The sequence below is a fragment of the Ovis aries genome, chromosome 22 (assembly GCF_016772045.2).
Source record: "Ovis aries strain OAR_USU_Benz2616 breed Rambouillet chromosome 22, ARS-UI_Ramb_v3.0, whole genome shotgun sequence".
NCBI classification, from domain to species: domain Eukaryota; kingdom Metazoa; phylum Chordata; class Mammalia; order Artiodactyla; family Bovidae; genus Ovis; species Ovis aries.
The window spans coordinates 37,054,739-37,343,096 of record NC_056075.1 but is presented as its reverse complement, the minus strand read 5'-3'; the positions used below and the strand labels follow the sequence as shown (position 1 = coordinate 37,343,096).

The 288,358-nt window shown below is 44.6% G+C and overlaps 3 protein-coding genes and 2 long non-coding RNA genes across 8 annotated transcripts in view; 3 read left to right on the top strand and 2 right to left on the bottom strand.

Moving 5' to 3' along the window:
• The window catches only part of LOC121817669 (uncharacterized), a 108,937-nt gene extending 18,482 nt beyond the window's left edge, over positions 1-90,455 (top strand). Inside the window, exons 2-6 of one of the 3 annotated variants that reach the window (XR_006057719.2) lie at positions 32,581-34,438; positions 35,179-35,347; positions 36,913-37,042; positions 37,261-42,152; positions 52,755-90,455. This is a non-coding gene — a long non-coding RNA (uncharacterized LOC121817669). Of the gene's footprint in view, positions 1-32,580; positions 37,043-37,260; positions 42,153-52,754 lie in introns of all 3 variants that reach the window. The other 2 variants (XR_009598051.1, XR_009598052.1) reach the window with 2 other exon arrangements.
• Positions 7,643-27,705, top strand: LOC121817670 (uncharacterized). The gene is made up of 2 exons (XR_006057720.2): positions 7,643-10,897; positions 11,371-27,705. It is a non-coding gene; the product is annotated as an uncharacterized LOC121817670 (long non-coding RNA).
• A 30,245-nt stretch (positions 90,456-120,700) lies between the features above and the next one.
• On the top strand, positions 120,701-202,461 carry PDZD8 (PDZ domain containing 8). Of its 2 annotated transcripts, XM_012103001.5 has the most exons (5): positions 120,701-121,819; positions 148,126-148,251; positions 162,161-162,263; positions 190,231-190,393; positions 194,558-202,461. In XM_012103001.5, exons 1-5 carry the CDS (start codon positions 120,945-120,947, stop codon positions 196,750-196,752), a joined length of 3,462 nt encoding a protein of 1,153 aa, XP_011958391.3. In that variant the 5' UTR covers positions 120,701-120,944; the 3' UTR covers positions 196,753-202,461. The 2 variants fall into 2 exon arrangements, with proteins under 2 accessions (XP_011958391.3, XP_042094655.1); XM_042238721.2 differs by lacking the exon at positions 148,126-148,251.
• SLC18A2 (solute carrier family 18 member A2) lies at positions 200,352-241,650 on the bottom strand. The gene is made up of 16 exons (XM_027960375.2): positions 241,530-241,650; positions 240,934-241,069; positions 239,046-239,397; positions 229,880-229,938; positions 229,496-229,579; positions 229,119-229,211; positions 228,108-228,197; positions 227,955-227,998; positions 227,825-227,885; positions 224,134-224,229; positions 212,198-212,276; positions 211,948-211,999; positions 211,034-211,097; positions 208,798-208,917; positions 208,543-208,676; positions 200,352-202,750 (listed from the first exon to the last, which is right to left on the bottom strand). Exons 2-16 carry the CDS (start codon positions 241,052-241,054, stop codon positions 202,646-202,648), a joined length of 1,554 nt encoding a protein of 517 aa, XP_027816176.1. The 5' UTR covers positions 241,055-241,069; positions 241,530-241,650; the 3' UTR covers positions 200,352-202,645.
• Positions 241,651-266,569: 24,919 nt separating this feature from the next.
• KCNK18 (potassium two pore domain channel subfamily K member 18) lies at positions 266,570-277,553 on the bottom strand. The gene is made up of 3 exons (XM_042238857.2): positions 277,273-277,553; positions 275,941-276,069; positions 266,570-267,422 (listed from the first exon to the last, which is right to left on the bottom strand). Exons 1-3 carry the CDS (start codon positions 277,490-277,492, stop codon positions 266,614-266,616), a joined length of 1,158 nt encoding a protein of 385 aa, XP_042094791.1. The 5' UTR covers positions 277,493-277,553; the 3' UTR covers positions 266,570-266,613.
• Between the last annotated feature and the right edge of the window lie 10,805 nt (positions 277,554-288,358).

Below are 288,358 nucleotides of genomic sequence, written 5' to 3'. Positions count from 1 at the left end.
AAGCAGAGGAGTAATTTATTTGATGTACTTCAGTATGTTTCTAAACAGGTCTTAGATATTTCTTATGAATAAGTCATTGTATTTTCAGTTTTGTGGGAGATTTATGCTTTGTTTTCTTTTTGCTATGGTGAATGGAATAATTTTCATTTTATATTTTTAACCTGTTACTACTATTATATGAGAAAACTAGCTTGTGTCTGGGAATCCTTGCAAAGTCTCTTATTGTTTCTATTAAGTAATCAGCTGGGTCTCTTGGATTTTCCATTTAATAACGGCTTTATTTATTACCAAAATAAAGCATGTCTCTTGTAGAAAATGAAAACATACAAAAGGAAAGAAACAAGCAATATCTGTAAAATCTACCCTTCAGATGTAGTCATTCTTTACCTTGTGATGAATGCCCTTCAAAAAACTACATGTAATATGCACATATATATTTAAAATAGTATCATAATATATATAACATTATACATATATCTACTGATGTAAACAGACATATATACCTAAGAATTAAGTAGACATTTGTCTATAGAGTCTTACAAGTAGCATCATAATACGCATATTGTTTTCTAACCCACTTCTCCTACTTAATAAAATTTCACATTATAGTTCTAAACTATCATTCTAATGGCTCCATTAGGTGTATGAATTTATTTAAGCAGTCCCCTATCTTTGAACACTTAGAGTCCATTTTTTAATATTATAAATCTACAGTGAACGTCTTATGACATAAATCTTTGTGAATATTCATGATTATTTCTTTAACAGAAATTTCTAGAAATGGACTTTCTGTATCCAAAGGCATGCAGAAATCTAAGGTTTCTGTGATGAAGTGGACAAATTGCCCTCTAGAAAGCTTATTCTCCCGCCTCCACTTTTTCATACATATTTCTTCTTCATGTTTCCCTTTCATCAGTGAACATTATACCATATGGATTTCTTAAGTTCTTAAATGGACTTGTACCATTATTTTAATAGTAGCAGAGTATTCTGTCAGCCACCAACCCTCACTGGAACTTTTGCAGTTATTTCTGTTTTCTGGGATAACCCAAAATTCCTGACTTCCAGAAAGTTTCTGACCTCTAGCAGCTTTGTTCAATGATGGGGAGCCTCAGTTTAGGGTTCCAAATTCTCAAGTAGAAATAAAATGGTTAATTCAGCTTTGATCTTGTTTCCTCTGTGTAGCAGGAAGGTGGCCAGGATGCTCCTGAAATGTTAAGTATTCTAAGAGTTTGCTGCCTACAAGGAGCAGAAGATCCATTTATGGTTTACATAAAAACACCCCTTCACTGTCATTTTTTTTATCAGTAGGAAAAGGTGTCATATTTCTCCCCATCAGGTGTTTGTGTGGCAAGAAATGCCTAATTCAGAAACCCTTCCAGCAAGGGGGACACATTTTCTAAGCAGCAAATGACTACAAACACGTCTGCATTGACAAGTCACAACTTATATCCTTCTATGGTGTTTCTGCTCTTTTGAAAATGTTAATAAAAACTTAATGTGGAAAAAAAACAACTTTTTCCAAATATGTGTACCAATGAGCCTGAGGCAGCTCATACTTTCTTATAAAATAAAGTAGGTCACTCACATCAATCATGTTGTCTTAGCACATTTTTTCCAAATTAGGAATTCTCAATCCATCATACCATGTTATGGCATCCCTTTTCCAAACATTTCCTTTTAATATGCTCTTTAACATGATAAGCAAATCTAATAGAATACATTAGTGTCACTTTCCAGTGATGGAGTGTTTCCTCCTGTTTCGATCCATGAGTTCAGGGAAAGATTTTCACTGGTTCACTCTCTAACAGCAATTGCTTATTGAAAATATGACAATCCCCACAGAGTGGCCAAGGCCACACTGGGTGTTGGCCTTAGAAAGATCACAGGCTTCCCTCTCCTCACCTCGCCATGTGCCATAGATGTAGAAAACTCAAAAGATGTGTGTGTCCCAAAGCAAAACAGTAAATCCAGATTCTGTACGTGAGGAATGTTTAAATTTAGCCCATCGGTTCAGTAGAGTTGCACACGCACACATACTATCCCATATAGATCAAAAGCTTGTACTGGGCTTCATTTTAAAACCACATTGCTCGCAGAACATTTCCAAATCTCCTGAATCATGCAGAAAGGGAGGATCCTTGGCTTAATGTGTGTGAGATTCTCCAAAACCGGTTACCATCTTCTTGCAAGTGATTGGACCCCATGTGGGATGCACACTCTGTTTACAACCCACTTGAGATAAATACATTTGCATGTTTCTGTATTTGACAACATTTACCTAGCAAAAGCAGAGTCTTTGTTTCCACTTGTATCTCTGGTTCTCAGACTCATGTGCTCAGTGTTAGCACTTGACTTTCTTTGGAGATTTTTTATTTGGACAGAGTTTTGAAATAAAACATTTGTGAAAGATGGGAAGCGGAGAGAGTTGAGGGTGCCCAGGAATTTTGTTCCGGGCTTTTGGCCACCCAACAGGAAGACATCTGAATGGAAAAGGGAAAGTTCCCTTTGTTTTCTGGACCTCTCATTGGGACACATGGGGGTCTCGCAGACACTGGTTTCAATTGCCCATTCCATAAGTCACATGACTTCATCCTCCAGTCTTGGGAAAGAAGACTTGCCCAGAGCAGATGACTTGAGGCTGTGTGTGTTCAGGAAATGTCATTCAGTTCAGTTCAGTCACTCAGTCGTGTCCAGCTCTTTGCAACCCCATGAACTGCAGCACGCCAGGCCTCCCTGTCCATCACCAACTCCCAGAGTCCATCCAAATCCATGTCCATTGAGTCGGTGATGCCATCCAGCCATCTCATCCTCTGTCATCCCCTTCTCCTCCTGCCCCCAATCCCTCCCAACATCAGGGTCTTTCCAAACGAGTCAGCTCTTTGCATCAGGTGCCAAAGTATTGGAGTTTCAGCTTCAACATCAGTCCCACCAATGAACACTCAGGACTGATCTCCTTTAGGATGGACTGGTTGGGACTCCTTGCAGTCCAAGGGACTCTCAAGAGTCTTCTCCAAGACCACAGCTCAAAAGCATCAATTCTTCGGCGCTCAGCTTTCTTTATAGTCCAACTCTCACATCCATACATGACCACTGGAAAAACCATAGCCTTAACTAGATGGACTTTTATTGACAAAGTAATGTCTCTGCCTTTCAATATACTATTTAGGTTGGTCATAACTTTCCTTCCAAGGAATAAGCGTCTTTTAATTTCATGACATTAACTCATCACAAAAAGGACTTTGCTGGGGGCAGTGAAGGACACGAAAATGAAGCATAGCTCCTGCCCTTAAGGAGTTTGAAGTCAAGCTTGACATGAAGTAGAACATGACAAGGAAAAGCAAAAACATTCAGGGAGTTCAGAGAAGGCAGAGGTCACTGCCAGGTGAGGAGGGGTGTAAGAAAAGATGGAGAAGATGATCTTGGAACCAGGTCCAGCTGGTGAGCACGCTTTGGACCTACACAGAGGAAGGAGGAAGGGAATTCTAGGTTGAAAACACAGTGAGAGTCACAGGACAGGTGTGAGAAACCATGCAGGGAAGTGTGGAGGCATGACAGACAATTCAGGACCCGCGGAACACAGTTGGTGTAAAGAGAAGCACGATTGGGGAAGAGAGATTGACACAAGCGTGTGAGGAGTCGAGTGCCAGCGTAAGGAGTGAAGTCTCCAGGGAATGCTCCCCCTTCATGTCCCCAAAATTGTTCTCATCACATCACCACATTTGTCTGAAATAGGGAGAATATATGTATGTATATTGGAGAAGGCCCTGGCACCCCACTCCAGTTCTCTTGCTTAGAAAATCCCATGGATGGAGGAACCTGGTGGGCTGCAGTCCATGGGGTCGCTAAGAGTCGGACACAACTGAGCGACTTCACTTTCATGCACTGGAGAAGGAAATGGCAATCCACTCCAGTGTTCTTGCCTGGAGAATCCCAGGAACAGGGGAGCCTGGTGGGCTGCCGTCTATGGGGTCGCACAGAGTTGGAGACGACTGAAGTGACTTAGCAGCACCAGCATGTATATATATATATACATATATATATATTTTTTTTTAAATAAAAAAAGAACCAGGGAGAACATTAGGGTGACATTTGAACCCCCTCAGTCTTCTATCTCTTTACACTTCTCCTTCTATACATAAGAAAATGCCATGGCAAATTCAAGTGTTTCACATTGCTGAGCTTTGGAGCACCATCCTGGAAATTCCTGCTAGCCTCAAAACCATTGCTCACAGAGGTTTAAGATTCTCCCAAGTTTCAGTATTTTCTATGAACTGATTACATTTGGAGAAGCTGCCCCATCCATGGACCAAGAAGGGACTGTGCAATGCAAGGCTTGAGGTGCTTTGGGAAATCCATCAGTTTGTTCACCAAATCTTTATCAAGCGACTACCACGTTCCTTCCCATTGCTCTACATGCTGGGGACAAGGTGTGTAAACAAGAGAGATAGGGTCCCCGTCTTCATGGGCTTTACTTTCTGGTAGCACAGACAAAAAGTCATCAAGATCATTTCAGAGTTTCAAGAGAAACAAAGGAAAGACGCTAAGTTACATAATAAAGAGTGATGGAAGGCGAGAGAAGGACAACCACATCCGAGAAGGTGGTCAGGGAAGACTTGAAGGATGGAGGCCAAGAAGGAGCCAGCTAGATGAACCGTGGCCAGGGGAGAAACACGGTGAGCAGAGACAGGGCAAGTGCAAGAGCGTGGGGAGCTGGAAGAAGCTAGCAAGTGGGAGGGAGAGGGTGAGCAGATGGCGCTGGAGCCAGGCGGGAGCCCATTTTGGATTTGAGGTGCCATGGGAAGTTCCTGCAGGGTTTTTGGGGAGGGGCAACTGAGCTATGGAGGTTGGGGTCCCCACTTGAGAGGCGCCATTCACCACCATCTGCTGCGGCCTCGCCCTTGCTGACTTTCCCTACAAAGTCAAAATGAGTGCTCGGAGTGCATCAGCTTTTATTTTTACAGCAATCTTTGTACCCAAACCACCGTAGCATTTTTAATAACAAACTGGCAGGGAGTCAGACATCTGTACTTGAAAAAAACAGCCCAAGCCAAGTATTTCTAAATGTTTTATATTTACTTGTAACATTAGAATAACCATGAGGTTGCTTTTTGCATAATCGGAACCATTCTCATTAGGGTTCGACAGATCTCATCCTTCGTGGGTTTGGGTGGTGGTTTTCATTACGGCAGTGACATTGATCTGACGAGAGTGAATCTCTCCTTGAACGTTTGTGGATGAAAGGGGGAAGAAGTTGAGAGAAGCCAGGGCAGGCTAGGAAAATAAGAACTCTGTAAAGATAGCCATCAGCTTGGCACTGGAGTGCCATGAAAAGAGCCCAGCTCTCCAAGTTCAGCAAAAGTGTCCTAGAAGTTCAGCTGGGGGACCTTGAGTGAGTCACTTAACCTCCCTGAGCTTCTGCCTACTCAGCAAAATGAGGATGATAATAAAAACTACTTCATGGAGTTGCAGTGAGATCTAAATGAAATAACATCAGTAAAGAGACTTGGCACAAAGTTGCTTTCTGCTTGCCTACCTCCAAAATCTGTACTTAACATCCAAGATTGAGATACTACCCCTCATCCTTTTTTCTACAGTAGGTTTGCAAGAGTTATCAAACAAAAATACAGCATACCCAGTGAAATTTGAATTTTAGGTAAGCAACAAATAATTATTTAGCATAAATATGTCTCAGACCATACTTGGGATATACTTACACAAGGCATCCTGTATTTTATCAGGAAACCCTATTCTAAAGGTTTACTAATCCTAAGAAAGAGGGGTTTAAAAATTTTATATTTAATTGAAGAATAATTGCCTTACAATATTGGTTTGCTTTGTGCATACATCAACATGAAGTAGCCAAGGTATACATAGATGCCCTCCCTCTTGAACCTCCTTCCCATCTCGCACCCTTTTCCCTCTAGGTTGTTACAGAGCCCCAGTGTGAGTTCCCTGAGTCATACAGCAAATTTCCACTGGCTATGTAGTTTATATATGGTAGTGTATATGCGTTCTCACAATTCTCTCCATTCATCTCACCAGAAAGAGGGTTTTTGAGACCCAGTTGGGTCCTGGTATTCTACCTGGGCACCTGTGTCAGAGGCAGTTTGATATCCTTGTTAAGACTGTGTCTTTCTTACTCACTGAATTCCCAGTGCCCAGAACAGAACAGGGCATCTAGTAGGTGCTCAATAAAAATGTATTGCATAAGCAGCTAAGAGCCTGTAAGACCTTGTTATAAGTCCATCAGATGGGGAGGCATATATATTTTAAACATGCATCTCCTTTATTTGAGGTTCACATGAAGACAGACCCACTGACCACCGCAGCCCTCACTCCCACCCCCAGAATCAAGCTGGAATTGAAAAGCAGTGTGACTACCATGTGGGCAGTCAGATCTGTGCAGTTTATACCACAGACCCTGCCCTGAACTCCCCCCAATCCATCACTCCCCCAAAACAACAGGGGTTGCAAGAGTATTTTATGCCAACTCATTCCATACCTCATTAATTTTATTAAAGGAGACAAAACGTCCACATTCAGAGTCCGCTTATCTTTCTTCCCCTTCCATCTGGGAAGCAGGACACCTCTGGGGCTGGGACAGGGGAATGGCAGGGTCTGGTGCTGGGAGAAGCTGCTCCGCCAGTAGAAGGTAAAGAAGTCTGTTGTGGTCCCTTCTGAGCTTCCTAGGCCTGCCCATGTCTACATTTCTCCAGAAGTTGTGATTACAGAAGATTTCCCCAGGAATCCAGGCTGGGCTTGTAAAGAAGTGATCCCAACATCAAGAAAAGAACCCGGCCAGTAAATTCCTAGTTAGTTCATTTTCTAAGACTTCGGAATGTGTTTTGAATTTTCTCTAAATTAAGATAATCATAAAAGGTTAAGATATTTAAACAGAGCTCCACCTGATCCCAGGGCTTGATGTGTATGCTTAATTGGTTCCCGAACATATGGTTCAGAGCTTCTTATAAAAACAGGGTAATGACTGGCGGTATAGTTGGGTATTAGATTGAATGATGTTAAAGGGACATTCAGACCCATCTCAAAGGCCTTAACCTGCCCTTGATCTGTGCTGGAAGTTTTTGCTGACATCTGTTTCAAAGAGATATCAAAAAAAAACTTTCCATTGGCCCCCCCGATAAAACTAAAATGCACACGGAGATAGATATCAGGCATTAAAATACTTAGGATTCAACAGTGCCTGAGGAATGTGTGGGCCCAGATTATAACCTTTGGGGTGGAGGGGTAGGTGAGGAGGGTCGTTGCCTCCTACAAAGTCAGAAAAGGCGACTCTGAGAACGCAAGGCCTCGGCTCCGGCTCCACACGGAGAGGGAGCAGCTGGGTCACAAAGGTCCCCTGGGCCCTTTGTTCCTTCCGTGTGTTTCAGCCCCTGATAATAAATCGGGTGCTCCTATGTGGCAAACAAAATTTAGATCACCGGGAGTCACCTCCCTGGCTCCGAGATTTGACCCACGCTTCCCCCTCCCCCTCCCCTCCCCCCCCCCTCCCCTCCCCCTCCCCTCCCCCCCCCTCCTCCCCCTCCCCTCCTCCCCCCCCCTCCCCCCCCCTCCCCTCCCCCCCCCCCCCCCCCCTCCCCTCCCCCTCCCTTCCCCCTCCCCCTCTCCTTCCCACCTTCCCCACCCCCCTCCTGCCCTGCCACCGCAGCCAGGCAAGGCGCCCTCAGGAGGAGGAGTGAGGTATTGCACATACCTGCACTCCTGGGTACTGCTGTGCACGGAGCCCCATCCCCTAACCCAAGTCCCCCGCGAACGCGTGTGCTTGCTCATTAGAACACAGCTGTCCCTCGCCAACCTGCCACCCCATTTTTGCCCCTAAACCCTTCCTGTCTGGGCACCCTGGATCCATTCTGTTTGTGAAAATCTAGGCCATAAAACAGGCCCCCTGAAAGGATCAGACTCATCTCTTCCCCTTCCAGTGCATCTCATCTACCAAAATTCATTCATTCATGCATCCAGTCAGCTGTCCTTTCAACAAGTACTCCTCAAGCACCGATTGTGTGGGGGGTATGATCTGCCATGAGAAAACCAGAGCTGATTTTAGTCCAGCCTTCCAGGGGCTCACTGTCTAAGGAGGTGAAGCCGATATGGGAAGACAGGTACTATGGGGCCTCTCACGGTGTTTGAGAGCAAGTAAGCAACATGACTGGGTACCCAGTGACTCACTCAGCGGCAAAGAATCTGCCTGCCAACGTAGGAGATGCAGAGTTGCAGGAGATCCGGGTTTGATCCCTGGGTCGGGAAGATCCCCTGGAGTAGGAAATGGCCACCCACTCCAGTATTCTTGTCTGGGAAATCCCATGGACAGAGGAGCCTGGTGGGCTACAGTCCATGGGCTCTCAAAGAGTCAGACACAACTGAGTGACTAAAACAACAAAAAAAAACAAACAAAAGCAACAGAATATAAGAAACATGAGAGGGACTTCAGGGAAGACATGGTGTTTGCCCTGGGCCCTGAAGATGCGCCCACGTGGTCTATGGTAACTGAGGGTGACTAAGCACTCCAGGTGGAGGGAATGGCAAGAACAAAGGACGCCACTGTGGTCTAAAAACTTTGAGTTTTTAGAAACTGTGAGTCACTTTCAAGGTAGAGTCAGCACACCCACCCCCACTCTGACCTTCAAACATCCTTGTGAAGCTGATAAGGCAGGGATAATTATTTCCACATCACAGATAAGAAAACCAAAGTGCACTGAGGTTATATACATTCCCTAGGGTTGCACAGTTCAGATCCAGCGAAGCCTAGATTCCAACTCAGGCTTCAACTTCCCAGATCCACCTAAGGCTGGAAAGTTAAGAAGAGGTCAGTTTGCCAGGGGTCTTAAATGAAAAGCTGTGAAGTGTAGTGAAAGTCGCTCAGTTGTGTCTGACTCTTTGTGACCCCATGGACTATAATACAGTTCGTGGGATTCTCCAGGCCAGAATACTGGAGTGGGTGGCCATTTCCTTCTCCAGGGGATCTTCCTGACCCTGGGATAGAACTCACATCATTTGTGTGTCAGGCATTGGCAAATCTTATGAGGCAATTGCTTCCCAGGTGGTGCTAGTGGTAAAGAATCCACCTGCCGATACAGGAGACATAAGAGAGGCAGGTTCAATCCCTCGGTCAGGAAGATCCCCTGGAGGAGGAAATGGTAACCCACTCCAGTATTCTTGCTGGGAAAATCTGTCCTTGGGAGGGAAAATCCTATAGGAGCCTGGTGGGCTACAGTCCATGGGGTCTCAGAGAGTCGGACATGACTGAGCATGCAACGCATGCTTGAGATACTGAAGCAAATCTTATTACCTCCATTTTACAGATGAGCAAACTAAAGTCCACAGTGGTTAAGGCACATGGCCATGATTACCCGGGGAGTACATGGCTTATCCTGGAATGTGAACAGGTATTCCCACCTGGTGCCTGAACTCCTGATGACTACCTCTAACTACCCCTCTTAGGTCTTACATGCCACTCAGACAGCCAGGGGCGGGGTGGCTTCCATCACCCACCAAAGTGCATCTGCCTAGCTGCCCTTGGCTGGCAAACCTCTCCTCAATCTGACCCAAAGTTACCTTTTTCCTTTGTTACCTCCCCCTGGGTCCCTAGGGGTGCTGCTGCCACAGCCCAGCAGGCAGGAGGCCAGATCCAGGCTGTGATACAGAGAGAGAGAGAGTCCCTGTGAGCTGGAGTCCCAGCCTGGGGCGTCACAGCAGGAGACCTCGAAGCCCGGCCAAGCTCAGTGAGACTGTGATCAAAGCCGGCGGGGGGGGGTATGGCGGAGCAACGAGGAACAGAAGTGAGCAGGGGTGAGGCTGGTCCCCTATCATTCCTGTAGCTGCATCCCTGGCCTGGGGTTTCTGGAAGGACTGGGACACCCCATCCCTGGGTGCAAGGCCGAAGACCTCCCTCCTCACCCTATTCCCCTGCCGGGGCTGGGGGCTGACCAAGTGGAAGCTGTTGTTGTCTGTGGATAAATGAGAATTCAGTCTTCCAACTTGGACTTGGCGACCTCTCCTCCTTCAATCCCTGCTTGCTGGCAGCATCTCAGGATGCTGTACCCACATCCGTGCACTCTGGCATAGCTGCTTTCACTTTCCTACATGGCAGATGGATGTGGGTCCCTCCTGGGAAGAGCGTGTTACACTCTTCATGGCTCTAGGCACGGCACCATGTGCACTGCAGGACATCTAGAAATCCTGGAGACCTGCTTGATGGAGAGATATCCTTTGTGTGGCCCTAGGTCCATAAAAGCACTGGAGAGGGACATTTAATGAGAGTCAAACTGGCGCACAGTGTAGAAAGAGCACTGTCTGTCCAGGAAGCCCAGACTCAAGGTCTAATCGTGGCTTTGCCACCGGTGTCCCCACCAAGCCATGTCACATCAGTTTCCCAGTCTGTAACGCTAAAGAAAGGCTAGCTGACCTACAGTTTCCATAAAGCTTCCCTATCTTCTCCTACTGGCTCCCTCTTGGTCGTTGTTCCTTCTGGGTCAGCTCCTCCCAGAGGCCCTCCTGGACCACTCAGGCTATAGCAGATCCCTCTCTCCCCTGTGTGTTAGTCACAGTCGTGTCTGACTCTGCGATTCCACGGTCAGTAGCCCATCAGGCTCCTCTGTCCATGGGATTTCCCAGGCAAGAATATTGGAATGGGTTGCCATTCCCTTCTCCAGGGGATCTTCCTGACCCAGGGGTTGAACCCAGGCCTCCTGCATTGCAGGCACCAACCATGTCACTTTCTTTGCTGTTTCCATCTGACCTTTTCCTGTTTGGGTATTATTTTTGCACTTTTTTATTAACCCCTGAAGAGGTTGTAAGTTTCACAACAGGGAGCCTGTCTGATCTCACCTGTGCTGCTCCCTGTTCTGTCTCCAGAGTCCACGATAGAGCCTGGCACAGGGTAAGTGCTTAACTGATGTCTGTTGAATAAATGGATGAATGAACTGTGAGCTCTCTTCCATGTCATAAAATATTCTTCAAAACCATGTTTATAATGACTACAAAATAAAGTGTGGGTATATTAAAATATACTAAACCAATCTCCTATTGTAGGATATTTAATAACTACCATTTACTAAGTGCCTAAGCACAATCACTTTTGTAGCCCTATTTCCTGTCTCCTAACTATAAGCACATCAGACACAAGGGAACAAGGGTCTTCTCTTCTTAGGTTTCACTGTCTCCGGCCCCAAGCACGGCCTGGCACACAGGTGCTGTTCAAAAGTAATTATTATTACATAAAGTAAGGGCTTCTTCCTTCCCAAGAACACTTTCAATTATTTCATTCTTCTCTATAGTTCTACATTTTGAAAGTTGTTTACCCAGCAAATGCACTTATCATGTTCTAATTATGCTCTTACTTTAATATGTCAGTTTTAGCTGCAGTCCTGCCCTTCTGGCAGCTTCTGGCCACCACGAGAGAATCGGCATCACCACGTCCAGCTGATATCATTCCAGATCACTGCAAAGGAATGTGAAGTATCAATCAGCCCAAGTGATCTTTTCAGGAGCATCTTCACCATGCCGTGAGACTCTTAGAAATTGCAAAAGTGCTTAGGAGTCTACAGAAAACTCTCAGCCAACCCTGTGGCTCTGAGATCCCGGTCCTGTGCATCCTTACCCCTGCCAGGTTACCTGAAGAATGGCAGTCTTTATCTGTCTTCCGACTGCTGTAGCTCACTGCAGACCACCCACGGACCAGGCTCCGCACTGAGACCAATTAGGGCAGAAGAATAGTACAATTTCCAAGATGTTCACTTGGTTCTGGCCCCAGAAACACATGAAGTGGGGACACGAGCCTCTCTGTGACTGTGCAAAGCAAGTCCAGATGGCACGAGATGCCAAGAAATCCTGGGGTTACCCCTTGGGGTGCCCCCTCCAAGGGCAGGCACAGCCCAGGCCTGGTGCACTTCCGGATGGCTGTCTGAAACAGCCCAGAACCACCAGCCTGTAAAGAAAACACAGTGAATGCTGTTAGATCATGTCAACTTTAATGTGCTCCCATAGTATTAAAAACACATCTGCAAGGAAACTTTTGACTCTTCAAAGGCTCCCTACAGGCAAAAATTTCCCTTAAGCCTCATTCAGGAGGAAGAAAGAGGAAGACAGAAGAAGACCTCATGAAGTTAGAGAGAGAGATTGGGACAAATCTGAAGTCAACCAGAAAGATGGGGATGGAGGGACCAGGACCGGAGGCTCATTACTCACACCAGTTTCTGCCAGAGGATACAGGCGGGGACTGTGTGCCCAAGGAGACTGTCCAGAAGTTAAGAGCAGGACGGCTCCATACAGTTGGGCAGGTTGTGCACGGCAGCAGGGCACCCTCCCCTCCCCAGCAAGGTGGTGCCAATCACCTCTTAGATATGGTAGATTTATATATTTATTCCATTTCTCTGGACTGGGATAAAATGTCTAATAATCAATGTATTATAACACTTTTCCAACAGATAGAAGTAACATGTCTTGGGGAAGAAGCCCCTTTTTCTAATCTGCCCAGAGGTGCTCTGTGACTTGTGATAACCCTGAGGGAAGTTACTCTTATTTGGGAAGCCCTGGGCAGTGTTTGGATATTGGGGTATATGGCAGATTCCATGTTTGTCACACAGATGCCAAGATCAAGTTCATGTAATCAAAGGGAACATAAATCAGCAAGGAGAATATTTCTATACCCATCTGATTAACACAAGTTGAAATAATTGATAATATCCTCTGTAGTGAAGCTGCAGGAAAACACATACTTTCACGCACTGATGGTGAACATATAACTCATACAGACTCTTGAAGGGAGAATTTGGCAGTATTTATTACAAAGCATATATTCTTCCACTTAGTACTTTCTTTCCCTTCTAGTAATCCACCTTGGGGAAACTATCACATATGTGAACAGAGATACATGGTACAAAAATTATTGTTGTTAGTTAAGTCATGTCCAACTCTTTGGCCACCCCATGGACTATAGCCCACCAGGTTTCTCTGTCCATGGGATTTCCCAGGCAAGAATACTACAGTGGGTTGCCATTTCCTTCTCCAGAGGATCTTCCCGACCCAGGGATCGAACCTGCATGTCCTGCATTGGCAGGTGGGTTCTTTACCACTGAGCCACCAGGGAAGCCCCATATACAAAAGTACTCCTGTAATAATGAAAAATTAGGAATGAGTTTAACATCCAGAAATAAGGCAAGAAGGTATAAACTGGAGTAGTTGGTCCATGGAATAGGCAGGGGTGAAAAATCCTGGAATAGTGTTATCAGTTCTCATAAACTCCTATGAGTACAAACTAAAAGGAGAATTGTATTTCTCACTGGACTCATGTAAACATACAGGGAAAGGTCTGAATAGACACTCTTCAATCTGTTGACAGTGGTCGTGGCTAGGAAGAGAAGTCAACTTTTGCTGTATTTATTCAAATTTTCATAAATGAGCCTTCCTCCTTCCCCTAAAGAGTCGAGTGGTTTAGCTCATTGAACTCTGAGGTTGGACTGATTTGAATTCAAACCTTGGTCTTTGTTTTCTTAAGCATCTGACTGAGCAGTTAATGATGTAAGCATTAAATGAGAAAAATCCATATAATATGCTTAATGCAATACATAGCATATGAGACTGGCTCTATTAGCATTGCTTATATCTTGGAATCTCTTCTCTCTCCTTGCCCCCAACCCTTTCAGAGCCTGAGTAGACACTAATAAGTGTTTGATGAGTGAATAAGGTGGCTCATTCCAAGATTTTTTCTGAATATAAAGAAATATGAAGAGAATAGGCTTAGAGAGGCAGATCTTACCATTTTCACATTTCCTCCAACTCAAAGTGTTTTTCAGACTGTAGATTACACTCAATTGATGGGCTATAAGTCAATTTATGGAACAGCAACCGACATTTAAAAAATACAGAATAGAAAATATCAAAGTGTAAGTAAGAAGTACTATTACATCAACTTCATTTTGTGGATGTGTGTACTAGGTTGCAAGGTAAGATTAATCATGGTAAAAATTACATGGGGAAACCCTGCTTCAAGTGCAGCCTTATTCTATTACAGTCTGAGCATGTGGTTCCCAGCCTCTGCTGCCCAATTGTCTGCTAAACATCATGGGTCAAGGGGAAGCATCATCTGATAAAGCAGCCACGTGAACCTATTGGATGGACATCCAACAGTGTCCACACGACAGCATTCTCTCTTCCTGCCTCCCAGGATTCATCAGGATGATTCTGACACTCGGGAGAATAGGAATCCCCAGCCCCATATGGGTTTCCAAGGGCTGCTATAGCAAAGTACCACAGACTGGGTCAGACAGTAAAGAATCCGCCTGCAATGCGGGAGACCTGGGTTCGATCCCTGGGTTGGGACGATCCCCTGGAGAAGGGAAAGGCTACCCACTCCAGTATCATGGCCTGGAGAATTCCATGGACTGTACAGTCCATGGGGTCGCAAAGAGCCAGACACTACTGATTGACTTTCACGTTCACAAACTGGGTGACTTAAAACAAAATAAAAGTATTCTTTCACTATTTAGGAGGCTAGAATTCATCAAGATGTCATCAGAGTCGGTGTCTTCTGGAGCCTCCAAGGGAAAATCTTTTCCATGCCTCTCTCCAGCTACTGGTGATTGCTAGAAAGCCTTGGTTATTCCTTGGCTGTGGCAGTTATAACTCCCATTGCCACCTTCTTCGTCTTCACCTTGCGTTCTCAGCCCTCTGTTTCTATGTATTTCTGTTTCTAAACTTCCTTCTTCTTATAATGACACCAGTCACTTGACCGTTCATGCTGTTGTTCAGTTGCTATGTCATGTCCGACTCTTTGAGACCTCATGGACTGCGTGCAGCACACCCGGCTCCTCTGTCTTCCACCGTCTCTCAGACTTTGCTCAAATTCAGGTCCATTGAGTCAGTGATGGTGTCCAACTATCTCACTTGATTAGGTCCACCCTAATCCATTATGACCATCATCTTGATTATATCTCCAAAAGCTCTATTTCCAAGTAAGACCATATGCACAGCTTTTGGAGGACATGAACTTTTTGAGGGACACTGGAGAAGGCAATGGCACCCCACTCCAGTGCTCTTGCCTCGAAAATCCCATGGACAGAAGAGCCTGGTGGGCTGCGGTCCATGGGGTTGCATAGAGTCGGACATAACTGAGTGACTTCACTTTCACATTCTACTTTCATACATTGGAGAAGGAAATGGTAGCCCACTCCATTGTTCTTGCCTGGAGAATCCCAGGGATGGGGGAGCCTGGTGGGCTGCCGTCTCTGGGGTCGCACAGAGTCGGACACGACAGAAGCCACTTAGCAGCAGCAGTAGCAGCAGCAGCCGGTGCAATATCTCTAGCCCCAAAGAGAGAAAGGAACCACATGAATACTTCCTTCTGGAGGAGAATCAGGATGGAAGTGATAATGAAGTCCTTCTCTGGCCTCTGTGCTCTGAGCATCGGACTGGGGGCCTAGAACTCAAGACGCTTGGAATAGAAGGGACAAGTTCTACACCATGGAACCCATATCCACAGCTTTGGAACAGCTAGAAGGGTTTTCCTAGTTGGTAATAAGATTTGGGCCATTGAACTTCCCTGGTGATACAGTGGATAAGAATACACCTGCCAATGCAGACGACACAGATTCTATCCCTGGTCTGGGAAAATTCCACAAGCCATGAAGGCAACTAAGCCTGTGTGCCGAAACCACTGAGCCTGAGGGCTGGAACTCCCAAATTGCAGAGCCTGTGCTCCAAAACAAGAGAAGCCACCGCAGTGAGAAGCCTGTGCGCCACAGCAAAGAGGAGCCCCCGTTCACCGCGTGTAGAGAAAGTCAGTGTGCAGCAATGAAGACCCGGTGCAACCAAAAATAAAAAATAATTTTAAAAAACGTTTGTACCATCATCATTATCACTGACCATTATCAGTCTATGACCATTATCACAGACTGAAGGTTTTTTCTTGGGGGGCATTGAGATCACAGCCACCATCTTCTCATATTATAGTTGAAAAAAAACTGAAGTCCAGGGAAGCTAAATTTGTTTCCTTAAGTCACATGGTTGGTGAGTGGTCAAGTGAGGTCAAGAGCCCAGCACTGGACGCTGCCCAGTGCCCTTCATACATGGCCATTTGTCTTTTTTTTTTTTTTTTTCTCTGAATACTTAATTCTAAAAACAATGGTGGCACCTACAGGCGGCTTGCAGGAATGGAGGAGAATTTAGTTCTTTCACAGTGTTCAGCCTCCTCACAAAGGCATCTCAAATTTTTAGAAAATATGTTATTTGATAAAGATTGCTTCAACCTTATAAAAGTGTGAAAACAATGTATATCAGCATCTTTAGAAAATTCTGTGAATGTTTTTGTTGTTGAAACATTTTGCCTAAACTGATTCGGTCTGCTTGATGCAGTCTGTAACTCTTGCAGCTTTGGTCCATGACCCTTAGTCACCCCTTCCTTTCCAACCAGGCTGTCCCCCACAAACCCCTCCAATAGAATTCAAGAGTCTCATGGAAAAGTGACAAGACCCTTGCTGTCTCCTGAGTGTCTACTATGTGCGGCCTCCATGCTAAGTGCTGTACGTGAGTTATCTCATTTCTCCTTCGAACAGTCCTTTGAACAAGGAGGTTCTGTCTCTTCTAGTAGATGGGGAAACTGAGGTCAAACTTCAGCCAAAACAGGCATTTTTTTTAATAAAAATGTTTCTAGAAGGAACATACACTGTCCAGTGTCACAGGCCTCATCACCCCCTGTTATGGTTATTGCATTCATATAAAAATAATATAATATCTACAATATAATGCATACTAATATACTTTTATCTTATAAACATAAGATAATATTTTATTTTCTAAAAACATATTTATTGAGATAATTCATATATCATACCATTCACCCATTTAAAGCATGCAGTTCAATGGTCTTCAGTATATTCACAGTCAATTCTAGAACATTTCCATCACTCCATAAAGAAACCTTGTTTACCCTTTAGCCGTCACCTCCCTATCTTTCCACCCACCACCAGCCCTCCGTGTGCGTGTGCTCCGTCACTTCAGCTGTGTCCGCCTTTGCAACCCCATGGACTATACCCCGCCAGGCTCCTCTGATTATAGGATATCCAAGGCAAGAATACTGGAGCGGGTTGCCATTTCCTACTCCAGGAGATCTTCCCAACCCAGGGATTAAGCCCATGCCTCCTGCATCTCCTGTGTCTTTCTGCACGGATAGGTGAATTCTTTACTGTGCCACCTGGGAAGCCTCCCACTAGCCCTGAGTCATCATCAGTCTACTTTCTATCTCTGTAGGTTTACCTGTTCTAGACATTTCATGTAAATGGAATCATACCATAGGTGACTTTTTGTGTCTAGCTTCTCTGACTTAGTGTAGTATTTTCCAAGTTCATCTGCATTGTATCTATACTGCCTAGATCCATATATCTACACTGCATCTCTTTTTATAGGTGACTAATATTTCATTGTATGGATACACCACATCTGGTTTACCCATATATCAGTGGATGTAAATTTGGAAGATAATGCTTTCTTAATACTATATGCCAGTCCCTGTTCTAAGGGCTGTATCTCATTTAATCCTCACAACAACTTTTATCAGGTGTTATTATTACCTCTTTTTTACAGAGAAGGAAACTGAAGCACAGAGAGATTATCCAGCTTGCTCAAGATCACACAGCTAGAAACACTGGTTTGGCCCTTAAGTTTCTTTGTTATTCCCAGTGGCACATGACCCCTCTCTTTATTGGAGTCTTTAAGGACAACTCATACATACCTCAGCCCACTCATGTATCCTGACGTGGAATCCAAAATGGCGCACCAAGAGCCTCCCATCCTCATTACTTACCTCCCCACTCCCCACCCCTTCCTAACTACCCAAACTTGACTCTTTTTCCAAGCTGCTCAATCACCTTCACACTCAGGAACATTCCAGAAAACCACTTTCACAGTGCAGACAAACACCTTTATTCAACAATTGATGTTTGGTCAACAAACCTATTCAAGAGGTGTCATCTGAGCTCTGTAAAATCCTCATTATTTGGGGCCTCACTAACTCAATATTTGTGATCTTTTCATGACACTGCGCTGGAGTAGAGTATGATTTCATTAGTAAACGTTTCTTCACTATGAAGTACAAATTCATAGTGAAAAGATTGTAGAAATCATGTTTAAATAAAGTGTTTTCAAGCCTTCTCAAAAATCGCAGAAATCTTCCCCCCTCTCCCACAAGCAACCTAAAGCTGACATGCAAGTTACACAAAACTCTTATCCATTCTCTAAGTAAGTCCCCTAAAGATCTTCCAGGTAACCTTGCTAAACAAGGTAGTGACTGGAGTCATCTCGCATGGCTGCCTCCCTTCAAAATACGTGGTATTTCAGACTGATTCTCTGATTCTCCGAATCCATCCTGATCCTCAGCTCCACTTCTATGGAAAGGCTTGTTTTTGCCAATCAGACATTCAGATTCCCTCTCGGAATCAGGTAGTGATCCTCAGATTCCCTCTTGGGCCACACCAAGTGGAGAAAGATTTTAGTTCAGATCCTAAGAGGGAACCAGCAAGAAAGGACCCCGCGAGAGGCAGAAATTCTGAGCTTGAAGACCCCTCATTCTATTCATGAAACCATCATTTTTCCCAGAGAGAATTTCTGCCTGGCAGAAAAATCTGAGGACACGAGGGAGAGCCTGCAACCAGCTCAGACAAGTGCTCAATACCTTTGGCCTTCCACATCCTGGCTGTCTTTGATCTAGGCATTTCCTGTGGTCCAGCAAGTGAGAGGGAGGTGGGAAAGGCTGGTGTGGAGAGAGTCTGCAGACGCTCATGTCTCCAAAGTGAAACTTTCCACTTCATTCTAGAATCTTAAGCCCCAAATTATAAACTGGTTCAAGCTGTCCCAGTCTGTCCCAGTTTAGGGGTTCAGTTCAGCTCAATTCAGTCGCTCGGTCATGTCCAACTATTTGCAACCCCATGGACTGCAGGATGCTAGGCCTCCCTGTCCATCACCAACTCCAGAAACTTGCTCAAACTCATATCTATCCAGTCAGTGATGCCACCCAACCATCTCATCCTCTGTCATCCCCTTCTCCTCCTGCCTTCACTCTTTCCCAGCATCGGGATATTCTCCAATGAGTCAGGTCTTCACATCAGGTGGCCAAAGTAATAGAGTTTCAATTTCAGCATCAGCCCTTGCAATGAATATTCAGGACCAATTTTCTTTAGGATTTACTGCTTTGATCTTGCAGTCCAAGGGACTCTCAAAGTTGCACTGAGATTTCAGTCTTCTGCATGTTCCCAGGGGACACCTTTCATCCTATCTGCAGAGCAGCTTCAGTGCCATCCCATGCGGTGAGGGGCCCCGGGGGAGAGCAGTGTGTGTGTGCACGCTTAGTCGCTCAGTCAGGTCTAACTGTTTGCAATCCCATGGACTATAGCCTGCCAGGCTCCTCTGTCCATGGGGATTCTCAGAGACCTGGAGAAAGGCAGAGGCTTCTTCTGACCCACTGTACCTTGGCTTCCACTATACCACCAGCTCCACTGTGGTGGATGCAGAGAATACCAGACAGGGAAGCCAGACAATCACTAGGTTGAGGATTTTGAGGGTTAGCCAGAGAGAGAGAGAGCTGGGATCAATTAGCAATGTCTGCTGCGAGCTTGGGAAGGAGAGCATAGCCACCTTTCATGCCCTATATTTGCCACTCCTGACATAGATCCCCAAAATCCTCTTTGGCTCAGATCTTGTACGATTTTCTGAGTCTTCTTTTCTGTGCTGTTTTCTTTACCTTCTCTGAAGACCTATCTCAAAGTCTGTTCCCACCCATTGGGAATTGACAGTGGTCTGCAGACAATTGCTTATAGAGTTTGGGGCATGCCAGTTAGAGACCCAAGGCCAATTAGATACCATCAAGGCCAACTCTCCACCTTGAGACTAGAAATAAGCTCTAAAGAACATCTCACTCTGTCAACACTGAACTGAAATCCACAGGGCATGAAGCAGAGTCAAGGCAGATGACTGTGTTAAAGTTTATCTGCTATGAGACTGATGCTAGACATGGCCTCCATCTGCATGGCAGAGGCATGGAGAAAGTCAAATACACTCTGAAAAAATTGTAAAGAATTTCGAGCAGAGGCCTGCTGGCAATAGGGGAGTCTCCTTACCTGTAAAGCAGAAATGAAATAGTGCTTCCTTGGAGAGGGGTGGTTGAGACCGTGCAGTGAGGTAATGCATACAAAGGGCTCAGCACAGAGCCTGGCACAAGTGCTCAACGCCCAATAAACGTGATTCAGGGTCCATAGTATTATTTTTCTCTAGGGTCACCCTCTGGTGGCATTGGGCCTAAGGATATTAAATCTACTCTGAAACCGGCCCTCTCATCAGCAGGGCGGGAGCCTTCGATCTCACCACCAGGGCCCCCGCGTTGGCCAGTTCCAATAACACGATTAGTCATTTTTCATTCCTGAGATGTCTGCCCATGGGTGGGTGCATGTGTGCAAGTGTGAGTGCGAATGCGCCTCTCAGAGCAGGGGAAAATCCATATTCTCTCTCTTCTGACCGAATTAATCAAATAAATCTTCTGTAAGGAGCTGCTAAATGAATCACAGATGGCTCTGCCCTTTTACAGGTTGCAGAAAGCACCCGTTACAGTTCTTTTAATTTATCAGAGGAAAAAAGATGCCCTTGTGTGCCCCTTCCCGCTTGCAATAATAATCAGAACCAGTCTATTTTCCAAGGGTCCGAGACTCATTTTCAAAAAATGTGTATCAATAGATGTAACAGCGGGAAGATTATTTTGCCAAGTTCCAGCCTCCAGCACGGCAAAGGTGCCCTGGCTGGGGAGAGCGTTTATAAAACCACATTTAATAAAAGAGAGTGTTATATTAAGTATGTTTGCTAGTGTATTTAAGCATATGGTTTCCATATCAGGCGTAAAGATGGCAAACACATGCTCTACCTTCTTTCTAACCTTTCTTAGAGACGTCCGTTCTAGGGGGTGGTGGGATGGGAGGCTTTGGGGTGGATGTGACTGAGTGTGTGTTGTTTTGCTTTGCTTTTTACAACTCTGGCTCACATGGAAAAGCACTGAGGAATGTTCAAGAAAACATGGGAAGACTCTCTGCTACTTATGTAATTAACCCAAGAAACTTGCTTTTCTTACTTTCTTCAACTGTCCCAGCCTTCTCCCAGCTCTCTCTTGCTTCCTCCCAGGCGCTGGGGGCTGGCTGACTTTAAAGTGTGAATCAATTTCAGCTGCAAAGAACTTGAGCTCCTGGATTTTAAACATGAACCCCTTGGTAAAGCAAGGGCTCTGAAGATGGCTGCCTGACTTTGCGTCCCTGAGTTCCTGTTTACCAGTGAGGCATCCAACTCCAGGATTCATCTGTCTGTTAGTGTTGTTATTCACTCAGTCGTGTCTGATTCTTTGTGACCACATGTTCTGCAGAACGCCAGCCTTCCCTGTTCTTCTATCTCCTGGAGTTTGCTAAAACTCATGTCCATTGAAATGGTGATGCCATCCACCCATCTCAAACTCTGTCACCTCCTTCTCCACCTGCCCTCAATCTTTCCCAGCATCAGGGGCTTTTCCAGTGAGTCAGTTCTTCACATCAGGTGGCCAACTTATCGGAACTTCAGCTTCAGCATCTGTCCTTCCAATGACTATTCAGGGATGATTTCATTTACTGATATTCTGCTTTTTGGTGTTTGGCTTGGGTATTGAGGATTTGATGCTTTTCTTCAGATCAGAGGCAACAGGCTGTAGTCCTATAGCCCTAGGATCCCCAGAAAGGTAGCCAGGAAAACTCTCCCACAGCCCACTCCCCTAAAACAGTTTCAACAATCCTTCCATTCTGAGATAATCCCAGAAGCCAAAATGCCAAACTAGGAAGGGGACTGGCGGGGGGGTGGGGGGCGTCTGCAGTGAGGCCGCCATGCCCACCCCCCCACCAGCCCAAACAGATTTGCCGGAGCGAGTTATAAATCTACTGGTACCATTTCTTTTTCGTCACTTGCCTAATCCTGTGCCCTTCGTTTCATGTGCTGTAATTATTAACATCTGCTTTCTGCGCCTGGCCCGCATGGAGTTTGCGAAGGCAGTTTTCAGTCCAGAACAATGGTGACAGCTGTTTCATTTAGCCTAGGGCCAGCACTTCCTGTTCAGTCTACATCTGCCCTCCTGTGTCCAATTTCTGATTCGGGGTTTTCTGTTTTGTTTTCTGGGTTTTTTTCTTTTTTCCCTTCATCTGACCTTACTATATGTTTAAGAATTTCTAACTTAACACTCCAGCTAGTATTTCTAGCACATATGCTTATTAGATTGGCGACAGCCAAAAAGAGAGATAGGAGAAAGCCAGGACTGTCTTCTGCAGCTAACAAGGTGGAGGGCAGACAGAGGCACAAAGGAGGTCTGACCATGAATTTAGGGGACCAGACTCAAGGAAATTTCTGGGCCTTGAAGTTGAATTATAGGCTGACCTCTCTGGAAGCTAGGCACAGGAAAAGCGGCCTTAGCTCACCTGTCCCCTGGCCCAGTATCATCTCCATAGCTTATTTGGTAAGAGGTCACTCAAACATATCTCCGAGGGAACCATGTGTCTGGGTGGCCACCAACACACAAAGGCCCTTCTTCCTTGGGACTCAAGGAAGCTCGTCAGGTGAGGCAAGATTCAGAGGCTCCCAGTTCACTTTTTGCACTGAGGCTCCAGCAGTGCAATACAAACCCTTCCTAATTTGTACGGGGAGGTCCATTGGACGGGAAAGGACCATACGGCCGTCAGGCAGTGCTCGGTATTTATTGCCAAATAGGGCGAAACCCAGTCCCCACTTGGATAGGAACTGCAGGTGGTGCAAGTGTCCTGTGGGCGCACAAGGCTGAGCGTGCAGAATCACCCATCAAAGGCTCCGGATCTCCAGAGGCTGCCTCTGCCTCTCGCGGGATCTCTAGTGTGTGTCTGCACCTCTCGCGGGATCTCAGGGCATCAGGACTGGAGATCTCGCAAGAGCTGATGTCCACCTCACCCCGTTACAACTCTTGGCAGATGAACAAACTAAACGCCAGGGAGACGGGGTGCTTTCCTGCGGTTGTCGCTTGGTCGAGCTTGATGCTATTGGACAGAGAAGCAAAAGAAGGTAAATCTGTGCTGCTTCCAGGGGCTTGAGGCTTTTCCACCGTTTCTACATGAAACCTCTCTTTCAATCCCAGACCCTCTCCGCCCTTCTCCGTGGCTCACAGGAAAAGAGATCGGGACCCTGCTCCCAGGTAGGAACAGTAAGGTGAGCTGGAGAGACCCCAGCTTGGCTGTCAGTACCGAAAACCCAGTCCAGGACTGCTGCTGGCTGCCAGGGTCAAGTGCTGGACTTAGCACTTGAGAAAAGAGTTCATGCTGGCTGGACACCTGGGGGTCATGGAGGTTCTTAACCTGTGACCTAGGCCCCGTGCCCTTGCAGGAGCCAGCGAACAGAAGGCACAGCTCAGGTGTGAAAGAGATGCAGTTGAGAGGCCCCTTTTCCCCAAGAATCCCCGCCAGATATCAGGAGTGCAGAGTTAGGAAGGCCCTGGACCGCACCCCACCCCCACCCCACCCTGAGACCCAGCCCTCCCAACGCTTGGCTTGAGCCTGGAGCAGCCCAGAGGCCACTCCCAAACGATCATCAAGGGCTATCCCTAAAGTCTGGAATCAAAGGAGCTGATGGATGGTCCACAGGAGGCTGGGTCCTGTGGCCGGTCCACCCAGCTCTTCCAGGAATGCCAGCCCCGCCCCTTTCCCTGCCCCCACTCACCGTCTCCCAGCCTCGCCCTCCCCCTTCCCTTCTCTCTCTCACTCACTTCTTTTCTTCTTAAAGTTAATTGCAACTTTTTCTCAGCGCCCTGATCTGGATAAGCCACATCTCATTAGAAAAAGATTTAGCTGGAGCCAAAGCAGGCTGGAGAAGGAATCCCTAATCAACAGAGAAAAGATTCGGGTGTAATTGCTCTCTCCCGCCATCCTCCCCCTCCCTCCTCCAATCTTTCTCTGCTCATTAATCTGAAAAGAAAGTCACAGTTGAACGTCTTGGTGTTCAAGTACCTGCTGCTGTGGCAAACAAATCGAAGTACTTGGGGTTTTCTTTTGTGGGGGTGTCTGTATAGAGAGCTTTGGCTGTTCTGTGTAGGAGTAAAGCATTTTGCTCTTGGGGGTGTGTAAGAAGTACCTTGGCTGGGAGAGTAAAACTCTTTGGGGGTGTGTGTGTGTGAAGGGCTTGGTTGTGGGGAAAGTGTGAGTGGGTGTGTGAACCCTTTGGTTGTTGGAGTGTGTATGTATGTGAAGCTCTCTGGTATGAAGTGCTTTGATTATTGAGAGGGTGTGTGAAGCTCTTTGATTATGGAGAATGTGTGTGTGGCGGGGGCAAGCCCTTTGGTTGGATGGGGCAGTGAAAGCTCTCGGTGTTGTAAAGCATGCTGGTTGTTGGGTACCTGTGTTGTGGATGTGGGATATGGTTGTGGGGTGTGGGAGTTGTTGTTGGTCCATGGGGATGCAATGGAGGCCTTCAGTTGTTGGTGTGTGCTGGTGTATGCGTGTGGTGCTTTGATTGTTGGATGCATGTAAGTTCATTCACATGCCCTAGTAGCCCCTTTGATGGTTTCCTTTTGCCCCAACCAAATCCCAATGGATGCTTAAATGGTGACACATACAAGATGAATTTAGAAGCAAACCATCTCCCCACGTAGGGAGAGGAGGTGGGTCCCTACTCCCCTCAGAACCTCTGGAGAGCCCAGGCCCCTGTGTCTCAGCTACCTTACCTGCGGTCCCCACTCTGCCTCCGTCCAACTCTTTTGTGACCCCATGGACTGTAGCCTGCCAGGCTGCTCTGTCCATGAGATTTCCCAGGCAAGAATACTGGCGTGCGGTGCTAGTCCCTTCTCCAGGGGATCTTCTGGACCTAGGACTCAAACTTGCGTCTCCTGCTTGGCAGACAGATTCTTAAATGAAACAAATTATGGAAATTAATAATGATGTATGCCTGTCAAGTGCTTTGACGCTCCTGTTTCCTTTACATCGTTTCATGCGACTACTGGAAAAAATTTTAATTACAATGTGGCTTGCACTTGTGGCTCGTGTTATATTTGCATTATACAGCACTGGCCTAGAATATAACTTTCCCTTTCACGAATACTGGTATTCTCCCTTAACCAACGAGCAAACCAGCTCAGGTTAAGTGGCTCTGGCCAACGACACCAGCTGCAGAAGCTAGAATTCATGAGTGATCCTGGCTGGACAGTCTGCTACTTGGTGAAACTCCTGAAACAAGAGCTATATTGTTGTGACACAATCTTATGCAGAGTGTTTAGTGCAGCAGGACTGAAGCACATTTGGAGTCTGGGGGAAATTAAATAAAGCCTGTGACGGGGATGAAGAGGTTTTCCTGACACTAGCCAAGAATGTTAAGGTGTAGGGTAGTTCTCAGTGAGTAGTGCTTGGGCAGGCTTCCGGGATCCCTGCGTGAACTTGACTCAGTCCCTTCCCCACTCTGGTCCTCACTTCTTCCGTCTGAAGAGAAGGGGCTGGATTAAATGTTCTCTGAGGTCCATTGGGGTCTCTGGTGCCTCTCAGCATATTCCCATCCTCCCAGGGATTAAGAGTGAGTTTGTGAGCAACGTGCTGGGTCCTGGGGCAAATAACACGTCTCTTGTGTCACCTGTGAGATGTGGAGAACAGTGTGGACTTGGAAGTGATGCTCTAAGGATTAATGAGAAAATGCAGGTGATGCACGCAGCACATGCAGGGCACATAGGAAACATAAATGCTAGCTCTTGTTATCAGTATAGCAGTAAGCAGGTTGACCAGCTGGCTGGGATAGTTCTGGGTCAGCAGACTCAGATCCGCAAGCAGTATCTATCTTGGATCCTCCCCCTAAGCCGTCACATTCTGAGGCTGAATTTGATCCAGGGATCACCTTGAACTTGGCTTTTGAAGGGTTTGTTACCACTGCAATTCAATTCCCTGATTGCGTGGGTAACAGAAGCACCCAGGAAGAGCACAGATTGGCAGGGGTCCAGAGGACGCTGGAGGAGAGGGAGGGAGACTCAGGTTCTTGTAAGAGGGCATCTTCGGGAATGTTTGGAGGAAGGAAGGTTAGTTCTTAGTGTCGTTTCTGTCCTTTGGTGGTATAGCAGTCACATGTCACTTTTCCATCCTTTGGAGGACTGATGCAGATCCATGACCATAAGCTTTCTTCACTGCTTTTTTTTTCCCACCATGGGAGGACTCTGACTTCAGTTCTCAACAGCTGTTTTCATTTTTTCATCCCTGAATTGTGTGTAAACAACCTCCGATAGTAGATAAAGGCTTTATCAGCTCAGCAGCTCACCTCCTACATACAGCCTCTTTCTCATGAATACAAGTCTGTGTTAGGAGTAAGTTGGACTTGATTTTGTCTGCTGGTTGTTATCTTGGGCTTAATTGGGAGGAATCTTGCATTCAGTGTGTAGCTCCCAGCTGTCGCTAGCGTTCCTCGGCCGCCATCTGCTGGGTAATCCTGGCATGACATAGTCTCCTCGGCTGGCAGGCTAAGGAATGGAGTGTCTTGCATTCAATCAAAAAACAACGGACTTTAAGACTCTGTGGGAGAGGGAGAGGGTGGGATGATTTGGGAGAATGGCATTGAAACATGTATACTATCAGGTAAGAAACGAATAGCCAGTCTATGTTCGATACAGGATACAGGATGCTTGGGGCTGGTGCACGGGGATGATCCAGAGAGATGATATGGGGTGGGAGGGGGAAGGGGGGTTCAGGATTGGGAACTCATGTACACCCGTGGCTGATTCATGTCAATGTATGGCAAAACCAATACAGTACTGTAAAGCAAAATAAAGTAAAAATAAAAATTTTTAAATATATATATATATAGCAGGAACTGTGTACCAGGCATAGTTACAGACACTTGGGATTCATTAGTGAACAAACAGACAAATATCTCTTCTTTTTAGCCCTGAAAATATTCCACTATCTGGAATATTGGGTGGATTTTTGTTGTTCACCCACAAAGTCGTGTCTGGAATGTTATTTATTCACTTACCTACTGAAGTGTATCGTGGTTGTTTCCAAGTTTTAGCAGTCATGAATAAAACTGCTATAAATATTTCTGGGCAAGTCCTTCTGTGTACGTTGTCAGTGTTTTGGATTTGAGCCATTTCTATAGGTATGTAGTAACATCTCATTGTTTTAATTTGCATTTCTGAGGTGGTATATGATGTGGAACGTGGTCTCATAATTTTTTGCCATTTGTATATCTTCTTTGCTGAGATCTGTTCAGATCTTTTGCCAATTTTTAAATCAGATTGGTTGTTTTCTTATTGTTGAGTGTTAAGAGTTCTTTGTATATTTAAGATAATAGTCCTTTATCAAATGCATTTTTTGCAAATATTTTCTCCTCGTTCTCTTGACACTACCTTATCAAGCAGAAGCTTTTAATTTCAATGAAGTCAAGCTTATCAATTACTTCCTCATGGATGGTGCCTTTGGTATTGTATTTTAAAGTCATTGCCACATCCAAGGTCATCTGGATTTTCTCCTATGTTGATTTGCTCTTTTTCTAGTTTTATAGTATGAAAGTTTAAACGATTGATTTTTTATATTTCTTCTTTTCTAATGCATATATTCAGTGTTACAAATTTCCCTCTAAGCACTCTTTTCACTGCATCCCACAAATTTTGATAAATTGCATTTTCATTTCATTAAAATATATTTTTAAATTTCTCTTAAGATTTCTTATTTGACTCATGTGTTATTTACAAGTGTATTGTTTAACCTCCAAGTGTTTGGGGATTTTCCGGCTTTCTGTCTGTTGTTAATTTCTAGTTTAACTCCACTGTTGTCTGAAAGCTGATGTTGCATGATTTCCATTTCCTTTAAATTTGTTAAAGTGTGTTTTATGTCCCAGGATGTGGTCTATCTTGATAAATGCTCCATGGGAGCTTGAGAAAAATGTATATTCTGCTGTTGCTGAATGAACTTGCTTATAAATGTCAGTTATATGAGGTTGACCGAAGGTACTGTTGACTTCAACTATGTCCTTACTGATTTTCTCCCTGCTGGTTCTATTTTTGATAGACAGGTGTTAGAGTCTTCATTATATTATTGGATTCTTCTTTTTCTCCTTATAGTTCTGTTTTTGCTTCATGTATTTTGATGCTCTGTTATTAGGCACATACCCATTAAGAATTGTATATATTCTTAAAAAGTTGACGCTTTTATCATTGTGTAATGCTTGTCTTTATTCCTGATAACTTTCCTTGCTCTGAAGCCTAGTCTGTCTGAAATTAACATAGGTATTCCTCCTTTTCTTTAATTGATGTTAGCCCAGTATATTTTCCTCCATCCTTTTATGTTTAATCCATAAAAGAGAGTTTCTTGCAAACAACATATAGTTCAGTCCTCTTTTTAATCCATTATGACAATCTCTGTCTTTTAGCTTGATATTTAGATCATTGGCATGCAAAGAGATTATTGATACAATTGAATTAATATATACCACATATGTAGGGGTTCCCTTGTGGCTCAGTGGCAAAGAATCCACCTGCCAATGCAGGAGATGCATGATTCAGGTTCAATCCCTGGGTGAGGGAGATCCCTTGGAGAAGGATTCCAGTATTCTTGCTTAGAAAATCCTGTGGACAGAGGAGCTTGGTGGGCTATTGTCCATGGGATCGCACGAGTTGAACCTGGCTTAGTGACTGAACAACAATACCATATATGTTACTGTTTTCTATTTGTTGTCCTTGTCCTTTGTTTCTGTTTTTGTCTTCACAATTTTTCTGCCTTTGCGGCTTTAATTGAATATTTTATATAATTTCCCTTCTGCCTTTCTTAATGTACTTCATTTTAAAAAAAATCATTTTAATGGTTCCCCTTGAATTTGCAATATAGATTTACAACTACTTCACGTCCTCTACTTTCAAACACCTTTTCACAGGTAGTGCAAGTACCTTATAATAACAACAAAAATAACATATAATAACAAAAACAACAAGAAAAGTCTCTACTCTTCCCTCTCATTTCTTATATCATTAATATCATTCAATTTGCTTGTTTGTAAGCACACATGATATATGTGTATTAGATTATATATCCTTATATATAATGTAATACTGCTACTGCTGCTGCTAAGTCGCTTCAGTCGTGTCCGACTCTGTGTGACACCATGGACTGTAGCCCACCAGGCTCCCCCATCCATTGGATTTTCCAGGCAAGAGTACTGGAGTGGGGTGCCATTGCCTTCTCCAATATAATGTAATATGTTGTAGCTATTATTTTGGACAAACTACATTCATAAGATCCATTAAGAATAGCAAAAATAACTTTTTTATTTTACTTTCCCTTATTCCTTCTCCAGTGCTCGTCCTTTCTTCACATAGATCTGAGTTTCTGATCAATATAATTTTTCTTCTCTCTGAAGAATTTTTGACATTTCTTGACAGTCGGGTCTACTGGTAACAAATTCCCTCAATTTTTGTTTATCTGAGGAAGTTTTTCTTTCTCCCTCAGCTTTGAAGGATAATTCCTAGAGCATCGGATTCTAGACTGGTGGGTAACATTCTCTCAACACTTTAAAATACTCTGCTCTGTCCTCTTCCTTCTTGTTTTCTGAGGAGAAATTGGAATAATTCTTGTCTTTGCTTCTCTATAAATAAAGTGCCCCCCACTGCTTCTTTCAAGAATTTTTTTCTTTGTCTTTGATTTCTTGGAGTTTGAATGTGATGTCTACTGCGTGTAGTTTTTTTGTTTGTCTGTCTGTTTGGGCATTTACCCTGCTTGATGTTCTATGAGCTTCCTGTGGTTTGGTGTCTGTCATTAATTTGGAGAAATTCCTAGTCATTGTGACTTCAAATATTGTTCCTATTTCCTTCTCCTTTCCATCTCCTCTGGTATTGCCATCACATTTGTATTACACCTTTTCTAGTTGTCCCACAGCTCTTGGATATTCTATTGTACTTTTTCCAGCCTTACTCTTTGCTTTTCACTTTTAGAAGTTTCTGTTGAGATATTCTCAAATTCAGAGATTCTGTCCTCAGCCATGCCAAGCCTATTAATGAGCCTATCAAAGGTATTCTTCGTGACTGTTACAATGTTTTTGATCTCCAGCTTTTCTTTTTTACTCTTAGAATTTTCCCACTTGTACAACGCATCTTTCTTATGCATTGGTTTATTTTTATATTAAGTCCTTAGCGTATGAATGATAATTTTTAAAAATTCCTAGTCTGATCATTTAAACGTTCCTGACTCAGATTCTGATGCTTGTTCAATTTCTTCAAACTGTGTTTTTGGACTTTTAGTATGCCTTGTAACTTTTTTTTTTTTAAGCCAGGAATGATGTGCTAGGTAAAAGGAACTGCCTTAAAGAGGCACTGGAGAAGGCGATGGCATCCCACTCCAGTACTCTTGCCTGGAAAATCCCATGGACGGAAAAGCTTGGTAGGCTACAGCCCATGGGGTCTCGAAGAGTCGGACACGACTGAGCGACTTCACTTTCACTTTTCACTTTCATGCATTGGAGAAGGAAATGGCAACCCCCTCCAGTGTCCTTGCCTGGAGAATCCCAGGGACGGCAGAGCCTGGTGGGCTACCGTCTATGGGGTCGCACAGAGTCGGACACGACTGAAGCGACTTAGCAGCAGCAGCAATGCATTGGTAAGACATGCAGGGAGGGACTAAAGACATGCGTTCTTTAGTCCCATGGTTAGGTCTCAGACTTTTGGTGAGTCCATGCCCCTGGTCTGTGAACTTCACCAATGCATCTGTTTCTCTCCCTCAACTTTGGTGGGACAGGATGGCTAGAGAATGCTGAAGTTAGTATTTTCCTTCTGGAAGGCTAAAAAAGATGAAACTGAGTATTTCTCTCCACCTAGGTCAATTAGGCTCTGATAAAACCCTAGCAAATTCGTCTCTAGTAAATAGTTTTGCTTGAATACAGGCTTGTTAAGAACAGAGTTCTCCCACACATTTCAAAGTGGCTCCTTTTTCCAGCCCCTGCTGGAAGTACAAGGGGATTTTTCTCCATTATCCACTGATGGATCCTCTGAAGAGAAGACGCAAAAAATGTAGGGACCCCCATGTCTGTGAATTAAACTGGTGGAGAGTGTAATTCACAGACTTGTCCACACTGAGCTTCCAACTATTTGTCAATTACAATTCAGGTTTTCCTATCGCTGCACTGATTTCTGCAGAGGTTTCTGCTCTGTTAACTTGTGATTTTCTGCATCCTCCTGTTTATTTCTCCAATTTTTGGAGCAGAAATTTGCCTCATTTCGCTAATGAATATAAGAAGATTTGTTGATATTTCAGTTTATTCAGCTTTTTATTTATTTTGATGCAGTGGCTACTGCTAAGTTCTATAGATGGCAAACCAGAAACTAAAAGTCTCTTGGTTTTCTTTTCTTGTCCTTTTTTTGTCTGGTTTGGGTACAACAGGGTAATACTAGTTTCATCAAATGAGTTGGAAACTGTTCTCTCTTGTACGTTCTGGAAAAGATGATGTAAATTTTATGTTAATTATTTTAAGTGTTTGGAAGAATTCTCCAGCACAGAATTGAATATTTCTTTTTCAGAAGCTTTTAAAGTTACAAACTCAATTTCTTTAGCGGTTATAGGGCTATTCCAATTATTAATTTTATCTTGGTTGAGTTTTGGTAGTTTGTGGTGTTTGAGGAATTGATCCATTTCTTTTACGTTGTTGAATTTATGAAACATGAATTTGCTCAGTGTATTTGCTTATTACCTTTTTAGTGGCTGCAGGATTCATAGTGACGCTTGTCTCATTTCTGATATTGATCATCTATGTCTTCTTTATATCTATGTCAGTCTTGCCAGATGTTTATGAATTTTATTGATGTCTTTAAAGAACCAACTTGTTCTTTCATTGATTTTTCTCTATTGTTTTCCTTTTTAAATTTCAATGATTTCTGCTCCAACCTTTAATATTTCCTCCTGGTTACTTTGGGTCTAATTTTGCTCTTTTCCTAGATTCATGAAGTGAGAACATAGATTTTTGATTTGAAATGCTTCTTTTCTAAAGTGGTAAGCATTTCATGTTATATATTTCCCTTTCAGTCCCACTTTAGCTGCACCTCACATTTATTGATGTTGTATCTTAATTTTCATTTAAACTCTATGTAATTGTTTATTTCCTTTGTATTTCCTCTTTGCCTCATGGGTTATTTTGAAGTATGCTATTTAATTTCCAAATATTTGGTGATTTTTCCTGTTTTCTTTCTGCTCTTTAGATTTTAATAATTCTCTCCGGAAGAACAGACTTTTTCCATTTATCCTACCAGTCTATCATTAATGATGAGAACAGGACAATAGCTTGTGCTCAAAAAATGAATATGAATGAATGATCTAAATACGTAATTTAAAAATCAGTAAAGAGAAAGCTGAAAGTCAGAGAGGGGAGAGAGAGGCATCAGAAAATTTCAGTGATGATTACTGCTGCGTGGGGAAATATGGACGCCTTTTTCTGGTTTGTTTTCAGATTTTTCCAAATTCTCTGTGATGAGCATGTGCTACTTTTATAATCAGATAAAGGAATTATAGAAGTGGAAGCTACTCTTTCTGATGATTCTCACTCCCTCTGTGGCAGGTCAAACCAGACTCTAAATTGCTGAAAAAAACTGAAGATGAGAGGCAGGATGACAAAAAGACCCTGTAGAAGGTCCTGGATCTAAATTGACCCCAGCCCCCCAGGGAGACAGGTAAGGACCCTGCCAGCCATCCCAGGTTCCCAGGTGGCTCAGTGATAAAGAATCCACCTGCAATGCAGGAGATGCGGGTTCGCTCCCTGGATCAGGAAGATCCCCTGGAGAAGGGAATGGCAAACCCACTCCAGTATTCTTGCCTGGGAAATCCCATGGACAGAGGAGCATGGTGGGCTATATATAGTTCAAGGGATCCCAAGAGTCGGACACAACTTAGTGGTTAAACAACAAACAACAAGCCGTCCACTTCCATAACCTTCTGAGGCTGCTGCTACAGAAACTGTCATGACCATTTTGAGTCACAAGGGTCAATTTCACACTTCTTTTCTCACCCCACCCCCAAAGGTCCCTAGAGATATCTTATGAATTAATGTTCATCCCAAAAGATCTGGTTTGCCATTAGAAATGAAACATCTGTTCACTAAGTCCAGCCTTCAAAATTCCTTTGACAGTTTGTTTTGAGGAAGCAGTATTGGCTTTTGCTTCCAGGGTTCCTGGTGTGCAAAAGATTACAAAGAGTAAGAGGGAACAGAGAGGAGACACTGTCTTCTTGAATGTAATTGTCTTTTACACCTTTAGTCACAGCCTCCTTGTGTTTTTTGAAGGCAATTTCTTTGAGAAGCTGAGCAGACAAAACAATTTGATGGTAACCCCAGGGGCCCATGGTCGTCACCCACACAAGTCCTCAGGTGTGGACAGTTTCCGAAGATGAGTGAATATGCTTTCCTACTTAAGAAAACAATCCTGAGAACTTGGTTTAATTTTTCTTTTTTTCATTCAACAAAGACATTGCCTAGACCTGGAAACTTTTTTTCACCCTTTCCTAATTTTGAAGTGAAGTGACTTGCTATAAGGTCAGGAGTTACCTGGGGGTCCAGGATTGGGTAAGTATATAACCTGATGCCTGGGGATGGTAGAGGGTACCATTCCTGGAGGATGCTCCCTACACAGTGGGAGGGGAGTATGGCAGCAGCTACATTCTCCCTGGAGCTGAGCCAAAGAAGCATCAGAATCAGCAAGCATATCTGTATCAACTTGTCAGAGTCTTAAAGAATAGCCAAGGCCGTGAGAATCTAGAACATAATGGCATAATCTGATGGAGTTATGGGGGAGAACAAGAAACCACGCCCCAGTAACAGTTCATATCAAATAACACAAGCAATTCTGTGTTGAAATGAGCCAGAAATAGAATATTGTGATATAAACCAGTCTGTCCATTTAAAAAATCATTTGATTTCCGTAATTCCTGGGCACCTGATTTGACTTTTTTTTAATTTCTGATTTTGTTGCTATTGCTGACTTGACCGATTTGAACTGCATATGTCAAAAGGCATAGAGCTGTTTAGTCATTTGATTTTTATCGACACTTACTGTTCAGTTAAATTCAAAACATCAATTTTTCCTCCAGGACTGTCCAATGGAGACCACCCTTGCCCACTGTGGAGACTGTTCGCAAAACAGTTCAGGCTGTCTGCTTTCTGAGTGTGTAAGGGGTCTGCTTCCCCATGTGTAAACTTAGATGTGGTTATGAGTCTTGCTTTGGCCAATGAGATGTGTGCAAAAGTGACACTTTGGGCAGAAACCTCAGGCCAGTGTGTAATTCACTCCATCTTCCCTCTTCTGCTGTGGTTGTAGATGTGTCAAGATGAGGCCATTCAGTGGGACAAAGCAGTAGTTAGGGAGTCTGGGATGGACATGTACACACTGCTTATATTCAACATGGATGACCAATAAGGACTTACGGTACAGTACAAGGAACTCTGCTCAATGTTGTCTGGCAGCTTGGGTAGGAGGAGAATCTGGGGGAGAATGGATACCGTTTTATGTATGGCTGAGTCCCTTTGCTGTCCACCTGAAACTATCACATGGCTAATCAGCTATACTCCAATACAAAAGGCCAGTTAAAAAAAAGATGAAGCCCTTCTGGGTCCTAAAACAACTGTATCCTGCAGATCACCCCTTGCTGACCTGTAACGGACCGGTAGCGTGAGTGGGAAGCATTCACTGTGTAAAATTGCTAAGATCTGGTGGTTGTTACTGCAGTATAACCTAGTCCATCCTCGCTGATGTGCACATGCAGACATGCTCACACACACACACATTTACTGAGAACCTGTGCGTGCAAGAGAGGGGCCCAGGGCCATGGGTGAAGTGGGGGGGGGGCGGCAGGGGTGCAAGGTAAGATGCAGTTTCTGTCCCCAGTTTACAAGCGGGTTTGGCAGGTTAGATAACTAGACAGCATAGCATGATAATGACACGAGTGGGCAGTTCAAGGGCAAATGACGAGATATTCATGTGGCTGCAGCCTTAAGAAGGAATTCGTTGGTGGGGTCTAGGATGAATGTGAGAATGCCTGCTGTGCTGGTATCACGTCTTGGCCCCTCCACAGTCTCCCTCTGTCCTTCTCACCTTGCTCTCGGCCTGGCCACACTGAACTGACTGTACCACCTGCCTAAGTTCCTTCTGCTCTGGCTCCTGGTCAGGTTGAAACAACATGGGGCACAGGGTGAGTGCCCAGCAGAAGACCGGAAACAAGGAGGACAGTGAAGCTAAAATGGGTATTCCTCTGACTGCCTTCTCCCAGCTGTGCTCCAGCTGGCTGCACCCTGGGCTGAAATCTCAGGCTCCCTCGGTGACCCTCCCCACTTGACGGTATGCTTGCAGATTTCTATAACACTCTCTTCTCTCGCTCCTTCAGGCCCAAGTGTGGTAAGTCAGGGATTAGTCTCAGCATCCTCCACTGCCTCCCTTGGTTTTTCTGTACCCCACCCATATCTTTGTAGATGGCCTTTTTTTTAAAGGAGACTCTAAATTTTCCAACTTGAGCACTCCATCTGTCTCCTGATAAACCACCGAACTAGTTGTCTTGCTTGGGGGAGTCAACAGTAGAATAGAAATGATCGTGCTTTGTCTTTTTATAGGGTCAGTTGGTAAAAGAGGCAGGATGCTTTAAAATGATCAATCCTCCACTAAGAAATGAATTTTTAAACGACTTTGCTTCTCCCACCCAAACTGGAAGAGTCCACTCCAAAGTAGGAAAGGATTGCAGGCAAAGCACTGGCCTCTTTGCACCCAGGAGGAGTGAGTGGGCCCCACAGAGCCTCTGTCTCACAAAGCCCTTTGCAAACGCTGGGGCCACAGGACACGTCACCTCCAAGGAACTTTTCTGGTCCAAGGGAGAATTCCAACCACTGTTTTCAACTTGAGCCTGAGGACAGAAACACAATTTCTAGCTGCTCATGAAAAATTCCAGACTTTTCTTTTGGGCTCCCATATATAGCACAGACGGCTTCCCTGGTGGTTCAGACAGTAAAGAAACTGTCTGCAATGCAAGAGATGAGGGTTTGATACATCCCTGGGTCAGGAAGATCCCCTGGAGAAGGAAACAACCACCCACTCCAGTATTCTTGCCTGGAGAATCCCATGGGCATAGGAGCCTGGTGGGCTGCAGTCCATGTGGTCACAAAGAGCTGGACACAACTGAGCGACTGACACTGACTAACTGTGTAGCACAGGGCCGCTTGGGAAAGAGATACCACTGTTTTGCCATAACCCTACCCACTGGGAATTGTCCTTGTCCTGCCCTGGGGTTCCTGTGTCCGATTCACAGAATGTATTCATTTGCTGGTTGGTGGGTTGGTTTTCCACGTGAAAACTAAAGGAGCCTTACAAGAGTTGGGCTTGGGAGAGTTCTGGGTTCCGTTTTCTATTCCCCTGGCTCCTTCGCTGTCCCCAGCTCTAGAAGGAGCAGCCAGGAGGAGCCTGGTACCTGGAGCCCTGGCATTTCCCAAAGCAGCCAGAATGAGCAGGTGCTGGAGTGCAGGTGCTGGGGCTGTACCCGGGGCTGGGTCTGCTCAGGCATGCTAGGGAATAAAGTCAGAGGAAGTGCAGACAGCAGTTTGGGAGATTTAGGAGTTCTTGGGCTATCCTGGGTTTCACTGCGTTGTCGTTGACATGTGTTCTCCCCTGAGCAGGTTAAGGGGTGGGGAGAGTGCAGGGAGGGTGTTCCTGGGTGCTAGGTCTGCACAGCTGGGCAGATGTGGAAAGATGCGGAAGAGAAGAAGCGGGGATTGTCTGGGCATCTGAGCATCCCGTTTTCTCCTTAAGAGCCAGAGGGTGCATGCCATGGCCTGGGGTGGTAGCACAGAGGGGTGCTTAAAACTCACAGCAGTACCGCTTGCATTAACAGCTCCCTTGAATTAAAAACGCTTTTCCAGGAGACAAAGACTGATTGCATCCGCAAACAGCAGAGGTTTCTCATTACCATCGTGGGGAGAGGCAGGACTGTTGAGAAGAAGGAGCGTCTCAGGAAAGGAGCAGGGCGATCCTGTGGCCAGCAGGCACAGTGTGAGTGCACACCCCGGGGGCTTTGTCCGCTTGGTCAGATCCCGGGGGCACTTTCTGGGGTGGGGGAGAAACAGTGACTCTTACACCGCTGGCTTCTCTTCTGAAGGTGACTGGAACCGTGGCTTCCCTGTAGCAGTTTTCCTCGAGCATTGCTCTCGTGTTTTAATGCGCACACAGCCCCTGCAGATCTTGTTGAAATGCATGTTCTGATTCCGTAGGTCTGGCCTGCGCGTTTGCACTTCTAACAAGCTCCTAGCTGAGGGCGATTTGCTGGTCCATGGAACCGACTGAGAATAAGTAACGAGGCATGGGAGGATGTGCCTTGGCTCAGCACCGCTTCCACTTGCCTCTGGACGGCTCTAAAATGATAGTGAGTGTAGACGATCCAATTTGACAGCCTGGGAAGTTTGGTGAAATGACCCAAGCCTTGGCCTGGTGACTGAGGGACTGCACCAGGAGCTCCTGCAGACTCCCTGGCTCTCTCCCCTGAGTGAGCAATGTGCAAGAGCAGGTTGGGGTCAGCCGTCGCCAGGAAAAAAGAGACTGGTCACCAGGCACAAGTGTGTAGGGAGCGTACCTTCATGAATTTACCACATCCCTGGACCTTGTTGCCGTTGTTCAGTCCCTCAGTCATGCCCGACTCTGTGGCCCCATGAACTGCAGCCCACCAGGTTCCTCTGTTCTTGGGATTCCCCAGGCAAGAATATTGGAGAGGGCTACCATTTCCTCCTCCAGGGGATCTTCCCAACCCAAGGATCGAACCTGCGTCTCCTGTGCCTCCTGCATTGCCTGCTAACAGTGGCTCAGCAGTAAAGAATCCCTGGACTCATAGGCTTCCAAACTCCCCACTCCCCACTAACACACCCAATCATTTCTTCAACAAACACAATCATTTCATTTCTTCAACAAACACTGAGTGAGCATCTATTATCCCAGACCCAGCGCCCAGCACTGGGGGTTCAGATGAAGAAGCAGAATATGTTCTCATGAAGTTTACTGCACAGCCAGCCCCTGGGAAGGGATCTGTTTCTCAACGGCACATGACTGATGTATGAAAAATAAAACTGGGGCTTTATTGAGGCTTCCATGGTGGAGCTAGTGGTAAAGAACCCACTTGCCGATGTAAGAGACACCAGTTCCATCCCTGGGTAGGGAAGATCCCCTGGAGAAGGGCATGGCAACCCACTCCAGTATTCTTGCCTGGAGAATCCCATGGACAGAGGAGCCTGGTGGGCTGCAGTCCCTAAGGTCACAATGAGTCAGACATGACTGAAGCAATTTAGCATGCACACATGCTTATTTATTATAATATTTATAATTACGCTGATAATAGCTTATGTTTTTTTAAAAAGCAAATATATGGGATATATTTGCCCATGGTGCTAAACTCTTTACATGGATCATCTCATTCATCCTCACAACAGCCTATGTGGCAGGTACTATTATTAAGTTCACTTCAAAGATGAGGAAACTGAAGCTCAGAGAGGTTAGGAAACTTTCCAAAGGATACCAGTTAGTGAGGAGAGGAGCTGGGATTCATGCCTAGGCAGGCCAATGCCAGTCCAGGCTCTGAGCCTCTATACCCATGGGCTGAGTTGGCACTTCTGCTCATGGGCACATCCCCTCCCTGCAGGAAGGGTCCATGGGAAGTCCAGTGAAAGTCAGTGGCTGAGTGAGCTCAAAATCCAGTGAGTGGAGCATTGGCTAATAGGGATGATATTAACCATGGAGGCATTGCATTGTAAAACTTGATGCCTCTGATGTACCCATCTCCCTGAACGGACAGACCTTCGGCACAGACCACTCAAGTTCCTGGCCCAGGGGCCCTCTTTTTCCCTTGGGGAAAGGCAAGAACACACTACTTGGCTTTGCTAAGGCTTGCTGTCTCTTGCCTGGGTCTGCTTAGCTGTACACACACACACATACACACGCACTCACACATGATCATGCACAACCACAGGTTCATATACCCACACACATGCTCACACTCAGGGGCATCCACATACATACAACCCCACACAATAGCACACATACACACATACATTCATACTAACAACACACACGTGCTTCTGAGGACCACATTCTCCTTTGGGTGTGTTAATACTATGAATCTGGTAAAACAAAGTTCTTCGCCCCTCTCTGCTCTGAACAATTATATTTGTTTCATAGTTTAACTCTCAGAAGACTATCTTATTTATCTGAACCCAAGTTCCAATGGGGCCCCTCACTTGGTCCATGATTTCTTTCCACTTTTAAAGCCCCCATGTTATATGGCCCCTTCCCTTGACACCCAGGTATCAGATAAAAGAAGTCTAAAATGGTCTGGAGTATTATTGCTGGTTGTTTGTTTTAAAAATATACTCTCAATAGCTTCCTCAGTATCATCTTTCTAGATTCCATATATATATACGGTAATATACAATATATGCTTTTTCTTTCTGACTTACTTCACTCTGTATAATAGGCTCTAGGTTCATTCACCTCATTAGAACAGACTCAGACGTGTCCCTTTTAATAGCTGAGTAATATTCCTTTGTATATATGTACCACAACTTCTTTCTCCTTTCATCTGTTGTTGGACATCTTGGTTGCTTCCATGTCTTGAAAGTAAAAGTGAAAGTCACTCAGTCATGTCCAACTCTTTGCGACCCCATAGACTATACAGTCCATGGAATTCTCCAGGCCAGAATACTGGAGTGGGTAGCCCTTCCCTTCTCCAGGGAATCTTCCCAACCTAGGGATTGAACCCAGGTCTCCCACAATGCAGGTAGATTCTTTACCAGCTAAACCACTAGGGAAGCCCAAGAATACTGGGGTGGGTAGACTATTCCTTCTCCAGTGGATCTTCCTGACCCAGAAATTGAACCAGGGTCTCCTGCATTGCAGGCAGATTCTTTACCAGCTGAGCTACCAGGAAAGACTTTCTACGTCCTAGCTATTGTAAATAGCACTACTGTGAACAGTGGGGTATGTAGGTCTTTTTCAGTTATGGTTTTCTCAGGGTATATGACCAGTAGTGGGATTGTTGGGTCATATGGTAGTTTTATTCCTAGTTTTTAAAGTAATCTCCATACACCAATGGAGATGCAGACATAAGAGAACCAACTTGCAGGCATAGGAGGGGAAGGAGAGGGTGGGACAAATGGAGAGAGTAACAAGCAAACATATACATTACCATACGTAAAATAGATCGCCAGTGGGAATTTGCTGTGTGACTCATGGAGCTCAACCCAGTGCTCTGTGACATCCTAGGGGGGTGGGAGGTGGGAGGGAGGTTCGGGAGGGAGGGGACATATGTATACCTATGGCTGATTCCTGTTGATGTGTGGCAGAAACCAACACAATATTGTAAAGCAATTATATATACTTCAATTAAAAACACATAATTCTTTTAAAACATTTTAAATGCACTCTCAGTGGGAGGTTGGACCCCTTTGCACTCAGTCTTCATTCATCTTGGGGGGCTGCTGCTTGGTTTTTATGAGAAGACTCTCTCCTAGTCTGCTTCCATTTAACCCTAGAGTGGCTGACCTCAGCTCTCCATCCCCATGTAAACCTGCCGTCCGCTGCCTGCTGGGCCCATGATGCTAGGAAGCCTTTTGCAGGCATTCCTCTCAGATTTTCAGTTTACCTCCTAACCCCCAGTCCTGATACCATCAGATAGGAGAGTTTCTGCTGTGCTCTGCTTGTTTTAAAAAATCACAAATGCTATACACCTGAAGTTAAGTCCTGACTTAGAAAGACAGAATGTGAACACCCAAGGAGGCCAGGCATGCCCTGACCACTGAGTTCCTCAGACACTCTGGGCTGTCGGAGTTCCAGAGAAGGGCGATTAGATGAGCTTGTGTGGGTGCAGAAGGCTCCCTGGAGAGGGTGAGATTCCTGACAGGCCATTATTATGAGTTAAACAATATCCCCCCAAATTCATATGTTAAAATTCTCCAAATGTCCACCATCTAATAATATAATCACTCTGCTAATCCAGGTCCATATAGTCAAAGCTATGGTTTTTCCAGTAGTCATGTATGGATGTGAGAGCTGGACCATGAAGAATTGATGCTTTCGAACTACACTGCTGGAGAAGACTCTTGAGAGTCCCTTGGACTGCCAGGAGATCAAACCAGTCAATCCTAAAGGAAATCAGTCCTGAAAATTCATTGGAAGGACTGATGCTGAACCTGAAGCTCCAATACTTTGGCCACCAGATGGGAAAAGGTGACTCATTGGAAAAGATCCTGATGCTGGGAAAGACTGAGGGCAAGAGGAGAAGGGGACAACAGAGGATGAGATGGTTGCATGGCATCACCAACTCAATGGACATGAGTTTGAGCAGACTCCGGAAGTTGGTAAAGGACAGAAAAGCCTGGTGTGCTGCAGTCCATGGAGTGGCAAGGAGTTGGACACGACTTAGCAGCTGAACAACAACAAATCAGCAGTTAACAGGGTGCTTCCAGGGGTCTTGCAGGCTTTGCTTCATTTGTAATCCTCCCCTCCCCTCATGCCGGAGGTCCTATTATTTCCATTTTACAGACAAGGACCCTGCAGCTCTGAAGGATAAATGTGGCCACAGTCTGAATAATTGCCACTCAGTGTCCAAAGCACTCCCACTGGAGTCCGCCACTCTGCCTTGGGAGCTCAGGACTGACTTTTCAAGGTAGCACAGGCAGCGGCAAGGGCAGAACAGTATCTGCGCTGCTTCTTGAAGGACTCAGAGAATCCACAGCAGGCACAACAGAAGGGAAAGGAACTCCTGGAGCGGGATCACATACGCAGAAGCACCTGGGTGTAAATGAGTACAGTTAGGGACATACACAGAGAAGGCAATGGCACCCCACTTCAGTACTCTTGCCTGGAAAATCCCATGGACAGGGGAACCTGGTAGGCTGCAGTCCATGGGTCGCAAAGAGTCGGGCACGACTGAGTGACTTCACTTTCACTTTTCACTTTCATGCATTGGCGAAGGAAATGGCAACCCACTCCAGTATTCTTGCCTGGAGAATCCCAGGGACGCAGGAGGGGCTGCCGTCTATGGGGTCGCACAGAGTCGGACACGACTGAAGCAACTTAGCAGCAGCAGCAGGGGCATACATCCTTGGCTTCATTCTGGAAGGTAAGAGGACTTCAGGGTAGTGATGGCAGATGTAGCTAGAGGTGGGGGCAAGATTATAAAGAACTTTGAGTGGCAACCTATAAAAGGGTAACTTCTGGAAGCAGTAGGGAGCCATTGAAGGTTGTTAAGTGGCAAGAGAGAGAGCATCTGAAAGATCACAGGGCAGTAGAGGCAGTAGAAATGAGCCACGTTGTCAGTGCCCTGGAGGATGGAGGAGAAGAGCCGGGGTGGGAGGAGCTCAGAAGGTTCCTGGAGGCAGGGGTTTCTGGTGGATGGAACGATCCATCTAGATCCAGTGTCCCAGTGAAGGCAGCATGCTGAGAAGGAAAAGCCGTTTGTCTCATTAAGCCATGAACAGAGAATATCACACCTGGAGCATTTTAGACTCAGCCTAGATTTCCCCCATAGCCACCTCAGCACAGGAACTAAAAAAGAAACAGCTAAGAAAGTGTCAAGTTTATTAAAACAGCTGAGTTCCTGTCTCTCTCCAGCTCTTTAGCTCCAACTTTCCCACTATTTTTAGATGTTCCAGAAATCTCTACCCAGACACTCCCCACACCCCCCTGAAGACTGAACACATTTTCTGCCTCATCAGCCATGGCCAACCCCACTCAGCCTCCTGTCCACCCCCAAGGCCCAGTTTCCAGTGGGAGTCTGGGGAACTCCAAGAGCCACAGTCCCCTCTTCTCCCTGAGTCCAGATTCCACAGAGAACCACCCGGAACATGGTGGTAGTCTCTTCTTAAAGAAAAGAAAGTCTAAATTCATTCTTTGGTTGGGTTTTTCACCATGACTAGTTTTCATTAGCTTTTCAAGTGGAAAATACACCCCCTCCAAGTGGAAAGTTGCCACTTGTGTGCAGAGAGTCATTGTTCATTTAATATTTTTTATACTGAATGGCCCAAGCCCTGGTCTGCTGGAGCTCGGGCCAGGACCCTGAAGGAGGGTGCTTTACAAACCTTCCTGTTAGGCACTGTTTGAAGAGCCAGTGGCCGCTTGCCTCTTGTTAAATCTTAAAGACTGAAGAAACCCAGGGGACTTGAACAGTCAGCTCTCCACTGCCCAGCCCCATTTGCAGAGCCTGGACCCCCTTTTCAGCCTTTTCTTTCCAGTCCAAGTCCTGGTTCACCTGATGAAGAAGCTTCCCAAAGCCACGTCTGCCTCCTCGCCTTCCTCACACTGGAGCTGGTAAGGGGTAGAGCAAAGAGAAAACTAAATCAGGAAAGAAATCCAGCCGATAAAACCCCAAGTCCTACTGCTTTGTGAAACCAGAGAAGGCTACATGGCACAGCTCTCCCCCTAAGGGGCCAACTCTGGAAGAGCTGAGACCAAGAGGGGTCTGTGCTCCCAGGACAGCCCCAGGGCATTAAGCGGCAGGTTAAGACATGTTAGATGAGGCAAGACAGGCAAGAGGTGGACACAGGAAGTAGAGACTGGGAAGGAAAGTGGGGAGACAGGAAATGCAGAGATAGATAGAGCTCAGGGTTTTCCAGGTGGCACAGTGGTAAAGAATCCACCTGCCAAAATGCAGGATATGTGAGAGACACAGGTTTGATCCTGATTGGAAGATCCTCCAGGGGAGGAAATGGCAACACACTTCAGTATACTTGCCTGGAGAATCCCATGGACAGAGGAGCCTGGCAGGCTACAGTCTGTGGGGCTGCAAAGAGTCAGACATGACTGAGCACCCACGTGTGTGCGCATGGGCGCATGCACACACACACACACACACACACACACACACACGCACAGAGGAAGTGGAGAGACAGGAAGAAGAGGGAAAGAGAAATGGCCAGTGGGGGCCCATGTTACTCGGGATTCCTTCGCCAGCTGGATTCTCCATGCAACAGGATGAGGAAAATTTAAGTCTCTACCAGGAAAATTCAAGCCTGGAGATAATTTAAGCTTTCCTGGGACTCTGCCAGCCATCTCCAGGGTTTTGTCAAATTTTCCACCTACTCTGTTTGCATAAGGAAACTCAGCTTCCATCTTAGAAACCCCGTCTTCAACACTGTTCTTTTTCAACTCTTGGTTATTCAAGAGAGTGTGGATGAAGATGCACAGGGTAAGGGGTTTAAAAGGACTGGCTGGAGCTATACCCTTCCTCCCCACCCCAACTCACCTACCCACATTCACACACTCTTGTGCAAAAGGCAATACTTGGGGGTGGCCCCTTAGAGAATCAAGTACTGTGCTGTCCTGCTTTGTGCCCCAGGGAAATATCAGGTATTCACAAAACCCCAGGACACCCCTCCACCTCACTGCTTGGAATGATAGCACGTGCTCAGAGTAATTCAGGATGTTTTCCTACTTCATTGTGCAAATATAGAACCAAATCACACAATATAAAAAGTATTAGATGGTTGTTCAGTCACTCAGTCATGTCCACCTCTGTGACTCCATGAACTGCAGCACCCAGGCTTCCCTATCCTTCACCATCTCCTGGAGTTGGCTCAAACTCATGTCCATTGAGTCCATGTTGCCATCCAACCATCTCATCCTCTGTCATCCCCTTCTCCTCCTGCCTCAATCATTCTCAGCATCAGGGTCTTTTCCAATGAGTCAGCTCTTCACATCAGGTGGCCAAAGTATTGGAGCTTCAGCCTCAGCATCAGTCCCTCCAATGAATATTCAGGATTGATTTCCTTTAGGATTGACTTGTTGGATCTCCTTGCAGTCCAAGGGACTCTCAAGAGTCTTCTCCAACACCACAATTCAAAAGCATCAATTCTTCAGCACTCAGCCTTCTTTATACTCCCAACTCTCACATCTATACATGACTACTGGAAAAATCATAACTTTGACTACACAGACCTTTGTCAGCAAAGTGATATCCCTGCTTTTTAATATGTGGTCTAGGTTTATCATAGCTTTTCTTCCAAGGAGTAAGGGTCCTTTAATTTAGTGGCTGCAGTCATTATCTTCAGTGATTTTGGAGCCCCCCAAAAATAAAGTCTCTCATTATTTCCATTGCTTCCCCATCTATTTGCCATGAAGTGATGGCACCAGATGCCATGATCTTCATTTTTTGAAAGTTGAGCTTTTTCACTCTCCTCTTTCATTTTCATCAAGAGGCTCTTTAGTTCTTTGCTTTCTGCCATAAGGGTGGTGTCATCTGCATATCTGAGGTTATTGATATTTCTTCCAGCAATCTTGATTCCAGGTTGTGCTTCTTTCAGTCTGGCATTTTGCATGATGTACTCTGCATATAAATTAAATAAGCAAGGTGACAATATACAGCCTTGACGTACTCCTTTCCCTATTTGGAACCAGTCTGTTGTTCCATGTCCAGTTCTGTTAACTTCTTGACCTGCACACAGATTTCTCAGGAGGCAGGTAAGCTGATCTGATATCCCCATCGCTTAAAGAATTTTTCACAGTTTGTTGTGATCTGCACAGTCAAAGGCTTTAGCATAATCAATGAAGCAGAAATAGATTTATATAGGTATATATATTTTTAAGTTCATGGTCTTTCCGTCTCTCATTTTAATCCTAAGTGTCTGAGGATTACTATTTTGATATGTACACTAATTTTTATTTAATGCTTATAAAAACACATTGACCTGCTGGTATTTTTCCCCAGATGAAATGGGAAAACATAGTATTCCTAAACTTGCTTTGTTAAAAAATATATATATATAGCAGTATATCCAAGTATTGTTCCAGCTCATGAGATGGATCTGGGTCATTCTTCTTTAACAGCTCTGTTTCATCTCTTTCTGAGGATGTACCACTGTCTTCTTAGTCCTTTCAGGCCATCGTAACAGAAATATCACAGTCCGTGTGGCTTGTAAACAACAGGAATTTCTTCCTCACAGTCTGGAGGCTGGGAGGTCCAGGATCAAGGTACTGGCAGGTCCAGTGACTGGTGAGGACCTGCCTCCTGTTTTAGGGGTGGCCTTCTCACTATGTCCTCATGTGGCAGAAGAAGGGAGGGAGCTCCATGGGGTCTCTTTTATAAGAGCACTAATCCCACTCATGAGGGCCCCACCATCATGACCAAGCACCCTCTGAAAGCCCCAGCTCCAGTTGCCATCATGTTGAGGGTTAGTTTTCAACACATGAATTTGAGGACACAAACATTCAGTCTACAGTAACCATGATTTTAGTAACCAGTCTTCTGTCGATGGACGTTCAAGTTGTTTCCAGGTTGGGTTTTGTTGTTGTTGGGGGGTTTTGTTTTTATTTTGTTATTATTATAAAGGATCCTCTAACAACTACGATGCATCTCTCCTGACATTCTGGGGTTTTTGATATTGTAGGGCAGAGTCCTGACTGCAGCGTCAGAGGAAGTATGTGTTTAGATTGTACTAGACACCGCCTGATCACTTCTTAAGAAGATCTTGCAGTTCTCACTCAGAATAATCTTCAACTCTAAAACCAGAGGGTGATAATTTCTCAAGGACAGCCTTTTTAAAAATGTCATGTCAATTTTAGGTAGAACGTGAAATTACTTTATAAACACCGAAGTGTTTATGGATCAGATACCAGCTGGTGCTGACTTGCTCCTTAAATTCTAAGTAATAATGCTTCCAATCTCCATTCTACAGATCTTCCCAGGTCAGTGCCCTGCCATGTTTTCTGAGAGAAGGGTGAGTAGTTGAAGTTTTAGGGACACCACTGATTCCACATTCTGAGCAACCCTGAAATTCTGTTAATGATCCCACACATGTTTTTTCCTGTGCCACGTTAATCCAGATGAAGCCCTTTTCTGTAATACACACACACCCCCTCTTACTGTGCGTGCAGACTACTGAAACCTTAGGGGAACTGAAAAGATTTATAGCTTAAGATGTTCTGTGTTCAGTCAGTCGGTCGTGTCTAACTCGTTGCCATCCCATGGACTATAGTCCACCAGGCTCCTCTGTTCTTGGAATTTTCCAGACAAGAATACTGAAGTGGGTTGCCATTTCCTTCTCCAGAGGATCTTCCCAACCCGGGAACTGAATCCATGTCTCTTGCATCTCCTGCATTGGCAGGGGGATTCTTTACCTCTAGCACCACTGGGAAGCCCACTTTAATGTACATATAACTTAAAATTCAGAGTTCAGTATGGCTGTTGCTAAAAATTCCCCCAAATATTTCTAAATTGGGGCTCTGATCTTTGGACTTTCATTTGATCTTTCGTTTTCTCTCCATATTTCTGTCCTCTCTCAGAAGAACAGTTGCCAAGAATAAATAAAATCCCTCCCTTTTCTTATACACTGAAATTTAATTCATTCCAGCCTCTGCCCCTAGATTTTTTGACAAGGAGACAGAAGGGTCTTTTGTATAATGGAGTTCACCCTCCTTAGGAAGGAATATGGGTTGTAAGTAACAAAAAGTTTTCTCTCCTTTCCACACCAAAAGGTTCATTGCTTTATTCCATTCTCCACGCCGAGCAGAGTGGCTGTTCAGTCACTCAGTCATGTCCGACTCTTTGTAACCCTATGGACTACAATTTTCCAGGCTTCCCTGTCCTTTACCATCTCCCAGAGCTTGCCCAAGTTCATGTCCATTGCATTGGTGATGCCATCCAACCATCTCATCTTCTGTTGCCCTCTTCTGCCTTCAATCTTTCCCAGCATCAAGGTCTTTTCCAGTGAGTCAGCTGTTTGCATCAGATGGCTGAAGTATTGGAGCTTCAGACTCAGTCCTTCCAAAGTGTTTTTAAAAAAATGTAAATCAGACTTCACAGCTCTGGTCCATTCCCACTGGCTTCCCAAAGCTGTTAGAATAGAATCCAAACCCCTTTCCTGGGCACAGACCCATGCCTTTTCCTGCATCTTTCTGCTGGGCACATAGCCATTTCTGCTCGCAGATCTTCAAACGTGCTTAGGTTCTGTTGTGTTCCCTGCCTCTCCTCTCCCTGCTCATAGTATACACAGGAACTCAGCCAGGGAGGACAAGCCCACCTCAGCCTCTTGCTCCCCTTCACCCCCCAACTACCCAGTCCTCACTGGGATTCACTGGATCTTCTCTCCTGGGTGTGTGAGAATTGGCTTGGGTTGGCCACACAGCTTTCCAGATCTTTTGTTCCATCACTGGACCTTGGCTTTCAAAACTGAAAAGCCAAAAATTGAATTCGTGTTCTCTTCATAGTGTTACGACAGCAATCCCTCTCTTGGGGTGATGGTCCCGTGGCCCCTGGGGAGGGGCACCAGAGGACAGGAGGAACCAGAAGCAACCAGTGACTGCATCAGCTCGCATTCTCTTGGCAAAGATACCCTAGCCAGACAGCCAGCTTGTTTCTGAATACCTTGATAAGCTCTTGAATGGAGGCACCCCAAGGGGCATGCTTGAGGGGCAGGGAATGGTCTCTGTCCTGCTAACCACCTGGCTTACCTCGAGAGGGGGTGAGTGCTGATGGTGGACCCAGGAGTGCTCGGAATAATGATGAAGTTTTGGGAGACTATACATTAAAAGAAAGAGGCAACATGAAGCAGGGAAGATAAACTTCTAGGAAAGATCAGAGATGCCAAGGGCATTTCTCTGGGGTTCTGCCGTCAAGATACCCAGCTGCATCCTTCCTAGCTGCCGCGATAGAGTCCTCACATCTCTCACTGTGTCCCCCACCGGTGAACTCCCCACCTGCTCACATTGACCTTTCAGTTCAGTTCAGCTATTTAGTCATGTCTGACTCTTTGCGACCCTATGGACTACAGCATACCAGGCTCCTCTGTCCATCACCAACTCCCAGAACTTGTTCAGACTCATGTCCATCGAGTCGGTGATGCCATCCAACTGTCTCATCCTCTGTCGTCCCCTTCTCTTCCTGCCTTCAATCTTTCCCAGCATCAGGGTCTTTTCCAAGGAGTCAGTTCTTTGCAACAGGTGGCCAAAGTATTGGAGTTTCAGCTTCAGCATCAGTCCTTTCAGTGAACATTCTGGACAGATTTCCTTCAGGATTGACTAGTTGGTTCTCCTTGCAGTCCAAGGACCTTTATGAAATGCAAATCTGACTGTCTCTTTCTGCCTAAAGCCTTCCATGGCTCCCCATTGCCTCCGAACAAAGCCCAAACTTTCCAAGTACCATGAGACCCATCATGACGTGGCTTCTCATCCTCTTTTCTCTCCGCTCCTCACCGTCCACTCCTCATTTGGCAAATTGAGGTGCTGCCCCCTCCTCACCTTCCAGTCCTCCCTGTACCAGACTCTCCTTCTCCCTGGGCCTTCACACAACCACAGACCTTCTTCAGAGCTCCCTGTCATTCCCCTCTAGGAGCTTTCTTCATCCTCACAACCACCCAGAGAGGAGGGTGGTTTATCCCGGTTTTAGAGAGGACGCGCCTAAGGCACAGAGCATTTAAGTCCTCATAGCTTTAAAAGCAGAGGAAGTGAGCGTGTTAGTCACTCATTTGTGTCTGACCCTTTGCGACCTCCTGGACTATAGCCCACCAGGCTCCTCTGCCCATGGAATTCTCCAGGCAAGGGTGCTGGAGTGGGTTGCCATACCCTTCCCCAGGAGATCCTCCCGACCCAGGGATTGAACCTGGGTCTCCTGCCTTGCAGGCAGATTCTTTACTATCTGAGCCACCAGGGAAGCCCTATGTTACATATATTTTACCACAATTAAAACAATTTTTAAAAATTACATAATAAAAATAGAGTTCATGGGGAAAATGGAGTTGGGACATAACACAGAAACTTGGTTGATTACACATTTAAAAAAATATGTCTGTACCGAACCAAACATTAGCACGGTTTTGTATGTGTTGAATGGTTAAAACATACATAAATATGACAATGAACATGGTACTTCCCCTTGAAGGAAAAAAAAAAAAACAGGAAAGATACAGAACAGAGATTCTCAAACTTTTTAGTCTCAAGACCCTTTTACACTCTTAAAGAATTTTGAAGAATCCCAAAGGGCTTATGCTGCTGTCGTTTGTATCTATTGATATTTTCCATACTCGAAATTAAAGCTGAGAAATATGCACCAAACAAGAACACAGAGGTGCACGGGCCATCAGGGTGATGACATCATCACACTCCACACAGCTTCCAGAAAACCCCACCGCACACTCATGAGAGAATGAAAGGGCAAAGGGCAAAGAACAGCCTAATATTCTCTGATGAGAATAGTTTTGACCTTTTGGGTCTCCTGAAAGGATCCAGAGGATGCTCGAACGTTCCCAGAACATAATTTCTCTTAAATTTGGTTTTGGCTGCCCTGGGTCTTTGATGCTGTGCTCAAGCTTTCTGGAGTTGCTGCTAGTCTTCGTTGTGGGGCACAGGTTTCTTACTGCAGTTGCTCATTGTGGGGCACAGGCTCTATGGCACCCGGGCATCAATAGTGGCAGCATGTAGGCTCAGTAATTGCACCTCCTGGACTCTAGAGCACCGGTTCAGTAGTTATGGCACAGGGGCTTATCCCACTGCACGTGGGATCGTCCTGGACCAGGGATCAAAACCCTGTCTCCTGCATCGGCAGGTGGATTCTTTACCACTGAGCCACCAGAGAAGCCCCCCAGAATATTCTGTCCTAGGACTAAGGCAGGGTCTCTAGAGGGGCTGTGGAGAGGATAGGAAAGGGGAGGCAAGAGTATCTGAACGGGAAATCGAGTACAGTTCAGAAAAGCCTCACTACGAGGAGCTCCATAAAGGCAGACAGATGCAGGGAGACCAGCAGGGAAAGCCAGCCGTGCCCACCTGACCTGGTACAGCAGCCCCTGCAGCTTGGCTAGTGGCCCAAGGCTGCCCACAGTCAACTGCTCCCCAAGAGTGTGCCTTCCGGCCCTTCCCTGGGGCCCCCAGCAGCGATGCTCTCCAGGTTATTCCTGATTTGATGCAGGAAGGTGCTGTTGTTTGCAAGTAGTTTTTCTGCCGGCCAAGCCCTGCCTTGTGATGCTCCTGCAGATCCTGCATGAGTGGCAGACAGTTTAATAAGGCTTATTGAAAAACAAAAACAAATCAGCTTATTCTCAGTGTGAAATGAGTCGTGCGCAGCCTTAATCCCCTGTGGTCACTCTGCGCTTTGCAGTTAGCCACCTGTCCTAGTCCCCGCAGACCTCCTCAGTGAAGGTTACGTCCCCTTTCCAATGACGTGGGGCAGAAATCCAGTAATGCATTCAGCACAGTGAAAACTTAATCCCAAATATCATTTTTACTCGTCTGAGGAAAGTTAACCTGCTGAAGATTCAATTCAACAAACACTGCCTCCAAATTGAGGTCATCCATTTCCTTAATTGTAACACTGCTGCTTCTGACACAAGGTTTGATCAACACCCAGGTCAGGGCTCTCGGATGGATTTTACTCATCACGTTTTCTGCTTCCCTCTGAGCAAGTGAAGCCAGGATGGAGTCAGGATGGGCAGTGTCTTCTTGCTGATGCCAAGCAGAGCTCCCCAAACACACGGGCATTTATGGAACAGGAGGGGTCACAGGCCTAGGGGTATCAAATGACATGCCCCTTTGGGAGGGCTAGGAGCCTCTTCAGCAGGGGGGCTCCTGGGCCACATGGGAGAAATGGGGAAGGGCTGTGGCACCTGGAAGGAAGGTCCCTGCACTACCAGAGCAGGGTGCTGTGGTTGTCAGGGTAATCCAGAAAATGAAACCAATAAGATGTGCATATACATAGAAAGGGGCGTCCCAGGTGGCTCAGTGGTAAGGAATCCACCTGCCAAAGCAGGTCTCTCAGGAGATGTGGGTTCAGTCCCAGGGTTGGGAAGATCCTCTGAAGAAGGAAATGGCAACCCACTCCAGTAATCTTACCTGTAAAATCCCAAGGACAGAGGAGCCTCACGGGCTACTGTCCAGGGGTTTGCACAGAGCTGGACATGACTGAGCAACAGCACACACAGATACATAGAAAGATTTATTCTACACAATTGGCTCACATGACATGGAGGCTGGCAAGTCCCAGGATCTGCAGGGTGAGTCGGCAAGCCGGAGACCGAGGAGAGCAAATGGTGTAGCTCCAGTCTGAGTCTGCAGGCTTGAGAAGCAGAAGAGCCAATGGTATAAGTCCCGTCCCAAGAGCTGGCGGGCTCAAGTGCCAGGAAGAACCAGTACTTCAGTTCCTCTCAGAAGGTAGGGAAAAGCCACCATCTCAGTCAGCAAGCAGTCAGACAAGAGGAATTCCATCTTACTCAGGAGACGGTCTGCCTTTTTGTTCTCTTCAGGCCTTCAACTGATTGGATGTGGCCTACCCGTATAAGAAGAGCAATCTGCTTTACTTAAGCCATTGATTTACATGTTAGCCTTATCCAGAAACAACCTCACAAAAAACACATAGAATAATGTATTACCAAATATCCGGGTGCCCTGGGGCCCAGGCAAGTTGACACTTGGAATTACTCAACGCAGATACCCACAGAAAAAGGGAGACAAATCAAGAGGAAAAGATGGTGCTCACTCAGAAGCAAGGGAGAGCAGAGAAACTGGCTGCCCCAGGCCCCAGGTCAGGCTGGTGGTTGTGCCAGGGCTGGGGGTTCCCCTTTTGTGAGTCCTTCCTGGTCCTGCAGCAGTGGGGAGCATGCCATAGAGGTAGGCTAGCTTTGAAAGGCCTGTGGGGCCTGGACCATTAGAAAGCCAGGCCTTTGGACAGTTATCTGGGGCCAAGGAGGACCTGGCCCCTTACATCTTAGACCAGGATGTCTCCCCTGTGATTACATTTCTGCAGGTTTATTGATTAAAGTTGAGTCTCCTACAACCAACAATGAAAGAAAAGGGCCTTCATCAAGGAAAAAAGGAGGGAAATAGAATTCAGAGAACTGGCCCAGGACCCTTGCAACACCTGGCAAGTACATCATCTCATTGAGCCATGAAGAAGGATGTGGTGGCCCTCCTATAATTAATCACAGTTCATTATGATGTCATAGTCAACATAACCAAGTGCTTATGATAAACGTGACTCTGAGCTTTATGGTCTTGACTCATTCAATCTGTTAATGGCATTAACTGGAACAACTCCAAAAGGTGGGAGGAAGAAAGTGAGGCCCATAGGCATGTGCTGACATGGGGTCACACAGCTGCTAAGAGGGGAGAGCTGGGACTTGAACCCACATAGTCCTTCCATAATTATCTACTCCACTACCCACCTCCTCACTTGAGTGGATTCTGCCATGTGGGGTCTCCCAGGTTTAGGTTATGACCTGGGCGCTGGAGAAACTGAACTGAGAATCAGCTGGGCACAGGCCCAACAGCACGGCTGAGTGGAGTGAAAAGCAAGCTTGCTGGGATGAAGGAAGACCAGACCAGCTTCCTACCTAGATCCCTCTGTCTCTTGTCTTTCTCTCATCATGGCCACAGGCAGCCTCTGGAAGAGCATTACCAGAAAATCAGGAAAGAAACAGCCCCCTGTTAAAGAGAAACCCAAAGGCCCCAGATGACATCACCTGTACTAAAGCCTCTGCCGACAGGCCTGACAACTATAGTTTTGCCCTTCCCCAGGAAGGTAATGGCACTAAGCCAGTCTGGAATTTCCTGGTCAGCACCAGTGAGATCATCTATCATGGGGCGATCTCCATTTCCCCCACCAAGGGATGAAGAGGTAACTTGCATGATAGACCTTCGTCTCCTGCCTCTGCCCCCAAGAAGGTGGCCTGGTCTGAGACCATACTATCTTGTCTTTTGCGGAAGAGCTTCTTTGCCTTACCCTCCTCCTGCCTATAAAAACCATCCATTTTGTGTAATTCCTCTGAGCATCCTCTACTCACTAGGTGGGATGCTGCTGCATTCTTGAATCATTGAATAAAACCAATTAGATCTTCAGTTTTACTCTTTTGAATATTTTATTTTTAACACACTCAAACAAGGCTACCCTGGAGGAGGGCATGGCAACCCACTTCAGTTTTCAGGCTTGGAGAATCCCCATGGATAGAGGAGCCTGGTGGGCTACAGTCCATAGGGTCACAAAGAGTCAGACATAACTGAAGTAACTGAGCATCCCCACACGCAAAGCAAAGCTAAGGGGGAGGTGGCAGCTCCACAGAGAGCAGTAGGGGTCCCCCCACCTACAGGGAGAGCTGACATTCTGGAAGAGCGAGACCAGCAGGCTGTTCCTGTCTGAGGGCCCATCAGCCTCCTGTGCCCCTTCCAGGCTCCCCCACTACATCTGTAAACCCCCTGCTGATAGCACCTCTGTCTCCTCTCAACACACAGCAGACGATCCACCATCCCAGCGGCCCCTGGGCTCCAAACAACCATAACAGTGCTTCCGAAGCCAGCCTCAGGCCTCTCCTTATCCCTGAGGAAAACAGCTAAGTCTGCCCTTCGAGTCCAGAACAAGCTCTGAATTTTAATTCTGGATTTAATTCCATGTGGGTTGAGCCAGGAGCCATTCGGAGACGGATTAGCAGCCCTGACACTGAGCCTCTCATCTTTGGGAAAAGCGACATAAATCAACACCCACTAAGCCCAGCCCTGTGGAGGTCTCCCTGTGACCCCCAAGAGTGCTTTTGGGAATGATCCCTCTGGGCCAGTTCACCATCTTTTTAGGATCACTCTGCCCAGCCCAGAGCAGGAGTCAGCAACATGACAGGAAGCTGACCAGAGGGGAAGGACACAGCAGAAATAAGAGGTGTAATGCCAATCCCACAGATTCCTGGGGTAGGGGGTTTCCTCCTCATAACCCCTGATGGACACCACACACACCAAAACTGGGAGGACAGAAGGGAGCCGGAGGAACTGGGGCTGGTATTAGTCAGAGTCCGCAGAGAGACAGCACTAATTGGAGATGTGCGTGTAGTCTAAAGGCCTGCAAATCAAGAGACACCTGATGGTGAATGTTCCAGTCTGAAAGCCAGCAGACTGAAGACCCAGGACGAGCTGATTCTTCAGTTCCTGTCCAAAAGCAGGGGAAGGCTGATATCTGTGCTCAACAGTCAGGCAGGAGGAGTTCTCTCTCACTTGCAGAAGAGTCAGTCTTTTCATTTTACCCAGGTCTTTGACTATTTAGATGAGGCCCACCCACTGTAGGAGGGTAATCTGCTTTCCAGCATCTGTGGATTCAGATGTTTATCTCACTCAAAACCACCCTCACAGACACACCTGAAATAATTAATGTTTGACCACATATCTGGGCAACCTGTTGCCCAGTCAAGTTGACACATAAAATTAACCATCACAGGGCTCAATGTAGAAAAAGAGAGGATACTTAGCATAGAAACAGTTAAGCGCTATGCAAGAGAAGTCACCTTTGACCCAGGAAAGGCCTGATTGTCTTTAAGGTTCCCCACTCTGAGGTCAGAGCAGGTACAAAGCCAAGTGGGATTGATTGACTGCAGGACTGAAGAGGGACCCTGAGGAGAATCCCTGGGAGGAGCCCAGAGTAAGGGAATATGCAAAATATGTCCCACCTGGTCCTTCCGTAAATCCAAAACAGACTCCTACCTTCTGTCTCTAACTTAAAATTATTTATGCTGGCATTTTATCTTACAAATAAATGTTGTAACACAAATCATTCATTCAGTCCCTCTAATAATTACCAGCTCATTTGTGAGTGATTCTTTCATTTGTTCTGGCTGCCACTAGCTGGGAGGTCCCTGTCTGAGGTCCCTGTCCCTCTGCCATGATTGACAGTGCCTGCATGCTCAGTGGCTCTATTGTATCCGACTCTTTTGTGACCCCATGGGCTGTAGCCAGCAAGCCTCCTCTGTCCATGGAATTTTTCAGGCAAGTATGCTGGAATGGGTTGCCATTTCCTACTCCAGGGAATCTTCCTGACCCAGGGTTCAAACCTGTGTCTCCTGCATTGGCGGATAGATTCTTTACCATTGAGCCGCTGGGGAAGTTCCCAATTCACTATCTAGACTGCATCAATGTCTTTTTTGTTTTGTTTTTCAGAGAAAACTTTTATTTAAATACATTGTAAATATAGTGTGAGGTTTCCCTGGTGGCTGCAATACAGGAGACCTGGGTTCGATCCCTGGGTCGGGGAGTTCCTCTGGAGAAGGGAATGGCTATTCAATCCAGGATTATTGCCTGGAGAATTTCATGGACAGAGCAGCCTGGTGGGCTACAGTCCATGGAAGTCGCAAAGAGCTGGGCACGACTGAGTGACTAACACACAAGCGTAGCCTGAGTAGATGGTATATGAAAGTTGAAAAATCTCCAGTGCTACCCAGACCTTCAGCCTCCATGTGTCCTTTACTTCCCCGACATGGGCAGGAGGAGTGGGCAATGTTCTGGATGCTGCCTCCACCCTGCCCTGGTGGACTTAAACAAACCTCAGAGTTGCCTAACTTCCCCTGACATATTCTTAGCTCTGCATTCACTTCCTGAATGTTTCTGAAATCTGTAGCTTATGCATCCCTCACGTTTCAAAGCCTTGAGTATAAAGTGCCTAAGAGAGAAGGAAAGACTGCATCAGATTCTTCCAGGGACGTCGCCATCGGGGTGATGGTCACGAGGTCCCTGGCACCTGGTGTCCTCTTACAGCCGGTGAAGCATGGCCTTGTGCCCACATGTCATGGCTAGGAACACACACACCTACCCCGTCGTCTGGAGGGGGAGAGCCTCTGCCACTGTGGCTGCCTGCCTTGCCACCTGCTCTCTTATGCACCAATGCTGGCTGCTCTGGGGCAGTGGGCTGGCACGGCACTTACCCTCACTGCCCCCATCCACTTGGTGCCATCAAGGGCTGCCAGCCTACTCTCCAGTGTCTAGCCACCTGGTAACCTCTAGGCTGCCAGGGCCAATATCTGCCAGGGACTACAATGATGCTTTGTAGTCTCATGAACTAGTACTTTTTAACCATCTGGTAGAGAAGGCAATGGCACCCCACTCCAGTACTCTTGCCTGGAAAACCGTAAGGACGGAGGAGCCTGGTAGGCTGCAGTCCATGGGGACGCTAGGAGTCGGACACGACTGAGCAGCTTCACTTTCACTTTTCACTTTCATGCATTGGAGAAGGAAATGGCAACCCACTCCAGTGTTCTTGCCTGGAGAATCCCAGGGACGGCGGAGCCTGGTGGGCTGCCATCTATGGGGTCGCACAGAGTTGGACACGACTGAAGCGACTTAGCAGCAGCAGCAGCATGAGAGGATTTCAGTATTTTAATCACCATGAGGAAATGACAGTGTGTCCTTAGCAAATCACAATCCTGAGTCAGAAGGACCTAGGGGCCATGAGGAAGAGGAGATGGGGATAGAGGGGCAACCAATGAGGAGGGGTTTCTCTATAGGCTAGACAGGAGCAGCTGAGGGAGGCAGCCCAGGAATCTAGTGTTAAGGCCCCCAGTGTCCCTGAGGAGATGGAGAATGAGCTGAAAAGAGAAGCTAGAAGTATGGGTCTGCTTTGAACATCTGAACTTTGTTCCCTTAACCACTCGATGGTAAAAACTAAGGGTGGAGTGCTGGGTAGATGTACCATGGACCATGGACCCACACCATGCCAGGCTCTGTGGAAGGCATGCCCCTAATAGTTTTCTTTACATTTTTCAAAGAAACTATCTCTTTAAAGAACATATTGCATATTGTCTCACATTTTACATGAGGATAGTGAAGCTTGGAGAGTCAACTATTTATCTATTCATTCACCCTACAAATGAACATACCAAATACTGTGCCTCGCACTAGGTAAGGACTGACCCAAACAGACATGGGCCCTGCCTTCATGGAGCTTACAGTCTGGTGAGGAAGACCCACATTAAAGAAATGAAGTGAAAATGGCTCAGTCGTGTCTGACTCTCTGCAACCCCATGGACTGTACTGTCCATGGAATTCTCCAGGCCAGAATCCTGGAGTGGGTAGCTTTTACCTTCTCCAGGAGATCTTCCCAACCCAGAAATTGAACCCAGGCCTCCCACATTGCAGGCAGATTCTTTACCAGCTGAGCCAGAAGGGAAGCCCACATTAAAGAAATGAGCCCACAAATAAATATATGATTATATGTCACTGTAAAGTATAGTTAAAAAAAGGCCAGAGGTACCATGAGAGTGAATGATGTGGGGACCTAATGCAAACAGACCACTCAAAGAGAACTTCCATCTGCAGGAGCCCTCCGTGACCCAGGCAGTGAGCTGCAGAACCAGGATTCTAACGCGCAGCCTTGTTCTTCCCAGTGGTTCCCCATCACTAAGCAAATGGGAAGAGAGGGGCTGATCAATCTCCCCTTTGATATCTACAAGTCTTGGACATATCGTTGGCTGCTGTGGCCTAAGTTTCTCACTTCTACCTTCCCTTCATCTATCTTACCTATCTCTCTTGATGTATGGGGTTGGGATAAGTCAGACGTGGGAAGCTAGTGATGGGACCACTTAAATAAATATTGACCAGTAGCAAGAAGCTTAGAGGCCCATTCCTGACTTTGCTGCTTACCAAGGATGAGACTCAGACACTTTGCTTTGCCCAGACTCTAAGGGGTCATGCAGTGATCATGGATACCTTTCACTAAGCACCTACCACATGTCAGAAGCTGAATAGCTGCTTTCAGTGAGCATTGTCCTCTGTGGTTGCCTGAATTATCAATGCTGATTCTTCATTCCTCCCTGCACTCATGCCCTTGCCTTGGGCCAATTGTGGGCAGACTGTGCTTCCTGATCCCTGTCACCAAGCTCAGCCACGTGACTTACTTTAGACAGTGGCATGTTAGTAGAAAAGATGCAAGCAAGGACTTGAAATGTGCTTGAGCAGTCTTTTTCTTGTGTCTCTGCTCTGGCTATGAGAAGAGATTCCCCTAGGCAGCTGTTGCCACCTCAGCCTGGGCCTGCAGTAAGATTCATGGAGGAGACTGGAGTTATCCAGACACACAGCTTGAGCCAGAGCTGCCCAGCCTAGCCCAGCTCCAGCAGCTGGTCCCAGCCAACCCTTGGAAACATTAGAAGTAAATATTTTGTTACTGGATGTCACTGAGATGTACTGGTTGATTGTTACGCAGCAATAGCTAGCTAGCTGACACAGTATTTAAACCTCACAACAACTCTATGAAGTTTTGTTTGCTATCATTTTCTAGATGGATAAACTAGAATTGAGGTTTATTCTTTGGCCTATGTTATAAAATTAGCATGTAGCAGAGTTGGGATTTAAAGCTAGGACTTTCTGGGGCTAAAGTCCTCCAAAAGGTTTGTATTGGTGCTGCTTCAATAAAACCTTTGCATTGATACTGATTCTGTGATAATCTGAATTTGGATGTGATGTACTGGACAACTGGCCCCTAGAGCCTGGAGCTGCTCAGTTGCACAAGTTTATTCTAGTCGTTTTATAGACTTATCAGTGATGCTATCCTAATTCATAAAAATTTAAGTGCCTGTTTAATAGCAGGTTTTGTGGTCCTGGGCTGTGGTATGCAGGAGACCCCGTTTCAATTCCTGGGTCAGGAAGATCCACTGGAGAAGGGATAGTCTGCCCACTCCAGTATTTTGGGGCTTCCTTGGTGGCTCAGCTGGTAAAGAATCCACCCACAATGAGGGAGACTTGGATTCGATCCCTGGGTTAGGAAGATCCCCTGGAGAAGGGAATGGCTACCCACTCCAGTATTCTAGCCTGGAGAATTCCAACGACTGTATGGTCCATGGGGTTGCAAAAGAGTCAGACACGACTGAGCAACTCTCACTTCACTTTGTGGTATTACAGCAGGTTTTGTGGTATTAAAATTCAGTAGAAAGCAGGAGCAATTTTTAGAATAAAACTTAAGTGTCTTGGAAAGGGAGAAAGAGAAATGAAGGAGATGGATTGTATTTAAGAAGATAAAAATCCCAGTGAGGGAAAGAAGGAAAAAGAGATGATTACTATTATTCATTTCAAGAGGCTGGAGTGGAGCTAACACTCCAACCAGGAGATCCATGGGAAGACGCTTGTGGTTATCATCAGGCAAGTGACAGTGGTAACTTGAGCGAGGGTGAAAGGGTTAAGTGAGCTCCTGGAGAATGAACACACATGATGTGGCAAGCGTCCTAAAGCCATGCTGTGAGGGACCTGGGCAAGTCAACCAACCTAAGGTCAATGGCATCCTCCAAGTTCCTCCTCCCCATCCAAACTTAAGAGCTACAGAGCCCAACTCTAGGTCAGGGCTGGTTTCCGGTTAACTGGGCACCTCATCTCTTCTTCAGCCTGGGTTGGGGTCCCCAGTTAGCTGGAGTCCCCAGCAGGACGCCACGTCCTTATAGCAGGAGGGCAGCTGTGTGACCTGGGCCAAGGTGCGTCCCCACTCCCCACTCTGCCTGGGCCTGTTCCAGTCTCACAGGGAGGGTAGATTGCAGACCTGGATCAAAGCTGAAAAGATGCTGGAGAAGCTTCCAGTTTTCATAGAGGCCAAGGTGGGGATGGGGAACAACGTGGAGGAATCCAGGCTTGAACTGCTTTGGATCAGAGACTGACCTTCTGTCTGCAGGGCATGAAATGAAAGCCAGGAAGGGGGTTGATTTATCTACCACAGGATGAACCAGACTTCTGCTCTTCACCCGGTCAGATTCAACTCACAAGGAAGGCCTCTGTCAGGGATCAGAAGCCTTTGTCAGGCAGTCTCTGGTGGTAGCTGACATCTGCTTCCTGCTCCCTTAAAACTCAGCAGTGGAAACTTGGGCAAATAAAGGACAACCATGTGGGTCACTGAAAAATACCAGGACCCCAGCCTCACTGCCTCCTGTATCCCTGGACTTGGTTCCAGAGGCCAGTTATGCCAAGGGTGGAGAAGCCTTTCCCTGCTTAAGCATCTGGGTCATGGCTTTGCTAAATGTTTGTTTCTGAGCAGGCTGACTTCCTTAGGCAGTGACTAAGCTTCAAAGTCATAAAACCCGGTACTAAACCTGTCAGTGAGGCTGTCAGCTGGGCCAGGATGCAGACAGTAGGTGTTGTTTGCAGCCAGGCAAGGCCCCATACTTCCAGTTCCTCCAAGTGCCCTAGGCAGTCCCTGTCTGACCTGCTCTGAAATCCACAGGCTCTCCAGGTCCTTTCTGATGGGCCAGGAGGTCCAGCTGACATCTACTTCAGATGCAGAGCAGGGCTGTGCCTGGGTAGAAAGATGAGCCAAGATCAGTGTGACTTAGATGACCTACACTGAGTCATTCTCTGAAACCCTTTCTGAATCTGTGGTCAGAGAATCCTGGGATGTGACAGAGGGGGCTGTCTCCCAAGGGGTTTCAACCCAGCTCATTGCAACACCATGCACTTCCTGTGGATGGTTTTCACACACAGGGGTCGTGAAACCCACAGTCTGGAGACTGACCTCAGCTCAGCTCAGCCACATGACTTGGGCAGGAGGCATCTTTGCTCTAAGCCTCAGTGTGTTTTCAGCCATAAAGTGGGAACTAAAGATACTAAAGATAGTATCACCTGTCCAGCCTGCTCCACAGGCATTTGGAAAAGCTCAAAAGGAATAATATACTCAGAGGATTTGAATAAGGGCAGAGTGCCCCATAACAATGAAGAATAACAAGTCTTGAGTTCAACCCAGCAGACCTTTACCAAGTGCCTTCTCTCTGCCAGACGATGTCTGGGCATCAGAGATCAGAGACGAGGGAGGCGGATACAATTCCTGACCCCATGGGCTTAGCACTCTGCTCTATGCTCAGGGGAGACAAAACTGTCTCCTGATGGTAGATTCCCAGGTGGTGCTAGTGGTAAAGAACTCTCCTGCCAATGCAGGAGACTTAAGAGATGCAGGTTCAATCCTTGGCTCAGAAAGATCCCCTGGAGAAGGAAATGGCAACCCACTCCAGTATTCTTGCCTGGAGAAATCCGTGGACAGAGGAGCCTTGTGGGCTACAGTCCATGGGGTCACAGAGTCGGACATGATTGAGCACACACACAATGGTAGCACTCATTTATTTTAGTAATAACAGCTCATTCACTGAGCACTTGCTGTGGCCCAGGCTTGAGTTAAATACCTCACGTACATGTAATCCTTGGACAACTAGGCAAGGAAAGCATGGCTATTTTCATTTTACAGATGAGGAAACTGAAGTTCAGTGGAGTGCAGTCATTTGCCCAAGGTCACTCAGCTAAGCAGCGATTTCAAAATCTCTCTTCCCAAATGTGCATTCTTCTCTCCTGGACTCAGCCACCATGCACTAGTTTCCTTTTGCAACCTTCAGCAACAGGACTAAAGAGCTTTGAGCTTTATTGTGTCAGTGTAGACAAGGATGTGGGTATAGAGTCTCTGTATCAATAGAGCACCAGTGTGGAATGGATGCTTCTGAGCTGTGGTGTTGGAGGAGACTCTTTTGAGTCCCTTGGACTGCAAGAGATCAAACCAGTCCATCCTAAAGGAAATCAGTCCTGAATATTCATTGGAAGGACTAAGGCTAAACCTGAAACTCCAACACTTTGGCCACCTGATGTGAAGAACTGACTCCTTGGAGAAGACCCTGATGCTGGGAAAGATTGAAGGCAGGAGGAGAAGGGGACGACAGAGGATGAGGTGATTGGATGGCATCACTGACTCGATGGACATGAGTTGAACAAGCTCTGGGAGTTGGTGATGGACAGGAAAACCTGGCACGCTGCAATCCAAATCTGAATCACAGAGAGTCAGACACAACTGAGTGACTGAACTGAACTGACCTGAACTGGAAGCATCTTGTCTGTCTTCCTATTTAGACTTGACCCATCTCCCAGCAGGTGAGCAGCCTCTCTGTGCAGTGGGCCCACAAGTAGCAGTCACAGCATGCCCGGGCCCAAACTTCTGCTTATTTAAAAGCAAGCAGACTGTCCCAAGCCAGGCCTCCTTTTCCTGCAGCAGAACCTTGGGCAAGCTCTCTCACTGACCTAGTGTTCTCTGTGACATGAGAGGATAGTGACACCTGCTTTGAGGTGCTTTCATGGAGGTGACAGAGAAGACGCCGCTACAAAGCCTGTGGATCCTGGAGAGCCTTCACCGCCGGCTCCTCCCCCACTCCTTCCTGCCCCCCGCCCCTCCATTTCCGGTCCCAGGCCCTGGAGGTAGACGCTGCCCTCAGCCTTCCGGGCAGGCCAGGCTCCAGCTCTGGAATCTTCTCCCACTTCTCAGAGGGCTCAGCCCAGCAGAGGTTGGCGGGTTCTTTTTCTTGTCAGGATGAGGGGATTGTGGTGACTGGCTCGGGCACTCAGGAAGGTGGGGAGCCTTTCCCACAACACAGGCTGTCTTAGATGTGGCTCCAAACAGACATCTGGGCCAAACACCCATTTTCAATCAGCAAGTGTGGGGTGGGCTCCAGCTGGTCTGAAGGCTCAGAGAACAGAGAGAGAAACCTGCCCCCAGGGGCTCCCCAAGGCCAGACGAGACACAGGCTCACGTCCATGCTATAAAGGGCTGCAAGTGTTTCCATGATGTCTTCGCGAGCTCTGGGGGCCCAACAGTGAGGCTGGGGATTCCTGCAGGGAGGAGAGAGATCAGGGCTGGCTTCCTGGATGGGCGCCCCCATCCTCGGAACTGAAGATGCATTCAGGGGGAGGCAGGTGGAAGGAGAAGTGAAAGCAGTGGTGTGGAGTTTACAGGTTCAAGGAGCTCCCAGGCCTACTCTTCAGGAGTAGCAGCCCTTCCCTACCACAGCAGCCTACAGTATCCATGGGCAGTACCTAAGCAGAAGACTGTGTGCAATCTCTCAGTCCTGGCCGACTCTGGGACTCCATGAACTGTAGCCCGCCAGGCTCCTCTGTCCATGGGACTCTCCAGGCAAGACTACTGGAGTGAGTTACCAGTACCTTCTCCAAGGGATCTTCCCAACCCAGGAATCGAACCCAAGTCTTCTAGGTCTCCTGCCCTGGCAAACGGATTCTTTACTCCTGCACCACCAAGACATCTGCCTGGTCTCCCTGGGGCTCCAGCCTTTAAACTTGCCTTTGCCAGCAGTCACAGGCTCACTCTGCTATTCAGCATAGCTAGCTCCGAAGGGTAGGATTAGATCAGAGGAGGGACCTTGGTGGATATTTCACTTTAACCACGTCTAGTTGAATTTGTTGTCATGCAAATATAGGATTTTAAATACATTTGGAGAGATCAGTCCTGGGTGTTCTTTGGAAGGAATGATGCTAAAGCTGAAACTCCAGTACTTTGGCCACCTCATTAGACATGTTGACTCATTGGAAAAGACTCTGATGCTGGGGGGGACTGGGGGCAGGAGGAAAAGGGGACGGCAAAGGATAAGATAGCTGGATGTCATCAGTGACTCGATGGACGTGAGTCTGAGTGAACTCCGGGAGATAGTGATGGACAGGGAGGCCTGGCGTGCTGCAATTCATGGGGTCACAAAGAGTTGGACACGACTGAGCGACTGAACTGGACTGAACTGAAAATAAAAGTGGGGATTGGTGGAGAGCAGAGGGATGAGGTAGGTGGATTGGAAAAGAGAACTTTCCATGGCTTGTTTGCAATGAGAGATTCTGGTTGACCTGTCCCAGAGGGCCTGGGCAGAATAGGGGAGAGAATGGTGCCAAGCTCTTGCTTTCTTCTTCCCTTCCTGCTCCCAAACACTGGGTTTGGTATCCACAGACTGAACCCACCCTTACCCTTTCAAATCTTGCTCACTCTGTCCATTAAGCTTGTTCAGAGACAGCACTTAGATTCTCACGCCAAAGCTGATCTGAACCCAGAGCTGGGGTGAAGCCTCAAATGGCCACCATTTGATTATTTTTCCATGTAGCTCATGGTCTTGCTTTGACACTATTTTTACCAATACATATAAAGAGATTTAATGTGTGATACTTAGATATACACCCAAAAGTTTAAAATTTAACATAAGTACCACCTGTATGCCCACCACCCAGGTTAAGAAACAAACTTTTTACCAATAGAATTGAAACTTATCACACTCTCTCCTCCCTCTCTTCAAAAAAATCTGAATTTGGGGTCCATCCTATATATCTATTGGGATTAAATTTGGCTACAAATCAGAGAAACCCCAAAACAGCTGCTTAAGCAGGATAGCAGTTTATTCACCCTTATAAAAAGAGAACTGGAGAAAAACAGTTTGAGGCTGCTATGGGAGCTGTATGATACTCAAGGACCGACTGTGCTGTGTGCCAACCTCCACAGCACAATTTCCACCTCCTGGACTGTGATAGCTGCAAAGATCCAGCCATTGCATCTACTTTCAAGCCAACAAGAAGGAGAAGGGAAGGAAAGGTGACTTCTTAAAACTGCTTACTATGATTATCACATATCCCATTGCCCAGAACTTGGTCACAAGGCAACACTCAGTTGCGAGAGAAGGTGGAAGATGTACAGTAGTTTCATTCCAGCTAGCCCTGTGCCCAGTTAAAAATCAGGAGTCTCCTTCTAAGGAGGAAGCAGAGAGTGAGACTGTGAGACACCCAGTGGTCTCTGCCACATCACATTCTTAAGCAGAATACCATTTTAGCACCTTGAAATATTTAAGATGCCCGTTTTTGTTTTTGTGTTTTTGGTAAAGAAAAGGCAAATATGAATAATAAAGCACAATGAGTTTTCACAAGTGGATCAAGATATAGAATGTTACGAAAAGCCCAGAAAGCCCCCATTAAAAAAGAACTCAATTAGAAAATAAAATGCCAGGTTAGGAGCTAGCTCTTTCTGTGTTGGCTCACGAGAATTTCGTTTGCATTACTCCTTGGTCTTACAGTGGAGTATTCCTACTTTCCCTTCTGGAAGTCTGCCTCCTGATGAACAAGCTGAAGTTGCACTTCCCTTAAGAGAAATCCTGATCCACAAGGGCTATGTCCATGGATTTGGTTCTAAGCTGCATTAGCTACAGAGAACTTTTATGTGCAACTATGACATGTCGGTGGATGTACTGAATGAAGATGCCACTTTTTAATTTAATTTATTTATGTTTGGCTGCTCTGGGTCTTCATTGCTGCACATGGGTTTTCTCTCGTGTTGTGGTAAGCGGGTGTTACTTTCTAGTTGTGGTGCGTGGGCTTCTCACTGAGTTGGCTGCTCTTTTGTGGGGCATGGGCCCGAGGGTATGCAGGCAACTTTAGTAATTGTGGCATGTGAGCTGGTAGTTTTTGGTGCCCGGGCCTAGTTGCTCTGAAGCATGTGGGAGCTTCCTGGACTGGGGATCAAACCCTTGTCCTCTGTACTGGCAGGCAGATTCTTAACCACTGGACCAACAAGGAAGCCCAAGATGCTGCTTTTGATGCCGTCCACACTCCTGGATCTCCCACTGCCTGGGGTATGTGATGTCACCTGGGATAATATTGTGATGATTAAAAGAGAAAAAAGTGTCCCAAGTGGTCTGTAAATATGAAACGACTTAAAGACATTGCCACAGGCTTGCTGTTGGTCCTTTTCCAATGGGATCTGAGCTGTGAGCCCTCTGCTTCGTGGAGCACAGCCTTCCTCTAGGTTTCTGGAACTCTCAGGCTGCCTACGTGCTCAACTTCCATGCTGCCTTCTTCCCTCCCTGCCTTTCATACTGTGCCAGCCCATAATAGACTTAGTTCTTTTAATCTTGCTTCATCAATCATTTCTGTAAGTCAAGTCCCTGAAAATGTTTCCCCTGAACTCCCTCCAAACCGTATCTAAAACACTTACCTTCTGGTAAATGCATCATAGCCAATTCAGTCTGCCACTGCGGTCGTCCTTAGAGAAAGAGAATGTGGAAACTGCAGAGGAGGAGAAAAGGCAGGCGCTGGCTCTCTGTGGACTGCTGTGTCTCTCTTTTGTCAAGATGCTGAAACAGCATTGAAAAGCCCTGCATGTAATCTACATTTTGGTCTTTACCATAGCAGTATAATCTGGTGGTTAAGGGTTTGGACTCTAGCTTGAGTGTCTGGGTTAATATCCTGGCTTCATCACTTGTTTGCTGTGGCCAAGTCACTTAACTTCTTGGAGCTCTGACTTTCTCAGCTATAAAATGGGAATGATGAGTGTTTACCTCACTGGGCAGTTATGAAAATTAAATGACATAATACATGCATGGTATTTAATAAGTGCTCCAGAGCTGTTAGCTGTTGATTTATCCTGTGGCCCACCCAATATCCAGTCTCTCCTTGTCATTATTAGCAGAATGCCGATTTTATGCTGGGTGCCAATACACCTTGGTTTTAAAAAATGATGATACTAAAGTTTCCTGGCTTCATTTGCACCCAGTACTCATGTGAGACTGTTCTTGCCAAGGTGACATCAGCTGGAATCTCCGGTAATGCACCTGGGGAAACTTTTTAAAAGGAGCAGACTGAATTGGCAAATGTTTGTCTGCCCTTCTTCCCTTTCACCTTTTTCTTATTTAGAATGTGAGTGTGATGTCTGGAGCTTCAGCAGCTATTTTCTAACCATGAGCCAACTTTGAGGATGGGAGCCATATGCTCAGAATAAAGGAATAGAAAAATAAAAGGAATCTGGAACTCTTCTCCCACATGATGCTAGGGAGCTACCATACTAGTCGTGGAGTGCCTGCCTTCAGACTTCTCATTACCGAATGAATGAACAACCCTCCCAATCTGCTTAAACTTTTACTTATCAGGTTCCTGTGGTGGCTCAGAAGATAAAGAAACTGCCTGCAATGCAAGAGACCTGGATTAGATCCCTGGGTTGGGAAGATCCCCTGGAGAAGGGAATGTTTACCCACTCCAGTATTCTTGCCTGGAGAAATTCACGGACAGAGGAACCTGGCAGATGACAGTCCATGAGGTCGCAAAGTGTCGGACATGACTGAGTGTCTAACACTTTATTACTAGCAACCATGCACAACTCCTAGATACTACAAACATTAGGCTTCTTCTGATGAGGAACAACTCCAATTAGAGCTGGGCAGGAGAGCATGAAGTGGTTTCCACACTGCATGCCACAGAAGCCGGGCAGTTCCGTGGATCCTGCTTCTCAGACTGGAGATTGGGAGTGGGGGCATAGGGGACCCCATTGCCTCTTCCTATCCCATCTTTTTTTCCAACTTTCATTTCAGTGTGCTGGAGGGGAAGAGGAGACCCACTTAGCTTTCATTTAAAGAACACATTTCAGGGCAAAAAAAGTAAAAGGTTTAGAAACCAATGTTCTTTTCCAACCCCCTCATTTTACACACGAGTGATCTGAGGCCCCAAAAGGGAGGTCACTTGCCCAGTCGAGCTCAGCCAGGCAGAGCCAAGAGGAGAACTCAGGTTTTCTGCTCTTTCCGGGTGCCCTGCCAAGTGCTGGAACTGCCACAAAAAAAAAAAACAAAACAAAACAAAACAAAAAAAAACCAAGCAGATCCAAAGAGTTTACAATGTCTGACGAAGCCCCAACCCTCTGAGCCCTGATCAGCTGCCGGCTTGGGACAATGGACAGACCTCTCCAGTTTGAACTAATGAGGGCTGGGAATGCCCTTTCAAAGATCTAGGCAGCCAGTGTGCCCTCCTGCTGAGAAAAATTTGGACCTGTTTCCTCTTCTAAGTAATTCATTAATTGTTTGTTTATTTATTTTTTTTAACACACACACTGGATGCAAAGGAGGTAAATGGATGGTGTGAAATCCTCAGGACATGGGGTTCTTTGTCCCCGTTCCTGTGGTTCTCCTTTTCAAAATGGTGGCTCAATCAATTCAAGATCAATGGCTGCTAAGTTGCAGCTGTAAACAGCGCCTCTTTCAAGGTCAATTAGAGAGCAGCCCAGTGTTCTACAGCAGGAGGTTGGCTGTGGGAGGAGCAGCCTGGAGGGCCTGGGAGCACGGAGACTGCTATACCTGGCTGGAGGCCATGTCCTTGCAGGGTTTCCCTATTCAGGCACACTTGATCTACTCAGTAGAAAATAAATGACCGCTTGGGTGGAACTGGTGGCTCAGTAGTCAAGAATCTGCCTGCCAAGCAGGAGATTTCGATTCCTGAGTTGGGAAGTTCCCCTGGAGAAGGAAATGGCAACCCCAGTACTCTTGCCTGGGAAATTCCATGGACAGAGGAGCCTGGTGGGCTGCAGTCCATGGGGTCACAACAGAGTCAGATACCACTTAGCAACTGAATGACAACACTGGGTGGTATAGTAACAATTCAGAATATCTCATTCTAGGACTTTAACTAGAAACTCTTTTCCTTCTCCCTCCAGGCCATCCAACCATCCATCTACCTAGCCAGTATGTAACGAGCACCTTCTCATGGTCTAGCACTGGTCCTGAAGAAGACAGGCAAGGTCCTCATTTGCAGCTTATTTTGTGGGCTACGGGGAGAGACTGAAAACCAGCACTTTAACAAGCAAACAAACAACAGAGCCTGTGGAAGCTGCCCAGAGGAGGCCACAGGGTGCCTCCTCTAGGGCAGCCAGGACAGTACAGCTCTCCCCCCTTTCCCCCGGAACCGGCAGTTCAGGCAACCCAAGTTTGATCCCTGGGTCAGGAATGTCCCCTGGAGAAGGGAATGGCGACCCACTCTAGTATTCCTGCCTGGAGAATCCTATGGACAAAGGAGTGGGCAGGCTACAGTCCATGAGGTCACAAGAGTCGAACATGACTTACCAAATAAACCACCACCATAACTGTCTTATAACTATCATATTATGCAGTCTTCAGTTCAGGCCAATTCAATTCAGTCGCGCAGTCTTGTCCAACTCTTTGTGACCCCATGAATCGCAGCACGCCAGGCCTCCATGTCCATCACCATCACCATCTCCCGGAGTTCACTCAAACTCACATCCATCAAGTCGGTGATGCCATCCAGCCATCTCATCCTCTGTCATCCCCTTCTCCTTCTGCCCCCAATTCCTCCCAGCATCAGAGTCTTTTCCAATGAGTCAACTCTTCGCATGAGGTGGCCAAAGTACTGGAGTTTCAGCTTTAGCATCATTCCTTCCAAAGAACACCCAGGGCTGATCTCCTTTAGAATGGTTGCATCTCCTTGCAGTCCAAGGGACTCTCAAGAGTCTTCTCCAATACCACAGTTCAAAAGCATCAGTTCTTTGGCACTCAGCTTTCTTCACAGTCCAACTCTCACATCCATACATGACCACTGGGAAAACCATAGCCTTGACTAGATGGACCTTTGTTGGCAAAGTAATGTCTCTGCTTTTGAATATGCTATTAGGTTGGTCATAACTTTCCTTCCAGGGAGTAAGCATCTTTTAATTTCATTGCTGCAGTCACCATCTGCAGTGATTTTGGAGCCCAGAAAAATAAAGTCAGCCACTGTTTGCACCGTTTCCCCACCTATCTGCCATGAAGTGATGGGACCAGATGCCATGATCTTAGTTTTCTGAATGTTGAGCTTTAAGATAACTTTTTCCACTCTCCGCTTTTACTTTAATCAAGAGGCTCTTTAGTGCTTCTTCACTTTCTGCCATAAGGGTGGTGTCATCTGCATATCTGAGGTTATTGATATTTCTCCCAGCAATCTTGATTCCAGCTTGTGCTTCCTCCAGCCCAGCATTTCTCATGATGTACTCTGTATATAAGTTAAATAAGCAGGGTGACAATGTACAACCTTGATGCACTCCTTTTCCTATTTGGAACCAGTCTGTTGTTCCATGTCCAGTTCTAACTGTTGCTTCCTGATCTGCATACAGATTTCTCAAGAGGCAGGTCAGGTGGTCTAGTATGCCCATCTCTTTCAGAATTTTCCACAGTTTATTGTGATCCACACATACAAAGGCCTTGGCATAGTCAATAAAGCAAAAATAAATGATTTTCTGAAACTCTCTTGCTTTTCTGATGATCCATTGGATGTTGGCAATTTGATCTCTGGTTCCTCTGCCTTTTTTAAAACCAGCTTGAACATCTGGAAGTTCATGGTTCACATATTGCTCAAGCCTGGCTTGCAGAATTTTAAGCATTACTTTACTACCATGTGAGATGAGTGCGATTGTGCAGTGGTTTGAGCATTCTTTGGCATTGCCTTTCTTTGGGATTGGAATGAAAACTGACCTTTTCCAGTCCTGTGGCCACTGCTGAGTTTTCCAAATTTGCTGGCATATTGAGTGCAGCACTTTCACAGCATCATCTTTCAGGATTTGAAATAGCTCAGCTGGAATTCCATCACCTCCACTGGCTTTGTTCATAGTGATGCTTTCTAAGGCCCACTTGACTTCACATTCCAGGATGTCTGGCTCTAGGTGAGTGATCACACCATCGTGATTATCTGGGTCGTGAAGATCTATTTTGTACAGTTCTTCTGTGTATTCTTGCCACCTCTTCTTAATATCTTTTGCTTCTGTTAGGTCCCTACCATTTCTGTCCTTTATAGAGCCCATCTTTGCATGAAATGTTCCCTTGGTATCTCTAATTTTCTTGAAGAGATCTCTAGTCTTTCCCATTCTATTGTTTTCCTCTATTTCTTTGCATTGATCACTGAGGAAGGCTTTCTTATCTCTCCTTGTGATTCTTCTCCTCCACCACCTCTGCCTCTTTCAGCAAGCCCTTAATTTACTAAAGCTCACTTTCCTAACCTATAAATCAGCAATAACACTATCTTACTCATGGAATTGTTATGAGGATTTTTTTTTAAGTGATGCTGAGCACATTTCTGGCATGGAGTAGAGGCTCCATGGATGGTGGCTGAATCTGCCTTGAGGCAGGGAGTCTCACTAAGAGTTCAGGAGGGTGGATTGAGGCACAGGCACTGAGGGTCTTCCCTAGGCGGGGAGCCTTGGGGATGAGAACAAGGGCTGGGAACGATGTTGAAATGCAAAGATAGATGGGCCTGCACCACTACCTAGGCAGGAGTGGGAACAGTGATTCAATGGGGCAAGAAACTGGGAGAAGCTTGGGAGACTTGCTGAGAGGTGCCATTGACAAGACTGGGGACCCCAGAGATGCTCAGTTTGGGGATGCCAGTGGACCACCAGGTAGGCCTCAGGAGACATCTGGATAACTGGGAGTTAGCCACATGGTGGTAGTCATGGCAACAGTGGCTGGCAGGCTCCTGAAGGAAACATCTGCTGTTTCTCACTGTCCAGCACATGCACACACACCTCTTCTAAGAGCTGCTCCCCCTTCATGCCCATTAGGGGCATCTGGCAGGACCGCTGAGCCCTGCCCCACAATATACGAGGATACCTAACACAATCCTAGCACACAACTCGCTTGGCCACGTGACTGCTCCAGTGATGAGGATATGACCCAACACAGGGTGCTCAGAGCCCTGCCTCGGGACTGTTAAGTTGCAGTTGGAGGAGAAGGGCTTGGTTTTTTAGTCCCAGAGTGAGAAGAAATTGAGGGCTGCCGGGTACCAGCCTCTGTGGTGTGTGAAAAAGCTAATTTTAAGGAGAGAATAAGCCAAGCAGAGTTGAAAAATAAAGAATTCTGACAGCAGCATGCTCCTGATTCCAGTTCACCCAAATCCACAAAGCTGCTGTGCTTCCTTGAGTTCTTTGAGCTACTCCAGGCATGTAAGCTTCTAAATTCCCTCTTTGTCCAACTTGGCTTAAGTTGGGTTTCTGTCACTTGCAACCCAGAGTTTCTTGGCAACCTCTCTTCTCAAAGGCAGAAAGATTACATAGCTGTGGCTTTTAACACTTTACTATTCATGGACCCATTTGAGAAGCAGATGAAAGCTACAGATGCACGCACAAAAATGTTATCTACAATCTAAGGTCCCAGCGTGGGGTGTTAGAACCTCTGGGATACAGGAAACAGCAGAGAACCTAGGCTGACCATTGGGGGCAGTTCTTTTCAGAAGGCCAGGGGAGAGACTAAGGCCAGAGGAGAAGCAAGGACGTAAGATGGAAGGAAAACCAGGAAGGGGCATCATGGTGGAAGCCAAGGATGGAGTGTTCCAAGAGGGAGGTTGCTACCAGTGACTGACTAAGGCCATGAAAGGCCATGAAATTTGGAAGCAACTGAGTGGATGGTGACTGCAGCCATGAAACTAAAAGACGCTTACTACTTGAAAGAAAAGTTATGACCAACCTAGATAGCATATTCAAAAGCAGAGACATTACTTTGCCAACAAAGGTCCATCTAGTCAAGGCTATGGTTTTTCCAGTGGTCATGTATGGATGTGAGAGTTGGACTGTGAAGAAAGCTGAGCACCAAAGAACTGATGCTTTTGAACTGTGGTGTTGGAGAAGACTCTTGAGAGTCCCTTGGACTGCAAGGAGATGCAACCAGTCCATTCTAAAGGAGATCAGTCCTGGGTGTTCTTTGGAAGGAATGATGCTAAAGCTGGAACTCCAGTACTCTGGCCACCTCATGCAAAGAGTTGACTCATTGGAAAAGACTCTGATGCTGGGAGGAATTGGGGGCAGGAGGAGAAGGGGACAACAGAGGATGAGATGGCTGGATGGCATCACTGACTCAATGGACGTGAGTCTGAGTGAACTCCAGGAGTTGGTGATGGACAGGGAGGCCTGGCGTGCTGCTATTCATGGGGTCACAAAGAGTCGGATACGACTGAGCAACTGAACTGAACTGAACTGAACCAAGTGGATGTTACAGGGATCTCAGCAAGTGAAGCATGGGGAAGGTTCATGGAAGCCAGGTTGGTAGATATGTAAGAATGAATGACACTTGGAAACACTATGAAGTGAAAGTCACTCAGTCGTGTCCGACTCTTTGCGACCCCATGGACTGTAGCCTGCCAGGCTCCTCTGTCCATGGAATTCTCCAGGCAAGAATACTGGAGTGGGTTATCATTCACTTCTCCAGGGGGTCTTCCAAACCAAGGAGTCGAACCAGGGTCTCCTGCAAGGCAGGTGGATTCTTTACCACCTGAGCTACCAGGGAATTTGGTGAAATGAGCCAGATACAAATGGCCACGTGTTCTATGATTACATTTATATGAACTGTCCAGGCTAGTATAGGTGGATCCGGAGACAGAAGTTTAGCAGTTGCCGGAGACTGAGGAAGGGAGGACTTGGGAGTGACTGCTGATGGGTATAGGGTTTCTTTTTAGGGCAATGATAATGTTCTAGAATTAGATAGTGCTGATGGCTTCACACTATAGTGAACACACTAAAACCACTGAATTATACACTTCAAAAGAGTGACTATTGTGGTGTGTGAATCATATCTGAGTTTTTTTTTTTTAAGGAGTGGGTAAAAAAGGATGGGAAACAGCAAGAGTAGACCCTCCTCCAAGGAGCTTAGCATGGAATCCAGGAGAGCTGGGTAGCACATGCACACAGGTAGCAGGACCAAAGAAATGGTTTTTCAGGATGAGAGATCCTGACTGCGGCGAGAAAGTGAGTACGGAAGGCAAAATATGACATGTGCATGCTCAGTCGCTAAGTCGTGTCCTACTCTTTGCGACCCCATGGACTGTAGCCCACCAGGCTCCTCTGTCCGTGGGATTTCCCAGGCAAGAATGCTGGAGTGGGTTGCCACTTCTTTCTCCAGGGGGGGATCATCCCTACTCAGGGATCAAACCTGTGTCTCCTGCATCTCCTGCATTAGCAGGCAGATTCTTTACCACTGAGCTACCCATTAAGCCCATGCAAAATAGGACACACACACACCCCCCACCAAATGTTCCTGACTTAATCCCTGGAACCTGGAAATATGTTACCTATCTTGACAAAGGGGAATTAGGCTTCAAATGGAATTAAAGTTGGTAGTCTGCTAACCTGAAAATTGAAAGATTATCCTGGATTATATGGATGGGACCAAAGTGGTCACAAGGATCCTTAAATGTAGAAGGAGGCAGAAAGAACAGTGAGTGATTCAATGGGAGAAAGACATAACCAGCTACTGCTGGCTTTGCAGGTGGACGAAGAGGGGGCCATGAGTCAAGGAACATGAGAAACTTCTAGAAGCCAGAAAAGATAAAGGAAATGGATTCTCCCCCAGACCGTCCAGAATGAAGAGCAGCCTGGCTGACACCTCGATTTTGGCCCAGTGAGACCTGTATAAGACATCTGACCTAAGAACTCTAAGATACATTCACACTGTTTAAGCTTTGGGTACTTTGTTGTTAATACATTAGCCACAGAAAACTAATACTGTAAGATATTCCAGTAACAGAGATGATTAAAGTCAAGTGGATGTGAGATGGTGGTGATATAGGAAGAATCGGCTGAGAGTCACCTGACATGTGAAACCCCAAGCTGCCACTAAACTGACAGAAAGAGAGAGAGAAAAATCAACCCTGGCCAACCTAAGAGAAAATACCAAATCCTTACTGAAAGTATTGTGCTAAGTCTCTCAGTCGTGTCTGACTCTGCAGCCCTGTGGATTGTAGCTGCCAGGCTCCTTTGTCCATGGTATTCCTCCGGGCAAGAATACTGGAGCGGGTTGCCATTTTTTTCCTCCAGGGGATCTTCCTGACCCAGGGATGAAAGCCTACCGCTAGCACCACCTGGGAAGCCATTCCTTAGAAAATTAAACAAGAAGCAAAAAAAAGAGGCAAGACCAAGTTAACAGAGAACACAGTCACGGTCATGCCACAAGAAAAGCTTGACTGAGACATCACTCTTGGCACCAGAGGACACTCCCGGTCACAGTCATTACACCAGCAACAGCGACTACCAGGCGGAACAGCCTCTGCCTCTTTGGGTCACTCGAGATTCCAGGTTCCAGGGGAGAGAGCCAGTGGCCAGCACAGTTAAGTGCTGCCCCCTAGTGGACAAGAACGAAGAGACGCCCTCTGCTGGGCTTGGCCTTCCTCAGGGACCTGGAAGCTCCGCCTCCCACCTTAACCCAGCCTGTGGGAGAATGTCTCCTAGTACCAAGAAGTTTCACACGCTGCTGCTGCTGCTAAGTCGCTTCAGTCGTGTCCGACTCTGTGCGACCCCATAGACGGCAGCCCGCTAGATCCCCTTAAAAAGGTCTAAGGTCCCTTGACTTCAGATAATTACCGTGGATGGGGGAATTCCTTGGCAGTCCAAGGGTTAGGACTTGGCACTTTGACTTGGCCTGCGTTCAATCCCTGGTTGGGGAACCAAGATCCCGGAAACGGTGCGAGGCAGTAAACATAGATCGAAATAAATGGATAGATAATTACTATGGAATGTTCCTGCTGGAAAAGACTTTTGAGATCTATAATGCAGCACTCCTCTTTGGGAAGCTCAGAGGGACTGGTCCCCAGCGGAGTTGGAACTAGAACACAACCTCCCAGCTCCCTTTCCAGTGGTTCTCTGCCCCCACTGCACTATCCTGCAGCCTGCAACTAGCCTGCTCCAGGGTAGCTCCAGAGAGGAGGCGGGTGTTGCCATGGCAACCAAAAATCACAGCTTTTCCAAGACTGGATGGATTTCTTGAACTGTCATACTTTTCTAAGCAGAGATGAGTAGTATTTCTATGTGATTTACTCCTTCTACCTTTGTTAACATAACTTGCAAGTGATTACATTAACAGTTCAGCAAAACATCCCTTTGCCTGGTTCTGTATATTCTTTCCGAGAATCTGATTGCCCCAGGGACGGACAGGTTACAGAGCACCACTCAAGGGCCTCTGGGCAACAGGGGGCCACAGTGCCTGGGGTGAGAGGACGAAGAGGAAGCAAGAGGGAACCTGGGCAGGCAGGGAGGGAGCTGGGACTTCTAGTGAATTCATTACTTTTCAGCAAGCTGGCCAGGCAGCACTGCATCTTGGCTGGACAGGGCAATTAAACAGCTTCCCAAGCTCCTAATGAGTTGCTTTCTTGAGATTTAAGCTGCCCTCGGAGTTTCCCAAGGGAATTTATTCTCAAAAGTGGCCTCCCCTGGATGCACCTGGTCCACTTCCACTGGGTTTGGCCAATTGGTTGGAAACCGGGAATTCTGGGTTCAGAGCCACAGCCTGTAATTTGCAAGGGGTGATCAGTTTGCACAGTTCAGCCCTAACTCCAGCACTCATAATCATGCCTGCCAAAGACTCTTCCCCTTGTGGGGGCAGCTCAGGGGTCTGCTTTCTCATAAACCTCTTCTAAGATGCCCATAGAGGGTCTACCATGCTTTGCACCTAGTTCACCAGGAGTTGGACACAGCCCCAAAGGCAGGATTTATGATTGACTTGGAACCAAAGCTCTGTCCTAGAGCAGAAGCTAAACCAACCAGACTCTCTCCTGGGGCACTGAGAGCTGCAGAAAATCGTTACTAAATATGAGCATGAGCAGTGGAACGATTTGCTGAGAGGAGGGGAATGATGTTGGAGGGAGAGGAGTCTTCCTGAGACATGGCTGCTTGAGGAGGTGGAGCATTTCAGTTTCTGTTGTAATCTGGAACAACCTGAGTGCATCTCTGATCCTGTGACCCAAAAGATCCTCTTTCACACAGTCACACACAGAGAACCAGGTGGACAATGGTCCACTTCCATCTGACTGACTCAAGCCAGAAGGACTCCGCCTTTGCCTCACACTAAGACATATGTGTGTCTAGTTGCTGAGTTGTGTCCAACTTTTTGTGACCCCAGGACTGTAGCCCACAAGGCTCCTCTGTCCATGGGGATTCTGCAGGCAAGAATATTGGAGTGGGTAGCCATTCCCTTCTTCAGGGGATCTTCCCAACCCAGGGATTGAACTCAGGTCTCTGGCATTTGCAGGCAGATTCTTTACCATCTGAGCCACCAGGGAAGCCCTGAGAAGACATATGGGACCTAGAAAAATCCAAGAACTGTCCTCAGTTCCTCACCTTAGTTTTACCATGAAACATGGGCAGGGTCAAAATAGCCTCCTTTGAACTAGAGTAATCTTGTACATGTTTGGTTTCACCAAATTATGATTTGTGTGTTCATGGGTCCATCTCTCCCAAGAGGCTGTGCTTATGGATTGAAACTGGGTCTTACTCATCTCTGGAAGCCTAGTGTCAATGTCCCAGTTACGTACTGCTACGTAACTATCCCAAAACTTACTCACTTAAAATAACACTCGTTTCACATCATGATTTTGTGAATCAGGAATTTATACAGGAGTCATCTTGGTGATTCTTCTGTTATACACAGTCTCCACTGGGGTGACTCAGTGACATTCAGCTGGCCGCTAGCTGGGCTGGAGAGTCCAAGACGGCTTCCCATATCACTGGTGCTGCAGTGGGATGGCTGGAAGATTGGGCTCAGCTGGGACCCTCTCTCTAGTCCCAGAAGTGTAATCAAAAGCAAACACTTCAAGAAGACATAGGCTGAAAGAGGCTCTGAAGACCTATCCTTAGAAGTCCCCGAATATCATTTCAGCTGCATCTTATTAGTCAAGCACATCAGTAAGAGCAGGCCAGATGCTGGAAGGAAATTTGATTCTATTTCTTGTTGAGGGACAGCATTCGTGAACTGGAAGGGAAGACATTGGTGGTCATCCTCCTTATACGTAATCTACCACAGCCTAGTACAGTAATTGCCAATAAATATTAATGGATAAATGAATTAATATGAAAACAGATTAGCCCTACTTAGTTCACACAGATGATGGAGTGGTTCAATGAATACAAAGCACATGAAAATGCTTTCCAAACCATCAAGTGCTACAAAGAAATAAAGGTTTGTCTTAGGAGAAAACTACGAAGCTTACTCTATTTACAAATGAGTGTTTGCAAGGTTCTCTCTGGGCTCTCCCTTCCCATGCAGAGATTCATGACAGACATCACTAATCAACCACAGCTCTTGTCCACTGATGCTGTACACAGTCTCAGAATCCTTCTCAACTCAACACTCCAGTCACCCAATACAAATTGGTCAAAGTTATCATGGGAGTTGAAACCTCTTTACTATCAATTTTCTTGCCTAAGTTCCTACTGCTAACCCACCCCCAAAGAGTCCAGGCCCTTAGTTTCTTAAAACATATACACAAACTGCTTCCTTTTTAAATAGAAAAACATAAAGTTTAAGTCCTGAAGAAGGTGAAGTAGCAGACACCATCACCTTCCAAAATTGGTTTTGTAATGGAAATTGAAACTGATTGATGGCAGTGAGCTCTGCCACTGTGAACTCTTTTAAAATAAATAACTGCATGTAAGAATAGTCATAAGACATTTCAAAACGGAGAGAATTTGTCTACCTTGACAAATTTTCCCACATGGAAACTGCGTTTCAAGGTGAGGCAAGGCAAACCTTGCGCATCTGGATGAATGCAAGCTGAGCTGCCTGACCACCATCTGCCTCCATGCTCGTCACCCACCCACTGATCCCCCTCACACCCACCCTGCTGGCTGTTCAGCCTTTCGGAAAATACATTTTGATGACTCAGCTAAAGTCATTGAGGAAAGATAGAAAAATCCACAAAACAGCCTCTGGTTCTAACATGGCTTTCTGCCGTGTGATTGTTGATCCTGCAAGGCCAGCAGCAGGTCATGCCTCCCATGGGGTGAGTGGTCCTGAAAACTGCTTCTCTTCCCTCCCCAGCCTCCAGTCCTGCCCTGCTCTCAAGCAAGAAAACAAAAGGCTGAAAATCACTGATAGAATTTGGGGAGGCCAACTAGACAGCTGTAGGTCACAGGATTTGGAATAAGGAGACGGATTCTGGTCTCTGGGAGGTTGGGCTCCCAATGGCTCAGCAGGTAAAGAATCCACCTGCAACAATGGGGACATGGGTTCCATCCCTGGGTCAGGAAGATCCTCTTGAGAAGGAAATGGCAACCCACTGTAGTATTCTTGCCAGGAATATCCTGGGACAGAAGAGCCTGGTGGGCTACGGACCATGGGATCACAAAAAGTCAGACCCGACTGAAGCAGCTGAGCACAGCACAGCTCACTTATTAATCGCAGGTCAGCTTACATCCCTGAGCCCATCTGCTCATCTGTGCAATGGGGGCTATACTAAGACTGGCCTCGAGGGAGCTGGACAGTTCAAAGGCAGTGACAGATGGGAGCCAGGAGCCCTTTCTACACAACTGGGCCAGGAGCCACCAGCAGGATATGGAACCACAAATCGAACAGTCAGCTTTCCATGTCAGCATCCCAGCTTTCCCAAATGTGGAAAATTGAGGTCTGTAAAGCTGCCCTCCCCTACAGAGAAGGAATCAGGCCAGCGACTGGGATGATGCTTCATGGAGCTACGTTCCATGTCATCTGCTTAGAAACAACCCAAGTAGAGGAGTCCTAGCTGACCCTGCTGGAACCACACCTCGAGCTTCTTTGTGAAGTGTTCCCAAGGAGTCCTCTAAAGTAGGCATGAGGTGTTATTGTTCTCGTGTTACAAATGAGGCAACAAGGCACAGAGAGGTTAAGGAGCTTACCCAAGTTTCCCCAGATGGTAGACTTGGGATTCAAACCTACAGAATCCAGCTCCAGTGGCTTTAACCTCTAGGCTACACTACCTCCCCCAGAAGATGAGGGTGACTGGAAAGAAGTTGGGACCCAGCAGCTCACTCAGAAAGGGTCTCTTTCCCTCCACTTCTTATACTTTGGGAGCAGACTTTTTATTCTTATACTGCAGGGAAAATAAATGAGCCAGAGTCCCAGCAAAAAACACAGTTGACATCAAGCATCCTGTAGAGTTAAAAAAAAAGCAGAAGGGATGATGTCATTTACCTAAATGTTTTAAAACATACAGAAAACATGATATTTTTTCTAGAGATTCAGACATACACAGCAGCACTGAGACATTCCCTAGAATGATAAACATCATCTGTAAGATTTACCTTGGGGGCAGGGGCATATTGGGTAGGGGTACCCAAAAGGCTCCAAATATATCTATAATTCTGCAAATCATTTTCAGTGATGGGAACATGAACATTCAGTAAATCCATATACCTTTCTGAATGTTTGAAATATTTCCTAATTTAAAAAATAACTTTCTGCCTTAGAATACTAACATCTCAATATTGACATCTGATTCATTTGTTGCCCCTTATGTTATATATCAGCTCCCATTTTTTTGTCAGCTGATGATCAGATTGCCTTGAGCATCTGCTAATAATAACATTAATAACAACAGTAACTAACACTTATTGAGAGCTTAGTATGTACCAATATGTGCTTCCCTGGTGGCTCAAACAGTAAAGAATCTGCCCGCAGTGCAGGAGACCTGAGTTCAATCCCTGCAGAACTTCTGGAGTCAGGAAGTTCTCCTGGAGAATGGAATAGCTGCCTCACTCCAGTATTCTTGCCTGGAGAATCCCATGGACAGAGGATCCAGGTGGGCTACAGTCCATGAGGTTGGCAAGATTCAAACACAACTGAGCAACTAACACACACACACACACACACGTACCAATTTTGTTAAACACTTTTTAAATATCAACTCAGTATTCCCAGCGACTTTGTAAGGTAGGAACTGTTATTAGCCCCATTTCATAGGTGAGGAAGCTCAGGCTTAAAGGAATTGGAACATGTCTATGGTTCCTCAGATAATACGCTACAGAGCTGAGATTTGAATCCATTACTGCCTGACTCCACAGCCCAATTTCGAACAAAACTCAGGTGCTAGGGGAGGGGAGAGGCAAGTAGGAAGAATGACGTGACCCCCAATTTCAAGGGGCTTCCGATCCACAGTGGACACCATGATGTCCTCATTTCCCTGAGTCACTGGAGGCGCTGCTAGCTGCGGCCCTCAGCTGAGCCCCTCTCCAGGACTTGCCCTGGGCTGAAGAGAGACAAGTGGCCCAAGGTCACGCCTTCTTCCGGGACCAGCTGCCTCCAATGACTCAATGAGGGGGTGGAAACGCCCAGTCTTTGCCCAGCTCTGAAAGCGCTCCCATGTTAGTGCTCCTGGAGGTTGGCTGAGACCAAGGTTGCAGGGCTGCAGTTCATCTTCTCCCTCTGCCCACTCCTGCACCTGTTACTCCCCCATGAGCCTGGGCATGAGAGCATCTCCAGTAAACTTCTCGTGTGCAAGAGCCTGCTTCCCAGGGAACTGGCCTGGGACCCCATCTGACAAGAGAAGAAAGGACACAGGGACAATTCCATACTACACTGAAAATATCCCAGGGAGAGGTCTAGAAGGGCATGAGGAACTACAGAGCCTTCCTGGAGGAAACGAAGATTCAGCTGAACTTTGAAAGATAGGGAGAATGAGAATATTTCTATTTGGCCATAGAAAGGAATGAAGTTCTGACACGCTACGATACCCAGAAACCTTGGGAACATTATGCTAAATGAAAGAAGCCAGTCACAAAAGACCACGTGTACCATTCCATTTATATGAAATGTCTGGAACAGGGCAATCTATTCAGAAAGGAAATAGACTATGGGTTGTCTAGGGCTGGTAGCCTGGGGCTGAGGGGACTGGGGAAGTGATGGCTAAAGCTTATCGGGTTCTTTTTAAGGTGATGAAAATGTTCTAAAATTAACTGTGAAACATTGCACATACCTGTGAATACACTAAAAACGATTTTATCTTACACTTTTGGTGGATTGTGTGGTATGTGAATTGTATCTCAATAAAACTGTTTTCTCTTTTTTTTTAAGAGGAGAATCTGGAGGAGAGTGGGAGAATTGCAGATGGGCAAAACCACAGGCAAATACATGGAGACTTACATGAATGTGTGTGGGTGTGTGTAGGTGTGATGAGAAATAGCAAAAAAACAAAGCTGGCAGGAGGCCGTGGCCAAATAAGGAAGGTCAGAAGTCCCTCCAGAGAGGAAGTTCGTTTTGGAAGGTCTGGGAGTAGTGAGATGAACATGATGCTACCTTCCCCTCCTTCTACATTTTGTGACTGCTTTGTAACATTTTTTTTTCTTCCATTTTATTCAGACTACACGTTGCCATAATTTTAATTTAAAGAATCTCATAGGTCTCCAAGTCTTCTGATTTCTCCATCTCAAAGGCAGCCACTAAGGAGATCAGCCCTGGGATTTCTTTGGAAGGAATGATGCTAAAGCTGAAACTCCAGTACTCTGGCCACCTCATGCGAAGAGTTGACTCATTGGAAAAGACTCTGATGCTGGGAGGGATTGGGGGCAGGAGGAAAAGGGGACAACAGAGGATGAGATGGCTGGATGGCATCACTGATTTGATGGACGTGAGTCTGAGTGAACTCCAGGAGTTGGTGATGGACAGGGAGGCCTGGCGTGCAGCAATTCATGGGGTCACAAAGAGTCGGACACGACTGAGCGACTGAACTGAACTGAACTGAACTGAAATTCTTTGCTTGGTGATATTTTTGCTACATCTGAAGTTGTACCATCCTGAGAAAGGAAATTAACCAGCCAACAGAGATGTCCTCAGCTTTGCTTGGAGTCTCAGTTGCTCTCTCTCCTGCTAGATCAGGTCCAGAACAGCTAAGCCAAACAGCTTAGAGGGGGAATCCAAGAACAGCAGCCTTCAGAGATGGGGCTGCAGAAACCCAACTGTTTAATTAAAATATGAAGTCACGGTACACTTAGCTTTTGATCAACGTGCCTCTCCTGTTCCATTTTAAATCCCAGTGCTGGTGGCTCTGCCCGGCTTGGGAAGAGGTTCTGCCATCTGGTGTAGGTCAGTACTGACATCCAGTGGTCGCAGAGAATTCTCTGCCTGAAGCTCTCCATCTCTGTCTTCCCAGAATCCAGTGGGTGCTCACCCAAGGAAAGGAGGAGCTATGGAAGCTGACAGCTACCAATACATGCTGTTAACTTGGCAAATGGTGTGATCTGTAGCCAGAGGCCAAGCAACTCAGTCCAAAGCCTTGCCAGTTTACAAGATGCCCAGGGGTTATCTGAATGATGACCCTAGTGTCATAGGGAGAAAATGGGGCCATCACCGGCAATGCAGTAAGACCATACAAAGTTAAAATGTTAAAGAGCCACAGGGCCTTGAAAAACACACTGGCTTTTAAGTTAGAAAGCTTGGTTCAAGGGACTTCCCTGGTGGTCCAGTGGCTAAGACTTTACACTCTCAATGCAGAGCACCTGGGTTCAATCCCTGGTCAGGGAATTAGATCCCACATGCCACAGCTAAGAGTTCAAATGCTGCAGCTAAAGATCCTGCAGGGCACAGGGAAGATCGAAGGTCCCACATGTCGCAGGTAAGACCCAGCACAGCCAAAGAAAAAAACCTTGGTTCAAGACCTGCTGCTCTGTGTCACCTTGAGCAAGCCCCTTAAACTCTCTGTGCTTCAGCTTCCTCACCTTCAAAGTGAGGCTGGTGCTACCTTCTTAGCCAGCTTCATAGTTCTGTGGTAAGTGTCATTTGAGAATGTTTGCAAAGCATTTTGTAAGCTGCGAAATGCTGTGCAGCTGGGGCTTCTAGGATGAAATGGTGATGGACAGAGTAGGGCAAACAGGAGCTGGTAAATACATGTTGAGAAGTGACTATGGAGGTTTGGACAAATGACAGATAACATTTCCAATTTCACTGAGGCTTTGGAGGCTCAGCCTTGGACCTCCAGGGTGACCTCATCAGAAAAGGGCATTCTACATTTTCCCCTGGACTCAAGTCTCTGAGAGTTGAGTAACTTCAGAGCCCAGCTAACTTCAAAAATCATATATCAAACAGATTTTTAAAAATAGAATCATAACCCAAAGGGAAAACACAAAGCACCATTTCTTCTAATGTCGAAGGGAGCTATTGTTAATGCTAATTGCGCTAGTAGACTACACCCTTGTACATTTCTTTTTTATTTTTTCTCTTGTTTTTCCATTTGTATTAGGACTAGGGTTTTGGCAAGGAAGACTAGTCTTGCAAAGTGGCTCTAAATGAAGTTATGAGATGACCAGAGATAGCGAAATGGGTTGTGCATAGGAGAGAAAATGTGGGGAGGTGACTTTGGAGACTCAAAGACCATTGTTCTGACTCTTTCAATGCCATCAGATTTCATAAATTACCAGAGCGGAATTTTTTAAAGCTTAGTCCAGTCTTTCTACTTGAGCTTAATTTAAAAGAACTATAAACCAATTATCCCCTGCTTCCTTGAGGTATCAGAGGGTGTCGAAGCCAAAGAAATAATTATGTTGCTGTGTGAGTCTATCTGTCAAGGAAAAAAATTCTATTCTTGCCCTGCACGTGCTGTGTGCTAAGTTGCTTCAGTTGCAACCTTATGGACTACAGCCCACCAGGCTCCTCTGTCCACGGAATTCTCCAAGCAAGGATACTGGAGTGGGTTGCCATGCCCTCCTCCAGGGGATCTTCCTGACCCAGAAATCAAACCCTGTCTCCTCCTGCTTTGCAGGTGGATTCTTTACCACTGAGCCACCCAGGAAGTCCATTCTATCCCTAGAAGGGTTGCTTTGTTCCGTTTTGTTTTTTACAGCTTATAGAATTATAGGAAGGGCTGGAAAAGTATAATTTCCAGTCACACAGCAGAATCAGGCCACAGGGAGCAGGTGCCTCTTCTGTTACCAGGAAACCACCTACTGAGCTGGGCTGACTGGAAGCCTCCCTCCCTTTTTTTTGGTGCCTGGCAAAATCTATTGCCGTGACTGTAGATCCAATTCATTGGGATGAGGCAGGTGCAGTTCCTTGAAAAGGGGGAGCAAAGCTGAGAAAGAGAATAAGGGATGCTGACAAGTCATGATAAAAATGTCCATGACACCTCACAGAGCAATTGTGCAGATAAACTGATAATGGGTACAGAGCTCCCACAACATGGCATTGTTTAAAGCCTCCTATGGGATGCTTCCTGTCGTTTGTAGGCAGAGCCACTGGCAAAGCTCAGAAGCCAAGTGGCTGGGTGACCAACCCAGGACTGAGATTCAGGCATGATTGGTTTGTAACTTGTGACCAAGGCTGAGTCATAAAACCTCACCAAGTTCAGTCCTATAAGAATTAAATGATGATATGTGCCTGCCATAATGTCTAAGGCTTTAGTACCTTCCTTCCAACAATTAGAATCATTATGGAAGAAGGATTTAGAAGCCCAATGGTGAAAGTCAGATTTCTAAAGATGTCAGCAGCTGGGCAAACTGAATGGGACCCAATTGTCTAAGGTGGAGGGAGGGGGAAACACTGATGCCAAATCAGCCTTAACCTGGAAAAGTTTTAAGTTACTATCATCCATAGCAAAGAAATGCCAAAGGAAGTGTGAGTTCAGATGGGCATTTTTTTCCTTACTCAAGCCATTGTTCAGTTAATACCCCCCCCCTTTTTTTTTTTTTAAGCTGAGTCTGATATCAGTTCTTTGGGTTGCAGAGACCAAAACTGGGTAGGCAGTGTGCACGGAGATTTCTTCAACTGTTTATCCACATCCTTCATTGGCCATAGGCCCATCACTGCATGCTGGGTGTACAACCTACCAAGACAGGTTTATTAGCATGGTGCCTCATGCCCCAGGTCTTCTAGGACTGGCCCCATTTCAAATAGCCTGCCCTGCTCTCTTCAGGAGCTCACTCACTCACTCTGCATCCCATTTTGCTTTCTTCATAGCACTTCTCTTTCTCCAAAGTGTCCCTGTGTGTTCATTTCTTGGTTGACTTATTTATTTTTCTGCTGCCCCCAGTAGGACATCAGCTGCATAAGAATAGCCCTCATCTCCCCAGCTCATTACAACATCACCAGCTCTCCAAACAGAACTGGCTCAGGGGGGTGACTCAGCAATATTTATTGAACGGTACTGAACTGAATCAAATGACTGAAGAATTGTCAGACCATGTGGTCTGTTTTTCTTTTCCCAAGAGATAGTCACAGCACTTGAATTTGGAACTTCAGTCCCATTTGGGCCTCCATTTTATAGATGAGGAAACATCCACAGAGGGTGAGTGGTTTGTTTGACATAAAGTGACAGAAAGGAACAGCAGCAGGGCTCCCAGTCCAGCGCTGCTTCTACCCTAGAAACACATGGATGGTTAGATGCAGCCTAGCAGATCAGAGCATCGATGAGGAGGTGCTGAGGTCAGAAGCAGTTAGGGAACACCAGAAGTTGTGCTTTGTTCATTTGTTTGGTTCTGAAAGCTCTCTCTGGGAGCCTAATGTAATTTCAATATAGATACTTCCAATTTACAGAACTCTCTTCTGACATCATCTCCTACAGATGCTATGATCTTTCTTAAGATCCAGATAGGGTTTTAAGGACAACCAGCTCTAAGCCTGTGAGTCAGGCTTTCTGTTTCTGTGAGTCAGGACACTTTGGGTTGCAAATACCAGAAATGCAACCAAAGTAGCTCAGACAAAAAGGTTTCTCATCCAACCACGGAAAGAGCTGCAGCAGGGCTACAGAAATGACTGAAACCAGGAACTCCAGCACCACCTTTCCTCTGCCTGTTGAGTTAATCTCATGCAGCCCGGTTTTCTCCATGAGCTGAGAACACGCTCACTCATCTATCTCACATCTCGATGCTCCCACCTCCAAAGAGTTCCAAATTTTTAATCTTTTTTCCACTTTTTAAAAACTTTTTATTCTGAATTGGGGTATAGCTGATTAACAATGTTGTGACAGTTTCAGGTGAACAGCGAAGAGGCTCAGCCATACATGTACATGTATCCATTCTCCCACAAACTCCCCTCCCATCCAGGCTGCTGCATAACACTGAGCAGAGTTCCCTGTGCTCTACAGTAGTCCTTGTTGGTTACCCATTTTAAATATAGTAGCGTGTGCATGTCCCTCCCAGGCTCCCTAACTCTCCCTTCCCCCATCCTCTCCCGGCCCCACCCCTGGAAACCGTAAGTTGGTTCTCTTAAGTTTGTGAGTCTCTTCCTGTTTTGTAAGTTCTTTTTTTTTAACTTTTTAAAAAAATTTTAATTGGCGGCTAATTACTTTACAATATTGTGGCGGTTTTTGCCATACATTCACATGAATCAGCCATGGGTGTATATGTGTTCCCCATCCTGACCCTCCCTCCCACCTCTCTCCCCATCCCATCCCTCAGGGTCGTCCCAGTACACCAGCCTTGAGCACCCTGTCTTATGTTCTAAATGGTTCCAAGTTTTTGAATTCCCAGGTAAGAACTCTGATCGGTCTAATCTGAGTCAGGTGCCAGCACTAAGCTAATCAATTGCTTGGTGTGGCATAGGATGAGACCGCTCAGCCCAGATTTGGTCCTATTTCTGTGAGTTTCCTTCAGGGTTGTGATCTACATATCCCCATCATGGGTATATACCACAGTTTGGTGCTTGACAATTTTGACTACCATGTTGCCTCTTCAGTTACTTCATAGCGCTAAATGGTTCGTGCCCTTCATAAGTTAAAACAAAACAAAACCCTCCAACTTGCTGCACTAAGCTTTAAGACACAAATGGGTTGACTGACTCTCAAGTCCCTGCCAGCTTCTACCCGTGAGTGGTTTCTGGATGACAGTTGCTCTATTGTCCAAATATTCTCCCCAAATGTGAACATCTCTCTGCTCTATCTCCTAGAACCAGAAAACCAGGTACCCAGGAAGAAAAGTTATGACCAACCTAGATAGCATATTCAAAAGCAGAGACATTACTTTGCCAACTAAGGTCCGTCTAGTCAAGGCTATGGTTTTCCCAGTAGTCGTGTATGGATATGAGAGTTGGACTGTGAAGAAGGCTGAGCGCCGAAGAATTGATGCTTTTGAACTGTGGTGTTAGAGAAGACTCTTGAGAGTCCCTTGGACTGCAAGGAGATCCAACCAGTCCATCCTAAAGGACATCAGCCCTGGGATTTCTTTGGAAGGAATGATGCTAAAGCTGAAACTCCAGTACTTTGGCCACCTCATGCGAAGAGTTGACTCATTGGAAAAGACTCTGATGCTGGGAGGGATTGGGGGCAGGAGGAGAAGGGGATGGCAGAGGATGAGATGGCTGGATGACATCACTGACTCGATGGACATGAGTCTGAATGAACTCCAGGAGTTTGTGATGGACAGGGAGGCCTGGTGTGCTTTGATTCATAGGGTTGCAAAGAGTCGGACATAACTGAGTGACTGAGCTGAGCTGAGCTGAGCTGAGAGAACCTAATGGGGCTGGAGAATAAGCCTGGTTGAAGAGGATGAACCTCTGTTGCACTGTGACCAGCAGGAAGAAACTCACGGCTTACAAGGGCAGAATTGGGCCGAAACCAGGTCTTCTAGCTCTCCGCCACCAGCCTGCCATCCCTGAGAGCCTGAAACCTCTGAGGCCTCACTGTCCTACAAGTGGACACTTGGGTGTGCCCTGCCCATGTCTCCCTGCAGAGATGTAGATGTCCCCCTCCTGGTGGAGCCTAGGGGCTCCTGAAGACACAGGTCTGTGTGGATATGACAGTCACACATCTAAAAGGCTCCAGCCCCACAATGGTGCTCTGCCCTTTGCCCTGTGACAAAGAGACAGTGAAAACCAAGGAAGCCAGCAGCACTTCCCATCCACAGGGATTAGCGCTCCTAGAAGTTACTGCTGAATCTTAAAATGAAAAGCAGTGCAAGCAACCTGATGCCTCTGATGGTGGCTCTCAGGCTCAGAAGACCTTCTGGATCTTAGAAGAAAACTGGGGGTCTGAGTCTGGTGCCTCTGTAGCAGGATTTCGGGGTTTGGAAATGGATCCAGTGCTTCTCACCCCTCTCACGTGCCTGCATTTTACAAAGTTGAGCCTGAGATGCCTCTCTTGGGTGTATTTCTTTGGGATGTGGCCCTGAACTTGGTTTAAGAAGTGGACAGCAGTTAACTGGGTGGCAATTACCTGCCATTTAGATGCAGACAAGATGTGGGGATACACGCAGGAGGAATAAGGCCTTCTAAGGACCAGGGAGGAGGTGATGCTGGAGCTAGGACTTCAATAGCCAAGTAGAGGCATGGAGAGAGAGCATGGAGAAGGTATAGAGCATGGGACATTCTGGAAGATTCTTGACTAGGATATAGGATGTGAGGTGAAGGGTAAGCTTATGATCATAAATGTTTTCTGACACATTTAAGCTGCACCTTCTAAGAACTGAACAAGCACAGACCACCTTCCAGGTGAGCTAACCATGACCAGAAAGAGGAGGGGACTTGTGAACCATACATGCCCAGCGCAGAGCACAGTTTGGGTTTCTCTGCCACCCCCAGCGGACAGTGGCCCACTCACTCACCGGCTTCCTTACCACAGGCAGCTGCTGGGAGAAGGAGAAAGATAAGAACAGGGAAGGGCAACATGCAGATGGTCCACTCAAGACCCGCCCAACCCAGGAGGTGACTGACAGCAGTATGCAGGCTGGCCATGATCCATCAGCCCCAAGTTAGAGCTGCTGGTGCCAGGTCAGTATTAGAAGGAGGGCGGTGTTGGCCCAGGAGACACCATGCTTTGCCAGCAAGGCTTGAAGTGCAGGGTTCAGGACCTCAGAAGGTTTATCACACCTGGACCAGAGGAAGCCCCTCCTTCATAGGCAGAGAGATTCCCTATGGAGGAAGAGTGATGGTTTGGTCAGAGTTGCCACCTGCCAATGCAAGAGACCCAGGAGACTCAGGTTCAGTCCCTGGGTTGGGAAGATCCCCTGGAGAAGGGACTGGCAACCCACTCTAGTATTCATGCCTGGAGAATCCCATGGACAGAGAAGCCTGGTGGGCTACAGTCCATCGAGTCTCAAAGAGTCGGACACTGGAGCAACTTCACGTGTATGCATGCAAGCACTCGGGCAGCCCAGAGAGTCACCTGGCTGCTTCCTCAGCTCCTAGGAGCCACAGGGGCCCCAAAAGAAGCAGGCACAAAATCAACAGGAGTTGGTTATAACAGCTGCGCCCTCCTGTCTGCTCTCTCTCCCTCCCCCTCCCTTTAGTAAGAGACAACTCTCCTGGTTGGTTTCTGGTTGCCTGTCATTGTTCCTGACTTGTCATCAGTCTCAAGGTGTGCTGGGATGCTTTATATTTACTTGGAGTTGCTTGCTTAGGCATGCTGAATCGGCAATCCTATTAGCGGAATTTTTCTTTTCATTGTGTTTGTGAAATGAAATAAAATAAACAGGCCCTGTCTCTAGGGAGCTCTGCCTGCCTCATTTCTCTGAACACTGTCAGGCTCTGGGGAGATCCTGTGAGGGCTTTCAATGCAGCCAAGGGTACACCTTTACCTTTGGTACTAAGAAGGCCTGGGAGGAAGGGTGGCTGGCTCCTCCAGCCAGGAAGAGAATTGTGGTGAAGAAGAGAGTCCTGACTGGCCACAGTGAAGGGGTTCTGCAACTGATCATGGCCCACGGCTGCGGTGCCGGACAGGGCAGGTAAGGTAGGGAGATGGGTCCTAGTCCCAGTTCTGCCCTTCCGACCTGGGAGCCTTGCATGCTAAGTCATTTCAGTCGTGTCTGACTCTTTGCAACCCTATGGACTGTAGCCTGCCAGGCTCCTCTGTCCTTGGAATTTTCCAAGCAAGAATACTGTAGTGGGTCACCATTTCCTTCTCCAGGGGATCTTCCCGACCCAGGGATCGAACCCATGTTTCTTACATCTCCTGCATTGGCAGGCAGATTCTTTACCACTAGCGCCACCTGGGAAGCCCTGGGAGCCTTAAGCATATAATTCAAGCTCTGAGTGTCACTTCATTCATTTGCAAAGTGGGGAGAACAAGTCCTGCCTCATAAAGATTAAATGAAATCTCCTACACGAAATGCCTTGGCACGATGCCTGGTGCAGACACATCTGGTGAATATTTCCATCCTTCCTTTTGGGGCATTGCATTCTATAGGGCTATACGTTAGAGAGTGCTTTCTGATGGTGCAGGGAGAGGAGGGGACATTTTGATGGGTCCTTTGGAGGGAATAATAAAGGTATGGGAAAGGCTTTGAGAACCTGAAATATACATATGATTAATGAGACAAGAGGGCAGTGAGCTCTCCTGAAAGCTCCAAGGAAGTGATTTATTGCCCAGAAGCAGCGGTGCTCCAGCACCACAAATTGGGGAGCACTTTTCTGGGTCACAGACCTTGACCATGCACTCACCATGCTCCACATGAATAGGGTTTGTGTCAGAGAATCCCAGGGATGGGGGAGCCTGGTGGGCTGCTGTCTATGGGGTCGCACAGAGTCGGACATGACTGAAGCGACTTAGCAGCAGCAGCAGCAGCAGCAGCAGAATTTAAAAGAAGTTCATTCCTAGCTGGCTTTTGGGGCTGCCTGCTCCATCACTGTGAGCACTGGCTCTGTGCAAAATGCAACCCTCTTGCTTCGTGCTGGAGAGAGACAGAGGGGAGGGACCTCCCCACTCAGTGAAAGGTTGAAAGTGAAAGTCGCTCAGTTGTGTTCAACTCTTTGAGAGGCCATGGCTATATAATCCATAGAATTCTCCAGGCCAGAATACTGAAGTGGGTAGCCTTTCCCTTCTCCAAAGGATCTTCCCAACTCAGGAATCAAACCCAGGTCTCCCCACATTGCAGGCGGATTCTTTACCAGCTGAGCCACAAGGGAAGTCCGAGAACACTGGAGGGGGTAGCCTATTCTTTCTCCAGTGGATCTTCCCGACCCAGGAATTGAACCAGGGTCTCCTGCATTGCAGGCGGATTCTTTACTAACTGAGTTATCAGGGAAACCCTCAGTGCAAGGTTAGGACACATTTTAAGCAATTTTCATAGAAAAAGAAAACCCTCCTGTAAACTCCCACTTGTAGGGAAATCTTGGTCCAGTATTGCAAAGGGATTTTACTTGATCAGTAAAAACTTCATGTTGAAAAAAGATTGTGAAAAAAAGCAGAGTACAAAGTTGTACTACATGCTGTATGATCCAAGCTATGTTGAAATGCATTAAAAAAATTTTTTAAAGATGAAAACACCTTCTTGTGTCTAGCCAGTGGATGATGATTTTTTTTTTGTCTTCTGCCTACTTTTCTTTTTTTTTAAGTCAGTTTTTAATTCATTACAATATTGCTTTTGTTTTATGTTTTGTTTTTTTGGCCAGGAAGTATGTGGGATCTTAGTTCCCCAACCAGGGATTGAACTTGAACCCCCTGCACTGTAAAGTGAAGTCTTAATCACTGGACCACCAGGGAAGTTCCCTTCCTACTTTTCTGTGTTTTACTAATTTTTCCATGAGCATGTTGTTGTTGTTGTTGTTGTTTTAAATTTTTTGGCTATGCCACGTGGCAGGTGGGATCTTAGTTCCTCAACGAGGGATCAACCCCTATCCCCTTGCAATGAAAGTGCAGAATCTTATCCGCTGGACTACCAGAGAAGACCCCAGCATGTAACTTTATAAAGATGATAAGGATGAGGGGAGAAAGGAAGAGGAGGAGGTGAGAAACCTTGAAAGGTCTCTCAAGCCTTTGTGTATTGCTGGTTTCCATTTAAAATTACACTTTCCCTCTCTGGATACCCAGAAGTCACTGGGGAGGTGGAGGCAGCATGGCAATAAGTCCATGGGCCTCAGGACGGAATTGACAGCTACGGGACCCAAGGCCACTTCCCAGCCCTGCCCAGTGCTGACAGCCTAGGGAATTACCTTAGTCGATAAAGAATCTGCCTGCAATACAGGAGACCTGGGTTTGGTCCCTGGGTTGGGAAGATCTCCTGGAGAAAGAAATGGCTACCCACTCCAGTATTCTTGCCTGGAGAATCCCATGGACAGAGGAACCTGGCAGGCTACAGTCTGTGGGGTCCCAAGAGTCGGACATGACTTAGCAACTAAACCATCACCATGTTGACTTACCTAGCATCTCACATGCTAGAGAAAGAAAAGGTCAATGAGGCCGGTTGTTCTCCAAAGGCCATCTTATACACAAGTGTTGTGTTAGTTGTTCAGTCATGCCTGACTCTGCAACCTCATGGACTATAGCCCACCAGGCTCCTCTGTCCATGGCTTTCCCAGGCAAGAATATTGGAGTGGGTTGCCATTTCCTTTTCCAGGGGATCTTCTCAACCCAGGGACTGAACCCGGATCTTCTGCCTTGCAGGCAAATTCTTTACTGTCTGAGCCTTGTACACAAGCTTAGTACATAAAACAGGTTACAAAGGAGCCAGAGAGCTATTTAAAAGGAAGAAAGGGAAGCAAGGAGGGAAGGAGGGAAAGATAGGGAGGCTCCACCCATCCCCACCTCCATCCCCTGGTCTATGAGGCCCCTCTTTTGATTTTTGTGGAAAGCAAAGAGAGCTTGAAAACCTTGTAAGATGGGCTTGGGTTCAACGGGCCCATCATGTGGAGAATAGAGACTTGAAGAAGATGGGAGAGGAGGGAGGAGTCTATTTCTAAGGAATTGAGAAATATGTTTTTTGCTGAAAATCCATTTCCAATCAAGCAGGTCCATCCAGCTCTGTTTTGCTGCTGCTGCTGCTGCTGCTAAGTTGCTTCAGTCGTGTCCGACTCTGTGTGACCCCATAAACAGCAGCCCAACAGGCTCCCTCGTCCCTGGGATTCTCCAGGCAAGAACACTGGAGTGGGTTACCATTTCCTTCTCCAATGCATGAGAGTGAAAAGTGAAAGTGAAGTCACTGTGACTCTTCAAGACCCCATGGATTGCAGCCTACCAGGCTCCTCCGTCCATGAGATTTTCCAGGCAAGAGTACTGGAGTGGGGTGCCATCGCCTTCTCCGAGCTCTGTTTTAGAAACAGGCAATAAAGATGTATTTACCAAACAATTCTGTCTCCTGGGAAAAGGGTAAGGTTTTATATGTGAATACATTTAAGTCTGAATTATCTACTTGCTTCATGAGCCCTACAATTTATGAGATTGAATAAAATCATGATTACTAGCAGTTCATCCAGGCTTACAACAAGTTGTTTCCAATAAGTTATGTGCTGGGCTTCCAGAGTGGGGAAAATATCCTTTTGGATTTCCTTCTACTAATACCTAATTGTCTCCTGCAAAACAGATTGCTGTGGGTGTTATTGATAGTTTCTTTTTTTTAATGAAAGGTGAGTTTGTGTATTATTGGAACTCATTTGCAAATATGATCTAAAATATCAGTATTAAAGGCAAGAAATGTATTTTTCTGCATTTGGACTGTCTCCGCACCTTTTTGAGGTCTAGATCCTGGTGAATGGGAAGCTCTGGGCAGCCTTCAAACACATCTGCCTTCTCAGTCTGTTCAGCCACTGGGGCGCTGAGTGTTTTCTTTCTTCTGTCTTTAAAGAGAGGCAGCCAGAGGCCACAGGCAACATTCTCAAAAGTGCTGGGGTGAGTGAGGGTATATGTGGGCGGATGCTCAAAGGGTCACTCTGAGTGCATTTCTGGTCTGTCATGTGCTATGTGCCAAGGGGACTCAGCTGAGAGGAATCACAAGAAAGGGTCTGCAGAGGGGCCAGCCTTGCATGTGCCCCAGAGAAGGCAAATACCTCCACAAGGACCCTTCATCGGGTTCACATCTGAGACTAGGGAGCCCTAAGTACAGGCTCTGGTGAACAACTGCCACCCCACCAGCTACTTCCAGGGTGACCTTGGGCAAGTTTTGCCTCCTCCCTGGGTCTGTGCTCTCACCTGTAAAATAGAGATAATCCCAGTAGCTTGTTGTGAAGACTTTTTACATAATTCCATCGGCATTATGATTATAGAAGAAAATGCCCATAACTTTTAGAGAGACACAAAATATACAGAAAGGAAACAGCATAAGATCAGGCGTTTTAAAAAATTGAGTAAAAATATAGTGGGGGATGATTCCACATACATCAAGCTCAAGAAAGGGCAGAATGAATTTATGATGATAAAAATGAGAATGAGAATTGAAATGAAAATGAAAGAAAAGCAATGAAAAATGAGAAATGGAAAAGAGCACCAGGACGCCTTCTGGAGTTGCTGGAAATATTTTATAATCTGATTTCACTGATAATTGCTTAGATGGCAAAACTCACCAACCTGCAAATGGTTCAGAAAGGTGATGACGATGACAATATGTGTATAAAGTATGATAAAGCTAATGTGGTAAAATTTTAACATGTAGGAAGTCACATTAAAGAGTATATGGGAATTCTTCATGTTATTTTTGTAACTTTCTACAATTATGAAATCGTTTCGAAGTAATAAAAGTTCAAATTAAAAAAAAACCACATACCTGTACATTAAATATATCTGAATCTCACTAAATATGAATTACATGTCAAAGAAAAATTTAAAAGGGGGATTAGGAAGTATACACAACAAGATCTTTAAATGTTGAGTCTGCGTGATAGGTGTATGGAGGTTCGTTGTACTAATCCTTTCTACTTTGGTATATGTTTGACTATTTTATTACATTAAAAAAATTAAAAACAGCCAAAATATCTGTCAAGCTCCTGGCCTTGTGCCTGGCAGAGGGAGGCTTCCACCTCTGAGAATGGCCACCCTGTATACTCTTGTAGGGTGATGGGGAATCACACATCTGCTGTTACTGGCATTGCCTGTGACCATGCTGGACAAACAATGCATCTGAAGCTGGTTTTCTCTGCTCTTCAGCTAAAGAAACAAACAACCAGACTATGTTGGGGATACATGGCCTTTCCTAACACCCACCAGGGTGAATCTCTTTGCCTGAGTGTCTTCCTCCTGCAGAAGCCACATTCACTCAGCTGCAGCCACAGCCAAGCCACAGGGAAGTCAGGGAGGACAAAGGCGGAGTCATGTAAACACCTTGTAAAACAAGCAGGAACCACTCAGGATCAAATTTCAGTTCTGCAAGGTAAACAGTTGCCTTGGTAGAGACAGAGGGAAAAAGTGAGGGCTGATGACCTTTAAAGTGAAGCAAGCACATCTCTTAAGGAAGTCTCAGTTTTATGAGGACAGGAGCACTGACCTAGGAGGATGGAGATTTGGGTACTTTTCCCATCCCCATCACAGATGATCTGTGTGACCTTGGATGAGTCACCTCCCTTTCCCTGGGCCTCTTTCTTCCACCTCTGAATGAGCATCTGGACCAAAGTCTTTGACTACAATCCAGCTTTGTGATTCTTTATTAAAACATAGACCCAGGACTCTAGGTCAAGGAATGAGCAGCAACCCACCCATGGAATCTACCAGAAGTCTTTGCACGTTTCCCAAACCCAGATGGGAGACAAGTGAGGATGCAAACAGGACAGAGATTGTGGGAAAGATACCTGGTATGGTTAAATCATCTGAATTTTCCAGAGAACCTGAAAACCTAGATGTTTATGTCTGATTTTCAAATGATAGTAATGATTTCAAATTTTTTTGTCAGTGCAGTGCTAGGCTACCAAAAATATCCATGAGCAGAATTGAGTCCCTTGCTGCTCAAGCGTGCTTTGGTGTGATGTCATAGCCTCCTGGCTGCAGGCTGGAGATAGGGTCTCTGATCTTATCAACATTAGGATTTGGTGTCTCCCTAGCTCTCAGAGATGATCACCTCAAAGTTGAAGACAAATTTTAATAACAAATATTTCAAACATTTTTTACCATAATCTACAGTAAAAAAAATCTATTTATGCTCCATCAGTGGTGACACACAATTGCACCGAAATATATAAAGCTGAGAGAAAAGATTAGCAAAATAAGAGTGACCCCCACACACACACTACAAGTCATGCCCTCTGATATTTTCTATTCTATTTTTATCCTACTTTATTTTTTTAAATGCTGGTGGCAACCCACTAAACTGATTTCAGGGTCATGTTAGAAAAACATGGCTTTAGAATTCAGTTAATTTTCATTTAATTCTCCCTGTCACCTTATGAGGTAGGAATTATTGTCATCCCCATTTTACAGGAGAAAAATGAATCTCAGGCTTCACACACCAGATCTGATTTTTTTTTAATTTTATTATTAAAAAAAAAAGAATGAGAGGAATTAGGAGACTCCAAAAGGCAAAGTCAGAGAAGAAGTCCCAGAGATTAAGTAATCAAGAAGGACCTCGGGGAAAGAGGGAACATATGTATGCCTATGGCTGATTCAGGATATATGGCAGAAACCAACATAATATTGTAAAGCAATGCAGTCTCTAATTAAAAGTAAATAAATTTTGAAAAATTTTTGAAAAGGGGGACCTTAGAGAAATAGAAAAATCAAGCAGAAAGAATAAGCTCTATGCTGCGGGGCATGCAACATAAAGGCTCCCCTTTGTCTACCCTGTGAAATCTGCCGTAAAATCTGCATGGCTCCTCACACCATGGGTGAGTGATTTCTACCAGGAAGAACCAGATTTGTCATCCAGGTGACCCCAGCGGACTCAAAGAGGATGAGGAAGTTGTTAATCCCTAAAGTCACATTCATGAACTTGAAACTCCCATTCTCCAGACTTGTAAGGAAGGGTAATTGGTGCGAGAAGGGGTAGGATTTCACATCCAGATCTATCTGACAATCAAGGCTGGCCTGGGAAACCTTGTCACTCACCTCTGCTACTTCCCAATTCATCATTAGTGAACTGACAAAAGCTCTGTATCTTCTCCATAGGCGATGATCAGAGAGGACAAGAGACAGAAGCCTAGCTTAGGGATGTCAGTGGGAGAGGTTTGGTGTTTTAAGACACTGATGAACTTTGCTCCTAATTGGACCAGTCAGCTAAGCCTGATAAAACTGCATCTAATCAAGCTTTGCAGCCATCTGGTCTGGAGCAGAGAGCCTGGCAGCTTTCTACACAGCCCGACACAGTCCAGCATGGCCTGGCCTGCACTTGTAGCATGTCTGGGCTGCATTCTAGGATGGCTGAGTCTATCCCCATCTCTCTGAGACTTTTCCTTGAGTCTTCCACTTCCAGACTCCGAAAGAGAACCAGTGGAGTTGTGTCTGTTTATATAACCCAGAGGCAACGATTTCAAGCATTTGCATTGGGTGACTTTCTGCTTTCTCTAAAGTGTTTGGTGCAAGCCCAGTTGTTGAGTAATGTTTAAAGGCAAGGAGTCCTAGATTAGCATCACAAAAGTCAATTAACAAGTCAATTTCTTCCCTTGGTTTGTATTTGTATATTATTAATGAACTACAAAGCCTGCCAGTGCAGTAAATTAGCCTAGGTAACTGGGGATCAGAGTACAAACATTTTTTTCCCTTAATGGCCCCAAACTTTTATCTCATACTGAGAAAACTATATGCAAGTACAGTTAGAGCTCCTTGTTCTGGCAGCTGCTGTGGAAGCACATTGGAGCAGCTCTGATAAATATTGATGTCTGTTTATCCAAATGCCACAGACCATGCTGGCAAGTCGCCACCCCCTCCCACCCTTGCATGGCCCTAACTGGCAGGACTCATTATGCAAGGAGGAGACATAGGAGCTTCAGCTGCCTTTGCTGAAGGACTTTGAGCCTTTGTTTTCTGAACATGCACGTACACACACACACTCACAAATTAGGGGAACTAGTTGTCCTGATCTACCAAGGTCAAGAATAAGACACACAAAACAACAAAAGAAGCCTATGTCCTATCTTTAATGGAAGGGCAGAAATATATTCTCTTATATAAAAAAAGAATGGTAATTGGAAGATTCTGCCTCACTGAAATAACTAGCTTAGGAATGTGTGAATCCTGCCCAAAAGTGGCACTTTGTTACAAAATCAATGCCTTTAAGAACTGAATTGTGCTGCATGTGTGTGTGTGTGTGTGTGTGTGTGTGTGTGTGTGTGTGCGTGCTCAGTCCCTCAGTCATGTCCAACTCTTTGAGATCCCATGGACTTTAGCCCTCCAGGCTCCTCTGTCCCTGGGATTCTCCAGGCACGAATACTGAAGTGGGTTGCCATGCCCTCCTCCAGGGATCTTTCTGACCCAGGGAACAAGCCCACATCTCTTGCATCTCTTGCACTGGCAGGGTTCTTTATCACTCCACCACCTGTACCAGAGCAGTAACAGGGAGATGTTAGTAACCACCCACTCGGTATGTCACAACTGAGCAACGACTCTGTACAACAGTGTGAGCCATATCCTTCATCCAGTCTCCTCTCATCTATTACTAAGCAACATGATTCAGCTTCAAAATGTTTGGTACTAAACAGAGTGTAAATTAATAAGGTCTGTGTATTCATTCGGAGAAGGCAATGGCACCCCACTTCAGTACTCTTGCCTGGAAAATCCCACGGACGGAGGAGCCTGGTAGGCTTCAGTCCATGGGGTCTCGAAGAGTCGGACACGACTGAGTGACTTCACTTTCACTTTTCACTTTCATGCATTGGAGAAGGAAATGGCAACCCGCTCCAGTGTTCTTGCCTGGAGAATCCCAGGGACGAGGGAGCCCGGTGGACTGCCGTCTACGGGGTTTTACACAGTCGGACACGACTGAAGCGACTTAGCAGCAGTAGTAGAAGTATTCATTCCTTTAATGAATATTTATTGAATGCTTATCATGTGACTGCCAGGTGCCAGGCACAGAACAAAAACTGAAAGACACAGTCCCTCAAAGAGCCCAGTAGCTAGCTAGGGAAGCAGACAGATAGGAAAACACTATAAAGTGGACCTCAAGAGAGGCGTAGCCCAGGCTCCTGGGACAGGTGGGGAGAGGGCCGTCAGGAATGGCCAGTGAAGGTCAACGTTCAGGGGAAAAGGTAGACGCTCCTACTAACGTCACCAGCATTGATTCCTTCTAGGGTGATAAACTGACTCCTCCAGGTAGCCTTCTCAGACAAGCACATCCTCAAATAGAAAAATCTCAAGGGGACATCTCCCCATGCCCTAGGAATCCCACCTCCCTTTGTTGTTGTCGTTCAGTTACTAAGTTGTATCCAAGTCTTTGCGACCCCACAAAATGCAGCATGCCTTTCCCTCACCATCTCCCGGAGTTTGCTCAAATTCATGTCCACTGAGTCAGTGATGCCATCTAACCATCTCATCCTCTGTCATCACCTTTTCCTCCTGCCCTCAATCTTTCCCAGCATCAGGGTCTTTTCCAATGAGCTGGCTTTTCACATCAGGTGGCCAAAGTATTGGAGCGTCAGCTTCAGCATCAGTCCTTCCAATGAATATTCAGGATTGATTTCCTTTAGAGACAAAATAAGACAAAACAATTCCTCATTTCAGAATAAATTTTCTTTCTGACAAAATCTGTTTTCTGTGTGCCTAAAGCACCTTTATTTATTTTTTTTAACCTTTTTATTTTGTATTGGGGTATAGCCAATTGAAACTACTGTGACAGTTTCAGGTGAACAGTGAAGGAACTCAGCCATACATGGACATGTATTCATTCTCCCTCAAACTCCCCTCCCATCCAGGCTTGCCTAGTCTTCTTTAGACTGAGCTCCTTGACACACTTTAGAGGATGTCGACCCTGAGGGAGCCCTGGGGGGTCAGGCCAGGGATGCCAGAGGCTCTAGTGAGAGTTACCTGGACTCAGAGGCCTGTTGGAAAGCCGCATGCAACCTCTTGTATCTGTGGATGTGCAGAAAAGCAGCACATGACTGCCTGATGTCTCATTCCTTCACACGTCAGTCGGTCTGTGTGTGTGTGAATGTCTCTACCTCTTATGACTTTCTACCTGGATGGTATAATGAGTATCCACATGCATTCCCTTTACCTGGAATACCCCTCATCTCCCCACCTCTATCAGCTTCATCTAGTTACACACCAACACACCTTCAGATCTCAGGGAAATGTGCCTTCTTCAGAGATGACTTCCCTGACTCCTCAGGCTAATTGCCCAAGTTATTCATACTCTCTGTGCCAAGCCCTCTCCTCCATGACCTTAGCTGTAGCTTGCAATGATGCATTCATCTGGGTCATTTTCTTTTATCTCTGCCTGCCTCTCCCAGGGTCACAGGCTCCATGTGGGAAGCACAGAGTCCAGCTTATTCCTCTCTGTAATCCCAGCTCTTACCTGGTGCAGGTTCAACCCCTATGTCAAGAAGATCCCCTGGAGAAGGAAATGCAAGCTCCTCCAATATTCTTGCCTGGAAAATCCCATGGACAGAGGAGCCTGGTGGGCTACAGTCCATGGGGTCGCAAAGAGTCGGACACAACTGAGCGACTGAGCATGCATACATGCACAATCCTAGCTCTATTTCTGTGCATATTATGCACTCAGAAAATTCTCCTTGGTTATTCAATGAATTTCAAGTAATGAGATTCTCTCCCAGAACTTGTTTCTCCTGTTCTGCCACACCACTGCTTGGCTTGGATTTCTGTTTGGTTTGAGGCTTTGTTTTGTGGATCAAAGGCATTATAGGCAAAGGCAAAGTCCTTCCACCTCCAAATATCTCCTGTGCCAGTTGGCCAAAAGGAGCCCTTCAAAGGAAGAATGCAAAAATAGTAAATAGGAATTTTAAAAAATTAAGATCTGAGTTCAAACAAGCCAAATATTTTGCCAAGAGTAGCATACACCGGTTGTTTCAGAAGGCTATCATAGACACAAATCAATAATGTTTTCCTTCCAGTAGATTAACTTCATGTTTAAAACAAGAATCTAATGGACAGCTCTGCTTTCTCCCCTCTATGTTATGGTGCAGTTATACCATAGCGAGGAGTTTGAGGACACAGAAGGTTAGAAAGCTAAGGACATTGTCTAAAGCAGGAAAGAAGACTTGGAAAGAAGGTCAGATTCTCCCTGACCTGTCAAGTGGGATAGAATTGTTTATGCACTTGAAATGTGATGTGCAGATAAGTCACGTTGAAGGTGACTGTGTTGGCTGCACATATAAAGAACCAGAGAAGGCCAGCCTGCTGACAGGGAGGATGACAAGAGGTCAAGTGTCCATGAACAAGACAGCCACCCCATTCCCACCTTCCTGAATCCTGATCTTTGTCCCTTATGAGGCCAGCCTGAACTTTCCATCCTTGGAATCCATGATACCCCTTGTGTCTCCTGAGAAAATGCCCGCTCCTCACATTTCTTGTTGCCAAAGTTACTTGGAGTGAGTAAGTGAGTGAGTGAAGTTGCTTAGTCGTGTCTGACTCTTTGTGACCCTGTGGACTGTAGCCTACCAGGCTCCTCCATCCATGGGATTCTCTAGGCAAGAATACTGGAGTGGGTTGCCATTTCCTTCTCCAGAGGATCTTCCCAACCCGGGGATCAAATCCAGGTCTCCGGCATTGTAGGCAGACGCTTCACCCTCTGAGCTTTGACTGTGTTTCTGTTCCTTATGTATTAGTTTCCTGTGACTGCTGTAACGAATTACCACAAACTGGGGGACTTAGAACAACAGAACTTGTTCTCTCACAGTTCTAGAGGTTAGCAGTCTGAAGCTAAGGTGTCAAGATGACCAGACCCCTTCAGGCGCCTCTAGGGGGAGAATCCTTTGCTTTTTCCAGTTTCTGCTGGCTCCTGGCATTCCTTGGCTTGTAGCCACATCACTCCAGTCTCTGCCTCCATTTTCACATGAACTTCTTTTCTGCCTCTCTCCCCATTTGTCACTTCTAAAGATGTTTGCCATTGGATTAAGAGCCCACTTGGTTAATTCATGATCATTTCATCTCAAGATCTTTAACTTAATTACATCTGCAAAGATCCCTTTCCAAATGAAATCACGTGTATAGTCACTGTGGGTTAGGACTTGGACATAGCTTTTTGAGGGTCGCCATTCAGCTCATTGTACCTTGCAACCCACTGAGCCCAGGGGTGAGTTGACCAAACATTCCTGATTAGGCTTGCAAAGTGTCAGTGACCAGTTGATGTACAGCCCACAACACAAACTGTTATAGATTCTAAAGAATGAATAAATGAAATAAAAGGCAATTTGTTTTTTTTTTTGGTAGGGGAAGTGCTTTTTGACCAGTTGTTCTTGAATATTCTGGGATGGAGTCAAGCCTTGGTCTGTCATATCTGAACTCACTGTCTTCTCTAGACCCTTCTGGATTTGTATTGATGATAATATAGTGTGGTGAATTGAGCACGTGCTAGGTATCAGACACTGTATTTGACTCTTTATGGGGCAACACCATGATCTTCTGAGGATGGTTTTCATATCCCCAGGAGTCACACTCAAATTGGTCTGGTGAAAAGTCAGCATTTTCATCACCAGGAAGACCTTTTGGAGATTTGGCACCTTTGAGGGCTGTGGATATTAGAGAAAAGAGAAGGACCTAGTGTGGGCAGCCCCTACTATGTGTCAGCTTCCCAGGTGGCACTAGCTAAAGAACCTGCCTGCCAATGTAGGAGACACAAGAGATGAGGGTTTGATCCTTGGGTCAGGAAGATCTCCTGGACGAGGGCATGACAACCCCACTCCAATATTCCCCACTCAAAATTCTCATGCCTGGAGAATCCCATGGACAAAAGAACCTAGTGGGCTAGAGTCCATAGGGTCGCAAAGAGTTGGACATGACTGAGGTGACCTAGCACACACACATTACCACATGTCAAGCACTGCCTTTGGGTCATCACAGTTATCTCCTTTGATCTTTATAGATCCTCCATGAGAGAGATGGTACAGAAATTCACAGGAGGCCAATCAGGCTAACCAGGTCTTTCCCTGGACATAACCTGCTGAAGTCAGTAGGACAAAGTCCCATGTGCTCCTGCTCATCAGTGCCCAGGAGTTATCAGCCCCTACAGATCTATTTCTACCAACCTAAGGAAACACAACACAGGTAGACACCAGAGTGGTAGTTGTAAACTGAAGATGAGAAAGCACTTCCTGAATTAGAATACTCTTCTCGCTGGAGAAGCTGCTAATATCACCTCTCAAGTTGTAGGCTTGGATGAGAAGTGAAGCAGCCTTCAAGGTCATGCCCCAAAGGGACGGCTTCTCCTGGTACATGTTTTGTCTTGGTAGTTTTCTACCCCAACCCCAGGGAAGAATTTATTTCCAAAAGCCTATTCTCATAGTTTCCCTCTTTCTCCTTATTGTCAGTGGAATTTTTCCCAACACATGGTGCAGATCAAGATCATCACTGACCTCCCCCTTTATTCCTACTCACTAGCTTTACCCACACAGTCACCTAAGTCAGCCACCAGGACGTCATCCTGAGCTCTCTCATGCCCAATCAGTCATCAAGTCCTGCTAGTGCTAAAGAACCTACCTGCCAGTGTAGGAGACATGGGAGATGAAGGTCGATCCCTGGTTCGGGAAGATCCCCTGGAGCAGGGAATAGCAACCCGCTCAAGTATTCTTGTCTGGAAAATCCCATGGACAAGATGAGCCTGGAGGGCTACAGTCCATGGGATCACAAAGAATCAGACACAGCTGAGTGACTAACGCTTTCACTTTTCACGTTTTTGCTTGCATATGACCTCTGAACATGAACGGTAGGGGAAGGGAATAATGCAAGGCCTTTTACAGTGGTTTTGTGGTTAAAATTAGTATGAACTCCCTTGCAGGATCTTTTGCAGAGTAGAGAGTAGTTTCAAAGTAGGAGTTTCCTAACCTTCACAATACATTGGGAACATGTGTCAGATTTGTTCATTAGACAACATGGAGTATTAAGTGTTGGAGTAGGAATTTTTCCTTGGTGAAAGACATTTTGGTTCCTTTTCTTTAAGAATGAGACCCCACCCAAACCTACCCCCAGAGACCTTTGAGGTCACTAAAGAACGTAGAAGAAGAAAGTCTGCCCAGCTAAGTGATTTTATGGAAAAAATCATACACTTGTCAGTCGAAGTCTTAATTACTCTCACTGTGATGGGAATAACCATAAAAAGTCATGTGGTCTAAACTGGACAGGATAGATGGTTTTGAATTGTCTTCAGTCCAAAGATATTTCGGTCTGAGCCAGGAAGTGAGACACTGAGGGTAAAAACATCTGAAACCCATGAGCACCTTCCACCTATTGATCAAAGGTATTAGAGGATGTAATGAGCCCAAGCGTGGTTTGAGGAAAGTAGCTTTAGCACAAATGAAAGCAGAATTTCCTGGGGCTGAATGAGCGTCTCGGTCAATTTCTATAGAGTTCCAAGAAAAGAGAAGTTTTGACAGTTTACCTGATCAATGCATTCTGGTCCTCAAATGGATTTCTTTTAAATATGTGTGTATAAAGCCTGATCAGGCTCTTAATAAACCATCTATTACTTGTCAATGAATCCAGTAACTGTCTAAGCTCCTGTTCAGTATGTATAAGAAACATGCCCACACATGTGACTTATAGTGTCAATAGTTGTACAATATCAGTGTGCTTATCTACCCACAGGAGTACGCATAAACCAAATGCATCCAAATCATTCATTCAACACACTTTGAATTCCTGGGCTGGAGTTACAAACACAGATAGAATGTAATCCCTGCCTTAAGAGGCTCAGTCATGTGGGAGTGACAGGTATGTCAGCAAATTAAAAGTCCCTGTGGAGTGACTGAGTCAAGGATAGAATTTTGTCCTGAGAAAAGGGAGGTCTGGAGGCAGGGGTGTCAGAAGGCTCGGAGAAGGAATTTCAAGAAAAAAGAGGGAAGCTGGCAGGAAGACAAGGGCACGCCATTATGAGAGAACTGCTTGTGCAAAGGCCCTGAGGTATAAAGTCTTAGTACTCAGGGGACTGCCGATGGTTAGGTATGATGAGTATTGAAACAGGGATGTACGATAAAGGTGAAGAAATATAGGGAGAGATCTGATCTTTTTCAAAATCAATATTTTTATTGATGTACAGTTGATTTACAATGTTATATTAATTTTTGCTGTACAGCAAAATGATTATTATATATATATATATATACATTCTTTTTTCATTTTCTTTTCCATCAAAATCACAGAATTTTGAATACAGCTTCCCTGTGCTATACAATAGAACCTTGTTGCTTATCCCCTATATATACATACATATACACATATCATCTGCTGCATCTGTTAATCCCAAATTCCCAGTCCATCCCTCTCCCACCCCACTTCCCTTTGGCAACCTCTAGTCTATTTTCAATGTCCCTGATTCTGTTTCATAGACAGATTCATTTGTGCCATATTTTAGATTTCACATATAAGTGATATCATATGGTTTTGCGTTTCTCTTTCTTCACCTCGCATGATGCATCCATGTTGCTGCCAATGGCATTATTTCATTCGTTTTTGTGGCTGAGTAGTAGTCCATTGTATATATGTAGCACACCTTCATTATCTATTACTAACCTCAATAGACATTTAGAGGTCTTTGGTATTGTGAATAGTGCTGCTATGAACATAGAACTGCATGTATCTTTTTGAATTACAGTTTTGTCTGGATATATGCCCAGGAGCAGGATTGCTGGATCATATGGTAATTCTATTTTTAATTTTCTGAGGAACCACCATACCGTTTTCCACAGTGGCTGCACCAACTTAAGTCCAAACAGTGTAGGAGGGTTCCCTTTTGTCCACACCAGGAGAGGTCAGATTTTTCACTCACTGCTTCAGATAGCATTGCAGACTCTACCATCTGAGCCACCAGGGAAGCCTCAGATAGCATTCTGTTCAGTTCAGTTCAGTTCAGTCTCTCAGTCGTGTCTGACTCTTTGCGACCCCATGAATTGCAGCACGCCAGGCCTCCCTGTCAGATAGCATTACTGAATACTTATTACTTACCAGGCAGGTACTTCTTGATACATCACTAAACAAGACAGATGCAGTTCCCGAGCTCATGGAGTTTATGTTCTGATGGGCTGAGACAGGATAAACAAGCTAATAAACTTAATTTCACATAGTGATGAGTGCTGTGAAGGCAATAATCAGGAGGCGAGACAGAGTAATGGGTTTGGAAAGCAGCTTAGAAAACATGGTCTGGGAAGGCTATTCTGAGATGAAGGCTGTTAAATGAGGCCAAAGATGAAAAGGCCAGAAATGAGGACTAAGGACCCTAGCCTTTCCCTTCTCCAGGGGATCTTCCTAACCCAGGGGTCGAACTGGGGTCTCCTGCATTGCAGGTGGATTCTTTACCGACTGAGCTATGAGGGAAGCCCCAGAAATGAGAACTAAGGACCCAAATGTGGAGGTTCTTATCGTTTAGGGGACAGAGAAAGGAAGAAGAGGCAGCAAAGGAAACCAAAAGAAATAATCAGAGATTAAAGACAGGAGTTGGGAGAGGACAGCGTAATGGAATCCAAGGGAAAAACAGACTACAAGGAGAAGAAAGGCCTTCACTCCATCCTTCTCCCTTCACTTAGTTTTTTTTAAAATAGATGGTTATCAGATTCCCAGGCAAAGACGGTGTATTAAGCGAAGCATCTGGTTTTCCTCCACTTAAAAATCTCACTTAAAACTATATTAAAGAAAAAATTTCTAATACCTAAATCCACAAGGAGAGAGAAAGTTGGCTAAGAGACAATATCAAAATTCTGAAAAGCAGATGCGTGTGTGTGCTAAGTCACTTCAGTCATGTCTGACTCTGCGACCATATGAATTGTAGCCCACCAGGCTCCTCTGTCCATGGGATTCTCCAGGCAAGAATGCAGGAGTGGGTTGCCAGTGGGTCCTCCAGGGGACCTTCCTGACCCGGAGATCAAACTGGCATCTTTTATGTCTCCTGCATTGGCAGGTGGGTTCTTTACCACTAGCACCACCTGGGAAGCCCAGAGAGCAGACAGAGGAGTGTTAATTGACTTGACAAACACAAGGAAGCCAAATTCTAAATTGGCAATGGGGAATGTGGAGAAAATTCAAAAGACTTAGGAAATGGTGGCACCACATACCTTTAGAAATGAAAGTAAAGGTGGGAGATTAAAATTAGTTAAAATTGGGAGGACTTAGTTGAAAGCTGTGTGAGAAATAATTCCCTCCTCCCACTCCACATCACTACTCCTCTCTCACCCTGGCAGAGACTGGGATTATAATATTTGGAGAGAGTAAAACACAGCTGAGGGCATGAGTGCTATAGTAAAATAACTTAAAATTTGCAAATGGATGCAGCTGATCTCTGAATTCCTCCTGATTTCTGCCCTTACACAGTTCCCAGAACCCTGACATTCTGGTCTGTATCTTTAAGCCAGGAGAATCAAAGAACATTCTCTAAGGAATCTAACTTGCCTGAGAGGAAATATCTAATGATACAGCATGAGCAATTACTCTAAGGGTGGCTGATTCAGATCATTCTACAGACAGTTCAAAATCTAGAAGCAGACTAACATACACAAAGTTCCTATCAGCTACCTGGCCCACCTCTCTTAAATATATGCAACAAGCAGGATCACCTGACTCCTGAGAAATAAACACTCACATTTATGGTCAACTGATTTTTGAAAAGGGCACAAGATAGTACAGTGGAGGAAAGGACAAAGTGTTTCCTACAGATGATTTGGGACAACTGGATATCTACATGAAAAAGAATGAAGCTGGACCCCTACCTCACACCATACACAAAAGTCTACTCAAGGTGGATTATGTACTACATACACGTAAGAGCTAAAACTATAATTCCTACAATAAAATATAGGGGCAAGTCTTCATGACCTTGGGTTAGGCAATGATTTCTTAAGTAATGATGCAAACTGCACAAGAAAACAGATAAATTTGACTTCATCCAAATTGAAAACTTTTATACGTCAATGGACACTATCAAGGAAAAGTGAAAGTGAAAGTTGCTCAGTCGTGTCCAACTCTTTGCAACCCCATGGACTGTATAGTCCATGGAATTCTCCAGGCCAGAATACTGGAGAGGGTAGCGTTCCCTTCTCCAGCTGATCTTCCCAACCCAGGGATTGAACCCAGGTTTCCCACATTGCAGGCAGATTCTTTACCAGCTGAGCCACAAGGGAAGCCCAAGAATATTGGATTGGATAGCCTGTCCCTTCTCCAGCAGATCTTCCCAACCCAGGAATTGAACCAGGGTCTCCTGCACTTCAGGCAGATTCTTTACCAACTGAGGTATGAGGGAAGCCCAATCATCAAGGAAATGAAAAGACAACTCACAGAATGGGAGAAAATATTTGCAAATCATATATCTGAGAAGGCGCTTATATCCAAAAATACAAAGAACTCTTGTAAATTAATAATAAAAGACAAGTACCCCAATTTAAAAATAGACAAAGGATTTGAAAAGATATTTCTCCAAAGAAGATCATCATTAGATGTGAGGGAAATGCACATCAAAACCATAAAGAGATCCTACCTCACACTCATTAGGATGGCTAAAATCAAGAAAACAAGCAATGGCAAGCAAGTGGAGAAATTAGAACCCATATGCACTGCTGGTGGAATGTTAAATGGTGCAACTGCTTTGAAAAACAGCCTAGTAGTTTCTCAAAAGGTTAAACATAGAGCTACCATAAAATCCAGCAACTGTAGTCATAAGTGTATATTCAAGAGAAATGGAAACATATGTCCACACAAGCATTTGTACACACTGTTTCATAGCAACATTATTTGTCATAGCCAAAAAAGCAGAGAAACCTAAATGTCTAACATCTGCTAAATGCATAAATAAATTGTATATTCATGCAAGGGAATATTATTTGGTCCTAAAAAAGAATAAAATACTCATAAATGCTATAGCATGGATGAATCTTAAAGGGATTATGCTGAGTGCAAGTTGTTGTTATTCAGTCACTGATTCACTCCCAACTCTTTGTGACTCCATGGACTGCAACATGCCAGGCTCCTCTGTCCTCCACTATCTCCCAGAGTTTGCGCAAATTCATGTCCATTGAGTCAGTGATGTTATCTAATCATCTCATCTTCTGCTGCCCTCTTCTCCTTTCACTTTCAATCTTTCCCAGCATCAGGGTCTTTTCCAATGAGTCAGCTCTTCACATCAGGTGGCCAAAGTGACAAAAAAATCACATATTGTGTCATTTCTTTTACATGACATATCCAGATTAAGCACACAGATAGAAGATGATTCGTGGTTGCCTGGGGTTGGAGTGAGAGGAAAAGAAGAGTGATTGTTAATGGGCATGAGGTTCCTTCTTCAGGTAACAAAAATGTTCTAAAATTAGATTACGGTGATGGCATCACAACTCTGAATATATTAAAACTAATCAACTGCACAGTTTAAAAGGATGAATCTTACGGTATGTGAAAAATATTTCAACAAAGCTATTAAAAATCTCACTAATCATAAAGATATCAACAAAATATAAAACGTAAAGATATGCCGATATCTTCCTAGTACTATAGTATGTTTCCCCAGCTTGTTACTCAAAACCCTCTTGGCACTTTTTCAACTTGTAATAACCTTGTAAAGCCGGTTGGTCTTCAAAAGATGAAGCAAGTCAAAGTTTTGTAATTAGAGGGAAGAAGTACTTCTAAGTTCAGAGGTCAGGTTTTTACTCAATAGGAAAGGGTAGGTCAGAAAATATTGTTTTACAGCATCTTAAAACTAACTTTTAACACATGCTTATTGACTGTTTGCATGATGTTAATAAGCTTTGTCTTTCTGAAGAATCTGAGGAGTTAGAAGAATAAAGATGCTTAGCTAGGGGTCCCATTGAATCTTTCTTCACTAATGTTGATTATTTGGTTCTCTGGATGTGAGATGGTAGGCAGCAAAGAGCCAGTATGTCAAGGTGGTCACCAGACACGTGAACCTGGATTCGTTTTCTTCCTTTGCCACTTAGTGGCTGTGTGACCTTCTGCATGTTGCTTAGCCGCTCTGTGCTTCCATTTCCTCTCTGTAAAATAGGAATTCTATCTCCATCCCATGAACAGAAGGAGCCTGGTGGACCCCAGTCCATGGGGTCGTAAAGACTCAGACATGACTGAAGCAACTCAGCACGCACGCGTCCTGATTCAGTTTTTATCTGAGGGCCTAGCCCATTGCAGTTACCTTTGTTTTTAAAAAGCTTTTAACAGGCACTTATGAGCACTATATCTTGGTTACTTTGTCCTGATTTTAAAAATAGTGTTGGCATTTTCTGCAGATCAGTATCTTATTCCTGTTTCATTAGTTCTGTTTTATTTTGATGTGTTTATTATTGAGTTACTTGTCCAAGCTCTTCCTTGAAACTCTGCTATCAACCAGGAAATAAAGAATTAAAGCATTTGATTGCTGTGTATTTTGTTACTGAACAGTGGTGGCTCTACTGCTGCTTAGCTAAAAAATAGAGTATAGAGGGGGTGGGGGGCAGTAAGGGGCAGTAAGGGCAGGCAGCACTATACAAATTTCCTTTTAAAGGTCCCAGGTGGCAGCATTCATAAAGAACTCGCCTGCCAATGCAGGAGATGCAAGAGACACAAGTTCGATCCCTGGATTGGAAGATCCCTTGGAGTAGGAAATGGCAACCCACTCTAGTACTCTTGCTTGGGAAATCCTATGGACAGAGGAGCCTGGCAGGCTATAGTCCACGGGTTCAAAATGAATTGGACATATAATGAACACATATACATTATGCATTCACTCCAGAAATTCTCTGGGAGTTGAGTAGGAATCTTTGTAACAATGCAAATATTTCTTGGCCATCAATAGCACATAAACAATAATAATAAAGTTCAGTTGTCCTTGATATTTTGCCAACTTTTAGCCACATAAAAACTAGAATGTGCAAATTTTTTTTAAAGCTTTGCCATTGTGAATCCATATTCATAATGCAGAAAGAGAAGACGAATCCTGTTTAACAGCCTGATTTATAATTTTCAAACATTTTCAGTATTCCTACTCTAGCCCTGAGTCCACATACTTTAAGACTGGGCCCCATTGCTTCAATCAGATAATCAGATTATTCTTTTCCTGAAGTTTAGCTAGTAATAACTTACTGACACTAAGCATGTGTCAGACTTCCTATTAAGCACTCTCCATATATTACCTTATTAAACCCTCTTAATAGTCTTGTGTCACCAGTAATTTTATTATCCTTGCTTTACAGAGAGGACTCTGAGGTTTGTAGAGTTTAAGTGACTTGCTCAAGGTCATATAACCTCTAAATCCTGGAGCTGGGATCTGACTCCAGGAGGCCAGAGTAACTCTGGGAAGGGGTAGTTAGGAGAGGTAACCTTGATGCACAGTGCCGTGGGCAGCTTGGACAGAGGAAGGTGATGTGGGAGGGTCAAGGTATAGGGAGAAAGGGCTGTAAGGACACGTTCCATTGGACTTTTCAGTCAGACCGGAGATTTGAGGTTCCCTCCAGGGAGCATCCCCAAGCACCAAGGACTAACAGATATCTGAACAGGTGGGCAGGAGTGCCAGTGTTGCCAGCTTTTCATATTCTCCTGACTTTAACATACACAGGGAAGAAGAATGTCCCATGTAACTGTGTTACTTTTAGATGCTCATTCTGAGGTCTGATTTCTTCTTTCCTTCCTTTCTCTCCCTCTCTCCCACTGTCTCCTCTGTCTCTGTCTCTCTCTTTCAGGAAATAGACACTGAGTTAACACCATGCACTAAGAGCTATGCCTGGTTCAGGATGAAACAGACAGAACCTCACCCCTATGTCCAGAGGAGAGACAGAGAGCAAGCTAACGAGAAAAGACTGAAAACCGCCATGATGATCCAAAATGTCACGAAGGAGAGGTAGGTGTTCTGGAAAAGCGGGAACTAGGGGGATCTGGCCCAGTCTCAGGGTGAAGTGAAAGTTGCTGTCGTGTCTGCTCAGGCCAGGAATACTGGAGTGGGAAGCCTTTCCCTTCTCCAGGGGACCTTCCCAACCCAGGGATCGAACCCAGGTCTCACGCATTGTGGGAGAGATTCTTTACCAGCTGAGCTACAAAGGAAGTAGGGACGAAGTCCCTGAGGCAGTGACATGTCAGCAATGACCTAGGTGGTAGTAGGGGTTAAACCATACAAAGGCTCGGGAGAATGTTTCAGGCTGGGAGCCCTTTAAGGAAAGAGCCCTGTGGATTGGAGCATGAAGATTCTGAGAGGAGGCTAGTGAGACTGGATTGTGAATACAGGGCAAAGTTCCAGATCTTCCAGACCAGGAAGTAGGCAAATTATGGGCCCCTGCTTAGTTTTGTAAATATAGCTTTCTTGGAATACAGCGACATTTGTTTATCTACCGCCTGTGGCTGTATTTGGCTACAATGGCAGAGTTGAGTGGTTACAATAGAGAACTCATGGCCCACAAAATCTAAAATATTTCCTTTCTGCTCCTTTACAGAAAAAGTTTGCAGACCCCTGATCCAGGGGGTGTTTCCAAATGAAACCAGTGCTGGGCAGACAAAAAAAATATCCAGTGACATAACTAGGCCTGCTATATCTATACTGGCCAGGCCAGTACCCACATGCTTTGTAGAGGAAGCCGCTTCTGCTCCTGTGGCCAGAGCGGAGTAGACCAGAGATCGGTCCCAGAGCAGCCTGCAACAACATCAGTTGAACAAAAGAGAGGCTGAACAACACTGAGATGACTCAGCACAAATGCGGGGTGAGGGGGCTTGGGGAGCTAACCAATCAGACCTTCTCTTTTGGAAATATGAGTGCCGAGTCAGCAAAATAAGGAGGGCTATTTGCACTCAGATTGTCAAGGCCAACATTACTTAGAAAAGAGTCTTGGTTTCTAAATATGTAGCTCACCCTACATCCCAGGGTGTAAACAGGAATCCACACAGTAAATACCTCCTTGACTGAAGGAAAACCACACTTGACTCTTCCTCCTAAGGAATTTGCCTGTCTTGATCACTATAGTCTGATGCCCTGGGAATATCTTCCTCTGCCTTTTCAAGAGAAAATGTTTCTGTTTTTGAGTTTTATTTATTTTATTAATTTGATTGCACTGGGTCTTAATTTGGGCACACAGGATATTTAGTTGCAACATGCGGCATCTAGCTCCCTGACCAGGGGTTGAACCCCAACCCCTCTGCATTGGGAGCTCAGAGGCTTAGACACTAGACTACCAGGGAAGTCCCTATCTTTGAATTTTAGACAGCAAGAAACGAGCTACTTTTCTGGCAAGGAATATGGTCAAAAGAAAGACTCCCTTATTGAAAGAGAATTTAAACACTTCAGTAGGTGGTTAGGAAAATGTAACCATGTTATGCCCAAGTCGCGAAATCTCCCAATGACCACCCGGGAGCCGATATCCGATGCAAAAGCAAGAAAGTTTTTATTACCAAGCTCAAGCTGGGGCTCCCACCGTTACTGACCCGGCAGCTAAGGAGAGGAGCCCCGAGTTTTGGGTTACACTGCTTATATAGGGAATATTCAGGTGAAAGGGTAACAAAGTGGGTGTTCAGGCTGAAGGACTACTGATTGGTTACCTCCCTCTTCCACTTTTAAGGGCTCTAACAATCATACTGGACACAATTGGATAATCCAGAATAATATCCCTCTCTTAAAGGAAGCTGAATAGCAACCTTAGTTCCATCTGCAACATTAATTCCTTTTTGTTGTATGACATAACTTATGGAAGGGTCCTGTTGATCATGGCATCCGGTCCCATCACTTCATGGGAAATAGATGGCCACAGGACTGGAAAAGGTCAGTTTTCATGCCAATCCCAAAGAAAGGCAATGCAAAAGAATGCTCAAACTACTGCACAATTGCACTCATCTCACATGGTAGTAAAATAATGCTTAAAATTCTCCAAGCCAGGCTTCAGCAATACATGATCCGTGAACTTCCAGATGTTCAAGCTGGTTTTAAAAAAAGCAGAGGAGCCGGAGATCAAATTGCCAACATCTGCTGGATCATTGAAAAAGCAAGAGAGTTCCAGAAAAACATCTATTTCTGCTTTATTGACTATGCCAAAGCCTTTGACTGTGGATCACAAGAAACTGTGGAAAATTCTGAAAGAGATGGGAATACCAGACGACCTGACCTGCCTCTTGAGAAACCTGTTTGCAGATCAGGAAGCAACAGTTAGAACTGGACATGGAACAACAGACTGGTTCCAAATAGGAAAAGGAGTACGTCAAGGCTGTACATTGTCACTCTGCTTATTTAACTTATATGCGGAGTACATCATGAGAAACACTGGGCTGGAGGAAGCACAAGCTGGAATCAAGATTGGCAGGAGAAATATCAATAACCTCAGATATGGGGATGACACCACCCTTATGGCAGAAAGTGAAGAAGAACTAAAGAGCTTCTTGATGAAAGTGAAAGAGGAGAGTGAAAAAGTTATCTTAAAGCTCAACATTCAGAAAACTAAGATCATGGCATCCGGTCCCATCACTTCATGGCAAATAGATGGGGAAACAGTGGAAACAGTGGCTGACTTTATTTTTCTGGGCTCCAAAATCACTGCAGATGGTGACTGCAGCAATGAAATGAAAAGACGCTTACTCCTTGGAAGGAAAGTTATGACCAACCTAGATAGCATATTGAAAAGCAGAGACATTACTTTGCCAACAAAGGTCCGTCTAGTCAAGGCTATGGTTTTTCCAGTAGTCAGGTATGGATGTGAGAGTTGGACTGTGAAGAAAGCTGAGTGCTGAAGTATTGATGCTTTTGAACCGTGGTGTTAGAGAAGACTCTTGAGATTCCCTTGTACTGCAAGGAGATCCAACCAGTCCATCCTAAAGGAGATCAGTCCTGGGTGTTCACTGGAAGGACTGATGCTGAAGCTGAAACTCCAATACTTTGGCCACCTGATGCAAAGAACTGATTCATCTGAAAAGACCCTGATGCTGGGAGGGATTGGGGGCAGGAGGAGAAGGGGACGACAGAGGATGAGATGGTTGGATGGCATCATCAACTCGACGGTCATGGGTTTGGGTGAACTCCAGGAGTTGGTGATGGACAGGGAGGCCTGGCATGCTGTGGTTGATGGGGTCCCAAAGAGACAGACACGACTGAGCGACTGAACTGACTGGCTGAAGGAGCGAATATAAAAACAAAAGAGGTGAATGTGCCCTGGGACCCCATTGTTGCACTGATTCCCAGCAGTAGATCTGGATCCGTCAGTAGATCTCAGGGGCTTACAAACTTCAAGCCTCTTGCAGTTGCAGCCTATCATTCTCCCCCACAGTTACCTTCCTCTGCTTTGCAGGGGAGTACAGCCAAGAGCAGTGTCTCTCCTCTCAGTCTAATGGGGCATTCTATTAACAGTGCTGCCTCTTCTCTAGCCTTTTCCTTCAAACAAGTGGTCTCAAAGTTTCAGAAAAATAGGGTAGCTCTCTCTCACCAAAAGTGGAGAGGATGACATGTGAATATATTCATTCATTTAATAAATATCAGTTGAGCACTTACTACATTCCAAGCTCTACATAACTGGGAAACACTGGTTTATAAGACACATTGTACAAGTGATGACAAAAAGACATGATGAACCTATATCAGGATTGAATCCCATGGGTTCGCAAAAGAGTTGAACACAACTTAGCAACTCAACAACAGAGACCTGAGAAATAGCTAGATAGCTTAAAGGATATATTTCTCTAAAGCAAAAGAGGTCCAGAGGTGGGACTGCAAGGTTGTATATAGGTTCAGTATCATTAGTGTTCTAAGATTCTTCTGTTTAATTATCTTCAATGCATTCTAAACTCTATGGTTTTCTCCATATCTTGTGATATTTGCATTATTTTATATCATTTTTATAAATGGTTAGTAGGTTACTCACAAAGTCTCCATATTCACATGCTTTGGCTTTCTCATCTTATTTGTTCCCTCACCAAGAGGAATTCAGAATTTAACAGCAGAAGTGGTTCATGCCTCTATCTGGCTGGTGAGAATGCTGGTCTTATTTGTATCCCATCTTCCAGTATTCAACTGCCTTTCCCCTTGAAATGGATACTTCCCAGGAAGGCTGGTGAGGCAGATACATTCCAATGACATCATTTGAAACTCATTAAAAGGTCAGCAGGCTGGCTAAGTACTTCTTCCTTCAAAAATATACTCAGAATCATAAATGTTGAGAGCTGGGGGTCAAAGGTTCTCAGACTTTTGAGTTTCTGTGAACTAGCATTAATATTTTTAAAAGGTTGCTGAATTGCTATTCTTCCAGAGAATGTCATTAAAAATAACAAGCTTCTAGGAACACAGTATCACCTCCCACAATGCACAGGACATCCCTCATAACAAAGAATTTTCCAGCTCCAAATGACAATAGCGCCCAGGTTCAGAAACCCTGGGCTAGCTGCCCTTAATGAAAGGCAAAAGAAGAGAAGCCCTCAACCTGGCAGACATCTGCATTGGCAGACACTGTTCAAATGTGGGAGTGGGTTGGCCAGATGGGCTATGATGAGGTCAGCTAGACAGGGGGTGGACTGGCTATCCCAGGCCTGGGCAGGGTGGAGGGACAGGGCCAACGCTTATGGACATCTAGATTTTAAAATGGGATAAGGCACATAAAATCTGTAACACTAAGCCTGACACATGGGCTTTCCTGATGGCTCAGCAGTAAAGAAACTGCCTGCAATGCAAGAGACACTGGTTCAATCCCTGGGTTGGGAAGATCCCCTGGAGAAGGAAATGGCAACCCATTCCATCATTCTTGCCTGGCAAGTCCCATAAACAGAGGAGCCTGGCAGGCTACAGTCTGTGGGGTAGCAACGATTAGAACATGACTGAGCATGAGCACGAATGAATGAACCTTAGGGGACAAACTCTGCTGGGCCCCTGATCAACCCTACATAATGGATTGAGAAGATTTGAGGTTCTCAGGGGTGATCTGAGGAGTAAGGATGAGGTAGGAGGGCAGAACAGGGAAGAGCCTACAAGATGGAGTCTGAAACCGAGACTCCCAGGAAAATCATCAACTTGTGTGTGGGGGAGGGAAGTGGGCGAAGAATATTTTAAGATGCATAATGCATTAACGCACAATTTGAAGTATCTCAGTATTGTGAAGATTACTCAATCTTCCACCTCGCCTCCAGCTTCTGTGATGTTTAATACAATGTGAACATGTTATTGGCTCAGTCCTGTCTGACTCTTTGTGACCCCATGGACTGTAGCTCACCAGGCACTTCTTGTCCATGAAACTTCCCAGGCAAGAATACTGCAGTGGGTTGACATTTCCTTCTCCAGGGAATCTTTCCTACCCAGGGATCGAACCCAGGTCCTCTGCATCGCAGGCAGATTCTTTACCCTCTGAGTCATCAGGGAAGCCTTACTACAATGGTGCAGGAGTATTACAAAGGTTTTTGGTGGATATTAAGGGTCTACATTTCCCACTGGGGTTGAAACAGTGTAGAACTGAGACAGCAGCCCAGAAGCAGAGGCAGGAGCCAGAGGTGATCACAGGAAAAGAGGCTGCTTGGAGCTCCCAGATATCCCTGCAGGGTTCTGGACTTCCACAGGATGTGGAATATGGTTTTGAGCCTAGTTCTCTCATCAGGATTACATTTTCATAGTAAAGGAGCCATTCTGGTCTCATACTTGGGCATGCTGCTGCTGCTGCTAAGTCACTTCAGTCGTGTCTGACTCTGTGGGACCCCATAGATGGCAGCTTACCAGGCTCCTCAGTCCCTGGGATTCTCCAGGCAAAAACACTGGAGTGTGTTGCCATTTCCTTCTCCAATGCATGAAAGTGAAAAGTGAAAGTGAAGTTGCTCAGCTGTGTTAGACTCTTAGCGACCCCATGGACTGCAGCCTACCAGGCTCCTCCGTCCATGGGATTTTCCAGGCAAGAATACTGGAGTCGGTCGCCATTGCCTTCTCCGACTTGGGCATGAGTAAGTAAGATGAGATCAGCTTGGTTCCAAAGTTCTATACCTGCTCCAGCTGGGTCAGAATTCTGTTTTCGTTCTAGACTTGCCCAGACTCAGGACAGTCACTGGCTTGGGGATCTTCCAGGACTAGAGAGGAGCCCTGCCCTGGCCCCTTAAGGCTATCCAGAACCAACGAGACTTTTAGGTATGGAGTATTCTGACCTTTAGTTCAGAAAACTAAGATCATGGCATCTGGTCCCATCACTTCATGGCAAAGAGATGGGGAAACAGTGGAAACAGTGACAGACTATTTTGGGGGGCTCCAAAATCACTGCAGATGGTGAATGCAGCCATGAAATTAAAAGATGCTTGCTCCATGGAAGAAAAGCATGACCAACCTAGATAGCTTAAAAAGCAGAGACATTACTTTGCTAACAAAGTCCATCTAGTCAAAGCTATGGTTTTTCCAGTAGTCATATACGGATGTGAGAGTTGGACTATAAAGAAAGCTGAGTGCCGAAGAATTGATGCCTTTGAACTGTGGTGTCGGAGAAGACTCTTGAGAGTCCCTTGGACTGCAAGGGGATCCAACCAGTCCATCCTAAAGGAAATCAGTCCTGAATATTCATTGGAAGGACTGATGCTGAAGCTGAAACTCCAATACTTTGGCCACCTGATGCAAAGAACTTGACTCATTTGAAAAGACCCTGATTCTGGCAAAGATTGAAGGCAGGAGGAGAAGGAGACAACAGAGGATGAGATGGTTGGATGGCATCACAGACTCGATGGACATGAGTTTGAGTAAACTCCGGGAGTTGGTGATGAACAGGGAGGCGTAGCATGCTGCAGTCCATAGGGTCCCAAAGAGTCCGACACGACTGAGCGACTGAACTGAACTGAACTGATCTGATCCGTGTGGGAGTAGGGGCAGATCTTTGTGTTGTCCCTGTGGTTGGAGCACAAAAGCATTTATGATGTAACCAGAGGGCAGGGGGAGTAACATTGTTGCTGGGCAACCTGGCTTCATTAACTCTATGGCTTTCCTCAAGGGGCTACCCTGTGCAAAATTTCCTAAAGTCTTTCCTCACCTCCCCCTCCCTCTTTCCCAACTCCCCCTTCCTGTGCCCCAGAGAACCAATCAGCCCCCTTCCAACTCTAGCCATCTTGTTGTCCTAGTGCAGAGTGGTGACCGAGGACTTAGGGTTTAGTTTTAGACAAACCAGGCTCCATTGTGTAACCCAGCAACTTCCTTTGCCTCTGTGCCAGCGTCTGCATTTGTAAAACGGATGCTGGCTAACTAAAACTGATGGCTAACTAAAACTGTCTCTTAAATGGACTAAATGTGGCAATACACTCAGGGGCTTAACGCACTCCAAGAGCTTGACGGTGACTATTCATCTTCCAATCATCTAGCAAGTTCATCTCACTCCTCATTCATTCCTTGTAGCGGTTCTTTTCTGTCCTTCTGGTTTAAATCTCAAATATCTATCTAGGTTAGTTCGCATCTGAAGCTTTTTTTTTTGGTTTGTCCCTCCTTCCCAGGGCCCACCCTCTGCGGACGCAGAGCGTGTTGGTCAGGCTGATGGTCGGTTACGGCAGTCTCCGAGGCAATGCAATCTTGTCCTCGGCTTGGAAAGTCTCCGAACCGCTAGCTCAGATCTTCTGCGGCGCGGCCCTGCATGGAAAGCCGCCAGCCCATTCTCAGGGGCGCGAGTGGAAGAATCACACTGCAGCAGAGGTAACAGACAGGGATCGAGGCCAATGAAGGGGGATGGGCGCATTAGAAGATAACGGGATGACCGGGATCAAGAACACGCCGCCACGCCCTCTCCGCCCGGCCTCTTCTCCTCCAGCCGGTGGCCCCAGTTATCCCCCTAGATCCGGACAGCGGCTTCCGAAGTGACAGCCACGTGGACTGCGGGGGACTAGAATGTTGCCGTGGGGGGCGGGGCTGGAAGGGCGCCTGAGAGGTGAAGAAGGACCCGCGTACGCATGCTCGGGCGCCGGCTGCCAGGCGACGCCGCCGGGAGCGAGTACGCTCCTGACGTCAGGCGCCGCTCGTCCAATGAGCGGCGGTCGGAGGGAGGCGCCGTTCCGCCCCCTCCCGCCTCCGCCGCCGCCTCCGCCGCCACCACGGCAGCCGCCTCCGGGAGTGTCTGAGGGGGCGCGGGGCCGCCGCAGGCTCGGGCGCCGCATCGCGCGGTCCGGAGCCGCCGGACGAGGCCCAGCGTGCCGCTTGCTCCGACCCCCGCCGCCCGATGTCCTCAAGATGGAGGCAGCGGGGAGGGCGGCGTGAAGAAAGCGGCGCTGTGGGCGCTGGGGCAAGGGCCCGGGCGTCCCGGGCGGAGGCGGCGGCGGCGGCGGCGGCGGGATGGGGCTGCTTCTCATGATCCTGGCGTCGGCCGTGCTGGGCTCCTTCCTCACGCTGCTCACCCAGTTCCTGCTGCTCTACCGCAAACAGCCCGAGCCGCCGCCGGACGAGGCCGCCCGCGCGGCCGACGGCTTCCGCTACATCAAGCCGGTGCCGGGCCTGCCCCTGAGAGAGTACCTTTATGGCGGCGGCGGCGGCGGGGCTGAGGAGCCCTCTGGCGGGCCCCCCGAGGGCGGCGCGACCCCTGCCCCCGAGACCCCCGTCCCGCCGACGCGGGAGACCTGCTACTTCCTCAACGCCATCATCCTGTTCTTGTTCCGGGAGCTGCGGGACACCGCACTGGCCCGCCGCTGGGTCACCAAGAAGATCAAGGTGGAGTTCGAGGAGCTGCTGCAGACCAAGACGGCTGGGCGCCTGCTGGAGGGACTGAGCCTGCGGGAGGTGTTCCTGGGCGAGACCGTGCCCTTCATCAAGACCATCCGGCTCCTCCGGCCCGTGGCGCCCTCGGCCACCGGGGAGCCCGACGGCCCCGAGGGGGAGGCGCTGCCCCCCGCCACCACCCCCGAGGAGCTGGCCTTCGAAGCGGAGGTGGAGTACAACGGGGGCTTCCACCTGGCCATCGACGTGGACTTGGTCTTCGGCAAGTCCGCTTACCTGTTCGTCAAGCTCTCACGGGTGGTGGGGAGGCTGCGCTTCGTCCTCACCCGCGTGCCCTTCACCCACTGGTTCTTCTCCTTCGTGGAGGACCCGCTGATCGACTTCGAGGTGCGCTCCCAGTTCGAAGGGCGGCCCCTGCCCCAGCTCACCTCCTTCATCGTCAACCAGCTCAAGAAGATCATCAAGCGCAAGCACACCCTTCCGAGTTACAAGATCAGGTGAGAGGAAGGTTGCGGGGGAAGGTCGCCCGGGCGCTAGGGCCCCCTGGCTGCTGGGACCCTGAGCCTGGCAGGGCACTGCCTCCGTCGTTGGGTGGGAAGGGCAAAGACTTATACAGCCCCTGCTTTCCAGGGCTCTTCCCCACCCTGGACGGGGCCCTCGATTAAGTGCCCACATTCTTTGCTTCCGAAGGGCATTAATAAGGAGCTGGAAGCCTTTCCGTGTGCTCTTGGTCATCCACGGTGCTGTCAGCGCGGGTCGAAGCAGCATATTGAAAATGGAAGGGAAGTCCCTCCTTCCCCGGACGGCTCTGGGACTGTTGAGAAACTATTTCTCTAGGTGGTTGCTGCATTGAGGGCAGCCTTGCAGCATCGCCTCGGCCACACTGAGAAATTGTTCGCGGATACCAAGTACAGGCATGAGGAGTGTGCTGGGAGCCCAGAGCTGTTGTATTTTGCAACCGCAGGCCAGTTTTGCCGTGGGTGCTTTGGCAACTTTCAAGGCAGAGGCAGCATCTATCGGAAAGGAATACTTTTCCACTGCAAATTGAAAACGAGTTGGGAGCCTATACATCTTGTACTTCTCTGTACCTTTTGTGTTAATGTCGTCTAGGGTAAATTCTGTAGCACAACCCCAGGCTGCCCCGTGACCTTTCAACTCTACTTGGCTGTAGGCTCCTCCCACAGTACCTGAAATTGCCCAACAGGTAGTATTTTAAGATGGGTAGTGATTTTAACTTTGTAAAACCTACCTATATTTGGCGGCTTGATTTTTGTGTAGTATACTATTTTGATTAATGTACAAGGGTTTGGGTTTTTATTTATTTTTAATATCGTAAAAGTGGAAGGGGAAAATAAGTTTTGTGGGGCTAGAGTCGGTGTTGAAGGGTCATATGTGGTCATTCTAAAACAGATAAATTTTTAATTTTACTTTAAGTGTTTAACCCTTTTGGATTTTGTTCTTTACCATAAAATTATGTCAGTCTGGTATTTGGCTTACCTAGTTCCCTTTAGTGGAAGTTACATGTTTCTAGATCACTAACTTGCTACCACAGTTTAAAACATCAATGACCCAGGTAATTCAGGAATGTTTTATGTTTGGGACAGAGTATTGACTTGTGTTATGTGGCAGGTTTACCTTAGTAATTGTGTTTGTTTAGGCTAATAGCACAGTGACAGCTTAAAACAGTCAGGTGGCAGAAATTTATAATGGAAAAGTTCCATAGATTTGCAGAAGATGGTGAACTGATCACTGTCTTGATTTCCTGTTCTGTGAAGTAGAACATATTTTATGAAGCCTGCTCTTTCAGCTCTGGAATATGTGACTAAATTCTCAATGAATTGCAGTGTTTAAGCAGTGAGGTGTTTATAGCAGTGTGTGGCTGAGAAAGTCATGAGAGAAAGTTGTTACAGATTTTGATATGTTTTCACAACTTCAGTTCTAATATTTTCTAAGTGGCTTTAAGATGCCAAAGACTTGACTAAGCTGTTACTAATATTTGGGGGTTATTTGCAGGATAGCCAGTGGTAACGGAGAAGGCAATGGCGCCCCACTCCAGTACTCTTGCCTGAAAACCCCATGGATGGAGGAGCCTGGTAGGCTGCAGTCCATGGGGCAGCTGAGCGACTTCACTTTCACGAATTGGAAAAGGAAATGGCAACCCACTCCAGTGTTCTTGCCTGGAGAATCCCAGGGATGGCGGAGTCTGGTGTGCTGCCGTCTATGGGACACGACTGAAGTGACTTAGCAGTGGCAATGAGATTACATGTGATTTGAGTTGTTTGGTTGTTTGTTTTCAATGTTGACTTGAAATTCAGTTAAATCTGAAGGAAATTACGATTTTAGGACTTACGGAGCCATTAATAGGTTTATTTCCTTTGAAGGAACTTTAGCACTGTTGAATTGAATAACATCATCATTTAAAATATAGTCAAATTGCTTTTATTTATTGTATCCACAAGGATTTTTAGAAAACCTAAAAATCTTGGGTGTGTTTGGGTGTTCATGATATTTCAACTTTTAAACCTTAAATGTTAAATGGTCACCTCCAGAAGTCTACACACTTGTGCTCTATATTCCAAAGCATTTCAGTAGTCAGTAAGTACTGCACAGAATATATCACTCAATTTGTAAATATTTACTGTGCATCTGCTGTGTGCTTACCATTTTTCTGGGTACAGAGTTTAAATACAGTCTCAACCCTAATGGAGGTTGGAGTTTAGTGAGGATTGGATTAGCTGTACTTCATAAGATTTAGCTAGAATGTCATTGATGGGGTAACATTGAAGTAACTAGGAAGCTGATTTTAGTTTAGTAAAGAAAATGATAGAAGTATGAGGATGGATAGTGCTGCTTCAGAAAGTGTTGAGTTCTCTTATCTGTGTGTAGCTTTTCTGCCAGGAATATTTTAAACTACTGATGTTGTGGAGCAAATTCAAGTTTTAGCAAAGAGAATAAATTAAAATACATTTAAGATGTGTCACAATTCTCATAATGAGAATTAAAATAGCTATGGTTTCTCCATTTTTATAGATGGGGGAAGAGTGCTCAGAGTAATTAAATAACTTGCTTAAAGTCACACAACTGTCAGATGGTGAAATGCAGCTCAGATAAAGCCAGACTACCCTGTTTTCTTAAACTATACTGTGTTGTCCTTAAGGGATTTTTAAAGTATGCCATCAAAGTGATGTATGTGGGGGGGAGGGGGTATCCTTCCAAATTAACTGAGAACTCTTAAGAGGCATATGATAGTACAGCTTTTTTTCCCCCTTAAATTAGAAGTTTTGCAAAAGATTCCTTTTAAATTTAAATCATAAGGTTAAATCTTTGGGTGCTACTCTATTTAGCGTTTCATTTTTAATCCAGCAGATTTTGTTTCCAAATAGAAGGTCTTGCTAGTTTATCCTTTTTAGCTGTCTACTCTATTTAGTAGAGCTAAAGCAGTAAAGAAAACTGTTTTGAGTCTTAGGATCTTTTGGCACTTGGAATTATTATAAAGCAGAAATATCTTCACAGTTGGCCGTGTTGTCACTTCTTCCCCCTCCTCATTTGTTTCTCATGTTGCTCAAAGTGTAAAGTGGCCCATCAGGGCTACCAGCTCTCATCAGATGAGAGGGCAGCTCAAGTGCTTGGCTGCTTTCTAAGGACCTAGCTGATAGACACTTCATTTTACCCAGCTAACATAGTTGGTAAAGGTTGTAGTATTTTTTTAATGAGTATGCATTTTTTTACATATTATTCTAATTTTATTAATATTCCAATGTCACTATCTCTGTTAATTTTTTTGATTTTTTTCTTAAAATGTACACTTTAAAATAGTAAAGCCATAATTTTAAAAATTATTATTAACCAAAAATTAGTCTTCAAGAGAAAAAGATTACCATCAGTGTTCTAGTCTTTTTTTTTTTTTTTTTCTCAAAAATTTTTTTTAAATTCAATTTCCTATTAGCAGAGAATTGTGGGTTACCAGTGATCTTGACTCTGTGGAGAACCCATCTTCAACATGAAATCTGAGTCATAGTCCTGAGGAGTTTAGGGTTTGCAAGTCAGATATTTAAGATTCTTACTGATGCTCCTCTTCCTAGGGTATCATTGCTGAATAGTCAGCAGTGGTTGCATACTGAAAGGCCAGATCTGGTTCGTAGGTACTTTCAATTTGGCCTGCACTATAGTTCTTTTGTTTCTTCATTGCCAGCACTTAAAAATGGAAAATATTGCATGATTTGGATTTCTGGCTTCTCTTAGGAAAATCTGGAAGATCTTAAAGCACTAGGCCTGCATTTGTCCTAGCAATAATAAGATGGGAGAGATGGAGTCTAGTCACAGCTGCAGGAAGCTGGTACATAGAGTGAGTCCCCACCCACTTGCTACATTTACTGATGACACTTGCCTGGCCTGGCATTATATACATTTGAAATTGCTTACTAAATGAAGAACATTACTCTTGCTCTTCACTGCAAGTGGGAAGAGTGTCAGTAGCTGGGTAGTAGAGGGTGATCATTTTTATCCCTTTTTAAACATTATATCTTTGAAAAGCCTTTCACTGAACAACTTTATTTTATAAAAGATATTATCATTATAATGTTGAATGTTAAAAACATCATTCTATTGGAAATCTTTTTAAAATCCCTTGAATGTTTTTCATTTATCTGATGTATAGTGATAGTAAGTAGACAGTGGCTGCTTTTCCCTTGAGTGCTGGACTTTTGCTTTAGTGCAAAGTGTAGGTCATCAATTAACTATGTATAAGTGTTTACTTCTCTGAGTTACAAATAAGGGGGCATCTACTTATTGACACTATTTGAATTTAATAAATGAGTATGGAACAAATATTGGAAAACTTCACTTTTCAAGTTCATGGAATGTCTTCTGAGCATGACTGTTTTGTCAAAACTGTTTCATTCAATGTTCTGATACATATTTGTAGAAAATTTTCACATATTCTTAATGACTGGAGATTGAGGATAGGTTTGTATTTAGTTCGATAGGTTCTTTTAGCATAATTATCTGTATCTTCTCTAATATATGATTAATTTCAGAGAACTAAATTAGGCTTGGTCTGGAAAGCTTCATACTCTATAATGTAGCTTGTAATTGTGTTATTTCTTCCTTGGTCTGAGATGAGAAAGAAAAGCATTTATTCTTAATGTTAATTATAACTTTTAAAAATTTTATTGAATATTGGAAGTAAAGATAGTTTCTAGTAATCAGTGCCTTCTTAAAAATTATCAAAGTGAATTCTCTGAAAGCTGACAAAATCATTTGTAAAGTTAAATGTATTCTACTGTGTTTATTCACTTACACTTTCATACTTTTCTTTCTGTATATGGACCACTTTTAAAAGATATCTTTGCTTAGGCTGGAAAGTACTTTAAAATAGCTACTAATCATAATTTTACTTACTCATATTGGTAGGAAATAAAGTTCACCTTTGGTTCTTTGGGATAGTGAAGACAAAGACATTGGGATATCACTCTAGCTATTCTAGAGTAATGATGTAATGTATTAGCTAATTTTTCATTTGTTATTTCTTGTACTTCTGCTCAGATGAGTATCTTACATAAATGGAATTGTAAGATAACATTGTCTTAGATAAATAATTGTCATTTTTAAAATAGTCACTTATTTTTAGTAACTATTTCCTGAAGACTACCATACCAGGTGGAGAAGGAAATGGCAACCCACTCCAGTATTCTTGCCTGGACAGTTCCATGGACAGAGGAGCCTGGTGGGCTAAGTCCATGGGGTCGCAAACAGTTGGACAATACTGAGTGACTAACAAACACACACACACACACACACACACACACACCATACCTAGTGTTGTGGTTGGACAATACTGAGTGACTAACACACACACACACCATACCTAGTGTTGTGGTTGGACAATACTGAGTGACTAAAACACACACACGCACGCACACACACACACACACACCCCATACCTAGTGTTGTGGTAAGAGTATGATGATAAAAATGGTTATAGCGTAGTTCATGCTTTCAAGCTGGTTACTCTTCCTGGGAAAAACAAAAAACAGTTAAAGATCATTATACTGGCTTTTGTATATATCTAAGACCTTCAGTTTTGTGAGAAATAAAGAGGAGCAATCAGTGTCTGCTAGGCAAACACTTGATTACTTTGTGCTGTGTGATGTTTTGTGACCTTGGAATACCTGAGTATGCTCCAGTTTAGTGCTGGTTTTAACTTCTTGCAAGTTGGGTTTTCTTCAGCTATTTTGAATTATTATGATTTAGACATTTAAAAGTCTTTAGATGGAAAATAGTATATTGAACATTAAATCTTTGCTCTAAAAATTTGACTTACATTTTGAAAAGAGAAGAATAATAATGAGAAAGCTGTTGGTGTCTAATCAGTAGTGTAGAGATCTGTTGGCTTCTGAGAAAGCCCTACTGTGTTACTGGAAATAGCCAAAGCAGATCACTATAAAGTAGATTGCCTTGAAGGAGCATGCCTGATCAAACACTTAATATTGACTTATAAATATTACTAGTCTATCGTATGAGATAGAGTCACAGGTAATAAAATCAGTTTGCTAACTATATGCAAAGCACTGTGTGTGTACTTCCATATACTTGCTATCTTTTTTCATAGTTCCAGGAACTGTATAGGAGAAGTTGGTATCTCATTTTTACAGAGATGTTGGAAACTGGAGACTTCTAGGGGGTTAGGGACTTTCTCAGAGTCCTTTTAAAAAGTCCTGGACTCCCAAAGCCATGCTGTGTTTTTTCTACGGAGGTAAATCAATGGTTACTCTAAATACACCAGGAGTTTGCAAACAAACTGGTGCTAGACTCACAAATTAAGAATGGCTTTTGCATTTTTTAACTTTACATTTTAAAGTTGTTCAAACAAAAAGAAGAATGTGCAACAGACCATAATCGCCCATGGATTCTAAAATATTTCCTTTCTGGTCCATTATTGAAAAAGGTTTGCTAATCTCTGGTCTAAACCCTGAAACAGAAAGCCCTTAAAAAAAAAAAAGTTGTGTTTAAGTGTATACAAAAAGGAACATGTGTGCATATACAGTACGTTGAAAGGTACTTTTAAACCTCTTTTTGAGGGTCCTATCTTTTTGGAAAGCTAATGATAACTGTGGTACTTTGCAGAAAAATGCATGAACAGTTTAATTTCATGGGATTTTTGGTCCCATGGAAACCTGTCTGGGATTCTTAGCCCAGGTTGCATAGTAAACACAAAGGAATACAATTTTGTTCCCATAAATACAACTAGAACTAATCTTCTGAAATAAATATTAAGCACTTCATACTTTTGCTGGCCTTCTTATATGGCTTCTATGGCTCACTGACCCAGCATTTCTTCCCTTCTCATTCTCCGTACCCTCCGAACATTGTCACCAGGAAACAAGTGCTGTTAAATCCCTTTGTTTCTTTCTAGGACCTACCAAAACTTTTGTCATGACATTAGAGCGTATCACACTTCGTTGGAAAGTTGTAAAGCACCTACCTGGTCATTAGCAGAAGTTTTACAGAGTAGTTTCAAAATCTCTCTTGCCAAATTGCTGCTGCTGCTAAGTCACTTCAGTCATGTCCAACTCTGTGCGACCCCATGGACTGCAGCCTACCAGGCTCCTCCATCCATGGGATTTTCCAGGCAAGAGTACTGGAGTGGGGTGCCATTGCCTTCTCTGTGCCAAACTGCTAGGACTCCGATAAAACCACATACTTTGTAAGGAAAAATGAGGTGTTAAGTGTTAATTATTTACCTTCAAATGAGTAGAACTGCAGGTGTTACAGCGAGGCTGCCAGTACTGTGGAATTATTTCATCCTTTTGTTTGAGGCTACAGAGAAGTACTTCAGTTATCTATTCCAATATATAGAGTTTTGGATTACCATATACCTTAATTCAGCACTCTGCTGCTCAAAATGACCTTGGACAAAAGGCTTTTATCTTCTCTTAGTCTCAGTTTCCATATTTGTAAAATGGAGATGAAATAATATCTATCTAATTAGAGATAATAAATGTCATATATGATACCTACTGAATAAATAGATCTTTGCTTTAGTAACTAATTGAATGTACACATTTATTGATTATCCTACATTTGTCATGTTTTGCTAGAGATATGTCAGAAATTTGTTAGGTGATACCGTAAAAAAAATTTCTCTTTTCAAATGAGTGGTAAGCTCATTGTAAAAAAAAATAGAAACAGGGGAAACCTAACTGTTAGAGAAAATCATAGTGGAAAATCTCCTGTAATATGTTTTCTTAAAGAAAACTGTTAAAGTCAGGGACTACTCTTGCATATTTTTTTCTAAATGTATTCTAATTTGTTGTTGTTCAGTCACTAAGTTATGTCAGATTTAGTGTGACCCTGTGGATTGCAGCACCGCAGGCTTCCCTGTCCTTTACTATCTCCCGGAGTTTGCTTAAATTCATGTCCATTGAGTTGGTGATGCTATCTAACCATCTGATCCTCTGCCACCCTCTTCTTCTCCTGCCTTTAATCTTTCCCAGCAGCAGGGTCTTTTCCAGTGAGTTGGCTCTTCACATCAGGTGGCCAGAGTATTGGAGCTTCCTTCTGTCCATGGGATCCTCCCAGCAAGAACACTAGAACAGGTTGCCATTTCTTCCTCCAGGGGATCTTACCTACCCAGGGAATCCAGCCAGTGTCTTCCGCATTGGCAGGTGGATTCTTTACCCCCTAGTGCCACCTTGGAAGCCCCTGTAATTTGTTACTAGTTTATAAAAACAGTTGGTATCCCACTGTTAGCATCTTGCTTTCTTTGTTTTACTCACTGTATCTTAGGTTTTTAAATCTTAGGTTTTATCTTGCTTTATTTTCTTTTTAAAGGTGCTTGGAATTAAACTGACTGCAAGTACCACAAGTTAACCAATTTCTTGTTGATTTTTTTCCCCCAGTTTTTCACTAATATATATAATAGTACCACAGACATTTCTCTATCTATATATCTTTGAGTAGAAACTAGTTTTTTTCCTTGTGATTTGTTTTTTTGAAGGAGTATGTTTTGTTTTGTTTTTCCCCCATTTTTTTTGCCAGTGTTCAAGTAGTAGTTAGAAGCATTAAGGAGTTGAAAATATACTCCTCTCCCTTTTAATTTCATTCCTCGATAAACCCATTGTTAAGTTTGTGGTGTACACCCAGCTCTGTGCTCAATCACAGGTACATCAATACAAGCCTTTGAGGCGTACACCAAACTCTTATGCTCAAACACACATATACAAGCCTCTTATATACTGAAGAGGTGCCTGTCTCCTCTCTTTCCCTCCCTCTCCATGTCCCCATCCTTTTCTCCTTAATAAAAAAATGGGGAGTGTAATATAAATGTGACCCTGAAAATTGGTTTGTAGGTGTAACACGAACATCCCTCCAGGTAGTATGTATAGGTCTAATTCACTGATTTATTCCACTCCTGGCCATACCTTATTTTCTCTGTCTCTTATTTTCTCTGGCTCTGACCTTATATTCTATACCTCTTGCTCTTACTTAGTTTGTTCCAGCCTCCTGAGGGTTCTCACACTCCGATCTTGCAGCCATCCCGAGGCCTTGGCTAGTTGTTCTCCAGGAATATATTTCCCACAGATAGCCAAAGAGCTCACCCTGTCACTTTTCAGGTCCTTGCCTCCTTATCACCTTTTAGCTATCCTATATAACAAGTACATTAGCATGTTATATGGAATTATTATTTTTTTTGCACAGACTTTTTACTGACACATCGTGTGTGTGTTTCTGTGTGTGATATAGAAACTGCCCAAATCCTAAGGATACACTTAAATTCTCACAAAGTGAACTCAGCCTTGTAACTGAAGTGTTGGAATTTTGAATTTAGTCTGAAGAATACCTGTTCGTTGACTTTCTTTAAATGGAATGTATAGAATATATTAACTTTTTTTTTTAATGGTTGAAGGTTGTCGTTATAAACACAGACTGATGATGTAATCCAATTCTGATTGTAAAATCAGTACTGAAGAGGAATGCCTTCTCTCCCAACACACATACATGCACACAAATGATGCTAATTGAGGTTTCCAAAAGTTCGCAGTGCTGACTTCAAGGTCTGTCAGGCACCTTATGGACACCATCTCTCTTCCTCTGATTCTTACAAAGACAAAACATGAATCCATTTGCACCCTTCTCTAACACTCTAGAAACCTTGGTTTTTGATTTCACATTCTTTGGAAAGGTCAGTATTGATAAACTAGATTATCATCCTTCCCTTGGACTGATACAGAATAACAGTAAAACTTATTTTCACATAATTACCAGTTTTCTTAAAACCAGCTGAATGCTTCAGAACATGTATTTCTTCTGTAATCAGCACATTGGGTCTTATTTTATGCCCATGAATTCTTTATATATTGTAGGGGGAATGGAGCTGATGATACGCTAGGGGAATTACTGAAATATCTGTGCTTTGATTTGCATAACTTTGATTAAAAAGCTGCACAATTTCCCCCTCCCCAGCATAATTAGTTTTCTTGATATGTACTTAAAACAAACATGCTGATTAGCAAGCACAACAGTAAAGATCTTTTAGAAGAGTTTAATCTTTTGTATCTGGCTTTCCAGGTGGCTCAGTACTAAAGAATCTGCCTGTAGTGCAGGAGACGCTGGGGAGACAGGTTTGATCCCCGGGACGGGGAAGAGCCCCTGGAGTAGAACATGGCAACCCACTCCCAGTATTCTTGCATGGAGAATCCCATGACAGAGGCCTGCTCGCAGAGTCGGACACAACTGAAGCAACTGAGCATGTGCGCACTGTTTTGTGTTGAGTACCTGTTAATGTTTACTTGTTTCATTGGGTGAGGTATGTGGCTGTTATTGAATAGGTGTTTGTTTAGAAATGGTGTTTCTGCTAGGATCAACTCCATATCCTCCTAGATAATCTGCAGTTATAAGTGACTAACTATTGTTTTTAGTTTAGTTTTTTTTTTTTTTTTTTTTTTGCTGTAAAATCTTCAGTAGCAATATGGGGAGATAGTATTTCTGTTTAGTAGCTGGCTATAAGAATGTCTGTTTTGAAAATGACTGTGTTCTTAGTACAGCTGTTTCATGCAGGCATCAGTATCTACTAAACAGAGTATCTGGTGGTGTGTGCTAACTCATTGTCCTCCTCACACAATAGCCTTTCATGCATATAAGATTATACTCATACTCATTACTAAGGATGGATGTGGTTGCTGACTGCACAGTCTCTGCATTAGTTATTTGGTCAAGCAAGTAAATTATTCAAAGCTTTTAGTTCTGTGAAACTTCATATAGCTAAAGTTAAGAGTCATTCTTCTATAGCTAATTTTATCATATGATAATTATTTTTATAACACACTGAAATTTTTGTTTTATTCTCACCATTATTCAGTACAATATTCTGTAAAATTCAGGAGATGATATCTGGTCTATTTTAATATTTGGGAAGGTTATTAGTTCTCAGTATTTAAATTTGGATTTTAATCAGGACTAGAATTGCAGACTCTTAACATGGGAAGAATTTAAGTAAATGTTTGTAACGAAATATGGTAGCTTTTGTTTACTCATTCTGGAATGGTAGATAGCATAGATTTAGTTCAGGTATTTTGAAATTCGTGAAGTATAAGGAGACAAACCATGGCAATCTTAGTCTGTAGTAAAGCCCATGAATATAGTTTATCTAAATGAAAGGCCATTTTAGGGATCAATTGCTTACCTTTATTTTAAGCTTCATGAAAGTTTAGAGTTTCAATGTAATTGGTCATAGGCCATGGTAAGAGACCTTCACGTTGTAGGTCGTGATGAACATAAAAAGATAGATTTATTAGACGTGGTCAAGAGAATTGTTTTGGTTTCCTGAGCAACTCATCTCGATTGATACTTTATCTCTCTCATGCATAGGATATCAGTTAACACTGACTCACCTTTGAGTCACCAGCTATTGAGTTCTTCAGTGAGGGACTTGCAGCCTCTGTTATCACTCTTATCAGCCTATATATAAAACCACTTCAGAAAATTTTGTAACATTTTAGACCTTGATTAGTCTATGCAGAATTAGGAGTTTGGATAAAAGTGAACCCCTCATATTAGGTAGAGGGTGTATGGATGAATGAGCAGGAGAGAAAGTTTTTTTGTAATATTATTTGTTATCCTTGTTTTTATTAGTTTCATTACCACTTAGAAGTACTTTTTTCTCCCCAGGAGTACAGAAATTAAAATCATTTTCCCAAGTATGAACTTTATCCACCTAGTGTGCCCCAAGGAATTCCATAAATAGAACAATTCTGTGTGGGTTTCTTAAGGAAACCCATATCATAATATATTCAATTTAATATAAGCCTTTGTTTAAAAAGCTTAATGACACAGAAGTATAAAGGTGATACCTGAGGTAGGGAAGCATACTGGCTATTATTAACTTGTTTCTTTGCACTTGCAAGTTTATATCCACATAATGGACACAGTTTTTAAAAGGTCAGCTAGTAGAGTGACTGAAACCATGGTCATGAGAAATCTGAAGTCCAAGGAAGACAGACAGCTACAATCTTGAACATCATCCGTGGTGAATGCTAAGTCATGAGATGGTTCCTTGTGGAAGGGAAGAAGTTTGCTGTCTAACATGTCTCTAGGAAACCAGCCTTCAAATAAATAAAGTTTGACAGGAAATATTTCTAGAGCATCTCCCTATGCCAAGTGCTTTATGTGAACTTTCTCATCTAATCCTGAGTAACCCTATAAGATAGGTTCTAATTATTTTTTTAATATAAATTGATTTATTTTAATAGGAGGCTAATTACTTTACAATATTATATTGGTTTTGCCATACATCAACATGAATCCGCCACGGGTAGGTTCTAACTATTATACTACGTTTACAGATGGGGAGCCTGAGACTCTCAAAGTTGAAATAGCTTGCCCAGGTCTCAAAGCTAATAAGTGTTGGGCCTGAAATTCAAAACTAAGTCTTAACTAAAATCTGTGTCCTTACCATTGCTTTAAACTACCATGTTAAAAAGAAACTGAGAAGTGAGGGATGCTAAGTGCTTTATATTATTTCTTGTAATCCTTATAACAGCACTGTGAGATAGTTGTTATTATTGTCCTCCTTCTGATATGAGGAAACTGAGGCTTAAAGGCAAGAGTGGACTCAGGGTCATGTTGCTGCAAAGTGGCAGAACAGGACCCCAAGCCCCACTGTCTGGCTCCAGAGTCTGCTCTTAACCGCCCTTCTGTACTACCTGCGATAGATGTTTCCTCTCTTCAGGCAACTCCCTGTTTAGCTGGGAGGGGTGGGAGGGGTGGGAGAACCACAGAGAGACAGACATGTAAACGGGGTGATTAGTGACAGAACAGAAGTGTGTGTAAAGTGCTTTTAGAGTACAGTTGAGGAAGCTGTGACCAGACGGTGGGGGTGGGGAGGGGGCTGCTGGTTAGACAGGAGGTGGCTTTGAAGGAGAACTTGAACAGTGTAAATTACGAACTTACCATCTGGGGCTAGTTACAAGATCAGAGTGATTAGCAGGCAGACGAGTCTCTCAGGAGAAATAAATAATATGGCTGTGCTAACCTTGCTCAATGGAGGAGCTTGATGTATGAATTGTCTTTTTAGTGTACTAACAGGTGAATTGTCTACATAAAATAGAAGATTTGAAATTTAGCTCCATAGTTTACCAATATAGAAAATAAAGAGTGTTTCGAACTACTTGTACTTTGTTTTCTTTCTCATTACACACGGTTTTGTATGTGTACCATACTTTGCGTAATAATGGGCACCATACGAGTTATGACTAATGGAGGTTTGTGATGATGTTTAAATGCACCAGGAGAACTCTTTCTTTAAATGACTACTGAGGTGCCTCTGAAGAACAATGAATTTGAATGGAGACACATTTTGAAACGATCACCACTGATTTATCTAGTTTATATATTTGGTCTAGGAGATTTGGGAGCGCATTTAAGTTTGCTAGTTCCTAATGTGAGAAAGTCAAGACTGTCAGACTAAAAGGCAAAAACCACTCAGAACTCCCAGTGGCCTGCTCATGTCTGCTTGTTCTGCTGTTCATTAGGCAAGATGTAGTGCTGTTTATGTTCCTGAGCCTGAGATAAGACTGGTCTCTGAGAGCCTGACTGTAATTGGTCTCTCCATTCTTGAACACAGTAAACCTTTGTTGAAGGGATGAGATGACATTTAAGCCGATTGTTGAAGGATGGTGTGGCTTTAGACCTAGGGAGATGGGATGGAAGTTTAGTGTGGGTAGAAGAAATAGCAAAGGAACAGAATCAGGACACTGTGTACTATCTTTAGGGACATTAAGAAAGCCAGTTTGATGAGACTCAAGCACAGAGAAGGGAGAAAACTAGCATCTGTATACCTGTTAACTGCTGAGAACTCTATGAGGTGCTTCACATGTGTGAACTCTCTAATTAATAGCCCTGTGAAGTAGCTTTTTATTTAAAGAAAATAAAGGACAAAGGCTCTTGTTTTGGGCTCAGAAAATAGTCTTTTTTAAGAAGAGGAAACATAATTTTAGAAGTCACAAAATTCTGAGTAATCATTGATAACCTGAACCAAGCTAGTGGGGGAACGCAGAAGAATAGTAGAAGAGACAGTTTAGCAGTGTGAAATTGGGGGAGCGGAGGTGGAACTGGATGGTCGTGAGGAGGAGGTACAAGTTAACTTCAGATTTATAAGAGTTCATGAAATCAATGATGCCAATAAGAGAAAACAGGAGAGGAGGAGCAAGTTTGAAGCAAAGGTATTCCATTTACTTTTAACCATAAATATATGGAATTCATAGATGCAGTGAGAGCAAATGATGTTGCTAAGGAAAGTATAGAAGAGAAAGGAAAGAAAAAGAATCCAAGTTGTTTTAGTATACAGAATAAACTTCTAATTCTCCATTATGGGAAATTTCAAGCTTACTCAAAAGTTAAGAGAAATAGTTTGATAAACCCCATTATCTGTAGCCAGACAGTCATTAACTTGTAGTTACTTTTGATCAACTGTATCTTCCCATGCTCCCTTCCTTTGATTATTTTGAAACAAATATCTAGGAACTGGGACCATAATCTGTGTTTGTATGACTCTAAATCATGTTTACACAACACCTTGCCTCCTTGACAAGGCCTCATCCAATCTCTACATGAATATTCTAAGAAATAGAAGGCAAGCAATGTTTCGAGACAGTTGTGCCTTTTTTATTGTTATTATTATCTCTTAATTGGTAAAAAGTTTTCCATTTGATTGAGTTGAAAACTCTAGCTGATTTATTATTATGGCAAGGATGCAAGAATCCATGGTGAAGTCCAGAGTAGATTTAGGCCTGAGAATATTTTTACATTGGGTTTGTAGTAAAGCCTTTTCTCTAAAGATCACAGTGTTTGCAAACAGTTCTACTGCTGCCATGTGATGGAGATGTCACCAGCTGGCATTCAGGGTGCTTATAGAACAGTCTTGAAACATCTTAGAGCAAAAACATATTTTAGATGTTAAAAAAGAGTCTCTCGGATCCACAAATGAGAAAAAGGCTTGGCATTTCTTGTAAGTGTAAAATTTTAAATATGTATTTTTAAAATGTTATCAAAGTAACATATTTTAAAATTAAACATGGTTTTTCTTTTAAACTTTTCCTGCAGTATAACTCACTGCTTAAAAAGCATACTAACTGTAAAAGTTCAGTGAATTTTTACAAAATGAACAAAACAGTGTTCAGAACAAGGAATAGAATATTACCAGCAATCAGGAGGTCCCTCATATGCTACCTTCCCTGCTCTGCTTAGGAGTAACTACTGTCCTGCCATCTACCACCATTGCTTTTTGTGGGGGCGGGGGGGGCAGGGGGGCCTGTCTTTTAACTTGTATAAATTGAGCCATAGTGTTTACACTCATTGTTTTTCTGGTTCTTTGACTCAACAGTACATTTGTGAGATTGTTTCCATGTTATTGTGTATAGATATAGTTTGTTCATTGTATTTGCTGTGGTGTCTTCCACACGTACCTCGATTTATCCCTTCTGTTGATAGACAGTTGGATGTTGCTGTTATGAGTATTCTTATACATGTTTTTGGTGAACATTTATGCACATTTTATTGGGTATCTGGGATTGCTGAGTCACAGGTTAAGCGTCTATCCTGGTGTAGTAGATATAGCCACACAGTTTCACAGTAGTTACAGTAGCACACTCGCAGTTTCACATCCTTTTCCGCATTTGATATCATCTGTCTTTTCATTTGGAGAACCTGTCTGCCAGTGTAGGAGACTTAAAGACACAGGTTTGATTCCTGGGTCGGGAAGATCCCCCGGAGTGGGGCCTGGTAACCCACTCCGGTATTCTTGCCTGGATAATTCTATGGACAGAGGAGCCTGGTGGGCTACAGTCCATAGCGTTGCAAAGAGTTGGACACGACTGAAGTGATTTACCATGTATGCACACATGTCTTTTCATTTGAGTTAATGTACATAATTTTAAAATCAAACATAATAGAAGGACTGATAATTAAAACCAATGATTACTTCCCTAAACCCTCTACTTTCCTCCCGTAAGTCACAGTCTTCAGTACCATTTATATTTCTGTTTTTAGCAACTTTTAATTTAAGAGGCAGTGATAAATAGCATAGATTTTGAAGCCAGACTGCTTAGATTCTCTTCTTGGCTTTATCACTTACTAATTGTGTAACCTTGAGCAAGTGTTTTAAACCTCTCTGTGTCTCAGTTTCTTCATCTACAGAATGGGGATTAATTATAGTATCTGTCTTAGAAAATTGCGAGAATTAATAAATGACTTACGTAGTACGTACTCAGTAAATGTTAGCTATACTAATTAATTATGACATTACCTTTATTGTTCAACAAAGTCATACAGTCAGTTGTCTTGCTTCAGCATCTTTAAATATTTTCTATTGATTGACTTCCTCCTAAGACAGATGAAGATTTAGCTAAATGATACCTTCTCACCTTCCTTTCAGAGAAGGAAATGGCAACCCACCCCAGTATTCTTGCCTGGAGAATCCCATGGACAGAGGAGCCTGGTGGTCTGCTGTCCATGGGGTCACATAGAGTCAGACACGACTGAAGCGACTTAGCATGCATGCATACATTGAGTCGGACACGACTGAAGCGACTTAGCAGCAGCAGCATGCATTGGAGAAGGAAATGGCAACCCACTCCAGTATTCTTGCCTGGAGAATCCCAGGGACATGGAAGCCTGGTGGGCTGCCCTCTGTGGGGTTGCACAGAGGCGGACATGACTGAAGCGACTTAGCAGCAGCAGCAGCAGCAGCAGCAGCAGCAGCAGCACATTCCTTTCTGTCTTTTCCAGTCCAGTTATGTCGCTATTTTCAGCTCATTCACTGGACTGCACCCTTCATTATATATGATAACAATTATGTTCTATTCAGACTTAAATCTTCCTTGATTGCTATATATACCTTATTGCTAGGTCTGTGCAATATTTTTTTTAATTGCAGAACTGCCAAATATGCCGGTTTATGCTTCCTTTTCTATACTACAGCTTAAAAATCTTTGAGCCATTCAAGTAAGTTCCTAGAGTCAAGTTTGAATTCTTTTTTATCCTCTTACCAAATTGTCTTAACCAAATCCTCAAGATTTAATTGAAAAATGAACCTCTTCCTTATTTCTTCTTTCTTTCCCTATTTTCTGGAGATTTCCTTCTTGGAGTTTTCATCACCTTCCCCAAACTGGACTTGTCCCTTGGTTTGCCACAGTCCTGTCATCTGGGTTTAGGACATCATTGCCTTCTTGACTTGGATCCCCTGTTTCCTGGATTACGTTCTTTTTTCTTGCTTTAGACCTTCATTTTGTTGCCATGTATTTCATGTAACTTTTTAATAAAGGATGCAGTCTCCAGCAAGGCTCTTTGTTCTCTCTGAACCTATTGTGTGAAATGGGGAAATGATCTGCAGCTGTGCCTCACCCTGTTGTTGCTGAGTGAGAATCAAGCACAGTAGTACATGTGAAACCATGCCCATCCTTGTCAGATCACTGCAGACCAGGTTTAGAGCACGTGTTCCAGCAGAAATCAGGGTGGTCATCAAGTCAGCCTCAGGAACTGTAGACCAGGTTCTGGAGTTAATGTTGGGGTTCTTTTATGGACAAATTGTGTCCCCAAAATGTTAAAGCCCTAACCTTCAGTGTAACTATTTGAGATAATAGGGCCTTTAAGGAGGTAATTAACATTAAAGAGTTCATAAGGATGGAGTTCTAATCCTAGTGAGACTGGCTCCTTACAAGAAAAGGAAGAGATACCAGAAGTGTGTGTGCAGAGTGTGTGTGAGCAGGATGCAGCAGGAAGGCCGTGAGAGGATACAGCAAGAAGGTGGCTGACTGTGAGCCAGGAGAGAGCTTTTACCAGAAACCAGCTCTCCTGGCATCTTGATCTTTGACTTCCACTGTGAGAAAACAAGTCTCTGTTTTTCATGCCACCCAGTCTATGGGATTCTGTTGTGGCAGTGCTAGGAACCTAAGATAGGTTCCAGGTTTGGCTCCAGTGTGTAGTGTTTGTGAGGCATCTAGGACTGTTTCCTTATGTACGGTGTGCTAATGCCTGGTTTGGGGGAGTGAAGTGAGCAAACAAGTGCTTTATACAGTCAGTCCCTGGTATGGTAGCCATTCAGTAACTCTTTCTCATAACCCTTAAAACAACCTGTAAGTTACTTTATTTTATTTTAGTTGGGAAAGGAGAGATTTATTGTTTTGTCAGGCAAAGGGGGACACACTGGGCTTCTGCCTTGAAAAACTGTGTGTCCCCTATAAGTTATTTTAATGGAAAGTGTCATGTATGGTTTTGTTTCTTTAATCAGATAATTCTAACCAAACATTTACATATCAAAACAATGACAAGAGCAATTATCTCTGGGTAACTGGGTTAGATTTTTTAAAAGTAGCTTTATTGAGATAAAATTCATACTCCAAATTCATCTATTTAAAGCTACAATTCAGTGGTTTTTAGTATATTCACAGAAATGTACTACTGTCACTATCGTCATTTTAAACCATTTATCACCTCAAAAACAAAACCCCATACCCTCAACCATCATCCTCCTTACCCATCTATCACCCTAAACCCTAAGCAACCACTAATTACTTTGTCTCTGTAGATGTCTTTATTCTCGATTGTCATATGAATGAAATCATGTAATTTGTGGCTTTGGAGCTTATTAGCTACCTCTGTTTTAGAGAAGGAAATGGCAACCCACTCCATTATTCTTGCCTAGAGAATCTCATGGACAGAGGAGGCTGGTGGGCTGCTGTCCATAGGGTCGCCCAGAGTTGGACATGACTGAAGTGACTTAGCATGCATGCATGCATTGGAGAAGGAAATGGCGACCCACTCCAGTATTCTTGCCTGGAGAGTCCCAGGGACGGAGGAGCCTAGGGGGCTGCCGGATGTGGGGTCGCACAGAGTCGGACACGACTGAAGCAGCTTAGCAGTAGCAGCTACCTCTATTTGAATTTTTTTTTTCTGCTTTTCTCTCTCTCCTCCCCTCCCACTGGCACGCCCATTATGTTTATGTTGGTATACTCAATGGTACCATTTATCTAAGGCTCAGTTTGTTTTTCTTCATCCACCCCCCCACCCCCCCCACCCCCTGTTCTTTGACTTGGCAACCTCTGTTGCTCTGTCTTCCCGTTCACTACTTTTTTTCTTCTACAAGTTCATAGCTACTGTTCAGAGCCCTTCTGTTGAACTTCAAAATTTCTCTGTACTTTAAATTTTATTGTATTTTTCAAGTCCAGAATTCACATTTTTTTAATATATATTTTTAAAAATATGTCAATGTATCCATTGATATTAAAGATTTCATGTGACGTTGTCATAATACCTCCTTTTACTTCTTTAATCATGCTTTAAACATTTTTTGCGCAAACATATTTTTAAGAGCTATTTTAAAGTCTTTTTCTGTTAAGTCCAACACCTGGTCATTTTAGCTGGCAGGTTGTAGTTTGTGTTGCCTGCTTTCTGCTTTACAGATCATGCATTCCTGTTGCTTTATAATCTTCATATTTTTTGTTGGAAACCAAATATTTTAGATAATATAGTAACTGGATACTGTCCCCCCTCTCCCAGGGTTTAGTGTGTGTTTGTTTAATGATTGTTTTAGTGACTTGCTTGGATTATTTTAGTGGCATGTTAAGCCTCTGACATGACTTTTGTTTTCAACAATGCCCTGGAATGTTCCCTGGCTCTAGCTGTTGGATGTTAGATGGAAGTGAGATGCGAGGGTGGCAGAAGCCTCACGGGGTGGCAGAAGCCTGAGGTCCTCTTGGGTTGCCTCTCTTGGCAGAGAACCACTGTGTCATGAACCAGGGCAAGGACAATCCAAAATGTGTTATGCCCAAGATAGAGTCTGAGTTTCTCAAGTGGGGACAGGGTCAATGAAAGGAGCTCCCAATTTCTTGAGCACTCTTGCCCTGAACTTAACCTCATCATAGGTAGTTGAGGGCCAGATGAGAAACACTGATGACCTGTTCTTTCCTCTGACAGGGAATTGGAGTTGGGGCGGTGGTGATGGCAAGGCAGCCTGTGTTCTTGGCTTCAGCAGTCCAGAGTGAAATCTCTTTCTTGCTGAGCCTATTGGTGGGAGCAGTCTTGACTTCAACACCACAGATTGTTATCTTTCTTACCACGTCTCTATAGGTTTTCTTGATTAGAAATTTCTTTACTTGCTGTTTGCCCTTGGAACCATTTCCAGAGGCCTTAATATTTGTTTTGATAATTTCCCCAGTTTTACTGGGAGCAAGTCAATGGAGTATCTCATGCCGTTGTTATGAAAGACCATCTTCCCAGATTAGTTTTTAAAGTTTTCTACAAGAGGAAATACAGAGAGCTTGTGAAAGGTTTGTCTTCTGGGAACTTGAGTGAGAAAACTGACAGTTTTAAGTTGATAGGTTAACAAGAGATAAAGGCTAATGAAAGGATTTTGTGATAGGGTGGGATGACAAAGTTCAGTTCAGTCGCTCAGTCTGCTCTGACTCTTTGCAACCCCATGGACTGCAGCACACCAGGCCTCCCTGTCCATCACCAACTTCCGGAGCTTACTCAAACTCATGTCCATTGAGTCTGTGCTGCCATCCAACCATCTCATCCTCTGTTGTCCCCTTCTCCTGCTTCAATCTTTCCCAGCATCAGGATCTTTTCTAGTGAGTCAGTTCTTTGCATCACGTGCCAAAGTATTGGAGTTTCAGCTTCAGCATCAATCCTTCCAATGAATATTCAGACTCATTTCCTTTAGAATGGACTAGTTGGATCTCCTTGCTGTCCAGGGGTCTCTCAAGAGTCTTATCCAACACCACAGTTCAAAAGCATCAATTCTTCGGGGCTCAGCTTCCTTTATAGTCCAACTCTCACATCCATACGTGACTACTGAAAGAACCATACCTTTGACTAGACAGACCTTTGTTGGTAAAGTAACGTCTCTGCTTTTTAATATGCTATCTAGGTTGGTCATAACTTTTCTTCCAAGGAGCAAGCGTCTTTTAATTTCATGGCTGCAGTCACCATCTGCAGTGATTTTGGAGCCCCCCAGAATAAAGTCTGTCACTGTTTCCCCATCTGTTTGTCATGAAGTGATGGGACTGGATGCCATGATGTTAGTTTTCTGAATGTTGAGCTTTAAGCCAACTTTTTCACTCTCCTCTTTCCCTTTCATCAAGAGGCTCTTTATTTCTTAGCTTTCTGCCATAAGGGTGGTGTCATCTGCATATCTGAGGTTATTGATATTTCTCCCGGCAATCTTGATTCCAGCTTGTGCTTCCTCCAGCTCAGCATTTCTCATGATGTACTCTGCATATAAGTTAAATAAGCAGGGTGACAATATACAGCCTTGACGTCCTCCTTTTCCTATTTGGAACCAGTCTGTTGTTCCATGTCCAGTTCTAACTGTTGCTTCTTGACTTGCATCCAGATTTCTCAGGAGGCAGGTCAGGTGGTCTGGTATTTTCCATGGTTTGTTTGGATCCACACAGTCAAAGGCTTTGGCATAGTCAATAAAACAGGTAGATGTTTTTCTGGAACTCGCTTTTCCCATGATCCAACGGATGTTGGCAATTTGATCTCTGGTTCCTGTGCGTTTTCTAAATCCAGCTTGAACGTCTGAAAGTTCACGTACTGTTGAAGTCTGGCTTGGAGAATTTTGAACGTTACTTTACTAGCATGTGAGATGAGTGCAGTTGTGCAGTAGTTTGAGCATTCTTTGGCATTGCCTTTCTTTGGGATTGGAATAAACACTAATCTTTTCCAATCCTGTGGCCACTGCTGAGTTTTCCAAATTTTTTGGCATATTGAGTGCAGCACTTTCACAGCATCATCTTTTAGGATTTGAAATAGCTCAACTGAAATTCCATCACCTCCACTAGCTTTGTTTGTAGGGATGCTTCCTAAGGCCCACTTGACTTTGCATTTCAGGGTGTCTAGCTCTAGGTCAGTGATCACACCATTGTGATTATCTTGGTCATGAAGATCTTTTTTTATAGTTCTTCTGTGTATTGTTGCCACCTCTTCTTAATTAATATCTTCTGCTTCTGTTAGGTCCATACCATTTCTGTTCTTTATTGTGCCTGTCTTTGCATGAAATGTTTGCTTGGGAAGACAAAAGGAAGGTATAGAAGTAGCCTGCTTCATTGTTTAGATTCCTTTATGAGCTTGAGCAACTAAAGACTTGAACTAAAAGTTTTGAAAACCAAGTGTTCTTTGAAAGTGTGTGGATTCTGTTTATTAACTTGTGAACAAGTGGCTTTTGTTTTGTTTTGTTGAAGTATAGTTTAATTTGCGGTGTTGTGTTAATTACTGCTATACAGCAAAGTGACTGAGTTATACACACATATATTAATACGTTCTTTTTCATATTCTTTTCCATTATGGTTTATCACAGAATGTTGACTATAGTTCCCTGTGCTATACAGTAGGACCTAGATGTTTATCCATTCTATATGTTAAAACTTACATGTGTTAACCCCAACCTCCAACTTTATCCCTCTCCCAAATCCCTCCCCCTTGGCAACCACCAGGCTGTTCTCTGTGTCCTTGATTTTTCATGGATAGGTTCATTTGTGTCATATTTTAGATTCTTCAGGGACTTCCCAGGTGGTTCAGTGGTTAATGCAGGGGTCCCTGGTTCAAGACCTGGTTGGGAAACTAAGATCCCACATGCTGCGTGACTTGGCCTTAAAAAAGAAACAGTGGAAACGGTGGCTGACTTTATTTTTGGGGGCTCCAAAATCACTGCAGATGTTGACTGGAGCCATGAAATTAAGACGCTTACTCCTTAGAAGGAAAGTTATGACCAACCTAGACAGCATATTAAAAAGCAGAGACGTTACTTTGTCAACAAAGGTCCGTCTAGTCAAGGCTATGGTTTTCCAGAGGTCGTGTATGGATGTGAGAGTTGGATTATAAAGAAAGCTGAGTGCCAAAGAATTGATGCTTTGAACTGTGATGTTGGAGAAGACTCTTGAGAGTCCCTTGGACTGCAAGGAGATCCAGCCAGTCCATCTAAAGGAAATCAGTCCTGGGTGTTCATTGGTAGGACTGATGTTGAAGCTGAAACTCCAATACTTTGGCCACCTGATGCAAAGAGCTGACTCATTTGAAAAGACCCTGATGCTGGGAAAGATTGAGGGCAGGAGGAGAAGGGGATGACAGAGGATGAGATGGTTGGATGGCATCACTAACTCAATGAACATGGGTTTGGGTGGACTCCAGGAGTTAGTGATGGACAGGGAGGCCTGGCGTGCTGCAGTTCATGGAGTCGCAAAGAGTCAGACACGATTCAGCAACTGAACTGAACGGATAAGTTATATTACATGGTATCTGTCTTTCTCTTTCTGACTTACTTCACTTAGTACGATAATCTCTAGCTGCATCTGTTGACCTGTGCTGCTGCAAATGGCATTATTTTGTTCTTTTTTATGGCTGAATAATATTTCATTGTATGTGTGTAGCACATCGTCTTTATTCATTCATCTGTCTGTGGACGTGTAGAGATTGTTTCCCTGTCTTGGCTGTTGTGAATAGTGCTACTGTGAACATAGGGGTGCATGTATTTTTCTGAATTATAGTTTTGTCTGGATATATGCCCAGGAGTATGATTGCTGGATCATATGGTAATTCTGTTTTTAGTTTTCTGAGGAACCTCTCTGTTGTTTTCTAGAGTGACTATGACCACACCAACTTACATTACCACCAACCAGGTAGGAGGGTTCCCTTTTCTCCATACCCTCCCCAGCATTTTTCGTTTGTAGACTCTTTAATAATGGCTATTCTGACCAGTTTGAGGTAGTACCTCATTGTAATAATTTTGATTTGCATTTCTTTGATAATTAGTGATGTTGAGCATCTTTTCATGTGCTTACTGGCCATCTGTATTTATTCTTTGGAGAAATGTCTTTTTAGATCTTCTGCCCATTTTTATTTTGGGCTATTTTCTTGTTCAGTTGTATGAATTGTTGGTATATTTCAGAAATTAAGCCCGTGTCAGTTGCATCATTTGCAAATATTTTCCCCCGATCTGTAGGTCATCTTTTTGTTTTGTTTATTTATGTATTTATTTTTGCTGTACAAAAGCTTATAAGTGTGATTAGGTTCTATTTGTTTATATTTATTTCTATTGCCTGGGGAGGTTGACCTATGAAAATACTGGTATGATTTATGTCAGAGAATGTTTTGCCTATGTTCTCTTCTCGGAGTTTTACGGTGTCATGTCTTAAAGTCTTTAAGTCATTTTGATTCTGTTTTTGTGAATGATGAGAGGGTGTTGAACAAGTAGCTTTATCCCACTGTTTAGTGTGCTATTTTTAAATGGAATACATTTTTTAAATTTTGGTTTATTTTTGTGTAGAAATCCTTTCAGCAACACCCCTAGAAGTATTAATAAACCCAAATTAGATTTTACTGCTTGTGACATTGAAGTCACACACCTGTGAGAAATTTCTTAATTGAATTTTAGCTTTATATTTGACAAGAAGAGGTAATTCATGGAGCAGCTGTGATTTAGCACCTGGATTATTCAAAGTTGCTAGTGTATATAGTGCTTTTTGCGATTTTTTTGTTTTTAATAGAGTGACTGTAACATGTTCTTCAGGAGTCATAAGGCTTATTAAAAACACTCAGCTACCACATCATCTGTCATTTCTATGATAGATGTAGTTTCTAACTTTTTTTCCTCTCAGAAATTTGGCGCCAGTCTGTCTGAATCAAATAACTTAAGTGGAAATTAAGAAACTAAAGGGGCCTTTCTGCTTTCCATCCATTTCAGAAACAGAAGAGCACTGAGCGTTGTCTGTGTGCCTGCTCACCTTTCCCTGAGAAGTGCCTTTCTTTACTCCTGTTTTAGCGGGCAACCGTAAAATAGTATTTCTCTCCCTCTAACAATCTTTTTCAGTATAAACTGTTGAGGGCCATTCATATTTTCTTAATGTTTGTTTCATTTTTAATGTTGGATTTTTATAAACCAGATCGATACATGCTTCAGTCCTGATGGTATGTGTGAGGGGTTAGATAATTGTGAGACCAGATTATATCTGAGACTTCAAGGCATAAATGCCCAGCAATTTTTAAATCACCATAAGATAAAGAAGAATGAAAGCAGTGTGTGTGGTCTACCATGATTCAGGACCTAAATCTGGTTGTTTAGGGTTTGAGTAGGCTTTGAGGGATAGGGGAAACCTTCACTTTGTGCAAAAGGCTTGAAAGCAGGAATACACATGCCATCTTCTGGGTTCATGAGGTGACTACTCTTCGAGATTGGAAAGTTTCTATTAAGGAAAAATGCTATTGGAAAGATTGGTTTTGGTAGACCTTGAATATGAAACCAAGGACTTTTGACTATCTTTTATATTGTATGGTTAGTGAGAAGGCATAAAGCTTTTGAGCAGGCAGATGTCATACCTAGTGACAGCAAGTAGGGTTAATTGAAAACTATAGACCCTCACCTCCAATTTTCTCTTATTTTCTTTGTCCTTTGCTTAAATGGAAAAGTACGAATTAGGTGTCAAAGTAAAGATTTTTAAAGCTGCAGTTTGTAACTCACCACAAGCATCTCCATAAAAACCTAGAGTATTAACAAGGAACACATAAAGACCTGAATAATTCATAGGTAATGGAAGTGTTTGTTTATAAACACTACATAATGGAAGTGTTACGTAGTTTGAGCTTTGATGAAGTAAGAATAGCTTGAATTCTGGTTGTGCTACTCACCATGTAATGTTGAACAAATTCTTTAATCTTTCTAACCCTCACTTCATATGGAAAGGGAAGCTAGTAATATTGCCCACTCAGGATTGTGAGCATGAATAAGATACAAAGCATAAATAAGATACAAAGCATGTAAAGCTCTTTGCACACTGCCTGGCAAATAGTAAACATCTCTGTTAAATACCTTTGCTGCTGTTAATTGTTGTTGTGTTATTATTTGTCATTATCTAGTACTAATCACTATCCAGTTATATTGTTTCCATGGAACAGCGCATTCTGAATTTTGATCTTGTTACTGTAGGAACAAGATCCCATCTGGTCCAGAAAGAATCTCTCTCCTCCCCACTCAAGTTTCAGAGCCCACTGGTTGGCCTTAGATTTTCTTTAACTTTCTTCCCGGAGTCCTGCCTGGTCGGTGAGGTCATGCCAGAAAAACCAGGAAGTTTTGACTGCCGCAAAGAAAGCACCATTTGCAGCCAGTTATGCGGGAGAGTGGTAAACTTTGGTTTTATAATTTAAGTATTAGGTGTTTTGCTTTGTGTTGTTTCCTACAGGTAGGTTTTGTTACTATGCTTTAAAGTGTGGTGTTTATTATTCAGAAATTTAGACTTATCTTTACTTTTGTCAGGTATAAGCCTTTTTTCCCGTTCCAAACCTTGCAAGGATTTGAAGACGACGACGAAGAGCTTATCCATATACAACAATGGGCACTTACTGAAGGCCGCCTTAAAGTTACATTGCTAGAATGTAGCAGGTATGTTCTTTGTTATTATTACTACCTTAGAGGAAAGAAGGTATACCAAAAGTGCACTTGAGCAGTATTTGTGCTTGTTCCCCTCTGTGTTAATTTATATTATATTATCTGTAAATTCTTTAGTGGTAAATTTCATAAGAGTAGTCCTTTCCAACTTATAGAAAATATAAACTATATTTTAGAAAGCATGCTAATGGGGGGAATCATTCATCCTGCACTAATTTCCAGACTTCTTAGATACATAATGCTCTGTTGGCATATTTCTTACTACCTGTTAGAAAGCTGTTCATAGCATAACAGTTTGGAAAATTGTTTTTGATAATTAAAAATACCCTGGAAAGTTGCAAAACCAGACTTGTAAACCCTTGTGATTCTTAAATTTTGAGCTGGAAGGGAATCTCAGAAATAATCTGGCCCAGCCTCTTTATTTTTCCATCCCTATAGTCTAAGCTGTGTTTATACGTTGCTTGAACTACTTACTACATTAGCCTCCTTCCTTATCTCCTAACACTGGTTACCAATATGACAAGCAGAATAAGCTTTTCAAAATGCTTGTCCTTTTCCTACTTAAAATTCTCTTAATGGCTTCCCCATTCCCCTTAGACTGTAGACCCAAATCACTACCATGACATGCATGCCCCTCTTTACTTCTCCAGTTTCTTTTTGTACTCAGCCCCTCACTCACAGTGCTTCAGCCAAATAGGCCTTCCTAAGAGAAGAGGATGGCAGATATTTCCTCTAAAGTGCCAGATATGTAAATTGTCTAGGCTTTGGCATTCGCATGGTTTCTTTTGCAATTACTCAACTCTGCCTTGTAGTAAGAAAGCAGTCATAGATATGACAGTAGGCAAATGAATGGGCCTGACTTGACTGTGTAAGCATAACACTGTATTATATGAATTTTATAATTTTTGTGTGTCATAAAGTTCTTTTGATTTTTTTTTTTTTAACCATTTAAAAATGTGGAAACCATTGGTAGCCCACAGGCCATAGAAAAACAAACAGTGAACTGGATTTGGTCCATGGACCATAGTTTGCCATTCCCAGCCTTAGATATTTAAACATACCAAGCTCCTTGTGTCTATTGCTTGTGGCTTTTAATCACTAGCTATTGTTGTCTCCTTTGCTCACGATTCTCTTACTGCATCTGAGATACTGCTCACCTAAAGCCTTGGGTCAGTCTTGGACCCAAGACTATGAAGGCATCAAGAGAGTATGGTAAGGCATTATTTAGGTCATGTTGAATTGAGATCAGTGATACGAAGAAAAACATGACAATTGTGAAGTATATGTATCCTACTTTACTTTAATAAGGACCTGTATAACAAAGAATATATAAGAAACCAATAAAGATTTTTATGGGGAAAAGGTGAAGGAAACTGGGTTAATGATGCTGGACAGGGGTGAAGGTGAGAGCCAAACTTCTCACTATAAACTTTTTTTGTACTGTTTGTTTTTTGTGACTGTTATCACCTTGTCAAAAAATATAAATAAAGACCAGTATTTCTGGAGAGTTGAAGGACAAAGCCTGGATAGTTCATGTTCTTATGTTAGTCCTTGTAAGCTTGGGTTATATAGTGCCAGCACCTTTTCCCGGGTGACAGCTTAATCTTGGAAACAAGCACGCTGTCTCAATAGTTTTTAGTCACTGTGGTTACACACCTGACCGTGTAAAGTTACTTAGTGTTGTGGTGCTGTGTATTATTCACGTGGTTTAAGGCGTACGTAAAATTGTTACTGGAGGAGAGAATAAATTATTGTTTTCAACTCATCCTTGCTTTTTTGTCTTTGTGTTGAGAAGTTGAAACATTCATCTCATTTTTATTAAAATCTTTTTTACATTATTTTCCTCTAAACATTTTTGTTACTATAAAAAAAGAACTCTCAATTCATATAGCGTCCAAGTTTCTAGAATTCACACTAAAGGAAATATACTATTGTAATCTCAGTATTTTAAGTTTTCTCCCTACTGAATATAAATTCATCTTGTGTGGTTTATTGTAATTTCTAAAACAGAAAATGACACTCTAGAAAAAACAGAAGAACGAATAATAATGCCCCCCTTTTTGGAGGAAGAACAAAAAAATGCTTTTCGTTTATTTCAATTTTGGAAGCTTAAGGCTTAAGAGCTCTTAAGATATTTTTACCATGACTACTTCACTTAGTGATGTGAAAAGTAGTTGTTCAGTTGCTAAGTAGCATCCGACTCTTTGTGACCTCATGGACTGTAGCATGCCAGTCTCCTCTGTCCTCCACTATCTCTTGGAGTTTGCTCAGATTCAGGTCCATTGAGTCGGTAATGCTATCTAACCATCTCATCTTTTGCCACCCACTTCGCCTTTTGGCTTCAATCTTTCCCAGCTTTAGGGTTGTTTCCAATGAGTCAGCTCTTTACATCAGATGGCCAAAGTATTAGAGCTTCAACTTCAGCATCAGTCCTTCCAATGAATATTCAGTGTTGATTTCCTTTAGGATTGACTGGTTTGATCTCCTTGCTGTCCAAGGGTCTCTCAAGAGTCTTCTCCAACACCACAGTTCAAAAGCATCAATTCTTTGGCACACAGCCTTCTTTATGGTCCAACTCTCACATCCATACATGACTACTGGAAAAACCATAGTTTTGACTACATGGACCTTTGTCGGCAAAGTGATATCTTTACTTTTTATTTTTTATTTAATATAAATTTATTTATTTTAATTAGAGGCTAATTACTTTACAACATTGTATTGGTTTTACTATACATCAACATGACTCTTTGCTTTTTAATCTTTGCTTTATAATATGGTGTCTAGGTTTGTCATAACTTTCCTTCCAAAGAGCAAGCATCTTTTAATTTCATGGCTGCAGTCACCGTCAGCAGTGATTTTGGAGCTCAAGAAAATAAAATCTGTCACTACTACTCTTCCCTTTCTGCTTGCCATGACATGATGGGACCTTGATTTTAGTTTTTTTGAATGTTGAGTTTCAAGACAGCTTTTCCACTCTCCTCTTTCACCCTCATGAAGAGTCTCTTTAGTTCCTCCTTACTTCCTGCCATTAGAATAGTATCATCTGCATATCTGAGGTTGTTGACATTTCTTCTGGCAATCTTGATTCCAGCCTGTGATTCATCCAGCCCAGCATTTCACATGGTGTGCTCTGCACAGAAGTTGACAATATACAGCCTTGTTGTACTACTTTTCCACTTTTGAACCAGTGAGTTCCATGTCTGGTTGTAATTGTTACTTCTTGACCTGCCTACAGGTTTCTCAGGAAACAGGTTAAGATGGTCTGGTACTCCTATCTCTTAAAGAATTTTCCACAGTTTGTTGTGATCCACATAGTCAGAGGCTTTAGCACAGTCAATGAAGCAAAAGTAGATATTTTTCTGGAACTCCCTTGCTTTCTCCATGATCCAGCAAATGTTGGCAATTTAATCTCTGGTTCCTCTGCCTCTTTGAAACCCAGCTTCATGTGAAAATATTTGAAACAAATAGAAGAACGTTTTAGAATGATCAGATTTTTGAAAGAGCATAAACCAGTTAAGATTAGAACATGTCTGTAGACCACTTGTAAGTATACAAAATTGTTCTAAATTAGCATGCTATCATGATTCAAAGTTTCTTGGGTTTTTAACATTTAGGCATGCGTGTTCACACTTCTCCTCCTTGAGACCTATTTAAACATGTCCAAGTTGTTACAGTGTCATAGGGATAGCTTAGTATTATCATGTTCGTTCATGCTTAGTCTCTTAAGTTGTGTCAGCCCATGGACTGCAGCCTGCCAGGGTCCTCTGTCCATGCGCTTCTCTAGGCAAAAACACTAGAGTGGTTTGCCATTTCCTCCTGCAGAGGATCTTCCCAATCCAGGGGTCAAACCTGCATCTGCTGCGTCTCCTGCATTGGCAGGCGGATTCTTTACCACTGAGCCACCTGGGAAGCCCAATGTTGTTATAGTTTTAATTTAATATAATATATTTTTTTAATTTTTATCTTTTGGTTGCCCTGGGTCTTCATTGCTGCACACGTGCTTTCTCTAGCTGCTGTGAGAGGGGCTACTCTTTGTGGCAGTGCAAAGGCTTCTGATTGTGGTGGCTTTTGTTGTGGAACAAAGGCTCTGGGCACGTGGCCTTCAGTAGTTGCATCACACAGGCTCAGTAGTTGTGGCCTGTGGGATCTAGAGCACAGACTCAGAAGTTGTGGCACATGGGCTTCCGTAGCGTGTGGAATCCTCCTGGACCAGGGATTGAACTCATGTCCCCTGCATTGACAGGTAGATTCTTATCCACTCTGCCACCAGGGAAATCCCCTAGCTTAATATTCTTTTAAATGTTTGTTTCTTAAGCATTTTTGAACTTGATCTTGAATCAAGTAAAATATAACTTTAATAATGTTTTCCCAAAATCCAGGAAAGGATCATACTCATCACCCACAGACAGTGATGGCTTTCTGCAAGGATTTCTTTGTTTTTTTAAACTTTATTTTGAAATAATAAAATGGTTGGTTCTCTGTGAGGATTTTTTTCTTTCTTAACTTTATTTTTAATTTCAGACTGCCAGAAGTCTGTGTGAAGATTTACCAAACTTAGCTGTTGTAATTTAAGAGTCAATTTTGCCAAAGAGGAAACAAGTTAGAAGTATTAATAGACAGCCCTTTACTGAAAATAGTGGAGTTGTACAGCTTTATGCTTCAGAAGGCAACGCGAAGTAGAAATAATCCTGACTTTTGAGTTACAAGTGCTATGTTCACATCCTGGCCTTACGGTTTTACTGTTAGTTACATGTTCTTGGGCAAGTTACACATCTGTAAAAATGGACAAGTGTGCTGCTTTGCTGGTAATTGTGATCAGAGATAGGTAAATAAACTGTAGTGCCTGTTGCTGCTGCTAAGTCGCTTCAGTTGTGTCTGACTGTGGGCAGCCCTATGGACAGCAGCCCACCAGGCTCCTCTGTCCACGGGATTCTCCAAGCAAGAGTACTGGAGTGGGTTGCCGTTACTACACACTAAGGCTTCAGTAGATGTAACTTCTGTTCTTATGCCTTGATATAATCATTCTCATGTTTATCAAGAAAAAAGTAAATCTTTATAGAAAACTGGGTTTTTTGGACATTTACTTGTGAGAACTGGAATTTGAATTTCATTTATTTGAAAGGATCTTGCACCGTGAAGGGAAGTTGTTTTCTAATTATATGAAATACAGTTTTGAATTTCCCAAATAAAGCTTGGGAATGGAAACATAATTGTGTTTGTAAAAATTGGTTCTTATACCTTGCTTTTATCAAATGTTTTAGAAAGCAAACAGTCATTCTGAAGTTGCCTTTTTTTTTTTTGCATTGACTAAAGTTAGTTTTTTAATCACAGAAGATCTCAATGCTGTGTTTGTAGTACTGCTATTAGAAGACTAAATTATTTCACATTAGTGTTGCAGTCACTAAGATTATTAAGATTATTTTTATAGTTCAGCTTCTAAGAGGATTTTAGATACTTTGCAAAAGAAAATAATATTCCCATGTGCAGTTAAATAGAAGATAAATTAGATTAAAAAAAACAGCCTTGTAGAAAAGAGGTCAGTTTTCTGGAGAAGGAAACTTGATAGGTTTCTTAGTTTTTAATCTCTTGATAAACCCTGCCTGCTTTTCAGGGGAGGAGAGAATGGTTAAATTCTTTACCATGCTTAATTATTTTGGTGCCTAAATTTTCTCAGATGTAGCTTCTTGGAGCCTCTTCAAACTGGCTCCTATATGCTTGTGACATGACCTTGTCTTTTTTCTTTGCTTTTCTTTTTCTTGCTGCTGCTTCTTGAAAACTGGACATTGGAAATAATGAGTTGTAGAAACTCTGGATTCTGTTATATTCTGGAATGATTGATGTTATGTTCTAGAGGGCAGTTGGCTTTCCTGTCCTCGTCTCCTTACCCTTCCCGCCTTTCCATCTTCCCAGCAGCAGCGTGTTTCCGCTCTCTGTTTTGTCTTCCCACTGCTGCCCTGTTAGACTGGTGTCCCAGAGTCTCCTCCTGTATATAGCAGTCAGCCAAGGATTTGAGCAGAGATGGAACTTACCCTCTCCGTGGTTTCTTTGCTCGTAGGGGTCACCCCATAATTTCTAGCTGCTCTGTCGGCTTTGCACTCCATCCTCTGATAGTTAAAACCCATAAAGCTTCAACTTTCTGCTGCATGAACTATACCACCATTTTCCTGCAGCTCTAGCCCTGAGCTATGTAAACCCCAAGCTAGTAATTTGTACTCCTTCTTGAAATTTTTTGAAATTAGACTGTCCTCTGGCTTCTCTCTGCTTTGGAAAGGTTTTCATTGCCTTTAAATGTGTTTTTACAATTCTTTTTATCCACTTTTTATACTGCAGTCTGTTGGAGAGTTTGTGTGACCACTTTACCACTATCACCTGAAGTACTGTTCACCTGGTTTTGTTGTAGATGTTGTTGACAGGTTTTGCCTTTGTTTTCCTGATTGTTCTCTGTGCTTTTATGGGAAGATTTTGGAACCATGCTATCACTACCACCATCCTTCTAGAACCAGAAATACATATTTTTACTTAGATTTTTATAAGGCAAAGGGAAGGGTTTAATCATGTGATTAAACAATTTTGAAATAAAAGTAGCTGATCTTGTTTCTTCTATTAGAGGCAGCTGAAATAAAAATTTGGCAGAAGTAATTAATACTTTTAAGTAGCATTATATCCATATTATATAGTGAAGTACTTAGTTCTTCCATGGAGAAGGCTATTAACATGGAGCTTTCAAATTCATTTCAAATTCATGAGCTATTTAAAAAGTTAAAACCAAAGATATAATTCTAGCTTACATTTGTCTGTAATCTTCCGTTTATTTTAGGATTGAGTTTGAGTACATTCACTTGTTTATTTTTGACTCGAGTGGTAACTTAAAAAAAATTATCTGCAGTAAATAATTTTAAATATTAACTTTCCCCTTCTGAGTAGTTGGTAAATAGATGTACCTTATAGTCTGTATTTACTTTAATATTTGACAGTTTTATCTTTTTTCAAAAGAGAAAATATCTAGCTAAATTTGAATATATTTGGGGGCATGATACCTTTATTGTTATTAATAGCATTTACTTATTATCTACAATATACATATATATATATATATAGTAGGTACTTCGCATTCATTATTTCAGTCCTCAGAACATCTTCATGAGATTAGTAATATATCTGTTTTATAGATGAAGAACTGAGATCCACAAGTTACTTGCTTAAAATCACATAGCTGGAATTTGAAGCTAAGTTTGTTTGACTTCAAAATCCTTCACTCATTCTATCTTCATAGTCTTTTTTTTTCTTTAGCTTGCTGAAGAAAGTTTTGATTCTTAAATTTTTCATATTGTGTTAGAAGTATATAAATTTTGGAATTTTTAAAAAAATCTGTTTGAAGGCAAGTCATTTTTTAAATTACCTTTTCAGGAAGATCTTGAGATATAGAAATGTGTATTAATAATGAAGCATCATTTATATAAAGGCTGGAGGAGAGATAAAAGGAAATTAGCTCAAACATGAGATATTTAATTTTGTTTAAGGGAAAACTTCCACTCAAAGTGAGCTGTTGAAAAACAGAAGAATTACTTGGCACTGTTGCTGAATATAATTCCTAGAGTTTTTTTTTAAAAGCTATGTGGATCTGTAACAATGATGGTCTGTAACTCTGAATTTGGACATATAACTCTACAAGATAAACTGAATTCCTAGAGATCTTATGCCTATGCCTGTATTTATTTAACTGTTTAAGTTCCTCTAGCAGTAAGAGATAAATAAAATAAAATAACTGAATGATTTCCCTTTGTTTCTATACACTTCTCTGGGGTATAATTAAGTAATCTTCCTGTAGTTAGGTTGTTTTTGACTAGAAGCAGGCTTCTCAGAAGATGCTAAATTTGGAGTTCACTTGCCCTAGGTTTATGTAGGTATTCTTTTCTCCCCCCGCTTCCTCTTCCCTAAGATTGTGTTGGAAATAGTATTGTTTCTTTTGTAATTGTATAGGCATAGTTCCAGAGCACCACAACATGACGATAAAGCAAATCACATGAATGTTTTGGTTCCCCAGTACATATAAAAGTTATGTTTACACTAGACTGTAGTCTATTAAGTGTGTGATAGTATTATGTCTAGAAAAATGTACATACCTTAATTATAAAAGACTTGACTACCAAACAATGCTCACCATCATATGAGCCTTCAGCGAGTCATAAACTCTTTGCTGGTGGATAATCTTGCCTTCATATTGATGGCTCCCGTGACTTACCAAGTGTGGTGGTTGCTGAAGGATGAGATGGCATGGTAAGTTCTTAAAGTAAGACAACAGAGAAATTGGCTGCATTGATTGACTCTTCCTTTCATAGACGATTTCTCTGTAGCATGCAGTTCTGCTTGATAGTATTTTACTCACAGCAGAACTTTTTTCAAAATTGGAGTCAGTGCTCTCAAATCCTGCCACTGTTTTATCAGTAAAGTTTATGTAATAATCTAAATCCTTTGTTGTCATTTTCAAAAGTCAGTTGAGTTTGAAACAGTAAATGCTAGAGAGGATGTGGAGAGAAGGGAATTCTCCTACACTGTTGGTGGGAATGTAAATTGGTATAGTCACTATGGGGAACAGAATGGAGGTTCCTTAAAAAACTAAAAATAGAGCTACCATATGACCCCGCAATCCCACTCGCCAACATATACTTGGAGAAAAACATGATGTGAAAGGATACATTCACCCCCATGTTCAGCGCAGCACTATTTACAGTAGCCAAGACATGGAAGCAACTTAAATGTCCATTGACAGAGGAATGAAATAAGATGTGGTACGTATATTCAGTAGAATATTACTCAGCCATTAAAAAGAATGAAATCATGCCATTCGCATCAACATGGATGGACCTCGAGATTGTCGTACTGAGTGAAGTAAGTCAGAGAAGGAAAAATATCATGTGACATTCCTTATATGTGGAATCTAAAAAGAAATGAGACATGAACTTAACAAAACAGAGACTCGCAGAATGAACTTAGGGTTGCCAGGGGGAAGGGATACTTAGGGAGTTTGGCATGAACCCAAACACACTGCTATGTTTAAAGTAGATAATCAACAACTACCTACTGTGTTTAGCACAGGGAACTCTGCTCAGTGTTAGGTGGCAGCCTGGATGGGAGGGGAGTTTGGGGAAGAATGGATACACGTATATGTATGGCTGAGTCCCTTCTCTGTCCACCTGAAACTATCACTGCATTGTTCAACTGAAGTAAAAGGTACATTAACAGATTTTTTTTAAGTCAAACAAGTTTGCCTTCTTCATGGTGCTCCAAAATAATTACATAATAGCATCAAGGGTCATTCATCATAGATCACCATAACAAATATAATGATATTGAAAAATTTGAGATACTCTGAGAATTAACAAAACGTGACACAGACACAGAGTGAGCAAATGCTGTAGGAAAAATGGTATTGATAGACTTTCTTGCTCAATGCAAGGTTGTCACAAACCCTCAATTTCTAAAAATTATAATATTTATAAAATAAAGCAAAGAGCAGTAAAGCAAGGCGTGGTAAAACAGGTTTGCTTGTATATCCCTCTACTGCTATTTCACGTAGTAAAACAACGATTTTCATGCTTCTGATATCTGAATAGCAAAAGAACTTCAGAAAATTAAGTACAAACCCAGATGACACAAAGCCAACACTGTTAAAATGCCAGACTCCAAAATATTTCAGTGTGATGTTGGCATGCTATATACTTAAATATGATACTTTCAGCAAAAGTGAACTGTGAAATGAACTGTGGTCAGAAAAATAAAAATCCAAGGGTATTATATCTGAATTTTCCCTCTCTTTGCACCATGATGCCATAACTGTCAATCAAGTGCTTCTGATGAACTTACTAAAGATATCTGAAGGTGCCATTAAGATAACACTTGTTTTCAGAAATTGCTGTTTATAGTATGGATTGCATAGTAAGAGAAATTGAAGGCCCAGAAACAAATTAAGAGGTATTATAGTTAAAAGTGAGGAAGTAAGTTCTTGAAATACATGTATTAGTAGAAACGAAAAGGGACAAATGGTATAACTAGGACAGGATTTAGTGAGTGACAGAATATGTGGGTGGGTGTAGGTAGAAGAAGCCAAGGAATGTTAAGAATTTGAGTCTAGGTGAGTTATGATCTCATTGAACTTTGATTTGGTCAAGTATTGGTTATTTTCTAATATTAGAGGTTATAAAGTTCAAGACAAAGTTTCTCTCTCCAGGACTAGTAGGGGAAATAGTGACACTTGTTTCAGAGGGAGAAGAAGGTGCAGCCATCCTCACAGTCTGATTTTAGAACATTTTTGTCCCTGTCACAGAAGCTCCACACTCATTAGCAGTCAATTCCTATTCCCTCTAGTTCTCTTCCCCCAGACCTTATGTAACCAATAGTCTTTTGAATTCTTATTTTTCTGACCACGGTTCATTTCACAGTTCACTTTTGTGGAAGGTATCATATGTAAGTGTATAGCATGCCAACATCACACTGAAATGTTTTGGAGTCTGGCATTTTAACACAGTGTTGGCTTTATGTCATCTGGGTTTGTACTTAATTTTCTCAAATTCTTTTACTATTCAGATATCAGAAGCATGAAAATCGTTTTACTACATGAAATAGCAGTAGAGGTACACAAGTATACCTGTCTTACTGCACCTTGCTTTACTGTATTTCATAAATATTACATTTAGAAGTTGAGAGTTTGTGACAACCATACACTGAGTGACAACCCTACACTGAGTGACAACCCTACATTGAGCAAGTCTGTCAACACCATTTTTTCCAACAGCATTTGCTCACTTTGTGTCTACATCATATTTTGTTAATTCTCAGAGTATTTCAAACTTTTTCATTATTATTACATTTGTTATGGTGATCTATGATCAGTGATCTTTGATGCTACTTTTGCCTCTATAAATTTGCTTATTTCCAGACATTCCATCAGAGAAGGCAATGGCACCCCACTCCAGTACTCTTTTGCCTGGAAAATCCCATGGAGGAGCCTGGTGGGCTGCAGCCCATGGGGTCGCTAAGAGTCGGACACGACTGAGTGACTTCCCTTTCACTTTTCACTTTCATGCGTTGGAGAAGGAAATGGCGACCCACTCCAGTGTTCTTGTCTAGAGAATCCCAGGGACAGGGGAGCCTGGTGGGCTGCTGTCTATGGGGTCGCACAGAGTCGAACACGACTGAAGCGCCTTAGCAGCAGCACCAGCAGACATTCCATACAGTATGAGGTCTCTTGTGACTGGCTTTTTTCACTTAGCTTGTTTTCAGGGTTTATCCTTATTGTAGCATGTATAATCACTTCATTGCCTTTTGTTACCAAATAATATTCCATTGTGTATATATGCCATATGCCATATCTTATTTACCTGTTCATGACTTCATGGACATATGGGTTGTTTTCACTTTTTGGCTATTGTGACTAATGCTATATGGACATTCATGTCAAGTTTTTATGTGAATATATGCTTTTATTTTTCTTGATTATATATCTAGGAGTAGAATTTCTGGGTCATGTGTTAATTCTATGTTAACTTTTTAAGAAGCAAGTGACTACATCATTTACCAACCCCTCCAGCAATGTGTGAGGATTCTAGGTTCTCCATATCCTCACCCATACTTCTCTCTTTTTAAATTAGCCGTCTAGTGGGTATGAAGTATATCTCATTGTGGTTTTAATTTGTATTTCCCTGATGACTAAGATGTTGAGCATATTTTCATGTGCTGATTAGCTCTTTGCATACCTTCTTTGGATAAATGTCGATTCATATTCTTTGTCCATTTTTCAGTTGGGTTATACTAGGTCCTTATGAGACACCTGAATTGCACATTCTGTGGATTATCTTTGCTTACTTGGTGGTATCCTTTGAAGGAGAAAAATTTTAATTTCAGTAAAGTTCCATTCACCTATTTTTTTGTTGTTGTTCTCCTGTTTTAAGAAATTGTTGCCTGATTAAGGTCACAAATGTTTGCTTTTATGTTTTCTTATCAGAAATTTATTTTCTGAAACAAAAAAGAAATTTATTTCTTATCAGATATTTAGTTCTGTGGCTTACTTTTTGGTTACTTTTTATTACATGTTTTTACAATTAAAAACAAGTGTTGTCAAAAATATAGAATGATTTATGGTTTTAGGGAAGGATTGCAAGAATTACACTTTCTCATTCCTGAATCCTGTAATACCTGTTGAGAATTTGGGAGTACTAGACGGTGCATTGGAAAAGGCAGTGGCAACCCACTCCAGTGCTCTTGCCTGGAAAATCCCATGGACAGAGGAGCCTGGTGGGCTGCAGTCCATGGGGTCGCTAAGAGTTGGACACGACTGAGCGACTTCACTTTCACTTTTCACTTTCATGCATTGGAGAAGGAGATGGCAACCCACCCCAGTATTCTTGCCCAGAGAATCCCAGGGATGGGGGAGCCTGGTGGGCTGCCGTCTGTGGGGTCGAACAGAGTCAGAGACGACTGAAGCGACTTAGCAGCAGCAGCAGCAGCAGCAGATGGTGCAGAGCCTTCTCTGGATTGACAGTAAATCCTTCAGGTAGTTTGCTCTTTTGAACAGATGGTGGCAGCAGAGCTTTGCTGAATGAAAATTCTCAAGTTTTAAGCCTAGTATTTTTGAATTATGAAGATTTTTAATGCTCTTGGTAATAAATTGTTAGGCAGTAAGTTTAAATTTCCATTTAAGATTAAAAATTATTTAAATTTAGGGACTTTTTTGCTATGAGTTTATTCTGGCTTTTCAGTTTATGAAACCAGTTTGTGAATTATGAGCATTGTTTTCTTCAGTTCTCCAACCTTAGGACATAATTTTCTCTTAATACTCTAAGGTCTTTTACCCACTTTTCTTTCATTATCTCGCTCCTATCCCTATGATCTTTGTGTAGAGATAAAGTAATAGAGTAATAGTTAAAATGGTGATTAATGCTAAAGCTATTTGCAAACTTACTCCTAAAACACATTGGCAGACTCACATTCTGACTTAGGAAATATGTAATATAGAAGTTGAACATGTGGGTAACAGTTTTTTCTCCTTCAATAAGAAAAACTGCTTTATATCATCTCAAGATTGGATTAAAGATTTCCTTTTTAGATCTAAATATTAAACAGTAAAATTAAGTGGTGCAGTTATTCTGTGACAGTTGTTTTCAAGGTAATAGAAATAGTAAACAAATATTGCGCACTGACTGTTCGCTAAGTGTTAGTCACTCAGTCGTGTCTGACTCTTTGAGATCCCATGGACTATAGCCAACAGGCTCCTCTGTCCATGGAATTCTCTAGGCAAGAATACTGGAGTGGGCTGCCATTTCCTTCTCCAGACTGTTTGCTGAACACTATGCTAAATGCCTTATGTGCATTGTCTCTTATTCTCACAACAGCTGCTTCTGAGAGGTAAGTTACTGTTCTTGGCCTAAAGTTTCCAGAGGAAGACAGGAGTTTAGAGAAGTTAAATAATTTGCCCAAGTCACATTAGTGGATGGAGAGGTGTGTGTATGTGTTCATAAGCAAGTATATTATACTATTTTATGTGTGTTTAATTTTTACAGAGATGGTATCATACTGTATATATGTATCACTTTGCAACTTATTTTTAAAATTCAACAGCCTGATTTGAAAATCTGTAGCATTTGCTACTATGTATAGATGTCTGATCAATTTTTTTACCTCATGAATAGATACTGCTTTCTTTGAATAAGCTGCTTAAAAACAGGCGTTTCATCTGATTCTTCATTTTATTTCGCTTTTCCACTAGAGCATGTACCAAGTGTTTAATTAAATTTTTTCCTCTGTTAACAGAGTAATTTATTAGTTTTTGGTATAATGATCAGGAAGAAAAAGTTTAATACATATAATTGGTATAATAGTCCCTCTATTTTATTTTATACTTCAGATTACTTATTTTTGGATCATATGACACTGAAGCAAATATTCATTGCACACTTGAACTTAGTACTGGTGTATGGGAAGAAAAGCAAAGGAGTTCTATTAAGACGGTAAGATATATTTGCTTAGTTTTACATCTGTATAAAGTTTATATTCTATAAGTGTTTTTTTAAATATTTCTGTATCCTTGAGTTATTTTTAGTCATTTGCAAATAATTATGAACAGCTCTTATTTGTTTTGTTGTATCCATAATAAAGTGAATCACGTAAAACTAATATTAATTGCTTGCTTGCATCAAAAACCTTGTCTGACTAATTTTCTTTTTATAACTTCAGTTGTTTCATAGTTGTGGAATCAGAGGGAAATAATTCTGAAAACATTGAAAAGTGTGCACATTCAGAGCATTCATTCACTCATTCATCGGATATGTTGTGAACACTTAGTTGGTACCAGGCACTGTGTTAGCTGCTGGGAAAACAGTCTCTTGTCTCTCAAGACAGGAGACCCTGTTTTTGTTGTGCTGTCCTACGGGACAGGTTTGATATTCATCTGCCTGCACAGAGAAAGAATTACAAGAGGACAGGGGTAAACCTGCAGAGAGATCAGATCAGTTAAGAGGCATTTAGGGGAGGCATTGGCTACTTTAACTAGGTGGTAGCCAAGGAAATGGAAAGAAGAGAATGGATTTGGGACCTACTTTTGGTGTGTGAAGGACTTGGAGTTCTGGTTCCTTTTTTGATCTCTCTCAAAAGAAGCTGTCACCTAAATTGCAAAGAGTTTGAAAAAACTGTAAAAGCATTTAAAAAATATTTTAAGTGTTATAATTAAAAAAAAACAACAACAGTGCTTTAATCTCATTATGTTTTATTTGGACTTGTCTGTGTTCTTTGGGTTCGTAAATGAGTAAAAATTGTCACTAGTTATTAGCTAATTTGTTTTCAAAGTTGAGTTGGTGTTTTTGAATGGTCTGCATAGCAGTTTTAGTAGCAGTTATGTCTTGCTTCTTGGACTTTGCATAAATCTAGTAGTCTATTAAAGACTTTAGAGCATTTATTCAAGATACTGTCTACAAAATTTCATTAAGCCCATGAAGTTACACAATGAAAATAGAATCCCAGAATTTTATGGCTGAAATAGAGAAGAAAAAAAAGTCAGTGTCCTAAAGGGACCCTCAGACTGTGGAAAAAAAAAAAAGGTTTATTTAGCTTACTGCATATACTGAGATATTATGGATTTAGTAATAATAAAATTCCAAGAGTGCTTTTGGAACCCCAGACCTCTCCAAAATTACTTTTAGTCTGTTTTAAGGTAAGATCTGTTTAGTACATCAGTAGTTTTTTGCAGGAATAAATTATTGTGTTTTTAAAGTTGTGTTTAATAAGTTAGATATTTAGCTGTTCACATTTAACTCTTGGTGGCAGTATAACTCAATCCTGTGATTATTATTTTTTAGCCAGTATTTAAGAAAGCTCTCTCTTTTGTCTTCATTATACTGGTGAATAAGTACTTTTGAACTGTACTACCTACCTGTTTCACAGTAGTAGTAAGGGTACTTTTTGGAATCTCTAGAATAATCTGTTATTCTTCATAGCGTTTTAAAAAAGACAGTTCTCAATTTTTTAAACAGGTATGTAAACATATTACCATGCTTTCAAAAATTTTGACTTTTAACGGTTATGTGGTATTTTTATAGATGTCCCTTTGGCTTTTGAATTGTTGCCAGCTTCTCTATGTAGTAATTGTTGTGAACATTCTTATGTAAAGAAGTTGAGCACTGTGAAATTCTTTTGGAATAGAGTAATTTCAATGAGTATGGGAAAGGAGGGAGAAATAAAGCTGAAAAGGGAGGATGGGCTGACCCCCAGAGTTTGAATATGTGAAAGTAATTGGGAGCATAGGATTTGGGACATGGGAATGCAGTCCATAGGGCTGCAAAGAGCTGGACACGACTGAACGACTGAACTGAACTGAACTGAGTGACAGGGTCAAAATAGTTTTTTATAGGAAAACCTCCCCTTTCTCTTGTGGTTGTTCATGCCACCTTTCCTTTGTTACATCTCAAACAATTTGAAGCAACTTCTCAGAGAAAATAGCCAGGTTTACAGTTTGTTCTCAAATAAACAAATACGTGAAAACCAGCATTGTTTTGTCTAGATATGAAAGGGTCCTAATTTGCCATTGCTGTTGGCATTTTCAGTTCCCTTTATTATACTTGCAAAGATATGAGATTAGACAGCTTTAATATTTTGTAGCAAAGGTTACTGAGACTTTAATCTTGAGTCATAATTTTAGATCTTAGCATATGTCATAGGTAGTTTTGGGGAAGGAATTCTAGGTTAGTAATTACATCTGGTGTCAAAAATGGCAGCAGCACTGAAGTGTCTGCAGGCATTAAATCACATGTGTCTGAATTTAATAACTCTAGGGAGGAGAATCACAGTGTTTCTCAAGACTGCGTAAAGCATTACAGAATAGGATTTGATAATTTGAGATACATTGCAAATTTGGCTAGAAAAAAGTCTATCATTTCAAAATAAGTGTGCTAAAAAAAGTATTTGAAAGAAACTTAATTACATGTTTTAAATATGCCTTTGAGTTTTTCAAACCTTTTTTAAAGTGTAATGTACCTTGTGCTCTTAAGTTGGGTAAGATCAATAATAAATGGAAAGTTTTGAATTTGTGGTATTTGCACAGATGTTGGAGCTGGGAGTAGAAGTGGAACAGTTGTAATGCAATAGCTGTAAGGCCTAGCTAAATCTAATGACTAGTGGCTTAAGCAAGAAAAGAACTTAATTGTCTTGTGAAATTTTTCTTAAATTGGGATGTCAGAGAATAATTTAAAAGAATAATTTAATAAATACCCTGCATAGAACCTACTTTCTACCTTATTAGAAATCTGAGGAAAGTTTGGATCAAACTCAGACACTCAGTTTGGTGCCCTGTTTGTTAGCTTATTTGCACAATAAAAGAGCTCATAGGGTAAATGAAGTACTCTATGGTAGTGTTTGTTCTTTAAAAATAATAAGTAAAGATTCCTCATGAGATAGAATGAGGAATAAATTGGAAATTAGGCTTAAACATAAATTACAGGATCATCTTGCAAGTGATGACAGTGTCAGTACTAAAAATGTATTTACTAGCACTAAAAATTTATTTACTTGCACAAAAGAGAGGACACTTTATGATTTATTTCAGTCTGTTGCACTATACAGGTTTGGTGATGATAGTTTGCTTTTTTACTAAGGAACAAATTTAAGGAGGTTTCAGATTTTAAAAAAGTTTCAGGCGATGATATTTCAGTAGAAAGCGATGAAGACAACAGTATAGCTCAGCTCTATTGACAATACGGTTAACCTGACATCTGTTAAACATGGGACTTCGCAGGTGGCGCTAGTGATAAAGAACCCACCTGCCAGTGCAGGAAACCTAAGGCACCCTGGTTCGATCCCTGGGTCGGGAAGATCCCCTGGAGAAGGGCATGGCAACCCACCCCGGTATTCTTGCCTGCAGAATCCCATGGACAGAGGAGCTAAGCAGGCTATGGTCCATAGGGTTGCAAAGAGTCAGACATGACTGAAGCAACTTAACATATACACATATTAAACATATTGATCACAATCATTATTGTGTGCATGGTAAAGCAAACAGATCTCATAAATGTCACTTAGACACACATGGTTTTAAAGAAGGAGAGATCTTGAGTGCTACCCTCCCAGAATTGGAGTTCACTCATCCTTGACCACCCACTTGCTTTACCCTTGCTGCTGCTGCTGCTAAATCATTTCAGTCGTGTCCGACTCTGTGCAGCCCCATGGACGGCAGCCCACTAGGCTCCTCTGTCTCTGGGATTCTCCAGGCAGGAATACTGGAGTGGGTTGCCATTTCCTTCTCCAATGCATGAAAGTGAAAAGCGAAAGTGAAGTCGCTCAGTTGTGTCCGACTCTTAGCAACCCCATGGACTGCAGCCTACCAGGCTCCTCCATCCATGGGATTTTCCAGGCAAGAGTACTGGAGTGGGGTACCATTGCCTTCTCTGCTTTACCCTTACTCCTGGACATAAGATAGGTTATCTGTAAATGCTCTTTTCTTTTACTCTCTCTCAACTATCCTGTCTGTGCCATCCATGTCTTCTCTTCCATCAGTTATCCGAACTGCCACTGGAGTCTTCAAACATTGTTTTATTCTTGGTGCAACGTGAAATTCTTGAGGCCATTTGGGGAGAAGAGAAGGCACCATGAAAATGAGCTGTGGAACCTCTGAATGTGGAAATTCTGGGGTTGAGGGAAAAGCAGTGTAGGCCTTTTGGCACCCGGCTGTTCAGTCTAGCTTTCCCTTGTTCTCCATTTTGAATAAAAATATAAAAGGAGTTTTAATTTTGAAAAACAAGCTTTTTAATGTACATTTTTGATACTAGCCCTATTCCCTCTCCTTCCAGCCTACCAGACTGTGCCCGGAGACCCTTTATAGCAATTGTCCCTTGTAAGATTTAAGCTTTCCCTTCTCTGATTAGAGATAGAAGGCTAAAAATCTAAATAACTGTTAAGGCAGTTCATCCACATAAATATGTCACTATCAAACAGGAAGAAAGAATATCGATTTCCTTTGAGGTGATGAAGAATTAGCACGGAATCTTCTCTGGATATATAGTAGGTGGACAAAAGAGAGCTACTGTTACAGTCACGTGCTCAGTATGAAAAGCAAAAGCACTTAATGTCTTATTAAGCACTTATATAGCCCAGTATGTAGATGCCAGAGAGAACCGTTAAAGACATTAGGAGATGTCATGACATTTCAGATTTGTCTGAAAAATAAGAAGTAATAAATTCCTGAAAAGCGTTCGGCTAACCACTTGGGGAGAGTCCATAAGTAATAATTTGAAACTCTTAACCAGAACGAATGTATTCCTTTTAGAGGGTTATGTGTTGTCAGCTGGCAACTTGAAACTGGCCACTGCTCTAAGAAGGGCTTTAGATAGGATCAGGCACCTCCAAAATCATGAAGTCAGAAGAAGTCATCTAGAGTCTAGACTTTTATCTTTTTGTTTTACTTGATTGGTACTTTTCCTTCTCTCTACTACCGCTTCCCTATCAAAACCTCATTTTTTGAAAGGATTTGATTCTGAGGGAGAAATAATTTATATCAGATTCCCTTCCATTTTCTTTTAACCAACCCTCAGAATTAGACCCCCAGTTCGATTCCTAGGTCAAGAAGATCCACTGGAGAAGGAATAGGCTACCTACTCCAGTATTCTGGCCTAGAGAATTCCATGGACTGTATAGTCCATAGGGTCTCAAAAAGTTGGACACGACTGAGCAACTTTGACTTTGACTAGAATTAGAGGAACATTTGATGAGATGATGCCTACTTTCTAAGAATTGTCAGTGTAGGAAAAGAAACATGTAAACCAAATATGTCACATAAATAATACTTAAGAGTCTACGAAATACTGGATTCTTTTACCATATATAACCAAAGTCTTTTTGCCCATAGGATCTGTTCTTGTTCCCTCAAATCCTACTACCTCTTAACAAAAATTAGACTATGTGTGGTAGTCTGATAATTAGGAGACAATTTGGGAGTGGTGTTAGTGGGATTATTTTAGACCAGAGGCAAGGAGAGCTTTGAGACTGTGGGGAGATGGAAATTGAGTGGAAGAGCCTTCATAATAAGGTCAGCCATGTTTAACTGCCAAAGATTGAGCTTGATAATCTGCCTTAATATAGAGTCCAATGAGTCTGCTACTGGAGATCAGTGGAGAAATATCTCCAGAAAGAATGAAGAGACGGAGCCAAAGCAAAAACAACACCCAGTTGGGGATGTGACTGGTGATAGAAGCAAAGTCCAATGCTGTAAAGAGAAATATTGCATAGGAATCTGGAATGTTAGTTCCATGAATCAACGCAAATTAAAAGTGGTCAAACAGGAGATGGCAAGAGTGAACGTCAACATTCTAGGAATCAGTGAACTAAGATGGACTGGAATGGGTGAATTTAACTCAGACGCCCATTATATCTACTACTATGGGCAAGAATCCCTTAGAAGAAATGGAGTAGCCATCATAGTCAACAAAAGAGCCCAAAATGCAGTACTTGGATGTAATCTCAAAAACAACAGAATGATCTCTGTTCGTTTCCAAGGCAAACCATTCAATATCACGGTAATCCAGTCTGTGCCCTGAGTAGTAATGCTGAAAAAGCTGAAGATGAACAATTCTATGAAGACCTACAAGACCTTTTAGATCTAACACCCAAAAAAGATGTCCTTTTTTATCATGGGGGACTGGAATGCAAAAGTAGGAAGTTAAGGGATACCTGGAGTAACAGGCAAATTTGGCCTTGGAGTACAGAATGAAGCAGGGCAAAGGCTAATAGAGTTTTGCCAAGAGAACCCACTGGTCATAGCAAACATCCTCTTCTGACAACACAAGAGAAGACTCTACACATGGATATCACCAGATGGTCAACACTGATATCAGATTATATTATTTGCAGCCAAAGATGGAGAGGCTCTATACAGTCAGCAAAAACAAGACCAGGAGCTGACTGTGTCTCAGATCATGAACTCCTAAAGGCCAAATTCAGACTTAAATTGAAGAAAGTAGGGAAAACCACTAGACCATTCAGGTATGACCTAAATCAAATCCCTTACGATTATACAGTGGAAGTGACAAATAGATTCAAGGGATTAAATCTGATACAGTGCCTGAAGAACTATGGATGGAAGTTTGTGACATTATACAGGAGACAGTGATCAAGACTATCTCCAAGAAAAATAAATGCAAAAAAGCGAAATGGCTGTCTGAGGAGGCCTTACAAATAGCTGTGAAAAGAAGAGAAGCAAAAAACAAAGGAGAAAAGGAAAGATATACCCATTTGATAGCACAGTTTCAAAGAAGAGCAAGGAGAGATAAGAAAGCCTTCCTCAGTGATCAGTGCAAAGAAATAGAGGAAAGCAATAGAATGGGAAAAACTAGAGATCTCTTCAAGAAAATTAGAGATACCAAGGGAACATTTCATGCAAAGATGGGCACAATAAAGGACAGAAATGTATGGACCTAACAGAAGCAAGGACATCCAACCAGTCCATCCTAAAGGAGATCAGTCCTGGGTGTTCATTGGAAGGACTGATGCTGAAGCTGAGACTCCAATACTTTGGCCACCTCATGTGAAGTGTTGACTGATTGGAAAAGACCCTGATGCTGGGAGGGATTGGGGGCAGGAGGAGAAGGGGATGACAGAGGATGAGATGGCTGGATGGCATCACCAACTCAATGGACATGAGTTTGAGTGAACTCCGGGAGTTGGTGATGGACAGGGAGGCCTGGCGTGCTGTTATTCATGGGGTCACAAAGAGTCGGACATGACTGAGTGACTGAACTGAACTGAACTGAACAGAAGCATAAGATTAAGAAGAGGTGGCAAGAATACACAGAAGAACTGTACAAAAAGATCTTCATGACTCAGATAACCACAATGGTGTGATCACTCACCTAGAGCCAGACATCCTGGAATGTGAAGTCAAGTGGGCCTTAGGAAGCATCACTACGAACAAAGCTAGTGGAGGTGATGGAATACCAGTTGAGCTATTTCAAATCCTAAAAGATGATGCTGTGAAAGTGCTGCACTCAATATGCCAGCAAATTTGGAAATCTCAGCAGTGGCCACAGGACTGGAAACGGTCAGTATTCATTCCAATCCCAAAGAAAGGCAGTGCCAAGGAATGCTCAAACTACTGCACAGTTGCACTCATCTCACATGCTAGTAAAGTAATGCTCAAAATTCTCCAAGCCGGACTTCAACAGTACGTGAACTGTGAACTTACAGATATTCAAGCTGGATTTAGAAAACGCAGAGGAACCAGAGATCAAATTGCCAACATCTGTTGGATTATTGGAAAAGCAAGAGAGTTCCAGAAAAACATCTATTTCTGCTTTATTGACTATGCCAAAGCCTTTGACTGTGTGGATCACAATAAACTATGGAAAATTCTGAAAGAGATGGGAATACCAGACCACCTGATCTGCCTCTTGAGAAATCTGTATGCAGGTCAGGAAGCAATAGTTAGAACTGGACATGGAACAACAGACTGGTTCCAGATAGGAAAAGGAGTATGTCAAGGCTGTATATTGTCACCCTGCTTATTTAACTTATATGCAGAGTACATCATGAGAAACGCTGGGCTGGATGAAGCACAAGCTGGAATTAAGATTGGTGGGAGAGACATCAATTACCTCAGATATGCAGATGACACCACCCTTATGGCAGAAAGTGAAGAAGCACTAAAGAGCCTCTTGATGAAAGTGAAAGAGGAGAGTGAAAAAATTGGCTTAAAACTCACCATTCAGAAAAGTAAGATCATGGGATCTGGTCCCATCACTTTATGGCAAATAGATGGGGAAACTGTCCTAGACCTTACTTTGAGGGGCTCCAAAATCACTGCAGATGGTGACTGCAGCCATGAAATTAAGAGTCTTACTCCTTGGAAGAAAAGTTATGATCAACCTAGACAGCATATTAAAAAGCAGAGACATTACTTTGCCAACAAAGGTCCATCTAGTCAAGACTATGGTTTTTCCAGTAGTCATGTACAGATGTGAAAGTTGAACTGTAAAGAAAACTGAGCACTGAAGAATTGATGCTTTTCAACTGTGGTTGTGGAGAAGACTCTTGAGAGTCCGTTGGACAGCAAGGAGATCCAACCAGTCCATCCTAAAGGAAATCAGTCCTGAATATTCATTGGAAGGACTGATGTTGAAGCTTAAACTCCAATACTTTGGCCACCTGATGCGAAGAATTGACTCATTAGAAAAGACCCTGATGCTGGGAAAGATTGAAGGAGGGAGGAAAAGTGGATGACAAAGGATGAGATGGTTGGATGGCATCACCGACTCGGTGGGCATGAGTCTGAAGAAATTCCGGGAGTTGGTGATGGACAGGGACGCCTGGTGTGCTGCAATCCATGGAGACGCAAAGAGTCGGACACGACTGAGCAACTGAACTGAACGATTATTCCTCTACTTCCAGAGTGAAGGTTAGGCCCACTGAATACAGGAAGCATTTGGAGAAGGAAGCTAGTCATTTGGGAGAAAATCAATGTATATGGAGATCTTTCCTGTCTAGTGTGAAGATGTTAAACATATAAAAGGAATGGAAACAGTAAATGTATTCTCAACTTTCAAAAAGCTTTTGATGAATATCCATACTGTAGGTTCCCAAATCATCTAATTGCTAGGAGAATATTTTGTCACAGATTTGCCTTAAGGATAAGGGGAAACAGGGTAAAAATGACCGGATGTAATATCCTGGATGATTGAGTTCAGGACTTTGATGAGTTTTCACAAACACTCTAAAATAGCACTCTCCAATAGAAATAAAATGTGTGCCACTTAAGTAATTTTAAATGTTCTTGTAGTCACGTTTGACAAAGTAGAAATTAGCCAGTAAACAATTTTAGTAATCTTTTATTGGACCCATAAACCTAAAACATTGTCATTTCCACATAACATAAAATTTAAGGAGACTGTTTTTTTATAGTCTTTGAAATGTGGTGCATATTTTACAATTACAACAGATCACAATTCATCCTAGCCACATTTCAAGTGCTCAACCACATGTGACTATATCCAACAACACAAATGTAGAGAAAGCAACTCAGCTTTGCACATATCATTAAACTTCTAGAATGTGCCCCGTTAAGAGGTACAAAATTGAGAATGCAGTCTCAGGACAAATGTGTAAGAAGGAATTCCAAACTGTGCCTCAAATATGTGAAATCTAGGTTCCCTAAGGAAATAGACAGTTATATCATTGTATCTCCAAAACAAGACAGCTTTTCATTAGAGTGAGTGTCACAAAGTGAATATGCTTATTTTAAAGCTATGAAATTCTCAGAATAAGTTGTTTGTACATTTCTGTTTTCTATAATACTACAAATTTATATTTGCTAGATAAGCTAGGGAGAAAGAACTAAAGTTTACATGGAAGTGAGGTAGCCATATAAAGATAAATGGATGGGAAAAAATTAATGTTCTTCAGCTGAAAAGACAAATGTGGGCAAATGATTAATGGAAGAATATAAATATAAAAAGTAAACAATAGAATGATCAAATTTACAGAGTCAAGGAACTAAGTCTATAGGTCTGTGAAGGAAATCTCATAGCCCTGATGATAATAAGATGATAAATGCTAAAAGAAAGGTACTTAAAAGGTCTTTGGTAATACTGCACACTACGTACTTGCTGATAGACCTTGCAGGAGCACAAATATATTCTGTTCTATTTACGCTATGTGTCCTACACCTATTAGAATTCCTGGCATGTCCTGGGAGGGGACGAGGAGGATTGGTGGCCTTCATGGCTCCATACTTCTCACAGGACACAAACTCACTACACTTGTACCTTCTGGTGGAAAAATCTGCTTGATGCTCCAGCCTCTAGCCTCTGCTAATAATATTATAATTCCTCCCTATGTTCAGCAAGAGCTTCTAAAACTCTCCACAACTTAAAGGGAAGTAAGGCTAGTAAAATTTAGATCCCACAGTGTTTCTTCCAAACTTTCAGCATGGCTTAGTCACATTTCTGTCCCCTTTCTCCCTTCAAGTCTATCTCTGATGTATGTTTTAAGCAAATAAAAATATTTAGGTTAAGGATAACCACAAAATGAGATTTACGGCTCAGTATTCAAGAGGCCTAGTTTTTAGAGTGAGGAATTTACACATGTGGCACATAAAAGCATAATGGCATTATTGAAAATATCAGAACTTCTTACCCAGTGTGTGTAATTCAACGTATCCTGAAATAAAATGACTGGGATCTAAAATTTTACTTGCCTCACTTCTTTCTTAGTTTTGGAGAGTTTTAGAAGTTCATGCTGAATAGTATTCGTCCATGAATTGTGTGTACACACAAACTGTCGAAAAGAGCTCCCTAAAGAACTGTGATTTTAAGTAAGAACATAAGAGACAAATTTATAAGCACATTAAGCTAGATACTTCAGAGTTGGCATTTTGGTGTGTTTGTTTAAGGCCATATGCCTTGCAGATGGTATTTTTTGGTGCTCCTGTTTAACCATTTGCCATTTACAGTCTTAATCTTATTGAAAGGAAGAGAAAGATTAAAACAAATAAAGCTTTTTTGAAAATGTCAGTTTTTATGAAAACTCTGCTTTAGTTCCATTTTATAATATTTATGAATTCAATAGGGACTCTGAAATTTTAACCATATATAACCCTCTGTAATTCGGCTTCTTAAATAAACTAAATACCTTTGAGCTTTAGGAGTAAATCCTATTTAGCATTTCCACTCTTAAGTTCATCTTGGTTAGAAATGAAGGATGCAGTTTTCTGTCTCATGTTTTCTGTGTTTAATATGATTGTGAAATCCTGTGAAAAGAATAGAACTTAGGTTAAAATACAGAAGTATCTCCAAATCAAGTCAGTATAAAGCATTGAGTATGAGAAAGAGGAAACTGAGCATGAGGTGCAAGGCGATGAGAATGTGGTCCTTTCCTTCAAGGAGGAGGAAATAAGATCAGCAATATAATGAGCAGACCTGAATGTTCATTGGAAGGACTGATGCTAAAGCTCCAATACTTTAGCCACCTGGTGCAAAGAGCCAACTCATTGGGAAAGACCCTGATGCTAGGAAAGATGGAAGGCAAAAAGAGAAGGGGGCAGCAGAGAATGACATGGTTAGATATCATCACTGACTTAATGGACATGAATTTGAGCAAACTCTAGGAGATAGTGAAGGACAGGGGAGCCTGGCTGCTGCAGTCCATGAGGTCACAAAGAGTCGGATGCGACTTAGCAACTGAACAACAACAACATGATGAGCATCAATATTCCTGTTAGCACATGAATGCTCTAAGAGAGTTTCATGATAAGGTTCCATTGGAGGGTAGATAGCTTTCTTTTGGGAAAACCAGGAAAGAATATTTTCAGGTGACATTTGAGCCAAGCCTCACAGTATATGTAGGATTTTGAAATGTAATAGGGAGGGCATTTAAGGGTGGAAGACATGGGGTAAATTCAAATAAATAGTATGAATGTTTGAGCATGTTTAGGATACATTGTGGAGAAGGAAATGGCAACCCACTCCAGTGTTCTTGCCTGCAGAATCCCAGGGACAGCGGAGCCTGGTGGGCTGCCGTCTATGGGGTCGCACAGAGTTGGACACGACTGAAGCGACTTAGCAGCAGCAGGATACATTGGGGGCTTCCCAGATGGCACTAGTGGTTAAAAAAAAAAAAAGAAAAACCCGCCTGCCACTGCAGGAGACATAAAAAGACTTGGGTTCAATCCCTGGATCAGGAAGATCCCCTGGAGGAGAGCATGGCAATCCACTCCAGTGTTCTTGCAACCCACTCCCAGTATTCATGGGAGAATCCCATGGACAGAGGAGCCTTGTGGGTTATAGTCCATAGGGTCACAGAGAGTCGGACACAACTGAAGCAACTGAGTGAGTGAGCATGCATTGTGTCATCCATTGAGGCTAGAGAATTTGGTAATGCAGGTAGATCATGCAAAACAAGAGTAAAAGCAGTGGGATCATGTTAAATTTGACTTAACTCCCAGACAGCAGTTACAGAGGCTTTTAGAATGAAACTGATGTCAGCGCAATCTTGATTTAAACAGACTTGGCTCTCACTTTGAGTCTTAGCTGTTTCACTTATTGGCAGGAGGATCTTAAAGTCCCCAAACCTATCTCATTCACAAGTATTTTGTCTCTCAAATACTGCTCAGTCGTTTCCAACTCTTTGTGATCCCATGGACTGTAGGCTGCCCAGCTCCTCTGTCTGTGGGATTCTCCAGGCAAGAATACTGAAGTGGGTTACCATTTCCTTCTCCAGGGGAACTTAGCTACCCGGGGATCAAACCCAGGTTTCTTGCAATTGCAGACAGATTCTTTACCAACTGAACCAGTAGATAAATGAGAATATGTATATTAAAATGCCTAGTACAATATCTGGCATATAGTAGGTAATAAAATGTTCACTAAACCTGGCAGCAAATGAGTAAAAGCGAGGATGATTTGACAAGGGAAAGACTTGAAATAGAAGAGGTGAAGGGTAATGGAAGTCTAAAACAGAACAATGGTGAATGTGGAAAATAGAATCAGTGTGGCTCAGATACCACTGGAAGTGGAGGGTTTTGGAGAATGAGAGAGAAAACCAGAAAGACAAGAGCCGTGAGGAGGGTAAAGGAAGAGGAGAAAGGAGGTCTCATTCTGGATGTGCTGAGTACGCACACATCACTGTCCCTGTAACATGTTAGGGTACAGTGATGGTCAGAGGTCAGTCCGGAGATAATTTTTTTTTAACGTGCTGCTTTTATTTTGTGTTCATTTGTTTTTAATGTTTTCAGTGCTGTTGTTCAAAGTTTTTTTTTTTTTTTAATATTTATTTCTTTATTTGGCTGCACTGGGTCTTAGTTGTGGCATGGGCTTAGTTGCAACATGTGAGCTCTTAATTGGCAGCATGCAGTTAGTTGCGGCATGTGGGATCTGGTTCCCTGATCAGGGATCGAACCCATCCCCCCTGCATGGGGAGTGCGGAGTCTCAACCACTGGACCACCAGGGACACCCTCAAAGTTTTAATATCTGGTAAGTTGAACACTTTATTTGGAATATCTCTTGTGGTTCAGCTGGTAAAGAATCCGCCTGCAGTGCAGGAGACCTGGGTTCGATCACCGGTTGGGCAGATCCTCTGAAGAAGGGAAAGGCTACCCACTCCAGTATTCTGGCCTGGAGAATTCCATGGACTGTACAGTCCATGGGGTCGCAAAGAACTGGACACGACTGAGCAACTTTCACTTCACTTCACTCTATTTTTAGATTTCTTTATTTAAGGATAAAAAGAAGCAGAATGGTTTTGCAAAAGAATAGTAAGAATCTAAATTTTTTTTTTTAAGAGCCTTTGAGAACACATTAAGGAAATAATACTAATGAGACCTAAACACTGGTTTGGGGTTTTTTTTTTTAATAAGAACTCTCCAGTTCACTGCAATCCAAGTAAAACTGATTCCCTAAGTCCTTACTTTGTCATGAACTGAAACATTCTGTTCAAGGCACAGTAGCACCTTCCCATAGAAATCCGCTTAGCCAGATAGCTCATTTTCTGACTGATACACTCAGATACAGGATACAGAACTAGGAAATAGACAGTTTAGAAAAGTGCTAGGTTTTATCAGAGATCTTGCAGTGTATTACAGCTCCTTGCCCACATGTGTTCATTCAGTCCGGTGGTATTTAAGAGCAATAACAAGATAGCAGTGATTTCTCTGTGCCTCTTGGGATTTTAAGACACATGCATTAAATTCTTATAACAACTCCTTGAGGACAGGCACTTTATCATCTCCATTTTATGTATGAGGAAACTGAGGCACAGAGAGAAAGTAACTGACTCAGACCATCCAGCTAAACAGATGGTAAGACAGTTTGCATACCCAGGCAGTGTGACTCCAGAGCTGGGGTTCTGCATTACTATGCCATCTCCATGAATGGTGGCTTCAAGTCTGGTTCTTCCACTCTAGTTCTATGCCAGTGAACAAGTTATTTCATAATTCTAAGAAAGAAATACTAGTAACGGTTGGACACTTAGCCCAGTGTCATGGTAACTATAACAGTAACTATTATTATTGAACTTGACCCAAATGCTGCCTCTTTTGCACCAGTGTTTTTAGTGCTATCTGATATTTTGTACATTCTTATAAATCCCCCTCTCCCTTTTAAATCCTTCCTATAACAAGGTGAGGAGGACAAGGAAATAGCTTCCTGAAGGGATAGTATTGTTTTAAGAGTTTCAGATGGTTACTTTTAAAAACATCTACAAGGTTATTAAAAGCTGTTAGAGGAGAGATAGAGATCAACTAGCTACTCCTCATCACAGCTGATGATTATCTTTTGTAAACTGATCAGAACTTTGGGCTTCCCTGGTGGTGCTCGTGGTAAAGAACCCACCTGCCAATGCAGGAACCACAATGAGATACAGATTCGATCCCTGGGTTGGAAAGATCCCCTGGAGGAAGATATGGCAACCCACTGCAGTATCCTTGCCTGGAGAATCCCTTGGACAGAGGAGCCTGGCAGGCCGCAGTGCATGGGGTCACAAAAAGTTGGACATGACTGATGTGACTTAGCACACGTATGAGAATGTTGTCACAAGTCTAAGTAGGAAACCATTGAGCATGAGGAAGTAGGTATCATGAAGCAGAGTTTTAGTTTTTGTTACACTCATTTGTGAAATTGGAGGAAATTTGTGTATTTTAACAGTAAAATCCGTAATTTATATAAGATTAAAATTATATATGTTTGGAAATTGGTATGAGCTTTCTTTTTTTGCCCATACTAAAAAAAAGAGAGAGAAGGCTATAAATAAAACTGTAAAAGCCAGCCATATTACTACTTTCCAGAGAAACCACTAATAACTTTTAAGAAGAACTTTATAGATACAAGCATATACACACAGGTATGTATATGGTTCTGTAAATAAGAATAAAATGAGATTGTATATTTTATAGCCTACTTTTTTTCCAACTAAGCAATATACCAAGGGCATATTCTTATCTCAATACGTATGTTATTGTTTTTATGTCTGTACGATAGTCCACCGTGTACCATGATCTATTTAACCAATCATTTATTGGTAAACATTTGGACTTTTTCCAATTTTTTGATGTAGAAAATCAGAACTACTCAACTCACCTGTTTAATTCTAAAGCAGCCAGAGATAATACATAAATTAGTGTGGCTGTTTTCCAATACAACTTTTTTAGGAATGACTGTAGTTTGCTGACCCCTGATCTAAATGACTCCTTGATTCAAAGATTATGCCCTCCCCAAAAAAAGCATTTAGTAGGTATTTCAGAATTGCATCCCAGCTAGAATCAAGGCTATAAATTAGATAATAGTATTATATCAGTGTTAATCTTCTGACCTTGATAACTGTGCTGTGGTTAAATAACAAAATGTCCTCTTTAGGAAATACACAGTCAAATATTTAATGGTGAGGGGACATCATGCCTGCAACTCATTTTCAAATGGTTCATGAAAAAATATGAGAGAGGAAAAAAGCAGGAAAATGTTAATAATTGGTAAATCTGGATTTAGGATAAATGGAAACCCTTAGTACAATGTTTCTGTATAATTTGAAATTATTTCAAAATAAAAAATGGTCCAGCTCTAAAGCTCTCATACTTTCTTAGTGAGGTGTAAATCACCCAGTAGAAGGATGGTTGATAATACATAGAGCTGCGAGTTGATTTGGTGATTCAGAATCAGCTGTTTCTGTTTGGCAAAGGAATTAAAAAGGGCGAAAGTGTTCCACTGCGTGTTTCCGCAACAGCTCAGACTTAATGTACTTTTCAGAGCTTTTTATTTCACTGGAGATCAAAATATTAATGCAGACTTCAATCGCATTTAAAAAGAGAGAGAGAAGAAACCTAGGGTATGGCAAGGTAATCATTTGGCTCAGCTTACTTTCCTAAGAGCCTTTGAACCTGGGCAAAGGGTCATTATTATTCTTTGGCTCTCTTAGGTCAATGGTATTTTTATAATGGACTTTTTTTCTCAGCGTATCTGTACATCTTTGTTGTCTCTCAGATGAGGCAATGAAAGGATGCAGCCCTAATTTACCATCCAGTTGCTTTAGAGACAAGATTATCAGGTGGCCAAGCTGGCATTCCGTTTTAACACTTCAGGGTCTCACTTGTATTTTTATCCCAGAAAGAGGTCTTCCTCATCCACCTGAACAGAGATAATTAAAGTGCCTGAATTGTACTGAAGTTTATTCCTGGAGTTCATTTAGTCTTGACAACACCCCAGTGTGGTAGATATTAGTGTCTCCTTTTCACAAAGAAGACCCATAGAGGTTGACTCACTTGCCTGAGACCACAAAACTAGTACATGTTACAGCTAAAATTCAAATCCAATACTGAATACAGGCCATCTCAGACACTGCAGTTTTTATTCAAAGAAGAATTTTGAATTGGTCCTAGTCGTGACGAGTTTATTTCAGTATTTTTGTTGTTTCTTTTGTTTTTTTTTTTTTTTACCTATTCATTAAGATGTGATGACTGAAAATTTAGACATTCTGCTAACAAAAAAGATGTGTACTTGTCTTTGTGAGAGAATTTACAGTTTATCCCCTGTACTATTAATATATGCCTTTTTAAGAAACACCCATCTCTTTTAAAAATAATTTTTGTCATCATTTGGGACAGGGCATGAAAATTTACTTCTGTGGTGGCACTTCTCTATCTGACAGATTCTTTTATTTTTTATTTATCTGGCTTATGAGTTTAAAATCTGTTATGATTTAAACATTTATGAAGTGGTTAACTTTAATGCCGGTCTTTGAAAAAGTTTACTGAGTTGATAGTTGTTTGCCAAGCGATAAAAACAAGACGTTTGCCATATGTATGTTTTAAGAGTTACACTTTTTTGTGAAAAAGACAGTAAATTATGAATTTTCTTTGCTGATAAGAGTTTGAAAGAAGACAGCTAATAAACATAGTATCTTCTTTTTTCTGGTTGAGTGATAAACTTTAGTGGAAGACAGTTGAGAATTTAGTTGAATCTTTGGAAGCAGCATAGTTACCCAATAGTCTAGAGCCCCATGATTAACTAATGGAGTTAGTGGAATCATCAATTATGGTTTTGCTTTTTAAAGGTGATAGACGGTAAAATACATAGTGGGTGAAGGTGATTGTGGGAGGAATTGAGAGTAGCGTTGGCATATATACACTGCCGTGTGTAAAATCGCTAACCAGCAGGAAGCTGTTCTATAGCACAGGAAGTTCAGCTCCTCAGTTCGATGCTCTGTGATGACATAAAGTGGTGGAATAGGGGTATGGGAAGGAGGCTCAAGAGGGAGGGGATATATGTATGCTGCTGCTGCTGCTAAGTCACTTCAGTTGTGTCCGACTCTGTGCAACCCCACAGACGGCAGCCCACCAGGCTCCCCCATCCCTGGGATTCCCCAGGCAAGAACACTGGAGTGGGTTGCCATTTCCTTCTCCAGTGCGTGAAAGTGAAAAGTGAAAGTGAAGTCGCTCAGTCGTGTCCAACTCTTCACGACCCCATGGACTGCAGCCTACCAGGCTCCTCTGTCCATGGGATTCTCCAGGCAAGAGTACTAGAGTGGGTTGCATTGCCTTCCCTGGGATATATGTATACATATGGCTAATTCACGTTGTACAGCAGAAACTAACACAGCATTGTAAAGCAACTATGTTCCAATTAAAAAAAAAGATCACACCCACAAAAAAAGTGAAATCTGGCTCTAGCTCTTCAACGGCCTCATTGCTGCTTCTAATTGAGATGGACAGTAAACTGTTGGTCCCAAGCCTGGCTATATTCTGTGCCCTATAGCCATAAACAGATTGATCTGACATCTGGAATTCAAGCAAATGACCGGAAAGTTACACCTCTAAGACACTCTATGCCAAGTATGTTGTACTTCAAAGTTTCCCTTGGAAATAGCTCAGAAACTTATATTTAATATAAAAGTTGTTCTAATTTTAGAAATCTTGACCTCTCAAATATAAATCAGAGTTTGGGGATAAATCTTTAATCATAATTGACTGGGCCCCAAATATTCAGAATTTAAATGCCACATCCCAAAGTAAGCCAAGTAAAGGTGATCTGTTAAAAAGTTCAGTTTTGTACAGGTGCTGTGTACGTATGTGTACAGGCTGTTGTGTCATTTCTCCTCCTTTTTCCCTATTCTACTAAAAAAGCTAGGAAATAGTCCTCATGATGTCTTTTTCAGAAGCTTTTTTTGATGAAAGAATACTCAGACGTATACATGGTCACAGTAATTCAAGGGTCTTTCACATAGACCCTTATATTCTTTCTTGCATTTCTGGTTTTTTGCTCAATGTTACAAGCTCAAGTAAGAGAACAGTTTGTGAAGGAGTTATATTGATGTGTTATTAAAATAAATCCTCTTCTTATCAATTATATAAAATTATGTCCCCATTAGGAAGGGATTTAATAACCAATATGTTGTTTCCCAACCTCTTAGGTGAAAATAAGGCATCACAGCTGGGTCCAGGAAAGGCTAAAATTATGTCAGAGTGTGAGAGCTCTTAAAGGCTATCTTGGTGTTTTTACTAAATCGCTGTCCGCCAGATAGGTACCCATACAGTTAGAATTTTTTAACCTGAGTCCAACATTATTGGTGAAGTTAAATGCAGGCTGTCTGCAATCTTGTATGTGTTGACTAGTGATTTAGCTCAGGTAATTGCATTTAGTTTGTATGTGTCAGCAGTTCTTGACAATTGATCAACTTTTTTTTTGGTATATCATGCAAAAGAATACTGGAAATAGTATTTGTATTCCAGTAGAAATTTATCTTTTGGTTTCGGCAAAATTCAGGCCAAGTGATACATGCTAAGCCACAGAGAAAACACTTTTCCATCCTACATTTTTTTTTCTATTCCTAGTAGAGGTTGGTATATTGATTATGTTTACAGCACAGTTAAAGAATTTCTTCATAACAGTTCAGAGTATAATCAACTACTAAGATACAAGTTACAGATGTTAAAGCCCACTTTACTTAACACATGAGGGTACTACAAGGGCAGGGAGCAGGGGTGTACTTCTGCCCAACAAGGATGTCTTCTAGCAGTTCCCTGCTCCTCCCAAGACTCTCTGAAGCCACTGTGCTTCTCCTGGGGGCTGGGGACAGCAGCTCAAGCCTCATGGAGACCCTGGAGACGCAGCTTATGAGTTTGGAGATGCCTAGACCTGCACCCTTCCAAGAGCCTCTCTGTCGCTGACACTCCAGGACCTGGAGCTGCCAGCCTGGGGTCCTCTTGTTATGGAGCAGGGCTCGTGTACCCGAGATGTAGCAGCCCAACATTGACAGCAGGGGCATGAATCAAAGCGAGGCTTTGTTTGTAGGGTGCCGAGCAAGGGAGTGGGGGACGGATCTCAGATCCACTCCGATTTGGTCTTTGATTCAGGGGCTATTTTAAAGGGTAAGAAAGTCACAAGATTAATCATCATCTTGTGATTTAATTGAGGCATAGCTCATGTATTATATAACTTTCAGGGGAACAACATAATGAGTCACCATTCTATAGGTCGTATACCCTTTATAGTTATTCTAAAACACTGGCAACCTTCCTTGTTGTGTGTGTGTGTCAGTCACTCAGTCATGTCCCACTGTTTGCGATCCCATGGACTGTGGCCTACCAGAAATCCTCTGTCCATGGGATTTCCCAGGCAAGAATGCTCGAGCGAGTTGCTACTTCCTGCTCCAAGGGACCTTCCCAACCCAGGGATTGAACCCAGGTCTCCTGCTGGGACTTCCCTGGTGGCTCAGACGGTAAAGTGTCTGCCTACAATGCAGGAGACCAGGGTTTGATCCCCGGGTCGGGAAGATTCCCTGGAGAAGAAATGGCAACCCACTCCAGTACTCTTACCTGGAAAATCCCATAGACAGAGAAGCCTGGTAGGCCACAGCCCATGGGGTCACAAAGAGTCAGACATGACTGAGAGTCTTCACTTTCTTTCTTTCTCCTGCATTGCAGGCAGATTCATCTTCCTTGTGCTGCATGTATAATACATCTTTGTAGCTTACTTATTTTGTACATAGTAGTTTGCTGTTTTTTAACCCCTGGTGGTGGTGGTAGTCACTCAGTCATGTCTGACTCTTTGCAACCCCATAGACCATAGCCTGCCAGGCTCCTTTGTCTATGAAATTCTTCACACGAGAATACTGGAGTGGGTTGCCATTTCCTTCTGCAGGGCCTCTTCCTGACCCAGAGATCGAACCCAGGTCTCCTGCATTGCAGGCAGATTCTTTACCATCTGAGCCACCAGAGAAGACCTTTTAACCCCTGCTCCTGTCTTGTCCCTTCCCACTTCCCTCCCCCCACTGGTAACCACTAGGTTGTTCTACATGGCATTTCTTTTTTTAAACTATAGTTGATTTACAGTGTGTGTTAGTTTCAGGTATACAGCACAGTGATTCAGTTTTATGTATGTATTTTTTCAGGTTATTTTTCATTATAGGTTATTATACAGTATTGAATATATAGCTCCCTGTGCTATAGAGTAAATCTTTGTTGCTTCGGTGTTTATCTTTGGTCTACAGTAATTTATATCTATTAATCACATAGTGTTTATCAGTCAGTCAGTTCAGTCGCTCAGTCATGTCCAACTCTTTGGGACCCTGTGGACTGCAGCACACCAGGCTTCCCTGTCCATCACCATCTGCTGGAGCTTGCTCAAACTCATGTCCATCGAGTCAGTGATGCCGTCCAACCATCTCACCCTCTGTTGTCCCCTTCTCTTCTTTCCCCCCTTTAATCTTTCCCAGCATCAGGGTCTTTTCCAGTTCTCCACATCAGGTGGCCAAAGTATTGGAGTTTCAGCTTCAGCATCAGTCCTTCCATTGAATATTCAGGACTGGTTTCCTTTAGGATGGACTGGTTTGTTCTCCTTGCAGTCCAAGGGATTCTTAAGAGTCTTCTCCAACACCACAGTTCAGAAGCATCAATTCTTCAGCACTCAGCTTTATTTATAGTCCAGCTCTCACATCCATACATGACTACTGGAAAAGCCATAACTTTGACTAGACAGACCTTTGTTGGCAAAATAATGTCTTTGCTTTTTGATATGCTGTCTAGGTTGGTTATAGCTTTCCTTCCATGGAGCAAGCGTCTTTTAATTTCATGGCTACAGTCACCATTTGCAATGATTTTGGAACCTCAAAAAATAAAGTCTATCACTGTTTCCACTGTTTCCCCATCTATTTGCCATGAAGTGATGGGACCAGATGCCATGATCTTAGTTTTCTAAATGTTGAGTTTTAAGCCAGCTTCTTCACTCTCTTTCACTTTCATCAAGAGACTCTTTAGTTCTTCTTCACTTACTGTATATGGCATGTCTTAATCATAATTTTAGGAGTCAGGGTATCTCTGGTTTATGATTCTCAGGCCATCTCTGGTTTATGATTCTCAGGCCAGGTGTTCCCCAGGGAGTTGTTAGCTAAACTTGCCCTGGAGAAACAACTTGAGTTTGTACTTTAAAGATGATATCTACAATAGCAATTTTGATACATTAATGATGTTAGCAGTAATCTTAGCTATGACTCTAGTTGATTGCTGTTCAGTTAAGCACAGGATTGGAGTAAGAGGTGACAAAGAAAGGAAATAAAGCTTTAGATAGAATAACCACAAACTCAGTAAGGGAACTCTGCTTTGGGGGGACTTGGTTTTAGCAAGGATAGCACCCCACTTCTGAAGCCTCGAGTCCCCTTGAGCTGCTAGACAGGCCCCTGTCTGTGGAAGAGGCAGCCTGTGTTGTCAGGAGGAGCTGCTGGTACAGTGCCGGTCCTCATGCTCCTCCCTTCTCTGACCCATCTCGCAGGCCCCAAGTCCCTGCAGGGGCAGGCAGCAGAGGCCCCTGGCTAGGTACAAGCAGATTTCCCCCCTACACTCATAATGTATTTGTAGCTGTGTAGTTAATAAATACAGCGATTTGAGTTTATGACATATTGTATATCATGATTTCTAAAACAGGGCCTGGTCAGCCTGAACATGTTTAAAACAGATACCTACTAAAACTTGCTTAAGCACAAAACGGGTACTTATTCTGAGGATTCCATGGTGTTTCATGCCACAGTCAGGTGTCCTGGTCACTGTTCAGGGTTGTGTGGGCTAGGTTCTGCATCTCTTTTAGTAGGAATCCAGCTAGGCTTTAGCTGCAAACTGGAACCCGAAACTAAACCACTCTTTTTCCTCCCTGCTTCTGGCTGTTCAGTGCTGTATTCTTCACTCTGTAGACTTGCTTTCTCCCCTTCCCAGCCCATAAGAAGATACACAGACACCTATAGCCATGTTTATTTTTATTCCATTCAAGGAGTCTCTGAATCTGAATACCTACCAGCCAGGAAAGGACTCTGATTGATACAGCTTGGGCCAGGTTTGTGCCCCTGGACCATCCAATGAGGCAAGGCAGTAGAAGCATGTTATATAAGCATGGCTGTTCCCACTGTAACTGTAGGAAGGACTAAAGAGTTGCAGACATAGTCCCAGAGAGGAGAATTTGGCAAACATTAGTGTTTATTTTACCAAGCCTGTGGTAAGTGTTAATTTCATTTCTTATTTCTCTTATAAAATATCTGCCATGCTACAAAGTACTCGTTCAGGAACATGTTTATAGCAACTAGATATTAGTTTCTATATTCTTTATACATTTATACTCTTTATACATTAATTGCAAACTCTTTATACATTTACCAAACAACTTCCTATAGGATTTTTTCTCTGTAGGATAATCAGAATATGTAGGATTCTATGATAGGTAATGAAATGTTCTCTGAAAGGCTATTTCTTTTTCCCAGTAAAAGGTGTTTTACTGTAATTCAGTTAGTTCAGTTCAGTCACTCAGTTGGGTCCAACTCTTTGCGACCCCATGGACTGCAGCACGCCAGGCTTCCCTGTCTATCACCAACTCCCGGAGCTTGCTCAAACTCATGCCCATCGAGTCGGTGATGCCATCCTACCATCTCACCCTGTGTCATCCCCTTCTCTTATTTCCCCTCTTCAATCTTTCCCAGCATCAGGGTCTTTTCCAGTGAGTCAGTTCTTCAAATCGGGTGGCCAAAGTATTGGAGCTTTAGCTTCAACCTGAGTCCTTCCAATGAATATTCAGGACTGATTTCCTTTAGGATGGACTGGTTTGTTCTCCTTGCAGTCCAAGGGACTCTCAGGAGTCTTCTCCAGCACCATAGTTCAAAAGCATCAATTCTTTGGTGCTCACCTTCCTAAACGTCCAGCTCTCACATCCATACATGACTGCTGGAAAAACATAGCTTTGACTAGATGGACCTTTGCTGGCAAAGTAGTGTCTCTACTTTTTAATATGCTGCCTAAGTTTGTCATAGCTTTTCTTCCAAGGAGCAAGTGTCTTTTAATTTCATGACTGCAGTCACCATCTGCCATGATGCAGTGATTTTGGCGTCCAAAAAAATAAAGTCTGTCACTATTTCCATTGTTTCCCCATCTATTTGCCATGCAGTGATGGGACCAGATGCCATGATCTTCGTTTTTTGAATGTTGAGTTGTAAGCCAACTTTTTCACTCACCTCATTCAAAATATATGTTCTTATTTGTCCATAAGAAATATAATTTTTTTTTATCTTCCTGCTATTGCTTTTCTTGACTCCTTCCCCTTTCATTTGATATGTCTTTAGTCTTCTATAGAGGAAACTTTCCAGTGGGATAGAAATATAATTTAGATAGAAATACAAAAACATTATTTTATGAAAAGGTAGATATTTATCATCACTGTGCTGGTTTCTAGATTTCAGAAATATTAATAAAGACCATGCTTGAGCCCATTCTTCTCCTAGTGGGTTTGAACCAGCTGCTGTTCTCTTATTGAATGTTGACATCAGTCACCATCTATGTCTTTTCTAATGAGACAGTTTTTAAATTTTTAAATTTTATGTGATCATAAAATTATTTTTAGCTTCTCAGTCTTGATCCTATAAAAGTAAATTAACGTTTGTATGATATAAAATAGTTTAACTGTTCTAATGTCCTGAATTAATGTTTGTTTCATGATATGTTTGCCTTGTTTGTTGAGCAGTATATTAAGTTCACAGGACTTCCCTGGTGGCTCAAGATGGTAAAGCGTCTGCCTACAATGCGGGAAACCCGCATCTGGGTTGGGTTGGGATCTGGGTTGGGAAGATCTTCTGGAGAAGGAAATGGCAACCCACTCCAGTATTCTTGCCTGGAAAATCCCATGGATGGAGGAGCCTGGTAGGCTATCGTCGATGGGGTAGCAAAGAGTCGGACACAACTGCGCGACTTCACTCTCTCACTCACTCATGATATGTTTGCCTTGTTTGTTGAGCAGTATATTAAGTTCATTTACAGCAGATTGGTTTTTAAATTTGCTTTTGTATCCCATTTTGACTAGTGATGCCAAGTCTTACTAATAGGAATAATAATAAATGCTGAAACTTTTCACAGCTCCACATATGAAAAAGACGTCATTTTGTCAATGACATTCACAGAACTTAATATTTGCCTAAAGTCATAGGCAAGGATCATTGAAGACATTGTATTTCACCTCTAAGTATTTCAGTATGAATCTTCTAAAAATAGAACATTTTACTACATGTTCTATTGGTAGATAGATGCTACAATAACCATCATCACACATAAAAAATTAATTCCTTAATTTGTCTATATTAAAATGCTCCCAGTGGCCCATAAATGTTTTTTGTGAGTTTTTTTCCCCCCCTAAGCTTACGTCTTACCAAGATTCACACATTGTTGTTTACATCTCTTTAGTCTTTGTCTCTCTCTTTTTTAATCTAAATGCTTCTCTCCCCTTTTGGGAGATTATAAAAGAGTGATTTTTCAAATATAATCATTCTCTCTGTATTAACTGGCTTCTTTTAGGCAGGAATGAGGGAGAGGTAAAGAAAAACTTCCCTTTGACCAAATGCTAAATAATTTAATATGTAAACAAATGGATAGGTGCATTTAAGAGCTAATTACAGAAACAGTACTTATTACATAAATCCTGCATTTAAAGTGAAAGCTGTTGTTTTAAGAAAAACCTCCAAGAAAAGCAAGAACAGAAAATGTAAAGATGTCCCAGATCTCAATGAATAATATTTATATAGTTATAAAGTTTTAAACATAGCTGACTTTCAGTCAACCTTGATGGCTTAAAATAGTTTAAAAATGAATATAATAGTTATCAACTTTGATGATAGAGTTTAGAAAGTAGAAAGTGACTTATACTATTGACTCCTGGCTGCTTGAATCAGCCTTGAATTCCTGAATCAACTCCACTTGATTGTGATTATTATCCTCATCTACTGGTGAAATTCCCTAAAATTTTGCTACCAGATGTAAGGAAAATATTTAGGATTTCTATTTTCACTTCATCATTTAAAAGTTTATCTATTTTGTCATATGTTTTATAGTACATGGTATATCCAATAATCATATAAAAATTTAAAATATAGATACATGTATATAGGGGAGAATTATATAATTATTTTGCTATTTTTAATTTAAAAATAGTTTTACCCCAATGGACATGTCAGTTTTGTTTTAAAAGTATGGGATATTTGAATGGTCTTGTAAAACATTATCTTAAATTTTTCATTAAAATAAAAATGTTTTGTGATATTCATCTTTAAATATTTTCTTCAAAATTTTTCTCAGGTTTTTAATTATTAGGGGTTTTTATACTTTAAAACTTTTAAATCATTGTCACAACTTAATTTTAAGTTTTTGAATCATTGTCACAACTTAATTATAAGTTTTAAATTTGTATTTCAGAGAAGGCTGGAACTAATTCTGAAAGTAGATGGGTCAGCAGTATTAGCTTAAAAGGAAATAAGCTTTTAATAAGAAAGGAGATGAAATAAATAGTATCTTAAGCTCTGTACCCTATGTATGAAATTAAGAGCATTTACTAATAATCAGAAAAGTTGGGAGAAGGAAGTAATTTAGTATTTGCCCTTATTAATTATTCCTACTAAAAACCTTTTTTCCATCTGAAATGTTTACTTCAAGGATCATTGGAAATAAGAAAAGCAAAGGAAATAATATGATTGGTTGGGAGAAAATAAATTAAGAAACTGAATTGTGCAGAAGCCTGTATTAGACTTAATTCCCTTCTCAACCCCACCATCCTCCCATCTCTGTTCCACTTTAGGAGCAAGGAGTACGTCACAAAAAAGCACATTCTAAATGTTAATTTGTAAAATTTACAGTTCTCAGACTCATACAGTTTAGCCTTTTTTTATCCATTTGCCATCGTTAACTTTTTGAAAGTAGAAGAATTTGGATTCTTTTTAAGCTTTGGTACTCTGTATATTAAGAATACATACAGGTTCATGGATTTGAGAGAAAGTTTTCTTTAGGGCTTTTATTAACTGAAAAATGCTTTTAACATTATAAGGTGATTATTTACTACATCATGAGGCAAGAATTGGACCAGTGTTTCTGGAGGTTTAAACAGAAATGATGTTTTATGGAAGGATTGTTTTGGTAGATTTTTTGGTAAACTTTTAAATAGTCAAAAACTTGACTACATTTTCCATTTCTTGAACATATTATTAATATTGGTAAGATTTTTCTTAATATAAAAATAACTTGTCAATATCTATTAACATCCATATTAAAGAACAACATTCAATAACATCATTAGGCCAGCATCATTAGGTAGGAGAATTGAATTTTTGGCTTTTAAATGGGATTTATCAATTAAAGCACTACAGACAGTGATATATGTGGATATTAGTAGATTATTTGGCAGAGTCCTTCATGAGATAGCTTGAAGAATAGACATGGCCTGAGTAATAATACAGTTAGACTGATTTATAATTTAGCTTAATAAACACATATTAAATTCTTGTCATCTAGAGGGTTGTGGTATTCTATCCATTTTTTAAATCAGTGATTCAAATGAGGACAGATAGCATATGTTGTTTTTCTTAATTTATAGATGATATGAGTCTGAGACACATACTCCTAATAAATTGGGTGGTATTTCTTCAGAAAACAGAATGATCTTGATGAGTTAGAACAGGATATTTCACAAGATAATTCTTAATAAAACATGAGCATAAACTCCCCCCCCCAGAAAAATTTAACAATATACTATAAAAAATGGAAGTTCCTAAGCACATCTTAATAGATATTAATAGAAGATTATTCCCATTTTATTTCAGAAAAGCAAGATTCAGGATTATATTCATAATGGGGTCTCAACTCTACACACACACACAGCAGTTCTAGATTAGGAGTGATTTTCTTTTCATTTTGCCTTATTTTCAAATTTTCTGCAGCAAGCATGCATCTTTCCTAACATACGTGAGATAAGGTGTTTCATGTTCCAGTGGCCCAGATGTGCAATCCAAGCGTAGGTTAGTCTCTGTTGTCACAGTAGAGATTTCCTGCCTTGTATCGGTCTGTAATAATCACCAGGCGCAAAAGCATCAGCTGTAGTGCTCTGTGTGTTCGTGTTTTCTCACTCCACCACTATGGACCCACTGAATCTGTTTCCATTTTTTTCTCTTTATCAAAGGTTGAATTAATAAAGGGGAATTTACAAAGTGTCGGACTTACACTTCGTCTTGTCCAGTCAACTGACGGCTATGCTGGGCACGTCATAATTGAGACTGTGGCCCCAAATTCACCTGCTGCGATTGCTAACCTTCAGCGGGGAGATCGACTGATTGCTATTGGAGGTAATTATGCTGATGTGCAGTATACTTGACATTTACTGAGAAAACCAGAGAGTGGATGTGGGGCTTTTTTCCTCTTCCTTCTTTGTTTCTGTAAGCACATTACGTTTATAATGGGAAAAAATTCATTACTATAAGTAAAAATCTGAAGGAAGCCTTAAAAAATTTGAAACAGGTATCATTTTAGTTCTAATGTATAAATCTTTAAAATACTTCCTCTTTGGACCACTTTCCTCCTTTTACTTCTCTATTTTTTACTGAATATGAAAGGGCAGGTCAACAGTTCTCTTATCTTTCTGTATGTTCACCACCATTACTAGTCTGAGCCTAAAACTGACAGAATTAGCACGGCTACCCCCTTACTTAGGACTAGATAATGAACAGGAGAGAGATTCCTTGTCTAACAGGGCATACCTGATCTATCCTGTGACCCCCATATTGCTGGCCTATATTGTTCCTTATTGGCCAGCCTTTTGTTGATAGACTGTCATTCAGAGTGCAGCCCAAGTCACTGTCACTAGCAGCAGAATGTGTCACCTGCATGCCTTCCTGTCAGTTGCATTGATATAACAAAAACTGCAAACCTGTTGATTGGCAGATTATTTGCTTGCATGTGTATAAATTATCAATAAGGCTAACTTACGGACACCAGTGGGGAAAAGTCTAAACCTTTTCAGATCTTTGTAGTACCTGGCCCACCTATTCTAGACTTGTCAAGAGATTTTTTAAACACATGGTTGGTTACAGCTGAGCTTTTAAAGGCAATGTGGAATATTGTCTCACAGCTAAGACAATAAATAACCAGGTAGCTTAGTTCCTAAATTAAGGAGCAGTTGTCTTTGGTTATATGTCAGAGAAACTCTGCCTTTATTTTAATTCATATCCATCATGACAATAAAATAATGAAAAATTTTTTTAAGTTTCAAAATATTGAAAAATTAGAATTTGAAAATTTTGAAACAGTGCTTTTCAAAGTCTTTTGTGTATTCCAGTCACCCAGGCATGGTGTTAAAGTGTGAGTCCTGACTTAGTAGATCTGGGGTGGGGCTCCAGGTTCTACATTTCTAACAAGCTCCCAGATGATGACTCTGGTTCACAAACACCTAGGATAATAAGGCTATAAAATAGGCCTCATCTGTTACATAGTCATTTAACATAAACATAACACTTATCCCTCAGCCAAAAATCACAGTTCAGTATAAATTTTTTATATTTATATATACCCTGTTTTTATTTTACCTACAGCATAAAATTTTCCTTTTTAGGCCCTTTTACGGGAGATATTTGTTTTCAGTTACATAAGTCATAAATATCTATTATCAAAAGTAAATCCAAGCAATATAAATATAGATGGGGTGAAAAAACAAAAGTCACCTCTTCATGTCTAACATTTGTTACAAATTATAATATTGAGATAAGGGGCAGGTATAATACACATTCTTTTTTTTTAATCACTGTACTTCATTTATGCAGGTATGTATCATTTAAAAAATATTTTAAAAATTAACAGGATTGGTGATAGTTGAAAAAGACTGACAAAATATTATATTGAAGCTCAATGATGGAGTTCATTTTACTATTTCCTCTGCTCTTGTGTATATTTGAAATATTCCAAAAGGAGAATAATCCAGATTTGGCTGGCTGGTTCTGAAGGATGAGTTTAGATTGATGTGAAGTTTTGTCTACCTCAGATCTTCAGATGGACTTATTTTTTTATGTCAGACTACAGTTTTGCTGGAAAATAGTATGGTTAGAGGGAGGCAGTAGAGCTTAAGGCTGGATGAATCATGAAGTCATGTTAGCTCTTGATTTCCGTATGACTGAGTTTAGCTAAAGGGTTTTGAACCAATGTTTTAGGAAAGTTGGGAAGCAGCATATGTTTGGCGATTAAAATAAGGACGCTCCAAGTGAGGGATCATAGTAAAAAGCTGTTTATTACTGTAGTTGAAACAAGTGGTCAGGAGGATCTGAGCCAGGAAGGAAAATGGACTGGAACTCTTGGATTCACAGCAGAATGAACCTCGAGTCCACCATCTTCACGATTCAAATCAGGTTAACTGGGAGGGCAGCAGATTGATTCATGTACTAGTGAGGACAGCAAGATGAGAATGTCAAAGAGAAGTTTTAACTTTATCAACAAAACATCCAGGTGGTGATATCCAGAAGCCTTTGGGAATGTATGACTAGATTGAAGAAGAGGGGTCGCCACCCAGAGAAAAAGTTGATGGTTGAAACTACTGAATGGGTGTAATCTAAGGAGAGAACAAAAAGGTCAAAGAAACTAGTGACAAAACCATGGGAATGTTTGCATACAAGGGACCGATATAGGTGGGGGGAGAAAGAAAGGAAAGGAAAGGTGATCAGAGCTAAATTACCACAGCATTGTAAAAAACAAGGGGAAGGAAGGTTTTAAAGGAAAAGAAGGACGGGAATTTACATTTCAGCAAGAATAATTGACAGAGCAAAGTCCTGAAGGAGATGGGGAACAGAATCCAGAGTACAGGTGAAGGGCGGCTTCCCCCTCTCAGACAGCTCAGTCCGGAAAATGATTGGCAGGGAGAAAAGGCAGCAGTTTGTTGGTCTTTTCAGTAAATAAAGTGATGTCATCTATAGAATAAAAGAGCAGGAACGGTGGGTTTCAGGGGAATAAGAAAGGTTTGAAGCTGGTGTTTGGAGACTTAGTTGTTTAGAGACCAATTCAAAGAATGCTAAAGCATCACTGAGAAACACGCTGGAGACAGATGGCATAACTTGATGCTGTCTCCAGGTAGGAAGCTCAGCAGCAGGAAAGGGCAGGGAAGGGCCTAGCCCAGCTAGGGATCATCAGGACAGGCAGATGGTAGAAGAGGAGAGGGCTGGAGCAGAAGCATAAAAAAGCTTGTTGTGAACACCATTATGGTGAAGAGGACAGGCTAGGGCAAAAGCATAAAAAAGCTTGATGTGAAGACCATTAAGGTCTTGAGACTGAGCCTGGGGAGGGAAGCAAGTGGACCAGCTGGACCATGAGAGCAAAAGGAGGAATGACCGGGCATGGACACTACCTCAAAACAGATTCAGTTAGCAGACAGGCTTGTTAGAGGTGGAAATAGGAGACTGTGATCAGAAGTTCATTTCCAAGTAGAAGATCTTTGATGTGGAAAAGTTCCAAGTGATGACCAGATCTAAAGCATGCTCTTGCCTGGGCAGCTGAAGTTGGAGAATATAGAGGTTGGGGAACTCTGAAGTCAGGTTATTAGATGGGGCTGATACTCTTTTGATCTATTGAGGATGGCTGTAGGATCTTTGGAAAGCCAAGACTCACCTTTCTCTTAAGTCCTATAGCAGCGGATTGCTTAGGTAAGTACTGTTTGAGGGAGGGCAGAAAGACCTTTTAAAGTTACACCTGGAATGTCCCTAGAAGAATGCATCAGAAGCTGCTGGCTTGGCTTGCCTCAGGGAAGGGAGACTTTCCACTGTGCTTCTTTTTGTGCCTTTTGAATTTTGAGTTAATATAGCACCTATCAGAAAATAGAATGAAAACTTAAGATAGGTATTATTGATACAGATACAGGTAATAAACAACTTGGTTAACTTCAAAGCCCTCCTATCCCTTCCTTATTCTTTCTTGTCCTGAAAAAGATTTGTTTCATGGGTAGGGCTAATAGAATCTGTAAGTGTCCACTATTCACAGCATAGTATTTTGCTAAGTTTAGTTCAAGCACCGGTCTCTTAATTTGAATCATTCATCACCTAGCTTATAATCCCTGAAGCGCTGTAGAATTTCCTTCAGTAGAATCACAGTTTCCCATCATTTTTAAGCCTGGTTTAACCATTAATAAAATCCTTTTCAATAGGTTTCACTCGGTTCACTTCAATTCAAACTGAGAAAAAATGTCATTTAAACCTAGGAAGGAATGGGAAGCAGTTGGGAGTTAGCAGCTTGACACTCTCCTAAGATTTTCATGGCACCATTTGGTTTGGAAAGGTAAACAGTTCCAGGACGTTGGAGCAGTCAGAGTTTAAGAATCAGCACACTGATGTATCCATAAGCCCATAACAGATTTTAGAGTTTCCACTATTGCTTTTCCGTTAGTTAACTGATCGTGAATTAATGGCAGTTATACTTCGTGAATGTAGGTAATTTTTACTGCAGTAATTTTCTTTTCCCCTTTTAAAATCTTGAAACAGGTGTGAAAATCACATCTACACTGCAGGTGCTGAAGCTCATCAAGCAGGCTGGTGACCGAGTGCTGGTATATTATGAGAGGCCTGTTGGCCGGAGTAATCAGGGTACAGTGCTGCAGGATAACTTTGGACAGCTGGAAGAAAACTTTCTGACAGGCTCCTGCCAACCGAACTTTGAAGAGGAAGCCACTGGGTTGGCAGTAGATGCTGAAAATAGAGACCTGGATTCTGAATTTGAAGACTTAGCAAGTGATGTCAGAGCACAAGCTGAAGCCAGAGAGGAGGCACAGTCGCTAAGTCACAGCCCCAAGCGAACTCCAACAACACTTTCTGTGAAACCCCTTGGAACTATATCACCTGTTTTAAACCGTAAATTAGTTGCAGGAAGTTACCCACCACCACCAAAACTTCCATCCAAAGAAGGAAATAAGCCCTTAGCCCTAAAATCTTCTGAGGTAACAGAACCAGCACCAGTGTCAAAACCCACCCAAGGATCCACTTTCAAACCACCTGTGCCACCACGACCGCAAGTCAAAGTTCCTTTGCCTTCTACTGATGCCCCGACTCAGGCTGAACCAGATATTTCTGTTGAAAAGCCAGAGAAGGTGCTGCCACCGCCTCCTGCAGATAAACCTGCTGAAAAGCAAGTGAAGAATCTGGATCACATAGAAGAAGCGACTGCAGCTAAGCAGTTTTTAGCCAAGCAAGAAGTGGCAAAAGATCTGATTTCTGAAAGCACCTGCGCCCCTAAGGACAGTTCAGATGACCATCAAACGTGGGAATCATCGGAAATTCCTTATCGCAAGAAGCTTGGAAAATGGACAAGAACCAGAGCCAGCTGTTTCTTTGACATAGAAGCCTGCCACAGGTACTTAAACATTGCCCTGTGGTGCAGGGACCCTTTCAAACTAGGGGGTCTCATCTGCTTGGGGCACGTGAGCTTGAAACTTGAAGAGGTGGCGTTAGGATGCTTAGCTACTTCGAACATGGAGTACCTTTCCAAGTTCAGACTGGAAGCCCCGTCACCTAAGGCCATGGTCACGAGAACCGCACTGCGCAATTTGAGTATGCAGAAGGGGTTCAACGACAAGTTCTGCTACGGCGACATTACTGTTCACTTCAAATATTTGAAAGAAGGAGAGCCAGACCACGCAGTTACTAACTTAGAGAAAGAAAAAGAACTCCATTTGGTCGAAGAAGTTTCTGCCCTGCCTAAAGAGGAGCATTTTGTTGGACAAATGGGTTTAACAGAAAATAAACACAGTTTCCAGGACACTCAGTTCCAGAACCCGACTTGGTGTGATTACTGTAAGAAAAAAGTCTGGACTAAAGCTGCTTCCCAGTGTATGGTCTGTGCTTATGTCTGCCATAAAAAATGTCAGGAAAAGTGTCTAGCCGAGACTCCTCTTTGTGGAGCGACGGATCAGCGGATAGACCGGGCCCTGAAAAATCTCAGGCTAGAAGGACAAGAAACCCTCTTAGGCCTGCCCCCTCGTGTTGATGCTGAAGCTGGGAAGTCAGTCAACAGAACAACAGGTTTGACGAGACATATTATCAATACTAGCTCTCGTTTGTTAAACCTGCGTCAAGTCTCCAAAACTCGCCTGTCTGAGCCAGGAACTGACCTAGTAGAACCTTCACCAAAACAGACACCCAACACATCAGACAATGAAGGCAGTGACACAGAGGTCTGTGGTTCAAATAGCCCTTCTAAACGGGGCAACAGCGCAGGAATAAAGTTAGTGAAAAAGGAGGGTGGTCTGGATGATAGCGTTTTCATTGCTGTTAAAGAGATCGGTCGTGATCTGTACAGGGGCTTGCCTACAGAGGAGAGGATTCAGAAACTAGAGTTCATGCTAGATAAACTGCAGAATGAAATTGATCAGGAGTTGGAACATAATAATTCCCTTGTTAGAGAAGAAAAGGAGACAACTGACACAAGGAAAAAGTTACTTCTTTCTGCTGCTTTGGCTAAATCTGGTGAAAGACTGCAAGCTCTTACACTTCTTATGATCCACTACAGAGCAGGCATTGAAGACATTGAATCTTCAGAAAGTCCAGACCAGCACTCCAAGAAAATCAGCAAGTACACAGATGACACAGAAGAAGACCTCGACAGTGAGATAACCCAACTCATAGACTCTCAGCCATTCAGTAGCATATCAGATGACTTATTTGGCCCATCTGAGTCTGTGTAACAGTCCATATTTAAACTTTCAAGTGATTGAGGAGAAGTTGCATCTAAAGTACCATAGATACAACCACGTTTAAACCCTCTCATTATGCACTTTGGCCTGCTTCTTCACAGTTATTTACTTGTGTGAGAACTAGAGTGGAAAAGGTGGTTTTCCAGCTAAAACATGACCAGCCCACTAAATTGGTTGTTTCAGATTGCATTTATAGCTATGCTTTTTTGGGTTTATACTGGGAATTTATTTTTACTAATTTATTTTTAACTTTTTCTAATTATGTAATTATGTAAGCTAACTTTTTGTGTTTATGTATGTGTGATGTCTCATCGTGTTTTTTTCCCCCTCCTCTTCCTAGTTTTTGAATTAGTGTTAAATAGCATACTGTCCAGATTCTTGAAATATTTTCACTTCCATGACGGTTGTAACAACAAGTTTGCTGCATGCCCAACTTGACAACAGCAATCATTGAGGGAACAGGTTTTGAATCTTACTTTGTGTTATGAAGTTTGTAATTTCTACTTGCTTGAGATTTTTGTTATTTTGGGGTTTGGAGGTTGCGCTTTCTGTTTTGATTTTGCCAAATGTAATATGAAAGCAGATGCTGCAGCTTTAGTTAGTTATGCTGATTTAGTAAAAAAAAAAAAAAAATTACATATATTGCTTGTTTTTTATGCTTCTGTGAAATTTTTTTCTAAAGCTTCTGTGCAGTTTAAGTATAGTAAGAATATAGTGATTAATTTGAAGAGCTTGCATTGAAAAGCAAAATGTAATAGGGAATAAATATAGAATATAGTTGGTTAAGAATTTTGAGAGGATAACAAGATTACTTTTAAAAAAAAAAACAGTAACCATAGGATTTTGAAATATAATCTTTTAAAATATTGATACTTTCTTTTCAACTAGAAGTTTGAAACATATTATTTTTCAGCTTCAGTTCTCCCATAGGAAATAAAGCATGTGCAAGGATATTTGAAGTTTCAGAGGACTGTTCTTAAAATGACCTTGTTGATATCTGGTTTGGCTGTTTTGTTTTAGAAATTTTTTCATGCATGAGAATGTTGTGAACGAGAGGAATCATGCAAAATACATTTATTGTTTTATCTGACATCTGCAGACTTAAAGGAATGATCACTCTGAATGCTTCTATAGTTCGGACTGTCTTTTAGTCATTAAAAAAAAAAACAACTGGACAGCATAGATACCTAGGAATTGGGACCAGGTATCTTAAAAGGAAGGTCTACTGTAATAGTTCATTGTGTGGAGCCTCGGTAACACCTGACTGAGGGAAAACGTGTGAGCATGACCTTTGTTGGTATACCATAAAAGTTTTGGCCTTTTATATGTCTATAAAAGATATGTACATGTTTTTCCCTTTTGTAGGTAGCTACTATGATAATTGCTATATAGTGAAACTGACATGAATTTAAAACTAGATAGCACAGCTTTTATAACTAGCAGGAAAAGGCATCGTATAATAGTAAGGATTCTGGCCCAGGTCCATAACCCAGGATTCCATACAAGAATTTAAGTTGAAGCTCTTCTGTTGGCCACTAGCAAACTGTGTAAGCATAAGCAAGCCACAAAAGGGCTCCATGCTGCAGTCTCCCCGGCTCTAAATTAGAAATAAACCAAAACTTCCTCTTAACTACCTCACAGAATTGTTGTGAGGATAACAACAGCTTAACTGTGGAAGTTCTCTGAATAGTAAAAAGCTATTCAAATAAAAGGGATGACTTACATGGATGGTAAAACATTTTTATGGGTAGAAAAGCTATTCCAGTTTTAAAATCAATAGCCAGTTCTCATTCTTGCTGTTTTATTATCAAGTAAAATATAAGGAAACTAAATACCTTTCTTGGCCAAGTTTATAACAAAAATATATCTCTATATGCCCCCCTTTTTTGTTTAAGCATGCTTGCATTTTAAAAGAACACTGCTGTAGAAGTCTCTATACACCAAATTCACTGAAAGCTAAAATACTGTTCTGTAAACAATAAAGTAATCTGCCAGTGTGATCACAAACTTTCATCTTAATGTAAAAAAATCACTTACCAATGACAACCTGGAAGGCAGAGTAAGTGACTGGTGGTTTTGGATTATACCATGGAAGCTTTAGTGACATCCAAGCATGCTGCTGAAACGGATGCCTTTGAAACAGCTGTAGAAATAATGCAGAACTTCGCTTTCATAAAAATCTGCTCATGTTTTTAAAGTATCTAACTCTGTAGAACCACAATTATGGAAAGCTCAGAGATGCTGCTAACGATAATTGTAAAATGTACCTTTAGTGTAGTATGATATTTTTCTATTCACTGGTGAGAGGCGATGGAGGCATCACAGTTGTATTTTAGGGCAAGGGAGGGGAACCCTCCCAGCCACCTAGGGAATAGTAAGGTCTAAAGCTTCAACGAAAACAGTTGTATTATATCACATTCCTGATGTAATCTTTCTGCCATGCTATGTTATCAATAGCTTAAAAATAATAATAAATAAAAACTACCAAGAAAACAAGAATATCTTCATTTAACGACATCTGAAAAAAAGTGATTACTGCATCTTTGTGGAATTATTGCCTGCATAATTGGGCCGTGAAAACAAGCTTAACAAAGTCCACTTTTGCTAAACAAAATTGCTATTCTGAAAATTGTTTAAAAGCATTAAATTTGGTTTTACTCTTTTTTTAATGCTGTGAAGTACCAGATTTATGTAATTGCCTCTGCTATCTACTCTAACTAGTCTGGAGACTAAAGTGTATTTTCCACATTTCGGTATTCAGATGAATATTTAGACAGTCAAGTTGAGCAACGTTTTAGTATTATTTTAAAATCAATTCATATGCTACATTTCTTAATATCAAGCCTTATATTCTTCAGTATCAAAACTAGCTAAAATATTCTGTGGCCATTTGTGATTTTGAGAGAAAACACTTGGTAGTGACAATTTGAGGGTTACTGTCAATTCTAAATTTAAGTATATCTGAATTTTTTGAAAGGTAGTTTGAAGACATTTGGCTCTTACTAATAGTAAGATAATAAAATCTTAAGTTCCCATAAAAGTGAGTAACTTCAAAATCACTTTAATTTTAAAATAAATTGAGTTTATTTCTAAACTGAGACATAAAATAGCTTTTCTTTAAAAATGGGATTGGGGGAGGTTCCCTTAATCCTTTTTAAGCCATGGATCCACTTTAAATCTGTTTCAAACCACGGATTCTCCCCCCTGAAAGATGCACACCAGCACATCCTAGACTTCGTGGTACTTCCATGGCCGTGGACCTACTGTGTCAAGTGGCTGCATATCACAGTTATTTTTTATCAACCACAGTTATTTGTTCATAGCAATCAGGAAAACAGTACAACTTTAGAGATGCAAGGATAACTTACTGGTTGGTTCCACATTGACACCATGTGGCTAGTTACATATTTCAATTTAAAACAAATTTTGCAAAGCCAGAAAATATGGTTCAAACTAGTCTGGAGTAGATTTTACCTGACGCCTGCAAGCAAAAAAGAATAGTTTTTAATTGAATATCCACAGTTAATATGTTCTCACATATTTTATTCTGATGATGATATCTGGTTAACAAAGGAAAACAACAGGCACAGTAGTGTTCAGAAGATTTATTAGGTAAACGAGCTAAAACAGAATGTAGGTAGATACACTTAGCAGTCAAAATAAAGAACTGAGTATTCACTGCTACCTCATTACATTTTTTGTATCTGTTTTGCTAGGTACAAACATAAAAACCACCTCTGCTCAAAAAATTAACAGTTCAGAGAGCTGTGTGTTCTTGTTCTGATACACACATTAAAAAACAGCCCCTCTTTTCATAGTTTTGCCAACCCCAGAATATTACTCATATGAAAGACCATATAGTTTTTTTTTCCTCATCAGATAGTTTTTCCCCTTTTGCTCCCAATACACATCTGAAAAACATTTCTCTTTTATATGATCTCTAGGGATCACTAGCAGACATGGCTGCCAGTCATTCTTGAAGAGACTGAAGCCTTACAGGCAAAAATTTTAAAAGCTATATAGTATTAGGAGTGGGGAGAACCACAAACCCTCCAAGAGAACTGATTTGCAGCACACTTTTTTAAGGGTCTCCCCTACAGAAGTAGAGAACAATCCCGCTTTTTTACTTTAGCCATAGAAGCTCCTCCAGCAAAGCAGAGGCCTTGTGTGAGTCACCCAGTGCAAATACATGAGTAGGAAGCCAATTTGCTTCCAACACACGCACTTAAAAAACCAGACTTCAGATCAAAGCCCCATGAAAAAGCTTCATGAAGACAATGGAAAGGAAGTATTAGCTACTTTCTTAGAGAAGTAAAAGAGTCTTTCCAAATTAACAGAAACAATTTTAGCTTAACAAAAAAACTGACATTCGGTAGTTTTTGTTTACAGAACTACAGAATGGACAAGTGTTTTTGAGACATTCCACACTATCTTCATGTCATACAAAATGATGTAAACGGACAGTGTTCACTAACAGTACTCACATCGAAAAGGCACAGCAATGTTCACGCTCAAAAACTACATCACACAGCACTAGGTGATAACAGTATTGCACAGACATGTTCAGATGTTTGGGTTTTTTCCTGCATGTGAAAAGGGAGTGTGCCCTGACCACCCTATTATTTTTACCTGTTTTCCTAACACGATTCAAGACTTCCTCCTCCATCTTCATCTAAAGTAATAGTATAAAAAAAATTAACAGATCCCTAGAAAACACTTGACTTCCAGGTAAAAGAAAATTATAGTCTGATTTTTTCCACATCACAGCAGCTATTCGCTTTTAAAATTTCTTTTCTAAAACTTCAGGTAGATGTTGATATATCTCATCAGGCTTCAACAACCCTAATAGTATAAGGTGTTTCTGTTCTCAGTCTTTTGTCATCCGGTAAGACAAGTATGTATCTGAAAGGGAAAGCTTCTAATTGTTCATAACTATATATTTGGGTGCTTTTCTCTGCTTTCAGAACATTCACTTGTGTTACCCTTATTGGCTTTAAAGTTTGCTGCCAACCACAAGACATGTAAACATATAATTTACAACCATCTGCTTCCAGGTAGGTTATTACATAGAAAACTAATGCCAACTGAGATTCATGGATTAAATCCGAAAGATGACTGACTCAAGTTCTTCTGCATTTCGGATAACTAGCTTTTACCTCATGAATATATTATATTGATAGTACAGTTGACCCCTGAACAACATCATTTGAACTGCATGGGTCCACTTATATGCAGAGTTTTGCAACAAATACAGACTGCAGTACTACGTGGCCCGTGGTTGGTTGAATCCAACCACGAGTGGAATCACGGATACAAAGGGCTGATTGTTTTTGGCTGTGTGGGGTGTTGGCATTCCCAAACCCTGTGTTGTTCCAGGTCAACTGTAATTCCAAGTTCAGTAACATTCAGTGTCACTACATAATATATGCCGTCTGACTTGACTGTTTTTCAGACTTCCTTCTAGTTTCTCATTGTTGGAAGTGTCTCGGAGATATTGTGTGCTTTAAACACTCATTACCAATATTCAGAAAAAAATATAAGACTTTTTTTGCCCAGGTGTTTGTGAATGTAAGTTAAAAAATTATATTTGATTTGGATTCAGATATTTATAGATTTACACTATATTTCGTCAAAATATATTGTATAATATTTAATAAAATCAAATACATAAAATAAAGTTTTCAACACTATTTATACAAACCCCTAGAAAAGCTGCTTTTTCTTTATAAGGCCGTTGGCTATCGATCATAACCGTGGAAAAGAAAGAACCTTTGGTTGTATGACTTTCACCAGGGATGAATGGTATGACTAAGACAGTTCTGGATGAGTCATTTCACCGGAAACACTTTTATACAATTAGGTACTTGGAGGACTTTTGCGGGTCTCAGTCACTTTCAGAATCTTCATCCTCACCTATCGGATGCGACTGGCTGCTGTTCTGCGTGTACATTTTTGTTTTAATGGGGCAGTTGTGATCCATGAGGATAGCCTAAGAGAGAGCAGGCACAGATACATTAACTCACTGGTTCACAAAGAGAAGGCAGAGACTGCTTAAGACGAAGGATTAGTAGCTTGACAGCTTCCTACAGTGCCACCCAGTGTTACCCGACCAGTAATCTGGTGCAACTGCCAGGTGCCTGGCCTAGAAGACCTGGAGTTCCACAGTGAAAATTCCAGGCAGTAGGAGGCAGCCGAAGCAGTCTCTACAGCGTTCCTAGTACATCTGCCAGGGACCCTAAGTCGATTTGGAGGAACCTGTAAGCTATGAAGAAAGGGGTATTCAGGTTAGGTTTAGTTTATACTTAGGGTGGGGGGATCCTTCTTAGTTAAGGCCACAGGTATGGCCCCTTTGATTTCCCTGGATTAAGCATCACAGGGCCCTTATCTTTTAAATATGGCATCTCGGAAGGATGTCTTGTCTTCCCGAGTCCTGGCTGGCCTCTTCTTCATTAATATTATTTTCTTAATAAAAAGTATGTTTCTCTCATACACATAAAAATTCTGTGTGCTCCCTTATTGTAACAGAAACTTTTTAAAGATCAACTGATCCTCAGTTGATAAGCGCTACAGTCATTTTTCCTCCTGGAAGTATACAGACCAAGCACGTAGTCTTGAGTATACAGCTGGGGTTTATCATGCTGAGACTGCTAGGCATGTTCAATATATCTCTACTCCACAACAGCCCTATGTGATAGCTTGATCACCCTCTGTGTAGGCACAGTGGTCAAAGACCTAGACCAAGAAATGTATGGCTAAATGGTGTGGATCGAGCCCAAGCAGCATCCTGTGCCAGCATCCGCTCTGGCTGTGCCCCCACAGGACAGCCAGGGGTGCCGAGCATGACACGGTGCAACTGCAATGAACTCTCTCACCAGGCATGTCTTTCGGTTTTTCTCCACGTAAACTATCCTCCCAGTGCCTTTTTGTGCATTTGAAAATCTAAATGGCAACATTTATCTGGATTAAATTAATCTTCTGTTGGCCTATTGCAACCTATCTTGGCACTTGTCAGCTGCTCCTCCCAGTTCTTGTCCCACAGATTTGATAAGCTGCTGTGTCTCGACTCAGCCCTTAACCCATTTATCATTTCCCAAAAAATTCTAAAATGATCTGCCATGTGGTCTGTGATGATAAGGATTTCCGTGACTGTCTAAGTTAGGCTGCCAGCTCAAATTGTTAGCTGCAAATTCAACTCTAGTTTTTTTTTTTTTCATTATTATGCTGCTTGCCAAGCGAATTGATACATGGACTTCAAGAAGAGCTCAATTTTTTCAGAAGTAACTGAAGTGATAGATAGCAGGACCCTTCTTGCCCACATGGGTGTGTACTTGTAACACAAAAGCTTTAGCCATCAAGAGCTCCATGTCTTGCCTCTGGAGTCAATCCTCAAACGTGCCCGAGAATCACTCAGTGGGGCAGGTTAAACATCGAATCCCAGGTTCCTACCCTTAGTGACACTGGTGTCAACATGCTGTGAGAAGCACCACCCAACTTATGTGTGGCATATTCTGGGACAAAGCAGTGTTGCACGGCTGACGACAGCTTACTGGGCACTTATCAGATGTGTGTTTCAGTGCCTTTAAGGTCCTCTCCCAGCAACTGAGGAACCTCACTGCACACAAGTGATGGTTCCACAGGGTTTGTGGACAGAGTGCTTACTGGGAGTTAAGTGCTTGGGGAAAGCACATGGAGAAGATGGGGTGGACTTGAAGCTTGCAGGACATTAAAGCAGCCTGCTTTTCCCCCCACCCTCCTGCCAACCCCGAGATCTGATGTTGAGGCACAGTGAGACCATCACAGGAAAGACCAACCAGACCCAGACTTGTAGGGCCCTGAATGCCAGGCAAGAGGCCGTATTAACCCCAGGCCCACAGGCGGAGAGCCAGCCTTGGAAAGGATGGCCATCCTTCTTCCTTACCACAAAGGCCTCTCCCCTGGCTGCTAAGTCACCATGAACTACACAGACTTAAGGACTTTTGGAACGTAGCACTGGGCACATAACAGGGACCCAAGTTAAAAACTGCATTGCAAGGGAAGATGTTCAGTCAGACCAATTATTTGGCACTGTACAGAACTTATCAGTTAACCAGACTGCATTTGCTGACACTACCTATACCAGGTAAAGGCGTTTTCTTTCTTAAAAAATCATTTGTAACTTTTAAAACCTAGCTTACTGGCTTCTGAACACTTTTTTTTTTAAGATTTATTGTGCCATCTTTTTTTTTTTTTTTTAAAGTTACAAGAGTAAGCCAGATGGCATGTAATAGTCCAAAAGTGCCATGAAAAGAGAGGCAGGAGCAGCAGCAAGTGGGTAAGTCACGGGCATGAGGGACAAGTACAGAGGGACCTGGGGAGTAGCCTGGTAACTAGAGCAGTCCTCCGTGCACTGCTGTGGGGAGAAAGGTGTGTTTGACCCTCAAGTGAAGTATAAAAGTGGAGGGTGCAGGGGATTATCATTTGTATTCAGAGCAAAGCCCATTCCTGAGAGTTGAGCTCCAGTCCTGCCAAATGCCTGGTTTCATATCAGACACCATAGAGTCAGGATTTCCAAAGCAGTGAAAACATGCTGGACCGAGTGAAGTGTAAAAATAATATAAATATGAAGCTAGGACAGTGAAACCATCAAAGGATTAAAATGTAAGAGTTCCAGGCTTCAAGACATTGAAAGATACCAGGGCTCCTGTGTGCTAGAAAAGACTTATTTACCATGTTATCTTTTTTTTTTTAAGTGATGGTTTTGCATCAGGATCAGCAAGCTACAGTCTTCAAATCGCCTCCTTTGCTGTCTGAGCAACAATTATAAACGAAGAGTAAGACCTAAATTGTTTAGTCGCTAAGTCGTGATTCTTTGCAACTCTAAGGACTGCAGCACGCCAGGCTCCCTGTCCTTCACCATCTCCTGGAGTTTGCTCAAACTCATGTCCATTGAGACCTAAGAAATGTGCCCTATCTTTAAAAAAAATTTAACCTGAAAAAATAAAAGTCCATTCCAGAACCCAGTTTCCTCACTGGCTACTCTAAGAGCCAGAGGCTACAATCATGGAACGCAGTTCCTCAAATGACAGAGCTGGTGTTTCTTATACCTGCAGAGGGACTACAGTAACGGGCTTTTTTCTCTGCCTGTATTGATAACACTGATTTCAAACAAACAAACAGAACCCCAGAAATCCAATAAACCAAATGAAAGCAAAACTCAGGTGCTCACAAACTGGTTCATGATCAGATGACTTGGGAACCATAAAATGGCACTCGAACTTTCCATTTCGAGCTGAAGTCCACACACCACTTAATCAGAATGTTTCCTAATGAAGGAATGACTTGCTAAGGCTTGTACGCCTTCTGGCTCTCCTGTCCCCTGCACTTGGTAACTGCTGATCCTGAATGGAGGCACTTGGCGGTATTGGATTTTCTCAAGTGGATGGTAATCGATCGTGTCTCCGCCCTGGCGCGCACCGCTTCCTGCCCTCGCTCCCTCTCATCACTCAGTGCCAGCGGCTGCTTCCTGCCTGCATAGTGAGTAGGCAGCGGCTGTTGGCTGCCACCTTCCCCTGTCACCATCATGCCCCTCAAATGGATCTGACATGATGCCTTCAATTACATGCATCAATTATGGGCAGGGAGACACACAGTCTCTCTGGTTTTCAATGATTCATCTTGCTAGGCACTTATTAACGGACATTTTACAGTGGAAGTAGCTTCTGGAAGCCTAGCCCTTATCGTTTTGCCTTCCAGGACTGTCTCTTCCACTTCCTTCAGCACTTTTCTTTTTAAATGAAAAAAAGCCTTGATTTAAATGTGGGAAGAGGCACAGAGGCCTTCTGCCCATCATGTGTGGACTCCAGAGTGGGAACTGGTCCCCTGACCTCACCCACTTCCTCCAAGACCTCAGATAAGCCCTCAAAGCTGTTACTGACAAACGGATAAGACAGTAGCCACTAACGTCTGCTGCTCGGCAAGGGAAGCCCACTGGGCAGTGCTGGGTTATGAGAGTTCTCATCTCACAGAGAGAAGAGAGGGAGGGACCTGAGGGACCGCTGGGCTGACAGAGTGCGTCAGAGTTAGGTAAGAGCAAGAAAGGAGGGTGGGGTTATGTGGAAACTAGTGACAACTTACTGAGCAGTTACTGTGTGCAGACATGGGGGTCACACTCTGCTGGGATTCCTTCACTGAATCCTCAAACCACCCTGTGAGGTCAAGGCTAAATCGTCTTCCTATGAGAGAGACAGCTTGGCTCCAGGGCCCTGCACTACCTTCTGAGCCTTACACAGTCTCCTGGGTGACAGAATCATTTGTAGGTGGTTTTTTTTTTTAAGTCAAATAGGGTTGGGAGTAATCTTCATTCAGCCTTAATCAGATTGATATGGTGGCAACAGAACAAGAACTATTTTCTGTGATTGCACAGAGAATTTCCTGACCCTGATGAGGGCCAAGGAACTCTGCTGGGGTCAGACAAAGGTGGCCAGGGAACTCAGATGACCAGGCTGGAAAACAGGAAGTGCCCTGAGAGAGACGGGAAAGTTGTTCGGAGCTGGGGAGGCGTCAGCAAGAGGAAGAGTCAGATGGGTGTGAGTAATTCAAAGATACCTACTTAAATCCTATATAATAAAGGGCACAAGACCAGTGCTCAGTGCTGGATACACTTCTTAAATATACTGAACAAATTAATAAATGCCCCAAATGCCCCAAACAAAGACTACACACGACCCAACTTCAGGGTCTGTGTCTGTCTTTAAACCTACTCTTTGGGGAAGATCATGAAGAGGGCAATTAAGAAATGCCAAAGCCTTAAAACCCATTTCAGTTCAAAAGTCATGGAGAACTTCTGACGTACTCCCAAGAGCACAGTGCAAGGGAACCTCACATCCATTACTAAACAAAAAAATACCATCTCCCCCGGCCTTGCTTCTCTCATTCACTCTTAATCTAAGGCCCTCTTCTTTCAACCAGATGAATGTCCATTAACATCGGACTTTTAAAAAAAGTCAGCAGCAGCAGCACCAGGTATGAACACTTATTGGAAAGGGTAAAATGACTGATGCATTTCAAAATTCAAATTTAGAATTGACAAGTTTGAATTTGTTCAAAAGGGGAACACTTTATATTCAATACTATATCTTGCCTATAGCTAGGATTCTGGTCATGAAATTGTTAACTTAAACATTATGAAGATGTGCTCACATGTGCCCAAAGGTACATAAAACAATGTTTTTCCATAAGTGTCTATTACCTACATTAAAACCATCTCCAGAGTCTTATGCAGAAAGACTTGGGACACTACTACTGAAAACCGTCAGGGTTAGGAGAAAAGCAAACAGGACCAAAAATGGTTGATCTTAGGAGTGAGCACAGGAGGTAAAAAAGTTATGTTCAAGATTTCAAGAAGCTTTGAAAATTAAATTAATTTTCAATATGCTGCTGCTAAGTTGTGTCAGTCGTGTCTGACTCTGTGACCCCATAGATGGCAGCCCACCAGGCTCCCCCATCCCTGGGATTCTCCAGGCAATCTATGTTTATATTTGGTTGACAGAGAGCTATATTGATAGCTAATCTATATATGAAAATTATTCACTCTTCAAGTGTATAAACATAATGCTTGATACAGTCAAAGAAGTATCTGCTCCATGTGGTATAAACTAAAAAGGAACTCTTACAATTTATATTTGGGGAGTTCTGTTCAAAAGGAGCAGAAATATATTTTAGAACCAAGCCATAAGATGCTAGCCAGAAGACCATGCTAAAATGATCAAGAAACACTTAATTGCATCCTATAACTTTTCTTACCATTTTTTCTTCCTTGGCAGGTGGACTTCGAAGAAAAAAGCAGAGAGGAGCAAAAAGAATATCAATTATTCCAATAATTGTCATGAGCCATGGAAATCCAATTGCCTTTGCGATAGCCCCACCAGCAGAAGGACCTTTCAGGAAACAGAGAATTAGATGTAGGCAGAAAGATGCAAAGGTTTAAATAATTTTCAGTAGGCATTATCAATCGTGTACTGAGAAAAAAAAGTTCTCTTGGAAACCCAATGTCCTTACCTATGGCATATCCCATACAAAACGCCACATCAGCAATGGCATACACGCTCCCATAGACCGACACGTGCCGCAGGTCGACCAGGTAGCCCATGATGGGCATCATTGATGAATCCACCATGCCTGTGGACAGTCAGGGAACACAGACAGTCTACAGAAAACTGATGGAAACCAACAGTGGGCTGAACGTCAATGACTGTGTCCTAACCTCACAACCCTGCCAAGATTCTTCACCGCTATCTGCCAAGTCTTGAGGCAAACTCCCTACAACAGACCTTTCACTGAAAACAGACTAAAGGTGCCTGAGGCTGGGACTGGAACTCAGACTACTATTTGCCTGTTCCCTGCCTTGCCTCATCTTGTCCTCCACTGTCTGGTAGACAGCACCCAGTCCTCTAGGGGCTTGCCTGCCATTCTGCAGACCCAAAGGGATGCTGGTTACTGGCTGTGTGAACCCTGAGCCTGCTTCCTGTGGGTGCTTTCCTGATTCACTAGTTTCTGGTCCACATCGTCCTCTGCCCTCAAAGAGGGCATACATGCCTCACCCAGCCTCCTCCCTACCCACAGCTTGGCCTCACTCCTAGATTATGAGAGTTAAAGTCAGAAAGCATAGAGAGAATCAGAAGGAACCAGAACAGGAAAGAGTCTAAGGGATTGCCCGGCCCTACTCAGGAAACTAAAATCAAAACAGGTGTGCTCATTTAGTTGGCTAAAACACCAAAAACCATCACCACTGCCAAGACCTATATTAGGACCTCTGGTCTCTAAAATAGTCAGAGAACAGGAAGCATAAAGAAAGGATATGTGTATTCAGAGTTCTAAATCCAAACCCTGGCTGGTTAAGCATCGTCATGCTTTATCTCTCTGAACGTCACTCTCCCCATCAATAAAATGGAGATGATAATGATTGGCTGAATGAGATGATGGCTGTGAACACACCTGGCAGGGCATTCAAACGTCAGATCCCTCACCCGCACCCCCACAGAGGTAGGAGGGTAAGGGAAATTTCTTGCATTCAACTAGTATGTGCTGATCACCTGAAATGTGCAAGGTGCTGGGATAAGGGTGAACAGAGCAAAGAGTTGAAAACTAAATTATTGTGAGTGATGCTCTGAAGGCGCTGTGAGAAGTTATGTGTATGGATTCACATATGTATGTGTATGAGTGACTGAAGTTGCTCAGTCATGTCTGACTCTTTGTGACCCCATAGACTGTAGCCCACCAGGCTCCTCTGTCCATGGGATTTTCCAGACAATAGTATTGGAGTGGGTTGACATTTCCATCTCCAGGGGATCTTCCCAATGCAGGGCTCGAACTTGGGTCTCCGGCATTGTAGACAGACGCTTTACCATCTGAACCACCAAAGCTCAACAAAGTTGGGTTAGTGAGTGAGTGAGTGAGTGAAGTGAAGTCACTCAGTCGTATATGTATGCACGTAAGCTGGGATAACCTAGCCTGGTCTAAGGGGTCAGTAAAGGCTCCATCCTCGCTACTGCACCAAAGATCCGACTTCTGCCGTTACCCTGCGACAGATTCACCTTTATCATGATTAATCTGTATATTATAAATGAGAAATAAGCATGTGCTATTTGTCTAAGATATGAACGAGATTTTTCCTAACACATTACTTACTGTGCCTCACATTGCTACAAAGATTTATCCCCTTTGCTTGTGAAAATTCCCACAGTACAGCTGGTCATCAATACATCAGTCTACCTTTTCTGTACCAAACCTTATTGAAAACTACATGTGAAGCCTTTGTCCCCCAGCCTCATATGAGAAGGTCTGTGCACAGATATGAGCCCAAACAGATGGGTTCTGAGTAAGCAGTTCTCCTGTTTGCCCAGGCTCAGCAGTGGAGTGTCATTTTGCTTCTGTAAATATCAGGCTTTTACAATACTGGTTTTCAGGAAATAAATGACTAGTTCATGAAAGCCAGTACCTGTGGACAGTCTACAAACTGTACATGAGCTAAGGTGCCACAGCCTCCTGTCAAGCATCTAGAAATTTTAAACTGAGTAACTATAAGTCTGCCCAAGTAAGAACTCTTTTTGTTTGTTTGTTTTGGCCACACAGTGCACCATGCAAGATCTTAGTTCCCCAACCAGGAATTGAACCCAAGCCCTTGCTGTAAAAGTGCAGAGTCCTAACCACTGGACTGCCAGGGAAGTTGAGGAACTCTTTCTTGGTACTGGGAAAACAAATTTTTAAATTTAGGCACAAGGCTCCAATGACTTACCAATTGCAAAACCAACTCCGAAGTTGGGAGCTATGAGTCCATAGATGTTTTTTGCAAGAGGAATCTGTAAGACGAAATACATGTTATGCCAAAAGAACATGCTATTCAACTCTGAATTATCACAGAAAATCTTAAAAATAGGTTTTCTCAGGCCTGTTATGTGTGTTCCCTTCTGAAAGAAGTAGGAGGAAGGAGCAAGATGGGGTTTGGGCAGAAGAGGACCCTCCAAATCTTTAATAGAGTTGAAATAGGTTTTGTGACCACCACGAAAAGCTAGTTTACTTTCATATGTGAAAGTTCAGCCTAGCCTATACTCCATTTTTTTAATAGTTATTTTTATTTATTTGGCTGCACTGGGTGTTAGTTGCAACATGCAGGATCTTTAGCTGCAGCATTCAAACGCTTAATTGCTACATGTGGGATCTGCACTGGGAGGGCAAAGTGTTAGCCACTGGACCACCAGGGAAGTGACCATACTCCATTTTTGAAAAGAACCAGAAGGTCTCATTTGGGGTAGATATTAGCCTTTGGTAGACGATGTTTTATTCTAGAAAAACATCTTGCTACTGTTTCTGGCCAGTTGCCCTAAAGTGTTCAAGCCACTGTGATATTTTAGAGGCACAGGGAGACGGGAACAAGGTGAAATAAAAACAATGTAATAAAACATTCTAAATAATTTCCAACTGACATAAAGATAAACCCTTTGGAGACTCTTGTCCGAAGTTTTTAACATGATAACAAATGAGAAGAAAATGGAAGATTAATAAAACTAAGTGTCAACAAACTTCAAACTGCCATATTTGTTGGTGACTCTTACCCAAAGCAAAAGTTTCATTTACAGGTTATTTTCACCTGTCAAATGTCATCTCCACCCCCCCCCCCCGCCACCCCCCGCAATGTTATCTTTTACTCACACATAAAATGCTCATTCCGACAATTATCATTCCTAGAAGAGCACAAAGCCATCTGTCAAAAAACAAAAAAGCACCATTAAGAAATGATTCTACCCCCCCACCCCCAACCCAGGTTTTCAGTGGAAACAACAGTTTATAGCAGTGAAAGTTTCTAACAGTTATAGTAGTGAAACTAGAAACACTTGGAATTTTTTAAAGTAAGTTCGTTACTGTAACAGAGTGAGTGTTGGGTTGTTTCATTTCATCTTACCTCCCCATTTTGTGTGCGAGGATCCCAAAAACATTGGTTCCAATGAGATAAGAGATGCTAGCTGGCAAGAAAGCCACGCCTGTAAATTTATGAAAGGGACACCTTATCAGTACAGATATCAGTCACGTGTGAGAAAAACTAATAATTGTGAGGCACCACGCTTGTGATGAGAGCTGAGGAAATGAAGCCCTGGGACCTGCACCCAAGCAGCTAATATCCGGTGTCTGATGGAACTAGTCTGGACTCCACACGGCTTATCCGTCCACACGAAGCTGCCAGCTGCCTCGCCACTCCAGAAATGAGATTCCTCCCTCTATCGTGGGCTTCATCTGGCCCCCACCTCTGCCTGGTGGCGGGTTTTACCAGGCGAGTTGGGGTGGATGACAGTGACGGCCCCTGGCTGTGGAGCTGCCAGCTGCCACCCCACACAGGCAGTGAGCAGTGGTGGTCATCCGCTCCCAGGTGCCTCCCTTCATATGTGTACAGCAGAACAAAGACACAGGAACTGACAACAGTCAGGAACACTAAGATGAGCACAAGGAAAAAAACATTAAAACTCTCCCACGCTGCATCACTCAGATAATCCCACAGTTGTTTTCCCTTGCAAGTTCTATGTACATAAATAAATGCGTAAGCACAGGAGTTTTGTGTCTTTTAAAAAAAAATAGTATTATACCTACGGTTCTACATCCTGCTGGGTTTTTTTTAAGATTTATTTCTTTATTTTTGGCTGTGGTGGGTCTTCATTGCTGGTCAGGCTTTTCCCTAGTTGCAGCGAGCGGAGCTACTCTTCCTTGCAGTGGCTCTCTTGCTGGGCCCACAGGCTTCAGCAGTTGTAGTTCCTGGGCTCTAGAGCACAGGGTCAGGAGCGGCACACGGGCTTAGTTGTCCCGTGGCATGTGGGATCCTCCAGGGATCGAACCAGGGATCAAACCCATGTCTCCTAAAATGGCAGGCGGATTCCCTACCACTGAGCCACTCGAGAAGCCCCATCCTGCTTTCAATTCCTTTTATGAACATCTGTGCATGCCAGATAAATAAGTAAATAAATACGTGGTCATTTTTTTGTGGCCAAATCCTATGTGACTGACAGTTTCATGTTTTCCCAGGAGAGGAACTTTGCAAGCCCCAAGCTGAGTTCACAGCTGACGAGGGCGATGGTTGCCTTGAACATGCCTCTCTGCCTTGAATAGGAAAGCCTACTCAAGCCAGCCCACGCTTGGTGGCCAGGGCATTTGTCCACATCAGCTCCATCTGGCCTCCATCCATCCTTAGGACAATAGGACAATCTCTTTTCCAAAGATGGCTTTTCAAACTTCTCACACTTTTGGTGTTTTCCCTTGAAATCCAGAAATACCAGGCTGGTTCCTAAGCCTTGCCCGCAAGTGGTAAACGTTGCTTTGTTCCCAATCATCTGACTGCATAAATGGTCAGCAGCTCCCCACTCACTCCAAAGGTCCAGGGCCGGAGTCCTCCTTGTACAGGCAGCTCACTAGCACACGAGCAGCAAGTGTGATCTTACCTCTCCAAAGACACACTGGCTCCCCCACAGGCACTAACACAAGCCATCAAACTCTCAGATACACAGTATTGAAGGAAATCAAAAAAGGGGATATATGTAAACATACAGCAGATTGCATTTTGCTGTACAGTAGAAACTAAAGCAACACTGTAAAGCAACTATGATCCAATAAAAATTAATTAACAAAGAAAAAACTCCAGAAAGGCCAAGCTTCCCAGAACAGAAGGGACTTCAACAGTGATTGCTTACGGGAGCTAAATCTAAAACCAAATCATTCTAGATTTGATAATCTGGAAAATAACAATTAAGTGCAATCTCATTTCACGTTCCAGGAAACCATTTCCATCACACTTAGCAACATACAGTGGCCACATAATTGCTAGAGGTGACAGGATACAGCAAACATCACCGGCAGCTCACGCCCAGCTCAGTGCTGGGCTGCGGCAAAGACAACGGGCACAACATGGTCCTGATCACCATGAGAGTCACTTCAAAGGATCAGAGGACATCTGAACTACGACATGGCTGAGCTGGGGTTGCACACAGGTACCAGTGCCGTGATCTGGGAATCAGAGTCTGCAGCTGGCAAAGCTCCCCAAAGCAGCTGGTGTTTAAACCTGACCCTGGCAGGGGCATAGCAGAGAACTAAATTAGTCTGGAGATGTAAGAAATCATGAGGGCCTTTGTCTGAGGATGAGTGTCAGGAGGCATTAATGAATGAAGCACACAAACTATCGGAAAAGTGACAGCATGGATACTGTGACAAAGAGCCGCTGACATTCAGCGTCAGCATCAGAGAAACAAAAGGAAAATAGAGTGGGGGGCCCAGGCCCACCTGACGGCGCAGCTGCCATTCTGCCCAGACAGTGACCGCCCTGGGGACTGAAGTCCCAAATGAGATGATCTGGTTTTTCTAGAGAAGCTGGAAGTCCAGATTCTTACACAAAGTCGCCTGATTTTTACACGCTGGCAATTCGTATTTTAAAAACATAAACCTCATGCCAACACCTGTGCCAGCCAAATAAAACATACTTCTAGGCTGCATTTGGCCCAGAACCTGAGCAGAGGTTGGAGAAAGTGGTTGGTACAGCATCTGGCCAGAATGCCTTGCTGGTGACTCCTGACTCCCCAGGTGGAACATGGGAAGCATCACTGAAGCCGTAACTTCAAAGCAGGGATGCAGACAAGCTCAGGGGATGCCCCAGATGAGCTACGTCTTCCCAGGCAAACCAGCTGGGATGCTGAGTGCACAGGAGTAACCCAGGAGCCAGCACAGATCGTTTTCCATGGACGGCAAACAGAGCTGACCCTTGAACAATATGAGTTTGAACTGCTCAGATTCAATTGCGTGTAGATTTTTTTCAATAGTAAATACTACAGCTCTACACACCCCACGTTGGGTGAACCCACACCTGTGGAACCACAGACACCAAGGCAACTATAAATTATAGCCAATTTCCAACTGTGAGGAGGGTCAGTGCTTCTAACCACCCCCCGTTGTTCAAAGGTCAGCTGTACTCTCAAATGGCAAACACCAACTTCATGATTCTCTAGCCAGAAGCATGGAATTAGGAGGGGGGCAACAAGGTGTTCATTTCAGCTGGGGATTTACCAGCTGAGGCTCGAATGGGTCACTTGAACCTCGAGACAGAGACAGCAACAGCTCCCACTGCACACACCTCACAGGGAGGCTTTGAGGATAACGTGGCAAAGCGAGCACCAAGGGCTTTGGCACCTGCCCTCCCAGCCTGATCCCTGTGCCCTGTCACTCCACACTCACCCCACCTGACCCACCATTCACCCTGGCACGCTGACCTTCCCCACACTGCAGCAAGCTGCTGTGGGCGGGGATCACTTCATCTGTCTCCCTGCAGCCTTGGTCCGCAGCGGCACACAGGAGGTGCCCAGAACCAGCTGACCATTCAGAGGAAAGACCCTGAGCAAGGGCGTTCACTTCACAGAGCTGAAGGCCATCCCTCGAAGGCACCCCCACTGGTCCAGCAGCCTGCCCCATGGGGAAACAGGCAGGGTGCGTGTTCGGGAGCCCAGAGGCCCCCCTTCTCCCTCCAAGGTGCAGACAGGGCCACACACGTTCTTTGGACCTCAGGCTCCAAGCTCCCGATTCGTGTTCTGACACAGCCTCTGCATCCTCGGCCTTCTGGGACCTCCACCGCCTACATCACCGACAGAGCCAGCCTCTCGGAACTCAGAGAGACCTCAGTGGGCCTCACGGAGGAACTGCTCCAGTGTTCTAAGAGGGGGCCATCCATCTCTGCTTTAGAGACCAAGACTGGCAACCTACTACCTTTCCAGACAGCCTTTCAGGGGCACCTCCTAGGACAGGGCGGGCACCCTGACACCAAGCCCTAAGCCTTCCCATCATCTCCACCCACCAGCCCTGGTTCACATTCCAGAGCCAAGAGCAGCAGGCTTCAACCCCCACCTCATGAGACCCTAGACCAGAGGGGCAGAGCTGCCAGGTCTCCAGGAAAGAGCTGTGCAGCCTCCTGGCACTGGATCCTCAGGGACAGGCCCAGCCTGGGGGCTCCTCACCTGGCTGGGAGGGGCCCAAGGGGCTCGGGAGAGGTGGGCAGCAAGATGCCAAGGGCCCACAAGGTGGGGAGTGGGGGGAGATCCCCCCTACACAGGAGATGACACTGCAAATGGGAACAGAAATCTGATTCTCTGAAGGAAACACAAGTCTAGCTCTGGGGCAAGGAAGGAGCCAGGTCACTGGTGGAAAGGTATGGGGTTGGGGCACCATCTGGCCGGAGAGATAAGCCCTGCAAGAGGTCCTCCTGATGAAATCTAGGCAGCCTGTGGCCAGCTATCTAATCCGGATGGCCTGGGTCCCTGACTGACGTGAAAGACTTGACTGTGTTTACGTGTCTGGAGAGGGAGGCGAGGCCGCTGAAGAGCCCTGCGTACAGCCAGGACGTGGTCAATTAGGGCGATGAGTCAGTTAATTGGAGAAAACAGAAACACCGCAGCAGCATCTCTGCCCAGGAGCACGTGCAAAGCCAACACGTAGCTCCACTCACAGCCACGTGCCACACCCCCAACACACACACACACGCACACACAGACACATACACAGACACACAGACACACACACAGACACACACACACACACACAGATACACACACACACACAGATACAGACACACACACACAGCAGCATCTCTGCCCAGGAGCACATGCAAAGCCAACACGTAGCTCCACTCACAGCCACGTGCCACCCCCCCCAACATACACACACACACAGACACACACACAGACACACACACACACGCACACACACACGGCACTGCCTGAGGACCCCTGGAGGCCTGGAGCAGCATCTTTGCCCAGAAGCACATGCAAAGCCAACACGTAGCTCCACTCACAGCCACGCGCCACCCCCCAACACACACACAGACACACACACACACATACAGACACACACACACACACAGACACACAGACACACAGACACACACACACACACACACACACACGGCACTCCCTGAGGACCCCTGGAGGCCCGGAGCAGCATCTTTGCCCAGGAGCACATGCAAAGCCAACACGTAGCTTCACTCACAGCCACGCGCCACACCCCCAACACACACACACACACACAGACACACACACACACACACACAGCACTCCCTGAGGACCCCTGCAGGCCCCAGTCAGCACAGGCCAGAGGGAAAGAGCCCGAGAAAAACACCTCCCATGGTGTCATCCACTGGTATCAGCACTGAGACGGAAGCTGTCTGATCCTTTGCAAAACTGCTATTCGCTAACTTGAGGACAGAAGCCCATGCCTCCTGTGAAGCACTAAGCTCGTCTTAGGACCCTGGGGAGCCTCCACAGTTCCTCAGTCACCTCCATAGCCAGGAAGTTCAGAGTGAGATTTCTGCTGAGAACTGGCCTTAGTTGAGCTCCCAGAATCTTTCCTCCTTCAATGAATGACTCTTGTTGTTGAGGGTTTGGTTTTGTGGCATAATCCACAGACCAGACAATTCTGCGTACCCTTTTAAAGGACACAGTTCACTGGTTTGTAGTATATCCACAGGGCTGTGAAACCACCATTAAGATTTAATTTCAGAATGCTTTCATCACCCACAAAAGAAATCTCACACCCTTTAGCAATCTCTCCACATCCAGCCCAGCTTCTAGCCATTTGGGGCTTTTTAATGAAGGATTTTTTTTTTTAATTAAAGAACACAGAAATTCAGTGCAGACCCCCAAAGGACTAGTCCCCAGGCCAGGCCAACTGGAATAAGTCTGGAAGATGAGGGACCAGCCCCAACCAGAGGGCAGCATTTGTGAAGACGCCTCTGCAAGGGCTGCGCAAGCTCACCCGAGGAAGGTAGTGCTGTGCGGTCCTGTGCTCAGTTGCTCAGCTGTGTCTGACCCTTTGCAACCCCATGGACTGCAGCCCGCCAGGCTCCTCTGTCCATGGGGATTCTCCAGGCCAGAATACTGGAGTGGGTTGCCATGCCCTCCTCCAGGGGATCTTCCTGACCCAGGGATCAAACCCAGGTCTCCCACATTGCAGGCAGATTCTTTACCAGCTGAGTCACCAGGGAAGACCAAGAATACTGGAGTGGGTAGCCTATCCCTTCTCCAGGGGGTCTTCCCAACCCAGGAATCAAACTGGGATCTCCTGCATTGCAGGCAGATTCTTTACCAGCTGAGCTACCAGAGAAGGTTGGGGGGCTCTAAAAATGTGAGTTTATTCAGAACTGAGAGTCTCCATCTGAAGATGTCAATACGTAACGTGAAAGAACTGTGAAAAGAAACTAAACTTCTAGGAAGGACAACTGATAAATTCTTAAAGAAATGTGTACATGCAAGACCTAGTCTTCAGATATTAAGCAGGATTCTCAGGCTACAGTAATTAAATAGTAAGGTATTGACAAGGGGATACAGGCAGACAAATGGAACACAAGAGAGAAAACCAGAAACAGACCCAAGAAAGAAATGGTCATTTCCAGCAAGTTGGACATGGGAAATATCAGATGGATTCCAGGGTGCCCAGCTGTAGGGCTGGCTGGCTACAAAGAGAACAGTAACATCAGGTCCTTCTCACACTCTTTTATAGCAAAAGGCATTCTCTGTAAAACCAAGAGCTAAATGCAAAAAAAAAGCAACTCATACATTTATTGAAGGAAACTCAGTGAAACCATAATCTTGACCATAATCAAGAAAGGCCTTCCTTAACCTGACTTGAAATGATGGAAAAGCCTGCTAAATCTGACTCATGGCATTTTAAATGTTCCAAGTGACAAAAAGGAAAACAAAAAAACCTGAACACCTATTAAGTCAAAAGACATAAAACAAAGGGCGATATTTGCAAAAGATCTGATAAAGATTAATATCTGAACATACAAAGAACACAAATTTTTTAAAAAGGATGAAACAATAGAAAAATGGGCAAAGGATATTAATCAGAAATCCACAGTAAAGGGAATAGATATGGATAATAAACATATTAAAAGGTGCTCAATTTCACTCACAAAGCAGAAATAAATCAATATGAGATCCCCTTTCTCACATACACTCAATGGAGAAAGGCTGATAACACCTGTTATAGTGCAAGGCCACCAAATATCAAAACACAATTTAAGTTTAGGAATTTGCCCTATAGACACAGGTACTTTCACACTTGAGCAGGAATACATGGAAAGGATATTTCACTGCAGTGTGGTTTCTAATGGCAAAAACTGGGATGAAACCAAATGTCCAGCTAAGGACAGGTAGGAATGTGGGATCCAGATTCCACATGCAGCAACTAAGTGTTTGCACGCCACAACTAAAGATCCTGCTCAGCCAAATAAATAAATATTTAAATTTTACAAAGGAATGATGTTGTTTAGTTGCCGAGTCATTTCTGACAATTTTGCGACCCCCCTGAACAGTAGCCCTTCAGGCTCCTCTGTCCATGGAATTCTCTTGGCAAGAACGCTGGAGTGGGTTGCCATTTCCTTCTCCAGGAGATCTTCCTGACCCAGGGATTGAACCTGCATCTCCTGTATTACAGGCAGATTCTTTACCACTGAGCCATCTGGGAAGCCAGATCCAGTTAAACAGGGCAGACTGAATCTACAGGGTTTTCTAAATTCCACTTAAATTTTAGTAAAGGAATAAAAGAAAACTATAGACTCTCCGCTGTCTGCTCAAGGAGAAACAAAATTAAAAAGCAAAATGCAGTGAGAAGAAGGATCAACCAGAGGGAGAGAAGTGAGGTACATGGCAGAGAGCTCCGGAACCTTCCACCCTCACACAGAGTGGGCAGAAGCAGTGAGACCTTCGTGCCTCAGAACCCAGGACGTTCAGGAGCTGAAGGCTGCAGGTGCTGTGAACGTAAGGCTGAGAGTGGAGGCTGTCAACCAGAAAGAGGCTGAACCGCCCCCTCACCCGCCCCGTCCTCAGTGGTTCAACTGGCAGAAGACAGTTTCTTGAGAGAGACTGAACTGAAGAGGTTCAAAGACCCCAGGTAATGACACGGGAGGCTGAAACAAGGAAGGGGAGAGAGTCTTCCTACTAAATAGTAAGAGGATATTCTTTCAACAACCCCATCACCACTCCCTAACACATACACAAAACCACTCAGAGAAAATATGAAAAGACTCTTCAAATGTATGATATGATGACATCAATTATAAAAGCTCAGTTGAGTTCAGAGGATGAAGATGAAGAAATCAGTGGCAACAGGAAAGGCAAGATAAGAAATTAAAGCATAAAATGTAGGGTCCAACATCTGACCAACCAGAGCACCAGAAAAGAGCAGACAGAAAACGGAAGAGGGGTAGGATTAAAGAAATAATATAAAAAGATTTCCCAGAACTGAAAGAAGGGGTTTCCTAAGTGCTGAGGAGGCTGACCATGCGACTGCCCAGCAGAGTGGAGGAAAACAAGACTCCTGTCAGTCACCATCGCAGATGCTCAAAACCTAGAGACAAACAGAAGACCCTTCAAGCTCCTATAGAAGATGCGGAATGAGGACACTGGCCTCCTCAACAGCGACCCTGGCTGCCAGGACAGGGCAGTGGCCTCAAAACTCTGAAGGAGGACTTCCCTGGTGGTGAAGTGGTTAGGGCTCCATGCTTCCAAGGCAGGGAGCATGGGTTTGATCCCTGGTTGGGGAACTAAGATCTCACATGCCACACAGTGTGGTCCAAAAAAATATTTTTTTATAAGATTCTGAAGGAAAAGCATTTCCAACCAAGAATTATACACCCAAACAGACTAAGTCAATCAAACTCAGGATAAAATTGAGGCAAGGATGCGTGTGTGTGTGCTAAGTTGCTTCAGTCATGACCAACTCTTTGCAACCCTATGGACTGTAGCCCAGCAGGCTCCTCTGTCCATGGGATTCTCCAGGCAAGAACACTGGAGTGGGGTGCCATGCCCTCCTCTGTAGAGACACTTTCAGATATGCAGGATCCCAGAGGGCTTTTACCTCAGGAAGCTGCTGGAGGATGTGTTCCAGCAAAATGAGAATGTAAACCAAAGAGATGAGTGCAGGAGAGGAGGGTGCAGGAAACAGCAGAGAGGCAAAGAAGATGCCCAGATATTAGAAGAGAAAAGTCTCACGATGGCCTAGAGCACACGTCTGGACTGGAGACAGAATGACATGGAACAGACGTCCACAAACAAGCAAAAACACAGAAAGGATAGGTCTGTGGTGCACTTGGCTGTATTTAGAGGGTCTCTTATCTCTGCAGGAGAGTTTGAGGGATATATTCACAAATGCTACACAGGAATCTAAGGAAATGGAAAGACAGCAATTACTACCTACAGGAAAAACAGGCAGCTTGTAAAAGAGAAAGAAACCACTAGTAGTCTACTAGTTAAGACTCCGCGCTTCCACTGCAGGGGCCCTGGGTTCAACCCCTGGCTAGGGAACGAGATTCCACACACACACTAAAAGGAAATAATCACAGAACCCTATACAGCTCATCTTTGAACAATATTTACACAGTCAGAGTAATGTCAACACTGAAAGCCAACGTAAACAAAATCTGTTAGAGAATTGTTTTAGGAAAACAGAGGATGAGAAAACACGTGAGTTGTTTGTTTGATATTCTCAGGTAGAGCAATAATGGCATTAAAGTTTCATCTATTATATTAGGAAGCTGGTGGACAAGTCAGAAATTGGAAAATAAAAAAATAAGAGTGTACATGTTATTGAGAGACAACAAGGAATTAGCAGAAGAAACAACTAAAAGAGTTGAGGGTGAACAAAATTTGAGGAAGGGATTGGAGATGAGAAGGCATTGAGAAAAGACTGCTGTCTTTTCACTACGACTTGTATAATATTTTACTTAAAAATTAAGTACATGTGTAATTTTGATAAGAATTGAAATTTAACTGTGAAAACTAAATCTATGCATTCTGACAAAGAAACAGGAAAAAACAAGAGGTCACACAGTGATGTACATGACAAGATTTCACATGGGTTGGGTTTTCAAGCATTGCACACAGATGGCACAGAACCAGAAAAGACACAAAATTGTTAACAGAGGACTGGGCTGGGAGAAGGGGAAAGATGCATATGAGATTTTTTTTTAAAATTTTACTTCCTCATTCCCTGTACTTCGGTTTTGAACAATAAGCATGAAAGCGAAAGTGAAAGTCTCTTAGTTGTGTCTGACTCTTTGTGAACCCATGGGCTATACAGTCCATGGAATTCTCCAGACCAGAATACTGGACTGGATAGCCATTCCCTTCTCCAGGGGATCTTCCCAATCCAGGGATCGAACCCAGGATTGCTGCATTGCAGGCAGATTCTTTACCAGCTGACTTACCAAGGAAGCCACCAGTAAGCATGAATTACTCTATAAATAAAAAACACTCTAAAAAAATTCATCCTCTTAAAAACTAAGTTTGTAATGGATAAAGATGATGTGGTATATATATAAAATGGAATACTACTCAGCCATAAAAAGAATGAAATAATGCCATTCCAGCAACATGGATGGACCTAGAGATTATCATACTAAGGGAAGTAACTCAAACAGAGAAAGACAAATAGCTTGTGATACCACTTATATGCGGAATCTAAAATTTGACACAAATGAACGTATTTAGGAAACAGAAACAGATTTAGACATGGAAGACAAAATATATAGTTGCCAAACAGGGAAGGTGGGGAGGGATAAATTAGGAGCTTGGTATTAGCAGATACAAATTACTACATGCTGCTGCTGCTGCTGCTAAGTTGCTTCAGTCATGTCCAACTCTGTGGGACCCCATAGACAGCAGCCCACCAGGCTCCCCCATCCCTGGGATTCTCCAGGCAAGAACACTGGAGTGGGTTGCCATTTCCTTCTCCAATGCATGAAAGTGAAAAGTGAAAGTGAAGTCTCTCAGTCGTGTCTGACTCTTCACGACCCCACGGGCTCAGCCCACCAGGCTCCTCCGTCCATGGGATTTTCCAGGCAAGAGTACTAAAGTGGGGTGCCATTGCCTTCTCCACAAATTACTACATACAAAATAAATAAACAACAAGAGCCAACTCTACAGCACAGAGAACTATACTCAATATCCTGTAATAAACCATAATGTAAAAGAATATGTAAATATAAGCTTGGGCCTTCCTAGGAGGCACAGTGGTAAAGAATCTGTCTGCCAATACAGGAGACACAGGGACTCAGGTTTGATCCCTGGGTCGGAAAGATCTGGGGGATGAAATTTTCCTGGAAAACTCTGACAGAGGAGCCTGGTGGGCTACAGTTTGCAGAGTTGTGAAGAGTCAAACACGACTGAGTGACTGAGCAGGCACGCATGCATAATTGGATCATTCTGCTTCACACCAGAAACTAACAAAAAAGTGTAAATCAACTATACTTAAATGTTTTGAAAAATTGTTTAGTTGCTAAGTCCTGTCTGACTCTTTAGCAGCCCCATGGACTATAGCCTGCCAGGCTCCTCTGTCCATGGGATTTGCCCGGCAAGAATACAAGAATGGGTTGCCATTTCCTTCTCCGGGGGATCTTCCTGACCCAGGGACCAACTCACATCTCCTGCAACACAAGTGGATTCTTTACCACTAAACCACTAGGGAAGCCCCCTTGAAAAAATAAAACTAAGTTTCCCGTTATTCTCTTTTCCATAAACTTGACTGCTGTCCACATACATTTAATACAATAGTTCAGCTGCAGAAACATGAGGAAATACTGAATGCATCTTTTCTCTCTCATTTCTGGTCTTTGTATTAACTGCACCTCTATCAGGCATGATGCAAAATCTGGAGTTGAAAGAAACCCCAAAGCTCATTGCTAATCTAAGCACTGATCCCCTTAAGTGTCAAACAGAAACAATCACTTTATCATCCTGCCACCAGCCGCTCAGCAGGGCTACAATGATGAGACCTACCCTGGGGCAACAGTTCTAGAATCAGAAGTGCCCAGCCCAGTCTTACCCAGCTGCCACTTGTGGGAACACATGGTCTCCATCATCCAGATTGGCAGGGCTGGCTCCAGCATGGCAATCCCCATGTTTGCGAAGCAGATGGACCCTTTAAGGGAGGAAGAGGGTTAGTGTCCTTCTGTTTGGGGTCTCCAGTGTCCCCTACCATTCCCAAATACAGCTAAATCCCATGTGCCCACAGCCAGAACAATCAGCTCAGAAACCCAGAACTTCTACTTTTGTAAGAATAACAGATCAAGGAGATGGTGGGGAGGGTTGTTTCTTTTTAGTATTGTTATTACTTAAGACAACTAGCAGCTCAGAGTCATAAAGTTTGGAACTGGAGAAAGGCTTAGAGATCACTAGGTTTAAATTTTCCCAATCTGTTAGGGAAGTAATGTGCTTGAGGCCACTCAGCAGCTCAGACTGATCACACACAGACCCAGGCAACCTGAGGCTCCTACACTTTGTACAACCACACAGATATTTCTAATGATGCCCCTGGTTGCTTGAAATTCCAGTGCACTTGGTACAAATATCCTGGTGAGGAATTTTTCTTTTTAAACAACTATACCTATAGGGTAAATAGCCATCACCACTGTGTTAACCAGAACCCTTTGTAAATGCAGAACCTTTGGGAAAACACACACACACACACACACCCTGCTGTCCCCATTATTCTGAAAGCTTCCTCTGCTGTGCGCTGTGAATCCTCTAATTTTCTAGACTTCTGATTCAAAGAACATCGTGCAACCATAATTAAGGTGCTTATAGATGAAGAAAGATTTTTTTTTTCATTCTTTGTAAATTTACAGACAGAACATAAAAATGATATTGAAATGGCTGGACTACCTTCACTCACCTACTCTGTGTTTCCTTAGATTTTGTATTTGTCTATTTGACATTAACTATAGGGCCAAACTAACCAGGGTTGTTCATGTCTCCCCTGTGATCCAGAGCCCATATTCTGAGCTCCCTCTTTATCAGCTCTGACCCACGGCACCAGTGACCCCTCCCCACCCTAAATTCACCCAGGGAACTGGGGAGAGCACCCAGACTGGGATTATTGAAACTAGCCAACCCTAAGCTGCTTACCCTGCCCTGATATTCACACAGAAGCCCCTAGGATCTGGCCTGGGCTTTCCCCAGCCCCTTTCTGCCTGTTGACCAAACCAGCTCCCCATGCGGCCCTGAGCAGTGTGGCATGCTCCCTTTTCTTGGGAAACCCAACTAACAAAATCTTCCTTCAGCGGTGTTGACCTCTCTGGGTCATCACTCACTCACCTCCATAAACTGACAAATGAGATACACCAGGCTCCCAACTAACCCCTCCCCATGTCCAGGCTTCCCAGACCTCCGACAGCCTGACATTGAGTGCGGGCTGGGTCTCCGTACTTCCTCCATGGCGGGTGGGGTGGGGGGGGCACGTAGGAACAAGACAGGTCAGAGAAGGTCAGAGAAAGGCAGGGGCAGGAAGGTCACAGGCAGCAACGCCTGCCCACACGTCTGCCCCAAGGTGCAAGGTGGCGTCTCTGGGCCCCCACCTCTCACCACATATGTCCTCACCCCCAGTTCGGACAGCCAGGGCTCCAGGGGAATCCCAGTTCTGGAATGTTCCCTGTGTCTTGCAGGGGACACACAGAGGGGCCCCTCCAGGAGGCGGTCATCACACTAGGTTTACTACCCTTTGGTCAACGGGTATAACAGACAAGGTCTAGACCAGGATCACATGCGTGCCACCTGAACCAGACCCAGTGGCAGATGGCTTAACAAAGTCTGCCTGGGTATATAGGTCAACCCCAATCTCATAATTCATCCCACCTGCTCCTCCCCAGCTTGGTAACAAAACGTTCATTCTCTAGGTCTGTGTCTCTATTTCTGCTTTGTAAATAAGATCCTCTGTACCAACTTTTTCAGATTCCACAGGGACGTATACACACTATTGATACTACGTATGAAATAGATAACTAAGGAGAACCTACTGTATACCACAGGGAACTCTACTCAATGCTCTGTGATGACATAAATGGCAAGAAAATTTCAAAAAAGGAGGGATGTGCTTGGTCTCCCAGTCACGTTTGAATTTTTGTGACCCCATGGACTGTAGCCTGCCAGGCTCCTCTGTCCATGGGGATTCTCCAGGCAAGAATACTGGAGTGGGTTGCCAAGCCTGATTCAAAAAAGGAGGGATAGCCGATTATACAGAGTGAAGTCAGCCAGAAAGAAAAACACCAATACAGTATACTAACACATATATATGGAATTTAGGAAGATGGCAATGACGACCCTGTATGCAAGACAGGGAAAGAGACACAGATGTGTATAACGGACTTTTGGACTCAGAGGGAGAGGGAGAGGGTGGGATGATTTGGGAGAATGACATTCTAACATGTATACTATCATGTGAATTGAATCGCCAGTCTATGTCTGACGCAGGATGCAGCATGCTTGGGGCTGGTGCATGGGGATGACCCAGAAAGTTGTTATGGGGAGGGAGGTGGGAGGGGGGTTCATGTTTGGGAATGCATGTAAGAATTAAAGATTTTAAAATTTAAAAAATAAAAAACTAAAATTAAAAAAAAAAAAAAAGGAGGGATATATATATGTGTGTGTGTGTATATATATATAGTTGATTGCTTTGTTACACAGCAAAAACTAATACAACACTATAAAACTATACTCCAATAAAATTTTTTAAATATTAAAAAAAATCAGCCTTCATGTCTGTGACCCCTGCTTAAACATACCTAACCCTAACAGAAGGGAACCCACACTGTACGGCTCCCCTGACCTCAAGGGCTGCTGCTGACCACTGTGTCCAGGCCCAGGCCACATAAGACTAGTTCCTCACGAGGCAGTTCCAGGCCCAGGTCACAGGGATGGTCCTGGGAGGATGATCACTTGGATGGATACAGCCCATTATCCCCCAAAAGAGCCACAGCACCCCAGGGCATCCTTTGAGCCTCTCTCTGCTAAGAACACAAAGGATGTCTTCTGGCTGCTACACAGGATACCCTCTGCAGAAATGGGGCGCCCCTTCGCCCTCCAGATGCCAAGTTGAAATCAGACCACCCACCTAAGATGCCTGCAGGGATCCCATGGACCCATTCCGGAAGCTCAAGGCCAAACAGTGATGCCCGCTGACACAAACACAGCGAACAAGCTTGGCCCCAAACAATGCTCGTGGAGGTCATCTCTGTGACTCAGACATCTTTGCCCCAAATGCAAAACAACAAAGGAGCTTGGCTGTGTCAGAAATCAACGACGGAAGAAAAACATTTCTTCTGACGCGTGACCTCTTTGTGACTTTTATGTTTTTCTACAGCCCAACATTTCCAGCACAGAGAAGGCAATGGCACCCCACTCCAGTACTCTTGCCTGGAAAATCCCATGGACGGAGGAGCCTGGTAGGCTGCAGCCCATGGGGTCGCTAAGAGTCGGACACGACTGAGTGACTTCACTTTCACTTTTCACTTTCATGCATTGGAGAAGGAAATGGCAACCCACTCCAGTGTTCTTGCCTGGAGAATCCCATGGACGGAGGAGCCTGGTGGGCTGCCGTCTATGGGGTCACACAGAGTCGGACACGACTGAATCGACTTAGCAGCAGCAGCAATGTTTCCAGCAGCAAAACCAACACTGGTCCTCGCCACCCACCCCCACCCACTTGATGGGGAAGTGCCGGGGTGCTGGGGGAGCCCCACCTGCAGCGATGAGGATGTATGGGTCCCTCAGCAGGGTGGTGAGCGGCGTCCCCTTCTGGCTCTGTCAGGAAAACAGGAGTTAGAAGAGGCCACGTGACCACCACAGTGCCCACCTGGCCCTGCTGCTCACCTCTGGCTGCACCCGGGATGGCTGGAGCACAAAGAGCTGAATAGCTATGGGAGGAAAAAGAAGAGGCGTGGCCCCAAGCACTTGCTCGCAAGGATGCTGAGCCCGAGGTCCCCGAGATCACAGGCAGGGGTCCCAGGGGACTCACTCACTCACCTCCATCCAAGAGCACCAGGGCAGCCAAGACTAGGAACGGAGCTGTCTTCCCCACAAACTCGTACAGCACGCTCCCAAAGGGGGGGCCCACTGTGAGGAAGACAGAGCAGGGCTGGTACCGGGCCCAGGACCACCGACCACCCCCTCGACCAGAACCATCTTCTTTGTGTTTCTCCCTCTATGCATGCTCAGTTGCTCAGTTGTGTCTGACTCTTCGTGTTCCCATGGACTGTAGCCCACCAGGCTCCTCTATCCATGGGATTTCCCAGGCAAGAATGCTGAAGTGGATTGCCATTTCCTACCCCAGGGGATCTTCCTGACCCTGAGAGTAAAACCTCCTCTCCTGCATCTCCTACGTTGGCAGGCAGATTCTTTACCACGAGCGTCACCTGGGAAGCCCCTCTACTTGGTTCCAGACAGTACGTGAAAGGACCACCCTATATTCTGTTCAGGAGTGTTAAACCACGCTGGCAACTCCTCTAAGTGGTTTTACACCTGAGATATGGGCAAAAGCCTATGAGGGAAACCCCACAAGCAAAGGTCAGAGAGAAATAAGACCCAGGCACAGACATGCATAGGAAAATGGGCCAGGGAGGACTGCAGGGTCCTTACGAAGCAGCAGACAGGGGGGACTGTGGGCCCCCAGATGAAGGTCAGGAATGTACAGAGAAGGCAGACGACCTGGATCTGTCAGGGAAGGTGCCTGTTCCTGGTCTGGGAGCTCAGCCAGGGCAAGTCGGGGAGGCAGGCTCAGAAAGTGGGAAGGTCCTCAGGCGGGATGGAAACTCAGAGAATGTTCTAGGGCAGGGACCTTGGCAGAGCATCCTGTTCAAGACTCGTTTTCTTCTGGATCGGGGAGAGAGGACTAGGGAGCCCAGGACCGCCCAGGTCAGGACACGTCCCATTTTTCAAAGCCTCCATGAAAGCAGGGAGGAAACAGAGGACACAGTGAAAAGGGGCTCAGTGTCCAATACAGGATAGACCCTTCCCTGTACGGCGGCCCTCACCCACCTAGGACCCCCATGGCCAGGCCTCCCAGGGCGATCCCCATGGCGTTGCCTCTCTCCTCGTCATCTGTGTACACGCTGGCCAGCATGCCCATCCCTAATCAGGGAAAGAAACGGTGACAGCCAAGCTCTGGAAGCAACAGAATTATCTTCATGACTCACAACCCCACCCACCCCCGGCCCAGACTGTGCTCTTCCCACACCTGCCAGACCAATAAAACAAGGTCAAACAACATCCAAAAACCCAGCACCCACCACCACCGATACCGATTGCCTGAATTATTCCAGCTCATTCTGTAAAGGGTCGCCAGCTAAGGCAGGGCCCGGTCCTCCCATAGACCAAAGCCCCCAGGGCACAGACTTAGTCAGTTCCACACCTACCAGCTACAGAGGAGCAGGAGGAACCGATGCCCTGCAGGGACCTGGCGAACAGCAGGAAGGCGTAGCTGCGGGAGAAGGCAAACACTGTGGAGAGAGTGGCCAGGCCACGGTTAGTGTAGACCCGGCTGGCCCGGTGACCAAATCTGCTCAAATAGGACCTTTCTAAAGGCCTCCCTTAACCTGATGGGGGTACTTCTGGATTAACCACATCATGCTTTGGTTCCCTGAAGACCTCACCCACCCTGAAGACCCTCACTGTTTTCTGCAGTTGTTGCCAACATACCTAACCCTGCCCCCATCCCAGCTGTGTTCTCAATTCCCAGCTGGTGGTGGTCAGAGCCTACCTGGTGACCCAAACTCGGAAGGCAAACGTCAGACACTTACTAACTGTTGAGATGAACATGATGCAGAATCCTGTAAACATGGGAATTGGGTAGCCAATTCTGCAAAACAGAACCACAGAGAGAACCTAGTGACTGCTCGTATTTTGTTTAAGCCTTTCTATTGAGTTTCTCCTGTTAGCCTTTGGGATCGAGTGGATAAGCGTCTGGTCAACTTTTCTAAAAATTCATATAGTTGGTGCTTCCTCCGTGACCTTTTGGTGTTTGACTGTCTTGGAACGTGAATACATTTAGGGACTGCCACTCTGAAGGGAAATTTCTCTGGCATAAATGTTAATAAAATCTTGGCAAGTAACCCAGAACACATTCAAATACACAGCCCCTGTTTCCAGCATTCTGTAAAACTTTCTTTAATTAGAGTCTTGGCTAGAGCTTCCCCAGAGGGACGGCTGCAGTCAAATGATTCTAGTAAAAGGTCATCAAGAGATTCCATGGGCAGCAGACACAACTGCAGTACGTCTAAGAGGCATCGGGAAATGAGGACATTTCCAAATCTATCTTCACCTTGACCCTGATACAGGCCTTGTTTTCTGTACAAAACTTTCAACATCCTAATTGCTCCACAAGACCACAAAGCACAGCGGTCTGCCACCAGGGAGACAGGAGAGGTGGGGAGACCTCAACGTCTGGGTATCACACCCTTGGCTGGACACCTGGCCTTGCCATTTAACTCAAATAGATCTCCCTCAAGGCTCAAAGAGAGACCACCACCCACTTCCCATAGGTGGAATGTTAAGTCCCTTCAGTCATGTCCAACTCTTTTCAACCCCATGGACTGTAGCCCGTCAGGCTCCTCTGTCCATGTGATTCTCCAGGCAAGAATACTGGAGTGCATTGCCATTCCCTTCTCTAGGGGATCTTCCTGACCTGGGGACTGAACCCACATCTCTTCTGCCTCCTGCACTAGTGGGTGGGTTCTTTACCACTGGTACCACCCGGGAGATGGAGTGGGTATGATATGAGACATGGCTATTAAACTGCTACCAGGGCACCTGGAACATGACAGATGTTTCAGAAATTTTGCTTCATCCCTCATTCTCCTCCTGTTTTCCCTACCTGTTTCTGCAGATTAAGCAAGCAGGTTGGTCCTTGTCATATAGATGGCACATGAGAGTGAAGCAGCTTCCTGCCCCCTGGCCTCCTTTCTGCCAGGAACAAATCACAAAAAAAGCAGGGGCCAGGACTGGCTGAGCTACAGCCCTAGAGAAGATCTGTGTCACAGCCCAGAATAGCCGTGAGCATCTCCAGGCCTCATCTTCCTCCAGCCCCAGACACTCAAGACCCTGGAGAGAAACCCAACGAGGAACAAGGAGCCCTGAGCACCAGTCATACAGCCTGGGAGGGCTCTTCTACTCAAGGCTGGAATGAAAAATTATAACAATATCTTCACCTAAGGTTACACTCCATTCTCCAAGCACTTCCACCCATGAGCTCCCTGATGCGATAAGAGCAGATGGACCACTTCCACATGTTACAGATGAGGCATGAAAAACTGACTTGTCTGATGTCCTAGAGCTAATTCCATCCAGGGCCATTCCATCCAGTTCTTCTCCTTACAGACTTACTTTACTAACCTCCCCAGGTAGCTAAAAGGCATATGTGGTTTTGAACAGAACCTTCTAAAAGTTCTGGTCCCACTTACATAATTTTTAACTGTTTCATGTGCATCCAGGAAACAAATAGCATCATAAAATCATCGCATTCTCAGGCAATCACCACCCCACTAACTGATGCAAAGACTCCTCTACTGTGACCTGAAGTGAGCTTGTAACTCACAAAGCAGGCTTTGAAGCCAATTTGGTGAACTAGGAAAGATACCAAGGTGCTGAACTGCAGTTCAGATACCATCAAATGACAGCTGCTCGTCTCCACCAGCCCCGAGCCGACTGCTCTGTGCTCTCACTTCTGCAGGCAAAAGAAACCTGCTCACAACACCAGATCCAACATGGCACTAATGGAAACTGATGAAGGAAACTTCCAGGGGGCTCAGAGAGAAGTCACAGGCAGTTTATTTTCTCAGCAACTATTACATGTCCATAAAGAAGGCTGAGCGCCAAAGAATTGATGCTTTTGAACTGCGGTGCCGAAGAAGACTTTTGAGAGTCTCCTGGACTGCAAAGAGATCAAACCAGTCAACCCTAAAGGAAATCAACCATAAATATTCATTGGAAGGAGAAGCTCCAATACTTTGGCCACCTGTTGCAAAAAGCTGACTCATTGGAAAAGACCCTGATGCTGGGAAAAATTGAGGGCAGGAGGAGAAAGGGACAACAGAGGATGAGATGGTTGGATGGCATCACCAACTCAATGGACATGAGTCTGAGCAAACTCCGGGAGCTGGTGAAGGACAGGGATGCCTGGCACTTGCAGTCCATGGGGTCACAGAGTCGGACACGACTGAGCAACTGAACAACAACATTGCATGTCTGGGGGAAGAACGAACACACAACTACCCTGGAATGAACAGAGGCTTCTTATCCCTTTCAACATCCAGCTTGGAAAACCACTGACTTAAGTCAAAGCTATTGCAAAACCAGTAATATTACATCCAGTCAACAGCCCAGCCACTGACCAAGGTCACCTGGCAGGGCACAGCTGGTGTGAGTGCCTTCTTACCAGGAGGCTCCAGCACTCCCGGAGATGACAAGCATGCAGAGTCAGAGTCACCTGTGACCATCCCAATTCCACGTGATAGCTGGCTCCAACCCTATTTTCAGATGACCACATGGAGGCTCAAGAGATTTAAGTAACTTGCCCCAAATTCAGGGCAGAGGGCATAACCTTGAGTGTCAATGAGGCTGGGTCCTGCTAGTATACACTTGTGGTGGGGACACCAGTCGCAGGAGCAGTGGTCCACACAGGGTGCATGGAACGTGGGTCCACAGTACCTGTTAATACCAGGTGGCTTGATACCCAGAGGGCTGCACACTTACGGAAGATTCTTTTAACCAAGACCAGGTGTTGTGTTTTTCTCTAAAAATCCAGCAGCTGCTGTTGTGTTTCTCAGTTGCTTTCAGATTTTAATAAAGCATGACTGGAAAACCAAATGGCAAAGCTAGAAGGAAACTCAAAGGCTGGCCAGTCCAATCCCCTATCTTAGATGAGAAAGTCAAGGTTCAAAGGTGGAGCCTGTGACTCAGCCACAACTGCAGAGCAAGCCAGTTGCTTTGGGTATCACTGGGATCCTGCTGCTTCCTTCTCCTTACCAGACTCGTGTGCCCTACGCTTTCAACACTGGCCAAGCCACTGGCAGGGTTGCCCAGTGGCAAGTGCTGGGCAGCATCCTTCTCTGGAGCTCAGCCTCAAGGCAAATGCAGCCCAATGGGCAGCTCCTGGCTCTCCACCCTCAGACTGCCCTGTCCCCCTGAACACCTGCCTCAGGACAGCTGCCCAAGGCCCCAGGGTCACTGAGTGGTGGCCAGATGGCCACTGTCCTTTCTCCCTCCCCACAATGTCTCCTAAATGGTCAGAACCTCAACTGACATTAGTCATAAATGTCTGATTTGGCCTCCTGCAGCAATTCAATGCCATCTCAATTAAAGTGATACTGAGCCGAGCCATGTCTGATGCAGCAAACCTTTACCCAAGCATCCCATTATCACCCCCTCGTGAGTCATCCTGGCCCACTGTCATCTCCACAGGGCATCAGGGAGCAGCTAATCCAATTGGAATAAGAGTAAAATTCGTATATTTGATTCCTAGAAGAGAGTGCAAAGCAATAAAAGTTATATGCATTATGTATCCATACACAGTCAGTGGAGAAACCCTATTATGTTCCTAAATTATCACTGGCAATCAATACTTGTTCTCTATGCTATGGACTAGTTTATCTTTACCTTATGTAAGCTCTTGTCCCAGGCTTGCTAAGATCTGCCTCGGTTCCCTCTTCTGGGTAAGTGACAAAAGCAAGGATGCAGAATAGGGGACAGAGAAGGGAACAAACTGCCCCAGAGGAGACAAGAGGTGACATCTCCCTTTCCAACTATCTCCACACACTCCTCAACAGTGAACAGCAGTAAACAGAGAGGTATTTTACATTTCCTAGAGGCTCAGTGGTATGCAGGAGACACAGGGTCCATCCCTGGAGCGGGGAGATCCCCTGGAGAAGGGAATGGCAACCCACTCCAGGATTCTTGCCTGGAAAATGCCACGGGCAGAGGAACTTGGCCGGCTATGGTCCATGGGGTCACAAAAAGTCCGACAGGACTTGGAAGCTTGTGGTCAACCATTTCATAAATAAAAGAAAATCCTTAGGTTTAGCCCCTGGGTCTGTCTCTTTCAGTTATAACATGTGTGGAGTGAGCTACATGAGCCTTGAATTTCTTACTCTCCCGGGTGTTCCTTGATGCACAGATCACATGAGGGCTCTGCTCCCATGGGAAGGACCCAAATCCACAGCCAGCTTGTTCTGATTTCAAAGCAAAGACTCTGTCGCACCCTCTCCATCCTCACGACGTCTGGGATGGGAGATCCCTTCCCAGAATGGCTGATTTCCCTGTCCATGGAGATGCTTTTTGAAAAGGTCACTGCTTATTGCTACAGAACCCACTTCAGACCAACTGCCTGAAGCTAGAGAAAAAAAAAAAACAACACGAAAACACACAGTCGATTTGGTGGGGATTTCATGCCCTGTGGCTTTCTCCCTGTCGTTCAGATGTGAGTTAAGATTTGTGAGGAAGAATACCTGGCTTTCAAATATACTAGGTAACTATGGAAATAAATTAAGCCACTGACGCTGGTTTGATAAAAAGCAGACCACTGAGAGCGACAAGCTGAGGAGGGAGCTCTCCCCACCCCCGTCCCCGGAGTTAACCCTTTCCCAAGCCATCGGGTTCATTTGGAATATCTTGGGTCTAAAGATACAACTACTACGGAAGCCTTATGTTAAGCAAGTGAAGACCATGGAGCCATGTTCTTGACTTACGGAAGAGAGAAATGTAAAGATGCTTTTCACATTGTGTACCTCCCTGGAACATGCTTTTTATGTGTGGGTACCTTTAAAATCCACTTACTGGGCCAAATGACAACAGCTGTTGCTCATATTCATTTCACTCACAAGTGCAATCATGAAATGAACAGTTAAACTGGAATTAGAAAAGAAGTCACACAAGCCTCAAAGATGGCAATCAAGTCAAGACACACACCCACAGGCTTTGGAAAGTGTGTTACTGGACCTGTGATCACCACCCTCACCATAGTCAAAATGTCCTTTGTTCCCTATCTGGTCACAAATTATTCAGTGAAAATATACTACCTACAGAGGAAATGAAATGGGAATTACTTGTATCATCTAGCAGCCACGTGAGCATTTAAATACCTCCCAAGAATCGTCATATTTTATTTTCATGGTTCGACATGAGATCTTACCCAATATTTAAAACAAAAGACAGGAGGCTGCTTCCTGTTGTCACCCACTCACAAAAGCCACTCACACGGCAGCATCGTGACCACAAACAATGGGGCGCTGGACTGTAACATGGGGGTTCAACGGGTTATGATGGGTGTGACATTGGGTGTCTCATTTCAGAGGGGGTGCTGCTTACAGCAAGAAGCTTTAGAAATGCGTGGCTCCAAGCTCCCTACTACATCTCTGGAGATGCAAGAGATCTCTTTTTTCCCCACTGTCAGAAGCACTGCAGAGATACGGGGAGGCTAGGCCAGCATGCATCGTGGGATGGAAAAAGATAATTTTCTAGGCCAGGGAGGTGGGTGAGGATCAAGGTCCCTCACATCAGGCTGATTTTCCTAAACTCCCTCCCACTGAATAAAAATAGCATCCAACAACTCACTGTTTGGACTTTTCCTCATTCAGCCTGGGGCACCGAGGGAGAGCCCAAGTAGATGCAAAAAAGGCAGATTTTACCTGCCGTATTTATATTCCGTAACTAAAAGTACAAACTGGGTTAACAGTAAGCTGGTGGAAAAAACCAGAAGAGAGGAAGACATCAGCCAGAGTCTGGACAAATGCTTTCTCCTCCTGAGTTATTGTTTAGTCGCTAAGTCGTGTCTGATTGTTTTGCGACCCCATGGACTATAGCTAGCCAGGCTCCTCTGTCCATGGGATTTCACAGGCAAGAATACTGGAGTGGTTGCAATTTCATTCCACAGAGTCACTGAGGAATCCTATCCTTCAGGATCTAATGCCTGGTGATCTGAGCTGGAGCTGATGAAATAATAACAGAAATAAAGTGCACAATAAATGTTATGCCACTGAATCATCCTCAAAGCACCCCTCACCCCCCACCTGTGGAAAAACTGTCTTCCACAAAACTGGTCCCTGGTGCCAAAAAGGTTGGGGACCACTACTATAAAAATACTAAGACAGCCCCCAAAGCTTTTGCTCAAGCTTCCTCAAGATCTGATGCTTCATGTTTTAACTACTCTTTAATCAAAAACATATTAACCAAGTGTAAAATGCTATTTTAAACTCAGTTCTTTACAACCCTGAAAATGTGAGTCACATATCTCGTTGGTAATTGCGGATGTGATTGGCACAAATTACATCAAAAGGCTATTTGCAATGGCTCACAAGGGAAGAGTCTGTAAACGGAAATATATTTATCACTTCTCTGAGCAGAGCCACAGAGTGCCCAGAAATGCTGCAAGTCCCCAAATTCATATCTACTGGGCTTGGAAAATATTGGAAAACATTACTTATCATGACCATGTTGGAGGGACAACTGAGTTTGTTCAATTGTTTTGCCTGCCTGCATTGATATTAAAATTTGTTTCAATTTCCACATTACAAGGCAGTGCTAGAAGATGAAGATTGTTTTGAAATTTGCTGGAGAGCTGGGAGAAATCAGCTGGGAGGAAAATTTTGTTCTTGACAAGTTCCACCATACAAATAGACTAAATTTCACAGGTCACTAAAGGAAATTAGTTTTCTCTTGGAAGATAATTTTTTTTTACGAGGCCCAAACACAAGCCTTGCATGCATGCGTGCTAAGTCGCATCCAACTCTTTGCAACCCCATGGACTGTAAGACTGCCAGGCTCCTCTGTCCATGGGATTCTCCAGGCAAGAACACTGGAGTGAGTTGCCATGCCCTCTTCCAGGGGATCTTCCCAACCCAGGGATCGAACCTGCATCTCTTGCGGCTCCCGCATTGCAGGCAGATTCTTTACCGCTGAGGTGGCTACAATGTCAAAGTATTTGGAGTATATAATAGGGCAAAAGTCTCTCTGGTTTTAAACAAGCTCCTGCCCCTTGGCATAAGCAAAGCATTAGAAATGAGAATGGGATTTTTTTTAAAGCTTTTCATTTGCATTTACATTTGGAAGATTAGAACGCTCACATCATTTCCGCCGAGTTTCTAAGTATTGCGCTGTACAGCTAGTGACATTCATGTCCAAGTGATTGGCAAGGTGTTATTACAATAATGTCCTCAATTTTCCCATATAGTATTTGAGCTGTTTGCTTTCTCAGAATACAAAACCCTGAGCTGTTTTCTGTAATTATACCAGATGCATTTTAAGGAGCGCTCTTAGGGGTGAGAAAAGAAAGAAAACCCTGTAAACCACGGAGGTCTGCTTGGTTTTCCTCCAGAAGAATAGAAGAAATGCTGAACGCCACCTTAATAATGGTGCCTCTTGGTGGGCTCCCAGTGGGCCCAGCATCCTGCATTCATTTGCTTACCATTTTATGCAGTAGCCTGACAACACTGCCACACAGCCTGCAGGCTGGATGTGGCCTGGGAGGGTTAAAATGGATTCAATGGCACACCCAGTCCAGAAAATCACATCACAGAGGTAGAAAAGGTACTTCCATCTGACTCACAATGGGTACCCTACCAGAAATCTTTGCTTCAGGAGATCGCTTGTGTGGAGGAAGGCAGGCCTGCTGTGGCCGCTTTGAGCCCTTGCCACCACCCCAGGCCTCGTTGCCTCATAGAGCCCCCAACCCTCTAGAGTTGCCCCCACTCTCAGCCACACAGGGCCCCTCTCTATTGTCACCATCTTGATATGATTAGCAATATTTTAATAGAAGACTGGGCCTTGGAGAAGGAAATGGCAACCCACTCCAGTATTCTTGTCTGGGAAATATCATGGACAGAAATAGCCTGGTGGGCTACAGTCCATGGGGTTGCAAAGAGTCAGACATGACCGAGTAACTAACACTTTCACTTTTTACCTTCCCTGACTCTTCATTTAGCTTTGGAATCTCTAGTGGCTCCCAAGTGCTCCTGCAACAAGTGCCTACTCCTCTGTCATCTAGCACATGGGGCTCCTCATAGCCCAGCCCCGCCCAGTCCCCTCAAACCACCTGCCCTCCTCAGTCCTCTGGACCCCTCTTTTGCTCTCTTTCCCACCTCTGGTCCTTGTCTCTGTTTGTGCGTCTAAGACTGTTTCACAGGTAGGACTCTGGGCACTGCCCCCCTCCACCGTTTTTCACATCTCTGCTTTTGGGGTCACACTGTTTAGATGGGAGCCCACCACCACTGCTCACTCTACCAGCTCCCACTCTTTGCAACAGACACCTCCTCCCCTCTTTTGCAAGCCCCCTGTCCTGTGCTTGCAGCCCCCAAGTCCTGGGCAGAGCTGGACCACCTCAGCTGGAGAAGAATAAATAGTAGCTGGATGGCCACCAACAATGGAAATGTGAACCATTATTCAGAAAAAAAATGGGTCTCGAAAGACTCCAGAACATCCGGATTAATATAAAGCTCACGTGGGCAGCTTGAATTATCTGGGGGAAAAGATTCTCTTCGTTGGTGTGCACGCGGACACAGCTCAGCACGTGGCAGGGGAAGGTCCACTGCCCAGGGCCTCGGTGTCAGCGAGCTGCTGCCTCTATCAGCAGGACTATGCATCACATGCCATGTTCCCCACCTGGCCATCCACACGAGCCTTGACCACACCAGCCTGAAGGAAACCGCTTCGGCTGTCTATTGGGAAGTCCATGACCAGAAGTGGAAGAGAAGAGAAAGCCACGTGGCACGTACAATCCCACGATGATGGCTACAGCGGCAATGAAAAGGAGCACCAAATGGGAAACCGTGACTGCCTCAAGATGGAAACGTAAGGAGAAGGAGACTGGATTTCCCCTCCAGCTTTGGATCTCCAGACTCTGATCAATGAATGAAAAACAAAATGATCTGGAACAATATTATGACTATTTAGCTCCTTGACCGAAACAATATAACCTACCTGTTGGTCAACAGTCCTATGAACGGGTTGGTGAGGAGCTGGACAGTGGCTTTCGAGGCAAACAGCAGGCCGACCTGCACATTCTCATTCAGGAGGTCTTTGTCTTCACTGGGACAGTCGGAAGGGGCCGAGGACGAGTTAGTGACCATGCGCTGCGTGGTGGCCTCGTGCACCAGCGGCCCCTGAAGGTGGTCAGTGTTGTTCCCCGTGACCATGGTGGAGTTGTCATAATAGGAGAAGATGTTCTGAAAGCTTCCGGGGGCGGAGGCTGTGAGCCCAGGCTTGGCGGTCTGGATTTCTAGAGCATCTTTCTCATGCTCAATGCTGTACAAGTAACTCGGGATGATGGGGACTGGGGATGAGAGCAGGACAACGGTGATTACACTGAAAGCCTCCCTGGGACCAAAGCCAGCAAACCTGTGGTCTTGTCAAATGCTAAATGAGACCCAGAGAAGTGGTGTGTCTGCCTCAGGAAAGGGAACCTCTGCACCGACACTGAACAATTTCATGCTGTTTAGCTCTGGGAAAGATTGAGGGCAGAAAGAGAAAGGGGTGACAGAGGATGAGATGATTAGAGGGTATCACTGACTCAGTTTTAGCAAATTCCAGGAGATGGTGAAGGACAGGGAAGGCTGGTGGGCTGCAGTCCAAGGGGTTGCAAAGAGTTGGACACGACTGTGGGACTAAACAACAACAAGCTCTGAGAACAAAGCCCCAGAGGCTGTGAGAGCTCTCAGGGCCAGCAGACCTGAGCAGCCCCAGAGTTCCCTGTGCTTCTTACAGGGCTCCTTCATAGGAATATTTTAGGAAAGGAAAGCAAGATACAATCTGAAATCTAGTCTGTGCTGACCTGGGGTCAACCAGGGCTTCTCAGAACGAGGCTAGAAAGACCTTTAAGTGAATGAATCAGGAAAACAGAAACCTAAATTTCATTATGTGTCTTAGAGAAAAAAAAAAATTAACCCGCAGGAAGTAATAATTCGGAAATTCTGCACTAGACTCACTTTATCTTTCTATTACTTGAGGGGGAAGCAGCAATGTTTCATACAACTTGGCAAATTTAAGACTTCCTGAGACTTTCACAAAGGAAAAGAAAGCTGATGTAATCGAAGCTTTGGGCATGTGTATAACAGAGGATTCAAGACAAAGGAGGACACAGGCCCTTGTTACTCTACTGGGATGAGCCCCAAAGCTCCCATACTCCTGGAAGTGAAAACCTGACTCTCTGATGCTCTGAAAACTGTCCAGAGAGAAAAACTTAGACAGGGGAAATGACCCTTTAAAAAGTCATTTTTTATTCATTAAAAATTGGGATATTTTTCAGGAAAATATGCGTGCCAAACCTGTTGTTCATGGGGCTAATTAAGAGAACTGGATGTCAATTATGTAGCTGTTCAAAAATCTATTACAGCAAAAAAGATGAAAACCAACAGTTAAAACTGCTCTTGATAGGAGTCCTGACATGTGTCCATGTCCCTTCCTTCTATGGAGGGAGGTATGCTGACCTGTTCCTTTAGGTGACAGACCACATTATTAACCCACCTTTTTCGGGGGGGGCGTAATAATTATTATAATATTATTGTGAATCCTGGAAATTGCTCTTCCTTCATAGAATATTTAAAAAAAAAATTTTTTTAATCGCGTTGAAAGTGACAAGGGGAAGCAGGAAATTATCAGGAGGAAACATAAGTTCTTAGTTTTATCTGATGTCACGGTTTTTTTGACCGGACCTCCAGGAAAACGAAGCCGCGAACGCGGCCACTAGCCTAAGCGAGGCAGTCTTGGGCGGGGAACGTCTTTATGAAAAACGTTTTCTCTCCAACCTGCCCGCACCGCGCCGGGGTAAGCGGGGCGCGCCGGGGGACTGGGACGCCGGGTCTGTACGTACCCACAACCGTGAGCAGCATGTTGTCCAGCAGCAGCGCGAGGAACACGATGAACAGGATGAGCTTCCGCGAGTGCCGGCTCTCCTGCAGCCGGCGGAGCAGCGCCAGCTCGCTCAGGGCCATGGCTCCTGGGCTCGGCTGCGGGCGCGGCGCGCGGTCAGGGGCCGTGCGGGGCCGCCGGCTCCCCCGACCCCAGGGCTCGCCCGGCCCGGCCCGCCAGAGGGGCGCTCGGGGAGCGGGGCTCACCTGGCGGCGCCAGACGGTCCCCGGCGTCCCCCCTCGGCTCACGTGCGGCGAGCGCGTTCTCACCGGCACCTGCGCTCCGGCGTAAAACGCCCGCGAGCGCCGTCGGGGCGCGATCCCCCGCCACGGCCGGCGCTCCGCCGCCCGCGCCCACCTCACCCTCCGCGCGCTCGGAAAGGGCCGCGCGCCACCCGCGCGCCAGGCGTCCTCGCTTTCCCGGGACCCCTCGGAACCCCGCGCGTGGCGCCCCCGGGGGCTTCCCCTGACCTCGGCCGGGCCCCTCTCTCCCGCGCGTCCGGGCGGCGATCAGTCCCCAGCGCCGAGTCCCGCGGGCGGGGAGCGGGGTCGGCCTTACCTCGGGGTGGTCTGCGGCTGCCCGCCCTGGCCGCCGTGGGCTCCGTCTGGCCGGCCGGCTCCCGTCGCAGTCTCCACCCCAGCGCCCGGCCGCCGCCGCTCAGTTTACCGGGTCCGGCTCTGACGTCACGGCCGGCGCGGGGCGGGGGCGGGGGGCTGGGGCGCCCCGGCCTCCGCCCTCCCAGCGCAGTAGCTTTCCTGTCCCCGCCCCGTCCCGGACCGGCTTTGCGCCCGGACTCTGGAGTCGCCCCGTCCCGAGCAGACCCTCGCCCCTGTCTGGGCACTTCGCCGTGAACCCTGGGGACACCGGCCAGGGTGAAGCGGATGGGTCTCAAAGGGAGGACGTCAGGAACCCCAGGGCGAGGGCCAGGATGAGGAGCCGGGGATTAGTGCTCTCATCTGGCCTCAGTTAGGAGCTAACGCTCTCGTTGAGCCTCCGTGTTCCTAAGGACGTGAAGCCTCTTCAGTGAGTGTGCCCGGGACGGAGGTTGGGGTTGGGCGGCCGCGGACAGACCTGTTTCCTGGAGAAGCCACCCAGTACCCCAGCACCCTTCCCCTCTCCCGCCTCCGGATCTTGGTGCAAAATGCCCCTCGGCCTCTTTGACCATTGGGTCCTTGGATACCCTCCAGATGGTGATGTGGCAACGCGGGGGGTGGGGGGAGAGAAGGGGACATCCCTCAGCATCACCCCCACAGTGAGAGTGAGGAAATGAGGGCCCCAGGCCGCAGAGTTCAGGTCCCAGAAAGGAGGACCATGTCCCTGAGCAGGGGGCACTGGAGACTAGGTGAGTGCCTGGTGCCCAAACAAAAGGACCCCGTGGGCAGCTGCCCAAGCCCTGTGCGCCATAGTGCTCTCTGCTCTATGTTTTCAGGGGATTCTGGAAAAGGGCCTGTTTGTGGCTGACCTGGAGCTGTCATCTTCACTACCAAAGGACAGGAGCCCTCTTTGATGTCCAAGTCCCTCTATTTTATAAAGAGAAACAGACAGACTTCCCTCCTGACACGGCTGGAGCCTTGGAGACCCTTTAGGGGGCGGGAGGAGCAGAAGGTATTTTCTTGGAAAGCCACTTAGAATAAACGATATCTGCTGCGACTGCAGCGGTAGAGTCTGGCCATGTTTTATTAATGTTTGCTTGTCAGCTGGAGGCTGCTGAGAGCGGCCGGGTGCTGTGTGGGGCTCCCCTCTCTCTGTACCTCCTGCGTTCCTTCCAGACACCCCCTGTGCCATCCCCAATGTGAGAGAAATGGTTGGATAAGTAAGTAGGTCAGTAACATGGGGACTCTGGGATGTCCCAGGATGTGGGCAACTTAAATATTAAACGGGGAGGAGGGGAGGAAAACCATTTAGGAGGAGAGAACAGCTGGCAGGGAGCTGTTTGAGATGGCTGAGAAGGGTATCACGTTCATGGGGTGGCCCAAAGTGCCTGGAGTTTCAGAACCAAGACACAGGCCCTGTCCCTCTGCTCCCTGGGCCAGAGAGGTGTCATGGTTATCAGGATGCCAGGGGCCAGTCCGCTGTGTCCTTGATAGGTGACCTCGGGCACATTATGTATCTTCTCTGTGCCTTAGTTTCCTCATCTCTGAAACGGGGATGCCAACTGGACATGATGCCAACTGGACATAAGGCAGTGTTGTTGTGGGGATCCACAGGGATTCCTTAACACAGTGCCTGGCACAAAGTAAAAGTCAGCATCCACCATTCATCCACCCAACAAATATTTATTGAACATTGACCACAACCAGGCACTGTTGTTGATACTGGACAGATATTAATGACCCAAAGAGATAAAATCCCCATCCTTGGGGGGCTTACACATTCTGGTGGCAACACCACAATGGTGCACAGAGGAAGCCACACCAACTCCAGCCCAGGCATCTGGAAGAATATGGTGCTAGGGGAAAATGCCAATCCCTGGGTTCCTTCTCCTGATCTCTGCCACCCCTCCTAGAGCACCATAGCCTATATTAGCATCTTCAGATTTTTTGTTGACATGCCCAAAGGTGTTTTTAAAAAGATACATGTGCCTCAAACATTTCTCAGTTGGCACCTAAAATATTCTTTCATTATAAATTTGAATAGTTTAGGGGTATATCATGTATGTATGTGTATGTTAGTCACTTGAAGTGAAGTTGCTCAGTCATGTCCGACTCTTTGCGACCCCATGGACTGTAGCCTACCAGGCTTCATCCATGAGATTTTCCAGGCAAGAATTATTGGAGTGGGTTGCCATTTCCTTCTCCAATGTTAGTCACTTAGTTGTGTCTAAATCTTTTCGACTGCATGGATTGTAGCTCACCAGGCTCCTCTGTCCATGGAATTCTCTAGGCAAGAATACTGGAGTAGGTTGCCATTCCCCTCTCCAGGGGATCTTCCCAACCCAGGGATCGAACCCAGGTTTCCTGTGTTGCAGGCAGACTCTACTGTCTGAGCCACCAGGGAAGCCCCATATCCTGAATCAGTTCAATGCAGTTCAATTGCTCAGTCCTGTCTGCAACCCCATGGACTGCAGCACAGCTTTATATATAAAGGCTATATTCACCTTTATATATAAAACCATTGCAGCTCTCTTATAAATGTACCCAATGGATTATAAAATTATCATATTTTACTTAAAAATACAAACAACTTTTTCTTTAATACTGTAAATGTTACATTGTTTCTCTTTAACAATGTAAAATTTTTATGTGTTTAGCACCTTATCTATTATATGAACTGCAACAGATATATGAACATGTATTAGCATTTTAAAATTTACTTATGGCCATAAGGTCCCAAGTTCAAAAATTCTTTTTTAAGATTGTATTATTATAGCAATTATTCAGTTCACTTCAGTTCAGTTCAGTTCAGTGGCTCAGTCGTGTCCGACTCTTTGCAACCCCATGAATCGCAGCACACCAGGCCTCCCTGTCCATCACCAACTCCCGGAGTTCACTCAGACTCACGTCCATCGAGTCAGTGATGCCATCCAGCCATCTCATCCTCTGTCGTCCCCTTCTCCTCCTGCCCCCAATCCCTCCCAGCATCAGAGTCTTTTCCAATGAGTCAACTCTTCACATGAGGTGGCCAAAGTACTGGAGCTTCAGCTTTAGAATCATTCCTTCCAAAGAAATCCCAGGGCTGATCTCCTTCAGAATGGACTGGTTGGATCTCCTTGCAGTCCAAGAGACTCTCAAGAGTCTTCTCCAACAACACAGTTCAAAAGCATCAATTCCTCGGTGCTCAGCTTTCTTCACAGTCCAACTCTCACATCCATACATGACCACTGGAAAAACCATAGCCTTGACTAGATGGACCTTTGTTGGCAAAGTAATGTCTCTGCTTTTGAATATGCTATCTAGGTTGGTCATAACTTTCCTTCCAAGGAGTAAATGTCTTTTAATTTCATGGCTGCAGTCACCATCTGCAGTGATTTTGGAGCCCCCCAAAATAAAATCTGACACTGTTTCCACTGTTTCAATTATTAGTAGTATATAAATAATAAAGCTGCAAATGTATAATATGAATTTTGATAAATATTAAACACAAAGAGAAACATATTAGACATGTATTACCTAATGAGATGAGTAGAGAGAGGATTTTTGGAGCCTTAACAGAAAAGAAACCATATTGTCTCCGGATGTTTTTATGCCTCAGAACAATGTAACACAGTAAAACAATAAGTGTCAGGTTGGGCGGGAGGTGAGCCTTTCTTTGTCCAGTGGGAGGCAGGAGAGTGTTGAAAGGGGAAGTGATAAAAGAGAATCCTCATGTCTCTATCTGGGTAGGTCCATCTCAGCCAGATTAATTTTTAAGCACAGGACATATGGAATGAGCATCTGCTATGGCCTGGGAAACCTTCATAGATACCCAGTATCCTGAAGTAGCAGATTGAAGAGCCAACCTGGAAACCCTGCCTGATCTGGGACTCTGGGACTCCATAGCCTTTTAATTGACTCAGCCCGTACCTCCCCTCTCCAGCCACACTTGCTCCTCTCAGTCCTTCTCTGCCACAGGGCCTCTGCACATTCACTGCCCAGGAAGTTCTGCTTCTAGTTATCACCTTCTCATTCTTGGTTACCAGTCCTAATACCACTTCTTAAGGGGAGCCATCCTTTCATGGACACCCCAGCCCCAAGTATCAGACAGGTCCCCTTCTCTTGTAAATCCTCATGGAACAGTTACTTCCTCCAGAATATGTCTGTCCAAGAGGAGCTGTTCTCCCACAGGTGTGATCAGTTATCTCTGTCTCCCCAGGTATCAGGACCAGGGAGACCCTTCTTGGTCATCAATGAGGTTCCGGAACACAGATGAAGCTCATTGAATACCTGCAAGGAGGATGTGTTCTGGGTAGGTCTGGTTCCCTTCTGAAGCAGAACGGTGGGGACCTGAAAGAGAGGCACCTTTGCTGGAAGGTCAAGGTTACACTCCTGTCTCTCTCCCCCACTCCTCCAGGACCAGGCTTTGAGGAAGCCCCGTAGTGAACACTGGTGGCTCAGATGATAAAGAATTAGCCTGCAATGCAGGAGGGGTCGGGAAAATCCCTTGGAGAAGGGAATGGCAGCCGACTCCAGTATTCTTGCCTGGAGAATTCCACAGGCAGAGGAGCCTTGCAGGCTACAGTCCAGGGGGTCACAAAGAGTTGGACACAACTGAGTGACTAATACTTTCACTTTCATTTTCACACATTTATTTAGCATGTTAAGGAAAAACTCAAACGAACTTCCTGGCCAACCCAGTATTTACTCTTCCTGGGAACTCAGACTGGTGAGCTCAGCCACTCAAACCCCTGCCTCTGCCCACTCCCACCCTTTTCAAACACTAGGGACTGGGAAGGTACAAAGGTCCCACCAGGGTTGACTTTTTTTTTCCCCCCCACTAAATTCCAGTATTTAGGAAAGATAAGGCATGGAGCTTTTTGGAACATGGCAGTTATTTGAAACAGGCACTATGGGAGATACACTAACAAGAGTTTAAGCTATGGATGGCTTCTGATTGGGTCGCTTTTACAATTCTGTGAATTTGAGCGAGTCGTTAAACTTTTATGTGCCTCAATTTCGCATCTGTCACTCAAGCATGATAGGAGCCCCCCTCCCCCCCCACCGACCCAGCAGAGCTGTTCGGGGATGGAGGGAGATGATCCTGGCATAGTGCCTGGCACAGAGCAGAGGCTCACACTTGAAGGGTTTCTTGGCCTCAGAAAAGTGAAAATGCTGATACGTGGGAGGTGTGAGTGGTCCATGGGAAAATCCCCAGGCACTCCCCCCACGAGCGACCTTGGAAATAAGGAAAACAGATTTGTGACCTGGGCATTAAGCTGTGACATGCAGACAAGGGATCAGAGCAGAAATGAACGAAGGCATCTTGAAGAGACACAGTGGTTCATAGGCCAGCAAAACCAATACACTGGTTAACGTATGGGCAGAGTAAGGAGTGGAGTACCCAGTGGAGAGCCAGGCACAGGGTGAAGCAGGCCGTTCCTAGAAGAGGGAGCCCCAGTGGCTCCCAAGCTCATGAAGAGATGCTCAGACACACTAGTGATCAGAGAAATGCCAATGATAATGGGAGGAAGAGGCAGCGCTATACCCATCAGACTGGCAACAACTAGGAAGCTGGGTAAATGCCAGATGTTGGTGAAGATGTAAGGAAATAGGGACCCTTTCCTTGGGGGTGGTGTGGGGACTGGGGCAGCCTTTCCAGAGAGCTTGGTGGAATTAAGTCAGCATGCACCCTCTGATCAAGTCCACATCTCAGGGAAATCCCAAGGGGGGAAGAACAAGGGAAGGCATTACAGTGTTGGTCGCACTAGGGGGTTGGAGGCAGCCTCGGTCTCCATCACTAGGGAATAAATAGTTGAGATGTGGAGGAAGCTCAGAATGGAGTGCCATGGATGTGGGATTACCCACGTGTCTGTGCACAGTTTCTACTAAGCCTTGAGTGTAAAGGCAGGAGGAGGCGAGCAGGCTCTAAAGATTCCATGTTGGAAAAGCACCCAGAGCACCACTTATTTTGGAGGCTTCATTCCTATGCAAGTGTCCATATTAAGTTCTTCGGAGTGCGTGCCTTCGTAGGGGAGGGGCCCAGGAGTGAGCATCTGGGATGTTGGAAAAAAAGTGGAAATAAACCAAGAAATGGGCCTTACAAGGACCAATGATGATAGTATGCTCAGAGATGAGACAGATGATCGACTCAACTCTCTGCGCACATGGTTACCCCCAAAGGGATGCCTAGAGAAGTCGAAGCCTTTCAGTATGGAGTAGCTGTTCTGAACGCATAGCCGGCACATGGCCTTTATCTCCCAGATCAGGCAGGGCTGTGCTCCATCCTAACCCAGACTGACAGGAAGTGAGAGCAGATGGAAATCCAGGTCCAGGAAAGAGCAGAGAACATCAGAAAGAGTAAGCTGTCTGGCTAAAGGCAAAAGATACAGCTCGTGTTTTGGTCTTATTTTGTTTTGTTTTGCCTTTTCCCTCTTGTTTTCTTTATAAGTCTTTAACTGTTTATAACATTTAAAACTACAACAATTGAGGAATTGATGACGAGTAGAGGTACTACTTTCCACAGTTTATTGTGATCCACACAGTCAAAGGCTTTGGCATAGTCAATAAAGCAGAAATAGATGTTTTTCTGGAACTCTCTTGTTTTTTCCATAATCCAGCAGATGTTGGAAATTTGATCTCTGGTTCCTCTGCTTTTTTTAAAACCAGCTTGAACATCAGGAGGTTCATGGTTCACATACTGCTAAAGCCTGGCTTGGAGAATTTTGAGCATTACTTTACTAGCGTGTGAGATGAGTGCAATTGTGCGGTAGTTTGAGCATTCTTTGGCATTGCCTTTCTTTGGGATTGGAATGAAAACTGAGCTTTTCCAGTCCTGTGGCCACTGCTGAGTTTCCCAAATTTGCTGGCATATTGAGTTGCAACACTTTCACAGCATCATCTTTCAGGATTTGAAATAGCTCAACTGAAATGCCATCACCTCCACTAGCTTTGTTTGTAGTGATGCTTTCTAAGGCCCACTTGACTTCACATTCCAGGATGTCTGGCTGTAGGTGAGTGATCACACCATCGTGATTATCTTGGTCATGAAGATCTTTTTTGTATAGTTCTTCTGTGTATTCCTGCCACCTCTTCTTAATATCTTCTGCTTCTGTTAGGTCCATACCATTTCTGTCCTTTATCAAGCCCATCTTTGCATGAAATGTTCCCTTTGTTTTTCTAATTTTCTTGAAGAGATCTCTAGTCTTTCCCATTTTGAAAGAGATGGGAATACCAGCCCACCTGACCTGCCTCTTGAGAAATCTGTATGCAGGTCAGGAAGCAACAGTTAGAACTGGACATGGAACAACAGACTGGTTCCAAATAGGAAAAGGAGGACGTCAAGGCTGTATATTGTCACCCTGCTTATTTAACTTATATGCAGAGTACATCATGAGAAATGCTGGGCTGGAAGAAGCACAAGCTGGAATCAAGATTGCCGGGAGAAATCTCAATAACCTGAGATATGCAGATGACACCACCCTTACGGCAGAAAGTGAAGAGGAGCTAAAAGCCTCTTGATGAAAGTGAAAGAGGAGAGTGAAAAAGTTGGCTTAAAGCTCAACATTCAGAAAACGAAGATCATGGCATCTGGTCCCATCACTTCATGGGAAATAGATGGGGAAACAGTGGAAGCAGTGTCTGACTTTATCTTTTGGGGGCTCCAAAATCACTGCAGATGGTGATTGCAGCCATGAAATTAAAAGACGCTTACTCCTTGGAAGGAAAGTTATGACCAACCTAGATAGCATATTCAAAAGCAGAGACATTACTTTGCCAACAAAGGTCCATCTAGTCAAGGCTATGGTTTTTCCAGTGGTCATGTATGGATGTGAGAGTTGGACTGTGAAGAAAGCTGAGCACCGAAGAATTGATGCTTTTGAGCTGTGTTGTTGGAGAAGACTCTTGAGAGTCCCTTGGACTGCAAGGAGATCCAACCAGTCCATTCTAAAGGAGATCAGCCCTGGGATTTCTTTGGAGGGAATGATGCTGAAGCTGAAACTCCAGTACTTTGGCCACCTCGTGTGAAGAGTTGACTCATTGGAAAAGACTCTGATGCTGGGAGGGATTAGGGGCAGGAGGAGAGGGGATGACAGAGGATGAGATGGCTGGATGGCATCACTGACTCAATGGACATGAGTCTGAGTGAACTCCGGGAGTTGGTGATGGACAGGGAGGCCTGGCATGCTGCGATTCATGGGGTTGCAAAGAGTCGGACACAACTGAGTGACTGAACTGAACTGAACTGAGAGGTACTACTTAAAACAACTATAACTTAAAGGATGAGGGTGGTTGTGGGGATATCAAGCAGCCAGATATCTGTATTTCATGTGAAGTGGTATATTATTCACTGTCAATGGACTGTAAGGAGTCAAGAATGTGTATTGTAATCTCTAGCACAACCACCGTAAAAGTAATAAGAAGGAGAATAAATAGCTAACAGGAAAATTAGATGGCATTCCGTAAAGTATTCAAATACTTGTAAAAGGCAGGAAGGAGAACAGATGAGCAAGAAAAAAAAAGAAGAAATCAAACAAACAAAAAAAAAAAACCTAGAGGAGTCAAGTAGAAAACAAAAAATAAAATGATGGATTGGGGGCTTCCCCGGTGGCTCTGTGGTAAAGAATCCGCCTGCCAATGTAGGAAACACAGTTTTGATCCTTTATCCAGGAAGAATCTACATGCCACGGAGCAACGAAGCCTGTGTACCACAACCATCGCGCCTGCGCCCTAGAGTCTGGGAGTCAGCACTGCTGAAGCCCGCATGCCTAGAGCCCAGGCTCTGAAACAAGAGAAGCCGCCGCAGTGAGAGGCCCACACAGCACAAGAGAGTGCAGCACAGCCAAAAATAAGTCAATAAAGAAATAAAAAAAAATTTTAATGAGATTGAAATCTAGCTATATTAACAATTACATTGTGTATGGGAACACACAATTAAAAGACAGAAATTGTCAGAATAGATTTTTTTTAAAAAATAGTCCCGCCTCTATGATGTCTGTAGGAGACCATTTAAATATAGACATAGGTAGGTGGAAAGCAAATGGATGAAAAAAAAAAATACAGCATGCAAACTGTAAGCATAAGCGTGCTGAAATGACTACATTAATATCATGGTAAAAGCGATCAATTCAGTAGAAGACGTAAGACTCAATGTGTACACACCTGAGGAGAACTTCAAAATGTATGACACAAAACCAGACAGAATTAAATAAGAGAAAAAGACAATTTCACAGTCCAACCTAGGGAATCTAAACACCTAGACCAAAAAATCCGCAGACATAGAAGATCCAAACCACTCCATCAACCACCTTGGTTTAATTGATATATATTCACCCTGAACAAACGACTTCACATTCTTTTCAAGTGCTCTTGGAAGGACTTGGCCAAGATCGGTCTCATTCAGAGAGCTTTTTTCCTTCTTGAAGCCAGCTCTATCTGTTGTTGACCACGTATATAAAGACTGAGAATACAAGTAGGAAAAAAATGCATTTTGTTTTCATTCTTTTCTGAGTTCTTCTGCACACTGCAAAGGCACATTTTCTGTACAAAGTTTAACCAAATCTACTGTTCTGGTTTTAAGATAGAATGGCAAAGCAAATGTCAATTTACTTGAAGGAGGCCTTGCTGACGGCCAATGAAATTAAGTCATAGATGCTCTAACTTAATAATTCAATCACTGAATTAACTGGCTTCATGCAGCATTATCTGTAAAATGTGGGTCTCCAGGTTTGGCCACTTTAATAGAATCACTAACCTGTCTGAGGACATTTGCTGTAATTAGAGGCTGCAGAGGAGCCAGGCAGCTGTGAAGGGCAGCATTTCATCAGCTTTAAGCCTTGATCCTCCACTGTCACCTGGACTTTTGCAATCATCTCCAGTGGCTCCATTGACGGTCACCCAGGCCTCCTGCAGTTTACCCTCCTCACCTGTTCTAGAGAGCTCCAAAACACCAGAATGGTGATACCACTCCCTCTCTAAACCTTCAGTGGCCTTGCACTTGGGATAATGTCAAACATCTTCGATGTGGCCCAACAGGAAGTGCCTGTTCTGGCCTCGACCACTCCTCCATCCTCATTTACCACATTGTTCCTGCCGCTGACATAAAATCAGATTCCCTTCTAATTAGCGGGGCTCTCACGTGGCATCAGATGTCTGTGTGTATCACGGGGGTCCTAGCATTGCAGCTGGAGGAACCCCTGCCCGGAGGCCATGCCCCTCCTGGGTCATGCAGCCTCCACACTTCTTATGGCCCCTGCCTTCCCCCTGCAGCCACAGAGGGCTCCTTGCACTGAGCTTCTCTGCCTCAGGGCCTTTGCATGCTCCATTCCTTCTGCCTGTGAAGTTCTTCTCTGCCTCTTTGCTTCTCTTTCTCATTCCTAGTCTTCCATCTGTTCGTATATCTTGTGCTCCTTCCCACCCAGAGCCTTTGCTCAGGCCATTTCTGCTTGCCGGGAATGTCCTTCCCTCTCGCTCCTTTTAACTTAGTTAGTTCCCCCTTAGCCTTTATGCCTCAGGGCCAAGACCAGGTAGGCTGAAAGTAAATGGATGGAAAGGTGTTTCTTCTCAGGGAAGTCTTCCCAACACCTGTGCCTTTGTTGCTCGTACTATATTGATTGGTTCTTTTGTTCCTGCTATTTCTCAATTATAATCTGTGACTGTGAGACTATGATTAATGTCTGACTTCTCCATCCCTCCTTCACACAGTCTGAGGCCAGGGCAAGGCCGCTGGGGTCTTGCTCCCCACGTCTTCCCTCTAGAGCCTCACGCTGCCTGGCACAGAGTAAGTATCCATAAATGCAGTGGTTGACGCAGGCTTGGAGATCACTTTGGCAGTGAGCGCCCTCTGAGGGTGACTCGTGGAATTGACCTCTATTCTCCCAGGCTGTCTACAAACAGAAACAAGCTGCTTCGCCGGGTCCAGTGCATAGGCCATTGCAAGAGTGATGTCCCTCCACCACCTGTCTCCTACCTGCCCAGGCCCCGACCCCCTCCTACCTGGTTGGGTTTGAAAAACCTTTTTCCTGTCATTCCACCAACTCACTAAAGTTCAGTTCAGTCACTCAGTCGTGTCCGACTCTTTGCGACCCCATGAATCGCAGCACGCCAGGCCTCCCTGTTCATCACCAACTCCCAGAGTTTACTCAAACTCATGTCCATTGAGTCGGTGATGCCATCCAACCATCTCATCCTCTGTCGTCCCCTTCTCCTCCTGCCTTCAATTTTTCCCAGCATCAGGGTCTTTTCAAATGAAGTCAGCTCTTCACATCAGGTGGCCAAAGTATTGGAGTTTCAGCTTCAACATCAGTCCTTCCAATGAATATTCAGGACTGATCTCCTTTAGGATGGACTGGTTGGATCTCCTTGCAGTCCCAGGGACTCTCAAGAGTCTTCTCCAACACCACAGTTCAAAAGCATCAACTCTTTGGTGCTCAGCTTTCTTTATAGTCCACCTCTCACATAACTACTGGAAAAACCGTAGCCTTGACTAGACAGACTTTGTTAGCAAAGTAATGTCTCTGCTTTTTAATATAGTGTCTAGGTTGGTCATAACTTTCCTTCCGATTTTAATTTCATGGCTGCAGTCATCATCTGCAGTGATTTTGGAGCCCCCCAAAATAAAGTCAGCCACTGTTTCCACTGTTTCCCCATCTATTTGTCATGAAGTGATGGGACCATCATGATCATGCCATGATCCGCTCACTAAAAACTCTGCTCAATTTATGGTGCCAAAGCTTAGTGGCTCAGATGGTAAAGAATCTGCCTGCAATGCAAGAGACACAGGTTCGATCTTTGAGTTAGAAAGATCCCCTGGAGAAAGGAATGGCTACCCACTCCAGTATTCTTGCCTGGAGAATTCCATGGACAGAGAAGCCTGACAGGCTATAGTCCTTGGGGTCACAAAGAGTCGGACATGACTGAGCAACTAAGCACACAAGCAAGAATTGCTGTCTCTGCTTGTTAGAGCCTCAAGTAATTGATTCTTTCATGCCCCCTCCCTCCCCAGCAGTTACTTGCAGCCAACCTACTCCCAACACCCCAACCTCTGTTTCTTCCTGACTGAGTCTTTGCTTAAGCAGGACCACCCACATAGTATGGCCCTCCTGCCCTTAGGAAGGGGAGCCTGGCAGGAAACAAAATGCCCGGATGTGATCACACTGTCATGGTTTCACCATCAAAGCTGAAGACCCAGGGGACTGGCATCCTCTCATTCTGTAGATGGCTCCTCTTACCCCCAACTCTGGTCACCACCTCCTGCTCCAGCGGTCCCCTCACCCGCTCCCTGGCACCAGGTTCTGCCTCCAATCCATCAGTGACTGAGCGGATCTCACTGAACCACTGCTTCCAGCGAACCCTTCCCCAGCTCAAGAGCCAAAGGTGGCTTCCTATACTCCTATCCAAACACTTCTGTGTTTCAAGGTCAGTCGTGTCTGACTCTTTGTGGCCCCGTGGACTGCAGCACGCCAGGCTTCCCTGTCCATCACCAACTCCCGGTGCTTGCTCAAACTCATGTCCATCAAGTCGGTGATGCCATCCAACCATCTCACCCTCTGTTGTGCCCTTCTCCTCCTGCCTTCAATCTTTCCTAGCATCTATGTTTCAAGGTTGTTCACAATCCACCCCCGCCCCCCGCCCCAAGTTCCCACCTTTGGCTCTAATCACACTGGCCTCCTCAATTCCCCAGCAATGGACATTATTCATATTTTCCACATCTCTCTGGGTTTTCAAATCTTCTTCCTACCCTGGGTGCCCAACTCAAGTCCTCCATTCACACGAAGTCAAGTCTGGGATGACCCACAGCCGCCCTGGGTCTCTACCTCCAAGAGCACATGAAGCCCTGATTGCCTATTCCCCCTAAAATTTTACCAGCCAGCACTGGTCCCCAGTAGGTGCCTCTGGGCTCATTCTTTTTCTTTTCTCCAACTGGATTATTAGCTCCTTGATGGCAAAGGGATTCCTTCCTCCTCTGTCTCCCCCAGAGTGGCTTGTACAGTGCACTGGAAAGAGTAAATCCTGCAACCAGCATCAGATCACAGGCAGGAGCCTGGGACTAGAGCCATCTGTCCCAGTCAGTCTGCTTCAGTGTCTTCATCTGTATAGACAAGGAATGGATCAGGGACACCTGAGATGTTCAGTCCAGTAGCCATTCACCACCCACGGCCATGGAGCACTCAAGATGCCACAGGCCAAAGTCAGATGTGCTGTTAAGTATAAAATGCACACTGAATTCCAAAGACTTCAGTTCAGTTCAGTTGCTCAGTCATGTCCGACTCTGCGACCCCATGAATTGCAGCACGTCAGGCCTCCCTGTCCATCACTAACTTCCGGAGTTCACTCAAACTCACGTCCATCGAGTTGGTGATGCCATCCAGCCATCTCATCCTCTGTCATCCCCTTCTCCTCCTGCCCCCAATCCCTCCCAGCATCAGAGTCTTTTCCAATGAGTCAACCCTTTGCATGAGGTGGCCAAAATACTAGAGTTTCAGCTTCAGCATCATTCCTTCCAAAGAACACCCAGGACTGATCTCCTTTAGAATGGACTGGTTGGATCTCCTTGCAGTCCAAGAGACTTTCAAGAGTCTTCTCCTACACCACAGTTCAAAAGCATCAATTCTTCGGCGCTCAGCTTTCTTCACAGTCCAACTCTCACATCCACACATGACCACTGGAAAAACCATAGCCTTGACTAGATGGACCTTTGTTGGCAAAGTAATTTCTCTGCTTTTGAATATGCTATCTAGGTTGGTCATAACTTTCCTTCCAAGGAGTAAGTGTCTTTTAATTTCATGGCTGCAATCACCATCTGCAGTATAAAAAAATGTAAGGAATTTCATTAATGTTTATTATTCTTATATGCTGAAACAATAATATCTTAGATACTTAGATAAGATCTTCATATCTTAGATCTTAGCATCTTAGGGACTTAGAATTGCCTTAAATAAAATATTAAAAACTAATTTCACCTCTTGCTTTTTACTTTTTTAAACATGGCTGCTAGACATGCAGTGATCTCTGTGACTGGTGTTTGTGGCTCATGTTATACTTCTACTGGATAGTGCAGGGCTGGAATATCAGTGCCAGAGGGGCCTCAGAGGTTGTTGAGTCTAATGGCTGCCTTTCCACGTGGGAAAGCAGACTCAGAGACAGACAGAGCCCTGCCTGAGGCCACACAGCAGTGAGAGCTGCAACTCTGCTTCCTGGGCCTTTGTGGTCTGGGGACAGCTGATGCGAGACACTGGAGGGGCTGACAGGTGCGTGCCCACAGACGGTCCTCGGCCACAGAGGAAGCTGGGAGGGACTTGGGGTGCAGCTGTGTGGAGGCTTCTGCCCCCACCCCTCACCCCCTGCCCAGATCTGCCTTCACCCACTTGCTATGCTGACTGAACACCCAGATGTCCGCAGGGCAGGAGATTTTAGTGGATAATCAATAGTCCAATAGGGCAGACTGCAAAGCCCCAAACCTAATTATTTTGTTCAGAAACTTGTCCGTAACTAAAAGGCATCTGAGCAATCACAGTCACCATGTCTGAGGGGGGGAGAGAAATCCAGTCATTATGGCCAATTGGATTTATATTGACTGTTGTTGTCTTGTTGTCAAAGATGTCGTCTCCCTGCAAAACCAGCGTTCGGGTGTCACAGGGACACACACACACACAGAGACATCCATGCGTATACACGCTCACACACATACCTTTCCAGGAACACATAAGCATGCACATGGACACACGCACATATATAACCATACTGATGCACACACACATAAACACACATACACACATAAACACACATGCTCATACACACTCACACACATATGCATAAACATATACACACGTGCACAGGCACACCCATACACATAAACACACACACATACACACGCACACACACACGATAGAGTTATCCCTTTTCTAGGTGACTTTGGGAAGGTTCTGATCCACCCTTTTCACACAGGTGACCAGAGCTGCTTTTATATAGCTGACTCTCTGGGTCTAATTTTTGAAGTTCCAGATGTTGCTAATTCCTGATTCCTCGGAGGAGAGCAGAGAACGAACCCCTTTAAAGTGGCAGCATGGGGAGACTGCGTACCTCCTGCAAGTGCAGGGATGTACCAGTGCCCCCCCCCCCCCCCCCCCCCCCCCCCCCCCCCCCCCCCCCCCCCCCCCCCCCCCCCCTGCCATGAGACCAAATACTTAGGAATGAGAGATCTTTTGAAAATTAGTTAAGACATTTGTATGTCAAGTCACTTGTGTGACTTTAAAATTGCAATAGGGAAGAACTGGAAGCCTCCTGAGTGTCTGCATGCTGGGGCCTGTGAAAGTAAGTGGAGGCCATCCTGACAGTGAAATGCCCAGGGGCCACTTGAGAGGATGAGGCAGCGCAAGGTTCACCATGGGAAAGCATCCAGGACGTTCTCCACTCTGTATTTTTCATTCTTTGATTTGTGAAATCAAAGCTCACAGGACAGTGTGTCTGCTGTGATTCATGTAGGAAAGCAAGTTAACTTGTCGAAAAGGCTTTACATACATGTCCTAATGCAGACTGCAGAAAACAGATTAGCTCTGACAGCTGGTGGCCAGCCCACACGGTATTTAGTGTATTTAGTTCCAGGGACTGAAAATAATGAGGGAAGAGGAGAGTAGGAGGGTGCAGATTTTTACTCTCCATGGGTAATTTTATGTCCATCCAATTTCTTTAAAGTATTACTTAGCACAGCTTCTATTGCTTCTTTCTCATATCTTCATTATGGGATATATCGTATATTCAAAGGAGACCACAAGACATGTTTACAAAGTAAAACATAATTGTTGGGTGAGCCACGTGCTACCCCACCCATGCCACGCTCAGTCGTGTCTGACTCTTTGCGACCCTGTGGACCGGAGCCCACCAGGCTCCTCTGTCCTCGGGGATTCTCCAGGCAAGAATACTGGAGTGGGTGGTCATGCCCTCCTCCAGGGGATCTTCCCAACCCAGGGATCGAACCCAGGTCTCCCACACTGCAGGCGGATTTTTTTTTTTTTTTTTTTGCCAACTGAGCCACCAGGGAAGCCAGTGTTTACAGAGTGAAAAACAATTGTTCATTGAGCCGCACGTGGCCTCACCCAAGTCAGGACATGAAACCCGTCTGGAGGCCCGGAGCTCCCAGGGGCCTCTCCTCCATCACAGTCACCCCCTTTCCTGTAGACTTCCTGACTTGTTAGATTTTCTGTTCCTTGTTCTTTTTTTTTTTTTTATAATTCTACCACCTATGGTCTGCTAAGTTGCTTCAGTCGTGTCCGACTCTGTGTGACCCCATAGACCGCAGCCCACCAGGCTCCGCTGTCTCTGGGATTCTCCAGGCAAGAACACTGGAGTGGGTTGCCATTTCCTTCTCCAGTGCATCAAAGTGAAAATGAAGTTGCTCAGTCATGTCCAACCCTCAGCGACCCCATGGACTGCAGCCCACTAGGCTCCTCCGTCCATGGGATTTTCCAGGCAAGAGTACTGGAGCGGGGTGCCATTGCCCTCTCTGACACCTATGGTGCTTCCCTATAAATATAATTGAGGTTTGTCTGTTTTTTATCTTTTTATAAGTGGAGTCCTTCTGTGGATGTTCTTTCTTTCTCTGGTTCCTCTTCCATGTCACCAGTATCACTGGTGAGGTTCATCCATTTCATGAATACCTAAAGGCCACTCCTGTTCACTGCTGTATAGTATTCCGCTGCAAAGCTATATCACAGTTTCTTCATTCATTCTGTGGATGGACACTGGTGTGTTCCACATTCAGGGCTGTTTTTTAGCAACCCTGCTGTGGAGACTGTGATCTGAGTTTCTTTAGGGTCCGTGCCTGGGATTGGAACTGCTGCCTCATGGGATACCCAAGCTTCATCCTTCCCAGCAAGTGTCAAATGCTTTCCAAAATGGCATGAATACATATTTGGCATGATTACATATTGCTAATTTTAAAAGTTTTTTTTAAGGTCTTTATGCAAATAAAAAATGAGGGTGAAATGAGTTGTGCATTGTGTGCTGATCGACCAGCCTGCTTCAGATCTTGTCATTGCCCTCTACTTCCCGCAGCTCACCTCTCCCCAAAGATGAAGGAGGGGCTGGTTAGCAGGATTGCTGGTGATGCTGAACCCCACACATACCCAGAAGGAAAGGATTCCCCAAAGCTGAGAGTCCACTGAGCCTATACGCCCAGTGACAGGCAGTCCATTCCATTTCGGGTGTTTGTTGGCCCTGCCAGGTGGCTTGCAGGATTTTATGTCCCCGACCAGGGATCAAACCTGTGCTCTCTGCAGTGGAATCAAGGAGTCCTAACCACTGGACTGCCAAGGAAGTCCTTTTTTTTTAAATGGACTTCTTTCTTCAAATGAAATGTTCTAGGGAAGTGGAATATATAACATGGAGCAAAGTAAGTGACTGAGATCTTCACCTGGGTTTCAGAAACCTCCGTATGAAAACCCCTAGGCTCCTTCAGCCCCCTTGTACTTTGGGAAACAGGCCTGGAGTGGTAGTCTTGACCATAAGCTCTGAGAAAGCAGAGACCTGGTTGGTTTTTTACCATGCTGAATCCCCAGCACCCAACCCACCCTGAGTCCTAGCATTAGTAAATATTTATTGGATACTGACATACAAGCAAGGCTGACTCTGTGAGCTCAACTCTTGTTCCACCCATGAGATTACTTTCCAAAGAGACTAAAGGAGGGAGCTTGAACCTCAGAGAGGCCCCCTTAATTGCCTGTGTCTTGAATTTATAGCATTTGAAAGGGTTTCATTCTCTGATCTAAATGGCAAGAACAAAAGCAAAACAGTTAAGAGCCCAGGAGGATGAAAAGAAGCTGTAATTTGCATCCAAGATGGAGGTGCCCTTTGTTGTCCTCGCATCCAAGTCAACTTGAAAGTTATCTGCTGAGCAGACAGATGCGCATCAGTCACCATGGCAACAACAAACCCACCCAGCCCGCCCAATCCTGACAGCCCAGCTCCAGGAAGTTACAGGGTGTGGGGAGTCTGATGACCCGCTCAGCTTGGCCCCTCCATCATCAGCCATCTTGCTCCTTCTCTGTTGAGGGAGGGCAGGTCTGGGTCACCACCTCCACTTCAACACACAGGAGCACCTGCTGTGTGTCAGGGCATCAGAAGTGTTCTCCTTCAGAGCTGTTGCCTCGGTGCCTGGCACACAGCTACTGGACAAAAGCTTGTGATGAGTAAGTGCATGAAGACAGCCAGAGCCACCTGGGAGCTTTTAAATATACAAATGCTGAGCCCCTGCTGAAATCAGTGACAGCAGAATCTCTCAAGACTGGAGTGAGGGGCTTCATAAACTCTGCACACATGCCTCTCTAGTCACAGCGAGCAAGAGAAGAAAGCAGGGTCAAGACAGCCTCCCAGTCATGTGGCTTGGGCAGCTAGCAGGCTGGAGCTGCCACTCCCAGGGTGGATGGGAGGGAGCAGGAGTCAGGGAGAGGTTTGAGCTGTGTCTTGGACTTGTCTAGGGAGAGGCTGCGGAAGAAGTTGTGAGTCTGCAGTCCTGGAGAGAAGCCAGGACTGGAGATGTTTGTGTCCACTAGCATGGATGAGACAGAAGGGAGGGAGTGGAGACAGGGAAGAAACAAATGGCGCAAGGTGTAAGCCCTAGAGCCCCATGAGGAGGGCCCAGCGGAAACACGAGCCATCAGAAAGAGCATCAGGCAATGTGGTGTTATGGAAGCCACAAGAAAGGATAAACGCAGGCTGGAGGAGGATCTAGTCATGTCTGGGGACCTCAGGGTACCCAGTGGGGAGCCAAGGAAGAGGTGTGCTGGGGTGCTAGCCACTGAAGGTGCCCCATCTGGCTGGGGGTTGCCTATTCTGCCTGGGCCCGCAGGAATAAGACCGCCCTATAATCGGCCAGGGATGACTAATGCGCCCTTTCCCCTAATCAGTGAGGCGGTGCTGGAGACAGAGGAAACCTGGCGTTTTTTGCCTCCTAATCACAGTAGTGGGGACAGCTAGGATTTTTTTAGGCACTAGAAAAGGTGGGCATGGGTGTCCCCAGTGACTCAGCGGTAAACAGTCTGCTTGCAATTCAGGAGACGCAGGAGACATGGGTTCGATCTCTGGGTCAGGAAGATCCTCTGGAGGAGGAAATGGCAACCCACTCTAATATTGTTGCCTGGAGAATCCCATGGACAGAGGAGCCTGGCGGGCTACAGTCCACAGGGTTGCAAAGACTCGGACACGACTGAAGTGACTGAGCATGCATGCATGCAAAGGTGGGCACAGGGCTACAGCGCTTCACGTGGATTAGCTTGTTTGACCCTCACAACAACCCTCTGAAGTCAGTACTATTGTTGCGTCAACTGGCCAGCGTTCGTTGTTAGGGAGCTGGTCATTCCTATTTTCCACCCTTCACAGCAGCAGGACACAGGGGCGATCCTCTGCTTTCTGGAGAACTCAGAAGCAGGGGCACACCCAGGACGGGTGCGCTGCCCAGGTTTTCTGATTCCTTGTCCCTCCATCCCCAGCAGCCCTTCCAGGAAGCACTAGGTCTCCCCAAGCCCCTTTCGATGAGAGCTGGCCTGGCCCTGTCTCTTCCTGGTCAGCACATTGAAGGTGCTCCCAGGGAAGTTTCTGGGCTGGCATTTGAGGTCTTTCCTCTTGACTCTTTCTATCAGTCACCTTCTTTTGGGGGCATCTCTGGACAGTGGGCAGTCTTACCATATGGCAGAAACCAGGGCATAAATCCTGTTAGTTCCTGGCTCCTCCTAAGGTTATTAACCTGTGTGCGCGGAGGCTGATGTGGCCAGAGGGGACCTTGTGGCCAGTGGCAAAGTGGCTGGACCTCTGTCTGGGGGAGGACATTGGATCAGCAGGAGGCTGGCCAAAGGGGCTGTCCCCCTGGACGGCATTTCCTTCTGTCGAGTACCTGTCAGCAGGGGCGGGTTTGTGGATGTTGATTCAATTTAAGGGGCTTCTGTAAGAAAACAATACAAAATTGCCCATTCAAAATTGGAATAATTTTCTAGAGTGTTTAACATTTAACAACAAATTAAAATGCCAAGGAATACAAAATACAACTGAGGGACTTCACTGTCAGGGGATCTCCCAGCCAAAGGAGGTCCCAGGTGAGCCACAGGACCCTGAGCTTAAGCTTAATCGGTTTCCAGGTAGATCATCTCTGCTTTTAACACACTGACCTTCATCAGAGTCACTGGGAGTTTCTGATCCTGTGTTGCAAGCACCACCTTCTGCTATTTGGCCTGATCCACTCAAACTGGGGAGGGGATAGTGTTAGGGAGGGCCCTGCTCTCCAGTGAGGCTGGTGGATCAGAAAAACATCCAGGGTGAAAGGGAGCTAAGGGCGGGAGTACTAACAGGACGCCACGTGTCGAGTGGCTGAGACTCAAGTAGTAACATTTAAGGCACTGACTTGAGCTGGGTAAGACGTGTGATTTCGGAGATGCGGGACAGACGTCCGAGGCGCCCATGTGTTGCTCCCCTCGGTGTCCGCGGCAAGAAGTCAGAGGCGTGTCTTCTCAGAGGGCCACAGAGGATAACGCGAGCCTGACTCTCCCCTTTGTGGGGGCGGACCATGGGGTGGGGTTGGGGGGAGACAAACACTCCTGAAGCTCCTTCTTCCGAGGCGCCGGGCGGCAGGCGCGCCACCTGCTGGCCCCGGGAGCGCGGGGCCCTCGTGGTCTGGCGGCGCCACCTGGTGGCCACTCGGGGAAGGACTCAGCTTGGGGTCTGGAGGTGGCAGGTGAGCGGTAAGGGGTGCTCTCCTTTGGTGCTCTCCTTGGCATTCGTGCACCGAAGTTCTGCCCAGAGTTCTCCCGTCTGTGGTAGACACGGAGATGTATGGGTGGGAGGAGTCAAAGAATAATGATAATGAAAAAGACACAATCCTTTTACTAGGGGAGAGGACCTAGTTACAATCCTGTCACAGAGGAAGGGGTTACGATGGGTGCAGTGGGAGCCTGGGGGAGACCAGAGGTCAGGGGACACTACCCGGAGGAGGGGGCGTGTGGGCTGAGGCAGAACTTTAGTCATCAGTCCTAGAAGGGAGAAGGGCATTCAGGTGAGAGAGCAGCTAGTGCATGGTCCTCAACTCTTGACCACACGCTGGGGTCAACTCGGGGAACTTTTAAATAGCCCGAGTGGCATCTCGACCAATGACTTCTGAATCTCAAGGGGAGGGACATGGGGAGACACGTGAATTTTCTGAGCCCCCAGGTGTCAGTGTTGTGAAACGGAATCAGTTCAGTTCAGCCGCTCAGTCGTGTCTGACTCTTTGGGACCCCAAGGACTGCAGCATGCCAGGCTTCCCTATCCATCACTATCTCCCAGAGCTTGCTCAAACTCATGTCCATCGAGTCAGTGATGCCATCCAACCATCTCAGCCTCTGTCATCCCCTTTCCCTGCCATCAATCTTTCCCAGCATATCAGGGTCTTTTTCAATGAGTCAGTTCTTCACATCAGGTGGCCAAAGTATTGGAGTTTCAGCTTCAGCATCAGTCCTTCCAATGAATATTCAGGACTGATTTCCTTTAGGATGGACTGGTTGGATCTCCTTGCTGTCCAAGGGACTCTCAAGAATCTTCTCCAACACCACAGTTCAAAAGCATCAATGCTTTGGCGCTCAGCTTTCCTTATAGTCCAACTCTCACATCCATACATGACTGGAATATCATGAAATGGAATATCTCCTGCCATATCAATAAACATGGATGTCACAGCTATCTGTCATTCTAGCCCTCTAATTTCAGGTTGTGACTCTATTTTTTTCAGTCAACAGAGTATAGGCAAAGTTGAGAACCACCAAGCAAGGTCTTGGAGGAAAGAATTTCTATTTTCTCAGAACCACAGAAGAGCACCCACTAGCAAATGAAATAACCAAATGTTTAATTTGTATAAAACTTACCCCTGACAAACTCTGTTTGCATTTGAACAGGACTCTCCTTACGAAGGAAGGGACTGAGAGATGAAGTGGAAGTGGAAGTGTGGAAGTGTTAGCCACTCGGTCATGTCTGACTCTTTGCAACTCCATGGACTATAGCCCTCTAGGATCCTCTGTCCATGGAGAGATTGAATATCACCAGTAATTACCTCCACATTTCTGAGAATATGCCTGATTATCTTTGGAATCCTCTATGATCCTGGAAAACAGCAAGCTCTCAATGAATGTTTGCTGAACTGGACTTTGAATCCAATCATGGGCTCGCACATGAGTGGCTAGTCTTGATCACCTTTGGGTTTGAGCAGCTTTGCTGCATAGAAACTGGGTGACTGTGACTTCAGGGATGTGGGGAGACTTCACAAAAACCCTAGTCCCAGTGGCTGCTGCCTGAAATTCCATGTCTTTCAGTGGTTCCTGTTCACACTGTATGATTTCCTTCCCTGAGATAGGTCTTAAAGAATTAAAGGGGCAAAAAGCCAAACAATGTAACCAAGCAGGACACTTTGGGACCTTCCAGGGACAGACCTTCCCCCATATCCTCTGCTTTAGCTCCTCTGAAGTACCCAGATAATAGTATTTGATGCACACTTCCTGAGTGTTAAGCATGGACTTCCCTGGTGGCTCAGATGGTAAAGCATCTGCCTACAATTTGGGAGACCCAGGTTCGATCCTTGGGTTGGGAAGATCCTCTGGAGAAGGAAATGGCAACCCACTCCAGTACTCTTGCCTGGAAAATCCCATAGACGGAGAAGTGTGGTAGGCTACAGTCCATGGGGTTGCAAAGAGTCAGATATGACTGAGCTACTTCACTTTCTTTCCTGAGTAGTTTGGGAAATGTAAAAAAAAAAAAAAAAACCCTCCGCCTCACCAACAAATGGAAGATGTTAACTAGTTGATAACCCTGAGCACCTAGCCCCAGGCCTCGGAATCTTGGGCACTGATAATGTTAACCCCTGTGACACCACCCTGCTACCTCACCATCAGCCAGAGTATTGCTCACGAACTGATCACAGACCCTACAACCCCTCTCATCTGGTTTCTAAACGTTTTTTGCTGAAATCCTTTGGGGAGCTCAGGGCTTTCTAGGACAACATCTACTTGCATGGCCCTGCAGTAAACCTTCCTCTGGGCTTCCCTGGTGGCTCAGACAGTAAAGAACCCACCTGCAATGCAGGAGACCCAGGTTCGATCCCTGAGTCAGGAAAGATAGCCTGGAGAAGGGAATGGCAACCTACTCCAGGATTCTTGCCTGGAGAATCCCATGGATGGAGGACCGTCATGGGCTACAGTCCATGGCATCACAAAGAATCGAGGACATGACTAAGCAACGAACACAAACCTTATCACGCTGTGTCTGGCACAGAAATTGGCAGCCTGTCCCTGGTGGCTCAGAGGTTAAAGCGTCTGCCTACGATGTGGAAGACCTGGGTTCGATCCCTGGGTTGGGAAGATCCCCTGGAGAAGGAAATGGCAACCCACCCCAGTACTCTTGCCTAGAGAATTCCATGGACAGAGGAGCCTGGTGGGCTAGAGTCCACAGGGTCGCAAAGAGTCGGACACGACTGAGCGACTTCACTTCACTTCACTTTAACTTGCATTAACAACAGTAGTAGGGTAGAAAAGGAAAGATCCAGAAAGGAAGGCCTGCACCCTCACTGGGAGCTGACTTCCTTTCACGTCAAACTGGAGCCCACTGGCAGTTTTCATTGGTTCTTGTGACTTTTGTTCTATCTGTGCACTTAGGCGCTCAGTTGTGTCCGACTCTTTACGACCCCATGGTCTGTACCCCACCAGGCTCCTCCGTCCATGGGATTTCCCAAGCAAGAATACTGGAGTGGGTAGCCATTTCCTCTTCCAGGGGATCTTCCTGACTCAGGGATTTTGTTCTATACCCTGAAGCAAAATTCACTGGTTACGCAATTTGGCCAATTCACAGGACACAAGTTCATTTTTCCAAGATTCTCTCGAAGCATTCAGGAAACTTTGCTTCTCTCCAATAAGACACTTCCAATAAATGACTAGGGAAGCAGTGTGGCTCATGTTATTCCATGCACGAGCCAACCGGTTTTCTATATGGATTTGGTACTTCCCCTCCCGGGCTGGGGCCCCCAGGAGTGACTCTGAGGCAAGGCTTTGTGGTCAAGTGGGTTGGGGTGATCTCAAGAGGAGTGGAGACATGAGATAGAGAAATGAAGGAAACTCGATTGCGCTGGGGAACTCGGGGAGACAGTGTTGAATGTGGTCCAAAGTTACCCCATGGGAGGGGCAAGAAGCTGGGGCCATATGTCCACCCACTCCCCCAGGGCATCAGTTCAGGGATGTACCCAGGAGTGTTAACCCCTTGGCACTTCTAGCCTGCCCTGCATATATGCCTGTGCTTTGGTGGCCAGAGAAAGTCCTCCGGCAGAGGGAGCTGAAGTACCAGGCCACATGCCACACAGACCCCCCCATTAACATGCCAGTCATTCATGAACAGCTCACATCCACCAGATAAGCACCAGCCCTTTTACGTACCCATCCGTAAACATCAACATGTTCACATGCCAGCTCACTCAGGAGATGTGATCCTGTGCCACTTGGTGAGAGCCCTACACTGAATCTGGCAATCAGGAAATCTGCCAGGCCCCTGTGAACACAGGTGACAATTTCTCTTAGTGCCATCGGTGCAAGTTACAAGGGTGGGGATTGGGCTGATCCGACTCATGCAGTCATTCAAGAAAAGAGATGGCTCGGACTTGCTCTGCTTCACCAAGGGTAAACGGGGAGTGGCTCAGGAAGGCTTTAATTTAGCTGAAAGTACAAATGACAAAATCAAAGGTAATTTTTTCCCTCCTGTTGCAAGAAACCCAGTGACATCTATGAGGTGGTTTGATCCACATCAGGGGAAGCTTTTGAAAAATGGAGATGGCAATTAATTGGACTTCAGAGGATGGTGAGTTTTTTTCTAATGTCCTGATTCCGACATTGGCCACTTTTCTGCAGGGCCTCAAGACTGTAATCAGATGTCATGTCGGAATGTGACTCCAAGGCCTCAGGCGACACCAGTTCTAACTAGAGCACCCCCAAACACAGGATGAGACAACCAGCTTGGCCGGCGGTGTCTCCTGAGAGTCAACAGAGCCTTCCCTCTTCAACAAGATGGGAAAACTGAGGTCAATGGAGCCTTCTTTCACTTTTGGCAGAACTGGAAAGCCTCCCATTTGCAAAGAAGAGTATGAGGGTTTTATAGAGGTGAAGCAGCCTGTTCTGCACCAGCTTGAAAGCAATGCACACAATCTCCATCCCAACGATGATGTAAATGGAGAAGAACAAGAAGAAGTGAGGGTGTTCCAGCATAATGTCCCCGAAGCCGATGGTGGTCAGCGTGACGAAGCAGAAGTAGAAGGCGTTTTCGAAGTTCAGCTGCTTCTCCCAGATGGGAAGGACGGCAGCCGCGCAGGAAATGTAGGCGAAGACCACGAGGGCGATGACGAGGAGGGGGACGTCCAGCCTCTCCACCTGCTGCCCCACCTCATCCAGGTTGCTGATGATGGAGCTCGAGAGCCGCCCAGACCCCAGCTCGGGACACGACGTGCTCCTCTCCATGGCCTGAGGGGGCACCTGGAGGGCGTTGTCTTTCTCCCCTGCCAGAAGTCTCTCGAACAGCTCCATGTTGCTGCTTGGGGCCGCGGGGGCAGGTTTGGGGGCCGGGAGCTCCGGATCGTGGATGACCACGTGCGGGACGGCTTCGTCTGCCGGACGGGAGTCGGGTCGTCTTTTGCTGGAGCGTCCGGAGCACCACTTGGGAAGGGGAGGAGGGAGGAAGGGAAATCTTCGGAATTGATTGTAGGACGTGGATAAGATGGTGGCCAGGATGTCGCCCGTGTCCGTGAGGACCAGGAACATCAGCGGGATGCCAAAGAGAGCGTACAGCATGCACAGGCACTTGCCGAGCCTGGTGACGGGGTAGACGTGGCTGTAACCTGAAAAAGAAGACGGACCCGATGGTCGGCGGCTCCTCCCCATCTCCCGCAAAAAAAAAAAAAAAAAAAAAAAAAAAAACAAAAAAAACTTTAAAGAGACCTTCTGCCATTTCCTTTCCTTGGCATGGCATTTTGCACCACATATTTTTTAACTATTCATCTTAAAACAGTCATCAGCTTGTCTGATGTTACGTCTGCTTTGGTTGAGGCAGTAGGAGGTGAAACTCAGCTTATCTTTAGGGTAAGGGAAGACTCATGTCCTTGGCAGGAGACAAGCCCACGTGTGGGAGTGAGCTGACTGCCCTGCCTTTTGCCATCTCTGAGCGTCTGAAAGAGGACAGGGCCGGCGCACCTGGAGAAATGCGATGAGCTCAGGTGACAGGGTGTGGTGGCTTTGCAAGCAAATCCATCACCTCCGTCATCCTCCATGAAGGTTCCTAAGAAGCCACACCCATCCTTTCTGGGATGTCTGGGCCTCTATATGAGGTTTGTTTCTATATAAGAGGCAATTGCGTGCCAGTGGCGTGTAAGCAGTGCACACGGTTCCTGGGATGGCAGAAAGAGGGACAGTGAATGACATACCACTGCTGCCCTCAGAGCCAGCTGTGGCCGAGTGGGTCAGACGACTGTTCATGAACAACAGTGAAGAGTTGAGGACCCCAGCGTCTAGAGTCCTGCCAGCCTCATTTCCAGTTCACATCAAAGCTGGACAGAGTTCCAGCTCTACCATTTACTAGAAAGTGATGTGACTGCTCACATTTTCAGCTCTCTTACCTCTAAAGTGGGGAGGACCACCCCTGCTTTGCATACTGACCAGCTGGAGGGATTACAAGAGACCAGTGCCTCACACACAGTGGGTGTGTCATTCCCAGGCGGTCAATGTCCTCAATCTAATAATAATAGCTGGCTTTTTGAGCACTTACTGGGGGCCAGGTATTAACCAGCCTTCATTGGTAGCTATGGTGATCACCATCACAGAGGGGGAAACTGAGGCTCAGAGAAGTGAAGCGACTTAGCCAAGAGCATACGTGTGATAAACTGTGAAGCTGGAGGTCAAAGCATTGAAACCTGGCCTACAGTAGGTACTCAATAAATGCCACTCTAGGATGGATGCCTGGAAATCCCATCTGGCTCCCAAGCCAGCTCCCTCCGCTGGGTCACGAGCAACAAGGGGGCTGGACATGCCAACCATCAAGGACAGGTGAGCCAAGCAAAGAGAGGGCTAGGTTGCAGTCTTCCTTCTCTTCACGAGCTGCCTCCTTCCATCACCCCAGCCTCCTCTCTTGTTGACAGAGGCCCAGGAGCAGAGGGATGTCAAATCCCACACCGCGAGTCGCCGAATCTTCTGGAGTGGGCAAGCTCAGTGCCTCCCACAAAGAGGGAGAAGCTTCTGTATTTAATGCCTGTGTTTAATTTTTGACGTCCTAAAGGATGTTAATACAGAAAGCCCCAGCCCAATTATGTAAATTAATTGGAAGGCAATTGACAAGCTGGCTAAGCCGCAACCTCCCCAGGGCCACCACTTCCTGTGCAAACTCTGGCCTCAGCGTCTGCCCTCCAGGCACACGCAGGTGGTCAGGCTGCCCATCTTCACTGGGGTCCCGGGGGAGGCCCTCAGAGGGTTTCCTCTGTGTGCATCCCTCCCAGGGCACCCCACGCCACCCTGCTGCTTCCGCAAGGTACCATGTGATGGCAGGAGCAGCGAACTCTACATTCATATTGTCTAGGCACATAAGCACTCGCTACATGCACTGGGGCAAAGCGCTGAGCAAAACAGACATGGGATCCAACCTCAGTGAGCTTCTGGTCTAGCGGAGGAGGCAAATATGAATCAAATAACCACCCCAGTGAGTATGCTTCCCTGGTGGCTCAGAAGGTAAAGAATCTGCCTGCAGTGCAGGAGACCTGGGTTTGATCCCTGGGTTAGGAGGATCCCCTGGAGGAGGGCAGGACAATCCACTCCAGTATTCTTGCCTGGAGAATCCCCATGGACAGAAGAGCTTGGTGGGCTACAGTCCATGGGGTTGCAAAGAGTCGGACGCGACTGAGCGACTAGCACAACGAGTATGCGATTGCACGTGGCGATCGGTAACAAGTCATCAAAGAGGAAACCATGGCCACCCGACGGGAAGAGCTGACTCACTGGAAAAGACCCTGACGGGGGAAAGATTGAGGGCAAAAGGAGAAGGGGGTACAGAGGATGAGATGGTTAGAGAGCATCATCAACTCAGTGGATACGAATTTGAACCAACTCCAGGAGAAAGTGAAGGACAGGGAGGCCTGGCGTGCTGCAGTCCATGGGGTCACAGAGTGAAAGTGAAAGTCGCTTAGTTGTGTCCAACTCTTTGCGACCCTATGAACTATATGGCCCATGGCATTCTCTAGGCCAGAATACTGAAGTGGGTAGCCTTTCCTTTCTCTAAGGGATCTTCCCGACCGAGGGATCAAACCCAGGTCTCCTGCATTGCAGGTGGATTCTTTACCAGCTGAGCCACCAGGGAAGCCCAAGCGAGTAAACAACAACAAATTAGATTGGAACAAAGGCATCCAAGTTGTATTCACATTTATTGAGGACCTACTCGGTGCCAGGCTTTTGTGGGGAGTATTGAGGGTGCAGTGAGGAACAGGCAGAGGTTACGCCCTCCAGGAGCCCCTAGTTGAGAGGGAAGCAAAGCCATGACTTCAGCTCCCTCAGCGCCCAGCAGGACTGACAGCACCAGGGTCAGAGTGAGCTCTCCCTGGCTCAACCTCCCATCAGACACCGGGGTTGCTCAGTGGGGCCAGCAATGCTGAGGGAGCCCAGGGTTTCCGGTCTCTGCTCCCTGCAGGGCTCCAGCAGCTCAGCCCTCCCCTCGGGGAGAGGAGGTGGCAGAAGGGACCTCAGGACAGCATCTCGTCCATACTTCAGTGACAATGACCTCCTAGGAGCACCGAGGAGGTGGGGATGCAGTGGGATCTCAGGGAGAGGGAGGGGTTGGGGAATAGAGGAGGCCCTGGATAGGAGGACCAACTGCCCGATGTGCCCAGGACTCAGGGTTTCCTGTTCTGGTAAGACCCTGAAGTGCTAAAGCCAGAGCAGCCTCAGGCATGCCAGGGAGCTGCTCTCTGGAGCCAGGGTGAGTCTGGAGCGGGTAGAGAGATTCTCCAGGGCATGGAAAAGGAGAAAGGAGGGCGACCAGAGCTCCTCATGGGGACAGGCATTCAGAGAGGCCATGGAGTCTTGGAGGGGTCCAGGCCCGGGTATGAGCAGATTCCTGTGCCCGAGCTTGTCACAGGCCCGCAGGGCTGGCAGTCCTTAAAAGATGTCAGCAGTGGGACCCATAAGCAGGGAGTCACCCCGTTTCCAGACGTTGCGTAAGTCCCCAGCTTTTGTGTACCCGTAGGAAAATCAGGAAAAGCTCCCGGTGGAAGCCCCCCAGCCTCCAGGATGGGATCTTAAGGTGAGATCTATGTAAAGAGAAGAATATCACATTTCTTACCAGATTTATGGAGTAAAGTGCCTTTTAGAGTCAGAATTTCCTGCATAGCAGAATCCCTAATGCTGGCAACCACCCCTATTACTGCATGTCAGTGGGCAAGGAAGAGGAAAGTCAGGTGACTTGTCTGGGGCCCCCAGCCCATAGCCAACAAGCGTGTGCACCCCTTGCCCAAAGACCTCCACCCCCCCACCCACATGCTGTCCTTGGCAAAGGTGGGTTCAGTGGATCATAAACAAAGTCATTGTGGCTGCCTCTGAGTGGAATATGATTACAATCCAGAGGACGGGCCATACGGCAGAGAGGCAAGTCTCAGAGCACAGGCCCCTCTGAAGGCAATGGATTGCCTCCCCAGTTACTGAATGCTATAACGCAGAGTGGAAAAATCCTATCATTTCTTATAATGCAGGCATATATTCTAATGCCATCAGTTCACCTCACTTCGTCTCTGAGGATTTAACAGCCCATGCACTCTCAAATCCCAGGGGGCTGATTCGTTTGGAAATGACTGGAGACTGATCAGCCTCGTACCTGCCCAGGGTCCCTTCCTCAGCATCAAGGTCAGCTGCATTTAAAGTGACCCAGAGATGCAGGGCAGCAAGCAGCATTATCAGCAGGGCCATTATTGATTACGGGCAGTGCAGAAACTGCCCCAACATCCCCTTCCGGTAGTAATTACTGGATGACCTGATGTCCTAATGGACTTGGACATGAGTGGGAGCATTGTTTTCTTGGGATATAAACCAAGCTAATGCATTTCCATTAGATCAGTGGTTTGTCGCCTGGACTACCATTAGAATCACCTGGAGGGCTCTGAAAAACACTGATGCCTGGGCCTGTCCCGAGTAAGTCTGACTTGATTGGGGTGGGGTCCAGGCATGGCGGCTGGGGGGCAGGGCGCCTGTAAATGATAACCCGGTGATTCTGACGTGCAGCTTGGCCTGAAAACAGTTGTCCCAGGAGAGTGTTTCTCAAATGTCTTGTGCATCAAAATCACATGTAGAGCTGGTTACAACACAGTTCACTGGCCCCACATCCATAGCTTCTGACTCAGTAGGTCTAGGATGGCCCCTGAGAATTAATTTGTATTTCTAACAGGTTCTTTGGTAATAGTCATCCCACTGGTCCAGGGACCACAATTTGATAACCATGACATCACATCAGTGGTTCTCAACAGGGGGCAGCTTTGCTCCCTGAGGGATATCTGGCAATGTCTGGAGACATTCTGGGCTGTCACAAACTGGTGGAGACATCAGGGGAAAAGCTGGGTTTCCATAGTGGGGAGAGGCCAGGGATACTTCTAAACATCCCACGATGCGTGCACAGAACAGCCCCCACCGTAGAGAATCCTTTAGTTTAAGACATCAGCCGTGCCAAAGTCCAAGGTCACTCCCAAAAGGGACAGTCACAGCGCCTACCTTGTAGAGCTGCTGTGAGAATTAAATAAAATTGTGCATATAAAACATGCTGACACCATGCCTGACGCTTGTACGTGCTCAGTACCACAGCTATTAAGTTGCTGCTACTCCTTTCGCAACTAAAAAAACTACCCCACTTTCTGCCCCTTACCTGTCCCTGCCTGAATAAGCATTCAGGTGAATGAGAGCTGTTCTGAAAGAAGCCACACGGGGGCGCCCTTCGACACAAGCACGTGCCCATTTATACGAGATCCTACAGTAGACACTGGCTGTCCATCCAGCAGCATTCCCCCCTCTTTCCCTGGAATGCCGCTGCTCCCTCATCTGATTCAGCGATAGATCCAGTTAGTCTAAATCATCCCGGTAATCCAACCCCCTTCGCCAGGAACTGGCTTGGGATAGGAGGCTTCTCGGAAGAAGTTTCCTTGCTGATTACGACAGCCGGCCCTTCCTCTGCCTATGAGATGTGACTACATCCAGAGTGGGAGTGGACCTTGGTGGGCATCTTAGGACCCGCTGAGCCGGATGGAGAGAACCTGATGGTCAGTGCACAAGTGAGCTGCCCAGCAAGCGGCCTGAGAGCTGTCCCCCACTGGCCTTCTTACTTGCAAGGTGACACATTTTCCTTGCAGTTGGGTTGGGTTTTCTGTTAATGGCAGCTGGCTTATATAGGTGCTTGTCACTGATCCTTACACAGACCCTGAAGGCAGGTCTGGGAGGAGTTAGAAATAAGGGAACAAGGCTCAGACCGGCTGCATTGCTCACTGGAGGTCACACAGCTCTGACCCCAGGTGGCTGGCCCCCAGAGTCCACAGTAGCCACTGTGTTCCACTTCCAGGATGAGTGCCCAGCCGCGATCCTTGTGAGCCCAGGTTTACTGCCCCCGCCCCGAATTGGTACTCTCTTGAATTGATGTCCTCCTGAATGAAGATGGAGCCCCAGTCCTTTGTGCTGACCAAAAGGGGCAGGGGCTAATCAATGTGCCTGGTGGGAACGTTGAGCCAGGATCTCCTGCCTCGTGGCTGAGGGCTGCTCTATCGCTTCCACTACGGTGACCCCCACACCCAGCAGGGGAGGTTCCTGCCATCCTGGCTTGGCTGCTCTCACCCAGCCCTTCCTACTGCTGCACCACTGAAGGAAGCTTCTTGTTGTTCAGCCGTTCAGTTGTGTCCAACTCTGTGACCCCGTGGACTGCAGCACACCAGGCTTCCCTGTCCCCCACCATCTCCCAGAGTTTGCTCAAACTCACATCTATAGAGTCAGTGAAGCCATCCATCTCATCCATTGTCATCCCCTTCTCCTCCTGCCCTCAATCTTTCCCAGTATCAGGGTCTTTTCCAGTGAGTTGGTTCTTTGCATCAGGTGGCCAATGTATGGGCCCAGATGCTAGGAGGCCCTCCAACACTGACCCAGGGAGACGGTGCTTGAATGCAAGACCAGCCCCGTCCCTCACAGCCCGCCAGCCTCGGTGGCCTCTCCCTCAGAGTTCTGCCCTGCTGTCTGGCTGGGAAGCTCTCTCAGCCGGCTTTGCCTGGTTAACTTCCACAGATCCTTCAGCTCCAATGTCACTTTCACTGACAAGCCTCTCCCTGCTCCCCACCCATCAGGACCACCCCACATCCTGTTTCACCCACTTTCACAGTCCAAGCGCTTCCTCTGAGCTCGTCTGCATGCTCAGCTGTTCATTGTTCCTCCCTCCATTAGACTCTGAGCCCCACTGGGGTGGGAGGCATCCACCTAGCTTAGTCCCGCGCTGGGCACAGAGAAAGTCAGGTCCAGACAAAAGCAGCAGGGTCTCAGGTTAAGACCCAGACAGCCTGAACCCAGACACACATGAGCGGTGTCACCTTGCAAACAGGATTGGCCTGCCCTGCCTCACTTTCCCCATCCAGAGAGTGGGACGCACACCAGCAGCTACCTCAGGGCTGCTGCGAGGGCTCAACAGGCTAATCATGGCAAAGAACTCAGAATGGAGCCTGGTCAGTAGTAAATCCACATGTGTTAGCCAGCGCAGCGGCTGCTGTTGCAGTCATAGGTGTTCAGTATGTGTCAATTAAGGAAAGAAGGGAGGCAGCAAAGGCTATCTCCACGGCCCAGCTCCAGTGTCTTCTGTCACCCAGCAAAATGAAAAGTGAAAATGTTACTCGCTCTGTTTTGTCAGGCTTGTTGCGACCTCATGGACTATAGCCTGCCAGGCTCCTCTGTCCATGGAGTTCTCCAGGCAAGAGTCCTGGAGTGGGTTGCCATTCCCTGAGCCCACCCTTTGCACAGCCATCGAGAGGAGAGTCTGTGGCTTTGAGGGTCAACAAGTCCATCTTTAAACATGCAAGTGGTCACTGTGGGGTGGGGGCAGGTCTGTACCCACACCCTCTCCTCTGCCGGGGCTCTGGGAGGGACATCCCCGGGACAAGGACTCACACGGAAGTCTCTCCCTTGAGCCGAGGCTGGAGACACATATACAGCAAGTGTAGGGAGCAGAGTGGAGGCCAGCTCTCTCCTCTCTGCAAGCCCCTTCCTTGCAGGCACCATCATCCATTCCAGTTGGATGCAAGAATCTCAGGGGTCCCTGCTTCCCAGGAACAGCCAGGCCCTCCCAGGAGCTCCCTATGCAGCGAGAGGCAGAGTCCCCATGGCACTCCCACAGACCTGCAAACCGGCAGCCTCCTTTGGGGAAGGAGCACTGGACTTGGAGTCTCCATGGTTGTCACGGGCACCAGCTCCACTCTCTGCGTGACCTTGGCCCCTGACATCCGCCCTCTGGGCTCGGGCTCCCTGACCTGATTCCCTGTGGGCCTTAAAGGAGGTGGCTTAGCACAGCCCCTGCAGGCAGCTGTTAGCTCTCGTTAGCCCTGCAGCTCTTGCTCCTCCTCCTCTGTCTCATGGCTAGTGCTCCGGTCCTGCTCTGGCACGCCCTCCTCCCTCTCCACGAAGAGCCCTTCTCGAGCACCTTCCTCCATTCCTTCAGAGTCAGCTGCCATCAGTGTGCCGGTGACTCTGAAACCCCAAGGCTGGAGTGACGGTGCTCTTGCGTTACCCTGAGCACATCACACTGACCACATTTGGTTGCCCCTGAGTCCAAGAACCTAGGCAGGCAGGTACATGGGAGGTTATGTTTTGTACAAGAGCACTCACCCGGAGGGAGACGAAGAAGCTGAAGTGCAGCCTGCACCTTGCTTACTGGGACCTCCGCATGAGGCTGCCCCCACCCGAAGGAAAGGTTGTTTAGTTGCTAAATCATGTCAGACTCTTGTGACCCCCTGGACCATAGCCCGCCAGGCTCCTCTGTCCGTGGGATTCTCCAGGCAAGAATACTGGAGTGTGTTGCCATTCCCTTCTCCAGAGGATCTGTCCTGACTCAGGGATTGAACCTGGGTCTCCAGCATTACAGGCAGATTCTTTACCATCTGAGCCACCAGGGAAGCCTGAACTGAAAGGGTATGCTTTCCTGATTCGCACAAATGGGCCAGTGGCAGCCTCACTCATGCCATCTTTCCGGGCACAGGGTAGGCACACCACACCCATTTCTTGCCTAAATGAAGTAAACATTTCAGCATCCCTACCAAGGGTTTCCCCCACCCCCACCTCTGCTTTCTCTTGCAGGCCCGCCCTTGCCCTTGGACTTACCCACTGTGCTGATGACCGTGCAGCAGAAAAAGAGTGAGCTGAGGAAGGACCAGTCTGCAGACCCGCTAAACCACTGGGGCTTCACCTTCTGCAGCAGCTTCTCCAGGTCCCGCTTCCGGCCTTCCTCAACTCCAGAGAGACAGGATGGAGTGAGAGAGAAGGTCCCACCTTCTAAAACAGGTCCCGCCCAGGTGAAGGGGTGTCTTTTCCCGGGACCACGCCCCCTGCCTTGTGGCCCTCATCAACACGAGATGGGGGCTCTCAGAGCCCTTTGCTCAACATCTCTGCAGTTTAGGTACTGCTCCGCAGCTGCGGAGATCAGGAGCCCACATAAACTTGCATGACAAGCACCCGAGAGAGATGCCCACCAGCCTGAGGTCAGTCCTGGAAGCGCCCTGGGGGCTTTCTGAACGTTCTGAGCCTTGCAAAGGGGCTTACTAACTTCTGCTCTGTCTCTTTCACCCGGGTCTTAAGAACTGAAAGGAAAAGCGTTTCATGAAATGAGAGGAGGGGACAGCACAGAATAGAAATAATGGACAAATACCAATGAAAAGCAATAAGGATAGACATACAGCGCCCTGTGCCTTCCAAGAGGCTTCATGTCCATTATCTCATATGCTTCCCACAGGGTCCCTGGGGTTGGCAGGCCTGAGACTGTGGGCCTTCTTCTCCCTGGCAGACTGAGGCCTAGAGAGGGTAATTACTCTGCCGCAGATCACACAGCAAGCTGGGAGAGCACCTGGCCTGGAACCAGGACCCAAGTTCTTCTCAGGACCTTTCTTATCTCCCCTGAGTCGGACCACACACACACACACACACACACACACACACACACACAAGGCCTTTGGAAACAAAAAGTAGACCACAGGGGCAGGCTGGGGCCGATCCAGTTTGGATGGTTCCTTGAATTCTAGTCCCTGTAAACTAGTCAGGGTGGGGCAGGCAGTTCTGAGGACCAGCCTAGGAATCCCTGGCTCCAGATCTGGCCAGCCATCCATGCCACCCCATCCCATCAAATCTCCAGCAATCGGTCCTCCCTGGAGCACGCCAGTCTGGGTGGGGCTGGAGCTGAAGCAAAGGGCTGCGAACACCTACTGGGTGCACAGTGCCTTTCCTACATTCTTTTATGACAACCCTGAGAGGCCGTCCACTCTCCTCTCCCATTTTACAGAAGGGAAAACCGAGATTCAGAGAGCACTTGCCCAAGTTTGCCCAGGGATGGGGAGGAGGCAGGCAGAGGGCTCCCACATCAAGCTTCCTCCAAACCCGCTGTTCTCTGGGGGCTGCTTCCACCAACAGAGAAAAGACCTGCCCATCAGGTGAGCCACCTACCTGAGCTGTTACATTTCAGGATGTCACAGAGCTTCTTCAAGAACTCCTCAAACTCCGGGTCCTCTGCCCTCAGGTCCTGGCTGCCCTCGATGGCTGAGAAGACCGCAGCTCCCACCAATGCGTAGGTCACCAGAGAGCACAGGAAACAAAGACGAGGGAAGAGCTTCTCCAGGGCCTCCCAGAAGCACCTCTTCGCCTGGGGAAGCCCCTCAGCCTCCATCCTCCCCGCAGTGGGCAGGACAGGAAATGCTGGAGAGGCGGGAGTCCAGAGGCTGGGAGGAGGTGCGGGGGAGCGGGGTGGGTGGAGGAAAGCGCCCTGAGAATGGCCCGGCTCCAGGGCTCCAGCGTTAAGTGGTTGGTGCCAGGGTTCCCCCCCCCGCCCTCCCCCTGAGGACTCGGGAAGCAGCAGGCACTCATAGCATTCAGTTCCTGCGAGTTTCTCAGATAGCGCACCCCTCTCCCCAGCCCACCCCTACTTAGTGCCCCAAATTGCTACTGATCCACCCGGCCAGTGCACGCCCAGCAGCCTGGCCAGCCCCTGAGCTGCCCTTCAGGGGTTTTGGAAAGACTGTCTGGTGGTTGCTTTGTGCTTTGGCGTTTCCCATTTCGAAGCTGCACTTTTGACTTCCAGGTACCGAATGTGACTTTTGCTTTTTAGCCAAGTGGTGGTCCCTCCTGGGTAAGTGTGGTACCCTGACTCTTGGACAGGAAGAAATAATCGTAATTAGTGTGGCCAGAGCTCTACGGTTTACAAAGGGCCTTCATCCTGTGTGGATCTAATTGTTAGTCCCAATTCTTCTTTCCTCAGTAGCGTACCCCCAGCCTTGCCTTGGCCTCAGGTGGGCGGGGCATACTTCCGGGCTTCTTAGTGTTGGGCTAAGCCACGTGACTTTCTCCAGCCAATCAAGTATTAGCAGGTATGACGTAAGCAAGCGCCTGAGCCGTGAATGTGAAGTGCAACTTGCTGCCCTGTGCTGTGTCTCTGCTAGGAGGGTAAAAACGTGCCCTAGATGGCAGACGTGGAGATGTGTGTGCCTTTAGATCCCCCTTCACGAAAGGATTCTCTGTGCAGCTCCAAGGAGCATAGTTCCTGAAAGCCTCCAACTGTTCGTTCTTTCGGGCTTTGCCTCAGCTTTCAGGCCGTGTTCTCTGGGAAGCCCCTGTCCATTGGCTGAGCAAGGTGGGGGGAACAAGAGCTTAACCATTTCTGTCACCTGCCAAACTCCTCTGACCTGAAATCTTTGCTCTCTGTTGGTCTATCAGAGATTTTGTCAGGTCTGCATCGTGATCTCAAGGCTCCCTGTGTCCCATCCTGCTTCCTCCCCTCTCCCTTACTTCCTAATAAATAGAGCTTTCGCAAAGTATCATGTTGTTGCCCAGTCGCTAAGTTATGTCTGACTCTTTGCAACCCCATTGACGGCAGCACGCCAGGCTTCCCTGTCCTTCACTATCTCCTGGAGTTTGCTCAAACTCATGTCCATTGAGTCAGTGATGCCATCCAACCATCTCATCCTCTGTTGTCCCCTTCTCCTCTTGCCCTCCATCTTTCCCAGCATCAGGGTCTTTTCTAATGAGTCAGCTCTCTGCATCAGGTGGCCAAAGTATTGGAGCTTCAGCATCAGTCCTTCTAATGAATATGCAGGGTTGATCCTCCTCCCTTCTCCTTTACTTGCTAATAAGTAGAGTTTTTGCATGCCTTACTCTATCTGTGTCTGCTTCACAAGGGATCCAGTCTGCAGTAGTGGGCACTGGGGGTGATCTGAGAGGGCAGGATGGCTCAATACTCATCGGTAAGGAGATGGTGTGCAGAAAGTTCTTGGCTCAAGATTGCCATGCAGTTGTTAAACTTTTGTCAATGGTGAGCTGGTATGGTATACAAGTGCAACAACCCAGGCATTTAAAAGAGGAGAGGGATGATAAATATAAGGATAAGTGTAGGTTGGGCTTCCCTGGTGGCTCAGACAGTAAAGATTCTGCCTGCAATGCAGGAGACCCAAGTTCAGTCTCTGGGTCAGAAAGCTACCCTGGAGAAGGGAATGGCAACCCACTCCAGTATTCTTGCCTGGAGAATCCCATGGACAGAGGAGCCAGGTGGGCTACAGTCCATGGGGTCACAAAGAATTGGACATGACTGAGCAACTAAGGCTACTACTAAGTTTAGAAAGTTATTAGACAGTTCCATTGATCCCCTGAAGGCAAACCTAGAAAGGGAAGTTTAGTAGGGCAAAGCACAGCTTCCACTGTGGTTGGACTCAGGACAGCAACTGATATTCGTGGCCTCCTTAGTTCACTATTCATTCTAAATTTTCCTTGCCCTTTGCCACCTCTTTTGCTGCTTTCAGTGGATTTCCCAATGGCATGACCCAAATCCTCGTTCCTGAAAGGTTTGAGCCTTTCCAGGTCAGACTTGCTTGTGTTTGCCCATTCACAGACACGGATAAGAAGTGGGTCCCCTGGTTACTACCCATATTCTCCTTGCCCCTGCAGTGTGAACACCTTCATATCAGGCAGGTATAATGATTCCTCTCACCTTGTTCTTCTTTTTCAAGATTGTTTTAGCTATTTTAAGGCCTTTCTACTTCAAAGGCGTACTATATAGCACAGGTAGCTATCTTCAGTATCTTGTAATAATCTACAAGGGAAAAGAATCTGAATATATATATATATATATGAATCATTTTGCTGTACATGTGAACATAACACAACATTGTAAATCAGCTATAGTCCATTTTTAAAATTAGAATGTCCTTTTTATTGATGTGTTTATTTTTGGCTGTGCTGGGCCTTCACTGATGCGTGGACTTTTCTCTAGTTGTGGGAAGCAGAGGCTACCCTTCATTGCAGTGGCTTCTCATTGCAGCGGCTTCTCTTGTTGCGGGCTCTTGGGCTCGCAGGCTTCAGTAGTGGTTCGTGGGCTCAGCAGTTGTGGTTTCTGGTCTCTAGAGCACAGACTCAGTAGCTGTGGTACATGGGTTTAGTTCCTCGTCGGCATGTGGGATCTTCCAGGACCAGGGGTCGAACCCATGCCTCCTCCACTGGCAGGTGGATTGTTTACTGAGCCACCACCAAGGCCCTATGCTTCAATTTAAAAAGAAGGCAGAAAAGGCCCTTTATGTAAGTTTTTGAATTATCTTACCTATGTCTACAGAAAACCTCACTGGGATTTTGATAGGAATTGCATAAACCCACATAACAATGTGGGGAGACTCGACACCAAACTATGTTGAACCCCCCAGTCCATGAACACAGTATGTCACTCCTGGCCATTGTTTTTGAATACTGCCTTAGTGTGCTCCCATCATCCTTTAATCAAGTCAAGAATCAACATCTTAAGATGAGAAGGCATGAGTCGTTTGCTATTTATTATGTAGTGCATTCTGAGTGTTATTTTGTGTTTGGGGGCAACGTTAATGGATGAAAATGTTAGATGGTAGAGGTCAAAAAGTGTATTTGTACTCCTCTTTGTAAGTCTTTCCAGAAGACATAGTCCAAATGTCTAGAACAGTGTAGAGGATAACAGAGCCTGTGTGCTCGTCATCCTTCGTGCCAAGTATCACGCTGCTGTGCGCCTTCCACAGGTAGACAGACTGCTGGCTAGAGAAGGACCCTGGGATCGGCCCCAAACTGACAGTAGGTGAGCTCCAGCTCATTGGCCAGGCCCAGCCCCACCCCAAGGAGCAGCCACACCACTCTAGCCACGTGCGTTCTCCTACCACAGGCTGCCCTGGAGAGAAGCATGGCCTCAGGGCTCCTCCCTGTGTGTGTGTCTCTGTGTGCATGTGTCTATTTCTCGCTCTTTTTGTTTGTTTCTGTTTTATGTTTTGGTTTCTTGGCAGAGAGGCATGTGGGATCTTAGCTGCCTGACCAGGGTTCGAACCTACGCCCCCTGCACTGGGAGGTAAAATCTTAACCACTGAATCACCAGGGAAGTCCTGATTTCTCACTCTTAAGAAAGGATGAGCAATCAAGGAGTGCGCTTCTCAATCACAAAGAACCCACCAGTTCTTGTAGAAATAATGAGAAGCGGATTACACTTTTACATTAAACATGACATTGGTTCCTAAAATCAAATTGCTATGTTACAATCAACATGTATGGCGTTGGCATGGAAATAGGGACATGTGACCAGCTGTCCACATTGCAGGGCCTATGGGAAAAGGATGATTCCTTCAGAAGAAGTCATAGGCTGAGAGAGGAAATTAAACCTTAAGGACATCGTTGACCAAAGCCCTGGCCGCAGACCACTATTCCCTTCTTGGCCATCACCCTATGTCCTAGATGGGAATAAAGGTGAAGTCGCTTTAATGAGAGGACCGAAAAATATGTATAGTGGCTTAAAAGAAATGGAGGTATACCGACCTCTTACATAACAGGCTGGAAGCAGGGGCTCCTTGCTGTTGGAGCAGCTCCACTCCATCCAGTTAATCTCAGGTGGCCTTGGCCTGCAGCAGCTTGAAGCAGGATTTCAGTTCCCAGACAGAGACTGGTGTTAGGTCGAAGCAGTGAGAGCTCTGAATCCCAGCCACCAAGGCCCTGGCCCAACAGCTTTGTAGAAATAAATGTCCACAAAGACACAGAAAGTCATGAGACAAGTTAAGTGTTTATTACAAGGGAAAGGAATACATGTGGATAGATACACGGATGGACTTGGAGAGAGAATTGTGTCCACGTGGTAGTTTGAATCACTTACATGGGGCATTTCTTCCGGGTTTCCTTTGGCCAATTATCTTGCTTTGCCTGGTTCTGAGCTTGTTCTTAATTTATCTCAGGGTCCTCCCACGTGTAGGTGTGTATGTCTTGGCCAAGATGGATTCTAGTGAAGAGGCCCACGGGCAGGCTGACATCGCTTACTGTGAGGTGACGCCCCCTCCCTTTTGATCCCCAAGGAGCCTCTCTGCACAGATGTAGTTGGGAAGGTCTCCATGACCTTGAGAATGAGAGAAATGTGGTCTCTTATTTGGGCAGGGCTTGCTGAGCTCCTCCTCTTCATCTTGGTGTGACTGTCCACAGGGGACAAACTCCAGCTGCTCAGGCTAGGGCACATCTATCTCCTGCCTCACAGTCATTAGGCACCAGAGTCTTTCCATCTTGTTGCCCCGTCATATCCTAGGGCAGCAGTTTTCAAAATGTGGCCTTTAGTCAATCGGCATGACCATTGTTTGGGGACTTGTAGGAAATGGAAGTTCTTGAGCCCCATCCCAGACTTACTGAATTCAGAACTCTGAGGGTGGGACCCAGCGTTGTGATCAAGCCCCTCAGGTGATGCTGAAGCACATTAAAGTTTGAGAAGCACTGCCCTAAGCCATCAACCGCAGCTGCATGCTTAAAACTAGACTCTTGGGCTCACCTGGTGGCTCAGTGGTAAAGAATCTGCTTGCCAAAGTGGGACACATAGGTTCAATCCCTGATCCGGGAAGACCCCACGTGCTGCAGAGCAACTAGGCCCATGCACCACAGCTATTGAACCTGTGCTCCAAAGCCCAGGAGCCACAACTACTGAGCCTACGTGACCCCACTACTGAAGCCCCTGCTCCCTAGAGCCTGTGCTACGAAACGAGAGATGCCACCACAGTGAGAAGCCTGTGCATCACACCTAGAGAGTAGCATCCACTCTCCACAACTAGAGGAAAGCCCACTCAGCAACAAAGACCCAGCACAGCCGAACATAAATTTAAAAATACCTTTGATTCTTTGCTGACCACTTTATTAAAAACAAAAAAACAAAAAACAAAAACCACTAGACTCTTTTTTTTTAATTTTAATATCTTTAATTCTTACATGTGTTCCCAAACATGAACCCCCCTCCCACCTCCCTCCCCATAACATCTCTCTGGGTCATCCCCATGCACCAGCCCCAAGCATGCTGCATCCTGCGTCAGACACAGACTGGCGATTCAATTCTTACATGATAGTATACATGTTAGAATGTCATTCTCCCAAATCATCCCACCCTCTCCCTCTCCCTCTGAGTCCAAAGGTCCGTTATACACATCTGTGTCTCTTTCCCTGTCTTGCATACAGGGTCGTCATTGCCATCTTCCTAAATTCCATATATATGTGTTAGTATACTGTATTGGTGTTTTTCTTTCTGGCTTACTTCACTCTGTATAATCGGCTCCAGTTTCATCCATCTCATCAGAACTGATTCAAATAAATTCTTTTTTACGGCTGAGTAATACTCCATTGTGTATATGTACCACAGCTTTCTTATCCATTCATCTGCTGATGGACATCTAGGTAAGCTCATCCCTGTCCTATCTCAAGGGAAGGAAGTCAGGATGAGAACTTTTTTTTTTAAACGTCAGTGAGACGGAAATTGCACACATTGCTTGTACTCACACTCAGCTGATGAGGACTTCCTCACACTGAGCCACCAGGTCATCCAGAAGATGTAAGCAAAGCATCTGGCAGGTGGCAACTGCCCAGAAAGAAGGGGGGATTGAGTAGGAGCACAGAATTGACCACAACCACACTCATGGGGCAAGATATGCTGAGACTGTGGCTAAGTCACCACTCCTGTGGATGGAGGCACACGAATCTGAGTCTTTGATGAGCGCTTTCATAAAATCTCCTTGTAGAGATGACTTCTTATTACCACCTGCAGTTAATTATCCTGGTTGGTGAGGGAAGAATGAGATGAGAATAGCCAAAAGATGAAAAGTTTTGAAAGTGCTTTAGGAACTCTAAGTGTGCTAAGTCACTTCAGTCACGTCTTTGCGACACCACGGGCTGTAGCCTGCCAGGCTCCTCTCTCCATGGGATTTTCTAGGCAAAAATACTGGAGTGGGTTACTATTTCCTCCTCCAGGGGATCTTCCCAACCCAGGGATAAAACCTGCGTCTAAAGCACTGTAAATTCAAGAGATGATGTTCTTATTTGGGGATTTTGCTTTTTCGTGTGTGATTTTTGTGATTTTTATTATTTTAGGATATTCCCTAGTGGCTCAGTTGGTAGAGAATCCACCTGCAATGCAGGAAACCTGGGTTCGACCCCTGGGTTGGGAAGATCCCCTGGAGGACGGCATGGCAACCCACTCCAGCATTCTTGCCTGGAGAATCCCCATGGATAGAGGAGCCTGGTAGGCTACAGTCCATGGGGTCTCAAAGAGTCAGACATAACTGAAGCGAGTTAGCACACAGCACAGATGTTGAGGTATGGAGGTTCCCACCCTTTCATTCTGCCTGTTCAGCACTACCCCCCAAAAAACACAATAGACACATTGACAAGAAATTGTGAACATAATCAAGTGGGGAAAACAAACAAAGGTGGATGCACTTGTGATCCAGATGTTAGAATAAGGAGATAAGTAGTTTAACATAACTGTAGCTAACACGATCAAGAAAATAAGAGAAAAGGTTGACAAATGGATGAATGAGTAATGTTAACAGAGACTCTCTAAAAGACCATCAAGAGGATATTCTAGACTTTAAGATTTAAAAATATGAAATTTATTTTTTTTTCAGGTGCCAAAGTGAACATTTTATTTTTTAATTTATTTATTTAAAAATATGAAATTTAAAACTAACTGAAAATGAGAAGACAAGGCACAGAGTGAGAGAAGATATTTGCAAAAGAAATGCCTGATAAAGGAATCATCTAAAATATATAAAGAACTCTTAAAACTCAATAAAAAGAACAACCTCACTTTGCCATGTATTATATAAGAGCATCAAATCAACATGCTGTATAGCTTAAATTTACCCAGTGCTGCATGTCAACTACATCTAATAAAGCTGGAAAATAAAATATTTTTAACAAGAAAAAGCTTCCCTGGTGGTCCAGTGGTTAAGAATCTGCCTGCCATTGCAGGGGGACACAAGTCAGATTTCTGGTCCAGGAAGATTCCAAAGGCTGCTAGGCAACCAAGCCTCTTCGCCACAACTACTGAGCCAGGATTCTATTGCTCGGGCGCCACAACTCCTGAAGCCCATGCTCCCGAGAGCCCATGCTCAGCAGCAAAATAAGCCATGGCACTGAGAAACCCGAGCACTGCAAGGAGGACCCAGCACAGCCACAAGTAAATAAATAAAAATTTAAAAACTTTAAAATGGGTGAGAGATCTGAACAGACACTTCAAATGACATATATAAATGATATATATACATATACGGGTACAAATAAGCATATGAAAAGGTGCTCAGCATCATACATCATGGGGCTTCCCAGATGGCTCAGGGCTAAACAATCCTCATCCCAAAGCAGAAGACACAAGAGATGCAAGACCCAGATCCCTGGGTCCGGAAGATCCCCTGGAGTAGGAAATGGCAAGCCACTCTAGTACTCTTGCCTGGGAAATTCCATGGACAAAGGAGCCTGGTGGGCTACAGTCTGAGGGGTCACAAAGAGTCAGACACAGCTGAGCATGAACGCAAATACACAATCATACATCATTCAGTTCAGTTCAGCTCAGCTGCTCAGTCATGTCTGACTCTCTGCGACCCCATGAATCGCAGCACGCCAGGCCTCCCTGTCCATCACCAACTCCTGGAGTTCACTCAAACTCACGTCCATCGAGTCGGTGATGCCATCCAGCCATCTCATCCTCTGTCATCCCCTTCTCCTCCTGCCTCCAATCCCTCCCAGCATCAGAGTCTTTTCCAATGAGTCGACTCTTCGCATGAGATGGTGGCCAAAGTACTGGAGTTTCAGCTTCATTCCTTCAGTTTCATCATTCCTTCCCAAGAACACCCAGGACAGATCTCCTTTAGTAGGGAACTGAAAATTAAAATACAATGACATACAACTACACATCTCTTAGAATGGCCAAAATCTGAAACAACTGCCAACACCAAATGCTGGTGAGCAACAAGAACGCTCATCTACTGCTGGTGGAAATGCAAAATGGTATGGCTGATGTAGGAGATAGATGGGCTGCAGGTTAGACATTTACAATTGGCCGCCTGTTTGCCTTTCATGGGGCATGAAGAAGTGGGCTTCAGGCTGGATACTTAAAATAGTTAGCATTTCTTGAGACAAGAGATAGGTGAGCTCCAGTTAAGGCATTTACAATCAGCTTCATGTTTGCCTTCCCAAATGGAAGTAACAACAGTAACAGGGTAAATAGCCACATCTGTCCCTTGTAAACACCAGGCTTCTCTGGTGGCTCAGATGGTAAAGAACCCACCTGCAATACAGGAGACCTGGGTTCTACCCCTGAGTCAGGAAGATCCCCTGGAGGAGGAAATGGCAACCCACTCCAGTATTCTTGCCTGGAAAATTCCATAGAAAAAGGAGTCTGTCAGGTTACAGTCCATGAGGTCACAAAGAGTCAGACACGACTGATCGTAAAACAAACAAATGAAAAACACCTTAAGGTAACAGTCATGGCAAGGACAAAGAGGGGCAAAACTCTGAGTAAAAGATTGAGGGATCTCCGCTCCCCCCTTCTCTGGAAACAAGGGAGATATTACTCCTGCACAGAAAGTCTCCTTGTGGATCAGAAGTGAAAGGATAACACCAGGCCATAATGAGTCTTGCTCCTCCCAGAAGCCTTCACTTCAAGATCCATCTTGGCTGAGGGGTGGATGCGCGCTCAGGGGAGGGTCTCAGAACAGGTCGGTTCAGTTCAATTCAGTCGCTCAATCGTGTCTGACTCTTTGTGGCCCCATGGACTGCGGCGCACAGGGTAGGTCAGGTAAGGAAAAAGAAACCAGATAATTGGCCTGAAGGAAGACCCAGAAGAACTGACCTATATAAATGACTTAGTCACCTGTTTACTGCGCTCCTTCTCACTAGAAGGGATGCCCACACCCTTTCTCTCTGGGTGTGCCTCTCTGCCTTGCTTCTGTCTTAACCAAACAAGCCATTTCTCTGTGTGCTCTCCCACTTGTGTGCTGTGTCTCTGATAATAAACTTTGTACCTGCACTTACAGTTTCTGCCTCCGTGATAAATGCATTTTTCACTGGGGGCAAAGATCCAGGGAAAGATAACTTCTAGCCCTTGCTGATCCGGTGACTAGGATTCCTGGTTCTCATCCAGGCTACCCACGTTCAATTCCTGGGCAGGGAATTAAGATCTCCTTTCCCGCCACCACTCACTGCTGCCTTGGTGAGATTATAATCACTTTGGAAGACAGTTTGATGTTTTTGTTTTCATAAGATTCAACACACCCTTACCATATGATGCAGTGATCACACTCCTCAGTGCTTCTCCAAAGGAGCTGAAAACTCACACAAAACCTGTGTGTGAATGTTACAGCAGCTTGATTCATAACTGCCAAAAGTTGGAAGTAACCAAGATGTGTTTCACTAAAGAGTGGCAGATTTTGAAAGAGAAAGATCAACATATCAGTTTCGTTCAAAGTAAGTTTGGAGTTCCTCTAAAACATGCTGCTGCTGCTGCTGCTAAGTCGCTTCAGTCATGTCCGACTCTGTGCGACCCCATAGACGGCAGCCCATAAGGCTCCCCTGTCCCTGGGATTCTCCAGGCAAGAACACTGGAGTGGGTTGCCATTTCCTTCTCCAATGCATCAAAGAAAAAAGTGAAAGTGAAGTTGCTCAGTCGTATCCGACTCTTAGCGACCCCATGGACTGCGGCCCGCCAGGCTCCTCCATCCATGGGATTTTCCAGGCAAGAGTGCTGGAGTGGGCTGCCATTGCCCTCTCCGCCTCTAAGACATACTAGTGACAAATGTCAGAAAGCAGTTGGGTACTTAAGTCAGGGCTCAGAAGAGGGAAAAAGGCTGGGAATTCATAATTGGGCAGATAGTATATGATGGGACTGGAATGAACAAGACTTCCCAACACATATAGAATGAGTAGAGAAGATGGTCCATGGCTGAGCACTGAGAAGCCTCAACAAGGAGCAGAGAAACCTATAGAAACCACTGAGATCAGGCAGCCAGAGCAGTAAGTGGGAAATAGGGGGATTCCGTCTCTGAAGCTGGGACAGCCCAACGTCATCAACCCCATCAAGTGCTGCTAATGGATCAAAGTGAAAGTCACTCAGTCTTGGCCAACCCTTTGCGACCCCATGGACTGTAGCCTGCCGGGGCTCCTCTGTCCGTGGAATTCTACAGGCAAGAATATTGGAGTGGATAGCCATTCTTTTCTCCAGGGGATCTTCCCAACCCAAGGATCCCGCATT

Bases quoted from the DNA above. Each gene is read 5' to 3' on its own strand.
- PDZD8 (XM_012103001.5), top strand. From the start codon at position 120,945: ATGGGGCTGCTTCTCATGATCCTGGCGTCGGCCGTGCTGGGCTCCTTC. The intron at 121,820-148,125 runs GTGAGAGGAAGG...TACTTTTGTCAG, and splicing joins CTTCCGAGTTACAAGATCAG to GTATAAGCCTTTTTTCCCGT. The intron at 190,394-194,557 runs GTAATTATGCTG...ATCTTGAAACAG, and splicing joins TCGACTGATTGCTATTGGAG to GTGTGAAAATCACATCTACA.
- KCNK18 (XM_042238857.2), bottom strand. From the start codon at position 277,492: ATGGAGGCTGAGGGGCTTCCCCAGGCGAAGAGGTGCTTCTGGGAGGCC. The intron at 276,070-277,272 runs GTAGGTGGCTCA...GTCTCTCTGGAG, and splicing joins CCTGAAATGTAACAGCTCAG to TTGAGGAAGGCCGGAAGCGG. The intron at 267,423-275,940 runs GTAAGTCCAAGG...CTTCTTTTTCAG, and splicing joins CACGGTCATCAGCACAGTGG to GTTACAGCCACGTCTACCCC.
- SLC18A2 (XM_027960375.2), bottom strand. From the start codon at position 241,054: ATGGCCCTGAGCGAGCTGGCGCTGCTCCGCCGGCTGCAGGAGAGCCGG. The intron at 212,000-212,197 runs GTAAGATGAAAT...GTTTTTTGACAG, and splicing joins CTCGCACACAAAATGGGGAG to ATGGCTTTGTGCTCTTCTAG. The intron at 211,098-211,947 runs GTGAGTAAAAGA...TTCGTCTTACAG, and splicing joins TCGGAATGAGCATTTTATGT to ATTCCTCTTGCAAAAAACAT.